The sequence below is a fragment of the Rhinopithecus roxellana genome, chromosome 8, assembly GCF_007565055.1.
Source record: "Rhinopithecus roxellana isolate Shanxi Qingling chromosome 8, ASM756505v1, whole genome shotgun sequence".
Taxonomy (NCBI): domain Eukaryota; kingdom Metazoa; phylum Chordata; class Mammalia; order Primates; family Cercopithecidae; genus Rhinopithecus; species Rhinopithecus roxellana.
This window is the reverse complement of record NC_044556.1, coordinates 70,749,259-71,022,925: the sequence shown is the minus strand read 5'-3', so window position 1 is coordinate 71,022,925 and position 273,667 is coordinate 70,749,259. Positions and strand designations below refer to the sequence as shown.

Here is a 273,667-nt window from a genome sequence, read left to right as displayed (position 1 = left end):
GAGTTTTTGATCAACTAGATAGGTTGTAATTCATGCATCTTAAGACGCATTAAGCAAAAGAGTTACTAGGAATTTCCTCTGATAGAGTTTGGCCACGCACGATGGCTCATGCCTATAATCCCAGCACTTTGGGAGGCCAAAGCAGAATTGCTTGAACCTGGGAGGTGAAGGTTGCTGTGAGCTGAGATGGCACCACTGCACTCCAGCCGGGGCAACAGAGCAAGATTCTGTCTCAAAAAAAAAAAAAAAAAAGATTTAGATATTTGTCCCCACCCAAATTTCATGTTGAGATATAATCCCCAGTATCGGAGGTGGGGCCTTATGGGAGGTGTTTGGATCACTGGGGTGGATCTCTCATGAATGGCTTGGCCCATCTCCTTGGTGATAAGTGAGCTCTAACACTGTTCACAAGAGATCTGGTCTTTAAAAGTGCGTGGCACCCTTCCCCACCTTGCCTGCTCCTGCTTTTGCCATGTGACATGCCTGCTCCCCCTTCACCTTCACCATGATTGTAGGCTTCCTGAGGCTTCCCTAGAAGCCAGGCAGATGCCAGCACCATGCTTTCTATAAAGCCTTTAGAAACATGAGCCAGTTAAACTTCTTTTCTTTATAAATTACCTAGTCCCAGATATTTATTTATAGCAATGTAAGAATGGTCTAATATGTCCCCATTTTGCATTGCTATTTTTTTGTTTTTTGAGACAGAGTCTTACCTTGTTGCCCAGGCTGGAGTGTAGTGGCATGATCTCAGCTCACCACAACCTCCACCTCCCAGGTTCAAGAGATTCTCCTGCCTCAGCCTTCTGAGTAGCTGGGACTACAGGTGCACCCTACCATGCCTGGCTAATTTTTGTATTTTTAGTAGAGACGGGGTTTCACTATGCTGGCCAGGCTGATCTCGAACTCCTGACCTCATGATCTGCCCACCTAGGCCTCCCAAAGTGCTGGGATTACAGGCGTGAGCCACTGCATCTGGCCTTGTATATTTTATTTGGAGAAATCTCTATTGAGATGCTTTGTTTTAATTGGATTATCTTTTTACTGCTGCGTTGTAATATCCTATGTATTCTAAATGCAATTTCTTTATCAGGTATATATGGCAAATATTTTCTCCCATTCTGCGGATTTTCTTTTCACATTCTTTTCTTTCTTTCTTTCTTTTTCTTTTTCTTTTCTTTTTCTTTTTTTTTTTTTTTTTTTGAGACAGAGTCTTGCTCTATCACTCAGGCTGGAATGCAGTGGCACAATCACAGCTCAGTGCACCCTCAACCTCCTGGGCTCAAGCTATCCTCCTACCTCAGCCTCCTGAGTGGGTAGGACCACAAGTGCACACCACCACACTGGGCTACCTTTTTTTTTTTTTTTTTTTTGGTAGAGATGAGGTCTTGCTATGTTACTCAGGCTGGTTTCGAACTCCTGGACTCAAGTGACCCTCTACCCTTGGCCTCCCAAAGTGCTGGGATTACAGGCATGAGCCACCACTCCTGGCTTCTTTTCACTTTTTTGGGGGTAAAGCACAAAACTTCTAATTTTAATGATGTCCAATTTATATTTTGTTGTTGTTTGTGCTTTTGGTGTCATATCTAGGAAAGCATTGCTTAATTCAAGATCACAAAGATTTACACCTACGTTTTCTAAGACTTTCAGTTTTAGTCCTACATTTTGAATAAATTTTTATATGTGGTACAAGATAGGGAGGTATCCAACTTTATTCTTTTGCATATGGATATTTAGTTTTCCCAGTACCACTTGTTAAAAATACTATCTTTTCTCCATTGGATGGTCTTAAAACCCTTGTCAAAATTCATTGACCATAGATGTGAGGACTTATTTGTGGTCTCTCAATTCTATCCATTAATCTGTATGAACTGTCTCTCCTTATGCCAGTACCATACTGTTTTGATTACTGTAGCTTCATAGTAAGTTTTAAAATCACAATATGTGAGTCCTCCAACTTTATTCTTCTTCTTCAAAATTGTTTGGCTATTCTGGGTCCCTTGAATTACCATATAAATTTTAGGATCAGCTGGTTGATTTCTGTAAAGAGGCCAGACAGAATTATGGTAAGGATTGTGTTATATCTATAGTGCTCTGGGGAGTATTGCCATCTTAACAATGTTAAATCTTTTCATTTTTTTGTCTTATTTAATTTCTTTCAACAATATTTTGTAGTTTTCAGAATACGGGTTTTATACATCTTTTATTAAATTTATTCCTAAGTATTTTATTCTTCTTGATGCTGTTATATATAGAAATGGCTTCCTAATTTCATTTTCACAGTTTTCATAGCAAGCATATGGAAATATAAATAATTTCTGTATATTAATCTTGTATCCTTTAACTTTGCTGAACTCATTTATCAGTTCTTATGGTTTTTAAGTGGATTTCTTAGGATTTTTTTATATAAGGTTATGTCACCTGCAACCTGAAGGCTCTTATGGAGGATTACAACAACTGTGCTGTGGTGGGGCTGAGCTGGGGGTGCTTCATCAATCTTTTCAAAATAGTGATGTGTTTTTTGCTGAAAGCTTTTCTTTTTTCTCATTAGAAAAGATGAATCCCCTAACAAAAATTATTACTAACTCTTTACATATTACATTTCAGCTGGCCACAGCTGAAAAAACATATTTTTTACTTTTTACTGCAAGAGTTGCACTTATCAATCTGCACAAACACATGAGACCATGATTCTAACAAACTTTCAGTATTGATCTCTTTTATTCAGGAGGCATTGTGGTTTATGGAAGAGCTTGGCCTCTGGAATTGGGAGGCTGGTTTTCAATCCAGCTCTATCCATATTATCAGTGAGACTAATGCTCACCCAACTCAGTTCACAGGCTTATTGTTGAGAGTCCAGTGAGCTACCTCAGGCTTTTCTCTGTGGAATGACTGTTGCAGAGAACTGTAACTCAGAAGAATGGAGGTACCAGAAGAGGCCCTGGGGCAATGCTTACTTTTTATTTTAGTCAAGTCACTTCCTGGGTTTCATTGGGGACAATTCCTTTCCTAGTTTAAAACTGTGATGATGTTCTACTTCATTGAAGAAATCCTCCAATGCCAAGGGTGGATCTCTAAAGAAGGTATACCCAGATCTCACCCAGCCTAGTACTTGCAGGCTGAAGAGTATCTAAGGCTCTGTGATGGGAAAATCATAGTAGTGGTCAGGAAGAAACAACAGGCTGTATAGCCTTATCTTAATCACAGAGCCAAGGCTTTGTCACCAGGATGGAAGATTAGTGGGGGGGGGGCATTCTATGCCTTATCATAACATCCATTGTATTAGCTGCACCACTGCTTCCTTCTTTAATATGCAATTAAAGGCTAACTTTAAAAGAGATAAATAACATGTCAATTTTATAATAGCCAAAACCAATAACCTTACCATGTGGTTTCCTAGCAAGGCTCAAAAGCAGAGTGGCAAAAGTATGGCCCTAGAGTCAGATTGTCCTTGGGTTCCAATCCTGGATTTATCCCTTAATAGCTATATGACCTTGGCAGTTTATGTAACCCCATTCCCTTATCTGTAAGGAGTATAATTATAGCAATTCGTAGGAATTATTGTGAGAATTGAATGAAATATGTATCGTGCTTACCACATGATAAACACATGATACATTTTAGCTATTGGTAGTATCCTTCAAGGAGTTTAGTTGATTAAGCTAAGAAAATGCATTGGCTTGAAGGAGGGTAGGTGGACAATTAGAAATTTTAATTTTTTTCTTTTTAAAATAAAAAAATTAAAAAAATAAGAGATGGAATAAAGATTAAAAGGTTTCGAGTTTTAAAATTTTTTTAAGAAGAAAAGAAAATGCGTTGGCCAATGAAAGCATTATGATTATGATTCTTTTGTTTGTTTTGGAGACAGGGTCTCTCTGTGTTGCCCAGGTTGGTCTTGAACTCCTGGGCTCAAGGGATCCTCCTTCCTCAGCCTCCCAAAGTGCTGGGATTACAGGCATGAGCCACTGCACCCAGGTACATTATAACTTTTTTTTTTTTTTTTTTTTTTAGACAGAATCTCGCTGTGTCGCCCAGGCTGGAGTGCAGTGGTGCGATCTCAGCTCTCTGAAGCCTCTGCCTCCCAGGCTTAAGCAATTCTCCTGCCTCAGCCTCCCAAATAGCTGAAACTACAGGTGTGTGTCACCACACCCAGTTATTTTTTGTATTTTTGGTAGAGATGGGGTTTCACCATATTGGCTAGGCTGGTCTTGGACTCCTGACCTCAGGTGATCTGCCCACCTCAGCCTCCCAAAGTGTTGGGATTACAAGTGTGAGCCACCACTCCTGGTCATAACCGATTTTTAATTGAAGTACACCCCCAATATTTTTCAAACTTCAGTATACATTACAATCACCAAGAATGTTTTGTAAATGAGAATTTCCAGGCTCTAACCTCTCCTGTCCACACTCCCTGAATTTCTGATTCAGTAGTCAGTGGCAGGTCCCATGAATCTGCATCTGTAGCAAATACTTCAGTATTCTGATTCAGGTGATTTGGGGATACTTGTTAAAACTAACTTTTAATTTTGATATAATCTCAAATTTACAGAAAAGTTGGAAAAACAACCCCAAATTTTTCACATATGCTTTACCAAGATTCATCAGTTTTAAATATTTTGCTGTATTTGCTTTATCAATCTTTTTCTCTCTATATATATATATCAAATATTATATTTATATAAAATGTTTTCCTAAATTATATATATATTATATATTCAGTTATTAAATTCAGTGAATTTAACATTAATAAAATACTTTTATCTAATATATAACACATATTACAATTTTATCGATTGTCTCAATAATGTCTTTTATAGCTACTTTTTTTTTCCCATACAGGATTCAATCCAGGATCACATCTTATATTTAGAATGACATTCCTTTTTTCTCCTTCAGTCTGGAATAGTGCCTCAGTCTATCTTTGTTCTTTATGACATTGACATATTTTATTTTATTTTTATTTATTTATTTTTTTTTTGAGACAGAGTCTCGCTCTATCGCCCAGGCTGGAGTGCAGTGGCCAGATCTCAGCTCACTGCAAACTCCGCCTCCCGGGTTTACACCATTCTCCTGCTTCAGCCTCCCGAGTAGCTGGGACTACAGGCACCCGCCACCTCGCCTGGCTAGTTTTTTGTATTTTTTAGTAGAGACAGGGTTTCACAGTATTAGCCAGGATGGTCTCGATCTCCTGACCTCGCGATCCACCCGTCTCGGCCTCCCAAAGTGCTAGGATTACAGGCTTGAGCCACCGCGCCCGGCCGACATTGACATATTTTAAAGAATAAAAACCAATTCTTTTATATACCATCTTTTATTGTGTGTTTGGCTGATGTTGTCTGTTGATTAGATTCAGGTTATGCATTTCTGACTGGAATCGTACATAAATGATATGTCCTTTTCAGAGTGTTGTCTCTGGAGACACTTGATATCCACTTGCTTCTTCTTGGAGAGACAGACCACACTTAAGAAATATTTGACTACTTCGAGAGATATTTGACTAGCCACTTTCTGTTCTAAGAAGCCTCAGAATATAAAATAGTAAAAAAAAAAAAAAAAAAAAAAAACAAGACTTCTCTCCTGAATGTTCTGATTGATTGTAATTTGTTAAGGGGCTTATTTAACTATTGCCTAATTACTTTAGAATATGATCACATATTAACCACAACTGCTATTACATTGAAAACCACAACACACCTTCATATTTATTAATAACTTAGGCAGTTTCCCCCCTTTCCCCCCAACCATTTCATTCTTAGTAACTCTGGATCATAACATTTATTTCCCAGTTAATGCAGGTAATCTATAGGATGTGTCATATGACATAACTAAATCAGTTGATGCATTTTGAAGCTAGTAGAAAGCACTTAATTACTTACATCACACATTTTACAATATGCAAGCTTCCTCTTCAATGATGTGTTTGGAAATATTCACTTATTTTTTGTTTAATCCCTAAAATATACTTATCCATGAACTATAACTTTTATCATATCACTTAAACTTCCCTGTAAAATTTTTAGCCAGCTGCCTCAGTGTACCTACTACGTTGCAGACTATATATTTCTCTTGGAATTCAGTCATTTATTTATCTGAAAAAGTTCAAAGACTGAAGAAGAATATGATTTAAGTCTTAAAGAAGCTAGCATTTATTGAGTACTAGATTTATGCCAGCCACTGTTGAAAAGGGAAAAGTTCCCTTGTTCCCCTTGCAGGGCGTGTGATGTGGGTGTGGCTCACTTCTTCACTGCACCTCTGCACAAACTCCTAAGGGAGCATACAGACAGGCAGGCTGTGGGGCTCCAACCTCAAGGCAGCGTCTAGGAGTGAATGTTTACAGCTGAAGCCCCAGTGGGTGTGTGTTACAGGGTGCTCTTTTAGTTTTGCCACCTATAGGCCGCTTGTGTTAACCAGCTCAATTAGACCCTCTAACTTGTCTCAAGGACAGAGGGCTTTCTGTATCCTGGGTTCCTGCCTTGGTGTATTGGAAGAATTGGATCACACGTGGGCTTGGAGAATGAGTGCAAGGTTTTATTGAATGGAAGTAGCTCTCAGCTGATGGGGGAGCCAGAAGGGAGATGGTTTTCCCCAGGAGTTGGGCCGCTGGGCAGCCCCAGATCTCCTCCAACTGCCCTGGGCAAACCTCCGCCACATCCTGCCTGTTGATGGCCTATCAGCATGCCAGCATCTATTGATGTGCTCTTCTGCCAGTGTGCTCCCCTTGACATCTTTTCACCATCCAGCCACTCCTGTCTTATTCCGCTGATGTGCTCCTCTTGACGTGCCAGCGCCTGTGTCTGCCTGCTAGGGTCTTGGGAGTTTTTATAGGCACAGGATGGGGTTGTGGCAGGCCAGGGTGGTCTTGGGAAATGCAACATTTGGGCAGGAAATGCCTGTCCTCACCTAGGTCCATTGGAGTGGAGCCCTAGCCAGGGACCATGCCCTCCTCTACCCAGCGCTTCCCTTCCCCCACCCCCATTCTGTATCCTTTAAAGGGACCACAATCTTCCCTTCCCAGCACTTCCATATCACTATTACATATTTCCTCACACCAACCAGAGAGGAATGTTTTTGCTACCACCATTTTGCAGACAAAAGAACAGAACTAAATAATTTGCTTAACACCAAACAGCTAACAACTGATACAACTAGGATTTAACCCTAGGTCTGATGAACTCTGAATAAACTCTTTCTGGCTACATCCTATAAAATCGCAGTGGTAAGGATAGAGTGAAAAAATTAAATTCACAAACTTCAGAATTCCATAATTAGGACATGCAATCTAAAGTCAGACGAAATAGAAATGCAGCTTAAAGTCAGATGAAAATATTACCTTACTAAATGGTCGGGAAATGGTAAGGAACTTTTTTTTTTTTTTTTTTTTTTTTTTTTTTTGCAGTTGCAAGATTTAATAGAGTGAAAACATAGCTCTCATACAAAGGGAGGGGACCCAAAGAGGGTAGCCATTGCCAGCTCAAATGCCTGGGTTTATGTCCCTATCATTGTCCTCCCGCTGTGCTCTCAGGTAATAGATGATTGGCTATTTCTTTATCTCCTGTTAGTAAACTCCCTTTACTATCTGGTTGGTTGGGTGTGAGCTAAGTTGCAAGCTCCATGTTTAAAGGTGGAAGCAGTCACCTTCCCAGCTAGGCTTAGGGATTCTTAGTCGGCCTAGGAAATCCAGCTAGTCCTGTCTCTCCGTTCCGCCTCTCAACAGGAAAACCCAAGTGCTGTTGGGGAGGCTGGCTGACCGCTTTAACTGCTTCCTGCTGAATTGGGGTGTAGTAGGGGTTGTGCAGTTGAGATTTCCTCAGGAGGGGTGCCTTTGATGTCATTAACTAGCAGGCTGGTCCAGAAGTCCGAGGTAGATCTTAGTCGTGGACTGCATCTGGGGCTCCATTTGAAGAACCATTTGTAGTTTCACAGCTTCGATTCTGGAAGAGACAAATTTAACAAGGAGGTTAAAGATACAGGGTCCAAAGAGGAGTAGCAATATTATAGCTGCTAGAGGTCCTAAGAAGAGGAGAATCCAGGGCATCCATTGACTGAGGAGGCCCCAGGGTCCAGCGTTTTGAAGCTCCTCTGCTCTATGTTGTATTCGATCTTGAATTTCTTTAACTTTCTCGGTGACGATTCCAGATTGATTAACATAATAACAGCATTCTTCCCCTAAAAATAAACAGGTTCCCCCTCTTTCGGCAATTAGCAAGTCTAAAACTCTTCAATTTTGAAGGACTACTGCTGCTAGGGAGTTAAGTTGATCTTGCGAGGTGACCAGGGAGTCGGCGACCCATTCCATGTCACCATTTAATTCTTGAGATAGTTTGTAGTAGAACTGAGTAGAGGTTGTGATACTGCTAATTCCAGTACCTAGAATGTCTACCACTCCTGCTCCGATCACAAAAGGAAGAATGGGTACTCTTTTGTTGTGGGGCTTAGGTACGACATGATTGTATAAATCTTGTTCAGAATAGATGGTCATGGGGGCACTAAGAATGAGAGGAAGCACACAGATTCTGAAGAGCCATTCAAACAACGATAGGCTGAGGTACCACACAAAAAAAATATTCCTGAGGGTAGGCAGACTATTCGTGTGGGAGGAGTTACCCACCTGATGCATTGAGAGTTGGTTGTGTCTATAATATTGCTAAATTTTACACAGGTGAGGTTTGAGGTATGGGTTATTTCCAGATTGGAAACAAGAGGTCCTACTAAAACGGAAGTAGTGTTTACTTTTGTGCTGGAGTTGTTCCATTGTTCAGGTACAGGGATTGAAATGTATGGCCTGAGTGCAGGGGGAGACACATCCAACAGTTAGTAGGGTTTTGGGATGAGGATAAGCCGCTATGGGCTGGATATGTTCCTCACTGAGGGCCCTGGTGCCTTTGGATAATTTTTGCCCTAAGTATTTAAACTACTGTGAGCAGAGCTGAGTCTTTGGTTTGGAAACCTGTAGCCACAGGTGGTGAGGAAATTAAAGAGTGCTTGGGTGGCTTGATGGCACAAAGTTTCTGAAAGGGCGGCTAAAAGTAAATCATCCACATACCAAAGGACAAGAGTGTCCAGGTATGAGAACTGACTCAAGTCTTAGGCTAATTCCTGGACAAATAGATGAGGGCTATCCCTGAACCCTTGAGGTAAAACAGTCGAGGTGAGTTGAGATGTTGGGTCCAAAGGATCTTCAAAGGCAAACAAGAATTGAGAGTCAGGATGTACAGGGATGCAGAAAAAGGTGTCCTTAAGGTCCAGGACTGTAAACCATTTGGCTTCCTCTGGTATTTGGGAAAGCAGAATATAAGGGTTAGGGACAACTGGGTATAGAAGGACAATGGCCTCATTGATAATCTTGAGATCTTGCGGTAGCTTCCACTGTCCTTTGGGTTTCTGTACTCCTAAAATTGGAGTATTGCAGGGGCTGTTGCATGGTTTTACTAGGTCTTGGGCTTTTAGGTCCTTAACAATCTTTTGGAGTCCTTGTTGGGCCTAAGTCTATGAATTATTCAATGATGTCCACTATAACACAGAGAAAGGAAGGAAATCCTACTGCCTTTCTGGAGAGACTAAGGGAGGCATTGAGGAAGCATATCTCCCTGTCACCTGACTCTATTGAAGGCCAACTAATCCTAAAGGATAAGTTTATCACTCAGTCAGCTGCAGACATTAGAAAACAAACATCAAAAGTCTGCCTTAGGCCCGGAGCAAAACTTAGAAACCCTATTGAACTTGGCAACCTCGGTTTTTTATAACAGAGATCAGGAGAAGCAGGCGGAACAGGACAAATAGGATTAAAAAAGGCCACCGCTTTTGTCATGGCCCTCAGGCAAGCGGACTTTGGAGGCTCTGGAAAAGGGAAAAGCTGGGCAAATCGAATGCCCAATAGGGCTTGCTTCCAGTGCGGTCTACAAGGACATTTTTAAAAAGATGGTCCAAGTAGAAGTAAGCCGCCCTCTCATCCATGCCCCTTATGTCAAGGGAATCACTGGAAGGCCCACTGACCCAGAAGATGAGGTACTCTGAGTCAGAAGCCACTAGCCAGATGATCCAGCAGCAGGATTGAGGGTGCCCAGGGTAAGCGCCAGCCCATGCCATCACACTCACAGAGCCCCAGGTATGCTTGACCATTGAGGGCCAGGAGGTTAACTGTCTCCTGGACACTGGCACGGCCTTCTCCATCTTACTCTCCTGTCCCAGACAACTGTCCTCCAGATCTGTCATTATCTGAGAGGTCCTAGGACAGCCAGTCACTATAGATACTTCTCTCAGCCACTAAGTTGTGACTGGGAAACTTTACTCTTTTCACATGCTTTTCTAATTATGCCGAAAGCCCCACTCTGTTGTCAGGGAGAGACAGTCTAGCAAAAGCAAGGGCCATTATACACCTGAACATAGGAGAAGGAACACCCGTTTGTTGTCCCCTACTTGAGGAAGGAATTAATCCTGAAGTCTGGGCAACAGAAGGACAATATGGATGAGTAAAGAATGCCCATCCTGTTCAAGTTAAACTAAAGGATTCCACTTCCTTTCCCTACCAATGGTAAGGAATTTTTACCACTTAGGGCCCTTTGAGAAAATCAGAAGAAATTTCATAATGTATTATTTTCAAAACTTTGAAAATAGAGTTGAAGTCCTTATGTTTCCATTTACATCCCACCTACTCTCCTTCTTCCTTCCCCATAAGTTCCTGTTGTTTTTATACCTTATGTAAATAATGTCATTAAAAAATCAATAAATGCAAAAATAGTATGCTATACATAATACTGGACAACTTGGTATTGTCACTAACCATGACGTTTTCAAAATCGAGCATTTCAGTTACACTTATCTAATACACAATGTCTAAATACACATTTCTAACACATTTATTTTCATGACTATATAGTAAGAATGTACTAAGTGGGATAAATTTTAACACTTTATCTTTTCCCAGAATGAAAAATATTTGGATTTAAAATGTGTTCTTAGAAAAGCTAGAATTGATTGGAAAATACTTTCAGCTTTTGAAATTAGCATTATGAATAGCCCCCAATAGCTAAACAGGGTAAAGGAGGCCTGGAGTTTGCATGTGATGTTTGGAAGACTGTTACCAAAATACCAGGGGTTCCATCTAGGTCCTGCTGCGCACCACACAGAAAGAGACAATAATTATTGCCAAACGATTATTGCCAAAGAAGAAGGCCTTAATCGGGTGCTGCAGCTGAGCAGATGGGAGATCAGTCTCAAATCCATCTCCCCAACCAACTAAAATTAGGGGCTTATGTAGCAGGGCAGAAATGTAACTATGGGTAGGAATAGGGGAGGGGTAAGGAAGCACTCATGATGTATGAGGGGTCTGGCATCTCACTGTCTGGATGAGATGATCTGGTGAGTTTCAGTTCTTTAATATTTTCTGAGAGACCTGGGGGCCCTTTCCTGAGGAAGGAACTCAGATAAAAGAATGTGAAGTTTCAGCTTTAAGACCAGAATGGTCAGTTTCCACGTTTATACAAAAAAACTGTCTATGGGACTATTGGGTCAGTTTCGAGACCCTTAGGTTTGAGCCTTAAGATCTCAAAGGGGGCCTCAAAATTAGATTTTATTTCTGTATTTTTTAATGTTCCAATATTTCAACACTATGTATTAGGAAAAAAGAGACAATTTCAAAGCAGGTGGTATATTAAAGACTAATTAGTGTTATGTGTGCTCTGATTCTCTCTCTCTCTCTCTCTCTCTCTTTTTTTTTTTTTTTACAAGATAGGATTGAAGAATTTGAAACTGAAGGAAATAAAGGGTGCAGGCCCCGCCAGACAGCAGCAAGGGGGCAAGGAGGTAGAAATGATGGCAGGGCTTGGGAAAGTGAGGGGCAGGACCAGGGGAAGAAGTGCTGGTGTTGGGGGGACGAGGAGGAGACTAAAGAGAATGGAGGAGGTGAGAAGCGGGTGGGTAGGGGCTGGAGGGGAGAAAAAAGGGGGCAGGTGGAAGGGGAAGTAGCAAAAGAGAGGATGGAGGTGGGGGCAAAGCGGGTGGTAGGGACCAGGAGGATGAAGGGAGGGAGCAGGTGGGAGGAGAAACAGAAAAGCAAGAGAAAGGATGGGAAGGTGATGAGAAGTGAGGGGTGGGACCAGGAGAAGAGAGGCCAGGCCAGGAGGGAAGAGTGACGGGGCAGATGGGGAGAAAGGTTGGGAAAATGTTATATGTACTCTCACATGTACATATCACCCTTACTTATTTAATACATTTTAGTTTTTAGAGCAGTTTTAGGGACACATCAAAATTGAGCAGGAGATACAGAGAGTTTGCATATATCCCCTGTCCACACGTATTCACATATTCCCCCACTATAAACATCCCATACCAAAGTGGAACATTTGTTACAATGAATTTACATAGACACATTATTATCACTCAAAGTCCGTAGTTTACATGAAGGTTCATTCTTTGTGTGTATTCTGTGGGTTTGAACAAATGTATAATGACATGTGTCCACCATTATAGTATCATACAGGGTAATTTCACTGCCTTCAAAATCCTCCATGCTCCACCTGTTCATCCTTCCCTTTCCCTTATCCCTTGGCAACCACTCATCTTTTCACTGTCTCCGTGGTTTTGCCTTTTCAGGAATGTCATATATAGTCATGGGCTGGATTAATGACATTCTGGTCACACATACTTATCATTGTGTTACAATTGTCTACAGTATTCAGTATAGTAACATGATGTACAGGTTGGTAGCCTAGGAGCAATTTTCTATACCATCTAGGTTGTGTAAGTACAACTTATGATGTTTGCACAACGATGAAATCTCCTAATGAAGCATTTCTCAGAATGTATCCCTGTGACTAAGCAATGCATGATTGTAGTTGGTACAGTATGTAAACTTTTCACACTGGCTTTTTTTTTTGTACTAATATGCATTTATGTTTCCTCTCTGTCTTTTCTGGGCTTGATAGCTTATTTCTTTTTAGTACTGAGTAGTATTCCATTGTCTGGATGTACCATAGCTTATCCATTCACCTACCAAAAGACATCTTGGTTGCTTTTCAGCTTTGGCAGTTATAAATAAACCTGCTATTAACATCTGTCTACAGGTTTTTGTGCAGACATAAGTGTTCAGTTCATTTGGGCAAATACTAAGGAGCATGATCGATTGAATGTATGGTAAAAGCATGCTTCATTTTGTAAGAAATTGACAAACTGTCTTTCAAAGTGACTATACCACTTTGCATTCCTACCAGCAAGGAATGAGAGTTCCTGTTATTCCACGTTCTCACCAGCATTTGGTGTTGTCAGTGTTTGGGATTTTGGCCATTCTAATGATGTGTAGTTTTTATTTGCAATTCCCTAATGACATATGATGTTGAACACCTTTTCATAGGATTACTTACCATCTGTATATCTTCTTTAATAAGGTGTCAGTTCAGATCTTTCACCCATTTTTTAATGAGGTTGTTTTCTTATTGTTAAATTTTAAGAGTTCTTAATACATTTTAAGTAAATAGTAAATATTTGTTTTTGGGTTTTTTTGAGACAGAATCTCACTCTGTCACCCAGGCTGGAATGCAGTGGTGTGATCTCAGCTCACTGCAACCTCCGCCTTCAGGGTTCAAGTGATTCTCCTGCCTCAGCCTCCCAAATAGCTGGTACCACAGGTGCACACCACCACACCTGACTAATTTTTGTATTTTTATTTTTATGTATTTATTTATTTTGAGATGGAGTCTTGCTCTGCTGCCCAGGTTGGAGTGTAGTGGCTTGATTTCGGCTTACTGCAAGCTCCGCCTCCCAGGTTCACACCATTCTCTTGCCTCAGCCTCCCAAGTAACTGGGACTACAGGCGACCACCACCATGCCTGGATAATTTTTTGTATTTTTTGTTTTTTAGTAGAGACACGGTTTCACCATGTTAGCCAGATGGTCTCAATCTCCTGACCTCATGATCTGCCCGCCTCGGCCTCCCAAAGTGCTGGGATTACAGGTGTGAGCCACTGCGCCCAGCTGAATTTTTGTACTTTTAGTAGAGACAAGGTTTCACCATGTTGGCCAGGCTGGCCTCAAACTCCTGACCTCAAGAGATCCACCTGCCTTGGCCTCCCAAACTGCTGGGATTACAGGTGTGAGCCACTGCAGCTGGCCTATTTTAAGTAAATATTTAAGTAAGTATCTAACAATTTAAAAAATATTTAAGTAAGTATTTACTTAAAATATGCAAAGAATACCTTTATCAGACATGTCTCTTGCAAATACTTTCTCCCAGTGTGTGGCTTGTCTTCTTGTTCCTTTGGAAATATCTTTAGCAAAGCAGAAGCTTTTAATTTTAATGAGGCCCAGCTTATCAATTATTCCTTTCAGGTATTGTACCTTTGGTATTGTATATAAAAAGTCATTACCAAACCCAAGGTCACTTAGATTTTCTTCTATGTTATCTTCTAGGAATTTTATAGTTTTGCATTTAGGTCTCTGGTCAATTTTGAGTTAATTTTCGTGAAAGCTGTAAGTCTGTGTCTAGGTTATTTTGGTTTTCTTTCTGTTTGTTTTGCTTTTTGTTTTTTGGCATGTGGTTGTCTAGTTGTTCCAGGACAACTAGATTAATGACTGTCTTTGCTCCATTATGTTGCCTTTGCTGCTTTGTCTTTGACTATATTTAAGTGGGTCTATTACTAGGCTCTCTATTCTCTTCTATTGATTTGTCTCTTCCTTTGCTCCTTTGCCAATACCACATTGTCTTTTTTTTGAAAAGGAGTCTTGCTCTGTCGCCCAGGCTGGAGTGCAGTGGCGCGATCCCTGATCACTGCAACCTCCACCTCGTGGATTCAAGCAATTCTCAATGTTGGTCAGGCATGTCTCAAACTCCTGACCTCATGATTTGCCCACCTCGGCCTCCCAAAGTGCTGGGATTACAGGTATGAGCCACCATGCCCGGCCCACCCTATCTTGATTGCCATAACTTTATAGTAAGTCCTGAAGTTGGGTAGTGTCAGTCCTCCAACTTTGTTCTTCTCCTTCAATATTGTGTTGACTATTCTGAGTCTTTTGTCTCTTTCTTTTTTTTTTTTTTTTTTTTGAGACGGAGTCTCGATCTGTCACCCAGGCTGGAGTGCTGTGGCCAGATCTCAGCTCACTGCAAGCTCCGCCTCCCGGGTTCACGCCATTCTCCTGTCTCAGCCTTCCCGAGTAGCTGGGACTACAGGCGCCGCCACGTCGCCCGGCTAGTTTTTTTTTTTTGTAGTTTTTAGTAGAGACGGGGTTTCACTGTGTTAGCCAGGATGGTCTCGATCTCCTGACCTCGTGATCCGCCCGTCTCGGCCTCCCAAAGTGCTGGGATTACAGGCTTGAGCCACCGCGCCCGGCCAATATAAGAGATACTCACAAGGTAACTTCTGGGATTTTGCTTGGGATTGTGTTGAATCTATAGATCAAGTTGGGAAGAACTGACATTTTAACAATATTGGGTCTTTCCAACCAGGAATATGGAATATGTCTCCATTTATTTAGTTCCTTTTTGATATCTTTAATCAGAGTTTTGTAGTTTTCCTCATATAGATGTTGTACATATTTTGCTAGATTTATACCTAACTATTTCATTTTTGAGGATGCTAATATAAATATGTTTTTAATTTTAAATTCCATTGTTTATTGCTAGTATATAGAAAACTGAGCCCAGGCATGGTGGCTCAGGCCTGTAATCCCAGCACTTTGGGAGGCCAAGGTAGGTGGATCACCTGAGGTCAGGAGCTCAAGACCAGCCTGGCAAATATGGCGAAACCCTGTCTCTACTAAAAATACAAAAATTAGCTGGGCGTGGTGGCACTTGCCTGTAATCCCAGCTACTTGGGAGGCTGAGGCAGAAGAATCGCTTGAACCTGGGAGACAGAGGTTGCAGTGAGCTGAGATTATACCACTTCACTCCAGCCTGGGTGACAAAGCAAGACTCCACCTCAAAAAAAAAAAAAAGAAGACTGATGCACTTTTGTATATTCACCTTGTATCCTGCAACCTTGCTATAATTGTTTATTAGACCCAAGAGGGTAATTTTTGTCAATTCTTTTGATTTTCTACATAGATGATCATGCCATCTACAAAGACAGTTTTACTTCTTCCTTCTCAATCCGTATATCTTTATTTCCTTTCCTTTTCTTATTACATTAGCTAGGACTTCCAGTATGGTGTTGAAAAGCAGTTGTGCTGGGTGCAGTGGATCATGCCTGTAATCCCAACATTTTGGGAGGCTGAGGCAGGTGAATCACTTGAGGTCAGAAGTTTAAGACTTGCCTGACCAACATGGTGAAACCTTGTCTCTACCAAAAAATACAAAAATTAGCTGGGCATAGTGGCACGTACCTGTAGTCCCAGCTACTTGGGAGGCTGAGGTAGGAGAATTGCTTGAACCAGGAAGGCGGAGGTTGCAATTAGCCAAGATTGAGCCACTGCACTCCAGCCTGGGCTACAGAGTGGGACTCCATCAAAAACAAAACAAAACAAACAAAACAAAACAAAACAAAAAAAAAACCCACAGAAACAAGAAAAGAGAAAGAAAAGAAAAGCAGTTGTGAGGGGGACATCCTTATCTTTATCTTATTCCTGATCTTAGCAGGAAAACTTTGGATTTCTCACCATTAGCATGATGTTAGCTATAAATTTTTGTAGATGTTCTTTATCAAGTTGAGAAAGTTTTCATCTATCCTTAGTTTCCTGAGTTTTTTAGCATGAGTGGGTGTTGGATTTTGTCAAATGCTTTTTCTGTATCTATTGATATAATCATGTGATTTTCTTATTTTATATATATATATTTTTTTTGAGACGGACTCTCACTCCATTACCCAGGCTGGAGGGCAGTGTCATGACCTTAGCTCACTGTAACCTCTGCCTCCTGGGCTCAAGCGATTCTCTCACCTCAGCCTCCCAAGTAGCTGGGATTACAGGTGTGTGCCACCACACCAGATTAATTTTTTTTTTTTTTTTTTTTGTATTTTTAGTAGAGATGGGTTTTTACCATACTGGTCATTCTAGTCTTGAACTCCTGACCTCAAGTGATCTGCCCACCTTGGCCTCCCAAAGTGCTGGGATTACAGGCATGAGCCACCACACCTGGCCATGTGATTTCTCTTAAATGCTTTCCAAAAGTTGAATCAAGTTTGCACACTTGTGATACTTTCCACTTGGTCTTGGTTTACAGTTCTTTTTACATATTGTTCAATTTATTTTGCTAATATTTTGTTGAGGATTTTTACATTTATATTAATGAGAAATATTGGTCTGTAGTTTTCTTTCCTTGTGTTGTCTTTGTTTGGTTTTTGTATTAATGTAATGCTGACCTCATAGAGTGTGTTAAGAAGTATTCCCTCCTCTATGTTTTGAAAGAGATTGTAAAAAAAATTGTATAATTATACAATTATGCAAAATTATATAATTTTTTTTCCTTAAATGTTGGTAGAATTCACCAATGAACTCATCTGGGCCTGGTACTTTGTGTTGAAAGTTATTAATTATTGATTCAATTTATGTAATAGATACAGGCCAATTCAGATTGTCTATTTTTTCTTGTGTGAGTTTTAGTAGATCATGTCTTTCAAGGAATTGGTCCATTTCATCTAGGTTGTCAATTATGGGACAGTCATTCACAATATTCCTTTATTATCCTTTGAATGTCCATGGGATCTTTAGTAATGTCCCCCCTTTCACTTCTGATGTAAGTAATCTGTGTCTTGTCCCTTTTTCTATTAGCTAGAGGCTTATTGATTTTATTGATCTTTTCAAACAAACAGTCCCTGGTTTGTTGATTTTTCTCTATTAATTTTGTTTCCAATTCCATTGATTTTTGTTCTAATTTTTATTATTTCTTTTCTTTTTCTTTTTTAAAGTGGGACCTTGCTCTGTCACCCAGACTGGTTTCGAATTCCTGGCCTCAGGCAATCCTCCCACCTCAGGCTCCCAAGTAGCTGGGATTACAGGCATGAGCCACTGTGCCCAGGTAATTTTTATTATTTCTTTGCCGTGTTTTTGGATATAATTTGCTCTTCTTTTTCTAGTTTACTTCTAGAAATAATCTTTTAGCTTAGATTATTGACGTTTAATCTTTTATTCTTAATACATGTATTCAGTGCTAGATATTTCCCTCTAAGCGCTGCTTTTCTTACATGCCACAAATGTTGGTAAGTTGTATTTTCATTTTCATTTGATTTAAGTATTTTTTTAATTTCTTGATATTTCTTCCTGGAGCCATGTGTTATTTGGAAGTCTACTGTTTAATCTCCAAGTATTTTTGGATTTTTCACCTATCTTTCTGTTACTGATATCTAGTTTAATTCCATTGTAGTTTGAGAGCTTACATTGCATGATTTCTATTCTTTTAAATTTGTTAAGATGCATTTTATGGCCCAGAATATGATCTATCTTAGTGAATGTTCTATGTTAGCTTAAGAAGAATGTGTAGTTGCTGTTATTGGATGAAGCAGTTCTCAGGTGTCAGTTATATCCAGCTGACTGATAACACTGTTGAGTCCAACTTTGTCCTTACTGACTTCTGCTTTCTAGATCTACCCACTTCTGATAGATGTTAAAATTTCCACCTATAATAGTAGATTTATCTACTTTTTAATGCAGTTCTACTAGTTTTTGCCTCACATATTTTGACACTCTGTTGTTAGGTGCATCCCCATTAAGGATTGTTATGTCATCCTGGAGTAGTGTAAAAAAAAAAAAATTGTATAATTTTTTTTCCTTAAGTGTTTGGTAGAATTCACCAATGAACTCATCTGGGCCTGGTACTTTGGTTGAAAGTTATTAATTATTGATTCAATTTATGTAATAGATACAGGCCAATTCAGATTGTCTATTTTGACCTTCTTATCATTTTGTAATAGTGCACATTATTTCTGATAATTTCCTTTGCTCTGACATCTGCTCTGCCTGAAATTAGTATAGCTACTCCCATTTTTTATTAGTTGGTGTTATCATTGTATATCTTTCTCCAAGCCTGGATTGCAGTGGCACAATTATGGCTCACTGCACATTGCAGTCTTGACCTCCTGGGCCCGAGTGATCTTCCCACCTCAGCTTTCTGAGTAGCTAGGACCACAGGTGCACATCACCACACCTGGCTAATGTTTTTAGTGTTTTTGTAGAGATGGGGCTCTCACTATGTTGCCCAAGCTGGCCTCAAACTCCTGGCCTCAAGCGATCCTCCCACCTTGGTCCCCTAAAGTGCTGGAATTGCAGGCATGAGCCACCACACCTGGCCCAAGTTCACTTTCAGATAACAATATACCACTTCACAAGTAGTGCAAGTAATAACAAAATAATCCTAATTCCTCCTGTCCACCTTTGCATCATTGCTGTCATTCATTTCACTTATATGTAAGGATGTACCTATATATTCAAATACCAAGAACCCCAAGTACATTATTGTTATTATTATTTTGAACAAACTTATCTGCTAGATCAGTTAAGAATAAGAAAAATAAAGGTTTTTACTTTACTTTTGTTTATTCTCTGACATTCTTCCTTTCTTTATGTAAATCTCTTTCTGACCTGTATCATTTTCCTTCCGTCTGAAGAACTTCTTGTAACATTTCTTGCAAGGTAAGCGTATTAGCAACAAATTCCCTCAATTTCTTGTCTGAGAACATCTTTATTTTTTAATTTATCTTTGGATTTCTGAAGTTTGACTATGATATGCCTAGATACAGTGGGATTTTTTGCATTTATTCTACTTGGTGTTCTCTGAACTTCCAGGTTCTTTGGTTTGTTGTGTGACACTAATTTGGGGGAAATTCTGTTATTAATGCTTTCACTTTCAATATTGCTTCTGTTCATCTCTGTCTTTTCTTACTCCTAATATTCCCATTACTTGTATGTCACACCCTGTGTACCTGTACCATGGTTCTTAGTCTTTTTCTTCAGTCTTTTTTTTCTCTTTGCTTTTCAGATTTAGCAATTTCTATTGTAATATATTCAAGCTCAGTGATTCTTACCTTGGTTGTGTCCAGTCCACTAATAAGCCCATCAAAGGCATTCTTCATTTATGTTGCAGTGTTTTTTATCTCTATAATTTGTTATTCTTTCTTAGACTTTCAATCTCTCTGCTTACATTATCCATCTTTTTTTTTTTTTTTTGCATTGTGTCTACTTTTTTCACCAAAGCCCTTAGCATATTAATCACAGTTTTAAAATAAATCCTAGTCTGATAATTCCAACATTCTGCCACATCTGACTCTGACACTTGTTTAGTCTCTTCAACTGTGTTTTTTGCTATTTCGTATACTTGCATTTTTTTGTTGAAGGGTAGACATGATGTGCTGAGTAAAAGGAACTGTGTTATACAGGCCTTTAGTAAAGTAATGGTAAGGTATGGGAGGAGGGAAAGTGTCCTACAGTCCTATGATTAGGTCTCAGTCTTTGGTGATCCTGTGCGCCTGGAATATCAACTTCACCAGTGCGCCTCAGTTTTGTTTTGTTCTTTCCCTCCTTAGATGGGACAGGATTGCTAGAGGGGACGGGAGTTGGGTATTTCTCTTCCACCATGTGGAAGGCTAGAGAGAGCTGGAAGTGGCTATTTCCCTTCCTCCAGATTGGTTCAGCACTGGTAAAACCCCAGCAGGTTAGACTCTGGTAAAATAGTTTCTCCTGAGGGTAGATTTTGTTAGGAGAAACAGAATCTTCTGGCATATTTTGTAGTGGTTTTTTTCTCCCCTCTCCCTACCAGAAGCCCAAGGGAATTTTTCTGAGAGACTCACTGTGAGAATTTAGTAGAGCTTCAGGAGGTAAATCTCACAATATTGTCTCTCTCCCCAACCCCCAATCTCTGCATTATTGGGTCCCCCTGGAATTGTTATCTCTCAGGCTTATCCACACTGAGCTTCCAGCAATTCATCAATTACAGTTTGGATTTTCCTGCCCAGCCACTGGTTCCCATAGTGTTTTCTGCTCATGAGTCTCTGGCCAGTTATGATTTTCTGTATCTGTCTGTCATTCTCTCTATTCTTGGGGGCAGTCATTTGCCCTCTAAGCTCACTTCTCTGATGGATCTAAGAAGAGTGGCTGATTTTTCAGTTTTTTAAGCTTTTGACTAGTTGTTAGGACAAGGTAGCAACTTCTAAGCTCCCTACATACCAGACTGAAAACCAGAAGTTCCCATATGAACTTTTTTGAAGCTCCAATCATCCTGTCTTTAGCCATTGAGAGAGAGACTCAACTCAGTTCCCAAGTCCTTTTGACATGACTCTAGTAATCTTTAATAGCTTCCTCGCTATCCAGGCTCATTTTGTAAATCTCCTGCCTCAGACCTAGAATCAGCCATTTCCCTCAAAAAGCCTGCTTTCTTTTAGTGAAATTGTATCTTAAGACTGTTTTCTGGGTGCTAGAAGTGCTCATTTTTACTGGATTGGTCATTGTTTCTAGGATTCTAGGCCTTATGATACTTTCATTCAGATTTAGGGATATAGGGTTCTTGTTGTTGCTGTTGTTTAGTTTGTTTCTCTCTTTTATTTATAACATTTTTTACATTACATCTTTATTCCATACCAAGAATCTCAGTTCCTAAGGACACATGGGATGATAGAATTAGAAAACTTTGGCCGGGCACAGTGACTCACACCTGTAACCCCAGCACTTTGGGAGGCCAAGGTGGGCAGATCACTTGAGGTCAGGAGTTCAAGACTAGAATGATCAACATGATAAAACCCCATCTCTACTAAAAATACAAAAATTAGCTGGGCTTGGTGGAGGTGGAGGTTGCAGTGAGCCAAGATCATTCCACTGTACCCTAGCCTGGGTGACAGAGCAAGACTCTGTCTAAAAAAAAAAAATTGTGGCCGGACGCGGTGGCTCAAGCCTGTAATCCCAGCACTTTGGGAGGCCGAGACGGGCGGATCACAAGGTCAGGAGATCGAGACCATCCTGGCTAACATGGTGAAACCCTGTCTCTACTAAAAAATACAAAAAACTAGCTGGGCGAGGTGGCGGGCGCCTGTAGTCCCAGCTACTTGGGAGGCTGAGGCAGGAGAATGGCATAAACCCGGGGGTCAGAGCTTGCAGTGAGCTGAGATCCGGCCACTGCACTCCAGCCTGGGCGACAGAGAGAGACTCCGTCTCAAAAAAAAAAAAAAAAAAATTGTAAAACTTCATAATTATTTATTTATTTTATTTGCCGTCAAACACACAGTATCAGAATACTAATGCTAACTCTAATACTGCAATTATAATTAGAGAGAACACGTTTTTAAAATAGTTTTTTTTTTTTTAACAAATGTGCTACTAAAAGAGTTTTTTTATTTTTATTTTTTTTACGTATGTGCTCAGTATTCCTTCCCAATCCCGGTTTTGAAGTTCTCTCATATCCATACTGCCTGAGCAGATAGATATTACATATTATACTCTCTTCGAATTCTCACTTGGTCTTAGTTATACAAGGTAAAGGCTTGAAATGAGGGGTTGTCTAGACCCATGAAATCAAAAGTTGGATTCTACAGTCACCCCACCACAATTTGGGTTGGGTAGACACTCATTTTATCAGAACTGGAGATGAGGACTACTTGACTATGACTTTTGCTCCTCAAGGTTAGATGGTGCACCAAGGATCATGTGGGCTCTTTCTGCTAATTACCATCTCTAGCATGCTTAATAGACAGTGTCTATATTATCAACATTATTACTGCTGTTGTTTCAGTAACCAACATTCCTAACAAGTACTATGCTTTCCTTATAACAATAAAGATCAGAAGAAGAAAGGAACCCAGTGGAATTCTTCCAAGTAGATTTCAGAATTTCAAAAGCATAGGTATGTCAAATGGAAAAAAAAGGAATGTGGAGTCATTAACAAGAAAGTAGTATGTGTGATGCTGTTAGGGACAAATCAGAAAAAAACAGAATGATAAGTGCCTCATAATAACATTAATATAACTAATGTTTATCATTTACTATGTAACAGGCTCAATGCTCATTACCTTATCATAGCATTATCATATTTAATCTTACCACAATACTATGAAGTAGGCACTATTTCCTGCTATCTATAGATGAGGAAATTGAGGCTTTGTAACTTTCAATAAGTTGCTCAGTATCACACAACCAGGGCTAGGACTCAAATCCATTCTATCTCCAGAGTTGGAGTCAATTCATAATATCAATAATAATTACTATTTAATAAATATCACTGATGTGTCAGGCACTTTATATACATTATATTTATTCTTCACTGTACCCTGGGGAGGTAGCTATTACAGGCATTTATGGGATATTACTCTATTAACTATTAATAATATCTTGATATATAGTTACATTCAAAAGTATGAAAAGCCGATACTGAATTTCCTAAAAAGTAAATCATCATTAGCATCTGTTTCTCCTCCTGTTCCTTCTGTGAAAATGGGCAGTGGGAGAGAGTGGATGGAGTGTGGATATCAAAGCCAGACAGGCCTAGCTCTGACAGACTTGGGATCTGACTCCAACACAGTTGGGAAAATAGTAATGGAAGAGATCCCATGAGGGGCACAATTCTCTAACTCTTTTGTAATCTTCATTTAGTGTGCTGTGGATACAGCAGCTTGTTTGTTGGGGAGTAGGGTGAAACCTCTGGTCTCTAAAATGTATTGGAACAGTTAAAAGCAAAAGTATAGAAAGAGGTAGTGTTAGAGAATAAACATAATTCAAAGAAAGATCTAAACACTATTCTTTTTTGAGATGGAGTCTTGCTCTGTCACCCAGGCTGGAGTGCAGTGGTGTAATACTGGCTCACTGCAATCTCTGCATCCCAGGTTCAAGCAATTCTTCTGCTTCAGCCTCCCGAGTAGTTGGGTTTACAGGTGTGCACCACCACACCCAGCTAATTTTTGTATTTTTAGTAGAGATGGAGTTTCATCATGTTGGCTAGGCTGATCTCGAACTCCTGACCTCAGGAGATCCACCCACCTCGGCTTTGCAAAGTGCTGGAATTACAGGCATGAGCCCCTGCACCTGGCCTCTGAATGTTAATCTTTGCAAATAACAAACCTGAAAGAATAAGACAGCAACTTTCTATAGTAAACATGAGTTCCTAGAATTAGGAATACGACAGGGAAAACTTTGGTCATTTGGGGAGGAAAAACATACTTCTAATGTTATGCAACTTGTCCTCATTGCTTAAGGTGTGGTTTGAAGTTTCAGTTTGAAAATTATTCAAACTTGTTGCTTTTCTTTCTACCACTGCCTTCTTTGGACCACTTTTTTTTTTTGAGATGGAGTCTCGCTCTGTCACCCAGGCTGGAGTGGCCGGATCTCGGCTCACTGCAAGCTCCGCCTCCCGGGTTTACGCCATTCTCCTGCCTCTCAGCATCCCGAGTAGCTGGGATTACAGGCGCCCGCCACCTCACCCGGCTAGTTTTTTGCATTTTTTAGTAGAGACGGGGTTTCACCGTGTTAGCCAGGATGGTCTCGATCTCCTGACCTCGTGATCCACCCGTCTTGGCCTCCCAAAGTGCTGGGATTACAGGCTTGAGCCACTGCGCCCGGCCTTGGACCACTTTATTAACTATTTTCAGGATTACCAGTGGGTGGGCAAGGAAAGGGAAAAGAAAATGGACCCATGTCCGTAAAGAATTTCTTTTCTTTTCTTTTCTTTTCTCTTCTTTTCTTTTTTTTCTTTTTTCAGACAGAATCTCACTCTGTTACCCAGGCTGTAGTGCAGTGGTGCGATCTTGGCTCACAGCAACCTCCACCTCCCAGGTTCAAGTGATTCTCCTGCCTCAGCCTCCTGATTAGCTGGCATCACAGGCACATGCCATCACGCCTGGCTAATTTTTGTTTTTGTAGTAGAGACGGTGTTTCACCATGTTGGCCAGGCGGGTCTCAAATGCCTGACCTCAGGTGATCCACCCATCTCAGCCTCCCAAAGTGCTCAGATTACAGGCGTGAGCCACCGCGCCTGGCCCCATAAATAAATTTCGATTAAATATTTGATAAAAGAATGGCAAAGTGGATGAAATCACTGCTTAAAATTAATTTTCTAGTTAGCCGAGTGATTCAAACACCTGTGATTAGACGAACACTTGAAGCCACAGTGGGGAATCTGTTGGTTCATTGGCATAGCTTGCTTGACTAGGGTATGAACTACACACATCTTAATTTGCAGTTTGCCTCTTCCCTAAAGGTTTATAATGTAAAGATTAGAGCACATGCAACCATACCTAGGGATAACTGCAACACAGGTGGGATGAGGAGATGAATACAGTTACACGGGGGAGGAGACCAGAAAAGTCCCTCTTTGCCTTGTGCCGGATTCCATCACATGTGCTATAATCAATCTCCCCAAAAACCTTACCCAAAAGTCTACACTGTGGGGAATTCCAGAAGAAAAGGAGTCTGTTCTTGTTAGAATGAACATCCAGTACTTGTCAGGAATGTTGGTTACTGAAACAATAGCAGTAACAACGTTGATAACATAGACACCCTCTATTAACTGTGTTAAAGATGGCAATTAACAGAAATAGCCTATGTGATCCTTGGCTTGCCCATCTAACCTTGAGGAGCAAAGCTCACAGTCAAATAGTTCTCATCTCCAGTTCTGATAAAATGAGTATCTGGCCAATCCAGATGGTGGTGGGGTGACTGGATTGGTGGTGGTAGGGTCCAACTCTTGATGTCAAGGGTCTAAAAAATCCCTCAACCCTTTATCAACATCAAGCAAGTTCCATGATGCTTCCATGAGCAACCCCTGCTGGTGTCATGAAGAGCTTGCGGGGACTACCTAGCTCCATGCTTCATCCACAGGGTCAAGAGAGCCTCTGTTTAGTGGCTATTACCCCAGATCAGCCCTGGCCTCATTATCTCATCCTCTGCAATTTCCAGTTGCATTCACTCTGGACCTCTACACACAGTCCTAGCCACTTCTCCTCATACCGTTCTTGATCCCATCCTGATTAGGCAGGAAGTTCAGTATATCACAGGCTTAGTGTCCCCCACAATGTCATCTCATGGAGCTGAGAAGTAAGTTTATAATCTAAGACCTGAAGTCTGACTCCCTGTGTATGCCTGTTGGGTGCCTGTGTGGCCTGTCTCTTCGTTGCTTGGTTCATTTGGTTTCTGGGAGAACCTAGAACTTAATGTTCCTGAGGAACATGGAAGGTGATCATGTCGACCTGTGAGGCATACCTCTCCTTGCTGCCTGGCTTCCACCACCCCAGTCCTAAATTCCTCCCAGTTACACTGTCCAGGATGTCAGTGCTGATGCTGAAAATCAAAGCTCAGCAGAGTGGCTGGAGCTGTTTTTTTCTAATTTGGAGCCACTCCAGGCTTGGGGGGTACTCCAGGCTTTGGGTTTTGGCTGCAATCTCAATTCCCTCTTGCTGTGCTCCCTGCCCACCTCCAACCTATGTTCCAATGCCAAGTTTTCTGAAATTGTGATTAAGATGGCTGGGCCTCGTGGGCCTCGTGCCTGTTCTGCTGGTCTGGGATTCCATCCAGAGCTAGTGTGCTGCAGCAGGAGAAGGCCCAGAGGTAGATTCACCATGAAGCTTGCTCAGAACATTTAGACTTCAGGATACCTCAATCACACAGGCCCCTGTGATTGCTGAAACTTGTACAGTGACCTAGGTGGAGAGAGAGAGCCATGTTGTGATCAAGAAGAATTTCTGCTGGTAAACTGCCCACAGTGATCTCAAATAAAAGGGATATAAATCTCCATATAAATAATAATTATTGTCTTTTTTTTACTCATTCTAAATATTCTAATATTCTATTCACTTCCATACTTAAATTTGTATTTATAATCTTTGTTATTTTTCTTACAGAAAAATTACAAAATTTTATCAGCGTCAAGCCCCACACAACTTAGATCTGCCCTCGAGAAGACCCATGCCCAAGCCCCCCGCCCCCATCTCCAGAGATGATGATTAATTGATCTAGGGCAGTGGATCGCAGTTAGGGTCAACCTACCTGATATCCATTCAGGGAATGGATCTCCCAGTTACCCGCGCCCCGCACTCCCACCGGGGAATGAAGATTTCACAATGTCTGGAAACATTTTTAGTTATCACAACTTGGGGATGAGGGCTTGTTACTGACATCTAATGGGTAAAGACCAGGAATACTGCTAAACATTTCACAATCCTCAGGAAAGTTCCCCACAACAAAGAATTCCCTAGCTCAAAATGTCAGTGGTACCACAGCTGAGAAGCCCTGAACTAGGATGGAGTTCTGAGCCTCAGCATTTTTCAAAATCTTTCAAATCAATTAATTTGAACATACAACCCAGGTTGCGAACAAGAGTTCTACAGATAATAACAGTAGTTAACCTTTACTACTAAGCACTTACTATGTGTCAGTCATTGTTTTCAATGAATTAACTCATTTAGTCATTTAGTCTTTGGAATAAGCTTATCAGATAAGTTTGGGGTTTTTCTTGTTGTTTGTTTGGTTTTGGTTTTTTTGAGATGGAGTCTCGCTATCTCCCAGGCTGGAGTGAAGTGACGTGATCTCGGCTCACTGCAACCTCTGCCTCCTGGGTTCAAACTATTCTCCCACCTCAGCCTCCCAAGTAGCTGAGATTACAGGCACACGCCACCATGCCTGGCTAATTTTTGTATTTTTAGTAGAAGCAGGGTTTCACCATGTTGGCCAGGCTGGTCTTGAACTCCTGACCTCAAGTGTCCACCTGCCTTGGCTTCCCCAAGTCTTAGGATTATAGGTATGAGCCACCACACCTGGCCTCGGATAAGTATTATTATTGTTCCCATTTTACAGGTGAGTAAACTGAGGTACAAAATATTAAGAAATGGTTCCTGGGATTCAAACCCAGACAGCTGGGCTCCAAAGCCTGAGCTGTTACCTAGTATTGTGTACCTGACCCTCCTTGACTGGCTTACTTCCTCCCGCTGGAGATCTCTATGGGAGAAGGGAGGTAGAATCCCTGCCTGCTCCCATAGTGGAATTCTCTGCCCACACCCATTACTGGGAAGTAAAAAGCAGTAAGTACAGCCGAAATGAGGAAAGAAGTATAGCACCACTTGGACCTGTGTGCCAAAGGATAACCCCTTAGTTGGGAGTGTGCATTTGTTCCAGTTTCGCAGGTATGTCTTTGTCTAGTTCAATATACTTGATGCAATTTCTTAAAATGAAAGTTTTATCCAGAAATGGCAGAGCCATGTTCAGGTAAGAGCTCTAAAAAAAAAATACTTTGGCCCACTAGATTATAAATAATTGTAATTGTTGCTGCCATCGCCAGCTCTAGAGCCATAATGGGCTGTATGGCAATGTACCTTTTACAGATGGCTGTCTCTAATTGAAAGCCATGCCAAACAGCTGTCAGAAATGCTGCCTACCAGACTGGGGGAAAGTACTGCCAAATGGGAAGAATGCAGACAAGGACTGTGGCAAAATGGTAGAAATATGTAACCGAAGATGACTCTCTCTTCATTCACTGTTATAAAATGCTCAAGCGAAAAAGGAAAGCACCAGTACATTTGCACTTCTTAGTTCAGGTCCACAAAACTGAGAATAAGAGGACAGTTTCAGCCTTCAGTACAGGGGATGTGGTGGGGATAAGACAAAGACACAAGCATTTCTGAAATGAAATAGGCTATATAAAGAGGTATAATAAAAGGCTATGGAAATTCCAAACTTGGACGGGAAACTTGAGCCCCACATGAGAACCACAGCTATGGTCAACTCTGATTTCAGCCTGTTAAGATGTTGAGCAGAGAATTTGGCCTCGACTTCTGATCTACAGAAACTTAACAAATTTGAGTCATTTTGAATCGCTAAATGGCAATTTTTTACATAGCAACAGAAAATGAACACAATGGGTCAGGTGCAGTGGCTCACTCCTGTAATTCCAGCACTTTGGGAGGCCAAGGCGGGTGGATTTCTTGAGGTCAGGAGTTCAAGACCATCCTGGCCAACATGGTGAAACCCCATCTCTACAAAAAACACAAAAAATTAACCAGGTGTGGTGGTGTGCACCTGTTATCCCAGCTACTTGGGAGGCTGAGGCAGGAGAATCGCTTGAACCAGGGAGATGGAAGTTGCAGTGAAATGAGATTGTGCCACTGCACTCCAGCCTGGGCAACGGAGCGAGACTCTGTCTCAAAAAAAAAAAAAAAAAAAAAAAAAAAAAAAAAAAAAGAAAATGAATACAGTGAATTACATTGATTTCTTAATGGTATACCAACCTTACATTCTGGGATACACCCTATTTGACCATGATGTGTTGTCCTTTTATAACTGTGTTGTCTTTTTAGCAAATGTTGATTTGCTAAAATTTTGGACAGAATTGTTTATACATGCACATGAGGGACATAGCTTGAAGTGAAAGCGATGAGAAATTTGAAGGACCAATACATGGAAATAGAGACTGGGCACGGTGGCTCATGCCTGTGATCCCAGCAATATGGGAGGCCAAGGCAGGTGGATCATTTGACATCAGTAGTTTGAGATAAGCCTGGCCAATTTGCTGAAACCCCGTCTCTACTAAAAATACAAAAAAATTAGCTGTGTGTGGTGGTGCATGCGTGTAATCCCAGCTACTTGGGAGGCTGGGGCAGGAGAATTACTTAAACCTAGGAGGTAGAAGTTGCAGTGAGTGGAGATCACGCCACTGTGCGTGGGTGACAGAGCAAGGTGACAGAGCAAGACCCTGTCTCAAAAAAAGAAATGAGAGTAAGGAAGGGAGACATTACAGGTGAGAGAACAACATAAGCAAAGGTGGGAAAATGTCAGAATCTGTTTGGAAACTCACCTAGAGTTTAATTTGGCTGGATAACCCCATCTAGGGAGGAAGACAAGTGGTAGGAATGAGGCTGGAAGACCTAGGGAGTAGAATGCATCCTTCATTTGGGAGACACATTAAAGAGCCACTGAAAGTTGTTGGGGCACATGACTGGAGGGGGCATGCCGGCAGTAATGTATAGTTTGAAGTGTGCCAAGCAGAACCTGGAAGACAGTAGAAAGGCCTTTGCAATTGTCTGACTAGAGAACATTAGAGCCCAGATCTGTGCATGGTAAGGGCCAGACAGGAAGCAAAAGATGGAGGAAGAAATCTAGCCGTTAACCCTCATGTTGCTAAGCCTAGGTGCTAGATTGCCCTTGAAAGTGAGAGGGCAAGCTGAGAGAAGCTCTCAACTGGGCCTTAATACAAGTAAGAAGGTTTATTGCAAGGGTGGAGTTGAAGAGAGAGAACTCTTTGGGTACCTAAAAACATCAACAGGGCTTTTCCTATTATCTGGTGTTTGCAACCAACCACTGATGCTCAATCTGCAAACTGCCAATCAGCTACAGGTCCAGCTGTCCATGTTCCTGCTGAATCCAGGCCTGGTTGGGTAGGTCCCCAGAGAATACAGTGACTAATGGTGGCCTAGGAGGAGCAGCCTCCAAAACCCAGCCCAGAAAGACTCCAAGAAACGGGGTTGAGTCTGCTTTCCACTCTGGGACGGGATGTGGTTCAGCTCAATAGATGAAACATGGGAGAAGAGACAGGGGCTCAGGGAGCAAAACTGTGCTTACCCACTAGGGGCTCAAAGTATCTCTCTAGGGTTTGTGATCCCAATGCAGAGGCTGATAGGAAGGACTTCTCTGAGGTGAGCCATCACTAGGCTTCGTACTTATCCTATCACAGAGGTTAGAAGGGATCATAACAGCCTTGGGGAAGTGCAGCATGTTGGGTATTTATTTTATTTTATTTTCTATAGCCTTAAATACTTCATCTTTTTTTCTCTTTTTCTGTATTTTTACTTTTTTGAATTTTATCTTTTTTTCAACTTTTATTTTAAGTTCAGGGGTACATGTGCAGGTTTATTATACACATAAATTGAATGTAGCAAAGGTTTGTTATACAGATTATTTTTTGCCCAGGTAATAAGCATAATACCTGATAGGTAGTGTTTTGATCCTCTGTCTTCTCCCATCCTCCACCTTCAAGTAGTCCCTGATGTCTGTTGCTCCCTTCTTTGTGTTCATATGTACTCAGTGTTTAGCTCCTACTTGTAAGTGAGAACGTGCAGTATTTGGTTTTCTGTTCCTATGTTAGTTCACTTAGGATATGGCCTCCAGCTTCATCCATGTTGCTGCAAAGGACATGATCTCATTCTTTGTCATGGCTGTGTAGTATTCCATAGTGTATATGCACATTTTCTTTATCCAGTCCACTGTTGATGGGCATTTAGGTTGATTCCATGTCTTTGCTATTGTGAATAGCACTGTGATTAACATACGTGTGCATGTGTCTTTATGTAAAAATTTATATTATTATGTAACAGTTTATATTATATGAAAATCTTTATGTAACAATTTATATTATATAAAAATTGTATTAAATATAAATTATATTAAAATATAAATTATATTAATTACATATTACATAATTATTATTTTTGTATTAAATACATAAATTATATTAAAGTGACAATTTATATTACTTGGGGTATATAACCCCATAATGGGATTATTGGGATGTAAGCCCAATAATGGGATTATTGGGTTATAAGCCCAATAATGGGATTGCTGGGTTGAATGGTACTTCTCTTTTACATTCCTTTAGAAATTACCCCACCCACAATGGCTGAACTAATTTACATTCCCGCCAGCCATGTAATAGCATTCTCTTTTCTCCTCAACCTCGTCGGCATCTGTTTTATTAGACTTTTAAATAATAGCCAATCTGACTGGTGTGAGATGGTATCTCATTGTGGTTTTGATTTGTATTTCTCCAATGGTTAGTGATGTTGACCATTTTTTCATATGCTTGTTGGCCACATGTATGTCTTCTTTTGAAAACTTTCTGTTCATGTCCTTTACCCACTTTCTAATGAGGTTGTTTTTCTCTTATAAATTTAAGTTACTTAGAGATTCTGGACATTAGACCTTTGTCGGAGGCATAGTTTTCTCTATGGGAGGCCCATATTTTCTCCCATTCTATAGGTTGTCTGTTTATTCTGTTGATAGTTTCTTTGGCTGTACAGAAGTTCTTTAATTTAATTAGGTCCCATTTGTCAATTTTTGCTTTTGTTGCTATTGCTTTTGGTGTCTTCATCATGAAATCTTTGCCAGGTCCCATGCACACAGTGTTATTTCCTAGGTTATCATCCAGATTTTGTAGTTTTAGATTGTACACTTAAGTCTTTAATACATCTTGAGTTGATTTGTGTGTATGGCAAAAGTAAGAGATCCGGATTCAGTGTTCTGCATGTAGCTATCAATTATCCCAGCACCATTTATTGACTAGAAAGTCCTTTCCCCACTGCTTGTTTTTGTTAACTTTGTGGAAGATCAGTTGGTTGTAAGTGTTTAGCTTTATTTCTTTTTTTTTTTTTTTTTGAGGCAGAGTCTTGCTCTGTCGCCCAGGCTGGAGTGCAGTGGCCGGATCTCAGCTCACTGCAAGCTCCGCCTCCCGGGTTCCCGCCATTCTGCTGCCTCAGCCTCCCAAGTAGCTGGGACTACAGGCGCCCGCCACCTCGCCCGGCTAGTTTTTTGTATTTTTAGTAGAGACGGGGTTTCACTGTGTTGGGCAGGATGGTCTCGATCTCCTGACCTTGTGATCCGCCCGTCTCGGCCTCCCAAAGTGCTGGGATTACAGGCTTGAGCCACGGCGCCCGGCCTTAGCTTTATTTCTAGGCTCTCTATTCTGTACCATTGGTCTATCTGTCTGTTTTTGTAGCAGTACCATGCTGTTTTGGTTACTGTAGCCTTGTAGTATAGTTTGAAGTTGGGTAACGTGATGCCTTCAGCCTTGTTCTTTTTGCTTCGAATTGTCTTGGCTATTCAGGCTCTTTTTTTGTTCCATATCAGTTTCAAAATAGTTTTTTTCTAGTTATCTGAAGAATGTCATTGGTAGTTTGATTAAGAATAGCATTGACTCCATAAATTGCTTTTGGCAGTATGGCCTTTTTAAAAATATTGATACTTCCTATCCATGAGCATGAAATGTGTTTCCATTTGTTTGTGTCATCCCTGATTTTTTTGAGCTGTGTTTTGTAATTCTTCTTGTAGGACTCTTTCACCTCCCTGATTAGCTGTATTCCTAGGTGTTTTAGTCATTTTGTGTCTATTTTGAATGGAACTGCATTCTTGATTTGGCTTGGAGATTGGTTGCTGTTGGAGTAAAGAAATGCTACTGATTATTGAACCTTGATTTTGCATCCTGAAACTTGCTGAAGTTGTTTATCAGATGTAGGTTTTCTAGGTATAGAATCTTATCATCTGCAAACAGAGATAGTTTGACTTTCTCTCTTACTATTTGGATGCCTTTTCTTTCTCATGCCTGATTGCTCCAGTTAGGACTTGCTCCATTGCTAGCCAGATACCATATCACACAAAAAAAGGCCATGTGGCATAGAACTGAGGCATCCTTCCAACAGCTGTGTAAGTTGAAGCATCTTAGAAGTGGATCCGCAAACCCCGCCAAGCCTTAAATGTTTGCAGCCCCTGTCAATATCCTAACTGCAACTTCATGAGACACTGTAAGCAGAGCCACCCAGTGGAGCTGCTCTCATTTCTGACCTAAAGAAACTGTGACATATACATGTTGGTTGTGTTTGTTTGTTTGTTTGTTTGTTTGTTTGTTTGTTTTTGAGTCTTACCAGGTTGGAGTGCAGTGGTGGGATCTTGGCTCACTACAATGTCCACCTCCCGGATTCAAGCAATTCTCATGCCTCAGCCACCTGAGTAGCTGGGATTACAGGTGTGCACCAACACACCCTGCTAATTTTTCCATTTTTACTAGACACAGGATTTCCCATATTGACCAGGCTGGTCTTGAACTCCTGGCCTCAAGTGATCCATCCACCTCGGCTTCCCAAAGTGCTGGGATTGCAGGCATGCCACCGCACCCAGCCACATGTTGGTTGTTTTAAGCTACTAAATGTAGGGGTAATTCGTTACACAGCAATATATAACTATTATACCTTCCAGTGAGTCTCAATTTAGCTGTTTCAGGTCAATGTAATTCAGTGACTCTTAGCATAGAATGGCCTGGCAATCAAAGATTGTTGAGTAGGACCGGTCTCTATTTCACATGTAGGAAAATGAGGCTCTATCTGAATAGGGCCAAAGTGCTTTGCTTTGTTTAATTTTGTTTACTTGAAGCAATGCCTTTGAACCTTGGCATAGACAGCTGTATGTTGCAGTGTGCAAGTGTATACAGAGTGCTGAGAAGGGAAATCATTATTTGGCTGTTAAACAGCAGCTTTTTGAGCAGAAATATAAACTAGGACAGGGGACATGTTGCTCTCTAGGGGTAAATCCATGGAATATCTGTTTCCTTTAGCCTGGAGGCATCCCAAACAGAAGGATAAATCTTAAAACTGATTCTAAAAAATGTTTTTGCTTTGCCAGAGAGTGGAGCCTCATGTACTTCCTCACATCCTGAGCTTCCATCCACCCTGATCCCAGAAGGGTGACTCTAGTTTCACAAGTCTCGACAGTCACTCTTGAAAAAGGAATGAATAACCTCACTTGATAGGAAGAAATAATTTTGAAAATGGGAGGCATTGTAGATTCTGGGACGACCTTGGGTCGGTTTGTTCCTGGACCAAACACAGCTTGATCCATCAGGTAAGCCAGTCAGTTAGCTGGGCAGTCAGTGGACACATCTGAAGGCCTGTTGTGGCCATCACTCTACCCATATTATAAGGGGTTGCTGACCTGAGGAAATATTTAACTGTGGCAGTCAGAAGTGATTGCCAGTTGGGGCTGTGACTCTGGAAGTGCTAGGGAAGGAGATAATTGCAGACATCTCATTTCCTCCCATCTGCTCCATCCTCCTTCCCCATCAGCTGGGAATGTGTGATTTAATTACCTTAGCTCTTCTCCCGGGGAGGGGTAGGGGTGGAAGGCTTGTGCATATTTAGGGACCTCAACCTCCACAGGAGGCTTTCCTTGCTCCCTATCAGATGCGGTCCCTCCACCTTCTGAATGCTTATTCTACTGTATCTGTACCTTCGTTACAGCACCATAATGTCACACTGCCCTTCATGCTATTGTATTATGTTCCCTTGTGGTGGCTGCTGTGGCATGCTGCCCAAATCCCCATGTTCAGGCCCAAGGCTTGCATTTTCCCAACTTCTAGGAATGTTGCTTGCTGAAAGCTCCGAGCTCAGCTCCTTCTCAGAAATGTCCCTCCACAGAATGGGGCTGTCTTGTGTAAGGCTACTCCCCTTCCCTGGGGAAAGTCCACACCCTTTGACATTCAATAAAGGGCACAGACATCTCTCCCTGGCCTCAACTTGAGACATCTCTGAAGGGCATCTCAGCTTCAGAGTGTCCCGTGGAGCCCGCTCAAGCTTATGTTGCATTACAGCTCAACTTCCCCACCTCTGCCCACTTCCTTCAGTCACACACAGATGTTGTTTTGGGGTATATTCCACAATAAACCTCTTGCCCCCAGTTCTCTATCTCAGACCCAGGGAACTCAACCTACACCATCCCATTAGGCTGGAAGCATATAAAGGGCCACCTGTCAAGTCTTTTGTTATCTACCTCTTCCTTCCCTCCTGCTGCATCACCCTGGTACCCAGCACAGTGTTGAACAGAGTAGACCCTCTACTAATGTCTAATGAATAGAAAACAGATGATGACTTGGACAAAGACTGGATAAGGACTTTCTACTCTCCTTCTCAAGGATGTACTCCCTTTATATCCGAAGTCAACACTGAATATCTTCCTGTCCGTAATATGAGAAATATTCAGAGTATAGAGAATACAAAATATGTACACTCTAGGGTATTACTTGTATAAAGTGTTTCCTGGAGAAATTCACTTTTCAAAACCTGGAGAATGTTTATTTTTAAAATCAGGAAGTGTGTCCCAGGCTGGCTTTAATCTGTCTGCTTCAGGTGGGCAGGTCTCTGGGGAGTCAGGAGTGGCATAAATCTGTTTTGTTGCAGGCACCCTGGCAACATTTTCTCCGTTGATGAAGAATGTCAACAACTCATTTCAGTGACTCTGCAGGCATTCTCAAAAGATCTGTTTAACTAAATTATTTCCTTGTTCAGTTCAATGATAATTTTGGCTCACTGAATTTTAGTGGCAGTGCCTGTAACCTAATTGGTGCTGTACTTCTGCTCTCGTGGGTACCATTCAACATTCCCAGGGAGAGGTTGCAAAGCCTTGGTTCCAGACTCCTCTGGTGGATTGGCATTTTACTCCTCTTCTGGGACTTTGACCTTCTGTTCTGCTTGATTAACCTTGCTGCCTCTGGTGCTTGAGCTGTCCTTCCTAACCACCTTCCTCCCCACAGCACAGGGGGATGTTAGAGGATGCTTGTTTGAACTGGATTATAGATTACACAAATCCAGGAGATCAAGGTTCTTAGCTGAACTGGATGTTAACATTTATTTTTGTATCCCAGGATGTAGCACAGTATCTGGCTCAAAAATGCTTGATGAATGAATGAATGAACAATCAAAGGATGACAATTTTCCCCTCAAGACTGTGAAATCCCAAAGGCAGTTCAGCCTGGAAAGCTAGTGATAATTTTCCTCATTCTTTGTAGACAAGCAGCATGAGCTGAGATTCTTAGTTCTTCCCTCAGAGCACAATGACCTTTACAGATGGTCTTACCTGTCCTTTTTATTTCTTTTTTCTTTATTTTTGTTTCAGAGATGAGGTCTCACTCTGTTGCCCAGGCTGGAGTGCTGTGGTGTGATCCTAGTTCACTGGATCCCCAAACTCCTATGTTCGAAAGACCCTCCTGCGTCAGTCTTCCTGAGTCGCTGGGACTACAGGTGTGCGGGTTTTTTTGTAGAGATAGGGTCTTGCTACATTGTCCAGGCTAGTCTTGAACTCCTGGGCTCAAGTGATCCTCCTGCCTTGGTCTCCCAAAGTGCTGGGGTTACAGGCGTGAGCCATTGCCCTGGCCCATACTTTTTACCTTTGTAAATGCAAACACCACCACCATGTTCCACATGGGGCAGAGACTTCTTACCATGAATTATTCCATTATATTTGAGTTCCACCTCCAATTACTTGCTAATCATGCTGCCCTCCCTTTACCAGACCGGCCCTACCCCCACCTCTGAGATTTAATTCCCATCAAAGACTTCCCAGGAAGATCTGATATCTTCATCCCCAGTCCGGGCACTCTCTACCCGGACTGCTCAGCTGACAAAGGCCTCTTAGTTCTCCCTGTTCTCTCTCTCTCTCTCTTTTTCAATCCAGGTGGGGGTCTCACTATCTTGCCCAGGTTGATCTTGAACTCCTGGGTTCAAGCAATCCTCCCACTCTGGCTTCCCAAATTGCTGTGATTACAACATGAGCATGACGCCTGGCCAGTTCTCCCTTTTCTAACAAAAATTTCTTTCTTTCTTTTTCTTTTTTTTTTTGAGACGGAGTCTTGCTCTGTTGCCCGGGCTAGAGTGCAATGGCTGGATCTCAGCTCACTGCAAGCTCCGCCTCCCGGGTTCACGCCATTCTCTTGCTTCAGCCTCCTGAGTAGCTGGGACTATAGGCACCCGCCACTTCGCCTGGCTAGCTTTTTGTATTTTTTTTTTTTAGTAGAGACGGGGTTTCACCGTGTTAGCCAGGATGGTCTCGATCTCCTGACCTCGTGATCCGCCCGTCTCGGCCTCCCAAAGTGCTGGGATTACAGGCTTGAGCCACCGCGCCCGGTCCTTTCTTTTTCTTTCTTTTTTTTTTTTTTTTGAGACAGAGTCTTGCTCTGTCACCCAGGCTGGAGTGCAGTGGCGCAATCTTGGCTCACTGCAGCCTCTATCTCCCAGATTAAGTGATTTTTGTACCTCAGCCACCTGAGTAACTGGAATTACAGGTGCCCACCACCATGCCCAGCTAATTTTTGTATTTTTAGTAGAGATGGGGTTTCACCATGTTGGCCAGGCTGGTCTTGAATTCTTGGCCTCAAGTGATCCACCCATCTCAGCCTTCCAGAATGCTGGGATTACAAGTGTGAGCCACTGCGCCTGACCTCTAACCAAAATTTCTTAATTGACAACCCCCATGCCCAATCTCAGCCCCAGGCAATTCATTCTATATTCAGTTATGTGAACAAATTCATCAGGTGAAACTTCTGTTTTGCATTTCCAGGAATCTTTCATTTGTTTTCTCTTTAAAGTGGCTTTTCATATTTCTGCTCTGATTTATCAATTTTTATTTTACTTCTTCTATTCCAAACCCTGAGGTCATCCTCCCAGCTGGCCTCACTCTTCTCCACTTTGATTTCCTCTGTGGTTCCAGCAACGGGTGGTGGTGGGCTTCCTTTTCAGTGTTCAGTGTTGTTGACTATTCTAGCTCCAGGGCACAGCCTAGGCTACAAGGTCAGTACCCCACCTCTGATCCACCCTCTGCCCATGCCCTTCCCTTGTTCCCCAGCTACTGCCTCACTCAACAGAGAAGCACAGAGTGCCCACCAAGGGCCAGGCACAGAGCCAACTCCTTCGACCACAGGGTGTGTAGACCTGGGTGTTCCCCACCTCCAAAGCCCACAGCAAGGGAGTCATGGAAACAAGCACAACGTGGTCACTGCAGTGTTGGAAAGACCCATGTAAGAGAATGGAGGGGAAGCTCCAAACTAGAAAAGAGGAAAGTGGTTTGGGGAGGCTTCCTAAGAAAGAGAAGGCCTAAGTTAGGCCTTAAAGGATCAGTAGACAATAGCCTAATGAAGATGAGGATGAAAATGTGCATTTATCATTCATCCAACATACATGAGTGATAAGTGCATGCTGAGGACCTGCCATGCGCCAGGCAAAGCTCTAAGTGCTGGAGACTAGCAGTGAACAAAACGGAAAGTCCCTGCCTTCATGGAGCTTTACTACTCGTGGGAAGAGACAGAGAATAAGCAAAATAAATAAGTAAAACATAGTATATTAGAAGGTGACATGTGTTCTATAGAGAAAAATATATCCAGGAAAAGGATTCAGTTGTATGCATAGAAGAGGGGTAATTTTTAAAATCCAGTAGTTTTAAATATGGCAGCCAGGGACCATTATCATATTAATATGAATCCCTTTCATCTTCATTGTAGCTTTAACTATTTGCAAAGGGCTTTAGTCCTATCAGCTCATTTTGTTACTAAAACCGTCTTGTGAGAAGGTGAGAAAAATTAGTCTTCTGGGCTAGTTGCTCTCTAAATGAGCCTACTAGGGCTGCTGTAGCAAAGTACCACAAACTGGATGGTTTAATCAACAGAAATCTGTTTTCTCACAGTTATGGAGGCCAGAAGTCCAAGATCAAAATGTGGGCAGGGGGCCAGGCATGGTGGCTCACGCCTGTAATCCCAGCACTTTGGGAGGCCACAGCAGGTGGATCCCCTGAGGTCAGGAGTCGAGACCAGCCTGGCCAACATGGTGAAACTCCGTCTCTACTAAAAATATAAAAATTAGCTAGGCATGGTAGTGGGCGCCTGTAATCCCAGCTACTTGGGAGGCTGAGGCAGGAGAATCACTTGAGCCCAGGAGACGGAGGTTGCAGTGAGCCAAGATCTCACCACTGCACTCCAGCCTGGGCGATGAGCGAAACTCCATCTTGAAAAATAAATAAATAAATAAATAATAAAAAAATGTGGACAGGGTTCCTTCTGAGGGCCGTGAGGGAAAGATCTGTTCCAGGCCTTTCACCTTGGCTTGTAGCTGGCTGTCTCCTCCTGTGTCTTTGCATTATCTTCCACTGTTTTTGTGTCCACATTTCCCTTTCTCATAAGATATAAGTCATACTGGTGTCTCATTGGATTAGGGCCCACCCCGATGACCTCATTTTAACTTGGTTACCTCTGTGAAGACTCTGTAGTCAAATAAGTCACAGTCTGAGGTACAGGAAGTTAGGAGCACTTCAACATATGAACTTCAGGTGGGGGAGAAACATTCAACACATAGTATTCCCCCAGTGACTTTGAACTGAGGTTTCACAGCTCGTGCTGGCTGACTGAGTGAGGCTAGAGGCCTGCGGCATCCCGTGCTACACATGAGGGCCTGACGATTCCCAAACCTGCTTGCCTTCAATTACTTATCCAGGAATGAAGGGGCTTCACAGAAAGAGCCCTACCTTACTCATTCAGACAGTCATATCTTTTTTTTTTTTTTTTTTTTGAGACGCAGTCTCACTCTGTCGCCCAGGCTGGAGTGCAGTGGCCAGATCTCAGCTCACTGCAAGCTCCGCCTCCCGGGTTTACACCATTCTCCTGCCTCAGCCTCCTGAGTAGCTGGGACTACAGGCGCCCGCCACCTCGCCCAGCTAGTTTTTTGTATTTTTTGGTAGAGACGGGGTTTCACCGTGTTAGCCAGGATGGTCTCGATCTCCTGATCTCGTGATCCGCCCATCTCGGCCTCCCAAAGTGCTGGGATTACAGGCATATCTTTTTTTTTTAATTTTAACTTTTAGAGATAGGGCCGTGTTCAGTCACCCAGGCTGGAGTGCCATGGCGCAATCATAGCTTACTCTCGAACTCCTGGACTCCAGTGATCCTTCCATGTTCACCTCCAGAGTAGCTAGGACTATAGGCATAAACCACCATGCCTGGCTAATTTTTGTATGTTTTTTGAAGAGACAGGATTTTGTGGTGTTGCCCAAATCGGTCTCTAACTCCTGGCCTCAAACATTCCTCCTACCTTGGCCTCCCAAAGTTCTGGAATTACAGGTGTGAGCTACCATGCCCAGCCAAAAGTCAAATAGTTTTATTCTCTAAAAAGGACTCAACAAATCTAGGTTGAATTAGATTTTGATTCCTTTTGAACTCTGAGCAACCCTGAAAAGTCCTGTAGCATCTTGAGGATATGCAAGGCCTGAGCAAGCGACTGAAGCAGGAACTGCGAAACTGAACGGCAAGAACAAGAGAGAAAGGAACAAATCCAGAGGCATGTGGACCCAAGGAGAAGGAAGGAGAGAGTTGAGGAAAGAAAAAAGAGGTCGGGGAGTCAGGACACCTCAGAAACTCACTCTTCCTTCTGGAGATTGCGGTAACACATGCAGATGTGTTTGGAGAGGTTAAAGTGTTACACAATTATAAAGTGTTATTTGCTAAGGCAGAGTTACCCGGGTATTGCACCCTTTGGAGATGGGTGCTGCTAGGTTTTCTGGCAGACTGCTTCCTAGTCTTTCTTTTGTCTAATTTTTAAGCCAAAGGTAAATTATCATAACGCTTCTGTGAATTGCTGACATTCACCTCTGTTGCTTTGAGGAAGTTGCTTCTTTTAAATTAGCAAGTGTGAAATCTTCCAACTCACATTAACCTCTGTACTAACCTAACTGGTGGTGTCAGGTTGGAATGCTTAGCTTTTGCCTGAGGTCCTGGCATAACTCTTGTAGTAGAAAGCAAGAGAGTTGAAATAAATGTCTCTGGTTCTCACTTCTCATGTCTCTTAGTCTAAGACCCCTGCATATAACAAACAATTCAGTTGCATTCCAATGCCTTTTAACCAGTCTTTTTTTTTTTTTTTTTTTGGGTGGAGGGGGACAGGGTCTTACTGTGTTGTCCAGGCTAGAGTGCAATGGTGTGATAATGGATTACTGTAGCCTCGACCTCCTAGGCTCAAGAGATCCTCTTGCCTTAGCATCCCAAGTAGCTGGTGCGCAAACCACCACACCCGGCTAATGTTTTCATATTTTTTGTAGAGACAGGATTTTGCCACGTTACCCAGGTTGGTCTTGAATTCCTGGGCTCAAGAGATCCCTCCGCCTCCGCCTTCCAAAGTGCTGGAATTACAGGCATCAGCCATCATGCCTGGCCCCAACCAGTGATTCTTAAATGCTACCCAAGACCCACATGATGGGCTTCAAACTGACCCAAGAAAGCAAGTCTTCCCTTTAGGATGAACTACTGTAAATAATTATCTTTAGGAAGAGCTAATTACAAATTCATCCACAGTCATTTTTATGTACATCTAAGACCTACTTACTAAAAGCTTGCTAAGTGAATGACAACAGGTTAATCTAGTTTGGAATTTATAAACAAAAGTCAGTGTGCTACCAAATTTTATTGAGGTTTCTAATTTTGTATTCCCCTGAGAAGTTTGGCCTCTGGAGAAAGTGTGGCCCGATGCTGTTGGAGCCTTGCCCATCCCTGGCATTGTGTGTACAGGTGCTTTATCATCAGTCTACCATCAGTGTTGCTTGTTGTGTGTGGGCCAAGGTCTCTAGTTGCTGCCATTCTTGCTTCTAATTCTAATTTACTGTTAATTTAGCTTCATCATTATCAAGTTAGTTGGGATTTGTTTGAACCTTAAGGTGACTAGTGATATATCTTTGTTTTAATTGTATTTTTGGCCTTTAATTTTCTGGTAATTATATCTAAAGACAATTATGCATTGCAATTTGAATATGAGTCATTTACGCCTTGATCGTGAAAGCACGTGTACAACTAATCCCCCTGCCCAAGATACTTTACATTGACGCCTCAATAGTATGCTTGCGTTATTTTTCCACTTCTATGTGAGAAAGGGTGGAGCAAATTGACTGTGGGTTATTCTGCTCAGCTTAAAGTGGCCTAGAATAGGAAAAAGAAAAGATTGAAAACCACTTTTTTAGACTCTAGGAAACAACGGAATGTACCGCACACTTTGCAAATAGCTTGCAAATGGCAAGTGCAAATTCATTTTCCTTGGTAGATGCATGGGAAATAAATAGCCATACTGAACCTTTTGCCAGCCCCTACCAGCTGTAGGCTCACGGTGATTATAGCAGAAGTAATGAAGACCAACTGGTCAGGCAGCAGAGCTGTGATGGGGAATGAGGGAGGGAAGTGGGACTTCTCGAAACAAAGGTTTCAGGGCAACTGCACAAGCAATACCATGCTCTGCAAACAGTGGCAACAGCTCGCAGCAAGAAGTTTCTGTTCAGGGTTGTACAGGCTGCTGGTCACACATCCATAAATGGTCAGTGCCCACAAAAGCCTGAAACAGCTTTGGTCATTTTGGGATTTCTTTGGGCATCCAAGTATGCAGGAATCTCCCCCACCCCAAACTGGGCCTGGGATGCCTTAGGCACAATTTGGTCTCAAATACTTTCTCCCCTGTGTATCCCAGTGAATTGTATTTGTATCTTTATTATATTATAGCATTATGTTCTGTCTTGCTTTATAGTTGTATAAAGGTCAACTCTCCTTGCAGGCATTGTTACTTTGGGGCAGGACCAGGTTTAACCCATTTTTGGGAGCTGGCAAGTACTAGCTTCGGAGCTGGAGGATCAGAGAGACCGGGTATGAATCCTGACTCTCCAGTGCTGTCTACATGACTTTTGGACAATGTACTTCTCTGAGCCTTGACTACTTCATAGGATTGCTGTAAGGATTAAAGGAATCTGTTAAGACTCTCTGTGTTCTAAGTATGAAAAACCCAACTCAAACCAGCTTACATGCACACACACACACACACACGCACAAATTTATTCACAGAGGTATTGCTAGTTTACATTACAACATAATTTAGAGACTAAAATAGAGTTGTCAGGGTTGGATAGATAGATAGATAGATAGATAGATAGATAGATAGATAGATAGATAGATAGATAGATGATAGATAGATACATAAATGAATAACTGGAAACATGTATCTCAATTTATCTTTCTCTCTTCACACACACTTCTTTTTGTATGTTGCCCTTATTTTCTCCTACTAGAAATGAGCTTCCTCCATACAAATGGTGGCAACGGTTGCAAATAGTTTGAGGGTTTTTTTTTATTTTTTAAATTTTGAGATAGGCTTGACCAGGCTGATCACAAACTCCTGGCCTCAAGCAATTCTCCCATCTCAACCTCCCAAAGTGCTGGGGTTACAGGAATGAGCCACTACGCCCAGCCTAATTTCAGTGTTTTAAAAAATAGAGATAAGGTCTCAATGCATTGCCCAGACTGGAGTGCAGTGGCACAATCACAGCTCACTGCCGCCTCGAACTCCTAAGTTCAAGCAATCCTCCTGCCTCAGCCTTTGGAGTAGCTGGGACTACAGATGCATGTCACTCTAGTTTTATTTAATTTCTCCTTAGCAACCCCAGAGGGAAGGAGGGCTTCTCTTTCCCAATACCCATATATATAAGCCCAAAGAAGGCTCTGATTGGCCAGATCTGGGCTGCACGCTTACCTCTGTGAGGCAAGAAGGGTTTTGTGATTGGCATTCCCATCAGAATCATTGAGAATGGGGAGAGGAAATTTCCCAGAGGACAGGGTATGTGTAAATGTTGTTACCAAAAAATAAGAATTTGTGAGCGGGAGTAGATTTGGGCAGACAAAAGCCATCATCTATTTCAATTGATGGGATGCCATATGTAAGGCTATAATGCCTGGGATCTAAATAGACATAAACTGGGCCACTTGTTTCTTCCTTCTTTTATCAACCCCCAGTCCCTCTGTTCTTAGTGCCTCCTACCTCCTTCCTTAAATATCTTCCAGCCACACCCAGAGTCATTTCTGAGACTGTTGGGAAACTCCAGCCAAAGGGGACCAAAAAGACCCTGTCCCTCTGCACAGCCTCTAGGAGCAAGAGAAAAATGTGCCTTAGTTCTGGAATAGAAGGAAGTTTTCCAACGAAATCAGAAAGCTGTAGCTGAAAAGAAAAAAAAGAGACTGAAAAGCCACTATGAGGCCTATTCTCTTAGCACTTGAGGGATTATGGGCTGGGACACAAGTCCCATTAGAATTGGTGGCAATGTTCAGAGAGGTGCCAATAGAATGCAAGCAGGATTTCTTTTCTTTCTCTTCCTCCTTCCGGCTCCTTCTTCTCTCCGTCTTCTTCTCTCTCTCCTCTGTTCCTCCTTTTCATCATGCCCCCCCCCTCCCCGCTTCCCTCTTCCTCTCCTCTGCTGTTTTCACAGTATCAGATCCCTCCAGGCAAGTCCCTTCACCTGCCAGACCTTCAGCCCTGAAAGGCCACACTCCAGGGCTAAGGTGTTTGAACACTAAATGAAGAGTCATTGAATCCAGGTCCAGATAAGGCACAGGTAGGGGCATTTCAGGTTTCAACACAGTAACCTGTTCCATTAGGTTTTTCTGTGAGTCAGTGGCAGAGGACACTATTGGGGGAAGGGGGTTGTTGATAGACTAGGATTCTTCTGAGCCCTCCTCAGCATGGCACAAGTGTGGCCCTGACAATGGATTCAGTGCCAGAAGGAACTATCTCCCTCAGGACTGGGAGAAGTCAACACCTCAGCAAAGGTGTGTGCTGAGTCCTTGTTTTTGTTTCGTTTTGTTTTGTTTTTCCCACTGAGAGTATATTCCAGGAAGACCAGGGGTGCAAAGAAGGAAAGAATATATGGTTCCTAAGTTCTTGGCCATAGCTGGGGTGCTAACTGGTACAGGAGGCTGGACACAGGAGAATGTCAGCGATGGTTAAGGACCCCCTTCTGTGCAGTGGTGATGTATAAGAAGAGAATGAGATGTGGAATCAGATCTGAATATAATGCCTGACTCAACTATTCACTTACTGTGTGACCTTGGACAAGTCACTTAACCCCTCCATGCCTCAGTTTCCTCATCTGAAAAAATGAGGACAACAAGACTTCAACTTCATGGGGTTGCAGTCAGGATGAAAGGAGCAAATACCTATTAGTATGCCATTCCATTTCTCTGGGTCTACTGCCCTCCTCAAGAAGCTGGCGAGTGTATTTTTACAAGTTCATGCCCTGGAATTTGATAGAGTTAGATCAAAATCCCCAGTCTTAATTGCATATAGAGCTATGTAAGAATGAAATGATGACATGTCAGGGATTTGCTTCAAAATGAATGGGGGTGTTGCAGAAACAAGACTGGCCATGGGTTGATAATGGTTGAAGCTAGGTGTTGGATACATTAGGATTTGTATATCTAAAATCTGTACAAATCTGTACAAATCTGCCTGCTTTGTATATACAGTGGGCTCTTCAGATCTGTGGGTTCCACATCCTTGGATTCTGCATCCATGGATTCAACTGAGGATCACAAATATTGGAAAAAATTGCATCTCTGCTGAATATGTAAAGGTTTACTTTATTTTATTTTATTTTATCTTATTTATTGTTTTTAGACATGGGGGTCTCTCTGTGCTGGCCAGGCTGGACTCAAGCTCCTGGGCTTAAATAATCCTCTCATCTCAGCTTCCCACATAGCTGGGACTACAGGCCCATGGCTTACAGACATTTTTCCTTGTCATTATTCCCTAAACAATAGAGTATAACAACAATTTACATAGCATTTACATTGTATCAGGTATTACAAGTAATCTAGAGATGATTTAAAGAGTAAGTGCATATATTGTATGCAAATACTAGGCATTTTATATCACGGATTTGATCATCTGTGGATTTTGGTCTCTGCTGGGGTCCTGGAACCAATCCCCCAAGAATATTAAGGGATGGCCATACAGGCAGTTCTCAATTTGCATGGTTCCAATCTGCATGGATTTCGGTTGCCATGGTTTAGTTAAATAACATCAGTCACCCCACAACACAGTTCAGATTTCAGTTTCCACAGTATATTAATGTGAGTAATTGCATAAAGTACAAACTTGGCTGCTGGCGCTTCAGTCCCCAAATCACTGTGTAAATAACAGATGCAGATCGTGATCAGTGGTCAGTCACATCACTTCTTTCAAAGTCTGTCAGTTGATGATTGGTCACTGCCCATCTGTGGTTCAGTTCACAGAGAGACGGGAGCACGTTTCATGTTGCCTCCTTGCCTCCTAGTGATAAATCCATGACATTTCCCCCAAAAAATGGATAGTTAAAAGAGGAAACTGGCCAGGAGGAAGGAAGGAAGAAAAGAAGGAAAGAAGGAAGGAAGGAAGGAAGGAAGGAAGGAAGGAAGGAAGGAGGGAGGGAGGGAGGGAGGGAGGGAGGGAGGGAGGGAGGGAGGGAGGGAAGGAGAGAGAGAGAGAAAGAGAAAGAAAGAAAAAGAGAAAGAGAAAGAAAAGAAAGAAAGAAAGAAAGAACGAAAGAAAGAAAGAAAAATGCACCAAACAAATAAAAAGTGATAACAATAACAGTGAAATTCAAGACAAACACAAATAGAATTATAGGAGAAAATTGTGAACCATGGGAATGTCGATACTGCCACCTTTCAAGACTCTGTGTATGTAGCTGGGGAGCTAGTGACATCAACACAAATGGGGAAAATAAAGGGGATGAAGATGTCCCAGAGGAAGTGACACTGGGGGAAAAAACCTTCACATTAACCCATTTATGCCTGAGGATGCAATTTTTTGAATTTTGAAAATCAGATCTTGGTGATGACCTTGAGCAGTAGGATATATAAGATAACTGCCACATGCTTAGTGTTCCAATAATGGAACACTAGGCATAAAAGGGCACACTTGGAGATGTTTTACATCATTGAAAGTGCAAAAGATAAAATGCTGCAAGCTGATCCAAATTCAGGAGTGTGACAATAAGCTAAGACATAAAAAAGATGTTCACTCCATATCATACATTAAACAATGAGAAGGCAAGCACTGTTCAAATTATCCAGATACATTTTTTACCAAGAAATAAAATACCTATTTTCAATGTTTCTAATGTTTTAAATTCTAGTGTACTAAATAAATATTGGGTTTTTAAAATAATTTTTTTATTTCCCTATACATTTACAACTGAAAGTAAGAGCATTTTTAATGCTTTGACGAACATTTTTAAAGGTCATGAAACAAATTGTAATTTTCCCCCATTGATTATTACAGATTGTTTGCATGACCATTTTCACAGTCTTGCACTACTGTAGAAAGTGAGGAATGCCTATATTTGAAATTTCAATACAAAATTTTTTTTTCAAATCCCCATTCAACTACTTTCTTATGAGAGTCATTTAACCTTTCCATGCCTCAGTTTCCTCATCTGTCAAATGTAGATACCCTCTTCAACTGGTTGTTGTGAAGACTTAACAAGTTGATACTTGCCAAGTACTCACCAGAGTGAAAGGTATAAATAAAACATGTAATGTTGGCTGCTATGATATGTACAGATCTGAACCAGATGGAGACAGAATACACTAAGTGGTCAGAGGGTGCCAGTGTTGTTATAATCATCACCACTGCCACCAGCAGCTGCCTCACAGCTACTCCCCTTTGCAGATGTCCTCAAAGTGCTGCCTTGAGTACCACACAGTTCTCTGTTCAGCACAGCTAATTTTCTCTAGGAATTTCTATTTCTGGATAAAGACATATTGATGTTAACCAGTGTTTCTTAACCTTTTCTTAATGATCACCCCTCTCTAGGAAGCTGCTTTAGGCATTTTTTTCTAATCATCTTTCTTATGAAATGTTAATATTATAGACATATGGTATATCTGTTAATGTACTCTATGTATATTTCTGTTAACATACTCTATGTATATTTCTGTTTTACATATAAAAAGAGTAAAATCCTCATTGAAGCATTTATTTGCCCTCCTGGGGGAATATCACTGCCGTTGAGAATATATGATGTGAATGGAAATTTAGTAGGCATGTTGATTGCCTCCTCAAACCTCTCATCTCCCACCTCCTCACTACTTCAGCTCCACCCCCAGTCTTCTGGTTTCTCTCCTAAGAGAGCACCAATTTATTGGAGTTTTCTTGTTTTGTTTTGCTGTTGTTGTTTTTGTTTTTAGACAGACTCTCACTCTGTTGCCCAGGCTGGAGTGCAGTGGCTTGATCTCAGCTCACTGTAGCCTCTGCCTCCCAAGTTCAAGCAATTCTTCTGTCTCAGTTTCCTGAATAACTGGGATTACAGGTGCCCACTGCCACACCCAGCTAATTTTGTATTTTTAGTAGAGATGGGGTTTCACCGTGTTGACCAGGCTGGTCTCGAACTCCTGACCTCAGATGATCCACCCGCTTCAGCCTCCCAAGGTGCTGGGATTACAGGTGTGAGCCACTGCGCCCGGCCCCTAATTGACTGTTGTCGTGAATCCATTGTCTTCCACGTGGTCATACACTTTGCTAAATCAATTAAGCAATATCCCATTCTCTTTGCTAATGATTGATTAAGAATGGGTGTATAACACAATTCTGGGCAACATGATATGAGGGCAGATTAGCCATCGTATTTTTTTTTTTTTTTTGTCGTTGTTGCTGTTTTAATGAAAAAAGGTGGGGTTGGTGGGGGCGAGATCAGTGGCTCACAACTGAAATCCTAGCAGTTTGGGAGGCTGAGGTGGGGAATCACTTGAGCTCAGGAGATCGAGACCAGCCTTGGCAACACGGCAAAACCCCGTCTCTACAAACAATTACAAAAAAAATAAATGAGCTGGGCTTGGTGGCACCCACCTATAGTCCCAGCTACTTAGAAGGCTGAGTTGGGAGGATCCCTTAAACCAAGGAGGTCGAGGCTGCAGTGACCCAAGAGCAAGACCCAGTCTCAAAAAAAAAAAAAAAAAAAAAATCAAACTTGAAGAGGTGGCCTGTCTTTTCCCCACAGATGTTGTCAGGTCTTGATGTGTTGACATGAACTTTGGTTGTTATCTTTGGTCTATCAAGAGAGTTTGCTTAAAGGCCTGACATGCTGAAGATGCAAAACGGGAAATAATCAGGGTTCGTAACGATGCTGAGTTGCTGACTCGCTGAATTAATCAACCCTGGAACTGACCACATTGGGACTTGTTTGTTTGTTTTTGTTTTTGTTTTGAGATGGAGTCTCATTCTGTCACCCAGGCTGGAGTGCAGTGGCCCATTCTTGGCTCACTGCAACCTCTGCCTCCTGGGTTCAAGCAATTCTCCTACCTCAGGCTCCTGACTAGCTGGGATCATGGGTACCTGCCACCACGCCTGGCTAATTTTTGTATTTTTAGTAGAAACAGGGTTTCACCATGTTGGCCAGACTGTTCATGAACTCCTGGCCTCAAGCGATCCACCTGCCTCAGCTTCCAAAAGTGCTGGGATTATAGGCCTGAGCCACCATAAGCCCAGCTGGGACTTCTTGTTACATGAAGTGATACTTTTTCCTTATTGCTTTGGCTTACTGAGTCAGTGTTTCCAGTTACTTGTAGCCAAAAAGATCCCAGATATTATAGGGAAAAAAGAGCTATGGACAACAAAAGAATTTTGAATAAATATATTAATAAAAAGTCAAAGCATTCGTGTGAATCGAAGATTGCTGCATTTTGGAGACAAAGACTGGAAAATGTCTTCTTTCTTCTATTCCTGAGCCACCTTGGCCATAGTCATAGCTTCAGCACCCAGACTCTGATCCCGGCTACTGGGTTTGAATCCTACTCATCCATTGACCAGCTGAATGGCCTTGGTAAGTTACCTTTTCAAGTGCCAGATTCCTTTTTAGTAAAATTAAGACAGGAGTCTCTGTACTGCATTATGAAAGTTAAAAGAAATAATACAAATAAAATGCTTAGAACAAGTCTGACATCTATGTAGTATTTAATATATGATAGTTCATTTCTCTTATGCTAATGGCTTCCAACACTGCTTCTCAAGGTCTGTCTGCTCCCAGATTTTCTTTAGATATTTTCACTTGGATGTTTCCATATTACTACAAATTTTACTCATTCGCTACCTCCCCTCCCTGTGTTCTTGGGTGGGCTGGGAGCAGGCAGGAGCCCCACCCTCCCAAGCACAGCTTCAGCCACCCAAGTCGTGGCTACAGACTTGGGCCTACCTGTGCTCTTGGGAGTGCTGGGAGCAGGCAGGAGCCCTGCCCTCTGGGTGCAGCTATAGTCACCCAAATCACAGCTGTGGACCCATGTCTCATTCCACAGAGCATACAGGAACCCTGCCCCCCTGGGTGCAGCTACAGTCATCCAAGCTGGGGCTGTAGAGCTGGGCATCTCTGCACTCTTGGGAGCCTGGGAAGGTCCTCTTCCCCCACAGGCTCAGAGGTGTCTGCTCCTACTGCCTGGCCTCTCCCACTCCTGGCACCTGATCTGATCTCGGAGCAAGGTTGGGGCTGAGCCCAGGTGCTGTTGCACCTAGCTGGGTGTGCACACGCTTGGGGCAGTGCTCACATGACAGCCCCCTGCTAGCTTGGCCCCCTCTAGACTTTGGGCACCAACACACATGGAAGGGAAGCCTAGGTGGGGCTGAGGGCAGTTCAGCATTGGCCTTCAGGTGCTCCTTAGCGCAAAAAGCCTGGGCATCATTAATGGCAGCGGGAGGCAAATAGTCTCCTGGGTGGAAGAGGGTGGGTCCCTGGTGAGGTCCCACCTTCAGGCCAGGGAGGGCTTGAAGGCTGAGGACTGGGCTGCCAGTCCCCACAAACCAGAGTGAGAACTTGTGGTGCTTTTTCTGAGCCCACCCATGGCCACCCATGGACCAACTGATGCTCACTTCCTCAGCTCTGAGGCCCATAAAATCTCCCAGCTCAGCCAGAGCTGAGCAGACATCAGGATCATCAGCTGCAGAGAGGAGCTACACACTCCAGGGCCTCCTCACTGCTGAGAGCAGCAGACGTCAGGATGACCAGCTGCAGAGTGGAGCTACCCATACCAGGGCCTCCTCTCTACTGAGAGCTACAGATGTTGGGACAACCAGCTGCAGAGAGGAGCTACCCTACCCACTCCAGGGCCTTCTTTCTACTGAGGGCAGCAGACATCAGGATGACCAACTGCAGAGAGGAGTTACTCACTTCAGGGCCTCCTCTCTGCTGAGAGTGGGAGACATCAGGACAACCAGTTGCAGAGAGGAGCTACCCACTCCAGGGTCTCCTCTGAGCTGTCACTCAATAAAGCTTCTCTTCTCCATACTCACCCTCCACTTGTCCACATATCTCATTCTTCCTGGAGCAGGACAAAAACTCAGGAACTACCAAATGGCAGGGCTGAAAGAGCTATAACACAAACAGGGCTGAAACATGCCCCTTGTTCACCAAGTTGCAGGTGAAGAGAAGGTGAGAAGAGCTACAGTCCTTTGGGGAGCCCAGACTTGGGAGCTCCTTGAGCCAAGGCTGTCACTCCCTCTTTGGGGCCCTGTGATTCCTGGAGTCTCCAAGCTTCCAGGTGCCACCGTGTTCCCCAATGGCAGCTGTGAGAAGCTGTTTCCAGTGCACCTGGTCCAGCCACAGCCTTGCAGACAGCCAGTGCCCGTGCTGGCACCTGGAGCTGCCTGCCCCACTGCAGCAGCCAGTGTGCCTGACTGTGCACACTGGCCAGACCCCACACTCACTTGCTCACACACCCCTCACTACTGCACACCTGGCTCGCCCTTGGCAAGTGTGCAATCCAAGCCAGTAGTATGAGCTGAGTGCAGCCTGCCAGGCCAAGTGGATGGTACGAGCCCAGCAGGCCTGAGCAAAACTCAAGCAAAAGCACCAACAGCCACAGAGGTTTCTGACCAGAAAAGCGACATCCCAAGGATCCTGCGACAAATGTATTTCTATTTTTGTATCTTTCAAAAATGCATCTGTCACAGCTCAGCTCCTTAATCCCTCAGGCGCTATAAACAACCTTCTCCTCTAGTTTCTCAAAGTACTTTGTATCTCTTATATCACTTTTTCATTATGAGTAAATTACAGCCCTGTCTTCCCCTCTAAACTGTAAACTTCTTGCAAATTGAAACTGTAATGGATATTTATTGGAAGATGACACAGTGTGCTTTCTGCCACTCTCTGATAGTATCCCAAATTTCACTCAGCATTCACTTTCTGGCCTATTGACTTTGGGAGAAGATGGTTCCAACCCCTAGCTCCAGAGGTGAGTTTTTATTATCTAGAGGTAATCAATCCCATGCTGTTTGCCAAGCCAATTTGTGTATGCCTGGGTTTCTGAACCATACAATGCATGGCATTTCTCTGGATACAGGAATTAATTTTGGAAAGATCATGTGACCTAATGTGAACCAATGAAGAGCAAGGCAATCTTCACTAGATGTTTCTGGGAAAGGTGTTTCTGGGAAAGTTCTAACTTCCATTAGAACTTTTCCTCTCTTTTGTAAATCCTGGTGTCACAAAGAGCCAATCTGGCACAATGAGGGAAGCCAGTCTGAAGATGAGACCAGTACATGGGAGATGACCCAAAAGCTACTGAATGAATCTAACCCTGAAGCCTGTCCTACCTCTGAACTTCCTTTTACTTGAGCCAAAACAATTGCTATTAAGTTGGAGCCAAGTTCTTTCTAGCTTGCAACATGAAGAGTTCTATTGGATATAGAGAATTTATCTTCAACTTTGTGTCCACCACAGTATCTGCCACATGGCAGGCATTTGATAAATGCTTGTAGGGTTGCATGAGCCAGTGATTCTGGGATAGTTGTTTTCTGGTTCTCTGGATCTTCCCTGCAGAGTTTTCCTGTTAGCAGTCTGCCCCATGCAAGTTCCCAGCAGCTCCTTTCCTCATTTGAGCTTGAGGCTTCTGGTAAGAGGATGTTCTCATTTTCAAAAACTGAAACAGAGCTTCCTGAAGTTACAGGAATGTTGTCTATCCAATCCAGCTCTCTTGGAAATTCCTCGATGGACCCTAGCAAATCTTAACTCACTGGCTCTCCTCCCTCTAGACTTTGGACTGCCACCTGTTAGATTGCAATTGTAGTTATCATTTCAATAGACTCTCATGAAGTTTTAAACCTATAACTTCCTGGTACTAACTTTGGAATCACCCTAATTTAATCAATAAACTGTGTAAAAAATCACATTTTAGGTGGGTTATTGTTATTAGGTACTCAATTACCAAATAGTTTTTTCAAAGTCCCATACTATGAAATTATATAACTTCTAAGAAATCTCCTGCTAATTATTTTCTTTATCTCTGGATGTGGATTAAGAGCTTTCTTATCAGTAAATAATATTTATTTTTCTTCTTTCAATTTTCAAGTACATAATACATTGTTATTAATTGTAGTCCCATGGTATACGATAGACCTCTTAGACTTATTCCTCCTGTCTGTCTAAATCTGTGTCCTTTGACCAACATATCCCCAATCCCCCTACCCCTGGTCTCCGATAACCACCATTTAACTCTGTTTCCATGAGTCTGACTTTTCCACACTTCATGTATAAGTGAGATCATGTGGCATTTATCTTTCTGTGCCTGGTTTATTTCACTTAACATAATTTCCTCTGGGTTCATCCATGATGTCATGCAAATGACAGTATTTCCTTCTTTTTAAAGGCTGAATAATATTCCACTGTATATGTAGATCATGTTTTCTTGATTCAAGAGTAATATTTCTTGACTTGGCAATCTTATTCTTTGATTTCCTCCTGCCCCATTATTTATTTATTTGTTAATTTTAATTTTATTATTATTATTTTGTGATGGAATCTCACTCTGTTGCCCAGGCTAGAGTGCAGTGGTGCAATCTTACCTCACTGCAGCCTCCGTCTCCTGGTTTCAAGTGATGCTCCTGCCTCAGCCTCCCAAGTAGCTGGGATTACAGGCCCCCACCACCACACCCGGCTAAGTTTTGTATTTTTATTAGAGATGGGTTTTACCATGTGAGCCAGGCTGGTCACGAACTCCTGGCCTCATGTGTTTCACATGCCTCGACCTCCCAAAGTACTGAGATTACAGGCATGAGACACCGCGCCTGGCCTATTTATTGCTTTTAATGGTATTCTAGGCCAGGCATGGTGGCTCATACCTATAATCCCAGCATTTTGGGAGGCTGAGGTGGGCGGATCACAGGAGGCCAGGAGTTCATGACCAGCCTGGCTCACATAGTGAAACCCCATCTCTACTAAAAATACAAAAATTAGCCAGGCATGGTGGCAGGTGTCTGTAATCCCAGCAACTCGGGAGGCTGAGGCAGGAGAGTCTCTTGAACCCAGGAGCGGGAGTTGCAGTGAGCCAAAATCGGGCCACTACACTCCAGACTGGGCAACAGAGTTAGCCTTGTCTCAAAAAAAAAAAAAAAGAAAAAAAGAAAAAAACCATACAAAAAAACAAATCAGTAAATAAAAATTAAATGGTACTCTCCATCTTAGGCCCCAGCTACTAGATCCAGAGATGGGCATTGAGTGCGAGGCAGACATCCATAGGTGGCCCAGGTCCTAGGAAATGGTCTGGTATGAGAGTATCAACCACACCACATTTCCCTATACTGTGCCTGGTCAACCAATTAGATGAACTTTCAGAGATCCTGAATGTGAACCATAGATAGGAAGAGATACAGGATACAGACTGAGGGATAAAAAGATTGGTAAGTTTAACCATATTACATTTAACTACTCTGTTCATCAAAACACCAGATACAGAGTAAAAAGACAAGCCACAAAATGAGAGAACATATTTGTAACATTATGTAAAAGATCAATGATTACATAAAAGAATTCCCACAAATTAACATAAAAATGATAGATAACCCAAGAGCTCTCTCCAAAAGTTTTGAATAGGCACAAAAGAGAAACTACAAATGGCCAATAAACAACATGAAAAATACTCAGCCTCATTAGTAATTGGAAAATATAAATTAAACACCATATATACACTAGTAGATATTTACAAGGTTGGCAAAATTAAAACACCTGAAGATAGCAAACAAGACTATGAAACAAAGAGAACACAAATATATCGCATGAAGAAGTATAACTGGTACGACCACTTTGAGTTTGGCATTTCTAGTAAAGTACTCGACAACTCATCAATTGTACTCCTAAGAATATACCCTAGAGAAACCCGTGCACAGGTGCAATTAAAAGTATGCACAAGAATGTTCATGTACAGTTTTGCGAAAAAAAAAAAAATGAAACCTAGAAACAACCTAAACATCTGTCAGTGAAGAATAGATAAATAACTATGGTATACTCTTACAATGGAATACTACTGAGCAATGAAAATGAATGACCAGTAGCTACACAACAACATGGTGAGGCAGGAAGTTGGCAGGAAGTGGTAAGAGTATGGAAGAGGTATGTCCATGGTCCCTCATGACTGATGGCTTTGCCTTCTGAGAGGTTCTTCATCTATTATCCCCTTTTGCAACATACAAAGTGAGTATTTGATTAAGCCCTGTTAGGAGCAATGCAGATTTCACAGCCTGGTCCTGCTGGTGCAGACGTGGGGGCGCAAGTGCTGCTTTAAGGCTTAAATGCTTAAAGACTTTTTTATTGATGAGGCTTGTAATTTATTTGGCAATTAGTTCCCTCAAAAACTGAGAAGGTTTCAGTCAGTTCCATGGACCAGTCACCACTCCCAAAGTTCTCTCCTGGGTATAGTCCTTCTCCTTCTCCTTCTCCTTCCCCTTCCCCTTCCCCTTCTCCTTCTCCTTCTCCTTCTCCTTCTCCTTCCCCTTCCCCTTCCCCTTCCCCTTCCCCTTCCCCTTCCCCTTCTCCTTCCCCTTCCCCTTCCCCTTCCCCTTCCCCTTCTCCTTCCCCTTCCCCTTCTCCTTCTCCTTCTCCTTCTCCTTCTCCTTCCTTCTTCTCTCTCCTTCTTCTCCTTCCTTCTCCTTCCTTCTTCTTCTTTCTTCTTCCTCTTCTTCTTCCTCTTCTTCCTCTTCCCCTTCTTCCCCTTCTTTGCCTTCCTCCCCTTCCTCCCCTTCCTCTTCTTCCTTTTCTTCTTCCTCATTATTACCAAACTTTTTTTTGCCTCAGCATAAAAAGGACACTGGCTTTCCAGTATATAATATCAATTTTCTTATCTCTCGACTGCTGAGACAATGCCACATATTTCAGATTTTGATAATAGCGATGCTATATTTTCTATACTAATTTTTATATTAGTGTAACGTTAGGTTTCTCTAACAGAGACCCATCAATAATTCCATACCTTAAAGAAAATAAAAGAGGCTGGGCTCAGTGGCTCATGCCTGTAATCTCAGCACTTTGGGAGGCTGAGGCTGGCAGATCGCTTGAGGCCAGAAGCTTGAGAGCAGCCTGGGCAACGTGGCGAAACCCTGTCTCTACTAAAAATACAAAAATTAGCTGGCCATGGTGGTGTGCACCTGTAGTCCCAGCTACTTGGGGGGCTGAGGCAGGAGGATGGCTTGAACCTGGAAGATCGAGGCTGGAGTGAGCCGAAATGGTGCCACTGCACTCCAGCCTGGGTGACAAAGTGAGACACTGTCTAATAAAAAAAAAAAAAAAAAAAGATAAAAGTTTAGTTTTTTCTCACATAACAGTTCAAGGTGGGCATTCCAAGCAGTGGGTGGTTCTGTTCCACCTAATCATTCAGGGATCTAAGTTTTTTCCATCTTGTTGCTCCTCTGTTCCCTAGGTCTTGCTGTCTGCATGGTCCTGGTTGAATCATTGCCATGTCTCAGTCTCGGTGTGTGGAAATGGGGAAGAGACTGGGGAGGAAACACATTCAGGCATAGTCCTGGAAGTGACACACAGCACTTGTGCTCACATTCCTTTGGAGGAAATTTATCCATTTGGCCACATCTGACTACAAGAAAGGCTGGGACACGTGACTGGGATGAGGAGAAAAACAGGTTTTGGTGAGCAATTAGACCAAAAATGTTCATTCTCAAGCCTTCAAGTTATTTTGCTGCTTTGAGAATAGAATGCGACTCAGAATATTGACCATAAAGTCAGAGCTACATAGAAGACCAGAAATATGACACAGGTCTCCTGTCATGTATATTATCTACAAAAAGCCAAGCAGTTTCACAACTTTTTTAATGATTAAAGTAATATATTTACTTTTCTTTGAAAATTTCCCATGTTGGCTATGTGTTCATTATCCATTGATCCAATGTGAACAGGGGGGTTTTGACTTTTATTTATTTCTATTCAGCATTATTGAAGTAGAACTGACAAATAGGAATTGCATATGCTCAAGTTGCACAACATGATGTTTTATGTATACATTGTAAAATGATTACCACATCTAGGCTAAGTAATGTATTCATCACCCCACATAGTTACCTTTGTGCTTGTCTGTATATGTGGTGATACTTAAGATCTACTTTCAGGCAGTGGTTCAGGCCTGTCATCCCAGCACTTTGGGAGGCCAAGGCAGGCAGATCACTTGAGGTCAGGAGCTCGGGACCAGCCTAGCCATCATGGTACAACCCCATGTCTACTAAAAATACAAAAATTAGCTGGGTGTGGTGGTGCACACCTGTAATTCCAGCTACTCGGGAGGCTGAGGCACAAGAATTGTTTAAACCCGGGAGGTGGAGGCTGCAGTGAGCCAAGATCACGCCACTGCACTCAGCCTGGGCGACAGAGCAAGACTCTGTTTTAAAAGAAAAAAAAAACTACTTTCCTAACAAATTTCAGGTATACAATCTATTATTAACTATAGTCACCATGCTATACATTAGGTTTCCAGAACTTATTCATCTTACAACTACAAATTAATTCCTTTTAACAACACTTCCCCATTTCTCCCACACCCCAACTTCTGTAATCACCCCTCTGCTCTCTGTTTCTAGGAGTTCAACATTTTTTAGATTTCATGTGTAAGTGAGATCATGCAGTATTCGTCTTTCTGTGTCTGGCTGACTTCATTTAGCATAATGTCCTCAAGTTTCATACATATTGTTGCAAATGGCAGGATTTCCTTCTTTTTTAAGTTTAAAAAAATATTTTATCAATTTCATCATATCTTGCCAAAACAGTGGGGAATTAAGATCTTAAATAATGTTGAGCAAACCAGACATGGGAAAAAGAAATTAACTGTGTGGGGTTCTAATAACTAATTTAAGATATGTGAATTTCATGTTTATGCTCTTTAATAAAAAAAGAAAAGGAAAAAGAAAGCCTAGCACAGTGCCTGGCATAAAGTAGGCACTTAAATGTCAGTTCCCCGTCCTGTGAATTCCCTTTCAGCATGTTTATTCCTCTCCAGGGGCTGTCCTGGCTTGTTTAGGCTCACCTAAAACCAAGTGATGTAATCCAGGATGGCAGAGGGAGCTGCTGCTGCCCAGAGAGCCCAGAGCAAAGGTGGTGGCAGCAACGTAATGTCAAGAGTTGTCTGGTAAAATGGCAAGTACCACTACTGGGGAGCAGCACCCTGAACACCAAGAGGTGGTGACAACCTACATAACCCATGCATGGCCTTCTCCTCACTCATCAAGGCCCCTCCCAGCTGGCTCTCCCCTTCATCATCACCTCCATCATCACCTCCACCTCCATCATCACCATCACCACTGTCATCATCACCATCACCATCATCTCTCCTCTAGTAGCCCTCTCTCCTCTAATAGCCTCATCATATAGCCTCAAGGCCACTATCACTGGCTTGTCGTGTGAAGGAAACAGCTTGTAAGGGTTATAGCAGCAGGGGGGCGGATGTTATGTAGCCCTTTCACCTCAGGAGTTCACCCATTGCACATGTGCACCTGCTGCCTGACTGGTGGGGACAGGGGTGATCCCCCAGTAGGCACTTCACTTCTTGTTTGTTCTGTTCAGGCAGGTCAGAAAGTGCAGGAATGCGATGTGATAGATTTTCCTAAGCTCAATCAGGATGATTAAATAGATGTCTCTATTTTTGGATGTTTGAGTAAATTCCTGTCTGGGTTGCCTAAGCCAAACATCACTCCCATTGAATCTAAAGCCTCATGCTGAACTACGTCCACTGTCAAGAAGCGAGCAGCCACAAGGTGAGGAAGAAAAGGACAGGACAGCAACGGCATTGCTATTTGGGAAGCTCCCTGGGAAAGAATAAGCATGAAGATTATTATGTTGAGCTCTAAAACAAAACACACAGAACCACACACACACACAAGTTGATGCCAGTTGTATGTGAAGCCTTGTGCTAGGTATGAAAAGGAAAGAGGAGGAAGCCCTTGTTCTACAGTCCTTCAGTTGCACAAAGAAACAGGGAAGACAAAGTTATCCTAAAAGAAATGTTAGTGAAGTAAAACATAGCATCTTCCATGTGTCAGAGGGAAGGGACAGTGAATGAAATGAATCTGGGGAAAAAAAATGAGTTTGTTTAATCATTCATTTATTCTTTCAATCATTCACTCTACAGACATTTATTAAGTACCAAGTATGTGTCATTCACTGTGATAGGGACTAGAGACACATCACCAACTGGACACAGACCTTGCCCTTCAGGGTAGAAGTGGGAGACAGGCAGCTAAACAAGTAGAAGCAGGAATGTGTCATCAGGGCTATCACAGACATGGGGACAAGGTTCAGGGTGAAGCCAACCAGGCGGGAGTCTGTGGGCAGAGGCCAGGAGGAGGCTTGGAAAAAGGGGTGGCGATGGTGGCAGTTCTGACAGGCACGTGTGTGGCAAGCAGGAGCAGTTCTGGGGTGGTGATAGTGAAAGTGGGAGCTGGTCCTGGCAGCTGCCAGAGGCTTAGGAAGCCAAGCTCCTAAAGGAATTGCTCCTGCTCCATGACATTAAAACATGGAAAGCAACAGTGTTGTAGGAAAGATGACTACTGTTCTAGGGAGAATGTGATGATGGAGATAGGTGTGTGACCACTCAACTCTGTGAACTAGCTTCATTGCTGCTGGTCAGTCCCTGTGCTCATCAGAGCAGCTGACTCTCAGGCTGGAGACACCTAATTGGCACAGGGGCCATCTTGTTGATGCAAAGAGTGAGCTATCCCACCAGACCTCCTTTTAGGAAATGTTACTTTAAAACTGCCACTGGAGCAGACAGAAAAGAGGCAGGAGCTCCTCATGGACTCTGCATAGCTGCAAACTTGTGTTGGAAGAATGGCTTCTTATTTAACAGATGGACAAAGCACTTGTATTAGTAAGAGCTTATTGGTTGCAAGTCATGGGCACTCAAGATGGCATAAGTAATAAGAATCAATTTATTATAAAGCTATAGGGCTGTGTCTTTACTGGAGGGCAGGAAGGCCCCAAATCCCAGGAAGAACCAGAAACAGGGAAGTGGGCAGCCACCCACAGGAAGCCAAGTGGTGCCTCTCTCTTTCGCTGCATCTCTCTAGGCATCTACTTCCTCTCTCTCTCTCTCTCTTTCTCTCCTCCCCCCCCAACTTCTCCCCTCCCTGACCACCCCCTACTCCCATCTTCCTCTGTCTCAGCATAGCAGAATATGATCATCCTGTGCCCTTGCTTCAAATGACAGCTCCCATCCCATGGAAAGCGTGGATCTCTCTTGGACACAGTTCCAGATGTGTGCCCTCTCAGGGATGGGCTCTGACTCAGTCAAGGACAGAGAGGAGGGTTCACACTGAATGGAGGGTGCTAGGAGCAACCACTGTGGGCAAGGGGCAGTGAAGAGGGCTCTTGTCAGTTAGGCAGGTGCCCTAAAAGCCATCAGCCATAGTTCTTCATATCTCTGACCCCTGGTCCCTGGAGACAGTCGTCACTGCTTTACCTGGCTATTGCACTGATTTGATAAGATAATGTATGTAAAGCAACTGCTACCCAGTGGGCCCTCAGTAAATGGAGGAGATTATAATTATAATTATTATTATTATTATTTGAGATGGAGTCTTGATCTGTCGCCTAGGCTGGAGTGCAGTGGCACGATCTCAGCTCACTGAAACCTCTGCCTCCCGGGTTCAAGCGATTCTTCTGCGTCAGCCTCCCGAGTAGCTGGGACTACAGGCGCCTGCCACCACACCCAGCTAATTTTTGTATTTTCAGTAGAGACAGTGTTTCACCATGTTGGCCAGGCTGGTCTCCAACTCCTGATCCGTCCACCTTGGCCTCCCAAAGTGCTGGGATTACAGGCATGAGACACCGCGCCCAGCCAATTATAATTATTATATTCGTCAATAAAGATATCTGTGATCTGTTTAGGAAAGATTGTGCCTTCTTTCCTCCACTGGCAATGTGCTTCTTTCCTCCACCAAAGCTGTTCACATTAACACAGAGATGGAGGGCAGGGCCTCTCTTCCTCTCTCAGTCCCCATTCCTCTCATCTCTTGGTTACAACTTATTAAACCTCCTGCCTCCACAAGCCCCAAGTTTTCTTTGCTATTACAAATCAATCAGATATTCTTTCAGCCCTTGCTACCCCCATAGGTACTCATATGTAATGACTATATTTAGGAATGTTAGGTTCATATGGTGATTAGATGTCTTTCCTCTCAAAGTCTAAGACTGTGGACTGACAGACCTTTCTGAACACCCAGGACATTGCCACACATCTCGTGTTTACCTGGTCATATTTGTTGATTCATCATATTTTCATAGGAAGGGCAATTTCCATTTATAGCCTCATAAAAGGAATCTTAGGAACTCATTTATTTCAGGTCACCGCCTTTGGCCAGGATAAGATTTCAGCTTCCTAAATAAATGAGCATGTATTTTATTTATACTCCCACATAAGCCTATGATCATACAATCTGAGATTTGGAAGGGACTTGGAACGTCTTCTGGGCCAGGCACATCCCAGGGTGGGATTCTGCTGTCCACACCCCCTGCGACATGGGCATCTGGTCTGCAGGAGAACAGGCGGAGTTGTGGCCTTCCTGGGAAGTTTGTTCCATCTTTGTTCCTTTTTTTTTTTTTTTTTTTTTGAGACCGAGTTTCACTCTTGTTGGCCAGGCTGGAGTGCAGTACCACCATCTCAACTCGTTGCAACCTCTGCCTCCCGGGTTCAAGCAGTTCTCCTGCCTCAGCCTTCCAAGTAGCTGGGATTACAGGGGCCCGCCACCACAACTGGCTAATTTTGTATTTTTAGTAGCGATGGGATTTCACCATGTTGGGCAGGCTGGTCTCAAACTCCTGACCTCAGAAGATCCGCCTGTCTTGGCCTCCCAAAGTGCTGGGATTACAGGCATGAGCCACCGTGACCAGCCTGCTCTCTTACAAAATAAAGCGTTCTTCATATGAAAAATATTAACTCTGCCTCTGTGTCACTGCCATTCAATGTTCCTAATTCTGTAGGACCAGAACTACTGCCTCTTCCCCATGGCAGCTGTTCCCCCACACCGAGTGAGGGCGTGTTCATGATACCATGTCGCCTCTAAGTCTCCTCTTCCTCCCAGTTGTCCTTAAATCCTTCTCCACAAGACACAGTTTACAGACCTTTGTCTCTCCTCTCACAGCTGGACATGTTATGTTTCCCTTTGTGAATCTTAGAGCTAAGAATTTAGTACTGCACACACACTCCAGCAGGCTCTGATGGGGATGTGGGGGTTGGAGTAGGACTTTCTTTGTTCTACAGCTAGCTACTGTGGTTTTAGTAATGCTGTGTAAATTTGAGCTAGCTTTTTATTTTATTTTTGGTAGAACGATCTCAATTTTGGTTCGTATTAACTTTTAAAATCATGATTTTTTTAATCATGGAAAATTCATGGGGAGAAAAAGCAAAACATGCAAAGATAAAGAAGAGAACGGCAGCCGTATTGTAACCTTACCTCTTCAAGGTAAGTATTGTTCACATTTTAGCATATATTCTTGCAGGCATTTTCTATGCATACATGCATTCTCTCTCTCTCTCTCTCTCTCTCTCACACATACACACACACACACTCACATGCACACATGAACACACACACACGTACACATGAACACACACACACACAAGTGGGATTAAACATCTGTAGTAAATTAAAAATGACCCCTAATTCTTTGCCACTCCCCTCACTGACGGTGGGGTCTGTTTCCACTCGTGGTGTATCCAGGCTGGGCCTGAGCCTAGTCTGTGCCAATAGACGTAGTGGAAGTAACACTGGGTAGCTTCCAAGCCTGGATCTTGAGAGACCTCTACTTCTGCCTTCATCTCTCGGAGCCCAGCCACCATGTGAAGAGGACTCACTAGCCATGTGAAGAGGCGCACACGGAGGAGAACAGAATCCTGTGGCTGAGAACGCCAGTAGAGCTCCAGATGGTCCCAGTACCAAATGTGAGCTGCCCCAGAGCCCCCGTTAGTACCAAGTGATACAGAACAATCCACAGGATCATGGGAAGTAGTAAATTGTCATTTTAAGCCACTAAATTTTGGGTTAGTTTGCTAAAACAGCAATTGATAACCGAAACAACTACACAGAAAAACAGTATTACATCGTGCTTACTATGTGCTAGGCAGTTATAATTTTTAAATACCTATTAACTCACATAATGCTTACATTAACCTGATGCAGTAAGTAATATGATTATATATTATTATCCCTACTTTACAGATGAGGAATGTGAGGTGCGAGTGAGCAAGCAATGGGGCTGGGATTTGAACCTGGGCAGTCCATTAGGATCCATGATCTAAAACATTTGTGCTCTAAACTATCGTATCCCACTGCCTCTCTGCTGCTTCCTCTCACTTAAGACATCACGAACAACTTTAATGTCAAGAAATATCAACCTACAACATGCTACTTCAAAGTACATGTTGAAATCTGTTGAAATATTGATTTAAGCATCCAAAGTACTAGCAATCTCTTCTAGTCTGGGGATTATCTTCAGTGGTTTTAAAGCCTATTAATGTCTTTGAGTGTTGGTAATTTTTCTTTTTCTTTTTTTTTTTTTTTTTTTTTTTTTTTTTTTTGAGATGGAATTTCACTCTTGTTGCCCAGGTTGGAGTACAATGGTGCGATCTCAGCTCACTGCAACCTCCACCTCCCAGGTTCAAGTGATCCTCCTGCCTCAGCCTCCCAAGTAGCTGGGATTACAGGCATGAGCCACTGCAACTCGCCTTTTTTTTAGGGTTAAAGTTTTTGAATAAGACAGAACTCAGAAACGAGCCTCCGTGCACCCACCTGAGATCTTCCAGAGCAACATCATTGAGCGATAGTCTGCAAGTGTAGGTTGTTTAAAAATCTAGTATCTGACCAGTGTTCTATGATCTTAGTCACTTGTTCCCAAGTGCAAGGTGAGAGACAGGCCACATAAGAATAACCTGGTACTTATAAAAAAGTACAGACTCACAGGTCTTTCTCCAGACTCCCCAGTAATAGCATTGCTGAAAATGGAGCCCTGGAATCCATATTCTAACATCCCTCCATGTGATTCTGATGACAGTTAGGTTTGGGAGCCATTGATCTAATCACCATTTCTCCTTCTTATCCATATTGATGGATTTATCGAATCCTGTACCAAATTCCAAGGGCACCAAGGGAATCCTCTGGTGACCATTTGAGAAATGTCCTGGCTCTGCTCTTCACCAGCTATATGATTTCATCTCTGGACATTTTTTATCTGTCAAATGAGAAGGTTGGATTAATTATCGCAGTGGATGCCATGGTGCTGTGGTGAGCCCACACATCCCTTCTTCAAGATCCAGTCACTCATTCCCTCAACTGTTGGCAATGTTGGCTGGCTGCTGACAGTTCTCAGGTGGTCCAAGTTCATGTTTCCTCCAGGGGTGAAGCCTGTGTCCATTGACTGGTTGATGAGGAAGTATAACCTAATTCCCCAGACCCTTGTCTCAAGGTGGGCCAACTGTGAAGAGTCGTCCCATGGATTTGGCCTGAGACCTCTGTTGCATCTACACCACAGTTCAACACATCCCTCTGCCTTTCTACTCTCTTCACTCCCCCATAGGTGTGGGTCCCAAGGGCACTCCTCAGTAAGCTTCCTGCACACAACCTCCATCTCAGTAGTTTCCTAGGGAACCCACTACCACAATGGCTGTTGGCACGATGACCTTTTACTTGTGACTTGGATTGAACTGACAGCAAAGACGCCTCTTAGGACCTTTTCAGCCATCTTGGGCTTGTTGTTGAGCTTGAAGAGCCTTCTTCTCTTCAGCCTCCTCCCATTCATTCTTCATTCATTGAGCAAACTTATTGTATCCCTACTATGTGCCAGGCCCTGAGCTCAGCTGGGTATTCAGAGACTTGCCTGTGTCTCAATAGTGGAAAAGAACAAGCACTTAGGAGCTGAATGGCTCCTCTGTCTCTTTGTGATTTGTTATCACTGTGCTGTTTCCCAAGCTATGGGACCAGTCCCTCTTCTTGTCCTGAACTTCACCTAATAGGCCTCTTTATTGCCCTGGCCGCGGTTTGCAAGGCCCCTCTCTGTAGCAACTTTAATCTTCCTGACACTACTCTTATGAGTCTGTGCCAGTCTTTCTATTCCCTTCTTAGCTTCCAGGTTCCTCCTTCCAGCTCTTGCAGCCAGCATGGGCAAGGGCCAACATCAATGTTTCATCCATTTAGGACACTAGTGTCTATTTCAGCCTATAGGGCTCTGGGTAGTAGAAAATTTGGGGAAAAGGGTCTCAAGACCTTCCAGATGGCCTGGGGCAGAAGTAAGGGCTCAGAGTCCAATTTTCATCCAATGATCCATGTAGGGCCAACCCACCTCAGGCAAAACTGAAATTAATCAGACATTGCTGCTGCCACCCTTCTTTTGGTCAACTCCAGCCCCTGAGGGTGTTCTTCAGCCCCATCTCCCCATTCCCCTTCACAGATCTGCAGCCTTCCTACTTTATTTTCTACACACTTCCCCCTCCCTTTGCTGTCAATCATTTTCATTTTTTACTTGAATGAGCCTGAGTAATAATGCACCTTTTCCAGGGATTATCACATTTTAAGCTTTTTCTTTTTTTTGAGACAGAGTCTCACTCTGTCACCCAGGCTGGAGTGCAGTGGCGTGATCTTGGCTCACTGCAACCTCTGCCTCCCAGGTTCAAGCAATTCTCCTGCCTCAGCCTCCTAAGTAGCTGGGACTACAGGTACATGCCACCACACACAGCTAAATTTTGTATTTTTAGTAGAGATGAGGTTTCACCATGCTGGCCAGAATGGTCTTGATCTCTTGACCTCTTGATCCACCCACCTCGACCTCCCAAAGTGCTGGCATTACAGGTGTAAGCCACTACACCCAGCCTCATTTTAAGCTTTTTCTTATGCCACATTGCAACCTGAAAGGCTTTGTCCACCGGACAAAGCATCAACAAACATTTAGAATGCAGAGGGCTCTTTTTTAGCCCTTTGCAATCCCATGACCTCCAAGGGCTTGTCACTGAACCAATGTAACTATCTAGCACAAGAGCAGAAAGGAACCAAGTCCTACAATCTCATTGTATAGATGAGGAAACCAAGGAACAGTGAGGTCAAGCAACTTTCCCAAGGTCATTACCAGAACAAGAAAGGAAGACACCTTCTACAGAGAAAGAGTACACAGATGGGACATTTTAGGAAGGGTACTGCCTGTGGAAGGTGCTCATTTCTAGATGCTACTTAAGAGTATGACTTTGATCAATTATTTGCAAACATAGACCTATGCTTATTAGTTATGCCTCTTTTGCCTACTACTCCTCCACAGTTGGTCAAGACCAAGACCTAGTCATCCTTATTGATTGGATTAGGAGCAAAATCTAGGTTCTAGTCCTCCTAATTCTACTACTTAAAAGTTGCCTGACCTTAGGAATGCCATTTAACTGTTGTCTCCTTATTTTCCCAGTCTGACCTTGCCCCCACAGTTGTAGGGTATCAGGCAAGATAAAGCACACAAAGTCTCTCTGCACACTGGAGAGCATTTTGCAGCATGAGGAGATGTTTTCTGCCCCGCCTATGTACTGGAATCTTCCATGGAGCCTGAAATGTGAGTGTAGGGGTTAGGGGCAGGCTGGTGACTGGATGCTTTTGTTTAAGTTCCACCAGTGATTTTGATGCACATCCAAATGTGGAAACCACTGACAAAGTACAAAAGACAAACAGGAGAAGAGAAATAAATTGTGAGCTAAAGACACAGACATATTTTAAGCTGTCTTTAGAGTGGATAACTAAGGGCCAACTTAGAGAACAATTAAATTGCCTATCTTTTTCAAGGTACTTGAAACCCTAATTTCAAGTACCTTTTTCTTCCTGGAAAAGATGTATGTGACTTCAATTACATTACTTTTCTTACCTAGCAATCTAAACACACACTGAAGATTTCACACACACACACACACACACACACATACACACACACACACTCTTCATGAATCATCTCTGCCTGGTTGCATGCTGAAGTCAGATTCCAAGTAACGTCTTTTATTCTTCAATGTCTGAGTAATCACTCTGGCCCTGGTCTGCTCTTTATCGTCCAGGAAAACAATCTGATCAGGCCTTGGATGATGGATTCATAGTTGCTCAAGTCTCCAGAGTGCTGTATAAACCAGACTATTAATTTATTCCATGGGGATATTCTGTGAGAGCCCTAGTTCTCCTTTTTAATAATTGAGTGGCCTCGAGCAAGTCGCTCCTCAATCTCTCTAGGTCTCTAAGATGATTATGATCACTAAGCATCACCCTTAGAAAGTATTTCCTTCTTTGTGGTAGCTCTCTTCAAACTGTCAGTTGAGTGTTCTCAGAAACTTGCTGCAATGGGCATAACATTAAAGAAAATGGGTAAGGATGAGAACAATGAATTTAAGGAACATTTCATTCAGTCCCTGGGACACCAGCGTGGACAGCTGTGACTTGTGTCTGCTCAGCACTTCTTCTGCTCTTCAGGGGACAGAACTTCCTTCCGTGGGGGAACTGCTCCTTTCTTCTTCCACGTGGTTGTGAGGAGGGTGCTGCTCAAAGGACCCTGGCCTCCTCCTCTTGGGCCATAGGGGTGGGCATGTGACCCTGACTCAACCATAATAACAACCTACTCATCTGGCCACAGTGATTGGTCTAGGAATTCATCCAAGGATCAATCCGAAGAGACAGAGAGAGAGAGAGAGAGAGAGAGAGAGAAAGAGAGGGAGGGAGGGAGGGAAGGAGGGAGAGAGGGAGAGAGGGAGGGAGGAAGGAAGGAAGGAAGGAAGGAAGGAAGGAAGGAAGGAAGGAAGGAAGGAAGGAAGGAAGGAAGAAAGGAAAGAAGAGCAAGCCAGGGATTTTTCTAAATTAAGTTTGTAGGGAAAAGTATCTTTCCTTTCTGGTCAAGGAGCTTTATCAGTGTGACCCCATGTGCCACATGAGAAGGCTGGGAGGACAAGGCCACCAGCCAGAGGGAAGAAGAAATGAGGCAGCGAGAGACAGAGATGGAAACAAGGAAAGGGTCTGCGGTGTCGAGTTCTCAGGTCTGACTCTCTTGGCGTCATCTGGCAATTGTTCTTTTGATTCCTCGAGGTACTCCAGAGTTTTCCCCAAAAGTCACTCTCTCTTTTTTTCTCACTTAGGCCAGTCGGTTTTAGAATTTCTACCACTTGCAACTTAGTCTTGATGAACAGAAACTCTCCGACAGTTTTACTCTCAACTTTAAAAAGAAACATTGCCCTACATTTGAGGCTCTATGTCCTCTTGTCACCTGGCCCTTGATGGCAGCCAGACTTGTCTTGTTTTCTGCAAGCTGCACCTTGTTCACCCATGCCAGGCCAAGCAGTGACTCTCTTGTGATTCTTCACCTCCTCTTTTCAGATCTTTACTTCCCCACTTTCTCCACTGTGTTGTGTAAGATCTCATTCTTACAATAAATGCCTTAGTCCATAATAATCAGTGGTTCTGCTTCCATGGTTTGGCCCTGATGAATGCAAATACTGTTGGGTGGTCCCTGACAAAGAAGCTTTCTCCTTCTCCTTCTCCTTCTCCTTCTCCTTCTCCTTCTCCTTCTCCTTCTCCTTCCCCTTCCCCTTCTCCTTCCCCTTCCCCTTCCCCTTCCCCTTCCCCTTCCTCTCCTCCTCCTCCTCCTTCTTCTTCTGCTTCTTATTTTTTATCTTTTTTTTGAGACGGAGTTTCACTCTTGTCACCCAGGCTGGAGTACAATGGCACGATCTCGGCTCACTACAACCTCCACCTCAGCAACCTCCACCTCCTGGGTTCAAGCGATTTTCCTGCCTCACCAGTAGTTAGGATTACAGGCGCGCGACACCATGCCCCGCAAGTTTTTTTTGTATTTTTAGTAGTGAAGGGGTTTCACCATGCATGCATGGTCTTGAATTCCTGACCTCAGGTGATCTGTCCACCTTGGCCTCCCAAAGTGTTGGGATTACAAACGTGAGCCACCGTGCCGGCCAAAGCTTCCCGCTTCTGTTCTTTGCTTCCTGCCCACACCCCCTCCATCTCTCCATCCGCCCCTCCTCTCCAATCACCACATCTCCATCTTTCCTTATCCTCTGCCTGCATCAGTGGGAAGGTCTGATGCAGCCGCTGCTCCTCTTAACCACTATGCTATTTACAGTCTCAAGCCCTCTTCTCTCTGACCTCTGCGTGGTTTCCTTTTGCACTATTTCCTGCCCTCCATTTCCAATCACAAGTCTGTGTCTGGCAGGCAGCCTGAAGATTGAACACAGGCTGGCACCCAGCAAAGGCAAATGCCGAGATGCCCTGCCTAGAGCTTCCCACTCATTATTTCCAATTAGAAAATGTCACTAGGGAAGAAAACAAATACCCTCAAAGATAACTCAGTGTGTGCTGTGTGTTTGTTGCGTGGAATAGACTGCCAAATAAATATTTTATCAAAGGAATTTACGTAGTAAAACTACTTGAGTTGGAAATTATCCAGGAATACTTTCAAAATGAATGTGGTGGTTTATTTTATTTAATTAATTAATTAATTAATTTTTTATTTTTTGGAAGCATGCATGGATTTGAAATTCCCCCGGGAGCTGCCTCTGTTTTTGATGAGCTCAAGGTCTCTTCCAGCTCTGTGATGATGGCTCAAAGGCCAGAGCTTCTGATCCCAGCCCAGCCATTGCTCAATATGAGTCAGCTGACCTCTCTAGACTTTGCCTAGTCTATCTGGATCAATGAAATAAACAGAGAAAAAAAAATCAAAATCATTGAATCTTAGACTTGGAAGCAACCTTACAGGTTATCCCTAATTAAGGAAGCTGGCTGTTGTTTGTCTCCATCCAACCCCTCTGGCTTCACTTGACCCGTTTAGCTGGGACCCTGTGGCTATACAGTATTGTCTTCTCTCTGCAGGCAGATGCTGGGTATGGTGACTCAGGCCTCTTTCCAAGAGTTGGGACAAGTGTCTAACACAGAATTTTCTTCATGTAGAATTAGACACCCTAAATCTTAAAAGGACATTGTTACCCAGGTTGACATGGGATATGAGTAGCAGAGTATAGCCAAGTGAGGACTGGGAGGACTTGGGACATATGAGAGGAAGAATAGGCCAGATGCAGTAGCTCACACCTGTAATCCCAGCACTTTGGGGAGGCCAATGTGGGCAGATCACGAGGTCAGGAGTTCAAGACCAGCCTGGCCAACATGGTGAAACACCATCTCTACTAAAAATACAAAAATTAGCTGGGCGTGGTGGTATGTGCCTGTAATCCCAGCTACTTGGGAGGCTGGGGCAGGACAGTCACTTGAACCAGGGAGTCAGAGGTTGCGGTGAGCTGAGATCGCACCACTGCACTCTAGCCTGGCAGCAGAACGAGATGCCCTCGCAAAAAAAAAAAAAAAAAAAAAAATGTATTGGAAACAAGAATGAAGCAGGTAGCTACTGTTCTTAGGCACCTAGTATGTGCTACACAATTTATATCTATGTTAACATTTAGTTCTCACAACCACCAAGGAGGCTATCTCCAATTTACAAATGAGGAAACTGAGGTCCCCAAGTAGTATCCCTCGAGTCGCACAATTGGTAATTGTCAGATTTGGGATGCCAGACACTTTGGAGTGACCCTGACCTCTCTTCTCTTTCCACATACAACCCTACACTCCACACCCATCTCTCAGTCATGCTCGAGTCTTGTCAGGCACAGTGGTGCATGCCTGTAATCCCAGCACTTTTGGAGGATTGCCTGTAATCCCAGCCAAAGCAGGAGGATCGCTTGAGCCCAGGAGCTTGAGACCAGCCCGGACAACATAGTGAGACCCTGTCTCTACAAAAAAAAAAAAAATGAGCTGAACGTGGTGCTGTGCCCCTGTTATTCTCAGTTGCTCAGGAGGCTGAGGTGGGAGTACTGCTCGAGCCCAGGACGTCAGGGATGCGTTGAGCCATGATTGTGCCACCTCATTGTAGCCTGGGTGACAGAGCGAGATCTTATCTCAAAGAAAAGTCTTTTCCGGTTTCTTACTAAGAAGGGAATTGAGAGCACATATCAAATCATATATCACATCAGATCGTGTATCAGTAGTTAGCTGGGTAAATTTATGATTAAGCAATGCAATTATCTTTTAGTCCTGCAGATTGAGTTATGTTTACCTCCTTCTTTTGTTGTCTACATACATTCCTCAGTTGTGTAACTCTTCTGTTCATTTGGGCTGGGTGGATTCTACCAGGCCATGGAAATCAAGGCCACGTGTCCTGACCAGGCAAGCTGAGTGAGCAGCAGCCCTTACCTGAGGTTGGCTTGACAAGGTTTATTTGATTCTGCGGCATATCACACTTGTCTCACATCTGTCTTTGGAGCCTCCTGAAGCACAGGGGCATCCCAGAGGAGCCCCAACTGCAGCCCAGAGAGAAAAATGACCTGCTCCAGTCAGCGGCAAACTGCCACCTGAGGCCAGGGTCCCTGACTCCCGTGTGCATGTTTCAATGTTTCTTTCATATATATATGATGTAGTTTTACCTGTGGCTAGTGCTGCTTTCAAGAGCAGGGTTGGAGGCCTTAGCCACCTCCTCTTAATCTCCATCAGCATCCCATGCCCCCCAACACACGCACACTTCCTTCTTTGTCATGAGCACCTGGCGTTTTCTCAGTTCAGGTAAAGTCCTGCGAAAAGACGACAATCCAGGTCCCCAAGCCTGCCCCTTCCCAAGTAAATGAAGCCCCTGTGTCCCTCCTAGGTGGAAATTCTGGGGTCATCTGCGCATATGCCTGTCTTTTCCATGAGACTTTCCACTCCCTCCCAAGGGTAGGAAATAGATCTCTTCTTTCTCTGTGACACCCCCAAAAGTGTAATGAGGGCTCTGCACACTTGCAATGAATATTTGTTACTGTGCCTGCTGCTGCAGCGGCCAGCTGTGCTTGGTCCCAATTAAGAAGGCTTGTGCTTGTCTGTTTGGAAGTAGGTATTCCTTGCATTTCATCTCTAATATAGGCAAGTAGTTGAAAGAGAAGACGGATTTTAATTTTTAAGGGTTCATGTCACTTTGCTGCTGTATGTATCACAGACTCCCACCTTAGACTGTGAGTTCCTCAAGCACCTTAGACTGTGGGTTCCTCAAGAAAAGCAATCACGTATCAGGCATGTAGTTGCTACCCAGTAAGTGGTTGCCAGGTAAACAACTGAGCATCTGAATACTGCTCCTTATAGCACCTAATAAAAGGGGAACACACCTTATCTGAAAAGGTGACTCGGCAGTCAGGCATACTGTCACTTAACAGGAAGTCATCACACGATGCTTTTTACTGCAGAAAGAGATAAAACAAATGGATCTGCCACACAATGTAAACCATGAGGGCAATCATTGAGCACCTCCATGCCTTCTGCCTGTCACATGTTAGTGATGTAAAGATACGCTTACAAGAAACGATAGTGCATACTTCAGAATTGCAGTGGGTTATCTGCTCAGCTGCTCTTCTCTGGGGCCAGTACAACCTCCCCCGCCCTTCTGATTGCACACACCCCTAGATAGTTCCAGGTGGCCATTTTTATGCTATGACCTGCCCAGATTCCTCTCCCAGGAATTTGGAATTTTGGACACAGAGGCACAAAGAAAGGGGGCTGTCTGGGGAGGCCGACCCATTATGGCAGCCTCCTGGAGGGAAGCCCACCACCACTGCTACTGCACACCCAAGGTCAGCCACAGCAATTGCCCATTCTGGGCCAGTACAACACAGGAAAACACAACATGGAAATAATCGACTCTAGTAAAACACACACACACACACGTACACACAGATGGAATCAGAAAGCTTGCTAGTCCTCATAAATAAAGATATGGAATTTTGAAGTGAGTTACTTTTTCTCTGTTTCTCTCTGCACTTCTGTGGTATCATCACGGCTTGTTTTTTTTTTGTTTTTTTTGTTTGTTTTGTTTTTTTTTTTTTTTTGTTGTTGTTGTTGTTTTGAGACAGAGTCTCACACTGTCGCCCAGGCTGGAGTGCAGTGGTGCAATCTCAGCTCACTGCAAGCTCTGCCTCCCAGGTTCACACCATTCTCGTGCCTCAGCCTCCCGAGTAGCTGGGACTACAGGCGCCCACCACCACGCCTGGCTCATTTTTTGTATTTTTAGTAGAGATGGGGTTTTGCCATGTTAACCAGGATGGTCTCAATTTCCTGACCTCGTGATCCGCCTGCCTCGGCCTCCCAAAGTGCTGGGATTACAGGAGTGAGCCACCGCACCCAGCCCACGGCTCGTATTTTACTGAATATTTCCAACATTTCTGGAAACCCATGGAGGGCAAGAATGTGTCTTATTCACCTTGGTGCATCTCATTGGCCTAGCCCACCCCTCACCTTCACAGGCACTTGATGGACAATGAAGTAGCTGAATTAAGTTTGATCGACTAGGACGAAAATAATGAATTTGCATGTTTCTAGGGTAAACAATATTAAAACTACACTCAGATTTACTCATTTATCCTTCTTTCTATCCAGATATTATTTAGGAAACAGGCAGCCATTAGGTAAGTGCCCGTGCTTTTTTAAAAAGGGGGAAAACATAGATGAGAGGGAAATTCCTGTGGCACATTTCCTTTTCTTCCTTGTTCCAAGCTCTGTCCCTTGCCTCTCTTTAGCACCCTTTCTCTGCCCTCAGCCTCCTTCACCACTTCGTGGCCCCAACTCCGGGGCTATGTGCTGTCTGGGGCCTCACTGCAGACACCGCGATTTGTGTCTTACTTTGCAGTTAGGATAGTGCACAGAGGGCAACTGGGCGCTGCCATTCTGGACACATCACCCAGCAGACTCTCGCCAGAGCCCAATTGCCTTTCTGAGCTTTAGAACCAAAGAAAGACATGGCTGAGGGAAGAGCCATGAACCAGCAGTGGTCAGAAACGGGTCACCAAGATGGTCCCCAAGATGGTGAGCTTGGGGGAACAACAGAGCAACCCTAAGGAGTCCTTTGGCCACTGTTTAAGGCTGAGTAGCTCCTTGTCAGAAGAGCTATTTATTTATATTTTGTTTTATCTTATTTTTGAGACATAGTCTCACTCTGTCACCCAGACTGGAGTGCAGTAGCGTGATCTCAGCCCACTGCAACCTCCACCTCCCAGGTTCAAGCGATTCTCCTGCCTCAGCCTCCTAAGTAGCTGGGATTACAGGCTCACACCACCACGCCCAGCTAATTTTTTGTATTTTTAGTAGAAATGGGGATTTGCCATGTTGGCCAGGCTGGTCTCAAACTCCAGACCTCAAGAGGTCCACCCGCCTCAGCCTCCCAAAGGGCTGGGATTACGGGCATGAGCCACCACACCCGACTGGAAAGGGCTTTTTATAGTGGCTTACTGATCACCAAATCTGTCACCTAAAAACATTCCAGAGGTGTGGGTGATGGTTTTGGTGAGATGGGGAGAGGTTCTGAGTCAAGAGCGGCAGTCTTATGCTCAGAGCAATCAGGGCCGTTACTCCAGTGCCAAGTGTCCCCAGGCCACACCCTCCTGTCCCGCCCTCTCAGCTGTATCACCCCAGAAGGCAGCTGTGGGGTGCTGACTGAAATGCGGCTGTGGATGAAGCTGAAGGCCGTGGACATTCAAATGCCTTCCCTGCTGGCAACTCAGAAAGTGCTGGACAAAGGAGAGGGAGATGATACCAGACACATTTCTTAGAAAGCTGTAAACCTGTATTTGCCTGCGTGCTACACTAGATATTGTGTACAATGAAGGGGGCCTTGCACTTTGAGGGGCTTCCTCTCATGTTTCAGAATGTTAATGATAAGAACATGTATTCTTACATTATTTTTCTATGCCTGTAATATATCTTGGAAAGTAAGCAATTGAGGTGATTTTCTTATACTGCAGACCTATTAAAAATAATTGAAATATATCTTTTGATTATTTTCTTTTGTTTAATTTTTTTTTTTTTTTTTGAGACAAGGTCTTGCTCTTTTACCCAGGCTGGAGTGCAGTGGTGCAATCTTGGTTCACTGCAGCCTTGATCTCCTGGGTTCATGCAATCCTCCTGCCTCAGGTTCCTGAGGAACTGGGATTACGGGAGTGCACCACCACATCTGGCTAATTTTTCTTTTCTTTCTTTCTTTTTTTTTTTTGTAGAGACAGGGTCTCAATATACTGCTCAAGCTGGTCTCGTACTCCTAGGCTCAAGAGATCTCCCTTCCTTGGCCTCCCAAAATGCTGAGATTACAGGCACGAACCACTGCACTCGGCCTATTTTCTTGACTGTGAGTAATAAATGTACCATTTAGAAAGAACCACCTTATTAATATTTCTATAGACCTTCTTACTTATGTACCTTTACATGAAAATATATTGTGTTAAAAATAATTAGATCATACCATAACCATAATGTTCTGAAACTTTATTTTACTAAAAACTATATCGTGAATATAGTTCAATGACAGTCAACAGATGTACATCATCATCATCAATCTTAATATTACATACTTTTCTATTTTATGGATTTAGTATAATTTGGTCAATTTCTATTTTAAGACTTTAGCTTATTTCTAATTTTTGTCTTAATAAACTACATTCGATAAATATATTTTTATAATACCTCTGCTTTCTTGTCTGATCACTGTTTTAGGAAAATTTCTCAGAAGTATAATCTTTACATGATTTTTCACTCATAGCCACTCTTTCATCTAGAAAAACTCTACCAATTTATACTCCACCCCACCCCCAACAGGAATGGCATAAAAGTCTATTTAAAAGAATTTTAAATTTGTTTTTATTAAATATTAAATACATACAAATAATATTTCTAATGTGAAGGACATAAGGAATACTCAAATATCTGTGAACCCACCATCTAGCTTAAGAGCTAGAATATCACCAGTCTCCTAGAAGCCCCCCTGTGCCCTCTCTGACCCCATCCCTGCAGTCCTCCTCTTCCTCCTCCTCAGAAGAAGAATCCACTTTCCTAAACTGTGTCTCTACCAGTTCCTTGCTTTTAGTTAGTTTTACCACATATGCTTGTATCCTTTAACAACATGTGCCTTAGTTCTGTATATTTTTCCTTTATATAAGTTAAATTGTACTTATGTATTCTTTTATAACTTGCTTTAAAAATTTTGTAAATGAAGTATATCACACACTCAAATGCCTTCCCTGCTGGCAGCTCAGAAAGTGCTGGACAAAGGAGAGGGAGATGATACCAGACACATTTCTTAGAAAGCTGTAAACCTGTATTTGCCTGCGTGCTACACTAAATATTGTGTACAATGAAGGGGGCCTTGCATTTTGAGGGGCTTCCTCTCATGTTTCAGAATGTTAGTAATAAGAAAATGTATTCTTACATTATTTTTCTATGCCTGTAATATATCTGGAAAGTAAACAATTGAGGTGATTTTTTTATACTGCAGACCTATTAAAAATAATTGAAGTATATATTTGGATTATTTTCTTTTGTTTAATTTTTTTTTAGAGAAGTGCATGTGTCATAAGTGTTCAGCTTGGTGCATTTTCTGAGTGAGCACATGCCTAGATCAAGACACAAAACATTACTAGCACCCCAGAAACCCTTTTGACTCCCTCCAAGTTACTGTCTTTCTCTGAAAGGAACAACTATTCTGACTTCTAACACCATACAATTTATATAAATGGAATTAGGGTGACTGATTTCTCACACTCAACTTTATGTTCATGCCTCTTGCTACATGTAGCTACAATTCACTCATTTTTACCACTGTATAGTGTTCTATTACACAAATATATAATTTACATATCTATGTATCTATTGATGGATATTTGGGTTTCTTCCAGCATTTGTTCTTGTAAACAGGGGTGTTCTCAGCATTCTCCTATGTGTCTTTTTATGCCCAGGTGCAAAGGTTTCTTTAGGAGAAACTAGGAATGGAATTTCAGGGTCATAGAATATAGTTATTGTTCGCTTTAGAACATGAACTCACCACTTACCACTCACTCAATGTCATACATGAACTCACCACTTACCACTAAAAAAAAAAAAAAATTGGCCAATCTAATAGGTAAAAATTAAATTCATTGCTTAAATTTGCATTTTTAAATTATATGTATTTCACTATTACTTTTTTTTTTTTTTTAGATGAGGTTGTGCTATGTTGCCCAGGCTGGAGTGCAGTGGTTATTCACAGGTGATCTTGTGCGTTACAGCTTTGAACTCCTGGGCTTCAGCGATTCCTCCCATCTCAGCCTCCCAAGTAGCTGGGACTACAGGCAGGCCCACTGCACATAGCTACATTATTACATTTTTTTTTTTTAGCTGTTCATTGGTCATTTTTATTTTTTCTTTTGTGGATTCTCTGTGTTCTCAGTCAATTTTCCGTGCTAGTTGCTGATCTTTTTCTTAATGATTTGTAAATGCCTTTCTATATTAAGGATATTACTCTGATATCTATTATGAATGCTGCAAGTATATTCCCTATAACTTATTCTATCTTAGAGTTTGGCTTATGATACTTTTTGCCATTTAAAGTTTTATTTCTTTCCCCTGGGATGTGCAAACTCCAGAGAAATGGGGTCAGTGCTCCCCCATTTCAAGTTTTAAATTAAAATTTTTGTCCAATTAGTGCCATCATTCTTTTTTTCTTACAAGCTGTGCCCTTTCTGCTGTTGGAAGCAGGTTTAAACATGCTTTTCTACTCCAGGATGATGCATTTGTTTTTTTTTTTTTTTTTTTTTTTTGAGACGGTGTCTGGCTCTGTCGCCCAGGCTGGAGTGCAGTGGCCGGATCTCAGCTCACTGCAAGCTCCGCCTCCCGGGTTTACGCCATTCTCCTGCCTCAGCCTCCGGAGTAGCTGGGACTACGGGCGCCCGCCACCTCGCCCGGCTAGTTTTTTGTATTTTTTAAGTAGAGACGGGGTTTCACCGTGTTAGCCAGGATGGTCTCGATCTCCTGACCTCGTGATCCACCCGTCTCAGCCTCCCAAAGTGCTGGGATTACAGGCTTGAGCCACCGCGCCCGGCCTAGGATGATGCATTTGTTAGGGTGACTTTTTATTTTTCATATTCACAGAGTAACTGGTTTTCCCAAGTTGTTGTCCAGAGATAGCAATGGCTGGGTCAGGGTGTGACCTGCTATGCCAATTTTAGAAACAAAAGTGATGATGCAGCTTCCGTTATCTGGAGATCTGTTTTCATCACACGGAGAATGAGAATTGAATTGACTTGTGTGCTAAGGCCAGTTATTTGCTTCTTATGCAAAGGATGTGGAAGTAATGGTCCTTTCTCCCTAGAACCCAGCAGGTAGGCTGGGCTCATTACAACAGGGAAATTTCACCAAAGTGAGAACACCTGAGGGACAAAACTGGCCTGCCAAGACCAGCCAAATGAACTCTCCAGCAATTGCCTGGCATGAGCTCCCCTCCCACAGGGGTTGCTGATTGCTCAGGCTTTTATAATTCTTGAGCCCTGTTCCAAGGAGCTTTTGTGGTTTAAATCAATATGCTTCTGGGAATAAGTGCCCTTATTATTTCCTCGTTCACATTATTTGCTGTGCTCTTATAGCACCCTGACATAATATTCTTTGTGCTGCAGCACAATAACAGTCCTTCCAGGAATCTCTAAGAACTTTCTAATTAGGACCTACAACCTCACGACAGATGGAGAACATGAAGCCCAGAGACAGGGATGATGAGGCTTCACCTTGGTCACAAAGGAGCCAAGCTTCAGGGCCCGGGCTACGTTGCTTATCTAGCAGTGATTGCAGAATTATAAGACTGCGTCAGGGCATAGCAGGGAATGCTGGATCCTTTGCAGTATGGCTTAGGGGGCATCCGCTATTGAGTTGAGGACTGAGAACTAGCCTCTGCCATTTCTAGCCACACCCAGGAATTGGTTGAGCAATAGCTCTTGTGTTTACAGCCAGTTCTCAGTGGCAAGGCTCAGACCAGAAACTGCACAAAGGCTAGGTAATTTGAAACTAAATTTATAGTTAAATAGTTAAACTTTCTTGATTGCCTACCATGTGCCAGCCACCATGTTGAGCACCAGGAAGGCAAAGATGAACTCCCAATCCCTCCCTTTGGGTATTTACAGTCAAAAGAGGAGACAGATATGTAAGCAGAACGTTATAAAGTTATCAGAGGCCGGGTGCTTTACTAGAGAGTAGAACAGAAGGCTAGTAGTATTCAGCCCCGGGGCCTTCACGGTGTTCTTCCTGCTTCCTGGAGAGGAGGACTTTTGACTTGGGTAAATCGTAGGAGATGGGCTGGAGCTTGCTGGGCAGAGTTGGGGGAGGAGTGCATTGCATGCTGAGAGTCAAACACAGACAAAGGCCCAGAGACGTGCAATGTACTGGGGTTCAGGGAGCAATGAGAAAGTCAGCATGTCCCAAGTGGCCATGGTCATCCCATTGTTCTTTCTCTTGTCTATTACTACAGCAAAAATCTCTTTCTGTGCTCAATATTTTACTTTGGATGTTGAAAAGGCTCAACATTGTTTTTATCTTTCCCTTGTTGCTTTAACCTTTCATTTCTCCTCAGGGACTTGTGGGTGCCTCTGAGGAGGGAAAGGTCACGTATCTTTCCTGAAAAAAAAGCACAAAGATGACTATCTCACTGCAGTATGAGGATACAAGCGGAGGCAGTTCAGGGAATTTCGGGCAGGAACCCAGCTAGGCCTTCTTTCACCGTCTTTACAGCAGAAAACACGGCCTTGGAAAGCTTCCAAGGTTACCTGTCACAGATCCGGCCACCCAGAGGGAGGTTCTGCGGGCCAAAGCTTGTTGCAGAATCCATAGATGAAAACACATGGGGGGTAGGGGTGTGAGGAGAAAACGCGAGCTGGCAGGCAGCCTAACAGAAGGCCCACGTGGGAGCAGAAGCCTTAGGTTTGAGCTTTAGGAATCGGGTTCACAGCTGGCTCTGGAATCGGGCTGGACTGCAGTGGTGGGAAACCAAAGGCCACCTCTGGCTTCCTTTTTTTGCCCTTTTTTTTTTTTTTTTTTTTGAGATGGAGTCTTGCTCTGTCACCGAAATAGGAGTGTGCAATGGTGCGATCTTGGCTCATGGTAGCCTCCTCCTCCTGGGTCCAAATAATTCTCCTGCCTCAGCCTCCCGAGTAACTGGAATTACAGGCGTGTACCACCACGTCCGGCTAATTTTGTATTTTTAGTAGAGACGGGGTTTCACCATGTTGGCCAGGCTGGTCTCAAACTCCTGACCTCAAATGATCCACCCACCTCGGCCTCCCAGAGTGCTGAGATTATCGATGTGAGCCACCACGCCTGGCCTCTTTGTCTTTCTTTTCCCTGGTGTCTTTCTTGCTCACTCCACCTTCCACAGGGTCTTACGGGTTTCATATACCTCCTTAGTCAACAAGAATAATGTATGTCCTGCTCAAGTCTCCCTCAGTGCCACTTTGCCACCTCAGCTAGACCTTGGCACCATGGACACTCACTGAGTACCCTGACACAGGTGACAACATCTGGGAGCTTCCTGGGGGCAGGACTCTGTATCTGCTACACATATACATGATGATTTGCACATAGTAGATAGTCTAGGAAAAAGAAGGGCCAGGAGGGAGGAAGGATGGACAGGGAAGAACCTAGTTAGAAACGGAAACCCCAGCCATCCAAAGCAACAACATATTCTAAATTCTGACCAAGAGGAGGCTGCTGCTGGAGGAGGGTGAGAATGACTAGGAGGAAAGAGATAGATAAGTACTCTTTAAAAAAAATTAAAAAATAAAACTTTCTTGCAAGTTTTAGTCACTGCCCACTCGCTCCTACCTCAGCCCTCAGTTTAGAGTCTCAGCTGCACTCGAGGACCACAGTGGGCCTCTGTGATACTAGCAGGCCCTGCTCCAGCCTCTCCACTGCTCGGAGCTCAGACAGCTTGCCTCTCTGCCTCAGTCTCCAAGGTGAACATCAGGGATGGCCAGCAGGCAGATCAGCCAGGACTGCTTCAAGTCAGGGTGAGAACCAGGGCTGGAAGCCAGAGAATAGCCAGGGAGCTGATGGGAGGCATGGGGCTGCTCCTGGCAGGACATGGTAACATTAACCTCCATTTGTCCACAGTGGCTCCGAACAGAGGGCCATGCAGCTTGACTGCTTCACACGGATGGATTGGGATACGGGCTATGGAGGAATACTGAGTATTGTGCCTGGCTGGAGGTCAGGACACGGAAGGACGAGCAGGTTTTTCAGGGATGGAGGGAAGAGTGTTCAGATAGAGAGAAAAGATGAGCAAAGCCACAAAGGTAAGAATGTGCAAACTGAGCTCATGGAATGCCCAGCATGCCAGTTTTACTGTGGGCTGGTATACACACAGAGGGCCGTAGGAAACAGAGGTCTGGCTGCTAGGCCTGTGTCTAATTGTGGCGGATCTTCAATGATAAATTGAAGGATGTGCACTGTATTGGGAACCCAGTTTTGGTTTTTTTAACTAGAAGAGAGAATTGCAGCTGGCGTAGTGGCTCACATGTAATCCCAACACTTTGGGAGGCCAAGGTGGGCAGATTGCTTGAGCGCAAAAGTTTGAGACTAGCCTTGGCAACGTGGTGAAACCTTGCCTCTACAAAAAAATACAAAAAGTTAGCCGGACATGGTAGCATGTGCCTGTCACCCCAGCTACCCAGGAAGCTAAGGTAGGTGATCCCTTGAACCCAGGAGGTCAGGGCTGCAGTGAGCTGTGATCATGCCACTGCACTCCAGCCTGGGTGACAGAGTAAGACTCTGTCTAGATTAAAAAAAAAAAAGAATTGAGAAGCAATGGTAAGAAAAGTTCACTCAGAGGAGACCGAAACTAGCAGCAAGGAAATTAGGAAATGAAAGCAATATTCCAGGAAGACATAATGAGGTTGTGAACTAGGGTGATGGTAGTGGGAACAGAAAGAAAGCATGTTGTGAAGAACAGCACCCCCTTCCCCAAAAGTAGGACAGCTCCTCTCCCTGCATGAACACCTATCTCACAGAAACATGCAGACACAGACACTTAGGAGGTGAGAGAAAACACAGCCTCTTCACCGTCATTCTCTTCTCAGCTGTCAACCCCAGCCCTCCCCAACTCCACCCCCACTCCACCCCCACCACTTCTCTCTACACCCGTCTCCTGTTCCCTCCATCCCATTTTGGGCAATGGCTGGAGGCATCCGCTCTAAGGACAGAGTCACGCAAAGCTTATTTATATCTGCGGCTGCACTGCCTGAGCCCTTAGTCTCGAAGGCATGTGTTTGGTGGGGAGCTGGGCCACACCTCATCTCCCAGGCAAAGCCCTCTTGCTGGGAAGTCTGCAGCTGTGGCCTCCATGAGATCTTGCTGAAAAAATAGGGCCAAGAGGTCACACAGTCCATTCCTCTGCCTCCAGAAAGGTTCTTGGCAAATGCACCCCTGTGACTGAACAGGCTTCCTATCTTAAGGCCCTTCAGAAGCACCCATGAAGCCTGAATGCTTCCTTCTTTCAGTATGTACTTGTTTCCAGAGTTCAGTAAGTTCTTCCTTACACCCATCCTAAACTTCTTACTTACATGAAGCAGGCCACCTTGCTTCTTGCTCCGTTTTTGAGGGGTGGCAAACTCTCCAAATCCTTGTCAGTGGGCAAAGAGTTCTGATCAGTTAGGTATGAAGCGCCTATCGAACCATGGGGCTTATGTCCAATGGATTTGATGACATGAACTAATTTTGGATATAAGCCCATTTATTTTGCAGTTGATCAAATAAGTCTCAGAAAGAATGACAGGATGTCTGGGTCAGCTCACTGCACTGGTGATACTTCTCCCATATCTTCCTGGTGCACTCCTGCCCCCTCTCTCACTTTCCCAGGGATCAAGACTTGTGCTGACAGGGAAGGCTGAGAGATGGAAATACTCTCCTCCCTACAGAAAAGGATACGTTCCTCTTGAGTCTAAGAGATTTTAGTCCCTTCTAGGTCCTCAAATGAGACTTGGAACATCATCGTTCTTTAAGGCAGAGATGACCTGAAACGTTTTGTAGGGCTGAAGTTCCTGTCCCCGCTGCTGTCTGGGCCTCTGGGCCACTGGGCCAGGTTGGCCAACCCACCACTGAGGAGGAAGGCAACCAACATCTGTTGGGCACCCTCCAGGCACCAGGCTTTGTGTGTGTTATCATATTTAATCTTCACAACTCTTCAACAGGGTAACTATGAGCCCCCTTTCACAGATGACGAAGCCAAGGCTCAGAGAGATGTGATGAGAAGAAACAGAGACTCGGAGAATAGCCAGGTGGCTGATACGGGGTGTGGGACAGTGGAGAGAGCTGTTTGTTCCCATTAACAAGACCTGATAACATTAGCCAGCATTTATCCACATTTCAGCCAACCCCAGGGTCAGGCAGCTGAATGTACACAATACTGGTCAAAGAAAAATACGAAGGATCGTGCTTGGTTAGACAAATCAGGGCCAGGGTGTTTCTGCAGGGTCTGGAGGGACAGATGAGTTTTTCAATGTGGAATAGTTGGTGTCAGGGAAGACTGAATTCTGACAGGAGCTACTTCCCTCTGACCAAAGTTTTGCCATCTTCTCCAATCGCAGAGAACTGAAGTAGGCTTAAGATTGCAGTGAGAGGCTGAAGTGGGAAGATTGCTTGAACCCAGGTTGAGGCCGCAGTAAGCTATGAGTGTGCCATTGCACTCCAGCCTGGGTGACAGATCTCTCATTTTTTAAAAGTGAAAATTAAAAGATTGCAATGAGTGGTTTAGGCTGGATGTAAGAAAAACTTAGTGGGGGTGGGGAGGGGGGAGGAGGGAGGGATTGCATTGGGGAGTTATACATGATATAAATGATGAATCGATGGGTGCTGACGAGTCGATGGGTGCAGCACACCAACATGGCATAAGTATACATATGTAACAAACCTGCACGTTATGCACATGTACCCTAGAACTTAAAGTATAATAAAAAATAAATAAATAAATAAATAAATAAATAAAAAGGGCTTTTTATATGCCAAAAAAAAAAAAAAAAAAAAAAAAAGAAAAACTTAGTGGGTTGTGAGGATGGTTATACCAAAGGAGACACGGGGTGAGTGAGCCTTTCTGAGGCTCCTCAGGTAACTGCAGTGACTCTGCCCTGGGGTGTCCTGTCCAAACCCATTCCTTTCTCCTTTCACTGGAGAACATGATCAGCCTCTTGAGGAAGCTCAGGCTCACCCTGCATAGTCAGGGTCAGAATGCGTTTCTCACCACCCTCCTCCCATTGTCTCTTCAGGAAAGAGGGGATGGTGTGGCCCTGAACTCCAGGAGCTTGGCCACCACTGTATTCCCAGCACCTGCTATGCTGTGTGTGTTTGACAGACATCTCGTGTATGAATCGAAGAATACCTTCTCAAAATGGTTTATGCCCTTGCTGGCCATGCCTTTGGCATACATCCGGGAAATGTGTGTTCAAATTCCTTCTCTGACAAATGTTGCTGACTGAGCTGCAATGCCTTGTTGACGTCAGCTGAGTTACCTTCAATGCTCAGGACCGCTTTCTTTTCATCAGCTACTCCTGGTCAGCCACTTGGGAGTGGGGGACAGGGGGAATTACTGCTTAGGACAGATTCTCAGGCCCTCTCCTGTGTCAAGGGCCCTCAAGGAGAGATTTCAGATGTGCTCACTCTGAGAGAGAACAATTCTAGCCAGGGCTAATATGCTTTTGAGCATCCCAGGGGACATGGTAACCATTGAGTAGGATAGCTCTGATGTTGCTGAAGGGATTCTATGATTATACTTATTTCTCCCTAATGCTCCAATACCTTGAAATGTGACACAGAGGGGTTCAAATCATCTAGCAGCCTGACCAGAGGCAGCAGCAGTTTCTGTAAGGAGACAGTATTTAACTTTTTTTTAAGTGTAAACTCCTATCTCCTTGAAGTTAAATATTTCCTTTACACTTTAGGGGCATATCTTTTTTTTCGAAATGCTCTTTTGTCCCTCTCTGGATAACAAGTAGTAGGTGCTCAATTGTTTGAATTACATCAAGAAGAGGCTGAGAAGGAAGGGACACATGCATTCTAAATGTTGCAAAAGAAAAAAATGCCGTGGTCAGTTTTTAAATTACTTAAGATCCTCTCCCGACTGCTACATACAAGGGGACACTATCATGAATTTCAGAAATGGCACTGTGTTTTGTCATTTTTGTAAAGCCCTCGCCACATTTTCTAAAAATAGGCCTTATTTTGTCCAGCGAGACTCCAAGTTGCTTGGGGGTTCTCCCTGTCAGTTTCCTTTTGACTCTCCCACGGGCAGCTCAGGCCTGGCGACGTGTTGTGCTCTCACAGGGAGAGTCCGTCTCGTCCATTTGCATTTCCACAGTAGTCCTGTCTTCTGCCTCTCCTGTGACCCTCCTAATCACAGGATGTCCGCTTTTGCTGGTGGGTGGGATATCCTATCCCACCTGGCAAAGCAAGGCAGGAGCAAGTGTTAACAATTCATCATCACTTTGCTCATCTCACTACACTTTCATGCCATCAGGGCAAGATGACACAAATAGAAAGCATCATTAGCTCCACTGCTTCCAGTGGGGGGTGGAGGGAAACTCCAGGCAGCTCAGCCTATTTTCACCTTCCGTGGTCTTGGGAAACAGGAGAGGTAGACACTGGTGTCTTCTCATAATTCCTTAGTGTAATTTAGCTCCCTTTTATTTGTCCTAATCCTTTAAACATTTTTGACTCATCACCACAGATAAATTCATCAAAACCCTCAAATGAAATCACCAAGAAAACCAAAGAAAGTTGAGTTAGAGAGTACTTCTTCTCTGCATACCATATAATTTTCTTCAAAACATCCTGACTTTCTGGGTATTTGAGATGCTCATTTTCCTGATTGTTATACTTCATTTGGCATTACCCCATCTTTATTAACTTCACTTGAAAAATTATCTGGAAACAACAACAAAATATTTTGAGAACAGCAAATTTCAAAGATGATGCCCAAAGGAAAAAATGGTTCTGGAAGAGGGGGAAATGGGGACACGTCTCTGGGAGCAACAGTGCTGATGAGAAGGCTCAGGGCCCCAAAGTGAGTGGTGACACGGCAAACAGACACATTCTATGCGAAAAACAAGGCAAAACCATGGAAGCCATGGAAAGTTAAAATCTAGCACAAGACTCAATGAAGTGGCTCCACAATATAGTGAAGATAAAGCCAGGCCTGGGGACGACTTGGGTAAGGAGGATCATGACCCACCACGGACCCCTGCTTTTCAAGCAGCAGCATTTGCCTTGCCTGTAAGTGGGATGGGTAAGCCTGTGTTTACAGATCCGTCCATAAAGACAAAATTTGGATATATTATTATGGATGAAGGAAGAAAATAAAATCAAATTAAGCCAACTCACCAGACTTTGAACTTCTCACTACATCTCATCATGCTGTTAATGTCTATGTGACTGGCAAAGCCTAAGTCCAAGGCATTGTGCAAAAAACAGGGTTTGATTGAGCAACATAGGTTTTTTTTTTTTTTTTTGAGCCGGAGTCTCGCTCTGTCGCCCAGGCTGGAGTGCAGTGGCTGGATCTCAGCTCACTGCAAGCTCCGCCTCCTGGGCTCACGCCATTCTCCTGCCTCAGCCTCCTGAGTAGCTGGGACTACAGGCGCCCGCCACCATGCCCTGCTAATTTTTTGTATTTTTAGTAGAGACGGGTTTCACCGTGTTAGCCAGGATGGTCTCGACCTCCTGATCTCGTGGTCCGCCTGCCTCAGCCTTACAAAGTGCTGGGATTACAGGCGTGAGCCACCATGCCCAGCCTCAGCATAGTATTTTAATACCAGAAGCAAAGCAAATGCATGAACCTAAATACCCTCCTCGTCATCTATACACTCTTTTGTGTGGAACTTTTAGTGAGTCAAAGATTTCAACGTAGGCCCCTTTATCTAGAAATCCACTTAAGGGTTATGTGGGTCTTAAGGTAATAGTTCTCATTTTTTATTTCTTATTCCCTGCATTTTCCAACTCCATAGGCAGTAGCCACACAAAGCCATTTAATTGAAGCAGGCCGGGCATGGTGGCTCATGCCTGTAATTCCAGCACTTTGGGAGGCCAAGGGGGGTGGATCACTGAGGTCAAGAGTCCAAGACCAGCCTGACCAACATGATGAAACCTCGTTTTTACTAAAAATACAAAATTAGCCAGGCGTGGTGGTGCATGCCTGTAATCCCAGCTACCTGGGAGTCTGAGGCAGGAGAATCACTTGAACCCGGGAGACAGAGGTTGCAGTGAGCTGAGATCGCACCATTGCACTCCAGGCTGGGCAACAAGAGTGAAACGCCATCTCAAAATAAATAAATAAATAAAATACTATAATTAAATTTAACTGAATTAAAAGTAAATTAATTCAGTTCCTCAATCACACTAGCCATATTTTAAGTACTCAATAGCTACATGTGGCTAGTGGCTATAGTGGTTAGTGCAAATTTAGAACGCCTCCATCATTACAGAAAGTTCTGATGGTCAGTGGTGCCTATACTCCACATACTAAGTGCCAGGTGATCCTTAATCTCAGTATTCTTTTGGCAGGTATTGGCACAGAAAGATCAAGTGACTTACCTAAGGATTAATGCTGAGTCTTATAAATAGAATTTAAACTGACATCTCTAGGACTCTAGTCTGAGGATCTTGTTATAATTGATTTGTTCTTCTCTGAACTGTATCTTAACATGAGAAATGGCATATTCCCCAGTTGCAAATTGCCTGCTATCTTGGTTGGTTTGTGCTAGAAAGGTTATGTCTGAAGATCTTAATTTAAGCTGGAATACATTAATTTCTGAACAGTCAACATTCTACTGCTATCTTCATTGAAGGCAATCAGCAGAATGTATTTACATATATTTCTTTGTATGTTTGCCTTTACATAATTAAATGATTTACAGCATAGTAGACAGAAATTCTATTTTGTTTAGGTCATTATTTTATTACTCAATGTACCCAAATCACAAATGAGGAAAGACAGCTTAAATGTGTTTAATAGTAGAGACAAGGTAATAAAATGCTCAGTGAGAACTGATCTAACACTGTGGAAAAAAAAATACTGAGGATAATGACAGTAGTAGTAATAAAAGCAAATGCTTATATATCTGTTTACTATATGCCAAGCATGTTCTAAGTGTTTTCATATATTAATCCTACACTAACTCACTTAATTCTCATACCTACCCCATGAAACACTAATGTTTCTCTATTAGGAATAAGGAAATTGAGGCATAGAGAGACTAAGTAGCTTGTCCAAGGTCACAAAGTTAAGATTGAAACCTTGGCAGTATGGCTTCAAAGGCTGGTGCTCTCAGTCACGACTACACAGCAGTCCCCCTTGTCAGTAGGAGATACATTCCAAGACCCCCAGTGGATGTCTATGACTAAGGATAGTACTGAACCCTACACACACTACATTTTTTTCCCATACATATACAACTATGCCAAAGTTTAATTTATAAAATAGGCACAGTAAGATATTAAAAGCGATTATAAAATAGAATTATAACAATATTCTGTAATAAAAATTATGTGAATGTGGACTCTCGGTATCTTCACCTCTGGGAACCGAAACTGTGGAAAGCAAAACAGCAGATAAGGAGACACTAATGCACTGCAAAGTGACGAAGCACTGAGAAAAACTAGTCCCGTCTTCCTAGCTTTAACCAGCAAGTGCCCTTGATACTTCTAAATTTAGGGAACATGCCCACTTCCCAATTAGTATACATATCTTTCTTTTCTGCATCTCATTTTTCTTTTCATTCGTTAGTGTAGTGTTGAAGTTATAAAGTTTCCCCCCACCACAAACAACTGTTTAACAGTTGATGCCAAAAATTCAGTAGATATTTTACCAAACTAAATCAGAGCTCCAATCCTGGATCTAATGGACATACTAAAATGTCTTTCCTGTTTTAGAGTTATGTTCAGTTCAGTTATACTCTGAACTTCTTGGACTTGCTTTTAATAATTCCTGGCCAGGCACGGTGGCTCACGCCTATAATCCCAGCACTTTAGGAGGCTGAGATGGGCAATCACCAGAGTTTGGGACCATCCTGGCCAATACGGTGAAACACATCTCTACCAAAAAATATAAAAATTAACCGGGCATGGTGGCACATGCCTGTAATCCCAGCTACTCGGGAGACTGAGGCAGAAGAATCGCTGGAACCCGGGAGGTGGAGGTTGCAGTGAGCTGAGATTGCACCACTGCACTCCAGCCTGGGCAACAGAGCGAGACTCTGTCTCAAAAAAAAAATTCTCTTCTGAGTTTGCCAGGAACCCATAATACACCAAGTTAAAAAGTTCATAAACACAGCTATCAAAAATCTATCTTTTAAGAATGTAACATTTGGGAAGTTCTCAAAGGGAATTGATGGCTTACAAGATTTGCTTCTTTTTTTGGAGAAATCTACCTTGAATGGCACCAGAAGCTTGAAATCCACATTGTAAACTTTAATCCTGAAAATAGCCGCTTAATTACAAAAAAAAAGATCTTCCCCAGTTTAAGAAATATTTTTGTTTGTTTTTAGTCTTTCAGTCACTTGATAATACAACTCTAGGCCACAATCCAGAAAACCAGTCTAATTCAGTCAATTTATAGACAAAAAAACCCCTAAGATGTAGAGAGTTAAAGTGACTTGCTTGGTCACACAGCTAATTCATCAGAACAAAGAGTGAAACCCAGGCTTTCTGATTCAGCTGTTTCCACACCTGCTAAAAGAACAAGGGGTTCTGCACACGTCTTCTGCACTGCTCTGGCAATTTTTCCTAAGCACGTGTTCCCAGATGCTGAGATGACTGTGCAGGTTGTGTGAACCGCATACGACTGGGCTGCATCTAAAGAGATGTCATTCACAGTGGACACCGTAGATCTGTACACATTTTATGAGCATGTTCTGGCTGTTAGCAGCACAATGGGTTGTGCTCATGAAAGCAAGCAATCTTGGAGAGACCCAAGTTGTGATTCACTTCTCAGTCCCTGAGGCCACATGACAAGAAAAAACAAAAAACAAAAAAACTTTTTATTTTTTAACTCAGACTCCATTCTCCTTTGAATTAATGTTGACATATAAGAGAAAAAGGCAAAACACAAGCAAAGAAACTGAGATATTTGTTTAAAAAGGAAATTCCAGGGAAAGTACCCTGCATTACCTTAGGAGCTGCATCCGGCCAAATTACTTACAGCATCAATATCTGCAACTGTATGATCCCTGATGTTTAGAAATCGTGACCCTGAAGCCCTAAATGATCCCCAATCAAAAAGCAGTTAAGTTATATTTAGCATACTGTGTTAAGAAAGTCTATTTTATCATGGTTTTCAACCAGTATTAAAATAGGAAAAAAAAGGGGTTTTCTGGCTAACCAGAAAACTCTGTTCCCTGAGCATCTCAACAAACTGAGCCTGTGTTATAAAGAGACTGTTCTCTCTAAACAATCAAGTCTAGCATAACTCATCAAGTAGAAACCAAACCAATCACCAACCAAAGGAAAAAAGATCCACCCCTTCTAACTTAAAACATTAAAGATATTAAATGAGTGATTTTTTTCACTTTTGGAAATAATGTGAAATGTCTGTATTATACACAGTTGCAGACACATTAGAAAAAACAAATCTTTAATTTTCTATGAAATTGCTAGCTGCTCTTTGTTTCAATAAATATGAAAATAATAAATTAGGATTGCTTTAGCCCAGGAAGAGATAGATAGATATGTGGTTGAAACAATACAGCAGGATGTTTCAGTACTGCTAGACAGTGGGCTTTCATAATCCAGAAGGCTGGATGTTATAGGGAGCACTTTCAAGTCCATCTACAGAAGGACTCAGGTTCTGCTACCATGGATAAACCTTGTAGTAACTGGTCAGAACTTCCCAATGAACAGCTCAGAATCCTAGGTCTAAGCCAGGCAGCAAACGATGTATTTTGGAAGAGTAGCGGTCAAATTTATCAATTCAATGATCTCAACATGTGACTATTCTTGAAAGAAGAAGAAAAAGCTCGGCAACAGAAAAAACAGTAATGACAAAACAAAACAGTCTTCTGGCCAGGAGCCCAATTATTTTTCAGACAAAATTTTTAAGAAAACAAAATTTTTCCAGAATATTACATTACAAAAATCAATGAATAAATGAACTACACTGTAACTTTCATACATATTCCATATGAAAAAGCAAACTGTTTCTGGCAATTTGATTGATCTCTTGAAAGTCTGCAGTGCATTCATCCCATGGTTAAAACCGTGTGTAGGCATTGCGCTGCTGCTGCTGCTGTAATGGCTGCTGGGCTTGCTGCTGTTGTAAGCGAATTTGCTGGGAATAAGGGTCTTCCAGGGATTTTACAAATATGGTAGTTCTGGGACCAGTCTTCCATACTATACCATTGGCATCTTTCACAGAAGATTCCACTGTAATGTTGTGTGTTCCAAGGATAGCAAAGTTCAACAGAAATTGAGTACTGAAGTAATCATTATGAGGTTCAACCCTTTGCTCCATCTCATTGGTCATGTTGTCAATGGGTATCTGGAATGAAACAATTGTTAAACAACAACAATGGCTGACATTTATTCAGTACTTACTATGAGTTAGGCCCTGGTCTAAGAGCTTATTTAGACTATGCAGACAACCAAAAAGTAGGTACTGCTATCATCCTTGCTTCACACATGAGGAGTCTGAGGCAGACAGGTGAAGTAATTTCTCCAAAGTCACATGATTAGTGAATGGAGTAGGAATCTGAACACAGGCAGGCTACCTCCAGGGCCTACACTCTGAACTATTAAGCGATGCTCCTCGCTATCCTTGAGTAGAATGAGCTCCCAGGGCTGTTTACAGCCCCTTCACATGCTGGGCTTTCTTCCTTGCTTATTCAACCCCATCTCTAAATCCCTATCTTCCTTGAGACTGTGAAGAGATATTCTGAAGAAATAGGATGAAATCACCTGCTCCAGAGAGTTTAAAATCTAAGAGACTGAAAAGGAACAAAACACTAAGCAAATTTAAGTTAGGTTCCCCCACAACCAGTTGGTCTGATTTTTATTACTTAATGTAGTGATTCCTTACTCCTTTAATAAATTAACTGAACAATTTGTACATTGCTCATTTAATAATCAGTGTCTTGTTCAGACTGGAAGTACAGTATGTTATAAAACACAGATTTACAGGCTCATTCATTTAGCCAGACATTCATGCTTTTGTTCTTCAAAGACCAGAATAAAACCTGCTGACGTACTCTTACCTGTACCCAAGATGAAACATGTTAAGAGATAGATTTCTCCTGAGAATGCAAATAAAGGTGATCTTAATGTGTATTTGACCAAATTGCTCTAGGTTTATGTGTGTGTTTCTGTGGTGTAATTAATTATATAAATGTGCCCTGCAGCTTTGTGTCTCAAGGAGCAGTTATCATGTCACTTTTCTAGAGACATTTACCTGTAACATTAATGAACTGACCTCACCAACCAATTCAAGGTCTTAGAATTATTTATAGTACAGGTACTTTTTCACCTTTAGCCTTTGTACAGTTTTTATTTCCCTAAAGAATATGCCTACCAAAGAACTTCCTTAAAAGGACCAGAAATAGGCCTAGGGAACCTGATTACCCTGAACGGATGGCTGCATTTTAAGCTGCAAACTCACTGTGAATAACATGGCAAAGTAATCATGTTATTGCACGGCTTATTATATCAGCTTCCTGACTTTAATCAATGCCTCTTGAGAGGTAAGTCAATAAGCAGAAGACCATAGCTTCTAGGTTTAAATGTCGTTTTCTTAATAGAAGAAATTATATGCAAGGAACAAAGAGAATTATGGTTACTACTGTTTCAAAGTGAAGAGAGAGCTGCAGACAAGGATAAATTGTGTAAATTCTCATTACAACCTTCTGTGACAGGAGATACCCAATTTTAACAGCTATACTCTAAATATAGTAAATAATTTTTTCATCATTCACGAATTATTGAGTGGCTACATAAGGTACCATGCAGTATGGCACAGAAGTCAAAACAGAGGAAAAGAGGAGAATGAAGGCTGAGCCATGTCAGAGTGCCAAAGTGAGAGGAACTTGCCATAGTTAAGAAAGTAGTAATGGCTTAAGAAAGTAATAATAGTTTAGAACTAGACCTTCCATTGGCTTTTTAACCTAAAACCACCAAAGATAACAAAATGCTCTCTTTTTATACCTTCACTGATAACCCGCCTTCCATGCTATGCCACAATAAACCTAAACACAGCCAATCTGGGCATCTGAATAACTTTGCTGCTACAACTGTGGACTTGGTCCCTTGCTCCATTTACTGTGGCTAAACCACCAAGGAATTGGAAATAAATGTCTAAAGCAAGGAACATTCTTTATTTGGAACACTGGCATTTCATGGGTACAGATTCAGTATCTTAGCTCTGGCTAACAATGTAAGCCTGATTCAGGTTATTACTTACCTATATCCTGAGCTCTCAAGGCAGCAAATCCCTAGGGTTACACTCTTAAAAAAAGATTTTACTTTATCTGATCATTTTATAGAAATGCTATATACTTTTTTTAAATGATAAAATTTACTTAAAATGGAGAAAACTAAATAGATGTGTATTTTTTTGTGGGGAGGGATTGGGTGGGTTAGGGAGACACTTGTTTTTCAACTTCTGACATTTGAAGGGACCTCTTGATGTGCGAGGGGCCTTTCATTAGATTAATTTCCTGGCCTAGCGGGGAGGAGGGAGGAGGTGAGTCTTGCTGATGGGTGAGTTTCTGGGCAGGAACCAGACATGGGAAGGTAAGCCCTTGCTCTTTCTCTTCTGCTTTGGGCACCCGATTTCTCTGTGCCCTGCCATAAATTTTATAGGGGCAGGCTCCCATATGTACTGACTGAGGCTGGGTGAAAAAATCCAATTCAGGGGTCTAAGGTTAGAAAGTCCTTGCTGTCAGGCATCGGAGTTAGGTTTTCCCACAGCTCTAACAGTAATAAAACTCATATTTTGATCTTTGCCTGGATGCTTCGTCCCTATTAACTGGTTCAGGGAGAGAAAAAAGAAGTGTTTATCAACCCCTTCCAGCCCCAATGTGGGCTTTCAATTTATGACCATCTGATCCCTTTGGAGGTATAACTGCAATCTGTTTAACCATGAAAAACACTGGAAAACTTCCATCAATGAGCTCATATAAAATCTGTATCACAATTCTGCCTCTTTCCTAAATTACCTTGTAGTCTTGTCCGGATTTACTCTGCAGTGTGGAAGAAACATTCAGACAGACAGACTGAATTTTGCGAAAGAGTCCTGGTTTAGATCCGTGCTGAACCACTCCCTCTACCTTTAGCGCCAGCTGCTGGTTATTCTGGACAGCAATGGGCTCTGCAGGGTTCCGGGGCGATGGTGACAGAGCAAGCTGGAATGCCAACACTCAAATAAATGCCAACAACCAAGAGCAAGCTTCCTTCTGACAAACATGTCTGTGCTAATCACTGGTTACAGGTTAACAGATTCGATTGTGCACTCCCCTACCCCCACATGACCTGACTGTGCTGGGAAAAGACAGATGTACCTTTAAAGTGCCTCCTTCTAAATATCACTGTGGTTTTCATCTCAAACCTCAGTTCTACTTGAGGATGATACAGAACTAGAGAAAAGCAAAGGCACTGTTCTCCCAATTTTTGTGGTGAGGCATTTCTTCGACAATGAACCACTTCTAGTAGGGAAATGCATTATATCAATTTTCATTACCTAAGTGCTGCTGTCTCTTTGGTCTTAGGTAAATTTAAGTAAACTAAATTCAAATGTAAATGAACTTAAAGTTCCAGGATTATCTACACAGCGAAGTCACTGTGCTATAAAAAAGTCAATATCCACAAATGAATCAAATGACAATTTTTACCTCTCATTAGTTTTTCTTCAAAAATGCATTAAAAATCCCAAATATGCATCAATTAAAGAAAGCTCAAGTCTTGCTAAATGAAAAGATGGAAGAAATTTGAGTCTTTCTGATAATGCTGTTGAACTACTAAACTAATCAACCCTGGAGACATCCTACTTTAGGACTTCTTATCTAGATCGTCAGTCTTTCTCATTATTCCAGTCATTTTGAAATGGAATGCTTTGTTATTTGCAATCAAAAGCATCTGCATGGATGTAAAAGTTTACTGAAGACATTAACTAACAGGGATAATCCAGGAAATCTCTTAGAAGTGACAATTTTCTCCCTTTTCCAACAATTTCATTTTTTGAATCAAAAATAGCTTTTGAATTGTGAGTGGCTTAAATATTTCAAAATACTGATTCTACTCACTGGTTAGCCCCTCAAAATATGTTACTGAAAGGCAGAAGTACTTTGGAAGTAGAACTGGTGACACTTTACTGGACCTGATTCATTCTAAGTTGGGTCTGAATAGACTCAGCTCAAGATCCTTGCAGGCTACTGTGATATATCACTAATTTATTCCTGGAGGTAAGAGGCAAACAACAGAGCTCCAGTTACCCAAATGCCTGTCTCATAGCATTTGGCACTGACAATTAAAAAGGGAGAGAGTTTAACTCTCAAATCCATTCCTTTCATCCAACCCCTTGATAAAGGAGAGAAATGGCTTACAACTAGGTTTTATCAAAACCAAAGGTAGCCCAGGCTCATGCCTGTAATCCGAGCACTTTGGGAGGCAGAGGTGGGTGGATCACTTGAGGTCAGGAGTTCCTGACCAGCCTGGCCAACATGGTGCAACCCCATCTTTACCAAAAATACAAAAATTAGCTGGGTGTGGTGGCGGATGCCTGTAATCCCAGCTCCTCGGGAGGCTGAGGCAGGAGAATTGCTTGAACCTAGAGGTTGCGGTGAGCCAAGATCATACCACTATACTCCAGCCCAGGCGACAGGGCGAGACTCTGTCTCAAAAAACAAAACAAACCAAAAAAACCAATAAACCAAAGGTAACACACTGAAGTGTAGCTATGTACTACATAATCTTCAGAAGACACCTGGTTTTAAAACCTATATTAACCTTAGTATTCTTCCTGTATTACCTTGATGCTGGTAGACTGTAGTTTCTGGAAAAAATATCTCTGGAAAGAAAGGGGAACTTTCAGCAAAGCAATGATGGCATTGCAGAGGCATGCTGTATGCTAGGGGAAAAAAAGAAACTCAATCAAATAAAAATAAATTTTCAAATTTCATCAACAAGTGGTACATTCAGTATAGAACTACAAATGCCCATATAATTACAAATGTACATACCAATCAAGAACTAGGCATCACATCCAGGAACTGTGCATACATACTAAATCATTCATGTCATGAATCACAATTACAGATTTTTACTTTATTATGAAGTATATTCAATAAAATATAAGTGACAGAAATGAGAAAATCCACAGTCCTCAAGGCCAAGCAATAGGAAAATTCCACATTTCTACAGCACTCAGAAATATCAGTGTATTATTAAACAAATATATTAGATACTAAAATACAGAGTAACTATCACATGGCAAAGTATGATAAACAGTATGGTAAAGAAGCCCGAGCATTTTGCAGGACTTTGGCTTTGAGCTGGCTCATTCTTTCATTAGGTGGCTTCTTTGTCTCTATGGCCACTGGTCCTCAGAGTAAGCAATGGTGGAAACTTAGTCGAATTCAGATGAAAGAGGACTATATAGTCGGGGAATCCTGAAACTCTAATAAAATACCTTATTTCTCAAAACTGCTTAACTGAGTTTTGAAAATCCCAGCATGACTGCAAAGGCACAGAAACACTGCAGAGAATATTTTGAGCCTTAATGAAAGTGGTCATAAAATCAGAATTTAAGAGTTCAACGATATTTTAAAGATTACCCAGTCTAATCTTCAATTTTGCTGATGACACAGGTCACACAGATAGGTAACAGAACAAGCTGGGGCTAGAATCTAGGTTGCCTGACTCTTCAGTGATTTTCTTCTATATCACCAATGATTTGCCAACTTAATAGAAGAAAACTGAAAGTATCATAAGAACACCTTTAACTTTAGGTGAACCAGAACCATTCCTGCTTGGTCCACTATCCCTTCCTCAGTCTACTCCGGTCTCAGTGGCCTCCTAAGGCACAACAGTGAGGCAGCACTCCTTTCGAGGGGGCACTAGCTGCGGGGGGTCTGTTCCTGCAGACCCGATTCAGCAACAGATGAATAAAGTACACTGACACCCAGATATTCTGCTCTGCCAGTCCAGCTGAGGGTCCCAGCCGCATTCAGTAAGATTAATTAACAAAAGCTTGAGTCAACACCATTAGAGGGAAATTGACATTGTGGACTTCTGAGTAAAAGGTACTTAAGCACCCATGGTACATCAAAGGTTAGTCTTTACATGAGTAAAAAAGCTAGCTAGGTAAACTACTCTGCCTTTCTTTATTACTATTTTAATTTGTTTAACTAAAGGTAAAGGGATCAGGTCGCCTTCAGTCAGATCTATTACCGAAGTTATACAAACTTCCCGGCCTTCCAAGAAGATTTGTGTCTATTTCTATAACTATCTCTAATATTTTTCCCACCAGCCTGATTGAAACCCAACACCACAGGTTGAAAACTGCTGCATGCACCATGTGGTATGCTGTCTGTCCCTCTAAGCTCCTGCTTTCAAGCAGAATGTCACCTAGTTGCGCATGCTGTAAACATTTTTTTTTTCTTTTTTTAAGTTGGGTGTTAAGGCTAAAAGCCAGAAAAATCCATTCCTTATTGGATTCAGGCAGTTGAACATTTTGTGCCCAATAGACTCATAGTACAAATGCCAGGTCTATTACCTGAGATAATTACAGCACAGATTTAAAGACATTGGTTCTATTTTTTCAGATTCAACTGTTAAAATAGCATTAATCAACTCCCCACAAGTAATTTGGAAAGTATTTGCAGGGACATCCACCTTTGGTGGACCTCTGATGCCACGCTAGTGTTTAAGGAGAGAAACATCTTTGAAGGGTGGACTCAGAGGACCACAAGGGACTTCAGGGTGTTTTCAGGCAGAAAGTCACCATTTTGCCTTTTAAAAGAATGGTGCAGATTTTGCAATACCCCCTTGGAAAAGTGTGGAGTGCCTCTGAGGTCAACAGTCCCTTGGGTATTGACCTCCATAGGTATATTAGCAGACCACTATTAAGATGTCTGGAGATGTAAATTACATATCATAATCAGAAAGACGTTAATTTTTTTTTTTTTTTTTTTTTTTTTTTGAGACTCTGTTACCCAGGCTGGAGTGCAGTGGTGCGATCTCGGCTCACTGCAAGCTCTGCCTCCTGGGTTCATGCCATTCTCCTGCATCAGCCTCCCGAGTAGCTGGGATTACAGGCACGTGCCACCACCCCCGGCTAACTTTTGTATTTTTAGTAGAGACAGGGTTTCACCATGTTGGTCAGGCTGATCTCAAACTCCTGACCTCGTGATCCGCCCGCATTGGCCTCCCAAAGTGCTGGGATTGCGGGCAGGAGGCACCGCGCCTGGCCAACGCTCTCTTAATTGTCAATCCAAAGGATACTTCTCAGTGTATTTTCTGATATTTCTGTGGCACCTGATAATGCTTTTCCTTCCATGAAATTCCATCTAATAGTCCATACCCTTATTTCTGATTCCTCCTTTCACCATCTTCTGTCTGAAGAGTCTCTTCTTTTGTGTGTTCCTTAAATGCTGATACTCTCTTTGTCATCTTCTCTTCTCAATCCATGTTTTTCATAGGCAATTCTCCCCACTCCCATGACTTTAAGACTTTCTATATGCAGATGACCTTATATGCATCCCAGCCCATCTTTCTTCCAACTCCAACGTATTTACTATCTAACTGCCTAAAGACAGCAACATGTTTGAAAATAAAACCTTCATCTTCTATCACCTCTCTATATTCTATCAGTAAAGGATCAATCAGTTGTGTAAGTGATCACTGAAGCTGGAAACCTGGAAGGCATGCCTCCATCATCTCATGTCTACTTTAAAAAAAAAAAAAGGGCCGGGTGCGGTGGCTCACGCCTGTAATCCCAGCACTTTGGAGGCCAAGGCGGGCAGATCACGAGGTCAGGAGATCGAGACTATCCTGGCGAACACAGTGAAACCCTGTCTCTACTAAAAACACACAAAAAATTAGCTGGGCGTGGTGGCGGGCACCTGTAGTCCCAGCTACTGGGGAGGCTAAGGCAGGAGAATGGTGTGAACCCGGGAGGCGGCAGAGCTTGTAGTGAGCGGAGATCGTGCCACTGCACTCCAGCCTGGGCGACAGAGCGAGACTCCGTTTCAAAAAAACAAAACAAAACAAAACAAAAAAAAACAACACTCAACCTTGAAAATATTTTCACTAAGTATCTCTCATATATATCTTTTTTTCTCATTCCTACTGCCATTTTAGTAATTTGTTCCTTACTTTGGATTACTGAAAAAGCCTTGTACTCATTCTTTCCTCTAATTTCACACCCTATCAGCCATTTCCTGTTTTGCTTCTAGATGATAATATACAATCTATATTAAGCACTTCTCTCTCCCACCCATTTACAATTTCTAAGAAGCCCCCCAGTGCTTAAGGACAAAGTCCAAACTCCTTAATATTGTGTTCAAAGCCTTCTGTCACCTGGCCGCTGGCTACCTCTCTGATTTCATCTCTCTAATCCCTAGCCTGTACGTTACATTGCAGTAATAACAAACTGTTCCTAGAAGACACCATGCTATTTCATGCCTCTGCTTTTGAACATGTTTTCTGCCTGAGATTCCCAATCCTTTCTTATCTGTCTGGAAAACTCATATACAAATACATCTTCCCTCTCAACTGCACCACCAATCCATTTTCCCTATCTTTTGACGTGAACTACTCTTTTTTGTACTACATCTCTACGTTGTGCAGAATTCTATTAATGCACATACACTGTATTGTGTTTATTTGTTTATAAAATCTTTCTTTCAGCGGGGTGCGGTGGCTCACACCTGTAATCCCAGCACTTTGGGAGGCTGAGGCGGGTGGATCACAAGGTCAGGAGATCGAGACCACCCTGGCTAACACGGTGAAACCCTGTCTCTACTAAAAATACAAAAAATTAGCTGGGCATGGTTGAACTGAATCTGGAGGCTCAGACAGTAACAAATCTATAAAATACAATTTAGAAATACAGAAAAAGATAATTTATTTATTTATTTATTTGAGATGAAGTTTCACTCTTGTCACCCAGGTTGGAGTGCAATGGCGTGATCTCGACTCACTGCAACCTCCACCTCCCGGGTTCAAGCAATTCTCTTGCCTCAGCCTCCCAAGTAGCTGGGATTACAGGCGCTTGCCATCATGCCCTGCTAATTTTTGTAGTTTTAGTACAGATGGGGTTTCACCATGTTGGACAGGCTGGTCTTGAACTCCTGACCTCAGGTGATCCGCCCACCTTGGCCTCCCAAAGTGCTGGGATTACAGGCATGAGCCACCATGCCTGACTGGGAAATGTTTTATTAACCACTCCTTATATGACAGTACTGTGCTAGGCAATAAGCATTATTTCATTTAAACCTCACAGTAATCCTATGACGCAGGCATGTTTTCTACTTCATATAAAAGGATGTTAAGTAATGTGACTAAAGTCACAGAACTGCTGAGTGGCAATGCCAGAATTTGAACTTAGTTCTGAAGGAGCCTAAGGCCCTTTTTTCTGTACTGTCTTCTGCTGGGCAGAAAATTCCCATTCCATTATATTCAATTCCATCAAAATCAAGTTTCTGTTTATCATCTATTTCATTTTTTAGGATGGAGCCTAGAGGAATATGAAAATAACCACTGTCTCACACAGATGTGTGTATTTCTTTCAAAGACTGTCTTTACACTCTCTCAGCAAACAATGTCACTGTCAAACAGCTGTCAATTCGATTCAGTAAATACTATTGACAATTTTACATGGAAAGCAGTATGTCAAGGGAATTGCCCATCTTTAGCTCTAACCTAACTCTTTAATGACACATCCTATTTATTCTAAAATACTTGATAAAGCAAGAAAGTACAGAATGAGAAGAGAAGCAGAAGAGAAACTCTCCAAGGGGTAAAATTCAAAGGCTGGGAATTATGGACTGAATGTTTGTGTTCCCCCAAATTCATCTGTGGAAGCTGTAACCCCCAAGGTCATGGCATTTGGAGGTGGGCCCCCATGATGGGATGAGTGTTCCTGTGTTCTTTTTCTTTTTTTTGAGACAGAGTCCTCGCTCTGTTGTCCGGGCTGGAGTGCAGTGGCACGATCTCGGTTCACTGCAACCTCTGACACCTGATTCAAGTGATTTTCCTGCCTCAGCCTCCTGAGTAGCTGGGATTACAGGTATGCGCCACCATGCCCAGCTAATTTTTGCATTTTTAGTAGACACAGGGTTTCACCATGTTAGTTAGGCTGGTCTCAAACTCCTGACCTCGTGATCTGCCCACCTCGCCCTCCAAAGTGCTGGGATTACAGGCGTGAGCCACTGCACCCGGCTGGGATGAGTGTTCTCCCAGAAGAGGAAGAGTGACCCGAGCTCTCAATCTCTCCCCACCATGTGAAGACACAGTGAGAAGGTGGCTGCCACCAGGGCCAGGAAGAAAGCCCTCACCAGGAACCAAATCTGCTGGCACCTTGATCCTGGACTTCCCTGCCTCCAGAACTGTGAGAAATAAATGTCTGTTGTTTAAGGCACCAAGCCTATGGCATCTGTTATAAAACCTGAGCAGAGTCACTGGGGAATGGTCAGACAGGGAGGAGAAAATTTGGGTGAGAATGTGTCAGCCTGTCCTGTGACTGGTAAATCAGGGGAGAAGATTTAATAAAGGGTGAGCACTCTGAGAACTTCTTAGGAAGTGCCAAAGGCAGCAGAAATTCAGCAGGCTAAAGGCTGAAGAGTGTACTGAAAGACATTACTGTCACCACCTGGTAGGAAATGATTCATTGCCAGTCAGACAACAAGCCCAGTTCTTCCTGTTTCAATTGGCCAGTGGTTCTCCCAACCATGGCAGCATGACAGAATCACCTGAGTGCTTGTAAAACTACTAATGCCTGGGCCCCAATTCCAGAAATTCAGAGTTAACTGGTCAGGAGTGAGGCCTGTATATTCATGTATTCTTTAAAAAGCCCTCAAGTGATTCTAATGTGTAGCCTGGGTTGAGAATTATTGTACTTCAGTTAAATTGTTAAAAAAAGAAAAAAGTTTTATTTGCATTCTGTAGCAGCTAGAGATGTGGTAAGTGCTTTCATGGATTATCTCATTTACTCCCCACTACAATGCTGTGACGTCGGTATTAACCCTGTTTTATAGATAAGGGAACAGACACAGAAAGGTTAATTTGTTGAACTCACAGATTTAGTAAGCGCCATAGATGTATGAAAAACCCACATTTGTACAATAAAAGCTCAATAAAACAAATGCCACTTGCCATATAAGAAACAGGCGTATATTTCCGATTGAGTGATTCTACCTCCTCCAAGACATGATTATATACAGACATCATTCTTCTTTCATATTCACTATCAGCATGGGCTGTTCCAGCAGATCCGTATTCCTGGAAACTGAAGTAAAGGTCAATATTCATTAATTCATCAAAATAGCATGGCTATTTAATACCTACATGTATCAGGTACTTTCAAATATTTTCATTTAATTTTTAAAATAATGAAGTTATTTCCATTTATAAGTGAGAAAATTGAGGCTAGGAGAGGGTAAGTAGTTTGCCTACAGTCATACAGCTAGTAAATGGCAAACCAGAATTCAAACCCAGGTCTGACTTCAAGTTATGTAATTCTTAATCTCTTTGGTTGCCAGGAAATATGACAGTGTTACTGCCATAAGTAAAAAGGACATAAAGACATCTGAAAAGGGGACTATCAATAAAGCCAGCAGATAAGTGCCAAACTATCAATAAAGATAAATAATAACAGGTTAGATATATAAATAACAGGTCAGAACATGGAGGAATGTCACAGAAGAAAATAATCTTGAACATATCAGTAGGTGAGTAAGACAGGTAAACTCTGGAGAGATGGAAAGTACAGGACATTCATGGCTAGAGATATGGCATGAATCTAAAGCATGGAGATGAAACGCACAGGCATGTTCAGAAGACAGTTTGTATACACAGCATGCTGGGATAAGTTTAATCTAGATTTCTTCCTTTTTCTTCTACTGCTTCGAACCCCTGCAAATTTCTGAAAATATTTCTAAGTGAAAAAAGGCATTTCTAACTAAACTTTTAAAAATACAATGTAAGTAATTTAAATATGCTGGGCATAACACTACTCTTATTATTCCCTACTATCATTTTAATGCCTACTATGTAGAAGGTATTTCAGCCAGCTGTTTTATATATATTAGTTCATTGAATCTTCACAACTACTCTGGGAAACAGGCATCATTATCTACCTATAGTTTATGCATACATGGCTCACTGGGATGATATACATCCACAGAGCTAGGAGTGACTGGTAAGGGATTCATGTTCACATTTGCTGGGCTCCAAAGTTCTGTTTCCTGCTCTGTACTATATCTTAAGTTCTATTAAGACAAGAACCGAAGCTCATTTGTATGATGGACTTTAAGGACAACTAAACTACATAAAAGACTTCCATTTTTTTGCTAACAAAACAATTCCATTTCTGGCGGTAGGCAACCACAGATTTGCTTTTAATCTCTGTAAATGAGATTTGTTTCCTAATAGTTCATATAAATAGGGCCATACAATACATACTCTTTTGTATATGGTGTGGGGTAAGGAAGATTATTTTTTCCCTTTTATATATTTAGTTGTTCTAGCACAATCTGTTGAAAAGACTATTCTTTTCCCATACAATTATCTTGGCATCTTTGACAAAAATCAAGTCTATTTCTGGACTCTCTGTCCTACCCTTAAGCCATCATCACATTGTCTTAATTACTGTAGTTTTATATTAAGTCTTGAAACCAGTAGTTAAGTCTTCCCACTTTAGTTTTTCTCATTTATTTTGCAATACGGTGAAGTACTTAAATTGATTTTCTAATGTTAACCCAACCTTGCATTCCTGGGATGAACCTTATTTAGTCTTAATGTATTATATTTATATGTTGTATTTATATTGTTGGACTGAACTTTTGTTAAAAATTTTTGTCTATGCTAATGAAGAGTATTTAAATTTGTCCTATTCATCTAAGCAAATTTCTTTGCACAAAGTTATTCTTCCCTTATTATGCTTTTAATATCTGTAAGATTTGTATTGATGCCATCATTTTATTTCTACTATTAGTGATTTATTATTTTTTCTTGCTCAGACTAGTTTTATCAATTTTATTAATCTTTTCAAAGAACCAGCTTCTGGCTTCACTGATTTTCTCTATTGGCTTCTTTCACAGCATGTTTTTGAGGGCACTCATGGTTTCCGTATGACCTGCTGAATGATCCAACAGGTCATTCATCTTCATTACTAAGTAGCATTTCATTTGTGGATATACTACAATGTATTTACCCATTAGCCTACTGAGAGACACTTGGATTTTTCCAGATTTGTTATTATGAATAAAAATGCTATGAACATTTGTGTGTATGTCTGTGTGGAAACAGGTTTTCCTTTCTCTTGGGTAAAATAGTAGGAGTAGAATTGGTGGTCATATGATAAATGTATATTTAACTTTATATGACATTGTCAAACAGTTTTCCAAGTGGCTATATCATTTTGTATTCCCAACAACATATCAGCATGAATTCAAGCTCCTCCACATCTTCACCAACAAAGGGTATTGAAGGTCTTTTTAATCTTAGCTGTTCTAGTGGGAGTAGTATCTCATTGTGATTTTAATTTCCCTAATGACTACTGATGTCAAGCACCTTTTCATGTGCCTATTGGGTATTAACATATTTTCTTTTTTGAAGTGTCCAAAACTCTTATCAGTTTTTTTTTTTTGAGACAGAGTCTCGCTCTACCGCCCAGGCTGGAGTGCAGTGGCACAATCTCGGCTCACTGCAAGCTCCACCTCCCGGGTTCACGCCATTCTCCTGCCTCAGCCTCCTGAGTAGCTGGGACTACAGGCGCCCGCCACCACGCCCGGCTAATTTTTTGTATTTTTAGTAGAGACGGAGTTTCACCATGTTAGCCAGGATGGTCTCAATCCCCTGACCTCGTGATCCGCCCGCCTCGGCCTCCTAAAGTGCTGGGATTACAGGCGTGAGCCACCGCGCCGATCCTCTTAACAGTTTTAAAAAATTGGATTGTCAGCCGGGCATGGTGGCTCATGCTTATAATCCCAGCACTTTGGGAGGCCGAGGCGGGTGGATCACCTGAGGTCGGGAGTTTGAGACCAGCCTGGCCAATATGGTGAAACCCCGACTCTACTAAAAACACAAAAATTAGCTAGGCATGGTGACGCATGTCTGTAATCCCAGCTACTCGGGAGGCTGAGGCAGGAGAATCGCTTGAACTCGGGAGGTGGAGGTTGCAGTGAGCCGAGATCGCGCCACTGCACTCCAGTCTGGATTACAGAGAGTCCGTCTCAAAAAAAAAAAAAAAAGAAAAGAAAAAAATCAGATTGTCGAGTTGTGTGGTGTTCTTAATAAAACAATGTCTGAATAAAAGTCTTTTGATAGAATATGTTTTGAAAATATTTTCTTGCTATCCATAACCTTTTTCATTTTTTAAATGACATATTAACAAAAGCAGATTTAAAAGTTTAAATCCAATTCAGCAAATTTTTCTCTTATGGTAACTGCTGTTTGTATCCTAAGAAATCATGACCAACTTCAAGGTCATGAAGAGGTTTTCCAATGTAGTCTTATAGAAAGTCTGGAGTTTTATATTTTGGTCTATGATTCATTTGGAATTAATTTTTGTGTACACTGTGAGGTAAGATTAAATTTTTTCCACTATATAGATACCTAGTTATTTGTTTCTAATTCACTGATAACAGTCTTTCTTATTTGCATCTTTCTAACTACTTTGGGCTTAATTTGCTTTCTTTTCCTCAGTTCATAAAGTAGAAACTGTGATCATTGATCTTAAACTTTCTTTTATACATATAAGCATTTAAATCTATAAATTTCTCCATAAGTCCTTCTTATCCCACAGGTTAGCTGCATCCCACAAGTTTCGTGGTATGTTCTCATTTTCATTCCGCTTAACATGTTTTCTAATTTCCTTTGTAATTTCTTGACCTACTGGATTTAGAAATGTTGTTTAATTTCTAAATACTTGGAAATTTTTCAGAAATCTTCTTCTTTTCTAATTTAATTATATCAGATAACATATTATTTTATTTCAATGCTTTAGTATTTATTGAGACTTGTTTTAAGGCCCAGCATATGGTTTATCTTGGTAAATGTTCCAAATGCACTTGAAAAGATGTATGCTGCTGCAGATGTTGTATAAATGTCAATTACGTAAAGTTGGTTGACAGTATTGTTCAATTTGCTCTATAAATTACCCAGAAGGAAGTGGTGAAATCTCCAACTACAGTTGTAGATTTGTGTATTTCTCTTTCAATTCTGTCAGTTTTTTCTTTATATATTTGGAAGACCTGTCAGTAGGTCCATAATACTGAGGATTATGTCTTCTGGATGAATTGATCCTTTAATCATGATGAATTGTACTTCTTTCTCACTGGCAACACCCCCTATCTTAAAGTATACTTTATATAATATTCATATGGCCACTACAGCTTGCTCAGGAGGGTTTGCATGTTATGTTATATCCTTTTCCATCTTTTTATTACTGTTAACCTATGTCTTTACATTCAAAATGGATTTCTTGTAGTAAGCATATAGTTGCATTTTGCTTTTTTTTTTTTTTTTTTTTTGAGACAGAGTCTTGCTCTGTCACCCAGGCTGCAGTGCAGTGGCTCTATCTCGGCTCACTGCAACCTCTGTCTCCCAGGTTCAAGTGATTCTCCTGCCTCAGCCTCCCGAGTAGCTGGGACTACAGGCGCATGCCACCATGCCCAGCTAATTTTTTTTGTATTTTTAGTAGAGATGGGGTTTCACCATATTGCCAGGCTGGTCTCGAACTCCTGACCTTGTGATCTGACCCCCTCGGCCTTCAAAATTGCTGGGATTACAGGCATGAGTCACTGCACCTGGCTGCATTTTCCTTTTTAAATCCAGTCTATCTTTATTTAGAATAAGACCATATATATTTACTGGTACGACTGGATTTAAGTGTACCATCTTTTGATTTGTTTTCTACTTTTTCTATCTGTTTCTGTTCCTGTTTTCCTCTTTCTCTGGCCTCTTTTGGATTAACTAAGTATTTTAGTATTACACTTTATGGCTCTACTGGCTTGTTTTATTTCTTGGTGGCTGCTCTAGAGTTTAAAATATTCACCCTCAGTTTATCAGAAGTTACTATCAAAAGATATACTACTAAATGTAAGATTCTTACTACTATATCCCCCTGTTGTCTTATTTCATATATTTTACTTCTATATGTTATAAACTCCTAAACATCATTTTTGCTATAAATGGTCAATTATCTTTTTAAAAATTAAAAAAAATTTACCATTTGTAATCCTCCTTATTCAGTTTTGTAGGTCTGAGTTTATATCTGAAATAATTTTCCTTCAGCCTAAAGAACTTCCTTTAACATTTCTTGTAGTACAGACTTGCTGATGGCATTTATCAGATTTTTTTTCTGAAAATGTCTTAATTTAACCTTAATTTATTGAACGGTATTTTTCCTGAATATAGAATTATAGGTTAACATTTTTTTTTCCAGGACTTTAAAGATGTTGCTCCAAAAAACATCTTTTGGCTTGCAATATTTCTGATGAGAAATCAGTAGACATTCTGATCTTTCTTCCCTTCTAAATAATATTTTCTTCCCTTTTAAATAATACCTTCTCTTTAAAAAAATTTTCTCTTTATCATCGGTTTCCAGCAATTTCACTGTTATGTGTGCCTTGCTCTAATTTTATGTTTTCCCTGCCAGAGGTTCATTAAGCTTCTTGGCTCTGTGGGTTTATATGTTTAATTAAATATAAAAGACTTTTAGTCATTTAAATATTTTTCTGTTCCCCCTTTCCCTCTTTCTAGGATTCCAGTTATGTGCATATTAGTCTAAATGACATTACTCCACAGGCCAGCTTTGACTCTTCATTTTTTCAGCCTTTTTTCTTCCTCTGTTCTAATTTGGGTAGAGAAATTTAAACTGCTTTGTTGATTATATTCTCTTTGAGGGAACTGATATTGGAATCTCAGGCCTTACTAGATTGAAATCATAGATAGTGTAAATGCAAGAGCTGGGCAAGATGGCCGACTAGACGCAGCCTGGTGGAACAGCTGCCACCAAGGGACCAGGACGACTGGTCCTCTCCTAACAGATATTTAGAGGGAAGAAACTAAGGGTGGACAGAGGAAAGACACAGAAGCTGGGCTGAAGGGGAGGAAGCTGGGAGGGACCCGTGCATGGGGATATGGCACCAGGGGAACAGTGACTTGAACTGGCAAAAAACAACCAGCTACTGCAACAGGCCTCTGGAATCCTGGCAGGAGGAGATTCCTCCACCACTATGGACACGTGAGTTGGCACAGAGGGCTGCTTGGAGAAGTGTTAGGGGCCGTATTCTAGCCAATGCAGAGTCCAGAGTGTTTGGTGTTTGAGCATCTGTAGTGGAATATGGCCAGGGGCACCTATCCCTCTAGGCTTAACTTGCTGACTTGCTTTATAGGAGACTTTATCCCTACTAAGGAAACTGTCAGACCTCAAGTCTACAGGGCTGTCTTGAAGATCAGATGGGGCCAGTCCATCTGGCCTCTCCTGGGGCCCCAACCTGGCTGTGCCTGCTTGCAGTGCAGCCTTGGGTGTCCTGGGGAGCCTGCATCATAGCTCCTGTGCTGGGGGACTGTGCCTAACTGGTAGTGAGTTCCAGCACAGCAGCCCGGCTTGTGGACACGTGCCAGCTCACCTGCTCCCTTCCCATACTGGCAGCTTTCCCTGGGCCCATGGCCACCCCCCAACACTGCTTTGCCAACGTGTGTGCATAGGCAGATCTTGCCTCCCCAGTCCCACTAGTGCACATTCACCCTGCCCTGCCACTGCTGCTGGTGTGAGTGCATTCTGCCCCCATTACCCCTGCATTACTGCCGTTGCATTTGGAGCTCCTGTGCCAACATTGCCCTGGGAGTGAAACTAGGCATGAAGAACAGTGGACCTTCCCCTGCCCTAAGTGGCTACCTCCACCTGCACAGAGGGCACACACAGTTCTGTGTCCATCAGCGCCATGCCCCTATGCTTATACTACCACCAGTGCCATGGCACGCACAGTCACTAACAAGGCTCCCCTGCACCCCACCAGTCAGCCGTGCTGCCTCTGCTGCTCCTGTGAAGGCCCACACAAAGGCCGGCATCCCAGACCTGCTAGCATCCTGCCACAGTGGACAAGTGTGCATCCCGTTATGCTGCTGCTGCTGCTGCTGGCATGTGCAACTGAGGATGGATCCTACTGCCATCATCCTAATGAAACGCTCTGGCTGGCACCACCCGTTGGATTGTAGTAACCAGTGGCCCTGGAGTACCTTGGCCCCTACCCAGCGCAATCAGTTCCTAGCCTGAAGGAGCCAGAGAACAAAGTTGAGGCTCATACCAGCCCCCCAGAACAGGCAGTCCAGGAGTTATGAGCTGAGCCTTGGCTCCCTAAAATCTTCCAGAAATGAAGCCAGTTGACTAAACCCGCTTTATACCACAACCAAACCCTCAAGGTCATCAAATAGGATTAAAAAAACCATAACAACAACAACAAAAAACATGCAAAGGACAGCAACTTCAAAGACTGAAGGACCATCAGCCCACAAAGATAAGAAAGAACCAGTGCAAGAACTCTGACAACTCAAAAAGCCAGAGTGCCTTCTTTTTCCGAATGACTGCACTAACTCTCCAGCAAGCGTTCTGAATTGGGCTGAAATGGCTGGAATTACAGAAACAGAAATCAGAAAATGGATAGGAATGAAGATCATCAAGAAGCAGGAATACATTGAAACCCAATCCAAGGGAGCAAAGAAGCACAATAAAACGATACAGGAGCTGACAGACAAGAATAGCCAGCATAAAAAAGAATGTAACCAACCTGAAAGAGTAGAAAAACACACTGCAGTAATTTCATAATGCAATTCTTAAAATTAATTGCAAAGCAGACCAAGCTGTGGAAAGAATCACAGAGCTTGAAGGTTGGCTTTCTGAGTAAGACAGTAAGACAAGAATAGAGAAAAAAACACTTTGGGAGGCTGAGATGGGTGGATCACTTGAAGTCAGGAGTTTGAGACAAGCCTGGCCACCATGTTGAAATCCCATCTCTACTAAAAATAAAATAAAAAAAAATTAGCCAGGTGTGGTGGCGCATGCCTGTAATCCCAGCTACTCGGAAGGCTGAGGCAGAGTTGTAGATTCTATTTCTTTACCTAATCCCATATTTCTCAGGGTTTGTGTTCATTCCTTTTCATTCTTTTTCCTCTATTTTTTTTTTTTTTTTTTTTCTGAGACAGAGTCTCACTGTTGCCCAGGCTGGAGTACAGTGGCGCGATCTCGGCTTACTGCCACCTCTGCCTCCCAGGTTCAAGAGATTCTCCTGCCTCAGCCTCCCAAGTAACTGGGATTACAGGCATATGCCACCACACCCAGCTAATTTTGTATTTTTAGTAGAGATGGGGTTTTCCTATGTTGGCCAGGCTGGTCTCAAACTCTTGACCTCAAGTGATCCTCCCACCTCAGCCTCCCAAAGTGCTAGGATTACAGGTAGGAGCCACCTCGCCTGGCCTCAACATTCTTAAAGAAAAGAAATTCCAACCAAGAAATTCATATCTGGCCAAACTAAGCTTCATAAGTGATGGAAAAATACAATCTTTTTCAGACAAGCAAATGCTGAGGGAATTTGTCATCACTAGACCTGTCTTATAAGAGCTCTTGAAGGAAGCACTAAATATAGAAAGGAAAGACCAGTCACTACAAAAATATACTTAAGTACACAGACCAGTGAGACACTGTAAAGCAACCATACAAATAAGCCTGCATGATAACCAGCTGCTATCATGACAGGATCAAATCCATACATCAATACTAACCTTTACTGTAAATTGGCTAAATGTCCCAATTACAAGGCACAGATTGGCAAGGTGGATAAAGAACCAAGACTCAATGGTATGCCAAGAGACTCATCTCACACGCAATTACATCCATAGGCTCAAAATAAAGGGATAGAGAAAAATCTACCAAGCAAATGAAAAATTGCAACAGCAGTTGCAATCCTAAATCAGACAAAGCAGACTTTAAACTAACAAAGATTAAAAAAAAAAAAAAAAAAAAAAAGACAAGGGTATTATATAATGGTAAAAGGTTCAATTCAACAAGACCTAACTATCCTAAATATATATGCACCCAACACAAGAGCACCCAGATTCATAAAGCAAGTGCTTAGAGACCTTCAAAGAGACTTAGACTCCCACACAATAATGGTGGGAGAATTCAACACTCCATGACAGTATTAGATCATTGAGGCAGAAAATTAACAAAAATACTTAGGACCTAATCTCAGCACTGGATCAAATGGACCTGATAGACATCTACAGAATTTTCTACCCAAAAACAACAGAATATACATTCTTCTCATCACCTCATGGCATATACTCTAAAATCAACCACACAATTAGACACAAAACAATCTTCAGCAAATGCAAAAGAACTAAAATAATAACCACTTTCTTGGACAACAGCATAATAAAATTAGCAATCAATACCAAGAAAATCGCTCAAAGCCATACGATTACACGGAAATTAAATAACCTGCTCCTGAATGACTTTTTGGCAAGTAATGAAATTAAAGCAAAAATCAAGAAGTTCTTCGAAACTAATGAAAACAAAGAAACATACCAGAATCTCTGTAACATAGAGATTAAGAGAGAAATTAAGAGATTGAGAGAGAAATTTACAGCACTAAACACCTACATCAAAAAGTTAGAAAGACCTCAATTCACAAAATAACATCACAACTAAAAGAACTAGAGAATGAAGAGCAAATCAACCCCAAACCTGGAAGACAAGAAATAACCAAAATCAGAGCTGAACTGGAGACTGACACACAAAAAGCCATTCGAAAAATCAACAAATCCAAGAGTTGGTGTTTTGAAAAAAACATTAATATATATTTGATAGACAGTTGGCAAGACTAATAAAGAAGAGAGAAGATCCAAGTAAACACAATTAGAAACAACAAAGAAGATATTATCACTGACACCACAGAAATATGAACACCTCTATGGACACAAACTAGAAAATCTGGAAGGAATGGATAAATTCCTGAACATATACACTCTCCCAAGACTGAACCAGGAAGAAACTGAATCCCCGACGAGATAAAAAATGAGCTCTGAAATTGAATCAGTAATAAATAGCCTACCAACCAAAAAAAAGCCCAGGACAAAACGGATTCACAGCCAAACTCTACCAGGTATACATAGAAGAGTTAGCACCATTCCTACTGAAGCTTTTCCAAAAAAATTAAGGAGGAGGGACTCCTCCCTAACTCATATACGAGGCCAGCATCACCCTGATACCAAAACCTGTGGAGACAAAACAACAAAAACCTCAGGCCAATATCCCTGATGAACATTGATGCAAAAATCCTCAAAAAATACTGGCAAACTGAACCCAGCAACAAATCAAAAAGCTTATCCACCACCATCAAGTAGGCTTTATCTCTGGGATGCAAGGTTGGTTCAACACATCCAAATCAATAAATGTGATTCATCACATAAATAGAACTAGAGACAAAAACCACATGATCATCTCAATCAATGCAGAAAAGGCTTTTTGATAAAATTTCATATCCCATTATATTAAACTCTGAATAAACTAGGAATTAAAGAAACATACCTCAAAATAATAAAAGCCACCCATGACAAAAACCACAGCCAATATCATACCGAATGGGCAAAAGCTGGAAGCATTCCCCCCGGAAAACTGGCATAAGACAATGATGCCCTCTCTCACCACTCCTATTCAACACAGCATTGGAAATCCTGGCCAGAGCACTCAGGCGAGAGAAAGAAATAAAGAGCATCCAAAGAAGAAGAGAGGAAGTCCAACTATCCCTGTGTGCAGACATTATACTATATATAGGAAAGCCCACAGTCTTGGCCCACAAGCTCCTTAAGCTGATAAACAACTTCAGCAAAGATCCAGGATATAAAATCAACATAAAAAGTCACTAGTATACCTATATACCAATAATAGTCGAGCTGAAAGCCAAATCAGGAATGCATTCCCATTCACGACTGTCAAAAAAGAATAAAATACCCAGGAATATGGCTAACTGGGGAGGTGAAAGCAAAACACTGCTCAACAAAATCAGAGATAACACAAACAAATGGAAAAACATTCCATGCTCATGAATAGAAGAAATCAATATTGTTAAAATGGCCATACTGCCCAAAGCAATGTATAGATTCAATGCTATTCCTATCAAACTGCCAATGACATTCTTCACAGAACAAGAAACTATTTTAAAATTCATATGGAACCAAAAAGAGCCCAAACAGCCAAGGCAATCCTAAGCAAAAAGGGCAAAGCTGGAGGCATCAGGCTACCCAACTTCAAACTATACTACAGGGCTACAGTAACCCAAACAGCATGGTACTGGTATACAAACAGACACACAGACCAATGGAATAGAATAGAGAGCCCAGAAACAAGGCCATGCACACCTACAACCATCTTATTTTTGACAAAGCTGACAAAAACAAGCAATAGGGAAAGGACTTCCTGTTCAATAAATGGTGCTGGAATAAGTGGATGTCACATGCAAAAGATGGAAACTGGACCCCTTCCTTACACCACAGACAAAAATCAACTCAAGATGGATTAAAGACTTAAATGTAAAACCTAAAATGATAGAACCCTGGAAGACAACCTTCAGGACTAGGCATGGGTAAAGATTTCAATGCAAAGATGCCAAAAGCAATTGCAACAAAAGCAAAAATTGACAAATGGGATCTAACAAAACTAAAGTGCTTCTGCACAACAAAAGAAACTATCCACAGATTAAACAACCTACAGAATGGGAGAAAATTTTTGCTAACTATGCATCTGACAAAGGTCTAATATCAAGCATCTATAAGGAACTTAAATTATTTACAAGAAAAAAACAAGTCCACGAAAAAGTGGGCAAAGGACATGAACACTTTTCAAAAGAAGACATACACATGGCCAACAAGCATATGAAAAAAACCTCAACATCACTGATCATTAGAGAAATGCAAATCAAAACCACAATGAGATACCATCTCACACCAGTCAGAATGGCTATTATTAAATCATTAAAAAATAACAGATGCTGGTGAGGTTGCAGAGAAAAGGGAACCCTTATACACTGTTGGTGGGAGTGTAAATTAGTTCAACCATTGTGGAAAGCACCACGGTGATTCCTCAAAAAGCTAAAACCAGAACTACCATTCGGCCAAGCAATTCCATACTGTGTACATACCCAAAGGAATAGAAATAATTCTATCATAATGACACATGCACACATATGTTCACTGCAGCACTATTCACAATAGCAAACACATGGAATTAACCTAAATGCCCATCAATGGCAGACCTGATAAATAAAACGTGGTACATATGCATCACTAAATACGATGCAGCCATAAAAAAGAAGACGATCATGTCCTTGGCAGGAAGATAGATGGAGCTGGAAGCTATTATCCTCAGCAAACTAACACAGGAACAGAAAACCAAATACCACACATTCTCACTTAGAAGTGGGAGATAAATGATGAGAACATATGGAAACATAGAGGGGAACACCACACACTGGGGCCTACCTGAGGGTGGAAGTGGGAGGAAAAAGAGGACCAGGGGTACTAAGCTTAAAATCTGGGCAATGAAATGATTTGTACAACAAACCCTGGTGACACGAGTTTCCCTATATAACAAACCTGCACATGTAACACTGAACTTAAAAAAGAAAGAGAATGCATATTCAAAAAGAGAATACTATAATGGGAAGAAAAAGGAATCATTCTTTAATGAAAACAACTATTTTGAATAATTAATTAGTTACTGGGGGAAGGGAAAAATTTAAAAGAGCAAAATCAGGGATATTTTGGTTTAAGAAGCCAAAGGAAAAAAATCTCAAGTTCAAGTTTAATTGTATCATTAACTCAATTTTTCACAGTTTAATTATAATATACGAGAAGAAACTGTTCATATTCAAAGAATTTCTTCCCAGTTATCTTTCCATGTTAACTTATCGAAAACAGGAGGCAGGAGGCAAATAAACAGAGTCAGAAAATCTATGTTTTGTCACTAGTTACGTAACTCGGAGAAAATGCTGGAAGAATTCTTCCTCTTTGTTTTTACTTCCATAATACTTGTTCCAAAATACTCTTCTGATGATTCTGATGATTAGGTAAGACAATGTATAGAAAGCGTTCTGTAACTTCAACTATTATTAATATTAGAATTACCTTGCTGATTCTGGATCCAAAATCAGGGCTTCTATTGCATGAGATATCAGTAAACAGCTCTGCTGCTGTCTGGATTGATGTTAAGGTTACATATGAAAATAGAGAAGAAACCCACTATAGGTTTATATTACCTGAACACTAAACGGGTCAAGATTTGATTGCCTAGTGAAAGTAATCATAATGTTATCAACTCGAATGGTCTGGGGCTCTACCTTTTCTTTTTAAGGGATATACATTGTCTATAATAGCGATCCTCAGACTCTGTTCCAAGAAGGGTACTTCGGAGGCTACTACTGTGGGAAGGGGAAATCAAGTGATAGACCCCATGATTCAATTACAGCAACTCTGTTTTTATCTGTCTTAGATATAGGGGTTTTTCATAGGAGTCTGGGACAAGCAAATAAACGTTTCACTGATACAAGTTAAAAAAATAAAAACAAAAACAAAACACAGTGGTCTAAGGAGCCTTTATCCCAGAGGTTCCTAATCTAGGGCTCAAGAGGTCCGGCAACCCCCCCAAACTTATATGCATATTTTGGGTGTCTCTGAATATATGCATTTTGCAGGACAGGGGGCCCACAGCACTCACTGGGTTTCAATCAGTAAACTAAATGCCAAGAACTACTGATTGGTAAGTACTACAACTTAAAAAAAGAATTTCCATTCCTTCCTTTCAAAGTGAAGTTGCTAATAAGAAAATACGGAGAACTTAGGAAGGGTTTAAAAGTGACCACTAGGCTGGGCACAGTGCCTCACGCCTATAATGCCAGCACTTTTAGGTGGATCAGTTGAGCCTAGGAGTTTGAGACCAGCCTGGCCAACATGGTGAAACCCTGTCTCTACTAAAAATATAAAAATTAGCCAGGTTGGGGTGGCACGTGCCTGTAATCCCAGCTACTTGGGAGGCTGAGGCAGGAGAATTGCTTGAACCCAGGAGGCAGAGGTTGCAGTGAGCCAAGATCATGCCACTGCACTCCAGCCTGGGCAACAGAGTGAGACTCCATCTCAAAACAAAAACAAAAACAAAAACAAAAACAAAACAAAAGTGACAACTAATGCTACTGGAAAGATCATTAATAAAGGTGATAAAAACTAGGACTGTTAGCCACAAAGAAAGGTGAGGTGAAACACAAGTTCTTTGGTGGGAAAATGTGTTGTGCTGTCTGTTGTAGCTCAAGTGAGCACAGGTAAACAACACTGGCTTTGGATGTTGCTTTGGATGCTCTTTCTGGATATAAAAAAAAAAGACACCTTTGAATCACCATTTTTTGTTAAAATCACCTGGGTAAAGTTAAAAAGTAAGATTATTCTGCTTATATATTTTAAAGGGGAAACTATATAATAAATTTGTAGGGTTATCTAACATGTATTTTGTAGATAAGCATATCTGAGGTAGTCTATATTTAAAAGAATACTTCCAAAAAGAACAAGAAATACTAGGGCAAGCTCGGGATACAGTTCAACATTCCTTAAAGTTGCTGAGTCAGCATCAAAAGATGCCTGGTAAAGATCTCCATATCGAGAAGCAAGGCTTCGAAATTCTTCCATGGACTGTTTCATCTATAAAAAAAATCAATTATGACAAATAAACATGCTTTCATTATCGTATAAACAACACAAATATCAAAACATAAAAAAGCATCTTTAAACAATAACTCAAAAAAATATTGCAGTCTTTTCACTGTCATTCCATTCATTTTCATAAACTTTGTTAAATAAAAACAAAAATGGCAAATGAAACTATACATGTTCACACGATTATTATATATGACATAGAAACAAAAACATTTGTATTTTAGCTTCTTCAAGTTCCACTAAAATAGTTTAGTTATAAATATTCTCAAGTTTTTTAAAAAAAAATCTATGTCCTTTCTCTTTATATAAATATGTAGCACCCATTGAGATACCATCAATCACTTTATCATTCTAATAACACATCAGCCAATTTTCAGCTAGACAGTTGAGTTAATAAACATTTATGATAATGTCTGAGTCAAACCACTGATTTTAAATTTCACAACTTTTCATCTTATAACTTCAAAAACCTCTAAAGTGTAAATAAAAAATGCACTGAAAGTTAAGACATGCCTGATTGGAGATGCGACCACACCTCTGAAGGTCATTTCCTAAGGTCATGGCAATTGTTGTGGCAATTGCAGGTGGAGGGCTTGTCTTCAGGCTATTACAAGTACAGATAAGTTGAGAGAAGGCTTGTAGAAGGTCAATCCTGAGTTTTACAAATTCACATTGAAAACTTAAAGGATTCAGTGGTGTACTAGCTGCCTGGAAAAAAAAAAAAAGAGATATTTAAGACAAAGTAAACATAACAGTGAGATGGGGGGCAGTACCAAGTATTTATCAGTTTGTGGTCAAGGGCAGTAGTTCTCTAAAAACACTGATGGATAAAGACCTAAATGATAAAAAGAATAATGTAATATTAGAATGAAAAACATTGTTACTAAACACCAGCTCTGAAAAACTGTATGTACAATCACTTTTCAAAGGTTCCTTACTGCCTACATTCACGAAGACCCCATAATATGTGGGTTGTCAAGAACATCATCAAGAAGATAATCACGGCTGGGCGTGGTGGCTCACGCCTGTAATCCTAGCACTTCAGGAGGCTGAGGCAGGTGGATCTCAAGGTCAGGAGATCGAGACCATCCTGGCTAACACGGTGAAACCGTCTCTACTAAAAATACAAAAAAATTAGCCGGGCATTGTGGTGGGCACCTGTAGTCCCAGCTACTTGGGAGGCTGAGGCAGGACAATGGCATGAACCCAGGAGGCGGAGTTTGCAGTAAGCCGAGATCACACCACTGCACTCCAGCCTGGGTGACAGAGCAAGACTCTGTCGAAAGAAAGAAAAGAAAAGAAAGAAAGAAAATCACATAAGGGATGCTTCAAGGACATTACCATCCCCCAAATCCACTATTACCTTGCTACCTTCCTAGTCTGAAATTCCCATCACTGGAACCTTGAAAAGTTGGGGGCAAAAAGAAAAAGAAAGATAAGGGCAGGAGAAATATGTTTCTAGACAGTCACTGTTTTTAAAAAACGAACATTGCCTCAAAGTTACCTGCTTCCACAGTAGCCCAAATTTCTTTTTCTTTTTCTTTATTTTTTATTTTTTTATTTTTTGAGACAGGGAATCATTCTATCACCCAGGCCGGAGTGCAGTGGCACAATCATGTCTCACTGTAGCCTCAACTTCCTGGGCTCAAATGATCCTCCCACCTGAGTTTCTCGAGTAGCTGGGACTAAGGGTGCGCACCACCATGCTCGGCTCATTTTTTTTTTTTTTGAGACGGAGTTTGGCTCTTGTTGCCCAAGTTGGAGTGTAATGGCACGATCTCAGTTAACTGCAACCTCCGTTTTCCGGGTTCAAGCAATTCTCCTGCCTCAGCCTCCCGAGTAGCTGGGACTACAGGTGCGTGCCACCACGCCCGGCTTATTTTTTATATTTTTAGTAGAGACAGGGTTTCACCATGTTAGCCAAGATGGTCTTGTTCTCCTGACCTCGTGATCCGCTCGCCGCAGCCTACCAAAGTGCTGGGATTACAGGCGAGAGCCACTGCGCCTGGCTGTGCCCAGCTAATTTTTTGTAGAGACGGGGTCTCACTATGTTGCTCGGGCTGGCCTCAAACTCCTGTAGCCCAGATTAATTTTAAAAATAATTTCTGAATAGAGACTTCAGAAAGCACAGAGAGGACACCAAGGAAGAAGGGGTTATAACACACAAATAAGTTTCAATGAAGATGGAGGGGTGTCAGGAGTAAGTCTTGGGTAGCATTAGCTAGGTAGAAAAGGTAAATGGTAGGGCAAGCCAGGGTGGACAGAGAACTAAGAAAACCTTTAACTATTTGGCAACTGTCCTAGTGGAGATCCTAGCACTATGTAGTTTTAACAAAAGGCACATATTAAAAATGTGCTAATTTAACAATAAATGGAGGCATAGTGAAAATCTTCCTCTATGACATGACCCACTTAAAACACACTGATGCTGTTTCTTAGATACTATCTCACATTAGTCTTTCAGCAAAAGAGCCAGACATGATTTTGGGGTTCTAGAAGTCAGTTACAACATTATCCGGCCAATTTTATCTCATACTGACCTTAGCATAGCCGTCTCTACTATTAAGTGTCAAATGATCTGTTTCATTATTTGGTAGCATTCAGATTTTACTCTACAAATTAGTAAACCACTCTCCGTATTCTTTTTTTTCTTTTTAATTACACTTTAAGTTCTAGGGTACATGTGCACAACGTGCAGGTTTGTTACATATGTATACATGTGCCATGTTGGTGTGCGGCACCCATTAACTCGTCATTTACATTAGGTACATCTCCTAATGCTATCCCTCCGCACTCCTCCCACCCCACGACAGGCCCCAGTGTGTGATGTTCCCCAACCTGTGTCCAAGTGTTCTCATTGTTCAATTCCCCGCTATGAGTAAGAACACGGGGTGTTTCGTTTTCTGTCCTTGTGATAGTTTGCTCAGAATGATGGTTTCCAGCTTCATCCATGTCCCTACAAAGGGTGTGAACTCATCCTTTTTTATGGCTTCATAGTATTCCATAGTATATATGTGCCACACTTTCTTAATCCAGTTTAACATTGATGGACATCTGGGTTTGTTCCAAATCTTTGCTATTGTGAATAGTGCCGCAATAAACATACGTATGCATGTGTCTTTATAGCATCATGATTTATAATCCTTTGGGTATATACCCAGTAATGGGATGGCTAGGTCAAATGGTATTTCTAGTTCTAGATCCTTGAGGAATTGCCACACTGTCTTCCACAACGGTTGAACTAGTTTACAGTCTCACCAACAGTATAAAAGCGTATCCTTTTTAAGAATGTATGCTTGCTCTAGTATTCCTCTCAAACTGCAAAGGCCCTTGATGAAACCTTTTATATAAGGTAGAAGTAATAACTATACTCAACATATTTAATTCTGTGGTTTTCAACCTTCAGAATTATTTTGTTGTAATCATGAAACAGCACAGATTAGGACATTAAAGAGACTACTTAAATTGTTTTTAATTTCTTAGATGAGATCTGATTTGCTGTTATAGGAAGATAAATCCCCCCACCTCCTCTGCCTCTTACACTGCTACTTGCTATTTTAAATTTATGTTTCTCAGCAACTTTAAAAGGGACAGGGGTACAAGAAAGTGTATGTGATACAGTTATATAAATACTACCAACCATCTTAACTGACAAAAAATACTGGCAATACTGTTCTAACACACATTATAAAACTGAAAGAGAAGAAAGATGTTGTAGTAAAGGAGATCTGCTGCTACTCTGGCTTTATCTCTAACAAGAAATATTTGATTGATGATAACCTTGAAGGTGATTGTGCCATCCTAGACCATGTTATACTGAAGGAAAGCAGTGCTACATACAGTACTTGTGTTCAAAAAGAACACAGAGACAGATTTGTAATAAAAGTCAAAGACTTTTATTTAAAGGGTAATATCATCTAATAACATTAGGAGATGTATAAGAAATAAGGTTTGGATTACAGAAGTATGAATAATGCCAATGAGAAATAAAGGGATCTCATTTCCTTTTCTTTCCACTGGGGCTAAAGCTTAAACAGAGGTTGGGTTCTAACATCAGGAGATAAAGGAAACATTGTGTATAATCAAAATTACCCCTGAAAATTCCTCAGGAATGAGTTATTTCCAGTTATTTCAACATAGCCAGATGAAGGAACAACAAACTCAGAATTGTTTTCTAATTGTTTTCTAATTTCATTCTGGGGTATAAGCTAATTGAGAAGAATGGCTGGCAGAATTGTCTCCACTATCCAAATAGTCTTTTTTTTTTTTTCTGGCGAAACATATAGAGTTAAATGTGTGTTAAACAGGCATATAATTAATACTATTTCACTGAATTTCTAAACAGAGCTAGCTAAAGAAACCAATATAGCTGGAAAAAAGCTACCTGATAAGCTCATATTATTGTGAAAGAGGTCTCTAGAACTTTTTTCATCTAGTAGAACTGAAACTTTATACTCATTAAACAAACAACTCCCCCTTTTCCCTTGCCTCAAGCCCCTGGCAACCACTATTCTACTGTCTGTTCCTAAGAATTTGACCACTTTAGATATCATATAAGTGGAACCATACAGTATAAGTCTTCTGTGACTGGCTTATTTTACTTAGCATAAGGTCAGTTTTTAAAAGAATAAGCCAAGCCTAAAGCTAGGAGAAACTAGATTAAACCAGCCCTCCTACTAAGACCAGCTGGGAAAATGGAACAAAATATTTAAAGTATCTATGTGAAAGCACTGAAGAACTACTAAGGTTATAAGGACCTGTGGAACCAAAATCATGAAGAGAAGGGAAACCCAAAAAGGTAGCCCTGACATACGCTAATTTGAAAACTGCTACTGAAAAGCTGAGCAGAGCTTTCAGGGGTCTCATAAAACTAGAAAGGACTGTGGAAAATACTTCATTCAGGCTTTCTGCTGTAACCTCAAAGAACTATACCCTAGGAATCAGGAGAACCCAAAAATATGCTGGCTCTCACAAGGACTGAAGCCTAGCTTTGAATCAGTTCAATCTTTGGCTGAATTAAGGTCATCCACCCTTACCCTAAGCGCCTGTCAAAAGAAAGGAAAAATAATTTAAGGCTCTTATAATGTAAATACCTATCATTTTTCAAACACACTGTCCAAAATTCAATAAAAAATAACCAAGTGGCTGGGAGCGGTGGCTCACACCTGTAATCCCAGCATTTTGGGAGGCCAGGGTAGGCAGATTACGAGATCAAGAGTTCGAAACCAGCCTGGCCAACATGGTGAAACCCCGTCTCCACCAAAAATACAAAAAAATTAGCTGGGCGTGGTGGTGCACACCTGTAATCCCAGCTACTCAGGAGGCTAAGGCAGGAGAATTGCTTGAACCCAGGAGGTGGGGGTTGCAGTGAGCCGAGATTGTGCCACTGCACTCCAGCCTGGGCGACAGAGCTGGAAAGACAGTGCTGGCATGTAGGGAAAAAATAAAATAACCAAGCATACAAAAATTACAAAACTCCCCAAACCAAGAGGGGAAAAAAAGTAAAAAACACAAACAACAATAGATCCAGATAGCAGAGATATCAGATATGAACTTTAAAATAACTATGATTAATATGTTAAAAAATTAAATGACAAGATGGAGAAGCCTAGTTGAAAAGTGGAAAATATAAAATAAGCAAATGGAAAGTCTGGGACTAAAAATATATATTAGGTTAGTGCAAAAGTATGATTTTTGCCACTACTTATATTAATAAATGAAATTAAGAATGTAATGAATGGGTTTAACAGCAGATTAAACAGTAAAAATATTAATGAACTAGAACATAGGACAGGAGAAAACATCTAGAGGGAAATGCAGAGAGATAAAAAGATGGAAAATGGAGAAGAGAATGTAAGAGATATATGAGACTTGGTAAAAAGGATTAATGCAGGTGCAACTGAAGCCCTAAATGAAAGAAAAAGGGACAGAAGCAATATCTAAAGAAGTAACGGTCAGGTACAGTGGCTCATGCCTGTAATCCCAGCACTTTGGGAGGCTGGCTTGAGGCCAGGAGTTCAAGACCAGCCTGGGCAACAAAGTGAGACACCCATCTCTACCAAAAATAAAATTTAAAAAATTAGCTGGGTGCAGTGGTACAGTATGAGGCTGTAGTGAGCTAAGATCACGCTGCTGTACTACAGCCTGGGTAACAGATTGAGACCCTTGTCTAAAAAAAAAAAAAAAAAAAGAGAGAGAGAGAATGACCAAATATTCCAAAACTGATCGGTCATCAAGCCATACATTCAAAAAGCACTACAAAACCCAAAAGGCATTTGGATACAATACTGGTTAAACTGGAAACCAACAGGGGCAACACTGGTTAGCAGTCACCTACTAAAGCTGAACCTAAGTATGTCCTATGATGAGGCACTACCACCTAGAAGAAAGGTACATCTGTATCAAAAGTTATGTATAAGAATGTTCATAACTGATTTATTCTTAACAGCCCCAAACTGGAAACAAGCCAAACATTCCTCAACAATAAAATGCTAAACAGATTGTATAATAGTCATCCAATGGAATACTCTTCAGCAATAAAAATAAATGAACAATTGCCATATACAACAAAAAACATGAATGAATCATATTATATAGACAGTGCTGAGCAAAAAAAGCTAGAATCAAAAGAATAATACTGCATGCGTTAAATAAGGTTGGAAAACAAGGCCAAACTAAGCCATAGTTTTAGAAATCAAAATAGTCACTAATTCTTGGGAGAAAGGTGAAGGTAGTAACTGGAATGGGCATGAAGTAGAGAGAAATTTCAACACAAACAAAACACACACCATAAAAAAAAAGATCTCAGACTACATTAAAATTAAAAACTGCTATTCATCAGAACACAAAAAGCAGGAAAAAAGTTACAAATCTAATAATATCTGCATTTCATATAACAAAAGATTAGTATCCAGAACGTATAAAGTACTCTTATAAACCAGTAAGAAAAAGACACAGAAACTAGTAGGAAAATTAGTAAAAATCTTCAAAAGGAACTTTGCAGAAAATAAAACACAAATGGCCAAACACATGAAACAAACGTCTAATTGTATTAGTAATCTGGGAAAAGCCAATCATAGCTTTAGAACCTACCAGACAAAGAGAAAAACGTATGGCAATAGGAACTCTTACACACTGTTTGGAGGACTTTAAATTTGTAAAGCCACTGGGAAAAACCTGGTATTAGCTAGTCAATTTAAAGATGTACATAACCTGTGCAATTCCACTCTTCGGTAATATCTTACAGCAATATCTCTAAACAGGAACAGGAGTATTCTTAGCATTTTAGGAGATTAGTTATTTAGTCACTGACCATTACTGCCAGTAGGAATGCTTCCCAACTCCCCATCACTGTGACAAAAAGAAACATCCACACACACTTCCAAATTGGAGCAAGGGGCAGATACACAGCTCTGAGTGAGGGCCACTGCCCTAGAGAAGGGTTTTTTCAACCTGAGTATTACTGACATTCTGAACTGAATAATTCTTTGTTGAGGGAGGCTCTCCTGTGCATTGCCTCTGCACTAAATACCAGTAACAACTGGGCAAGTGGTGATAACCAAAAAAGGCTCCAGATACTGCCAAATATCTCCTGGAGGATAAAACCATCCCTGGTTGAGAACCACTGTCCTAGAGAAACCTTTGCAGTAAGTGCATCAAAAGATATGTACAAGAATGTTCAGAGCAGTACGTTGGTAACAGCAAGAAACTGGAAAAATCAAAATGCTTATCAACACTAAAGTGGGAAAATAAATTGATGTATATTCTTATGATGCAAGACTATATGGCAGGGAAATTGACCTACAGATTCCTGCAACAAAACAGATGAATCTTAGGAACATAATTTAGATGATCAAAGCAAGTCAAAGAAAAATATGATTCCTTTTTATATAAAATTCAAAAACAAGCAACATAAAACAGAACCTTGTTTAGAGTTACAAAGAAGCACGTTGAAATTATAAAGAAAGGGCTGGGCATCGGGCTCACGCCTGTAATGCCAGCACTTTGGCAGGCCGAGGTGGGTGGATCACCTTAGGTCACGAGTTTGAGACCAGTCTGGCGAATATGGTGAAACCCTGTCTCTACTAAAAATACAAAAATTAGCCAGGGATGGTAAAGAGTGCCTGTAATCCCAGTTACTTGGGAGGGTGAGGCAGGAGAATCACTTGAACCTGGGAGGTGGAGGATGCAGTGAGCTGAGATCATGCCACTGCACTCCAGCCTGGTGACAAGAGTGAAACTCAGTCTCAAAAAAAAAGAAAAGAAAAAGAAAAAATTATAAAGAAAGGCAATGGAACAGTAAACACAAGATCCAAAGTACTGTTACCTTTGTGGGAAGGAAACAGTGTACAAATGTGGAGGCACACATAAGAGTTTTACTTTTTTTTTTTTAGGAAACAGCGTCTTGCTATGTTACCCAGGGTGATATTCACAAGCATATAAGAATTTTAAAGGTAATGATAATGTCCTATTTTCTAACTGGATGTTTGGATATTTGTTGTGTTTTTTTATGCCCTACATAATACATATGTAGATATTATGCCTATTCAATATTTAATAACAAAAATTAAACGATAAAAAAAGAAAAACACTATTGTAGGTAGAATGTTAAGCTGGTTCCTCTGATTCAAGTTCCCTGGTATCCACACCTTGGGCAGGCTGAATATCACTAGTTTAAAAACCTAAAATCTGAAATGATCCAAATTCTGAAATGCTCCAAAATCTGAAATTGACATGATGTTCAAAGGAAATGTTCATCGGAGCATTTCAAATTTTGAATTAGGGAGGCTCAACTGGCATAATGAAAATATTCCAAAATCCAAAGAAACCTCAAAATACAAAACACTCCTGGTTCCAAGCATTTTACATTAAGGAATACTAAACCTACAACATCTTCTTTTGAAGGTGGATAGCACCCAAAACTTGCTTCTAACTAATGGAATATGCCAAAAGTGATGAGATTTTGAGGATATGGTTTAGGTCCCTAATGAATTGACTTTAGATTAGTAGAAAGGGAGATCATTTGGAGTAAATCAGATCTAATCAGTTGAGGCCATTAAAAGAGGGTGAGAGATTCTCTTGCTGGTTTGGAAGAACCAGGTTCCACAAGTTCTTCAGGTGCAGGGAAATAAAATCTGCAACAAATTCATGATCTTAGAACAGGACCCTGAGCCTCCTGGAGCCTCAGATATCTGAGACTGGCCCTCACAGACACCTTGATTACAGTTTTGTGATACCATGAGCAGAGGACCCAGCTAAGCCATACCTGGACTACTACTACTGCTACTACTACTACTTTTTTTTTTTTTTTTTTTTTTTGAGACAGAGTCTCAGGCTGGAGTGCAATGACACAATCTCAGCTCACTGCAACCTCCTCCTCCCAGGCTCAGGCGATTCTCCCACCTTAGCCTCCTGAGTAGCTGGGACCACAGGCACATGCCACCACGCCCGACTAATTTTTAAATTTTTTTGTAGAGACAGGGTTTTCCAACATTGCCCAGGCTGGTCTCAAACTCCTGGGCTCAAAATACTGGGATTACAGGCATAAGCCCCCACGCCTGGCCTATGCCTGGACTTCTGACTCACAGAAACTGTGAAATAATAAATAGGTATTGTTTTAAGCCACTAACCTTGTAGTAATTTGTTACACAGCACAGAAAGCTAATATAAACACTTTTTAGAATTTTTATTCCTAAGAAAAAAGACAACTCTATCATTAATCATTGTATTGAGAAATTAAACACCTAACTTTGCTATTGGGTCTCCATAAACAAAGAATTTTGAACTTCTCCTGTTTAGTGTGGCTGAAGCAGATAAAAAGCATGATCCTCAAAGCTGTACGATCTCAGGTATGGATCATTCACATCAGTAAGTTAAAAGGGGCAGTACATGCTCATATTTACTCAGTTAAAAAGACAGAAAGCAACTGTCAAATCCACACTTACCAAATGAACAGGTTAAAAAATAAACATAAAAAAAGTCCTCAAAAAACCCCTGAGAGTATATAATACAATCAGACTTGTGGGAAGTTTCCAACAACTCTGAGGATCATATTGCCTTTCCCTATAGTCTACACTCAAGTGAAGAATTATTTCCTGTTTTTCTTAATCCTAAAAGCACAGTGTTTGACACATAGCAAATGTTTATGATCTGTTGAATAAAATAACTCCATTTCAAAAGGAGAGTATCTGAGGCCCAATGACCTACCCAAAGTCACACTGTGTTAATGGCAGAACCAAGACTAAGATAAGGTCTCCTCTCTGTGAATCAAGTGCTTTCTTCCTGTGTCAGAATTCAATACTTAATTATTGTCAACCCTCGTTAAATACAACACATACCATAGAAATCATTAACCGAGTATTAAATATTCAAAATAATTTTTCATAAAATTAATTCCATCTGCCTCACTGTTTTGTGAGCCTATCTGTCCAAAGTTCTTACCACTTATGGTACTAAATAATTAACAATTTTCTGCTCCACATAAACTAGAAAATGAAATCGTTCTATTGATCTGAATCAATAATTATACCTTTAATTTTCTGGGGCATTTATTAGTCTAATATGGGAAACAACAATCTCTTCCCAGAATAATCAAGAAAGAATCAAAGTAGTTAATGCTACCCTTTAAATAGAGAAGAGCCTATACTCCTTTTTTAAACAGTCATCAATCAATCCTAGCAAAAAAAATATATATAAAATACTTCAAAATATATGTGCCTCACAGTAGTCTGAATATTCTCTTTAGTGACACCTGCTTTTTCTGCTTTGAAACATTTCTTTTGAAATAGCCCACCATTCAAAATAGTTTAGATATGTTATAAATGTACGTAAACAGGTACCAAAAGTTTTATGGTCCCATCTCAATATATACAATTTTAAAAGTCATGTGACAGTATTTTTAAAATGTTTAATGTTGATAATATAACTTCTTTACTTTTAAAGGGAAAAAGCCCTTGTATTAATACAAAAAATGCTGATTTTAGGGAATAGGTTCCTACTTAGGAATTTAACTAATTTCAAGGAAACATAAGGATCCCTTTGCAACCCTTTCATTTTCTTGGCAGAGATAACAGAAATTGTATCTAGCTAATGGTTAATGTGGAGTAGGAGGATATCACAGAGTGGTACAAAGTGGGACACTAGAATCTTTGATAATTTCTCTTTATCTGTAAAGCAAGAAACTCTAGTTACTTAGTCAGTAGTTGCCAGGTATGAGATGAGGTCAGGGGTTTATGTTTGATGGTGGTACTGATGCATGCAGGCTGGAATCTTACTAGTAAGAGTCTGTAGAGGGAGGATCCTATCTCCACACCACTTACCCATTCTGCATGGATTCAGCAATCCTCTTCACATTGTTATGTTAAAAAGTGGTACCCAATTCTTTATAACAAGAAAATGATAAACTTCTATCAATCTAAGAATGTTAAAAAGGGGAAAAGGTTAAGGGTTTATTTTCATGACCTACTTCTTATAGTCAAATACACATCAGCAAGTTTCTCAAGTTAGTTGAAATAGGCCAATCCAAAAAGAGAAAGGAGAGAACTCTCACAAAAGTCATCATCACCCAAGGTGAATTAAGAGGACTTACTGTTAAGGAAGCAATCCCTTTGTGATAGAATTTTAAAGATTCAGCAATGCAAGAAAGTGCTGAACTATAATTTTCCTCTTGCAACCCAGTGAGACACTGTTCTGCATGTGAAAACTCCTTCAAACTATTTAGCCAGAAGTAGAAGTGTTCTGAGGCCACTTGAGTCAGCAAACTCTGATAAAGCTCTTTGGCCATGTCATGATTACCCTAAAAACAAAAAAAGAAAAGAAAAAAGAATAGAAGGAGCACATGGTGAGGTTCTTACATTGAAAGAGTTGATGCAGCAGCTAAAAGAGAAACCCAAACCTTGGATATGTCTGAAGAATCATTCCTCATATTATATAATTCTCTGAGACTCTGTCTAAATATTTCCTCAGAGAAAATATGCTGAGTTGCTTTTATGTAACATAATGCTTGAAATTCTTTACTAAAACAGTTCCAAAAGAGAAAATAAATGGAATTAACTATAAACCAAGTCTAGAACTTTAGCCCAAAATATAGAAAGTATAAATACCTTTTAATGCTATTCTAAATAAACTATTTAGTGGGTAAGAGAAACCCCAGGGGAAAAGGCATAGTTGTTGGGAGAAATGTGAATAGCACTTAATGCCTGAGACCAGGGATGCTCAATGTCCTGCAATGCTTGGGACAGAACAGTAAAATAAAGAACTGTCCTGCTAAGAGTGTGTGCTCCTCCCCCATTTGAGAAGCAACATAAAATTAAGAACATGCACTTCAATCACCTAGAGTAATGCTTTCTCAAACTTTGGTCTCTGGACTTCTCCCCAAAGGACTTTTTATTTATTTATTTATTTTTAGTAGAGACAGGCTTTTGCTATGTCAGCCAGGCTGGTCTCAAACTCCTGGCCTCAAGAGATTTGCCCACCTTGGCCTCCCCCAAAGTACTGGGATTACATGCATAAGCCACCCCACCCGGCCAGGATTTCTGTACTAACCAAGGTTTCTATTTCCTCTCAAACAAAATTAATAAAACTTGTTAGGCTTTCCATATGGCTGAGAAGAGTACAGCATACTAAAGCTTTCCCATTTCTACTTCAGAATGACACGGTTGGGGAGAGGAACAAAGATGTGGTATACTGAGAAAGGAAGATAGAAACAGCGGGTGGTAGGTGGCCTTGGTTATAACGATACAGAGCAAAATGAAAGTGGCACTAACAACCTACAGCCAGAAAGGGCCCAGATTTTAACTTCCTCATTACTAATACCAACAACATATATACCATTCTTTTATGATAAAAGTTAAAAATCAGGTCCTTTCCTTCCTCATCTTCAGAACCCATGACTAAAAGGTACTTCAACTTTATTTTTAGTTTTGACTACAACTAATAATCATACAGTTGAAGGTACATGACCTGACATTTCCGCCAACCCAGTTCACTCAGAAGGGTAACACATACCATTCTGGAAGCCTGTCTGGCAATACGGTATACAGTCCATCCATTGGAGACACTTTCAAGCTGCTGCTTAATTACTGCCTTACTTTCCACAGATAATGCCTTCTGACTTGCTACAAAAATCACAGTAGCCAAACTCACCTAACATTGGGCAAGAAGAAAACCAAGAAAATCATTTAATTTTATCCAGTGTCATTGATAACCTACCCCAAAGGGAGGAAAAGTAATTAGAGCCCACTGCAAAAGAACAAAATTTGTTTTCCATTGACATTTATTTAATTTTTTATTTTGAAGTCATTAAGCAATTTATTCCATTCACTCAGGGCACTCTTTATAACAGCGAATAAGTAGAAGCAATATCCACAATATGGATAAATAAATTATATAACATAATCACACAATGAGATACGTAAGTAAAATGGATAAACTAGAGATAGACTTACCAATATAGATGACAAGGAAAATAGGCAAAAATATGCAAAATGCAAAAGATTACAAGCAGTATGATAAAGTTTACGTAAAGTTAAAAATATGCAAAATACTACATATTACTTAGGGATATATACTTTGGTAGTAAAAGAATAACAGGCATGAGAATGATAAATATCAAATTCAGGATAGTGGTTACCTAAGAGAAGGGAGGAGATGCTATCAGCAAGGTACACAGGGGGCTTCAACTAAACTGTTAATACCTTTTTCTTAAGCTAGATAATGAACGGAAGAGTTTTCACTGTATTATTCCTTAGATTTTTTTGAGTATTACATTTTTCAGTATTACATTTCGTAATTTAAGACTATCTTAAAGTAGTAGTTTAAGATATCAGGACCATTAGTTCAAAATGCCACTTCATAATAAACAACTTAGCTAATTGCCTCTTAATATTTCAAAGCTGATTCATATAAAGATCCATACATTTGGTCATCAAGGTAACCTTTTCTGGCAGCAAATGATGAGATGGGGTCAATCTTTTATACAATTCCCTCTGGAGGATTAAATATAAAACAGGCTTGAATAAGTCATTTCATTATATTTCTTCCCACAATATGGAATGGCGATCTTACAACTTTCATTTAATTTATAATTATTTAGAATATAGTCTACTCTCAGTCCTGCAGAACTTTTCAACTAAACATTTTATGGCTTCCACAGTTTCTGTTTCTTTCTAAGCATATATCTTTCCTAACCCCAAGGGTCTACAGAAGCCTCAACTGAATCCTAAACAGCTAAAGAGGTCCTGGAATGGAAAACATAAATTTGGGCTAATTTATGGTCATTATTGTCATTAGATTTTTAACTTCTATTTTCTGAAGTACAAAACAGGGTTTAGTTCATTATTTACTTTGTATAAGGAAGAAAAAAGTTTCATTTTCATTTTGTCCTTTGTAATAAAAGAAAAACATGAGATTGAAGGCTTTGGCTATACGAAGCTGATTTGACAGGGTTTAGGAAGAAAGCAGTTTTAGAGGTGAACAAAACATGGCTTTTTAAATCACAAGTGAAAAAAGTAAAAAGCTCATACAGCCAATTCTATTTTGACACCAGCACACTCTGGTCTTAGGTAATGAATTTAACCCATTGTTTGTTCTGTTTTTTAAGTAAAGTCAAACAGTAATGTTAACTTAAAAGTAATTCCCACTAGACCAGATCCTAGTCATTCAAAGGAGATTCAAAATGTGGCTTTTTACCAGAAGTTCTTGTTGCTTGTCTGTGGCTGATCGTCCAATCACCTTGTACAGCTCCATGAGGTCACCAAGCATCCCATCACCCAGCACCGGCAGTTGCATGGCAATGGCTGCCAGGCAATGGCACATCAAAATCCGGGCAGCATCTTGAGCACTGTGCAACTGAGTCAACAAGGTCTCAACCACTGACTGGCTAAGATGGGGCCTGCCCTTGGCTAACTTCACCATACAGTTTAGAGCAATCTGCATGCCAAAAAGAAAATTAACTAGTTACATTTTGAAGATACAGATGAAGCTTTAAAGAAAAGAGCTTTGTACAGGTTACTGGGAAAAATCAAGGGCGAGGTTTCTTGTAGGCATAGCATTTTTCTTCATAAGAAACACGAGGTACTGAATCCCACATTAGGGTTTGTGAAGTGCACTACGTTTAAAATAACAAATTAGGACTGCACGTCAACCACTCATTTCAATCTAAGACTATCAAAATACTTTTAAGAAAGATGGAAATCATAAGGAAGAATGCTGAAGAGGCAAATATATGCCAAATGTCACCATCATTGTACTATCATTACTTTTCAGGAACTGCTTCTGAAGTATGGCTTGTAAACTATGCCAGCATCTCCCAGAAGGAAAATAAAACTATAGATTCCTGGGCCCTACCCTAATGAATTAACATACGTGTGTGTGTGTGTGTGTGTGTGTGTGTGTGTGTGTGTGTGTTGAGGCTACCGAGAGTTCATAGTTTTAAAAAGATGCCTTAGATGACTCTTAAGTACACTCAAGTGGGAAAGAGATTCCTAATTTTCTCTTACTTCTCAATTGAAATCTAAAAATCAATTTGGCTACAGAATTTCTCTTATTAAGGCCTTGTTAAAGGCATCACTAATATCCAGTCAAAAAACTAGAAACCTAGAAATATTCCCACTTTTACAAAGCTAATATATTCTTTTGTCAAATCTCCAATATTTACTGTCAGCGCCTTTCCAATCTCTCTACCACATCATAAATCTCTTCCTAATTCCAATTTTTTGAAAAGATGGGCCCTTCAATCCATCCTTCACAATGCAAACACGCAGCCATCAGTGGGCTGTTAGGCACACACATAAACTTTAGAGTCTGAAAAATGCAAGGGCTGAAGCTCAGCCTGCCCCTTATTAGCTAGGTGGCTTTGAACAAGGTACTTCCATCTCTCTCAGCCTTAAGTTTCGGATGTGTATAAGAGAGAAACACATTTCATTATAGGGTTATTGAGGGACTGAAAGAAATGTATAATATAAGTCTTCAACGAAGTTTGGCACATAATAGACATTCAAATAACAATAATAACTATGACAAAGGTTACCATTACTTTAAATTATATTATCTCCTCATTATCTATAGAATCAAAGCCATAATAGCATGTTATTTGATATCCTCTATGATTGAACTACTTTTCCAATCTCACATTATTTCATCCAGCCACAGTGGGCTAGTCACCAGTCTTCCACCACAACAGGTACATTCTTACATTCAAGTCTTTTATAATAGTGGTCATTGGGCTCAAACAATCTTTCCTCATTACTGTAATTCAATTCCACCTTCACAACTCAACTCATATGACATTTATTTGAAGTCTTCCCTAATATCCTTGGTTAAAGTTAATCACTCCCGACTCTGACCTCTCATTAGAACTGCACTTCTTTTGTGAAGTATCAGAGAATGTATTGTGTTCTGTTTGGTATTATAGTCTCCTATATAAATATCAGTAGCCTATTCTAGATGGAAAGCTCTGCTATTACAGGAACCTTTCTTGGCCATCTATGTATGTCCCACTGTGCTGAATCCAGCATTTTACTGACACCCACAATTGTTGGAAAAAAGATTTGCTTTTAAAAAAAGTTTTAAATGTACTGTGGTTCCAAGGGGATTCTGAGGATCCCCTCAGAATGTGTTGCCAAACACCTGTTGTCTACTTCTCTTCTCTACTTCTTATTAGCTTTCACTTAATGATATTACTATCTTTATTGTTCATCACTATGACCATATCACTACTTTCCTTAACATGCTAAAATGAGCCATGACTTCCTCGAAACCATACCTTAGACAAGCTAACGCTCTTACATGTACCAATGTTTATCTAATAGTTTCTTACTTCTATTAACTATGCTTTTCCTTATTAATTTTGCACTATCACAAATTATATTTCATGTTTCACTCCAAAAAGAGTAGTCTCACTTCACATTTTAATTTTTTTTTTTGAGACAGGATCTCATTCTGTGACGTAGGGTAGAGAACAGTGGTGCAATAATGGCTCACTGAAGCCTCAGCCTCTCGGGTTTGAGCGATCCTCTCACCTCAGCCTCATGAGTAGTTAGGACTATAAGTGTGTCCCATCATGTTCAGCTAAACTTTAAAAAATTTTTCCAGAGATAGGGTCTCAGTATGCTGCCCAGGGTGATCTTGAACTCCTAGGCTCATGCAATCCTTCCACCTTGACCTCCCCAAAATGCTGGGATTACAATGCCTGGCCTCATTTCACATTTTAAAAATCTTACATATCTCTAAGATGATTTCTGTAACGAAGTGAAAGTGAAAATTCCTTAAAATATTCTTCCCTTGGATTATAAACTAGGGTTTATGTCACTGGGAAATTAATGAATGCTTATGTTAAATTAATGAACATTTCTGAGTTTGGCTGCAGTCATTTCATCAGTTTTTTTTGTGGTTTTATCAGTTAGATTAAATCAGTGTGGTTTTATCAGCTAGATATAATCACTTAGATTAAAACTTCTAAGAGTACCAGAGCTATGTCTGCTTAACTTTGCTTTCTATTGCCTAAGACCATCATATATATCTATTACAACTTAAAAAATAAAAGTTTTCACCTTTAAAGTGGCCTGAGCACCTGGATTACCATCTTGACTACAAAGTACCAGTAGGGATTCCAGGCCAAAGACAGCGTCTTGTTCCAGTGCCAAAAGATCTAGAAGAAAAACACTAAGCTTTATGATGGTCAAGTCATGTGCATATAAACACACACACACATATATATGCAAACACACATGCTCTCTTAGAAAAACATTAAGGAGTTTAAGATACAGGGAATTATTAAATGGATGAACCTAACCTTCCTTGAAAAAGTACACGTGGCATTTCTTCAAGAATGTAAAGTCTATCTTCAGACTTTATTTCTACCACTTTATTGAAGTATTTATAAAAATATACACATTAAATCAAGAGCTAAAGCCACAAAGCTATAAATAAAGCAAAACTGAAATAGTATCACCAGCTTAGCTAAGGAAAATACTAAGAACAGCAAACTATGCAGTATGTGTTAATCTCCCTAATCAGAAATAAATTATGCAGGTCCATTTTTACCTACGATGTAACAGTTTTCAGCTTCTAATGAAAGCTGAACCACTTTTAGAAAATAATGACTCCACATAACCTTATTAATGTTTCAAGTCTGACCATAAAGAATGAACCTCTTAGATGTCTCATGAAATAGCAGTACTACACCATCTTTTCACTACCATAGGGTTAAAATTTCTCTGAAGGTTTTAGAAAGTTCTGAATATATTAGTTACCTTTAGGTTAATATATTTCAGTGTGTTCTCAACACTGAAACAAGCAGTTTTCTATGTTACATGGGAGAAAATACTCTTTGCTATGCCAATGTAAAACAGGCTTAATTATTCAACTTTAAGAAACGTTTCCTGAGTGTTGGAGCTTAGCAAACAGAGTAAAGGCTAGTGAAGGTCAGGTTGCAAGAAAAAAACAGGTACTTGGAACAAGCAGTGCTGAAGGCTATGGGGGATAAGAGGAACCACTAAGCTTGTAATCCTCAATAAAGATCAAAATCAGCACTGAAACAGATGGAATATACAAAATGTATTTCTTGTTCTTGAACACAAGTCAAAAGATGTTAGATAGACAACAAAATATGTGCATTATTTTCCTTGCATGTCCTCGATTATGCAAGCCAGCTTAATGCCACATATACCTAGAGTAAATTCTGTGAAAATTTAATTCACATTGGTCTGCGAATTCACTTGCCTCTAGGTGAAACTATTTGTTATTTAAGTCCCTTGAGAACCTAAGTAAATTTTTCTAGGTTTTTGTATAAGTGAACATACCACCTTATACAAAAGGGGTAGAGTACTAAGCAATCTCTATCCACCAGCACCATATACGCAAAGGCAAGCAGTGGAAGGAAATGGGCAATGCTCCATAAAACCTTTCAATTCCACTCCCAAGGTCTTAATCTCTTTATTATTTTTCACAAGGATAAAGTAGTCTTGAGAACACATGCTCTAAGAACACTATGAAAGGAGTCAATCTGCAGATCAAGGCTCACAGGCTAAAAATAAGGGATTGAAAAAAATCAAACAGAATTCTGTTCAAGGTCTAAACCAAAGTTTATATATAATATCAGTCCTGATCAAACTTACCTTTTTCTTGACAAGAAACAGTTATATTAGTTAGGACTCTAACTCCATGAGCTGCAATGCCCCTGTTATTATGGTAACAGCACTCTTGGGCTAATTTGACTAAATCAGAAGATCTGGGAGGAGAACTCACATTTCCTAAAAAAGCAGAGAAAAGTAGTAGAGACTCTAATTCAAATAATTCAAAAGCAGTTCAGCTTATAGGTTCAATTTTCTTAATTTTTGAGAAAAATCTCTAACAATAAACTTCAACGAAATTACCTACCACAACCCCACTATCAATACGTATCAGCATTTCTCTCCATTAAGGTACTTAAAATAGGTATGTGCCAACAGTTTTGTAATGACTAAGATCTAAAATCAACATATAATTTCTTAAAAAATATTAATAAAAATTGACTAACAGTACAAAAGCCAAAACAACTATCCTAAGAGTTCAAAGGAATTCTGATTAAAACAGGTATCATTATAGGCCTCTTGTCAGACAAAACCACACTTTCAAGGCAGGAGAGAAAAGAGAAAAAAAATTAAGTTTGCATTTTTTTTTCCATCTCAGATTGCTGGCATACATTTATACCTCAAAGGGTTTACATAAGAATTCATGATTTTAGAGCTGGAAAGAATTTTGGAATCATCTGACTTAACACACCCTATTTTTACAGATGAAATCAAAGCCCAAAGCCCCAAAATTTTAAGAATCTTGCCATTAAGGTCATAAAACTTACTAGTCATGTACTAATGCCCCTGTTATTATACTCTTCTGCTTTATACCTTAAATTTCATGCTATAGATTGCAAAATTTTTAAAATTCACATTTGAAATTCTGGAATGTAAGGTTCATGTTGTAACTATTGTAATTTACAGTAGAGAAGCCCTCAGTTATAACTGCATAAGCTTCAAGAAAATAAGGAGATTAGAGCTTGTTCCACCACTCAAAAGAGTCTCCCATTACTGTCTTCCTTTCCTCTGCTTATTTTTCCATGATTCCTGTCAACTTCAACTTTGTCTCTCATACCAAGGGTGACTGTATTTTTTTGAGGCTGAAAGGGACACTATTAAGAATTACAATAGGCATAAACCATGACTATCTGAGGTGGCGTGGGACCTATGGTCACTTTATTGATTTCTGGTTTAATATAATACAAGCTTAGGAGACAGCCTCAGTGTTTCTTGGGTTTTTGTTTCTTTTGTTTTTTTTGAAACAGTCTAACTCTGTTGCCCAGGCTGGAGTGCAGTGGTGCAATCATGGCTTACTGTTAATTTTCTGAAATATTTCTTTTAAATCTTTTTCCCCCTATGTACAACAGTACAATTTAAAAACTCACACATAATCAGGATATGTAGATACTGGCCAATATCCTGCTTTTAAAATCTAATATTTTTTAGCCTTTTCCTATGTTTTCTAGGAATAAGATTATTTTTAATTTAATTTTTATTTTGTAATGATTTTCTAAGATAAACTCACAAGGCTCACAAGGTACAACAAAGAGTAGAAAACAGTAAAAGGCTAGTGAGAGAAAAGTTTTCCTCCCCGACCCAATGCTATCAGCTTCTTGGGTATCATTCCAGAGAGTCTATCGACTTATAAGCACATTTCTTTCTTTCTTTCTTTTTCCTTTTCACACACTGTTTTGTACCTTGTTTTATTTTTCTTTAAATATTATATCATGGAGACTGTTCCATGCCATGTTTTCTTTTTAGTAAATTGCATTGATTTTTATTGCAGTGATGTGTCATAATTTCTTTGAGTCCTCTATTGATGGACCTTTTAATGCTATTACATCCTCTACTGAGGGATAATATTTTGCTATTATATAAAATGGTGCTAAGAATAATCTTATATTTATGCCATTTCTCAATGTGTGACTATGTAAATAAGATAAATTCCTAGAAGTGGAATGTCTGGGTTATCTGTAATTTAATGAGTATTTCCAAATCACCTATGTACAAGCTTAATAATTTACATTCGCAGCAGCAATAACTGCTTACCCACACCCTTGTCGACATACCATATTTATCAAACTTCTAAATCCTTGCCAATCTGATGGATTAAAATTATTTCAAGTGTTGTTTTAAGGTGCATTTATCTTAAATATGTCTGATATTGAGCATCTTATATATTTGAGTCATGTGTTAGTGATCATTTAGACATACTAAATTTAAGTTTGCTTTTTAAACTACTTTTGGCTACACTGAAAAAAATCTAAGCAACAGAAATAAAGATTTACCTTTATTTATGGAAATAATCTAACTTTGGAAAATCCTTGACTTTTATTTTTTATAAATATTATCTAGTCTATTTATTTAAGCCTTTGCTTAATTCCATATATAAGCCAAAATTCACAAACTTCAATAAAAGGACAAATACCTAGCTTGAAAAGTGTTTAAATATTATAACCCGACATAATGCTAATACATGTATTTGGAATTAAAAAATAAAGAAAAAGAAAGTTATCAAGCATGTAAGTCAGTTTGGTACAAAAAAGAGAATTCTGAGTCAGACCACTGAGTTCAGGCCTAGGCTCACACACTTCACAAGTATGTGAACTTTGGACATACCGTCAAACCTTTGTGAGTCTCAGTTTCAATACTTATAAACTCCTTTGCATATGCCTCACTTGAAAGGCTACTTGTATGGGAAAGCGCTCATCTATTCTAATACATGATTAAGACTTTGTCTACCACAGCTCTTTCAAAGTGCAATGTCGGTGAAGGATGTTAACTGCAAGCTAAGAAATACACTGGCTGATTTATGCAGAAAAAAAATAAATTGAAAGCACCCTAGGTATATGGTAGGTTGTTTCTAAAGAAGGCTGTGATAATCTCTCACATCCCTTGTGGACATGCTCCTTTACCATGTGATCTTCCAATTCCATGTGACTTGCTTTGGCCAATAAAGCACTGGAAAACAGGCTGCAAGCAAAAGGTTGACAAGTGCTTGTGTGTTGGTGGCTTGCTTTCTTTTAGCTCCAACCAACATCCTGAAAACAAGCCCAAGCTAACCCACCAAGAGTTGCATGGATAAAAACTAAGGTGCCTCGGCAGAAAGCCTTTCAATTTCTATCATGTGAATGAGGTCATCTTAGACCATCCAATCCTAGTCATACATGACCGTAGTCACATAAGTGACCCCGAGTGAGGCCAGCAGGACTGCCCAGCTGAGTACAGTTAAAATGGCTGATTGACAGAATTAGAGCAAATAAAAAGGTCATGGTTTTAAGCTACTTGTTTTGGGGTGATTTTGTTATGTAGCAATAGATAATTGAAAATGTACTTCACAGAATCACTGGAAAGCCTGCAAAATTAATAGGAAAACAAGGTCAGAAAACAAATAAGAAAAAGGCCAGGGAGCAACCAAGACCACAGCCCAAAAGACCATGCATGGAATTAGTCCAGTGAGGACACAGCAGCCATTGTTACTGATTATTTCATGTCACAGCTTAACTTCTGTCACAGGGTACCAGACATAGCAAACACCCACTGCTAGTATATTCTGGAAACAAATGTTGCTCTGTCATTGCTACATCACCATATCCCCATTCTCTCATATCCCCACTTCCTTGTTGTTACTGGCTCCCAATTTAGTCTGTGGCATGGAAATGATTAGTCAAGTCCAGGCCACATGTAAGCACACTAGCTGGAAGGGAGGTGTGACAACAGAGTATCAATCAGGTCTTTATAGCTTCCTATTAAGACTTACATGGTAGGGCCGGGCGCGGTGGCTCAAGCCTGTAATCCCAGCACTTTGGGAGGCCGAGACGGGTGGATCACGAGGTCAGGAGATCGAGACTATCCTGGCTAACACAGTGAAACCCCATCTCTACTAAAAATACAAAAAACTAGCCGGGCGAGGTGGCGGGCACCTGTAGTCCCAGCTACTCCGGAGGCTGAGGCAGGAGAATGTTGTAAACCCGGGAGGCGGAGCTTGCAGTGAGCTGAGATCCGGCCACCGCACTCCAGCCTGGGCGACAGAGCAAGACTCCGTCTCAAAAAAAAAAAAAAAAAAAAAAAAAAAAAAAGACTTACATGGCAGGGAATTCCCTACACCTAGAAAGTATCATACACTATGCGGCCATAAAAGGGACAAACAAATCTACATTAGTTCTTTAATTCAAACTAACTGACTACAAAAGGAAGCAACAGAGGTTCCACAAAGCTTGCATTGAAACAAAACAACCAGCCCGGGCACAGTGGCTCATGCCTGTAATCCCAGCACTTTGAAAGGGCAAGGTGAGTGGATCACTTGAGGCCAGGAGTTTGAGATCAGCTTGGGCTAAATGGTGAAATTCCATCTCTACTAAAAATACAAGAATTAGCCAGCCATGGTGGCAGGCATCTGTAGTCCCAGCTACTCGGGAGACTGAAGCAAGAGAACTGCTTGAACCCAGGAGGTTTGGGTTGTAATGAGCCAAGATCCCCCCACTACACTCCAGCCTGGGCAACAGAGTGAGATTTTGTCTCAAAACAAAACAACAAAAAACAAAGAAACAAACAAAAAAACCCAAAATGACAAAAAAGTTTAGCTTTAAGTCTGTTAGGTAAGCAAGCTCCTTACTGGGCATTAATGAAAGCATTTTAGAGCTAATCATCTTCAACTGGTAACTAGGAAAGCATTTTGAGCTGGAGTAAAGTTTTATTTTAATTGTTTTCCAGAGAAGTAATATGCACCTAAAAGGAAGCATATGACATTTGCTCTTAAAACTCACTGCTACTTGACCTTTGAAATGTACTTAAATTCAAAGGGCACTTTGAGTCAGAGATATACAAAAGCAAACCAACTATTTTAAGCATCCTTAAAAATATTTTCACCCACATATAATTCAAAAAAAGGGACAAACCTAGAAAAATATATTATTGACTTAAGATCAAGGCATTAGTTAAGAAATCATGTTCAAATAAACCACTAGCATGTAATGGAGTAGGAGATTTTTGAAACTTTCCCTGATGTTAAAGCTTTATAGAAGAAACAACCTGAAACATAAATACGGATAAAGGAGTTTGCACATTATTTATATAGTATCTCCCTTCTTTTCCTTACCTGGAACTGTACTGAAGTAATGTTTGATGGCGATGGTCCCTGATAGTGTGGAAAGGACAGACAACATCCCTAGTTTTAAGCTGTCATAAGGAGTCTGGAGGGCACACTCACAAAGTGCCTGGAATGCAGAAGAGAAATGAATACAGAAGTTAAAAACATCAATACACTTCTAAATTGTCTACTCCATTTACATTTTCTGGTTTTTAGAAAATTATATATTAAGGACTTTTTTTCATGTTAAAAAACTTAAGTCGAGGCCAGGTGCAGTGGCTCATTCTGGTAATCCCACCAGTTTGGGAGGTGGGAGGATCACTCTAGCTCAGGAGTTTGAGACCAGCCTGGGCTCAATGTGAGGCCTTGTCTCTAGTGGTACATGCCTGTGGTCCCAGCTACTTGGGAGGCTGAGGCAGAAGGATCGCTCGAGCCCACCAGGTCAAGGCTGCCGTAAACCATGTTCACGCCACTGCACTCTAGTGGGGGGACAGAGCAAGACCCTGTCTCAAAAAAAAAAAAACAAAAAAAGCACTAAGTCAAACTTCCAAACTCCTTAGGGGAGCCTCAGGAGGCAGGATAACTCAATGTAAACTATGTTGATACATAAAAAGGACACTAGGTAAAAACTAAAAAATTATGAATAAAGAATGAACTTTGGTTAATAATAACAATGCATCAATATTGGTTCATTTATAACAAAAGTACTATACTATTGTAACATGTCAATAATAGGGGAAATAGTGGGGGAATGTGGGAACCCTGTGTACTATCTTCTCAATTTTTCTGTAAATGTAAAACTATTCTGAAATCCCCACCATATTTTGCTTACCTAAGAGAGATATGAATATTATTTCATATATGTGTAATTTTTAAAAACAACAGAGAATATGGAATTCTATCTAGTTTCTAAGTGAATAGAGCTATCTTCCCCCATTTCTGGTCATTTACTCTACTCTTGACCAGGTAGTTTGAAGTATTACCAAAACTAAGATGCTAGTTTTTCTTTCAATGTAGTGAACTATGAATATATAATCACAGTACAGTGACTCTTGCCTTATCCTTTATCACATGGCTCTGTATCATATGACTGCATGTAATATAACAAGTGAAATAACTGTTTTGTTAAATTAATTTCCATTCTCTCACAAAGACAAAGGTTCAGAAAATAAGCAAAACTTAAAAGTCTAAGGAAAAAGTGAAAAATAACATTTCAGAAAGGGTTAAAATAAATTTAATATGACCCTCAATAAAAATGTCAACAAAATTGCAGGACGATTTAGATTACCTGATTTTAAAGATCACGTGGAAAAATAAAAATCAGAAAACATCCAGAAAAAGTGGCAAGGAAAAGATTTAAATATATACTAGAATTTAATATATGATAATGGCATTTAAAATTAAAGATACCAGTTAAAACTACAAAGACAATTGACCAGTCATTTGGTAAAATAAAAACATATCCCTGTTTGTTTTTTTTTTTATGGCAAATAAAAAACCAAAACTGTAAAAAGTACTATGAGGTAACATGGAACAATACAAAGATAAAAAGATAATTGGCAAACCTAGAAAAAAATATTCACATCATATAACATCAGTAAAGGACCAAGAACCTTAATATATACGAAGTTCTGGCCGGGCACAGTGGCCCACGCCTGTAATCCCAATATTTTGGGAGGCCGAGGCAGGAGGATCGCCTCAGGTCAGGAGTTCTAGACCAGCCTGGCCAACATGGTGAAACCTATCTCTACTAAAAATACAAAAATCAGCCGGGTGTGGTGGTGCACGCTTGTAGTACCAGCTACTCAGGAGGCTGAGGCAGGAGAATCGCTTGAACCCAGGAGACAGAGGCTGCAGTGAGCCAAGATCGCGCCACTGCATTCCAGCTAGGGCAACAGAGCAAGATTCTGTTTCGAAAAAAAAAAAAATTTCTTACTAATAGGCAAAAACTCAATAAAAATTTGGTATCTCACAGAAAGAATGCACACAAATGTCTTTTAAATAAAAAGTCTAACCTCATTCATACTTTGAAAATTTTAAATTAAAATGTGTCACTTTTTAACTATCAGATTGACCAAGGTTAAAGTTTGATAATACATAACACTGAAGAATATGGGGAAATAGGTGTTCTCACACATTGTTGTTAGAAGAGTAAAATGGTATAAATCTCTCTGGTGAGTCGTTGGTATTAACTCTCAAAACTTTTAAAATATCCATCATTAGACCTAGAAATTTCTTTTCTGAAAATTTATGTTCACAAAGGTGATTTTTCACAAACTATTCAATGTAGAAATGTCAACAGTAACAGTAAAAGTATCAGAAACAACCCTAATGTCTATCAGTAGGGAACTGAGTATATAAAAGAAGTACCACATAGCTGATAAAAAAAAAAAGTGCAGTAGATCTAGCTGCTAATATAAGATGTTCAGCTGGGTGCGGTGGCTCACACCTGTAATCCCAGCACTTTGGGAGGCTGAGGCGGGCGGATCACGAGGTCAGGAGATCGAGACCATCCTGGCTAACATGGTAAAACCCTGTCTCTACTAAAAATACAAACATTAGCCAGGTGTGGTGGCAGGTGCCTGAAGTCCCAGCTACTCGGGAGGCTGAGGCAGGAGAATGGCGTGAACCCAGGGGGCGGAGCTTGCAGTGAGCGGAGATCACGCCACAGCACTCCAGCCTGGGTGACAGAGCAAGACTCCATCTAAAAAAAATTAAAAAAAAAAAAAATGTTCCCCCACATTAAGAGGTAAAAGGTTTAAAACATGCATGTAGTGTATTTTCACTTGTAAAGAAAAAAAGATGGGGCACACAGGTTTCCACATTGATGAAAAAGTTTAGGAAGCTTACATAAGAAGTGATCACTTCTGCAGAGGAGACCTATGAGAAGAGATGACTTATATTTCACTCACTGTATACTTTTGAACTCTAGAAATTTTTTGTCAGGTGTATGAATAATTTTTTGACTGAAAGAAAGACCTAGTTAACAAGAAAAACAGCAGCAGCACAAAAATTATCATGAAAGGAATGGAAATAGACCTGAAAGATGCAGTATGTTTCTGGTAACCGAAGGGAATACAGTCTAGGTAATGCATACAACACATACTTTGGCAATTAGGCCAGAATATGGGGTGTTTAATTTTGGCCTAAGAGGAGAAATGTTCAAAAGGATCTAAGATTGGGGGGGATTAGGCCAGATGATATAGGGCCTTAAAAGTTAGGCAATTAAAACCTAATGGAAAATGAAAAAAAGAAGCCAGAGGAGAGGAATAATGGCATCTAAAGTGTTAGGGAAGATAATTCTGGCAAATGGTAAACAAAACAAAGTTAACAAAGAGAACTGAGAGTGAAGGATGCCAACGTATAGCCTCTGTCAGCAATCCAGGCAGGTGGTGATGATGGCCTGAACTAGAATTTGGTGGCAGGAATGGAGAATAGTGAATGAATATGACAGACATTTTAAAAGAGATTACATATCAAGAAATGAACAAGAAGGATTCAATAATTATTGCAAACTTTCAAATCTAGTAACCAGATTCCATTGAAAAGATTGAAATTTATGGAAGATAAGCCAATTTCAGAAAAAGGACAGAAAATAGAATGAGATATGAAGTCCAAGAAGAAAACATCCACCAGGCATTTGGAATCTAAGATACAGCAAATTTTTAATTGGAAGACACACATCAGAATTCTGGCTCTGCCACCTACCATCTCTCTGATATGAGCCAATTACTGAAATATTTGAGTCCCAACTTCTTTGTCTGTAAAATGGGGTATTTACAAAGAACTGCTGATTTTCATAAAAAACACCTCTAGAAAAATATACAAGAGATATTGGTTGCCACTGGGCAAAGGAGCTGTGTAGATGACAGAAGAGTAGGTGGGAAATAGTCACTATATATCCTTCTGTAGTTTTGGAATTTTGACCATATGAATGCGCTGGCATTTAAAAAACTGAATTAAAATTAAAAATCAAATGTAAGTGAGGTGACATCTACTGTCTGTAAGATTACAAAGCCCCTGAAAGTCAAAGCACTTTGCAACCCATACAGGCTACTATGCTAGAGAACAATATAGAAGCTCAGGTAAAAGGATTAGATTGTCGGAGGCCCTGCAAACTGGCATTAAGAAAGGCCATAAGAATGACAGAGAATAACTGGTAGAAAGCAGAGAGCCATGGACTCAACTTGGAAGAAAAAGGGCAGTGAAGAATACAGAGAAGGTGTAGGTTAGGTAGTATAATGAATGAGTGAGGACAGTTAAGTGCCAAAGGAAGGGGCAGGTTGACAGTGCCTAATGTAAAGTGCCTAAGCAAAGTGACAGGAAAACAGATCAAAATGCAAGTGTATAAAAGAAACAGCAGGGGATGAGGAAATAAAAGCAGATATAGACGCTGTTACTGAAGTTCAAAAGAATGCATTTTTAAAAAGTGATTATTATTTAATACTATAATTTATATTTATTTATTCAAGCACTTAGGCCATTTCCGTTTGTTCACTTTTTGTTACCTAAATTGGCCTGCCTTGTACTGTTAATTAACTTGTGATTAGGACTAATATCCTAAACCAAACAGCCCCAGAAGTTAGGAACTACGTCCTGTATTTATATGTATTCCATATTATGTCTCAGATTGCTCTATGTATAATAGATATTTAGCCTTCTGTGATAATAAACTAGGTGAGACATTTTATACAAAATGTACAAAATGACAATAATCTTAAATAAGAAGAATTTTACCATTTAAAAAACTGAATATTAGAAAATCTTGTGATAAAATTATTTACAACGTTATATTCTGTTTCTGTCATCTAGCACATTATTGGGAACCTAAAGCAGTCTCGGTAAATAAATACTCGTTTAAGCCTGGGCGCATAGCAAAGTCCCATCTCTACTAAAAAGTTTTTAAAAATTAGCTAGGTGTGGTGGGGCACATCTGTAGTCCTAGCTTCTTGGGAGGCTGAGGTGGAAGAATCACTTGAGCCCAGGAATTTGAGGTTGCAGTGAACTTCAATTGTGCTACGGCACTCCAGCTTGGGCAACAAGTAAGACTGTCTTAAAAATAATAATAATAGGCCGGGCGTGGTGGCTCACGCCTGTAATCCCAGCACTTTGGGAGGCCGAGGCGGGTGGATCACGAGGTCAGGAGATCGAGACCATCCTGGCTAACAGGGTGAAACCCCGTCTCTACTAAAAATACAAAAAATTAGCCGGGCGTGGTGGCGGGCGCCTGCAGTCCCAGCTACTCGGGAGGCTGAGGCAGGAGAATGGCGTGAACCCAGGAGGTGGAGCTTGCGGTGAGCCGAGATCGTGCCACGGCACTCCAGCCTGGGCGACAGAGCGAGACTCCGTCTCAAAAAAAAAAAAAAAAAAATAATAATAATAATAATAATAATAAAATAAAAAAACACTGATTTAAACGTTCATTAATCCAAATCAGTAAGCATAACAGAGCAAATCATGAAGTTCCTCAGAAATGGTACATCAATCACGTTTCAATATAAAATCTGGTTTACGGACATTACCTACTACAAAATTGTTACCAGGATCATTTTTCATATCAACAAAAAGGAAAAACTGTCTCTTCAAAAGGAGTCCTCAGTCTCATTTATTACCACTGCCTTCTTCACTAACTATCTGGTCTAAATTTTCCTCTCTACTGGCTTAACTCACTACTCAACTAGAGGCTCTGGCCTGAATTATTGTTTTCTGGGTCAATCCCTAAATAGGGTCTTCTCCTATATCCTGGAATAGGACTGGCCACCAGGGATGTGTTCCAGAAAAGTATAGTAAAATGAAGTTTATAATCTTTAAAGTAAAAAAAAAAAAAAAAAAAAAGTTGTGTTTGAAAGTATTCTGTCAGAGACATAATACCTCAAAGTTTTCTGTCTCCATTGTACTAACTGCAAAGAAAAAGATTATTACAAGAACTAATTCTAAGGCTGAACTTGTCACTCCTCCTAGTCACGGGTAAGGTACAAATTAGAAGCTCTCAGAAGAGATAATGCTAAAAATAAAATTTACATCTTTGAGACCATCTGGAACAAATAATATTTTGCTCTGTAACAGAGAGGTTGCATAAATCAAATATTCTCTTCCAGTAAGACTACAGGCCGGGTGTGGCAGCTCACACCTGTAATCCCAGCTACTCAGGAGGCTGAGGCAGGAGAATCACTTGAACCCAGGAGGCGGAGGCTGAGGTGAATTGAGATAGCACCACTGCATTCCAGCTTGGGCAACAGAGGAAAACTCCATCTCAAAACCAAACCAAAACAAAACAAAACATGTCTTCTTTTCAAACCCCTGAACTGTTTACAAAAAGTGATCCTACAATGGGCCACAAATAAACTTTTAGAATAACAAAAAGTTAGCAATAACAAAAATTCCACCAACAAATATGGAAAACTAATTACTTCAAAAGTAGAAAACATTACACTAATGCCATGGTCAAAGAAGAAACAAAAATTGCTCTCATGGATATTTTAAAAAATCATTTACAGTAACATTAAAACCATGAAATATTTAGGAATGTATCTAACAAAATATGTGCAAGATTTGTATGCTGAACTAAAAACCACCCACGTGGGCCGGCGTGGTGGTACACGCCTATAACCCCAGCACTTTGGAAGGCCGAGGCAGGCAGATTGCTTGAGCCAAGGAGTTTGAGACCAGACTGGACAAAATAGCGAGATTTTGTCTCTACAAAAAAAATACAAAAATTGGCTGGGCATTGGTGTGCACCTGTGGTTTTAGCTCCTTGGGAGGTTGAAGCAGGAGGATCACTTAAGCCCAGGAGGTCAAGATTGCAAAGAGCCGTGATCACACCACTGCACTCCAGCCGGGGCACTGGAGTGAGACCCTGTCTCAAAAAATAAATAAATAAAAATAAAAACCACTGATAAGATGAGGGATAAAATACTACAAATTGGGTACAGTGCATAGTGCTTGGGTCATAGGTACAACAAAATCTCACAAGTCACCAAAGAACTTACTCATGTAACCAAACACCACCTGCTCCCCAAAAACCTATGGAAAAAAACAAAACAAAACAAAAATACCACTGATGAGAAACTGAAGAAGAGCTTAAAAAAAAAAAAGAGAGAGATAGGCCAGGTGCAGTGGCTCATGCCTGGAATCCCAGCACTTTGAGAGGCTAAGGCAGGTGAACCATTTGAGACCAGGAGTTTGAGACCAGCCTGGGCAGTGTGGCAAAATACCATCAATACAAAAATTAGACAGGCGTGGTGGCATGTACCTGTAGTCCTATCTACTTCAGAGGCTGAGGTGGGAGGATCACCTGAGGCTGTAGTGAATCATGATTGTACACCACCACCCTTCAGCCTGGGCAATAGAGTGAAACCTAGCTCCAAACAGGAAGAAAAAAAAAAAAAGGAGAGATATACCACGTTCAAAAAAAACACAATACTATTGGCCAGGCACAGTGGCTCTCACCTATAATCCCACCACTTTGGGAGGCTGAGATGGGCAGATTACTTGAGATCAGAAGTCTGAGACCAACCTGATGAACATGGTGAAACCCCATCCTTACTAAAAATACAAAAATTAGCTGGGGGTGGTGGTGTGCACCTGTAATCCCAGCTACTTGGGAGGCTGAGGCAGGAGAATCGCTTGAACCTGGGAGGTGAAGGCTGCAGTAAGCTGAGATCACGCCACTGTACTCCAGCCCTGGTGACAGAGCAAGATTCCATCTCAAAAAACAAAAACAAAAACAAAAAAACCTCCACAATACTATTAAAATGCCAATTCATCCCAAATTGATCTTCAGATGTAAAGACCAACAAAAATCCCAGCAGCCTTTTTTTGGTAGAAATTGACAAACTGATTCTAAATTTTACATGAAAAGGCAGTAGACCTAGAATAGCCAAACTGAATTCCTGGGCTCAAGCAATCCTGCCAGCTCAGTCTCCCAAGTAGGAAGGACTATAAGTATATACCAGTACGCCTAGTTGATTTAAAAAAAAAAATGTTTTTTGGAGAGACAGAGTCTCACTATGTTGCCCAGGCTACTCTTAAACTCCTCACCTCAAGTGATCCTCTCACCTTGGCCTCTTAAAAGTGCTGGGATTATAGGCATGAGCCACCACATCCCACCCAGTCTAACAATTTTGAAAAAGAAATACAAAGGTAGAGGACTCACACTGATTCCAAGAGTTGCCATAAAATGACAGTAATCAAGACAGTGTCCTATTTGCTTAATGACAGATATACAGACCAATGGAACAGAATAGAATTTAGAAATAAATCCACACAGATATGGTCAACTGATTTTCAACAAAGATGCTAAAGTAATTCAATGGGAAAAGTTTTCCCCACGAAAGGGTGCTACAACTGGTTATCCAAATGCACCTTGATGCCTATCTTATACCATACACAAAAGCCAACTCAAAATGGATCACACAGGGCTATATATAAAAATTAAACTATAAAACTTTTAGGAGAAAACTTTTGTGATTTTGGGTTAGGCAGACTTCTTAGATAAAATACAACCTATAAAAGAAAAAAAACATTAATAAATTAGATTTTATCACAACTTAAAACTTCTTTTCAAAAGACAGATATTAAAGATATATATTGAGAGGAAATATCTGTAAAACATACATCTGATAAAACATCAAGAATATATAAATAACAATAACAAAAAGACAAAAAACCTAATAAAAAAATAAAATATTAAAACAGGCACTTCACTGAAGATACAGATGACAAATAAGCCTGTAAGATGCTCAACATCATTAGTCATTAAGAAAATGCGAAATAAAACCATGATGAAACACCACTACACACCTATTACAAAACCATACAACACAAAGTGCTGGCAAGGATACAGAACTAGAACTCATATATGGCTGGTGGGTAAGTAAAATGGTATCACAATTTTGGAAAACGGTTTGGGAGTTTCTTACAAAGTTAAATGGAGTAAGTGCTTACCACACAACCCAGCAATTCCATTTCTAGGTATTTACCCAAGAGATGTCACACAAAATCATGTATGATTTTCGTGTATGATTGCAGCTTTATTCATAATGGCCAAAAACACAGAAATAATCCGAATGTCTGCCAACTTGTGAACAAATTGTTGTATGCCCATATATCTGAATACTGCTCAGCAATAAAAAGGATTGAACTATTGCTACATGCAACAACATGGATAAATATTAAAAGTATTATGGTAAGTGAAAGAAGCCATATCCAAAAGGCCATATACCATATGATTCTATTTATATCCTAGAAAGGCAAAAATCACAGCAACAGAAATCAGACTGGTAGTTGTCAGGGGCTGGGGAAAGGACTGACTACAGAGGGGCCTGCAGAAACTTTGAGGGGTGATGAAAATGTTCTGTATCTCAACTGTGGCGGTGGTTTTGTACATCTGTAAAAACTCATCCAACTGCATACCTAGGAAAGTTTCTGTAAATAAATTATGCTACAATAAATCCAGCTTTTTAAAAAATGCATTTCAAACTAATGGCAATAAGAACAACAGAAGACATAATTTATGAAATGTGGTCAATCTGTACCAAGAAGCAAATTAATGGTCTTAACTGCTTTCATTATTAAATAAGAAAAATAAAAATAAATGTACCAAGCACTTGAAAAAGATGAGAAAGTAAAGCTTCTGGCAAGTCTAATCAAGAAAAACAGGATATATAGGTCGGGCGTGGTGGCTCACACTTGTAATCCTAGCACTTTGGGGAGGCCGAGGTGGGTGGATCACCTGAGGTCAGGAGTTCGAGACCAGCCTGGCCAACATGGTGAAACCCTGTCTCTACTAAAAATACAAAAATTAGCCTGGCAGCATGGCTCATGCCTGTAATCCCAGCTACTTGAGAGGCTGAGGCAGGAGAGTCGCTTGAACCCTGGAGGCGGAGGTTGCAGTGAACCGAGATGGTGCCACTGCACTCCAGCCTGGGCAACAGAGTGAAACTCTATTTCCAACAAAAAAAAAAAAAAAAAAAAAAAGAAAAGAAAAAGAAAGAAAGAAAAAGAAAAAGGGGAAATGAACACAAATGTACAAGATAAAAAATTTTAAAAATCAAAGATATTAGAAGTTAAAAAGACTCTTTATGCTGATACTAATGAATTTGAGAAGGAAAGTAAATGGGAAACAAATGACCAAAACTGATTCAAAAAGAGCTAAAAAACTGACAGCAAAATAACATGTAGTGATTGGAAACGTTCTCAAAACAGCTATTACTGGAAAAAGTTCCAGATTCAGATAAATTTATGGTACTTTTAAAGTTATACCTTCAGAAACAGAAAATTCTGTTATAGTTCTTAACCATTCCAGAGTATAGAAAGAGAAACTTCCCAGTTCATTTTATTAAGACAGCACAACCCCAACCGTACAATCTGTCAAAGTATTCAAAAAGGAAAACTAAAGAATAAACTTACCTTTAATATAACTTACAGCTACCCTTTAAAAAGCATTTATTTGTATGTGCCAGACACCACATTATATATTGCTTTACTCAAATATCTTACCTGGCAATCCTCTATTTGAATTTATTTGAATTTCTATGTTTCCTTAAAAACTTTCTCTTTGCCTCCCCCATTTTTACCCATACCTAATGATCATGTTTCCTAATTACCTAACAAAACAAAACCCAAAAAAATCCATCACAAAAGACTTTCTGTAACTTTTTACCATAATACCTACTCACGCACTTACATTAGGCTTCTTAAGGTCTTCCTTCCGATTCTATGTGAACTAGAGAAAGCCTACTGGGTCCCTTCCAGTCTCACCTACTCAAGGACATTGCTCTAGCAATTTTTGCCCTCTACCAGGTCATTGCCATCAATAAAAAACAAGTTTACTCCTCCCAGGATAAAAACAAACAGCATACCCTTTAGCAATACCATATCATTTCTCTGCTCCCTTGAGAGCAGAATTCCTTTTTTCTTTTTTTGAGACAGATTTTGCTCTTGTTGCCAGGCTGGAGTGCATTGGCACAATCTCGGCTCACTGCAACCCCCGCTTCCCGGATTCGAGCGATTCTCCCGCCTCAGCCTCCCAGAGTAGCTGGGATTACAGGCACGCACCATCACGCCCAGCTAATTTTGTATTTTTAGTAGAGACAGGGTTTCTCCATGTTGGTCAGGCTGGTCTTGAACTCCACCCACCTTGGCTTCCCAAAGTGCTGGAAATACAGGCATGAGCTACCACACCCAGCCCAGAATTCCTTTTAAAACGTTTTCTACAGTAGGCACTCAATGTTCATGGGTTCCGCAGCCACTGATTCAACCAACTCCAGATCGAAAGTATTTGAAATATTAATAAAAAAGAATAATACAAATAAAAAAACAACATAATACAACTCTTTACTTAAAATTACATTGTATTAGGTATTATAAGTAATCTTGAGAAGGGTCGGTCCTGGAATCAATCTCCAGGGATACTGAGGGACCAATGTACATTAACTGCCTTAAATCTCTCTCCTGTTTTTCTGCAGAATCCACTCTAATCAGCCTTTTACCCACAATGCTGCAGCAAAATTGCTCTCTTAAGGTTATCAATGACTTCATATTGCCAAACGCAAAGGTGAACTATCAGTCCTTATCTTGGCGAATATGGCTGCAGTAGCTCTCGTGGTAGATCAAGGTCTTCTCCCTATAAAATACTATTCTGACTTATGTATTACTGGCCACTCCTTTCCAGGCTCCTTTGCTGGTTGTTTCTCAGCTCATCATTCCCTAAATCTTCTCTAGCCATATTGTCTCCCTAGTTGAGCCATCCAGTCTCATGGCTTCAAATACCATCTATAAACTGATAACTCTCATATTTATAACCTCAGCTGTATCTGTCCACTAAACTCCAGGCACATATGTCGTTGACATCTCCACCTGGATGTCTGACATTTTACACTTTATATACTCAGAAGTGAACTCTTGATCTTCAAGAAATGAGTCTCCCAGAGTCTTGCCCATTCCAAGTAAATGACAATTGCTTTTGTTGATGGCAAAAAGTTTATAGCCACCTTTCTTTCTCTACACTATGCCAGGAAATCCATCAGCTCTAGCCTTTAAAATATATCCAAACTATTACCACTTCTCACTACCACCCCAACTACCTTGGTTCAGGTAACTATATATTTTCTAATTGGATTATTTGTTACTGCCTCTTAAATGTTCTCCCAGCTTCTGCCTTTGGGCCCCTACAACCTAGTCTCAATATAGCTAAGCCAGAGATAATATTTTAGAACTTAAGTCAGATAATGTCCTCTGCTCAAAATCTTCAGAGGCAATCTATCTCATGTAGAGTAAAAAGCTAAAGTCCTTAAGAAGGACTCAAAGGCCCTAAACGTCTATTCTTCCCTATTATCACCTAACATCACCTCCTACTAATCTCCCCTATTAACAGTCACACTGACCTCACACTCATGAATGTTCTCACTTTAGGGTCTTCAGGCTTTTCTCCTGCTGATAATACCCTTCCTTCAGGGGCCCACAAAATTGACATTGCCTTCTTTAGGTCTTTCCATAAATGTCAATTTCTCAGTGAGGGTTTCTCTAACCAGCCCCAAAACTGCAAGCTCCACCTTCCATATTCTCTAATCTTCTTCCTGACTTAATTTTTCTTGGCAGCATTTATCACTATCTGACGTCTCTGTCTAGCAGAAGCAAATGCAAATCTCTATAGGAAAGTACTTTTTAGTCTGAGCCTCAAATAATTCCCACACATACTTCTCCAAGAATAATGAGTATTTCAAAGTGAAAAACAACCAGGTAAACAAGAAAAGAGGGTATAGAAATAGAGAGCAGAGACAAATCTGCAGACTTTAGATAAACTGAAAAAATAATTATTGAACTAAAACATATATAAGAAGAAATTACCGAGAACACAGCACAGAGATAGAAAATAGAAAACAAGATAAGGCACATGAAGGATTAACGGGAGAAGGGTTACCATACCTTTAACAGGAGGTCCAGAAGAAAAGGTGAGAAAAAGAGACAGTGGCAATATCTGAAGAAATTACAAGTAACAATTTCCTAGAAGTGCTGAAAGACACCAATCTTCTGATTCAAGAAATCAAACACAGTCTAGATAGTTTAAAAAGAAATTCACAACTAGACATTTCATAGTGAAACTACAGAAAATCAAGTCAAAGAGAACAATTTTAAAGCAAAAAAAAAAAAAAAAAAAAAAAAAAATTCCTTCCAAAGAGTATTACTACTTTTCAGCAGCAATAAAGAAAACCAGTAGACAGCAGAATGGTATCCTCAACGCCCTGGGAATTGTATCCTGAGAAAGTATCTTTCAAGATTGAGGACAAAATGAAAGCATTTTTAGGCAAGGAAATATTGAGAGGGTTTACCACCACAGACTCTCACTCAAGGACCTTCCGAAGGCAGAAGGAAAAGTAACTAGGAAATAGCTGAGATGCAAGAGAGCAAAGACAATGGAAGGTCCAAATGAACAATTAATTTCCTAAACAATAACAAAACTATGTAAGAAAAAATAGTTTAATTGTATTTTATTTAACTTGTATTTTAATTACACAAAACAATAATACATAAAAGTTTAGAGTGATGAAAAGGGCATTCAAGTGTGCTCAAAGGACTTTTAGCAGAATTAACTTTAGACTGATAAAAATGACTATCAGTTATGTTTTCATTTCTACGATAACAACTAAAAGAATATTTAACAAGACTGTATACTTCCAGACTAGTCAAGTCAAATGGAATGGTAAGATATCAAAAATAATCAATCCAGAAAGAAACCCCCATCTCCTCCAAAGATTGAAAAGGAACAGGGGAGACACAGAGAAAACACAAAAGAAAATGGTAGATTTAAACTCAAATGTGTGATAAATCACAGTAAATCAGATGAATCAAATGCTCCATCTGAAAACGACAAAGACTGCCAGGCTGGATTAAAAATAATCCAATTAGGCCGGGAATGGTGGCTCACACCTGTAATCCCAGCACTTTGGGAGGCTGAGGTAGGTGGACTGCTTGATGTCAAGAGTTCAGGACCAGCCTGGGCAACATGATGATGATTCTCTACTAAAAATACAAAAATTAGCCGGGTGTGGTGGCATATGCCTGTAGTCCCAGCTACTTGGGACACTGAGGTGGGAGGATCGCTTGAACCCTGGAGGTGGAGGTTGCAGTGAGCCAAGACTGTACCATTGCACTCCAGCCTGGGTGACAGAGCAAAATTCTGTCACAAAAAAAAAAAATCCAATTAAATGCTGTTTATAAGAAACATGTGAAACATAAAGATATATAAAGACTGAAACTAAAAAGATGGTAAACAACCTATCATGTCAACAAATGTACAAGAAAGCTAAAGTAGTGATATTAATATCAGACGAAATAGACTAGGACAAGAGACACATTAAAGGGACCTAAAATAAGTGGAAAGATATAACATGTTCATGCACTGGAAGACAGTATTATAAAGTTACCATACAAACTGATCTTTATATTCAGTGTAATCCCAATCAAACTGTTAAATTTGACAAGCTGGTTCTGAAATTTATACAGAATTGCCAAGGACCAACAAAGTATGAGTATTCAAAATATATAAAAAGTAATTACAAATCAACAGAAAAATAGGCAAGAGACCTGAATAGCCATGTCATAAGAGAAAATCCAAATGATCAATAAACGTATTAAAAAGGTGTTCAATTTCTTTAATAATCAAGGAGTCATACATAAAAAGTACAATTTCTAAACTGGTAAAAATTTAAGTCTGATAATTCTATGTGTTGGTAAGGATGTGATCAATGGACGCCCTCATACACAGCAGGAATGTAAACTGCTTCATTGACTTTGGAAAATAGTTTGACATTATCCGTTAAAATTGAAGATACGCATTTTCTATAAGTCAGAAATTTCATTCCTAGGTATACACTCTAAAGAAATTTGCATGTGTGCACTGGGAGACAAACGGAAGCATGTTCCGCACTGTTTGCAACAGGCCCATGCTAGAAATAACCCATCAAGAGTAAATAAACTGATACATTCATACAGTGGGATACTACATTACAATTAAAGGGAAAAGACATGGATAAGTCTCACCAGTGTAACGCTGAGCAAAAGAAACAAAAAGAAAGCTAAACAGTATTCTTTAGGAATACATGTGAAGAAGGTAAAAGAAGAGCAAAGAAATTATTATCACGAAAGTCAAAATAGTGGTTTGCTTTTGGTAGGTATAAAGTTTCAATCAGGAAGGACCATGCAAGGGAAGGAGGCAGGGTTCTGTGATCCTGTAATATTCTATTTCCAGCTGGATGGAAGTTGCATGGGTTTTCACTTAGAAGTATTTAAACTATTTATACATTTTTACATACTTTTCTCACTTAAAAGTATTTAAACTATTTATACATTTTACATACTTTTCTGTATGTGTGATCTATCTCACAATAAGAAAAAAATGAGAAGGAATAATATGCTTCTCACTAATCTTTTTTTTATTATTATTATTATACTTTAAGTTCTAGGGTACATGTGCATAACGTGCAGGTTTGTTACATATGTATACATGTGCCATGTTGGTGTGCTGCACCCATCAACTCGTCAGCACCCATCAACTCGTCATTTACATCAGGCATAACTCCCAATGCAATCCCTCCCCCCTGCCCCCTACTCATGATAGGCCCCGGTGTGTGATGTTCCCCTTCCCGAGTCCAGGTGATCTCATTGTTCAGTTCCCACCTGTAAGTGAGAACATGTGGTGTTTGGTTTTCTGTTCTTGCGATAGTTTGCTGAGAATGATGGTTTCCAACTGCATCCATGTCCCTACAAAGGACACAACCTCATCCTTTTTTATGGCTGCATAGTATTCCATGGTGTATATGTGCCACATTTTCTTAATCCAGCCTGTCACTGATGGACATTTGGGTTAATTCCAAGTCTTTGCTATTGTGAATAGTGCCGCAATAAACATACGTGTGCATGTGTCTTTATAGCAGCATGATTTATAATCCTTTGGGTATATACCCAGTAATGGGATGGCTGGGTCATACGGTACTTCTAGTTCTAGATCCTTGAGGAATCGCCATACTGTTTTCCATAATGGTTGAACTAGTTTACAATCCCACCAACAGTGTAAAAGTGTTCCTATTTCTCCACATCCTCTCCAGCACCTGTTGTTTCCTGACTTTTTAATGATTGCCATTCTAACTGGTGTGAGATGGTATCTCATTGTGGTTTTGATTTGCATTTCTCTGATGGCCAGTGATGATGAGCATTTTTTCACGTGTCTGTTGGCTGTATGAATGTCTTCTTTTGACAAATGTCTGTTCATATCCTTTGCCTACTTTTTGATGGGGTTGTTTTTTTCTTGTAAATTTGTTTGAGTTCTTTGTAGGTTCTGGATATTAGCCCTTTGTCAGATGAGTAGATTGCAAACATTTTCTCCCATTCTGTAGGTTGCCTGTTCACTCTGATGGTAGTTTCTTTTGCTGTGCAGCAGCTCTTCAGTTTAATTAGATCCCAATTGTCAATTTTGGCTTTTGTTGCCGTTGTTTTTGGTGTTTTAGACATGAAGTCCTTGCCCATCCCTATGTCCTGAATGGTATTACCTAGGTTTTCTTCTAGGGTTTTTATGGTATTAGGTCTAACATTTAAGTCTCTAATCCATCTTGAATTAATTTTCATATAAGGAGTAAGGAAAGGATCCAGTTTCAGCTTTCTACTTATGGCTAGCCAATTTTCCCAGCACCATTTATTAAATAGGGAATATTTTCCCCATTTCTTGTTTTTCTCAGGTTTGTCAAAGATCAGATGGCTGTAGATGTGTGGTATCATTTCTGAGGACTCTGTTCTGTTCCACTGGTCTATATCTCTGTTTTGGTACCAGTACCATGCTGTTTTGGTTACTATAGCCTTGTAGTACAGTTTGAAGTCAGATAGCGTGATGCCTCCAGCTTTGTCCTTTTGACTTAGGATTGTCTTGGCAATGCGGGCTCTTTAAAGTTCCATATGAACTTTAAAGCAGTTTTTTCCAATTCTGTGAAGAAACTCATTGGTAGCTTGATGAGGATGGCATTGAATCTATAAATAACCTTGGGCAGTATGGCCATTTTCACGATATTGATTCTTCCTATCCATGAGCATGGTATGTTCTTCCATTTGTTTGTGTCCTCTTTTATTTCACTGAGCAGTGGTTTGTAGTTCTCCTTGAAGAGGTCCTTTATATCCCTTGTAAGTTGGATTCCTAGGTATTTTATTCTCTTTGAAGCAATTGTGAATGGAAGTTCATTCATGATTTGACTCTCCATTTGTCTGTTACTGGTGTATAAGAATGCTTGTGATTTTTGCACATTAATTTTGTATCCTGAGACTTTGCTGAAGTTGCTTATCAGCTTAAGGAGATTTTGGGCTGAGACAATGGGGTTTTCTAAATATACAATCATGTCATCTGCAAACAGGGACAATTCCACTTCTTCTTTTCCTAATTGAATATGCTTTATTTCTTTCTCTTGCCTGATTGACCTAGCCAGAACTTCCAACACTATGCTGAATAGAAGTGGTGAGAGAGGGCATCCCTGTCTTGTGCCAGTTTTCAAAGGGAATTTTTCCAGTTTTTGCCCATTCAGTATGATATTGGCTGTGGGTCTGTCATAAATAGCTCTTATTATTTTAAGACACGTTCCATCAATACTGAATTTATTGAGCGTTTTTAGCATGAAGGGCTGTTGAATTATGTCAAAGGCCTTTTCTGCATCTGTTGAGATAATCATGTGGTTTTTGTCTTTGGTTCTGTTTATATGCTGGATTACATTTATTGATTTGCATATGTTGAACCAGCCTTGCATCCCAGGGATGAAGCCCACTTGATCATGGTGGATAAGCTTTTGGATGTGTTGCTGGATTCGGTTTGCCAGTATTTTATTGAGGATTTTTGCATCGATGTTCATCAGGGATATTGGTCTAAAATTCTCTTGTTTTGTTGTGTCTCTGCCAGGCTTTGGTATCAGGATGATGTTGGCCTCGTAAAATGAGTTAGGGAGGATTCCCTCTTTTTCTATTGATTGGAATAGTTTCAGAAGGAATGGTACCAGCTCCTCCTTGTACCTCTGGTAGAATTCAGCTGTGAATCCATCTGGTCCTGGACTTTTTTTGGTTGGTAGGCTATTAATTATTGCCTCAATTTCAGAGCCTGCTATTGGTCTATTCAGGGATTCAACTTCTTCCTGGTTTAGTCTTGGGAGAGTGTAAGTGTCCAGGAAATTATCCATTTCTTCTAGATTTTCTAGTTGATTTGCGTAGAGGTGTTTATAGTATTCTCTGATGGTAGTTTGTATTTCTGTGGGGTCGGTGGTAATATCCCCTTTATCATTTTTTATTGCGTCTATTTGATTCTTCTCTCTTTTCTTCTTTGTTAGTCTTGCTAGCGGTCTATCAATTTTGTTGATCTTTTCAAAAAACCAACTCCTGGATTCATTGATTTTTTGGAGGGTTTTTTGTGTCTCTATCTCCTTCAGTTCTGCTCTGATCTTAGTTATTTCTTGCCTTCTGCTAGCTTTTGAATGTGTTTGCTCTTGCTTCTCTAGTTCTTTCAATTGTGATGCTAGAGTGTCAATTTTAGATCTTTGCAGCTTTCTCTTGTGGGCATTTAGTGCTATAAATTTCCCTCTACACACTGCTTTAAATGTGTCCCAGATATTCTGGTATGTTGTATCTCTGTTCTCACTGGTTTCAAAGAACATCTTTATTTCTGCCTTCATTTCATTATGTACCCAGTAGTCATTCAGGAGCAGGTTATTCAGTTTCCATGTAGTTGAGCGGTTTTGATTGAGTTTCTTAGTCCTGAGTTCTAGTTTGATTGCACTGTGGTCTGAGAGACAGTTTGTTATAATTTCTGTTCTTGTACATTTGCTGAGGAGTGCTTTACTTCCAACTATGTGGTCAATTTTGGAATAAGTGTGATATGGTGCTGAGAAGAATGTATATTCTGTTGATTTGGGATGGAGAGTTCTGTAGATGTCTATTAGGTCTGCTTGCTGCAGAGATGAGTTCAATTCCTGGATATCCTTGTTAACTTTCTGTCTCGTTGATCTGTCTAATGTTGACAGTGGGGTGTTGAAGTCTCCCATTATTATTGTATGGGAGTCTAAGTCTCTTTGTAAGTCTCTAAGGACTTGCTTTATTATGAATCTGGGTGTTCCTGTATTGGGTGCATATATATTTAGAATCGTTAGCTCTTCCTGTTGAATTGATCCCTTTACCACTATGTAAAGGCCTTCTTTGTCTCTTTTGATCTTTGATGGTTTAAAGTCTGTTTTATCCGAGACTAGGATTGCAACCCCTGCTTTTTTTTTGTTCTCCGTTTGCTTGGTAGATCCTCCCCCATCCCTTTATTTTGAGCCTATGTATGTCTCTGCATGTGAGATGGGTCTCCTGAATACAGCAAACTGATGGGTCTTGACTCTTTATCCAGTTTGCCAGTCTGTGTCTTTTAATTGGACCATTTAGTCCATTTACATTTAAGGTTAATATTGTTATGTGTGAACTTGATCCTACCATTATGATATTAACTGGTTATTTTGCTCGTTAATTGATGCAGTTTCTTCCTAGCCTCGATGGTCTTTACATTTTGGCATGTTTTTGCAATGGCTGGTACTGGTTGTCCCTTTCCATGTTTAGTGCTTCCTTCAGGGACTCTTGTAAGGCAGGCCTGGTGGTGACAAAATCTCTAAGCATTTGCTTATCTGTAAAGGATGTTATTTCTCCTTCACTTATGAAACTTAGTTTGGCTGGATATGAAATTCTGGGTTGAAAATTCTTTTCTTTAAGAATGTTGAATATTGGCCCCCACTCTCTTCTGGCTTGTAGAGTTTCTGCCGAGAGATCTGCTGTTAGTCTGATGGGCTTCCCTTTGTGGGTAACCCGACCTTTCTTTCTGGCTGAGCTTAAGACTTTTTCCTTCATTTCAACTTTGGTGAATCTGGCAATTATGTGTCTTGGAGTTGCTCTTCTCGAGGAGTATCTTTGTGGCATTCTCTGTATTTCCTGAATTTGAATGTTGGCCTGCCCTACTAGGTTGGGGAAGTTCTCCTGGATGATATCCTGAAGAGTGTTTTCCAACTTGGTTCCATTTTCCCCCTCACTTTCAGGCACCCCAATCAGACACAGATTTGGTCTTTTTACATAATCCCATACTTCTTGCAGGCTTTGTTCATTTCTTTTTCTTCTTTTTTCTTTACATTTCTCTTCTCGCTTCATTTCATTCATTTGATCCTCAATCGCTGATACTCTTTCTTCCAGTTGATCAAGTTGGTTACTGAAGCTTGTGCATTTGTCACGTATTTCTCGTGTCATGGTTTTCATCTCTGTCAGTTTGTTTATGGCCTTCTCTGCATTAATTATTCTAGTTATCAATTCTTCCACTTTTTTTTCAAGATTTTTAGTGGCTTTGCACTGGGTACGTAATTCCTCCTTTAGCTCTGAGAAGTTTGATGGACTGAAGCCTTCTTCTCTCATCTCGTCAGTCATTCTCCGTCCAGCTTTGATCCGTTGCTGGCGATGAGCTGCATTCCTTTGCAGGGGGAGATGCGCTCTGATTTTTTGAATTTCCAGCTTTTCTGCCCTGCTTTTTCCCCATCTTTGTGGTTTTATCTGCCTCTGGTCTTTGATGATGGTGACATGCTGATGGGGTTTTGGTGTGGGTGTCCTTCCTGTTTGTTAGTTTTCCTTCTAACAGTCAGGACCCTTAGCTGTAGGTCTGTTGGAGATTGCTTGAGTTCCACTCCAAACCCTGTTTGCCTGGGTATCAGCAGCAGAGGCTGCAGAAGATAGAATATTGCTGAACAGCAAGTGTACCTGTCTGATTCTTGCTTTGGAAGCTTCCTCTCAGGGGTGTACTCCTCCGTGTGAGGTGTGGGGTGTCAGTCTGCCCCTAGTGGGGGATGTCTCCCAGTTAGGCTACTCAGGGGTCAGGGACCCACTTGAGCAGGCAGTCTGTCCCTTCTCAGATCTCAACCTCCGTGATGGGAGATCCACTGCTCTCTTCAAAGCTGTCAGACAGAGTCGTTTGCGTCTGCAGAGGTTTCTGCTGCTTTTTTGTTGTTGTTGTTGTTGTTTAGCTGTGCCCTGTCCCCAGAGGTGGAGTCTACAGAGACAGGCAGGCCTCCTTGAGCTGCTGTGAGCTCCACCCAGTTTGAGCTTCCCAGCGGCTTTGTTTACCTACTTAAGCCTCAGCAATGGCGGGCGCCCCTCCCCCAGCCCCGCTGCTGCCTTGCCATTAGATCAGACTGCTGTGCTAGCAATGAGGGAAGCTCCGTGGGCGTGGGACCCTCCCAGGCAGGTGTGGGATATAATCTCCTGGTGTGCCCGTTTGCTAAGACCCTTGGTAAAGCGCAGTATTGGGGTGGGAGTTACCCGATTTTCCAGGTATTGTGTGTCTCAGTTCCCCTGGCTAGGAAAAGGGATTCCCTTTCCCCTTGCGCTTCCCAGGTGAGGCGATGCCTCGTCTCACTGGTCGGGCTGCAGCAGCTGACCAGCACCGATTGTCTGGCACTCCCTAGTGAGATGAACCCAGTACCTCAGTTGAAAATGCAGAAATCACTTGTCTTCTGTGTCCCTCGCGCTGGGAGCTGGAGACTGGAACTATTCCTATTCGGCCATCTTGCTCCAACCACTGATCTTTCTAAATAACCGGGTTTGGTTCTTTATACAAATTCTCTAAAATGACTAAAGTGGCTGGGTACATTCTCTTCTTGGAAAGATAGCATTATTTAGTAGAAAAAGCAGTAGGACTAGGGATCAGAGGACAGAAGCTCTCTTAATTAAATTCTTAATTTACTTCTCTTAAGATGCTCTCTTAAGCATATTAAGTCTCTCTGAACCCTAAGTGCCTATCTATGAAATGCAGATTTAACAACTGTCCTTATCTTGGGATATCTGTGACCATCAAATCATAATATAGTAAATTAAAAGATGTTTAGAAAACTGCAAACAAACAAACAGAAAAACAAACACAGCAGTTTAGTTTTAATAATCTGAAATTCAAAGATTTTTGATCCACTGGAGTCATGATGATGCTAAGAGATAAAAACTTCCATTCCATTTTAAATAGCATTATTTGCAAAATGGTGTGTCTCTACTGTAATGGGTAAACAGGGTTCTATTTTGAGAAAAAAATAAATATAAAATATTAATTTAACCTAACAGATGGTAATAGATGGTGTCAAAGATGTCACATTAGAAGTCTAAAGAGTGAGATCTGCTCTTCTGTTTACAAAAGAAGACTTAAGAATGTCTTCGGCTCTCCATGGAGAAACATACTTCCCCAGTTGCCCATCCAGCCCCATCTCCATTACAGATAACAGTTAGCCCCTAAATTTTTCTCTCCAAATTGACTGAAAAATACAAGAATAAAAAAACCAATGTAATTGGGCTTCTCAATTAGCCTTAGTGCTACTATGGGAAAATGAACAAGCAACTGAGTGGCAAGTTTCATTGACTAAAACAAACACTGAAGTATAGAAGTTTTATATATTTATTGTGCCACTTATAAAATAACTTCTGCCACAAACATCAACAATGCTTTAGAAGTTTTTCATATTCAACCACTTAGATGACAAAGACAATATAAAAATGCAAAACATTTTACTATATTGTAATGTTATATTATTTTTTCTATATAAAATGTTACAAGTTCTACATACCTGAATATTCTCCCTACTCCAAGTATGTGGTGTTTTACCAGCAAGTAATTTCAGATCTTGAATAGTAAGTCTCTTTACTGCCTTCCTGGGATCATTCTTCAAATACTGCAACAGAAGCTGAATCTATAAAGGAAATAAGTCACTCCATAAACAATACTGTAACTGAAATGATCATTAGAAATGCAGTGTAGTTTAGTGAAACTTATAAAGGGACAGGACTCACTTCAAATCAGAGCCCTATCACTCATTAGCTACGTGCCCACATTTGGACCTCTTTCTCCATGTTTGTAAAATACTACCATTTAACTTTAAAGTTTTAGCACAGGACCTGGCATTTAACAGATACTCAATCCTTTCTATCTTTTTTTTTTTTTTTAATATGGCCAGCTTCACAGCCAGCCATGTACCCCACAACATCTCATTTTCCTCAAGGGCTCCCAACAATCAGTACTGTGAACAGAGAGAATAAAAAAGCAAGCAAAAGGAAATTAATCTGACCTTTATTACAGAAAAGAACCTTAATGTCCTCAAGACTTATGGGCCACTTTCTTATTTCTAATCATATATTTAAGTTCACCAGAGAACAGGCAGTTTAAAGAAAATCGAAATTACCTGCTTAGGTGTATCAACCAAAGATGAAGCTGCAAGTAGAGTGAAAGTGTGCAAAGACACAATCACCATTTTGGTGGACGGATAGGATGTGACCAGCTGTTGTAAAAGCTGACGAGCACTGGAAGCCAAGATTGCATCATGGTGCATGTGCTGTAGGATGGGTATCAATTTTAGCTTCAAGTCTACTGGTGTCGCTAAACCTAGACACAAAAATAATTCTCAAGGTATTTGTGATCATCATCCTTAAAAATATTCCAGATTAAAAAGCTGTGACTCAATTAGCAAAATTGCACTTGAAAAACACAGTATACTAATATTATATTTGTAACATTAAAGATTATACTAGAACCAATCAATAAATTCAGTTTTTCCAAAGTATTTATCTTGACATTAACTTTTCAATGATTATAAAACTACATGCTGATAATAAAAACTGTCTTCAAAAAGCACAGTAGAAACAAAGTCATATTTGCTGCCTATTTCCTCTCATTATCATAGTAAAAAAACTATACATACACATATACATATATATATACACACACACAAACACACACACTTGATGGCTACAGTCTGATTATACTTATGATTTTAATTATGTCCTTCAACAACTAAATCAGAATCAGGATGTGAATAAACTGTGTGTAGAACAGTTTTGAAATCCTCTGACCTTTGTGTAGTAAATGCCTTTCTTTATTGCATACACAACTGGGTCCACGAAGACTAACCCTAATTCACGTTTTCCTGTCAACAGTGGAGTGAAACCAACAAATCTTTTCTTCTATGGCATGGCTTTGTGGTAATGGTGAACACAAATTTCTCAGTCATAATGTATGACCACATACATGCCACAAGCTAATTATACTCTGCATATCGCTGGTTTTTCCATTGTGATACAATTGTGGGTATGAACGTAAGACAGCACTTCAACGTCCAACAGTTGCCTACATCAACAAACTCCATTGCTAGATGGCCTCTACTTGGTTTTGCCAGAGGGAAAAGAATGAGATCAGAGTATTCCCTGCTTTCCTCTCTGCAGGGTCACGTCATGCTCATGTTGTTATTATTTTGTTCCTTAAGGTTCTGAATGCACTTGACACTGCTGACCATTCTATCTTTGAAACTCTCTCCTAATGGCTTTGGCTCTTCCACTCTTACTGTTTTCTGACCTCTTTCTCTGGCTGTTCCTTCTTAACCTCCTTTGCAGTCTCCTCGTCTGTCTACACTTTAATTTCTGATATTCCCATAGGTTGGTAATAAATTCTCTTCTCATTCTATGTGCTTTCCCTGAGTGAGTTGATATAATCCCATGGTTTCCCTTATCAGCTAAATGTGAAAGGTTGCCACCCACCCGTCCTCCTGCCCAGGACATCAGATGCATGTATCTCATTACCTTCTGGTCATCTGCACTAGGAGGTCTCAGAAGAATTTTGTATTAATAGGGCCCAAAGAGAACTGATCTTCACCTTGAAACTGCCCCTCCAAAAATACTCCTGTCTCAGTAAATGACATCATTATAACTCCTTAGACCCTGGAGTCTTTCTTAATTAATGAAAGTAGGATTCTCTCACATCCCATCTCCAAATGTATTAGCAAATCTTATTGGTTCTATCTTCAAAATAAAACCCAAAACTAACTCTTTCTACCTCCGTTGTTACCATGCCGATCCACTTCCACTACCATCTCTTTACTTAATTATAGAAAGTCTCCTAAGTATTCTCCCTACTTAGGCCTTTCCCCATGGCAGACTCCACTCTCATATCCCCTCCTTTCCTCCACTGCAAGTTTATTCTCAACCTAGTACTCAGAGGGATCTTAGTGCTTACAGGCATCTTTACTAAAGATTTAGTGAGGCTCAGAGATTTTACTTGGCAGAAACACAAGTGGCTTAAAACCAAATGTCAGGATACTCTGTTCCTAAAACTCCTCTTCCATTTCCATGTCTTGGGTTCCAATTTTCCTCCACTTTTCCTCCACCCACACTCCTATGTTTTCCTCTGCCTCTCTCTTCTCCTAATTCCTGTTCTTTTAGATTTTTCTAAGATAAAATTTAAGGAACAATAAAGTAATGAATCTTAAGTGTACAGATTAATGAATTTCTACATATGTACATTCCCATATAACTACCATCAGATACACAGAATACTCCAGCATCCTAGAAGGCTCACCTGTATAGCTCTCATCAATTCCCTTGCTATCTGCCCTCTGAGTTTAACCAATGGAGAGCCCAGCAGGAGTTGCAGAGAATGAGGTCACAGTATTTATTCCCTGGTTCTCTCACAGAAGGGTCACATCATGCTCCTGGAGGTTAGTTTCTTAAAGTGGCCCTCCTGACATGACTCCAAGTTTCTAGTAACCCCTCTTTAACCTATACTGTTAGAGGTGTGGTAACAGCTATTACAGGCTCAAAAACTACATTATCCCCTATAGTATACCCTGGCCATGCCTTTGTGAATGGCCCCTTTATTACAACTTCCTTGAGTTATCTTAATTCAAATGTGCCACCTGTTTCCTGCTGAGATCTTGTCTGATATAGCAGGCAATTGATAAAATCCTGGTCAATGAATAAGTGATGCTTCCTTCTAATGTCATAAGGATACCTTTCTGCAGGAAAGCCCTTTTGCTAATGATGGAAGAAAAAAGACAAAGGAATAAAGGGGAAAACAACAAAGCTCATTCACTGTAGCTTGGTCTTTAAGTGATTTTTATTATTTACGCAAGTGAGCAAGTTCTCTTTCATTTTAATTTGAAGGACAATTTAAATGCATGCAAAATATAACTACACTAAGAAATTCATGTCTTAGAAAGGCACGATAGCATAGTGGTTAAAAGCGTGGGCCTCAAAGCCAAACTGCAAGTTATCAGCTTTTTGACTGTGAACCAATCATTCAGCTTAAGTGTGGCTCCATTACCTTTCCTGTAAAACGAACATAATAGTATTACCTATCCAAGGCTGCCACGTTGCACAATTCAAAAGAATGCTCTTTATAAGAATATAAACAAAGTGGTGTTCTCTAGAGTCATGCAATGCTATAGCCCAAGAGCTCCCTTTTATGACTGCTAGGATAAATTAGGGGTAAGACAAGGGTATTAACCCTATGGGAGTTCTTGGGCTCCCATAATGACTGCTATAAGGATAAATAGGGTTAATACACATGACTCATGGTATAAAAGAAGAGATTGGAAAACCAGAGCTTTGTAATCTATGGTAAGGAATCTGGATTTGATTCTAACTGCAACTGGGAGACACTGGAAGGACATTAGCAGAGAGTTCCAGAGCTCCTAATAACATTACTGTCTCTCAGACAGACCAGTCTTCCCTAAACTAATCATGCACCCCATAAGTATGCTTTGGTGAATGATGGACCACATGACAGATGGTGGTCCCATAAGATTATAATGGAGCTGAAAAATTCCGAGTAACTTCAGAGATCCTGTAGTCACTGTAACACCACAGTGCAATATATTACCTTTTCTACCTCAGATATACAAATACTTATCATTTTGTTACAATTGCCTATGGTATTCAGCATAGTTACATGCTGCATAGGCTTACAGCCTAGGAGCAATAGGCTATACCATACAGCCTAAGTGTATAGGAGGCTATACCATTTAGGTTTATGTAAGTACACTCTATGAAGTTCAAACAACAAAACTGCCTAAGGACACATTTCTCACACAGGATCCCCATTGTTAAGCAATGCAGGACTATATCAGCATGGCTCACTCCTTTTTCTCCTTCATGTCTCACTCAAATATCACTTCATCAGAGATCGTCTCTGATCAATATATACAAGAAAGTCCCTTCTCTGATCAATATATATAAAATAGATAAGTCCCTTCTCTCCCCCCACCGACTTACTTTTGAGACTCTCTATCCTTCTTCTCTCACTTCTTCACCATAGCACCAGAAATGTCACATGCACATTTGTCTATCCCCACACACCCCACCCCTGACCAAGGTGTAGGTTAGATGGGGGTAAGGACTTTGTTTTGCTCACTCCTGTATCCTCAGCGTTTGTAACAGTGTGGGCACATAGAAGATACTTAATAAATATTATTTGAATGTATGGTGACTAGCAAATAATAAGTACTTAATTAGTGTTAGCAACTATTATAAATCTCATAAAGTCACTCATAATACTAAATGAAGAATACATACCTTGAATCATTTCACTGATTTTGTTACAGATTCCTACAGCAAAATCCCTTTGGGAAAAGAGAACAGAAAAAACTTTAAAACCAAAAAATTACACTTGCTTATATTTTCTAAGGACTTAAAAGAAATAAAACAGAAGAAATCCAATATTCCAAACTGCAACTAACATTCCAAGGTCAGGTGCTCGGATTAGGGGAGGTGGTAAGAAACACAACTAAAACAAAAACTCGAGCAACCAAATGGGCTATGCCAACACTGCTCTAAAGCAGCTCACTTAGGCCATTATCACAATACAGTGTTATTTTTTCATAACACTAACAAGCATCTGAAATTATTTTGTGTTTATATAACAATAGGGCCTGACCTTTTTCACCTCTATATTTCTGGTACTTAGAAAAGTGTCTGAACATGGTGGATATTCAGTAAGTATTTCTTTAATAACCATATAAAGACTTCTTATAACAACTTGAAATTTAAAAATCAGTTACATACCTTTAGGGCCAAGAAACTGCAAACCAGGAGACTGCAGGCTTTTTGTGTGTAATAATATTTTTAAAATTATTTTTAAAATAACCTTTTAAAAATTCTTAATGTCAACATTTAAATATAGTGAGCCCAAATCGAATAATCTGGTTGTTCAGATTATCCCCTCTCCTTTGCCAAAAATTGAGACCTGAGCACTGGGCATCCATTCCCACACTGTTAACAACAGGCTGGTGCCACGGGGCACTTTAGATGGAGCGGATGTGCTTCAGTTCACCACAGATGCCACTAGGGGACACTGCTCTCACTGACAATGTTCACCTGGCCCCTGAAAGCATCTGAGCTTGTAACTCCTGCTTTGTGACCCAGAGACTAGCAATTTAAAATTTTCTGGTTTAGAATAAAACAGATGTGACGGTAGGAGACAGGGGAAGAACAGGATTAAATAAATTCTGAAAGTCTTATTTGGCTTGTTACTCTGATTTAATATCCAAAACCGATCAATATAGACACTAGAAAAAAAATCCATCAGCACTGACCGAGATATGTGATCTCAAGCCAGGTCATTATTTCTGGGAGAAGACATGAACACTGATCTCAAAAATATAAATCTTGTCAGCTGGTCACAGTAGCTCACACCTGTAATCCTAGAAATTTGGGAGGCTGAGGTGAGAGGATCACTTGGGTCCAGGAGTTCGAGGCTGCAGTGTGCCATGATTGCACCACCGCATTCCAGCCTAGGTGACAAGAGACTCATTTGGTATTTTTTAATATAACAAATTACAAGTTATCACATTAAAGCATGGTATATTAAAAACTGTTTCTACATAAACTGCTAATTTAGATGTTTAATCATCATTTCCACAAGTAAAGAATTGCTGTTTCTCTTACTTGGTCTTAATCATTTTCCAAAACCAGTAATTACACAGACTGAAATAAAATTAGCTTCTAATAAGAACACAAGAGAAAAACTGAACTAAAAGTGATTCTCATATATAAAATTTAATCACTAAATTACAAATTTATCATCCAAATTTAGAAACTAAATTTAGAAAACTATTTTTGGAAGCACTGGAAGTACATATTTAATCGGACAGACTATGAAGCACTGACACCTTGGCAGTGGTAATCAGATGATAATTATTCACTAGGCACAACTCCTAATCAGTAAAAGTACAGTCATGTACAGCATAACAACGTCTTGGTCAACAACAAACCACATATATGACAGCGGCCTCAAGAGATTATAACAGAGCTGAAAAATTCATATTGGCCAGAGATGTCTTGATGTCCGACCCTGTGTAGGTCTAGGTTAACGTATGTGTCCCTGTGTGTTTTCTTTGAGGGGGTCTCACTATGTTGCCTAGGCTGGTCTTGAACTCCTGAGCTCAAGCGGATACCCCGACCTCAGCCTCTCAATTATAGGCTGGAATTACAGGTGTGAGACACTGTGCCCAGTTACGTCTTAATTTTAACAAAAAAAGCTTACAGAATAAGGATATAAAGAAATTATGTTTATACAGCTACATGTTTGTATTTTAAGCTAAGTGTTATTATGAAAGAGTCAAAAAGTTAAAAGAAATTAAGACTGTATAAAGTTAAAAAGTTATAGTAAGTTAAAGCTAATTTATTATTGAAGGAAGAAAAACTTCAAAAATAAATTTAGCGAAGCCTAAGTGTACAGTGTCCAGGAAGTCAACAGTAGTAATACAGTAATGTTCTAGGCTTTCACTTTCATTTACCACTCACTCACTGATCACCCAGAGCAAATTCCAGTCCTGCAAGCTCCATTCATGGTAAGTGCCCTATACAGGAATACCATTTTTATCTTTTATGCCACATTTTTACTGAGCCTTTTCTATGTGTAGATATACAAATACTTACCACTGTGTTCCAATTGCCTACAGTATTCAGCATAGAAACATGCTATACAGGTTTACAGCCTGGGGGCAACAGGTTATATACCATATAACCTAGGTGTATATTAGGTTATACCATCTAGATTTGTGTAAGCCCTCTATGATGTTTGCACAACGATGAAATTGCCTAACAATGCATTTCTCAGAATGTAACCTCATAGTTAAGAGACATGTGACTGAAATTTTTACAAGTCCTCTCAATACCAATGACTCTCAATGAGGAAAAAAATGCTTATTTTCAAAGGGACAAAAAGGACTCTACTTATTCAGATATTTCTGATCATCAATTACTGCCACATCTATTTATTAATTTTGATCCATGAAATTAAAAACTATATGCTTTCTATTATCTACTTTTTCAATAAGAATTCCTGGAACTCTGAAGGTTTGATAAGAATAGCTGAAGGGGCCAGGCACAGTGGCTCACGCCTATAATTCCAGAACTTTGGGAGGTCAAGGCAGGTGGATCACCTGAGGTCAGGAGTTCAAGACCAGCCTGGCCAACATGCTGAAACCCCATCTCTACTAAAAATACAAAAGTTAGCTAGGCATGGTGGCAGGCGCCTATAATCCCAGCTACTTGGGAGGCTGAGGCAGAAGAATTGCTTGAACCCGGGAGGCGGAGGTTACTGTGAGCTGAGATTGTGCCACCGTACTCCAGCCTGGGTGACAAGAGCGAAACTCCATCTCAAAAAACAAAACAAAACAAAAGCTGAAGAGAAAGGTATGCAAATACTAATTTTTTTAATGTTAAAAAAAATTTATTATTCACCTGGTTATAAAACTGGAACTTGTTCATGCCAAGATATAGAGAAATGTATAAAAAGAAAACAAAAATTATATACCATCTTACCACTCAGAGACAAGATTTTTATATATATCCTTCCAGTCTTTTTTTCTATTGCATAAATACAAATAGTAGGCCTTTTCTTCTTTTTCAACAAACCTATTATATTACATAAGTTATTAGGGTTTTTTTTTTAAACAAACCTGTCATATTACATAACCTATTATGTAAACTGCTTCCAAATATGTTTCTAGAAACATTTAAGTTGTTACCGTATTCTACTGTATGATCATAATTTATCTAAGCTCAATGGCAGAAATTTAGGTTGCTTCTCATTTCTTTTGTTGTTACAAGTAACACTACACCTAGCATCCATATAAATAATTATCAGTACATATTGCTGGTATCTTAGGATAAATTTTGGAAGTGAATTTCCTGGGTCAAAGGGCTGTACCTGTTTAAGGCTTTTCATACATATGACCAAAACGCTCCCCAGAAGGCAATGCTACTTTTCCTGTCAGTCAGGGGGATATTATGTTTTATTTTACAGAAGAGAAACAAGCCAATCAAACATAGTAATAAAACCATGGTCAACATTTAATCCTCCCGCCCCCCCCTCCAAAAAATACTGTTCTGTAAAACAAGTGTAGGACATGACATTCTGAATAGGTTAAAATTGGTTTTAATTCAAGTTATTGTCTTTGCCAAACTGTGGACAGCTCTAATGCAAAACAAATTAACATTAGAAGACAGTGAGTAAGCATTTTAGTATTACAGATGTATATGTCTGAGAGAAGCTCCTCAGTGAATAAAGCCTCTGCTACCCAATGAAGCCTTCCCCAACTAATCTACGCTGATCCTGTCCTTCTGGAAACTCATTTCATTTACACAATTAATGCCAACATTTGTACTTACATTTTCTATTTTATGAATTTAAGTCTTGTTTCCCCAGTGTAAGGTAAACCTTCTTGGAAAATATACCTTGTCATTTACACTTTCCTGTATCTCTTAGTGTTTATATAAGTTGATCAGTTTTTCCTTCAAAAACTTTTCTTGGAAAGCCAAACTACTAAAAGGGATGTACTTCTGTATGCTTACTTTGACTGTGCAGAGAAGTTTGCAGCAGCAAAAACAGCAGCTTCAACTTCTACATTATCATGTGAATCTAAACTCTGACGAATACTGTGATGAGCATTCTTCCTCTCAGGAATTATTGATGCCAGACTTCCCAACATCCTACAGAAATAGAGAAACCCAAGAATATCGGGCATATGATAAAGTCAAGGTCAGAAAAGGAAGAGGCCAGGCAAAGCCAGATTATCAAAACTAAAGTTTATAGGTAATTCCATGTAACTCTGGTTAAGAAAGCATAACTTTAGAAATCCATGACTCAAATTTTAAACACTTTTACATATTTCAATATGTCAGAAAAATTAAGATGGCTTATCTAAAAAGCAAAATTTGTAACAATCACCTTGAAGTACATTCCAGGTACCAAACAGCCCAGAAAGGAAACCTCTGAATTATTAAAGCATCAGAATATCAATTTTCCAATGTTGCATAAAGAAGTCCATTTCAGCAAAGCATTAAGAATACTACATTTTTGCTGTTAAGCAGATACACAAAGTAAAAAAAAGTAAGATCTCCCAATCTTTTTTTTCCCACATCAGTAAATATTGGTATGATGATTTTCAAATGTCCTCAAGATCAAGAAAGGAGTGGTTGAGTACACCGCTGGGGCTCATGCCAGAATCAACAACGGTGCAGAAGGTAAAGCTTGGAAAACAGTCTGCTTCATAATAAAATTACACACTTAGAAAGGAAAAAAATCTATTGTTTGTGATATAAACAACAGAAAGTAGTTTGAAAAATCCTTTCAGTAGCAAGGCATAAATTTTAGAAATTTGCAAAACACTGCAGTAAACAAAACCTACAATGTTCCTACAATGACAACCTTTTTCAAAGTCAACATCCTAAATAACCTTCCAATGTGACATGTAATCACCTAATTATTCCCTGTAATTACACTCAATTAATTAGTACTGTTTCTAGTACTATTAATACTATTAGTAGCAAGAAACTAAAATGGACTAAATATGTAATTTATATTTAATTTGAAGGTTTTGAAATTATACATTTTTCAAAAGAAATAACAAATGACTATTAATCTACTATACCAGAAAAGATTAGTCTAATACTGACACATTTAACGACTTATTCCCACTGCTTCCAGCTTAATTTTTTCTCTTCCTACTTGAGTACCTCCTTCTAGAATGTTTACAAAATAAGTCCTATATGGCAAACCTCCTAAGGCCTTGTGTGCCTGAGAATCTTTTTATTTTACCACTCTTTTAAATGAAAACTGGATTAGATATAAAATTCTTAGCTCAATTTTCCTTTAATACTTATTGCAACAAGTGTTACTGTAGAAAAATCTGATTTAAATCTAATATTTTTTTCCTTTAAATGATCCTTCTTTTTGGAAGCTTTCTAGAGATCGCTGGTTTTACTGATAACCATAGTGCTTAAAAAAAGAGTTGAGGCGGCCGGGCGCGGTGGCTCAAGCCTGTAATCCCAGCACTTTGGGAGGCCGAGGCGGGCAGATCATGAGGTCAGGAGATTGAGATCATCCTGGCTAACACGATGAAACCCCGTCTACTAAAAAAACACAAAAAACTAGCCGGGTGAGGTGGCGGGCGCCTGTAGTCCCAGTTACTCGGGAGGCTGAGGCAGGAGAATGGCGTAAACCCGTGAGGCGGAGCTTGCAGTGAGCTGAGATCTGGCCACTGCACTCCAGCCTGGGTGACAGAGCGAGACTCCGTCTCCAAAAAAAAAAAAAAAAAAAGAGTTGAGGCAAGAGTCAACTGCCATGACTTAGAGAAGGGCAAGCATGCAAAATGAATAACAAATATTAATCTACATTCTTACCAAAATATTCAGGCTAGCTCTAAATTATTTATGAAATTCATTCCACCAGTTAAATTCTATTATCTTTTGATGTAAAAAAAAAAAACCACGTTTGTGAAAAACAATTCAAACATTACAAAAAAATGTCAAATGGAAAAGCCTCTTGTAATCTATAACCCAAAGACTCTACCAAAAATGATCACTGTTAATGGTATATATTCCTCTAGATTTTTTTCTGAGCCTATATAAACATATATATTAGTATTAACTGACAAAATGAGTTAATAAAATTGATACTATTTGACAACTTTTTAAAACTTAGTATCTTTCTTTTTTTTTTTTTTTTTGAGACGGAGTCTCGCTCTGTCACCCAGGCTGGAAGGCAGTGGCCAGATCTCAGCTCACTGCAAGCTCCGCCTCCTGGGTTTACGCCATTCTCCTGCCTCAGCCTCCTGAGTAGCTGGGACTACAGGCGCCCGCCACCTCGCCCGGCTAGTTTGTTGTATTTTTAGTAGAGACGGGGTGTTTCACTGTATTAGCCAGGATGGTCTCGATCTCCTGACCTCGTGATCCACCCGTCTCGGCCTCCCAAAGTGCTGGGATTACAGGCTTGAGCCACCACGCCTGGCCAAACTTAGTATCTTTCTATGTCAGCATATATAGACTCACAACTCACTTTACTCTTTAAAAGTTATACAGTAGTTCACAAATAGCCATTCCTATGTTGATTTTTCCCCAATTTTTCATTCCACAAAAATGACACTATAATCATCTATATACATATATTCACCAGTTTTTAAAAATGATTTATTTTAAAAATTCCTACAGGTATATTTGCTGAAGTAAAGGGTAAAAATATCTTAAGTTTAAATTCTGGGCCAGATGCAGTGGCTCCCACCTGTAATCCCAACACTATGGTAGGCTGAGATGGGCAGATCACCTGAGGTCAGGTGTTCAAGACCAGCCAGCCTGGCCAACATGGTGAAATCGTGTCTCTACTAAAAGTAAAAAAATTAGCTGAGTGTGGTGGCGGGCACCTATAATCCCAGCTACTTGGGAGGCTGCGGCAGGAGAATTGTCTGAACCCAGGAGGCAGAGGTTGCAGTGAGCCGAGACCACGCCACTGCACTCCAGCCTGGACGAGAGACTGAGACTCCATCTCAATAAATAAATAAATAAATAAATTCTATTGAATATAGCTTTCAAAAGACGAAAATCAATTAACTGACTTTAAAATATCACATACTGCTCACAATTTAATCACTCAAAAGGCAAAGAAATGACAAAAGCACTAAATTCTGAACAAGAAGGAAGAACTGATTCTTGGTGTGGAAAAAAGGACATTCAGGGAAGATGTGACATCCCGAACTTCCTGGTTAAAAAGAAGACTGTCTGGGCAGGGTAGGTCAGAAATGAACCCTATAATTTAGGAAAGTGAATTTCAAAAGATATAAAAAGTTATAGATATGATTCTATAAATGGCAGAGCTAAAAAGAGAATATAGTTCAAGCTGGATATAAGGCTTACAAAATGAAATTCTAACAAATACATTTTTTAAAATATGCCAAGAAAGAAAAGAAAAAGCTAAAGAAACTATAGTGGTTGTATCTGATGTTCTTCAGTGAGATCAAGTATGATTTGTCACATTAAAAATGATCACATAATCAGGGAAGAATATAGAAAACTGACAGAAAACATTAAGTACAAGGTCAGGAAGGCAAAGTTCAAAATGGCTGAGGCTGTTATATTGAGATCCACCAAGTTATTTGATCAGAACACCTACCTATATAGAGATGCATTTCAAACACAAGTTAGGCAACAATTTATAACCAAAACAGTTAACATAGATGTTAACTAAAAAGTATTTGCAGATTGGGATGGTTATCACAGTTTTGCCTTGACTCTTAGTCAAAAAACCAAAAACAACTCCTAATATTCAAAACGAAAAATGTAAATATACTGCCTTTTTTGTACATAACTACAGTTCAAATAATCTTACAGTGAATTATTACAATACAGTATACCGGAGGGTGATGGCTCTTGCCACGGGATCATTACTATGAATCACAGAAAAAATTCTCTTCACAAATTCATCCACGTTTAGAATCTTCTCCAAATGTTTCTCACTTTGTTGGGTAACTTTAAGAACACACAGCCTCAGGAAATTATTTCTAGAAAAACCAGAAATAAAATAAATTAGGTCACTTTAGAAAGTAATATTTAATTAGGAACCAAAGCAACACTAATAATATTAAATTTTAGCAACAGCAAATATTTTTCAATCTTATCATTATTTGTTTCACTACTAAAAGAGTTACTTAAAGTTTGTACTTTACGTGGACACTAAGCATAAGCAGTTAGCTATGCTATAGTCTTGCTGCAAGACACCAAAATGGCAGTGACACAAGGAGAAGACCTAGAGCAGAACTAAATCTCCTCAAACTGTATTATAACCAAGGCCAGGAAGTCAGATGGTCTTTCTCTTCTCTTGCGCTTAATACACAACTTCTCTTCTCCTCCTCATATGAGCACATGAGGACATGGAGAATGGCAGAAAGCAGCAGAAGAGGGAATGGTGGGGGCGAAAAAGCAAACAGGCATGTATTCAGTGCTTATATGTTTCAGGTACTTCACAGACATGCATCTTATGCTATAAAATAAATTATTAAATCAGCAACTTCTCAAAAACAATCTGTACAAAGCCACAGATTTTCCTGAAGTATACAGTAAAATATCAAGGTTCTCTTAATTTTATTCTGTTCTCCAAAGAAATAAGTATTGTCTAAATTATACTCCTCATTTTTGCTTTAAACGTCATTAAATCTCACACTGATGTGCTGCACATGTCACGTGTGTCCACTAATGGTAACTAACCAGGTGGAAGTCCTAAAAGGCAAAAAGAAAAAGACCACAATAGAAAACAAGAAATATGAACAAAGTACTTTAGAACATTGAGCCTTTTAAAAGACTTACCCAACTCTGAAAACATCAGCTAACTTTAGGAATGCAGAATTGATAAGAATAGGGAATGGATACTTCTGAAAAAGTCTGGGAAAGCGAACAACTGCTTCACACTGTTCACCAAGTTTGCCAGATCTTAGGCCTATGGAAAAAAAAAGCACAGAGAGGGAAGAACAGTTTGCATATTTGTGGCCACAAAGCAAAAATAGCAAATGTTAATTTACTAGATAGTGAAGAAATAATCATTCTTAAGAAGGAGGTAAAGTATAATTCATTACCCTTTTAAAAGTAAAAATGATATATCAAATAGTAATCTGGAAATCACTACTTTTAGATAAATAATAATGAAAAAAATTTTTAAGGTATGAGTTAAGAATATTCAAAGCCACAAAATAAAGCTCAACACATTTAAAAGGACTGAAATCATACAATGCATGTTTTCTGACCACATGGAATTAAATTAGAAAAAAGAAAAAAAAAAGCACCTTTAACCCATAGGTGGCTAGGCATGGTGGCTCATACCGGTAATCTCAACACTTTGAGAGGCTGGGAAAAGGAGGACTGCTTGAGCTCAGGAGTTCATGACCAGCCTGAACAACATAGTAAGACCTCGTCTCTACGAAAAAAAAAAAAAAATCCAAGTGTGGTGGTGTGCGCCTGTGGACCCAGCTACTGGGGAGGCTGAGGTGGATGAATCACTTGAGCCTGGGAGGCTGAAGCTGCGGTGAACTGTGATTGTGTCACCGTGCTCCAGCCTGGGCAGCAGTGCAAGACCCCATCTCAAAAAAAAAATTTTAAGTAACAAATAAATAAATAACCCACAGCTGAAAGAAGAAATTAGAAAAATATTTTGAACTGAATGAAAATAAAACCACAATCTATGGAATGCAACTAGAGTAGTGCTTCAAGGAACATTTATAACATTGAAGGCTTATATTAAGAAAGAAGAAAGTTCTCAAATCAATAATCTAATAAAGGTACCAACATAATTCAATGTGGAAAGAATAATCTTTTAAACGTGATTCTGGAAAAGCTAGATAAGCATAGCAAAAAGAATCAACCTCCTCCCTTACATCATACACAAAAATTAACTCAAAATGAACCACAGACCTCAGTGTAAGAGCTAAAATTATAAACTACGTAGAAGAAGACATAAAGAAAAATTTTATGAGCTTGGGTTAGGCAAAGAATTCTTAGATAAAACAAAAGGCATAAATCATAAAATAAAAAAGTGGTAAGTTAAATTCCATCAAAATTTAAAACTGCTCTTCAAAAGACACTGTTAAGATGAAAAGACAACCCACATACTGAAAGAAAACATTTACAAAACACATATGTGATAAAGGACTTCATCCACAGTTGTTGTAAATCAATAATACAAACCAATTTTTTAAATGGACAAGAATTAAAGAGAAATTTCATTGAGGAAAAAATATGGATGGCAAATATGAGCACATGAACAGATGCTCAACAGTGTCATCAGGGAAATGAAGATTTAAAACTCCAATAAGATACCACTACACATTCACTAGAATGGCAAAAACTTTAAAAAGACCAACAATGCAAGTGCTAATGAGGATATGGGGTAACTATAACTCTCACACATTGTCAGTAGGAATGTAAAACTGTACAGCTCTTTTGACAACCCTCTGGCTCTTTCCTTTAATTTTCATTTTTCTTTTATTTTAGATTCAGGGGGTACATGTGCAAGTTTGCTAATGGGTATACTGTGAGACGCTGAAGTTTGGGGTATGAATGATCCCATTACCCAGGTAGTGAGCATAGTACCCAATAGGTAGTTTTTCAACTCTTCCCCTCTCCCTCCCTGCTTACTTTTAGAGTCCCGGGTGTCTACTGTTCCTCTCTTTATGTCCATGCGTACCCAAAGCTTAGCTCCCACTTATAAGTGAGAACATACAGTACTTGATTTTCTGTTCCTACATTAATCTGCTTAGGGTAATGGCCTCCAGCTGCATCCATGCTGCTGCAAAAGATATGTTTTCATTCTTTTTTATGGCTGCATAGTATTCCATGGTGTATATATACCACATTTTCTTTATCCAATCTATGATTGACATGCATCTAGGTTGATTCCATATGTTTGTTATAGTTAACAGTGCTGGGATAAACATATGAGTACATGTGTCTTTTGGGTAGAATGATTTATTTTCTTTTGGGTATATATCCAGTAATGGGATTACTGGGTTGAATGGCAGTTCTAAGTTCTTTGACAAATCTCCAAACTGCTTTCTACACTGGCTGAACTAATTTACATTCCCACCAACAGCACATATATAAGCATTCCCTTTTCTTCACAGCCTCACCAGCATGTTATTTTTTGACTTTTCAATAAGAGCCATATTGACTGGTGTGAGATGGTATCTCACTATGGTTTTAATTTAAATTTCTCTGATGATTACTGAAGCTGAGCATTTTTTTCATGTTTATGGACTGCTTGTATGTCTTCTTTTGAGAATGTCTTTTCATGTCCTTTGCCCACTTTTTAATAGGGTTATTTGATTTTTGCTTGTTGAATTAAGTTCCTTATAGACTAGATATTATACCTTTGTCAGATGCGTAGTTTGCAAATATTTTCTTCCATTCTGTAGGCTGTTTACTCTGTAGATAGTTTCTTTCGCTGTGCAGATGCTCTTTTGCTTAATCAGGTCCCATTGGTCAATTTTTGGTTTTGTTGCAACTGCTTTTGAGGATTTAGCCATAAATTCCTTCCCGAGGCTGATGTCAAGAACGGTACTTCCTAGGTTTTGTTTTCTTCTAGGATTCTTACAGTTTGAGATCTTACATTTGAATATTAAATCCACCTTCAGTTAATTTTTGTATATGGTGAAAGTGAGGGGGGTCCAGTTTCATTCATCTGCATAGGGCTAGCCAGCTATCCCTGTACCATTTATTGCACAGGGAGTCCTTTTCCCATTGCTTATTTTTATCAACTTTGTTGAAGATCAGATGGCTGTAGGTGTGCAGCTTTATCTCTGGGTTCTCTATTCTGCTGTCTGTGTGACTGCCTGTGTGCCAATACCATGCTGTTTTGGTTACTGTGGCCTTATAGAATAGTTTGAAATTGGGTAACGTGATGCCTTCAGTTTTGTTATTTTCCTTAGGATTGGTTTGGCTATTTAGACTCTTTTTTGGTTCCACATGAATTTTAGAAGAGTTTTTTTTTCTAATTCTGTGAAAAATGACGTTGATAGTTTGACAGTAATAGCACTCTGTAGATTGCTTTGGGCAGTGTGGCCATTTTAACGATATTGATTCTTCCAATCCATGAACGTGGAATGTTTTTCCATTTGTGTCACCTATGATTCCTTTTGGTAGTGTTTTGTAGTTCTCCTTGTAGAGATCTTTTACCTCTTTGGTTAGAGGTATTCCTAGGCATTTTATTTTTTGTTGGTTCTTTTTTAATACAGGTAAACATACTATACACATAGCAATGCTACTTTTAGCTATTTATCCAAATGAAATGAAAACATATGTCCACACAAAGATCTGTATGCAAATATTCACAGCAGTTTTATTCATTAATAGCCCCAAACTGGAAACATATATGTTCACCAACTGGTAAATGAATAAACAAAACTGTGGTATATCCATACAATGAACTACTACTCAGCAATAAAAAAGGAACCAGTTACTGATGCATACAACAACAAAGGTGGATCTCTGTTGTGTAGCTTTGAAATGATTACAAACACATAGTCTGCTATTGTGACTGAAATGTTCTGCTGTGGTAAGAACATGGAGTGTAATCTCCCTCCCTGATGACATGGCTCCTAGCATTGAAAACCTTGTTGTCATCATGGATCTCCAGTGTTGGTCAGACCTTCTCTCCAGAGAACATCTAATAGAAAGGTACACCTCAAACTTCAACTAGACTTTACATTCACAGTGGCCTGTTTCCATCCTAAATGCACAACTAGACTTTACTTATTGGACTCTAAATGAAACTAGTATTCACTTACATGTGGTTTATGGACTTTGTCTATCAAATGTGTTCCCTGTGAGATTTGTTCTTATTATTCTCCCCCTCTAAACATTGTGAACAAGGTGGGGAAATCTCTTTCTGTATGGTAATAAACTATGTGATTTGTGAAATCATACCTTATTTTAACCACATAAAACAATCTCAAAATCATTATGCTGAGTGAAAGAAGCCAGACCCGAAAGACTACACTTACTTACTGTATGATTCTGTTTTATATGACATTCTGGAAGAGGCAAAACTATAGGGACAAAAAACAGATTGGTGGTAGCCAGGAGCTAGAGAGAGGGAACTGACTGCACAGGGGCACAAGGAAAGTTTTTTGGGTAAAGGAAATATTCTATGTCTTGACTATGATCATGGTTTCATGACTACATACATTTGGTGAATTTTATCTGACACAAATTATACCTCACTAAATCTGATTTTTTAAAAAATAAAAAAAAAAACCAACCAACAAAAAAGAATAAATATTCAATTTTCTAAAAAATTCATTAAGAATTCGCCCTTTCCTATGCCCTTTTAAGGTTGATGTAGTGCTTTAAGAAGCTAATATAGAAGGATAAAGTAAGTCTCTAAAAAACCCAGAGAAGAGATTGGAAAACTCCTCTGGATCCTGCCTGGAGTCACAGCTGAATCAGGAAAAAAAAAAAATTCACTAAGAGTCAATACGTGGTAAGGATGTAATAGCATCAATTTCAAATGTCTCTGTTTAGTATTTTACCAGTCACAAAATGCTAATTATATCCTCACAGGAATAAGTATCTTAGAATATCTCCATCCAGTAACCTTTGATTATTCTTACAAAAACAAGAAAGGAGGCCAGGCGCAGTGGCTCACGCCTGTAATCCCAGCACTTTGGTAGGCCGAGGCAGGCAGATCACCTGAGGTCAGGAGTTCAAGACCAGCCTGGGCAATATGGTAAAATCCCGTCTCTACCAAAAAAGAAAACACAAAAATTAGCCCAGCGTGATGGCAGGGACCTGTAATCACAGCTACTCAGAAGGCTGAGGCACGAGAATTGCTTGAACTTGGAGGCAGAGGTTGCAGTGAGCCAGTATCGCGCCACTGCACTCCAACTTGGGTGACAGAGACCGTGTCTCCAAAAAGCAAAAAGACAAAGGAGATCTGAAGGCTCTTCCTAGTTGCCACAATGTTTTATACAAAAGACAACCACAAAGTAAAACTGCATAGGTAATTTCTCTCATTTACTAATGAGTGATGTTCTGTAATACACTCATGTTATTCAGTACTTAGAACATTATCTCCTCATAGGAAAATAATAGCACTATCAGCACTCATAGTACTCTGGAATCTAATAACCATTTATAATAAAAGTTTCTATGGGATAATTAATTAACATTTCTAACTGAGATAGAACACATTCCTCCATCTGGTCCCTCCTCCCCTTCACCCCCACATACACACAAAGAACTGCCTCTGAAGCTCTAGAAATATTTTTCCTATCAAACACACAATGCCAAAAGGGATAATTCCACATAGCTGGCAGTGTGGCTCACGTAGCCTTAAAGGCTTTTCTAAAAGCCTGATATGAAAACCGGGTCAAGGGACACACAGATAAGGCACAGAAGAGGAAAGACATAGCTGAGGATGGAGGTGAGAGGAAGAAACAAGGAACAGAGATGTGTGCTTATGTATATGTGTTGGCAAAGGAGTTGAAAAAATCCACAGTAATTGGATTGTTTCATTTTCTTCTCACTTCCAGTAGCTGAGTTACATACAAAGGATGGTAAAGTTCTGTTTGTAATGAATTAACCTTGGCTGAGATGAAAAAGGTATACTAGGAAACAGCCTATGTACAGGTAGTCTCCTTGACAGAATATAATCATGTTTTATCTTCCCTGAAAAACAGAACCAAAGACCATATTGATTTGTTTAAACATGCTGATTTAAAATGTACCAAAGATTATTTTGAATGAAGCCAGAGAATGTTTTATCTAATATCGTCAAACTTTTTTATCTGAGATAAAGCAGACTCTCATTCCTCTATAATAAGTCCATGGGGTAAATGAGCTAAAGAACACTAACTTTCTTCTGTATTTTCTGATATAAGAGCCCTTCTTAGGAAAGAGGAAGTGAGAAGTAGGCTGCCTCTGAAGGATAGGAGTTAAGGTGAAAAAGAAGGAAAAAGTGCTTTAAAGGCTTATAATTTAGCAACAGCCCTGGGTTGGGATAGTATGGTACTCATCTTGCTTGCTCTAGGCCAATTTTGTAAGCACTGGAAAATAGGAGCTCAGCACATTCCAGTTCTAGTACAAGAGGGTTAGACATTTTATTTGTATTGCTTGCTACAGGAAGAATGCCCTGGTCATAAGACCACTAATTATAAGAAAACTACTGTGAGCCCAGAGATAAGATTAAGAAGGATGGATGTGATTGCCATACCTACATTTTATTTTGTATTCTTCCACCAAAAAACAAAACAAAACAAAAACAAAAACAAAAACAGATCTCTCCTGCTTTTCTGTGCCTGGACTTAAACAGTGCTTAACTCAGTTGCAACATGCATGTAGACCAGGGGAATTAAAATAAGCTGTAAAATCATTTATTCATTCAAAATTCATTTGGCAGAAGTAAAGCATGCATTATTCTAATCTTATTTTGCACTTAAAATGTGCAGAGCTTTTTGCCACGCTAGTGGTTTTCAGCTTTGTTCTGCATCAGCAATATCTGTTAAGTTTTTGAAAAATATCTGTGCTAGGGGTTTTACTCCAAACCTACTAAATATATGGGGCAGAGTCCCAGGCATCTGTTTAACTGTTTTGAAAAGGTTGTTTTTTGTTTTTTTTTAAAGACGGTCTCACTCTGTCGCCCAGGCTGGAGTGCAGTGGCGCAATCTCAGCTCACTGCAACCTCCGCCCCTGGGGTTCAAGTGATTCTTGTGACTTAGCCTGCCGAGCAGCTGGGATCATAGGTGTGCACCACCACACCCGGTTAAGTTTTATATTTTTAGTAGAGATGGGATTTCACCATGTTGGCCAGGCTGATCTCAAACTCCCAACCTCAGGTGATCCTCCCGCCTCCGCCTCCCAAAGTACTAGGATTACAGGCATGAGCCACTGTGCCCAGCCAGCACCTAGATTCTCAAGTTAACTTCTGCCACTTGATAATTTATTTGACTGGCCTGCCCACACTGATTATACTGGAGGTAGAAAACTACTAGGCTGCTGAATTTGGTCCTCAGAATGCTGTTATCTAACAGGCACAATGTTTTTAAAGGTTTTGAACACACTGTCAGGTTTTACAAATCATACTTCACATAAAACCCCAGGATCTCTGGTTTTAGAAAAGTAAAAGATCTGAAATGTTACTGAAGAAGGTAGGAGTGTCTGACCAAAGAAACATAGTAGTACTGCAGAAACATTATAGTACTGCAGGTCCATGTTGAAGGTCAGTGTGTATTTGGCTGCCATTTATGATGATAGCCATATACCCTATAGTATGACTTTCTGCAGCAATTTTTGACTGCCTTTAGGGATAGTAAAGAATGGAACCTTGGATGGGAATTTAAAGTACTGGAAAGAAAGTAAATGAAGTTAATAAAATGAGGGACCATGAAATCTAAGCTGAACAAAGAAGTAAGACAGGTACAGAAAAGAAGAGAGGTGAAATACTGAGGTCTGAATGAAAATAAAGACTAGCCAAAACAGCAGTTAATCATAATGCTAATGATGATACACATGAAGTGCTTATTCTGTGCCAGTCACTCTAAGCACTTTACGTGTATTAAAGTCTCACTAAAAATCACATAAATTAGGCACCATTATTTTCCCCATTTGAAAGGTGAGGAAACAGGCACAGACCAGTTAAGCAATTTGCATAAGAAACAACAATGCTAACAAATGACAGAGGTGGGATTCAAATTCTGGCAATGTGGCTCCAGAGGCTATAGTGCTAACCATTATGCTAAAACGCATCTATAGCAAGCAACTAGAAAGAAAGAGATTAAGATTCAAGAATGAGACATTTAAATGAGTGATTAAATAGTGGAATTCTGAGGTGACGAATTCTAGGGAATTAGGGGAATGCCATAAATTATGGTAAACTTGGGGTCTGGGATATACATTAATCAAGTTTTCAAAACAGCACAAATCTCCAAGTACCATCTATCAGCAGTTCTTAGCTGCAAGCAACAGAAGCTAACTCTGGCTTATTAGACAGAAAATGAGTTTATTAAAAGCTTAAGAAACATATTTAAGGCTAAATTTCTAGGAACACCTAATATCACACTACCCAAACAACTGGATGGAGGAACCCTGTCTTTGGTAGGAAACACCAGATGCAACAATTAGCTCTGCTGTCATCTAGGAATATTGTAGCCATTGTTGTTGCTACTGTACACTAGAAATACCGCTGCTGCCAGGGCAGAACTGTGAGTGGACAGTTCAACTCTTCCTTCTTGCATCTCTAACTTCTAAATCAGACAGTGTGAAGGAGGTGTGTCTGACTGGCAGAGCCTAAGTCAGATCCTGCATTCTTGCAAGGGAAACTAGGAAATGAGTTTTTGCTTCTACCTTGGTTAGACAAGGTTCATGCTATGGGACATTCCTTAAGCACAAAAAGAGTGTTCAAAAGATATTAAGCAACCGTCAACATAACTAACATCCACTACAAAGAACACCACAAATAAAGCCTTACCAAACAAACACAATTTAGGAGAATTTGTGACATACATTTGCGTTAGCTAAGAAATGAGGACGATTCGAAATTGAACCATAACACAAACAAATCTTGAAATCTATACATTAATAAAAGGTGTGAGGGGGGACATGGGTAGAAATATGAACACAAGCATACAACCCACAGCTTAAAAAATTGATGGCAAAGCCAATTTTTAATTTAAAAAGCAGAAATAGAAACAAGTAAAATGATAGTGAAAACTAATGATGCATTAATAAGGCAGCATCCATCCCCCAAATTTCAGAAAATGTATGTAAATGTACATGGTAAGATACATGCAACGTCATCCAGTACCGCACGAGAGTACTAATTTAGAATCCTAAACAAATTTGAGTTTATGAATACCAACTTCTAGGAATATTTAATAACTTACTTTGCAAATTCCAAGACAGTAAATCTTAGTAATATACAAGAATGAGTCTGTGGGTTTCAGTAAAAACTTGAATTTTTGGATTAGTTCATAGCCCATGAAGGAATTACCAACCAGGCTGCTGGTTTTTATGTGGCATTAAGTTGCCCAGAGTCTCACCTTAGCTTCAATTCTATACATTTTTTTGTTTGTTTGTTTTGGTTTTTGAGACCGAGTTTCATTCTTGTCGCCCAGGATGGAGTGCAATGGCACAATCTCAGCTCACTGCAACCTCTGCCTCCTGGGTTCAAGTGACTCTCTTGTCTCAGCCTCCCCAGTAGCTGGGATTACAGGTGTCTGCCACCACCCCCAGCTAATTTTTGTATTTTTAGTAGAGACAGGGTTTCACCACCTTAGGCAGGTTGGTCTCAAACTCTTGACCTCAGGTGATCCGCCCACCTCGCCCTCCCAAAGTGCTGCAATGATAGGTGTGAGCCACTGCCCCCGGCCTAATTCTACATGATTTTATAGGTCCGCTTCTCAACACTCTCAGACTGTGTGGCCTGGCAGCAGAGATTCTCAGGAGAAAGAATTTGACTCAGTGTGGGTCACATGCCTCCTTCCGAATCAATCAGTTCCATAACTGGAACTGATTTCAGTTTCCTGATTCATATCATTTCTCTATTTCATAACTAAATTTTTCATTAAGCACACCATCAAGCTTTTTCATGCAGCATTACGTTCACCAACACCTCTAGTAACAAATCTACCCTCTATATTTCCTCCCTTCCCATTGCATCAGCTGCAAGAAAAGGAATGAGCCACTGCTCTCTTCCCCATTGCTTTCATCTCATCCTTTCCAAGGTCAACACTGCAGAAGGCAGATAGGCTGAATAATGTCATTTAAGAGACTCCTCTTTTCCCAGGGGAAGGAGATCTTGCATAAGTTTTCCCAAATCACCAGGATAACCTCCCATCAGCTGATCTAAAAATGTTTAGACTAAGAAATTATATTAGTGAAAAAGTTACACTAATTTTTGTGAGATGCATTCTTTATATTGCCAATTACATATAGTAATGATTATATCCTGAAATGTGTCAGATAAACATAAGCTGTAATGTATTTGATTATAACACTTAACTCTGCTTGTGTGTGCTCAGTCAGCATGGCCATCAGCCTACAACTTTCAATGCCTTCCCATTGCACTCTGCACAAAATCCAACTTCTTGTCCTGACTAACAGCGCCACATTTGATCTAGCATTGTCTATCTCCTTATTATTTGTATGCAAGCTCCTTAAAGATGGTCTTGTTTGCCAATATAGCCCCTAGTCTGAGTACAGAGCCTGAGACAATGCAGGTGGTCAGTAAATATCTGTTGAGTAAATGAATGGCTATCATATGGAGGATGATTTTCCTGTTACTAACTACATCCTAAAGTAATGGAATTGAGTCAACTTCAAAATAGTATCCACTTATTCCTATAGAGATCAGAAACAATCAGCTTACTGCCAGTGCTTGCTCAAAAGGCTCAGAATAAAGTACAATAGGTTATAAATATATAACAGGTTATGAATGGCAGCATTTCCTGAGTGTGTTTCTAGCGACACCAGTGCCACAAAATATTTATTTAAAATAGCGTCCAAAGGTTACATCTTATGTCTGTCTACTCATCTCCATTTGGAAGTCTAAGAGACATCTCAAATTTAACATATCCCAAACTGATTTGATTTCACTAAACATACATACATCCTCCCAGTAGCTCAGACCAAAAACCTCTAAGTTTTCTTGACCACTTACTCTTATATCCTCATCTAATCCATTAGCAAATCTTGTTGGCTCTACCTTGAAAGTATATCCAGAATCTCTGCACTTCACACATTTTCAGTGTCACCACCTTGGTCCAGGCCACTATATTCTTTTCCCTGGATTGTGATAGTTGCCTTCTCATTGGTCTCCATACTTGGGTCCCTGACCCTCCCCACTTCAGTCTATTCTCCACACAGTAGCCAGACTGATACTTTCCAAAGGAAAGTCAGATTATGTCACACACCTGCTGATAATCCTCCATGGTTTCCTATCTCACTCAGAATGAAAGCCAGTCCTTTTGATGGTTTGCATGGCCCTACCTGAACTGGACTCTGGTTATCTTTCTTTCTTTCTTTTTTTTTTTTTTTTTTGAGACAGAGTCTTGTTCTGTTGCCCAGGCTGGAGTGCAGTGGTATGATCTCGGCTTACTGGAAGCTCCACCTCCCGGGTTCACGACATTCTCCTGCCTCAGCCTCTCCAGTAGCTGGAACTACAGGCGCCCACCACCATGCCCGGCTAATTTTTTGTATTTTGTTTAGCAGAGATGGGGTTTCACCGTGTTAGCCAGGATGGTCTCGATCTCCTGACTTCATGATCCACCCACCTCGGCCTCCCAAAGTGCTAGGATTACAGGTGTGAGCCACCTGCACCCAACCGACTCTGGTTATCTTTCTATATTCATTCTCTATTACTTTGCTCCAGATAACCGCATGCAAAGGAGGCTTCTACCTCAGGGCCTTTGCACTTGCTGTTCCTCCACTTGATTAAGGAGGTCTTTCTTGCCTATCCTTCATAAAATAAGAAATCAACTCCAGCCCCTGATCAGTTTTCTCCAGTCCCCTTCATTGCTTCATTTTCCTTTAGAATATGTATCAATAACTGTCACATGTTTGCTGTATTTGCTGAGTGTCTGCATCTGCTGTCTAGAATGTAAGCTCTATAAGGGCAGGAGTTTTGTTTTGTTTCATTAACTGCCATGTTCCTAGTACAAAGCCTGATCAAATAAGTCATGTGTCTGAGTGTCTGTGCTGAGGTGGGGGAGATATTTCAAAAACAGTATTCCTTGGAGTTTAGGAACAAACAAAGAGTTGTAACTTGTAGCCTTCTGACCTTTAGCTCACAAAACAGAAGTACTTTAACAGGTACAAGATGAAATGACTCAATATTTAAAATACTCAACTATATTCTACATGAAACTGGCTATTTCTATAACTTAATTTCCTAACAGTTTTAAAAGGTACTGTAGGTGAGATGAAAAAGAACAAGTCATCTTTCTGAGCCTGAGATTCATCTGTAAAATACGCCGGGCATTGCTGGGAGGAGTGAAAATGAACACTTACTCTGTGTCTAAGATTGACACCTGATTTCTTTCTTACAGATATAAAATATTTTCATTTCAACTTCTCTTTAAAAAGGAAAATTGTGGTTTTTTTCTTACAACTGCAAAATTTGAGGAATTAAACAATTTTAGACTCCTCTTCAGTGCCCCATCTTGATCCCTGTTCCACAACCACTATTCTACTGTCAGCACGGTACAAGCTCAGCTGGACCAGAATGATAGAAAATGTCCTTAGAACTGGTAGGGATATTAGATGTTATCCTGACCTGTAAGTTCCACTGAGGAAGAAGAAAGAGATGTATCAGAATGAGGAGGAAAGTGTTTGAAAAACATATTTAAGCCCGGGCACAGTGGGTCATGCCTGTAATCCCAGCACTCTGGAAGGCCGAGGCGGACGGATCACCTGAGTTCAGGAGTTGGACCAACATGGTGAAACCCCGTCTCTACTAAAAATACAAAAATTAGGCGGGCGTGGTGGTAGGCGTCTGTAATCCCAGCTACTTGGGAGGCTGAGGCATGAGAATCACTTGAACCTGGGAAGCAAAGGGTGGAGTGAGCCGAGATCGCGCCACTGCACTCTAGCCTGGGCAACAGAGCAAGATTCTGTCTCCAAAAAAAAAAAAAAAGAAAAGAAAAACATATTTAATATTATAATTTTATTTTTCAGAGGAGAAAAACCCTATAGATTTGGTAAGAGAAAGAAAAGTTCAACATTTTCTTGGTTGATGGGGGTGCACTAAAGATACTGAGACTCAACCAAAGGAATATCCCATTAGGGGGTTGTGAAATTTTTGTGTTTATCAGAAGGAGGTAAAAGCTTTTTTAAGAGCCTGAGAAACTCTTATTTAGACTAACCCACTAAAAATATTCACAGTTTAAAAAATAAACGGAAAAAGAGTCCCAAAAACGTTAATAAACATATCCAACTCAGAAAGCTGGGAAGTGGCTCAAAGGGGACTTAAAGAGAGATCCTTCTGAGTTCTAGTCCTGTTCCCCAACATTATATATTGGCTACGATTAATCAAGATTTAATTGTATACCAGCTGCCGAAATGTTTCCCGTACAATAAAAATCCTTAATATGAAACAGGTTTCATATCACCAGTCGAGTTCTTTACTGACAAATTTCCGACCTTGCTTCCCAAATCCATATCTATATCTCTTCAGCATTTACTAAATGCTTCTTTTGCATACCATTAAGTCGCTTAATACAACAATTCTGCCGGCTCAATTGTACTGTACCCACTTGGCAGACGACAAACCGAGGCTAGATGAAATTAATCATAAAATTAGCGGCACTGAAATTTAACTCAGTGCAACCCCAAAGCTCCTTCTACACCAAAGTGTTTCCTGTAAGGAAGGAAACAGAACTCCTGGAACTTGTCTGCAGAGAATGAGCAGGGCCCTTGCTTTTTGCATGGTCTTGGCCATGGTTAGCCTGCCTTGTAACCCGCAGGTAACAGAGCTACGGAAATCAAATGAATCGCTGTTAAGTCGGTGCAATTCATGGTGACCTGGTCTCAACTGAACAGACTGAAAACCAATTTCACAATTTCTTTGTAGTGTTTCTTAGAAATCAGCCACTGTCACTGCTTAGAAAATAGGGGGCTGTTCCCTCAAGTGGTCAAAACGGGCCTCTCACTAGAGCTCGCCACTTGTTTAGCCGGTGTAAGGCCAAACAATCCTGCAAATTTCCCGCAACCTCCCGAAGGGGTCAAAGCCCACGCCCCAGCAAAAGCACAGGCACTCCCCGCCCAGCGAAGATAGGCGCATGCGCCTACCCGTCCTCCAAAGCTACCACCACGTGGTGGCGCCACTTCCCCCCACGCCCGTTTCACCCATTCAGCCCGCTCTTTCGAATACCTTTGTCCAACTCCATAAGGGCAGAGTTGGCATCCAGTTCCTGTTCGCCATAGCCGGCATCTGCCAGGAAAGACTTAGTTGAGTTTGACGCCATGACCCGAATAGTTACTCGACTAGCCTAGTCAGAAAGATTGCAAACTCTACCCCAGAACCGCCATCTTCTCCCGCCGCCTTCTTGTTGGTTTTTCCTCCGCGCGCTGTCAAGCCCTGTTACGCATGCGCCCTGGTCACCCCGCGGTTCGCCGGCGCCTCTGCTGCCTTCTGCGCAGGCGCTCAAGAAGCTCTTGGACTCCAGGTTCCCGCGGCTGGGAGAAAAGGAGGCGGGGATCCGAAGGGGGAAATGACTCTGAGGCGCCCGGACGTCGCTCGGAAGCCAATCAGAGAGCGTGACGTCAGTTTGGCGCGGAGTTTGGCGGCCGGGGCTTACAGTGGCGGGAGTTGGAGGCGATAACGATTTGTGTTGCGAGAAGGCGCAAGCTGCGGTTTCTGCTGAACTTGGAGGCATTTCTACGACTTTTCTCTCAGCTGAGTCTTTTCCTCCGGCCCTGATGCTCTTCAATTCGGTGCTTCGCCAGCCCCAGCTTGGCGTCCTGAGAAATGGTGAGTAACGGTCCCAACCGCTGCTCGGGGCTGGCGGGATTCATCTACCCCGAAACACACGCCACCTCCGACCAGGGCCGACTCCAATTCTGAACTCAGCTTCTGAGTTCTCCCATGGCAAGGGTAAATTAGTGTTAGCTGGGACTACTGAAGAAAGCTGTGCTTTCATCTCCTCGGGACACTTATAATCGTAATCGGGCTTTTAAAATCGTAACGTTAGGCATGGACGTCGAAATAACTGCCTTCCAAGGCCTCTTACAGCTTACATCTCCATTGCGCGTTAACGGGAAAATGCATGCGTTTGTGTGTATATGTTTCTCTCAACAGTTATTTGAGATGGTCAAAACTCATACTCATTGATTGATTCATTCGTTTGTTGTAGAATCTTAGTGAGCCCAGCTATTTGCTATGGGTATATACTAGTGAATATGACCCACTGTTAAGGAACTCAGTCAAGCAGAGAAGACAGAATATCTGCTTCTAACAGTATCAAAATCTTTTTCTCCCCGTTTACTACATGGTCATAAACATTTAGAGTGAAAGATGCCTGTAACCACATCCGCCAGAGATGACCCCTGTTAATAGATTGAAGTATATTATTCCAGATGTTTTCGACACTAGAGGTAATATCTATTATTTTCAGAAATGGGATCAAAATGTCCTGTTTTTTCACTTTAATGGTATAAGTTGAACGTATTCCCATGTTAATATGTAGAAATCTAACTTTCTTACGCTAAAACATTGGCAATAAGAGATTTGAGGCTAGGTTTGGGTGTCATCAACTTAAACTTCTTGGTAAGTTTCTGATAAGGGAGGTAACTACGCAGACTAACCTTGGACAGAAATAAAATCTCACTCATGTGAAGGTCGACTATAGCCAGAGGTTCTTCTTCCTCTTGAAACCATGTGGAAAAGGAACCTGAGAAGGGAATTTTTATATTCAGGGATGAGTCTAGGAAAATGATGCTGAGAAAGAGACTGAGTAGTAGTCCCTCAACTTCCTGCTGGCAATCTGAAACTTTATACTATTCTTACTTCTTTCCCTCTTAGATAATCTTTGTAATTATACTCTAAATGCTTCTCTTTCTGTCTGTTCTGGGACCTTGTTTGACTAACTTCTCTGTCCTCTGTTTAAGAGTGACAGTACGCACAGTGCTACCTGGGTTTTATTATACCTCCACACCTTACTATATGTGTGTCCTGGGGGAGCTGTTCAGACTGTTTTGTGACAGATTTTCTCCTAATTCTCCATGTGTTTACCTTTCCCTTCCCTCTTTCCTGTTCACAAGTACTCATTCGTTGTTGCACAATAGACACTGAAATTAATTCACTATTATATGTTACCCACTGAAATCTATAGAATCATCTCCTTTCCTCTTCAGTGTTGGTGTTCCATCCTTGGCCCCTTTTCTTCTTCTTCCTACTCCTTTGGATGATCACAGCCATAACCAGGGCTTCTTCCACGTCTATGTACATACAACTTTCTATTTCTTATACAGTAAGTCCTCACTTAATGTCTAGATAGGCTCTTGGAAACTGTGACTTTAGGGAAAACAATGTATAACTAAACCAACTCTACCATAGGCTACTTGATATAAACAAGAATTAAGTTCCAGTGGCATATTTTGGTCATACAAACACCACCGAACTTCTAAATAAAGACCCAAAGCACTTTTAATATTAAATGTTGAAATAATTGTGTGCTATACATACATTTGAGAAAGATTAATATAAACAAGTGAGATAATTATTTACCCCAGTTTGGCGTATCAGTGAGTGACCTCGGTCATAGTAGTGGTGGGCTAAATCAAGGAATAAATGTTTGCAAACTGAAAATTGGAGCACCTCCTACCACCACCCAGTTCAAAAACAATCACAAATATGGCAGCTCACTGAGCCCTTTCATACCAAATCGTTTATTGTCATTCATTTGTATGATTATTGTAAAGTTTATCATTTTTATTTTATAATTATTTGTATTCATTCATTTTCTGACACACTTACTCCAGCTCAGGACTGTGGGTGCCCAGAGCCTATCCTGGCAGCTCATGGTACAAGGTGGAAACCAGCTCTAGACTGGACGCTATTTCATCACAGGAAGCACTCACACACACCCATTGTCTATTGGGACCATGTAGACATGCCAGTGAATCTAACATACCCATCTTTGGCATGTGGGAGGAAACAAGAGTACCTGGAGAAAACCTCTGTGAACATGGGGAGAACATGTACAAACTCCACCCAGCCAGTGGCCTCAAACAGCAATTGATTTTTTTCTCATGAACAGTATGAGGAAATGACTTTGTACAAAATGTTATTGGAAGACTTCATGTACCTGAGATTCATTTCTGTAAAAGCTGTGTGGGTTGATTGTCACCCAGACAGTCAATCCCACAAGCATCTCAAACTCAAATACCCAAAACTGAACTCAACTTCTCCCCCAAACCTGCTATATTACCAATTTTAGGGAGTGGCCTCATTATTTAAACCAGTTTTCCCAGCCAGAAACCTGAGTCAATTAAAGACTTCCTCATCTTCCTCATAGTTACACATTCAAAACATTTCGTTAAAATCTCTGTGATTATGCATCTTTACTGTATCCTGGATGTGTTCTATTTTTACCATTCCATTTCCCTAGGTTGGGCCCTAATGCCTTCTTGTCTGGATTGTAAGAAGTCTCCCAAATGGCCTCCTAGTTTGTCTGTCTTCACTTTATTCTCCACATTGCTGCTAATGATCCTTCTAAAATGGAAATCTGATTACTCTTCTGTGTATTTTCAAATTGATATCTAAAAGTTTTTATCATAAATTTAAACAAATGCAAAGAATATAATTTCTGACCATATTGGGAATATTGACATTTTAAAATAAAAATGCTATATCACTCTTTTAAGTGTATCTAATATAATGTAAATACTGTGGTGATTTGATAATCACGTTATCCATTTTTTAGAAACATACGAACAAACTCTTTAACTGCTAGAAATTCCATATAGCTGCTTTTTCCTCTTGAATTTATTTCCATTTCATTTCTCCCACAGTAATTTAATTTTATGCTTGAAAAGCTCTTTTACTGATCACTCTGTCATACCCCTCTGTGTCAAAAGATGTATTTAAATTGCTGTTTTCTGTCATAAGCCTCTGAGTGCTAAAACTTCTTTATGGATTGAATTTTCAATTCAATTATTAGTACTATATGATTGTTTAATACAATATAGATTACCAATTTTGGTAATTATTAACCAAAAGTAAAATTTTGTTGGAAGTACATCTTTTAAAGAGATGAATTTGGGTGTTTATGATTCCTTTATTGAAGGAATTATTTATCTGTTAGTTAAGGTTCCACAAGTTTATTTGTTTTTATTTAAAAATATTTGATACCCAAAAGTTTTTATTCTTTGGATCAATGCAAGGTTTAAGATTGGGGCACGGGAATGCCTTTCTTTTATAAAGTGGAAGAAAGGAAGTGATGAAGGGAAAGGAAAAAAGTGATACCTCAACCTTCTCAGAGACATCAGGTTTTTCAGACAGGTGAGTTTTAGAAATGCATATATAGTATCCAATTGCTTATAAGTGGAGATAACATTTTGAGAAATGCATCATTAGGTGATTTTATCATTGTGCAAACATCACAGAGTATACTTAAAGCTAGATAGTGTAACCTACTACACACCTAAGCTATGTATTTTTCCTAGGCTATAAACCTGTACAGCATATTACTGTGTTGAATACTGTAGGCAACTGTAACACAACGGTAAGTGTTTGTGTATCTAAACATAGAAAAGGTTCAGTAAAAATAGGATATAAAAGAAAAAAATGGTACACCTGTGGAGAGTGCTTACTATGAATGGGAGCTTGCAGGACTCTGGGTTATTGTGAGTGAATCGATGAGTGAGTGGTCAGTCAGCGTGAAGACCTGGGACGTTATACTACTGTAGACCTTATAAACACTCTATACTTAGGCTGCATTAAATTGATTAAAAAATACTTTCTTCAATAATAAATTAGGCTTACTGTAACTCTTAAACTTACAAACATCTTAAATTTTTTAACTTCTTGACCCTTGTGGTAACAGCATAAAGCACAGACACATTGTATAATTGTGCAAAATATTTTATTTCTTTATATTCTTATTCTATAAGTTTTTTTATTTTAAATTTTTTTCTTTTTTCTTCTTAACTTTTCGAACCTTTTGTTAAAAACTAAGACACAATAGGAATTTTTAGGCTTCATTATAATCTTGTAAGACTACCATTGTGTATGCGGTTTGTCTTTGGCCAAAATGCCATTACGTGACATATGACTGTATATCATAGTTGAGTACAATAGTACCTCCTTATCCTTGAAGGATATGTTCCAAGACCCAACCCTTTGTATGCTGTGTTTTTTACTGTACAGACACACATACCTATGATTAAGTTTAATTAGGCACAGTAAGAGATTAACAATTAATAATAACAACAATTATAACGATAATCTATAATAAAAGTTATGTGAAGGTGGCCTCTTGGAATATCTCATTTTACTGTACTTGCCCTTCTCGTGATGATGTGAGATAATATAATACCTACAACATGATGAGATGAAGTGAGATGAATGACGTAGGCAGGCACTGTGATTTAACATTAGGCTACTATTGACTTTCCAACTATGTGACAGACAAAGCAGCTAAGTGACTAAAGAGCAGGTAACGTATATGGCACGGATACTCTGGACACGGATGATTCATATCCCTGGACAGGTCAGGGTAGGACAGTGTGAAATTTTTTTGCTATTCAAAATGGCACACGATTTAAAACTTATGAATTGTTTATTTCCGGAATTTTCAATGTAATAGTTTCAGACTATTGTTGACCATAGGCAACTGAAACCACGAAAAGCGAAACCACAGATGAGGGGTGACTACTGTATCTGGAAATTTAGTCTCTGAAAACTCAGGTTCTTGTATACTACTTGGAATATGTGCATGTAACTCCAGGGGCTTAAGTTGTACAATGAGGAAATAATAGCTTTTTCCAAATGTGTTGTGGAGGAAAGCATTACAGTTTCATGTTCATAACACAATAAGGATCCAAAAGTAGCTTAGGGTGGTTCATCAGTGAAGTGTGTATTGCAGGGATTGCAGAAGTAGAGGAGTAGGCAAGGACCAATCACTCACCATTCATTGGTGTTTGGATATTAATTGTAGGCAGTGACGCAGAGTTAAAGTCATTGTTTAATTGTAAAAAACTGCAGGTTTTTTGGAGTGTATCATCTTCATTTCAACCAAGTTGTTCAAAAGTCCCTTTTGAGTTTGCATTTTGCAGTTGATTTTTTTTTTTAAATTCCAAAACGTGTATATTTACATAACCTTTGAACAGAGGCTTTTGTTTTTACACACTTATTCTGTACGTTAATACTTGTGAACTCAACATAACTATTGCATTCTTTTTTTTTTTTTGGAGACGGAGTGTCACTCTGTCGCCCACGCTGGAGTGCAGTGGCGCAGTCTCGACTCACGGCAAGCTCTGCCTCCCGGGTTCACGCCATTCTCCTGCCTCAGCCTCCTGAGTAACTGGGACTACAGGAGCCTGCCACCATGCCTGGCTAATTTTTTTTGTTTTGTTTTTGTTTTTATTTTTAGTAGAGACGGGCTTTCACGGGTTAGCCAGGATGGTCTTGATCTCCTGACCTCGTGATCCTCCCGCCTCGGCCTCCCAAAGTGCTGGGATTACAGGCATGAGCCAACGCGCCCAGCCTATTGCATTCTTTTAGTGGTCTTTAACAGCTCCTTTACAATGATATCTGATGTTGAAATTGTGACATGATGGCCCCAGAACTAATTATTAAATTTGGATTAAATTTTTTGGTGTCCTTCTATGGATTCCTTCAGGTTATGTCTGTGAACATCCAAATGTAGATTTGTCTGAGGTTATGTCAAGCTAGGATGTATTCTCCACGTAGTACTTTTGATGAAAAGCGAGAATTCAGAGTACCCTAAAATGTGAGTTTGTTAATTATTTAAGATGCTTTCAATAGATTGTAAACTCAGTGTTTCCTCCAATGCTTATTGAACATTTGGTTTTCAGTAATTACTTGTTGAATGAATGTTTCTTTTACATATTTAAAATGTCTTGACCACAAATCAGTATGATAAAAACAAATCTCTGAAGATGTCTTACTATGTAGGACCATAGTGCACGTTAGATCTCTGACCCAAGCAGAATAAACTTTTCTTCCACCCTGAGTTTCCTGTTCTCTGTTCTAAATTTAGTGAAAATTTACCAGTCTTTCAAGACCTCCTGTAAAGACTGCCTGACCCACTGCCACTAGCCAGGGCTAACTAAATGTTTTCTAGGGGTAGGTACATAACACTTCACTTTACAATTTCTCTAATATAATTTAAGATACTGTAAGTGTTGCTATTAACATTTTAGATTCCTACAATTTCAGCACTAAAGGAAAAAGAAAGTAAATTTGGTGAATATGTTACTGGCTATAGTAGTTACATTGACATATATTATTTTCTTTGGCTCTTTGACCACTGGATTTTGTATGATGTTCCCGCATAAGAATTTAATAGAAAGGGATAACAGTTTTAATGGAATGCTTTTGTGGTTGTCTCTTTGTTAGGAGAAGGGGGAAGATCTTTCTTAATATGCAAAGGCCTCTTATTTCTTCTAATCTCAATGTGCTAGTGAGCGTCTTCATTTTAGATAGTAAGCCCAAAGCTATACCTCCCCAGGAGTTGGAAGTGCTTTTTCATTTTTTCCTTAGGACTCTTTTAAGGAAATACCAGAAACGGTGTCTTCCATAGATATTAATAGTAAGTGGATCTATGTTAATATCTAAAGTTTCTTAAGAACAAATATTTACCTCTGGATTTGTTAAAAATGCTGAAATGTGATGCTCTATTGGAATTCTATAAGGAATTGTCTTGTTTTAGGATGGTCTTCACAATACCCTCTACAATCCCTTCTGACTGGTTATCAATGCAGTGGTAATGATGAACACACTTCTTATGGAGAAACAGGAGTCCCAGTTCCTCCTTTTGGATGTACCTTCTCTTCTGGTAAGAGAATTACTCTCTAGGCAAGGCTTGGACAGAAATGATCTATTTCACATTTACAGGGCAAATATACTTCAAAAAGTAAACTAGGTGGATGTTAGAGTTTTTGTAAAAACTGTTGTCTTCTGATTTATAAAATAGACTTTTCTTAATCTCTATGCATCATTAGCATAACTATATTTCTTCTAAAGCATAGGATTGTTATGGCACCATTTTTAAAAAACCAATATAAGGAAATGGTTGCAAAGGTTCAACTACAATGAAAACTGTTTTACCCAGTAGATACATACCCTTTGATCTGGTTGAATGTATCTTTCTGTGACTCACTGGGGAATATATGAACAGAAATAGAAGTACTTCGGCCAAGCTCAGTGGCTCACACCTGAAATCCCAGCACTTTAGGAGGCCGAGGTGGGTCTGGGTGCAGTGGCTCACACTTGTAATCCCAGAACTTTGGGAGGCCAAGGCGGGTAGATCACTTGAGGTCAGGAGTTCAAGGCCAGCCTGGCCAACGTGGTAAAACCCCATCTCTACTGAAATTGCAAAAAATTAGCTGGGCGTAGCGGCACATGCCGGTAATCCCAGCTACCTGGGAGGCTGAGACAAGAAAATCACTTGAACCTGAGAGGCAGAGGTTGCTGTGAGCCAAGATTGTGCCATTGCACTCCAGCCTGGGTGACAGAGTGAGACTTCATCTCCAAAAAAAGAAAGAAATAGAAGTACTTGCCTCCACCCATAACAGTTTGAGAGGAAAGAAAAAGTTGTGAAAAGGAAATTTAAAACTAATAGACTCCTTACAGAAATTAGCCAAGCGTGGTGGTGCACACCTGTAGTTCCAGCTACTGGGGAGGCTGAGGCAAGAGAATCGCTTGAACCTGGGAGGCGGAGGTTGCAGTGAGCCAAGATCACGCCACTGCATTCCAGCCTAGGTGACAGAGGGAGACTGCGTCTCAAAAACAAATAAAAACTAATAGACTATTACGTAGTCATGATTGTGGTAAAAATACGTAAATAAAAATATGATTAAAAAGAAAAACAAAACTAATAGACTCAGCCTGCTGGCGGCCTACATCATTGTATGCCTTTGTTTGCCATTGGCCAGTATCACTCCTTTTTTGTTTAAGTACAACCCTCGATTTAGCCCTTCTCTAAATAAGAGATTATCTGAAGAAAATTTTGGTGGTTTTGAATAAGCTTAAAAAGTTTTGTGGCTGGGCGCAGTGGCTTAGGCCTGTAATCCCAGCACTTTGGGAGGCTGAGGCAGGTGGATCACTTGAGGTTAGGTATTCAAGACCAGCCTGACCAACATGGTGAAACCCCATCTCTGGTAAAAATACAATATTAGCTGGGTGTGGTGGTGCATGCCTATAATCCCAGCTACTTGGGAGGCTGAGGCAGGAGAATCACTTGCACCCAGGAGATGGAAGTTGCAGTGAGCCAAATCGTGCCATTGCAGTCCAGCCTGGGTGACAGAGCCAGACTCCGTCTAAAAAAAGAAAAATTTTTTTTGTGTTACTCTTCATATATTTTATTCTTTATTTCTGCTTTAGCTCCCAATATGGAACATGTACTAGCAGTTGCCAATGAAGAAGGCTTTGTTCGATTGTATAACACAGAATCACAAACTTTCAGAAAGAAGTGCTTCAAAGGTAAGTCTAGGTCTACAATTTTTGTTTTAACATTTAAAAAACTTTACAGATCCTCAAGTATATTATTATTTGAACACATTCTGTTTTAGTCTGTCTTGTGTTGCTACAAAGGAATAACTGAGACTGGGTAGTTTATAAAGAAAAAAGGTTTATTTGGTGCATGATTCTACTGGCTAGAAGATTAGACATCTGGTGAGGGCCTCAGTCTGCCCCAACTCATGGCAGAAAGCAAAGGGGAGCCCATGAATACAGAGGTTATATGACAGGAGAAAGGGGTAGTACCAAGCTCTTTTTTTAACAATCAGCTTTCCAGGGAACTAATAGAGTAAGAAGTCACTCATCTGTTCACCTCTTAGGGAGGGCATTAATCTGTTCATGAGGGATACACCTCCTCATGCCTTCCATTAGGTCCCACCTCCAACTTTCAGGATTAAATTGTAACATGAGATTTGGGAAGGGACAAACATCAGAAGTATATATAACACATTCCCGATTATGTTAACTTCTGATTAAGTCTTTTTAGGGACCAGGTTAGATGTGAATGGTGGACTACCTATCTGTCAACTGTTAACTATGACAATGCCTTTACTCAAGAAAAATACGTTTTAGGATTAAAAACAATTCCTTCAAAAAGTTGAATCTTTAACACTTAACGTGGTTAGAGAAGTGTTGCTTTAAAATATTTATATTGATCAAGCATTTTTCAGGTATAAAGCAAAGTTCTTCTAACCTTAAGAAGCTGATAATTTGGAACCCGTAAGTCAAGTGTTGAAATAACTAAAATAAAACAAAGGCTGTAAATGATACAGAAGTAGAAAGAAAACACACTGGTGTCAAAGAGAAAGCTCTCATGTAGTAAAGAAGGCTAGGAAAATTTATGAAGAATGGGGCATTTGGGTTGGACTATGGTATTTAGACCAGTGGAAATGGAAGGGGGTACTCCAGGTGAAGGGAAAAGCATTAGCAAAGGTTTAAAGATGGAAAAGCATAGAATATAATAAAATAGGAAGTGACCAATTTGGTTGGAATAAGATATCGAGAACAGTGAGAGTTGAGGCTTGCAACCAAGATAAAGACTAAAGAATGCAAAATGTTGAATGTCAAACTAAAGTATTTTACATTCCATTCAGAGAGCATCATGAAGTTCTTTTTATTTTTGTTTTTTTGTTTGTTTGTTTGTTTTTGGTAGAGACGGGGTTTTACCACATTAGCCAGGCTGGTTAACTCCTGACCTCAAGTGATCTGCCTGCCTCGGCCTCCCAAAGTGCTGGGATTACAGGTGTGAGCCACTGTGCCCAGCCAGTATCATGAAGATTTTTGAACTGGAATATGTTTCAGAAAGATTCCATTTTAGAGAATATATTACTAGTGAACTCATGGAAAGGAATTTGACAGCAGATGGTAGTTCTCATGTGGTAATTAAGGAAATGTGTAATTTCTGTGAGTCCACAAATTATCTTTGCTCATGCCAAGGGTGCTGACTACTGATTTTTTATGTGTGCATCTTTGTTTTTATTATTTTAAGTTCCAGGGTACATGTGCAGGACATGCAGGTTTGTTACGTAGGTAAATGTGTGCCGTGGTGGTTTGCTGAACATATCAACCCATCACCTAGGTATTAAGCCCAGCATGCATTAGCTTTTTTATTTTTTTTTTTTTTTTGAGACAAGGTCTTGCTCTGTCGCCCAGGCTGGAGTGCGGTGGTGCAATCTCGGCTCACTGCAAGCTCTGCCTCCCAGGTTCATGCCATTCTTCTGCCTCAGCCTCCTGAGTAGCTGGGACTACAGGTGCCCGCCACCACACCTGGCTAATTTTTTGTATTTTTATTAGCGACGGGGTTTCACTGAGCTAGCCAGGATGGTCTCGATCTCCTGACCTCGTGATCCGCCCGCCTCGGACTCCCGAAGTGCTGGGATTACAGTCATGAGCCACCGCGCCCAGCTGCATTAGCTATTTTTCCTGATGTTCTCCTTCTCCGTGCTCCCCCTCAACAATCCCCAGTGTGTGTTGTTCCCCTCCCTGTGTCCATGTGTGCTCGTTGTTCAGCTCCCACTTACGAGTGAGAACATACAGTGTTTGGTTTTCTGTTCATGCATTAGTTTGCTGAGGATAATGACTTCCAGCTCCATCCATGTCCCTGCAAAGGACATGATATCATTCCTTTTTATGGCTGCACTGCATTCCATGGTGTATATGTACCAAATTTTCTTTATCTAGTCTATCATTGATGGGCATTTAGGTTGATTCCATGTCTTTGCTATGTGAATAGTGCTGCAGTGAACATATGCATGCATGTATCTTTACAATAAAATGATTTATATTCTTTTGGGTATGTACCCAGTAATGGGTTTGCTGGGTCAAATGGTATTTCTGGTTCTAGGTCTTTGAGGAAGCGCCACACTGTCTTCCACAATGGTTGAATTAATTTATATTCCCACCAACAGTGTAAAACTATTCCTGTGTCTCCGCAGCCTTGCCAGCATCTGTTGTTTCTTGACTTTTTAAATAATTGCCATTCTGACTGGCGTGAGATGATATCTCACTGTGGTTTTGATTTGTATTTCTCTTAATGATCAACTACTGATCTTTTTACTACTACAGCTTTCCAGGCATTTAAACTTCTATTAATATGGCTACCACAGAATACAATTTAGACATTTCATATTTACCATTTTCTTTGTTTAGAATGGATGGCTCACTGGAATGCCGTCTTTGACCTGGCCTGGGTTCCTGGTGAACTTAAACTTGTAAGTGACTTTATTTCATTAGGATCTGGGTAAATACTGATAAGGGATTGCTTTGTTAAATTGTGCTTACCTTATTTTTGAAAGGTTACAGCAGCAGGTGATCAAACAGCCAAATTTTGGGATGTGAAAGCTGGTGAGCTGATTGGAACGTGCAAAGGTCATCAGTGCAGCCTCAAGTCAGTTGCCTTTTCTAAGTTTGAGAAAGGTAGGTTTGTGCTTATCCTCTTTCATCTCCTTAACCTTCTTTACAGTGGGGAGATAAGAACCTGTAATTGTTTCTACCCTTTTCCCTACCAAAGTTACTACTTTACCTACATAGATGATTAAGATTCTTTTTTTGGAGACAGTTTCATTCTGTTGCCCAGGCTGGAGCGCATTGGCACCATCTCGGCTCACTGCTACCTCCGCTGCCTCCCAGGTTCAAGTGATTCTCCTGCATTAGCCTCTGGAGTAACTGGGACTACAGGCATGCAGCACCATGCCCAGCTAATTTTTTTGTATTTTTAGTAGAGATGGGGTTTCACCATGTTGGCCAGGCTGGTCTAGAACTCCTGAGCTCAGGCAATCCACCTGCCTCAGCTTGCCAGAGTGCTAGGATTACAGGCGTGAGCCACTGCACCCAGCCAGGTGATTAAAATTCTAATATGGCCAGGCGCGGTGGCTCAAGCCTGTAATCCCAGCACTTTGGGAGGCCGAGACAGGCGGATCACAAGGTCAGGAGATTGAGACCATCCTGGCTAACACGGTGAAACCCCGTCTCTACTAAAAATACAAAAAACTAGCCAGGCGAGGTGGCGGGCGCTTGTAGTCCCAGCTACTTGGGAGGCTGAGGCAGGAGAATGGCGTGAACCCGGGAGGCGGAGCTTGCAGTGAGCTGAGATCCGGCCACTGCACTCCAGCCTGGGTGACAGAGCAAGACTCCGTCTCAAAAAAAAATAAAATAAAATAAAATTCTAATATGACTGAAAACCTTAATAAAATTAAATTGGTTTTAGGCCCACTCTTCTGGACATTATCTCTAGCTTGTCTCTGAAAGTCAAGAGTCTTTGGTAAATTTTTCTATAATCTTGCACATAAGGTGAAGATTTATAAATAGCTACAATACCATTGTTTAACTTTGATTGTTCATTGAAGTTAAAACCTTGTACTGGGCACTCATTAACTCTGTAAAACAGAGTTACTTTAACTCTACTTGTAAAATCTAAATGAGCTATAAGGCTGATAAACTGAACACGATTTTCTACCTAAAAATTTATCATGTATTTGGTTTAAATGGCCCGTTTTTTGTTCTTTCTTTGTTTGTTTTTTGAGATAGAGTCTCGCTCTTTCACCCAGGCTGGAGTGCAGAGGCTCGATCTCAGCTCACTGCAGCCTCCACCCCTCGGGTTCAAGCCAGCCTCCACCCCCCGGGTTCAAGCAGTCATCTGCCTCAGCCTCCCAAGTACCTGGGATTACAAGAGCCCGCCACCACAGCCAGCTAATTTTTGTTTTTTAGTAGAGCCGGGGTTTCACCGTCTTGGCGAGGCTGGTCTTAAACTCCTGACCTCATGATTCACCTGCCTCAGCCTCCTGAAGTGCTGGGATTACAGGCGTGAGCCACTGCACCCGGCCAAATGGTCCAATTTTCTATTATGTTTTCAACTATTACTTAAAATTGATTTTCGTATGTTTATTTTATTGTTATAATTGGACAGGGAAGATTTAACAGTGATATAACACAGCACAGTACTGTAGCAGCTAGGGAAAAATGTATCAGTGGTGTCTGAATAAGCTCTTCATTTCTGTTTTTTGTTTTGTTTTCTCCTTCCATTTGCTTCTCAGTAAATAAATTTTTTAATGGACCAACAAACATTTATTTCAAAGGAGTCTCTGAAGTAATCTGACTTTAATCTCTGAATAATAGTGACAGACATTACAATCTCCTTTATCACTTAAAAAAAATACTCTATTTTAAAAATCAAGTGTTTTCATTTATTCACCTGAGCCATTTAGGAGGTTAAGCTGGTTTGGACTGGTTGTTTGTTTTTTGAGACAAAGTCTCCCTCTGTTGCCCAGGCTGAAATGCAGTGGCATGATCTCGGCTCACTGCAACCTCCTCCTCCCAGGTTCAAGCAATTCTCATGCCTCAGCCTCCCGAGTAACTGGGATTACAGGCGTGCGCCAGCCACCACGCCCAGCTAATTTTTGTATTTTTAGTAGAGACAGGGTTTTGTCGTGTCGGCCAGGTTGGTCTCGAACTCCTAACCTCAAGTGATCTGTCCGTCTTGGCTTCCCAAAGTGCTGAGATTACAGGCATGAGCCACTATGCCCAGCCTGGCTTGGACTTTTAAGAAAGTCAGTTTTAATCTACTGTGGTTGCAGTTGAAACTGGAACCTTTAAGGGGAACTATGGCATGATTTTTCTTATTTCTGCATAACTTTATTAACATATTTAAGTAGTTAGGTATGCTTGTGTTCTAGTTTTCTACACTCCTGTGTCAGAGTTCACTCTGAGTTTGTAAAAATAATGTTAAGATGATGAAAATTTACCTAACTAAAGAATAATGGAAAACATCATATTTTTTGGTCCTTTTGCTTAATTTTTACAACTCTGCATGTGAACCAGCTTATGACAATGAGCTGTAGAAGAAAAGGCACTGAGTTAGAGATTGGGGCAGGTGGCTTTTTTCATGGCTTTCAGTAGTCCATAGGTGCTCTAGTGTAAGTTAATCTGATCGGATACTACTCCCAAGCCCTGTGGTTTGTTTTGGTAAAACAGAACAGATAATAGCTCTATTCACTCCATCAGCCATAAGCCCTCTTACAGGACAAACCTTTGCAACTAAACATGGAAGCCCTTTGTTTTATTCTGGACTCTTGGGCAAAGTGATTTTTACCTCCTTGGGCCTTCATTTTCTAATTTTGTGAGATAAATACCTATTCTATTTAGGTCACAAAAATATTGTATACATAAAAGTGAGGTGAAATATGAATGCTTTTTTTTTTAAATCTGAGCTCATTATGGTGGCGCATTCCTATAATCCCAGCAACTTGGGAGGCTGAGAAGGATGGCTTGAGGCAGGAGTTCAAGACCAACCTGGATAACATAGTGAGACCCTATATCTAAGAAAATAAAAAATTAGCTTGGTACAGTGGTATGCACCTGTAGTCCAAGCTACTTGGGAGGCTGAGGTGGGAGGATCGCTTGAGCCCAGGAGTTTGTGGCTGTAGTGAGCTATGATTGTGCCATTGTACTATAGCCTGGGCAATAGAGTGAGGCCCAGTCTCAAAATAAATTAAATCAATTGATCTGTCCATAATCAATCAGGGAATTATATAAATACTTAGTGTTTTGTGGGGGTTTTTGTAGGTAGCGTGGTAGAAAAGATCATTGGTCCAGTTCTTCCCACCCTACCTGGGTAGGATACAAATAATCCTAACTGGGCATAGTCATACTAATGGAATTTGCCTTCCCTAAGTATCTACCAACTAAAAGCAAAGAAAATGGACTCAGATAAGTGCTTTGTGTGGCAAAAGGGCAAGTATTAGAACTTAGTGGAAAATTAAAATTGATTATAAATTTATTTCTATTTCCTCTCCTACAAACTTACCTATATTTGAACCTTCTTTCTCATCATTCTCAAGTTTTAATTAATTGAGAATCTCTTGGAAGTGGGCCAGGCATTTATTTTTTTAAAGTTCCTCAAGGGATTCCAATGTGTAGCTAAAATTGAGAAACATTCTTGATTCTTCCCAAGACCTTCCCCCATCGCATGTATCCCCACTACCCTGTATCTTCAAGTTCTCCCTCTCTATTGGCTGCTTCTCCTTAGGAAAGACTCAAGAATGCCTGTGACCTATTTTCCCAAATATCTTAACCCTGTGTTCTCTTTTAGTTACTGTTACATATTTTCCATCTCCTTTAATTTGTTTTAATCTATTTTCCACATCTAGCCCTCTTCCTGAAATCACTTCTTGCTAAGGTTATTATCTAATTATCAGAAAGCGTGAAACTTTCCAGTTCTTTTCTTCTGCTTGTATAATATGCTACACTTTTAGTGTTTATAAAATTCCAGTAAAAGTATTTGCTTAGAATCTGTGATATCCCACTCCCTCTGGTACTCCTGCTTTCTCTTTATTCTTTCATAGTTGCTTTTACCTAGCTTGAAGTGTTAGCAAGGCCCAGGATTTGGTGTTTAGCCTTTTTTTTGCTTTCAACCTATACCTTCTTGGACAGTTTCATCTGTGCCAGTTTTGTTTTGTTTTTCATTCTGCTTGTGTTGACCCAGATCTATAATCCTAGCCTTAACCTTTCTGCAAGTATTTCAGATTCAACATAGCAAAAACTGAACCCACAATTTCCTTCCTAAACTCATGATTTCTCCCTGGCAATGCCATCTTTTTCTCTCCTCTGGTATCATTTCCTTGAATAACTTGATTTAACATTTCTTATAGTGCGAGTCTGATGGTAATAATTTACCTTTGTTTTTCTTTATCTGAAAATGTCCTTATTTCGTTGTCATTCGTGAAGGACATTTTTGTTGGATATGAAATTCTGGGTCAACAGCTTTTTTTCCTTTCATTGCCTGAAGATGTTCCACTATCATCTCTGCTTTCATTGAAAACTCTGTGGTTGTTAAAATCATTTCCCTGTATATAATATGCTGTTTTTCCTAATTTCAGGATTTTCTGTCTTTGGTTTCTAGCAGTTTGTGGTATGTCTAGTCATGGTTCACTTCACAGTTTTCCTATTTGAAGCTTGCTGAGCCTTTTGTATTTGTAAATTCCTTTTTACTGAATAGGGAATTTTTCTATCATTTCTTGAAATATTTTTTTCTGGGCCAGGCATGGTGGCTCAGGCCTGTAATCCAAGCACTTTGAGAGGCTGAGGCAGGCAGATCACCTGAGGTCAGGAGTTCAAGACCAGCCAGGCCAACACAATGAAACCTCGTCTTTACTAAAAGTACAAAAATTAGTCGGGCGTTGTGGTGGGCACCTGTAATTCCAGCTATTCAGGAGGTTGAGGCAGAAGAATCGCTTGAACATGGGAGGTGGAGGTTGCAGTTAGCTGAGATCGTGAGTGTGCACCCCACACTCCAGCCTGGGCAACAGAGCGAGACTCTGACTCAAAAAAAAAAAGAAAGAAAGAAAGAAATATTTTTTTCTGCCTAGTTTATTCATATTCTTTCTCCTCCCTGCTTCTTCTGGTACCTTAATTACTCATATGTATGTATATATTTTCAATTACTCATATATTTGACTTTTCTAAATTATCCCATGCGTCCTTGAGGTTTTCTTTTTTTTCAGTTATCCTAAATTTAAGATAAACTGAAAAAGCCATAACATCCATCCATTTAAAGTGCACGTTTTAGTGGTTTTTAGTTTATTCACTGAGTTGTGCAGCTATCACCACAATCTAAATGTAGAATCTTTTCATCAACCCAAAAAGAAACTTGAACACATTAGCAGTACTTTCACTCATTCCTTCCAACCCTATACAACCACTATAGTAATTTCAGTCTCTATAGATTTGCCCATTATACACATCCATACAAATGGAATGATACAATATGTGATCTTCTGTGATGGGCTTCTTTAATTTAACATAATGTTCAGTTCTGTTTTTCTCTCTCTTCTTCAAATTGAATGATTTCCATTAATTTGTCCTAAAGTTCACTTTCTCAATTTTCTCCAGTCTGTTCTTAGGCCTGTCCAGTGAATTTTTTCATTTCAGATACTGGTTTTCAGTTCTAAAATTTTCTTATTTTTTTTTTTAAAGACAAGGTCTTGCTCTGTTGCCCAGGTTAGAGGGCAGTAGCATGATCATAGGTGCATGCCACCATGCCTGGCTAATTTCTTTTTGTATTTTTTGTAGAGATAAGAGTTTCACCCATGGTTGGTCTTGAACTTCTGGGCCCAAGGGATCTGCCAACCCAGCCTCCCAAAATGCTGGGTTTACAGGCATGAGCCACGGTGCCTGACCTTCATTTGTTTGTTTCCTGCTGAGATTTGTCATCTTTTTATTGATTGTAAGTGTATTTTTTTTTTTTTTTTTTTTTTTGTTATTGTTGTTGTTTGAGACGGGGTCTCACTCTGTCACCCAGTTTGGAGTACAGTGGTGAAATCTGCTCACTGCAACCTCTGCCTCCTAGGCTTAAGTGATCCTCCCACCTCAGCCTCCTAAGTAGCTGAGGCTATAGGTACATACCACCAAACCCGACTAATTTTTGTATTTTTTGTAGAGATGGGGTTTTGCCATGTTGCCCAGGCCAAGTGTACGTTTCTTTAACTCATTTAACATGGTTATGTATCCTTTACAACCTTATCTGATAAATCAACATCTGGATTATCTTGGGATTGGCTTCCATTGAGAATAATTCATTTTCCTGGCTCTTTGTAAGTCAAGTAATTTAAGATTATATTCTGGACATTGCGAATGGTATGATGGATTCTAGATTCTGTTACATTGCTTAGAAAAGAGTTGGTGTTCCTTTTTTAACAGGCAATTCACTTGTTTAGATCCAAATTGAAGACTATCACACCTACAGGAGGACAGTGGATCTTATCTCAATTATTTTCTTTAGTTTAAGCCTCAGTTGTAAACTGCTTTCAGTTTCTCTTGCCCATATTGTACAGGGGTTAGCCAGAGACTTGGACTGAGTTTAAACATGGAATCATAATTCCATGGGTTCCCTTTCTCTAGCTGTATCCAGGTTTTCCCCATCCCCTCATTCTCTGACTGTTCTTGTTGCTCCCAGTCTCCTTTTCCTGGTTCTTCTGGCTTGAAAGATGGCAGATTTTTTAATTTGCATTTTAGCTGCCTGGTATTAATGCTGCAACTTTGGCTGTCCTCAAGGTAAAACCACACACACACACACACACACACACACACACACACACACACACACAAACCCAGTAACTTAATCTCAGGCCAATCATTTGCTAAAGATGTTGACTCTCCTCCAAAAATTGTATGTTTAAGAGGAAAGTGGACTGGGCTTGGTGGCTCATGCCTATAATCCCAGCACTTTGCGAGGCTGAGGTGGGCAGATCACCTGAGGTCAGGAGTTCAAGACCAGCCTGGCCAAGATGGTGAAACCCTGTCTCTACCAAAAATATAAAAAATTAGCAGGGTGTGATGGTGCATGCCTGTAATCCCAGCCACTTGGGAGACTGAGGCAGAAGAATTGCTTGAACATGGGAGGCTGAGGTTGCAGTGAGCCAAGATCGTGCCACTGCACTCTAGCTTGGGTGACAGAGCGAGACACCATCTCAAAAAAAAAAAAAAAAAAAAGGAGGAAAGTGGTAACTTAAAGGGAGGAGTAAATTTTATCCCCAAACAAGAGTTTCTATTTTAGGCAACAAATTCCAACAAATGGGGGAAAATGAACCTGAGTGAGAGTCTGTACAACCAAAGCTGTTAAAAGGAATGAATAGTGCCTGACACTTAAAAAGTGCTGAATTAGATGAATGGTTTCAACATGGCTGACTAGATGCATCTGGCACTCACCTCTTTCACAGAGTGGAACCAAAATAGTGAGATATTACAGTGAGAGTGAGATCGTAGATAGTCACATTTCAGATAGATCGTCTAAGAGAGAACACTGGGATTCAACAGGGAAGTGACAAGAAGCTCTGGAAGCAAGGAAGGAGAGAAAAGCAGCCTATTTGACTGGCATCAGCTAGGAATCTGCAGAGGCTTCCTATGCAGGGAATGAGGAAGTGAGACACCCAGCAGCCCAAATATCCACTGTGAACCCTAATAATAATAGCCATGGGAGACCCCCTTGATCCTCATGGACCCTAAGACTAACATAGGGAGACTTCATGAAGGCATTGCTCCAGAGAGATATCATACTGGGTCCCACAAACCTCCAAGTCCTAAGCAGCTGTAACACAGTTTGATTTTCAGAGCCTAGCCCCCACCAGACTGTGTCCTGCCCTGCCATCCAGGCTGAATTAGGAGCCACACACAGCAACCTCATTCCCCTGAGTGGAGGGGCAGCTGCACATTTTCACGCTTCCCGAGGACAAATTCCACTGCCTGCAACCACCACTACTCTGAGCTGCCGCAGGGCAGAGGTATAAGCGAAGCCCAGTCCCTTTACTGCCTGCCTATGGATACTCCCAGGGAAAGCAACCCCATTTTCCATGTCAGTACTGCAGCATAGCTGCTGCTGCCCCTTACCTGAGCATTCCACAGGAAGCCTGGGGAATCACCCCACCCCTGCCTTCCATAGCCAGCACCTGCAGGCACCACCAGGGTCACCGAGGGCAGTTCTACCCAGCCTAGCTTCATACCCACCACTACCCAAGCACACCATCTGGGAAGCCTGAGGATTGCCCAGTTCAGTTCATCACCAGTGGTGCCTGAGCACTCCTCCTAGAGTCTGAAGTTGGGCCTACTCAATCTGCTGCTACCACCACAGCTGGCATCAACCTGTACGTGCAACCTGCAGGTCTGGGGACTGGCCTGCCCAACCTGTCACAGCCACTGCCAGCACTAGTATGGAACACTTGGGTTCCAGGGGATTTTTCCATCACTGCTACTGTCATTACCCACACCACTCCACACCTGCTGCCCAGGGGCTCAAGAACTTGCCCACCTACCTGGCCCACTGCTGCCATTTCCAATACCTGAGTAAGCCATCTGAAGGCCCAAGAATCTACCTGTGTGGATCCATTAACACCAGTGCCAGTGTATGCTGCCTTGGAGCCAAAGGACAAGCAGGCTCAGACCACTGCTGCCAACACTGGGGCCTGAAGACTGGCCTACCTGGTATTTCAATTTCTGGCAAAACTTAACCAGTTTGCACTGACAACCACACTCTAATCTACCAATGAAACCACAGATACCACTGACTGTATTTATGGCCAAAAGGAATGACAGAGACTATGCTACTGCATGCATCCAGAACCAAAGCCAAGTATCCTTTCCAACCATCACCATAGATACATCTTCAGGAAAACGTTCTCCACTACAAACCAAATTCAAAAAATTGGAAGAAGCAACTGTTACACCAGGTGCACAAATATCAACATAAAAACACAGAGAAATCAAAAAGCAAGTATATGTGACACATCCAAAGGAACACAGTAATTCTTCAGCAACAAATCCCAATCAAAAGGGAATTCACAAAATCCTGGAAAAATAATCCAGAATATTGACACTAAGGAAGCTCAGTGAGATACAAGAGAATTCTGAAGGACAATACAAAAAAACAGAAAAATAATTAAGGGAATGAATGAGGAATCTACCAAAGAGATAGGTATTATAAAATAGAGCTAAATTCTGGAACTACAGAATTCATTGAATGAAATACAAAATACCTTCGAAAGCTTCAACAATGCACTAGATCAAGCAGAGGAATCCCAGAACTTGAAGAAGTATTGAAGATCTTTTAAAATAACCTAGTCAGACAAAAATGGAGAAAAAATAATAAAGATGAATGACTAAAGCTTTCATGGCATATGGGACACTATAAAGTGGCCAAATATATGAATTTTCAGTGTCCCAGAAGACAAAGATAAAATGAAAGAGTTAGAAAGCCTATTTAACAATATAATAGGTGAAAACTTCCCAAGTCTAGCAAGAGATTTATATATCCACATACAACAGGCTCCAAGATCCCCACAAGTATATAATTCAAAAAGGTTTTTTTCCGTGTCACACTGTAGTCAAACTGTCAAAAGTCAAAGACAAAGTGAAAAGTCTAAAAGCAAAGAAAAAACATCTAGTCACCTATAAAAGAAACCCCATCAGACCTAACAGCAGATTTCACAACAGAAATCTTACAGTCCAGGAGAGGATGAGATGATATATTCAACATGCTTAAAGAAAAAAAAACCCTGCCACCCAAGAATACTACACCCAGTAAAATTATCCTTCATAAATAAAAGAGAAATAAAGTCTTTCCCAAACAAACAAAAACTGAGGAAGTTAATCACCAGTAGATGGGCCATACAAAAATTACTTAAAGGAGTCTTATACCAGGAAGTGAAGAACAATATCTACTATTATGAAAATACAAAAACCACTGGTAAGCAGACACACAAGAGACAGGAAAGACTGAAATGTTACCACTATAGAATACCATGAAACCACAATGATAAAAGGTACCAGAGAAAGGAAGGAACAAAGGATATACAAAACAACCAGAAGTCAATCAATAAAGTTAGGAATAAGCCTTCACATATCAATAATATTGAATGTAAACATATTAAACTTTCCATTTAAAAGATACAGACTGGGCAAATAGTCAAACATGACCTAATTATATACTGCCTACAAGAAATGCATCTCACCTGTGAAGACACATATAAACTGAAAATAAAGGAATGTAAAGATATTACATGCAAATGGAAACCAAAAGCAAGCAAGAATAGCTATACTTACACCAGATAAAACAGACTTTATGTCAAAAGCAGTAAGAAGAAATGAAGGTTATTCAGTGATGATAGATCAATTCAGCCAAAGGATATATCATTTCTAAACATGTATATACCTAACACTGGAGCACACAGATATATAAAGCCAATATTATTAGATTTAAAGGGAGAGACTCCAGTGCAATAGCAGTTGAGGGCTTCAACACCCCACTTAGTATTAGACAGATATCTAGACAGAAAATTGGATTTAAACTGCACGTTAGACCAAGTGGACCTAACAGATATTTACAGAACATTTCATCCAACGGCTACAGAACACACATTCTTCTCATCAGCAAACAGAATATTCTCCAAGATAGACCACATGTTAAGACACAAAACAAGTCTCAACACATTTTTAAAAACTGAAATAATATTAGGTATCTTCTGAGACCACAATGGAATAAAACTAGAAATCAGCAACAAAAGGAAGTTTGGAAACTACAAATACATGGAAATTAAGCAGTATGGTTATGAATGACTTGGGTCAAGGAAGAAATTAAGAAGGAAATTTTTACAATTCTTGAAACAAATGAAAATTGAAACCCAACATACCAAAACCCATGGGATACAATAAAAGCAGTGCTAAGAGGAAAGTTTATAGCAATAAGCATCTATACCAAAAAAGTAGAAAGACTTTAAAAGAATCTAATGGTGTACCTCAGGGAACCAGAAAAGCAAGAACAAACCAAACCCCAGATTAACAGAGGGAAATAATAAATAGCAGAGCAGAACTAAATAAAATAAAGACAAAAAGCAAGGAAAAGGGTCAGCAAAACAAAAGGTTGGTTTTTGGAAAAGATAAAATCAATAAAGTACTTGCTAGACTAACCAAGAGAAAAAAGAAAGATGGTCTAAATGAAATCAGAACTGAAAAAGGAAACTACAACTGATACCACAGAAATACAAAAGATCATCAGAAACTATTGTGTACAACTATACACTAACTAGAAAACCTAGAGGAAATGGATAGATTACAAGACACAACCTACCAAGACTGAATCAGAAAGAAATAGGAAACCTGAACAAATCAATAGTAACAAGATCAAAGCAATAATAAGTCTTCCAGCAAAGGAAAGTTCAGGACCAGACTCTACCATAAAAAAAAAAAAAAAAAACCAAAAAAAAAAAAACCTCAGATCTAATAAATTCATTAAAAGTTGCAGGATACAAAATCAACGTACAAAAATCAATAGCATTTTTATACATTGATAATGAATTAGCTGAGAGAAATCAGGAAGGCAATCCCATTTACAATAGCTACCAAAAAAAAAAAACACCTAGGAATAAATTTAGCCAAAGAGGTGAAAGATCTCTACAAGGAAAACTGTAAAACACCAATCAAAGAAATTGAAGAGGAGACAAATGGAAAGAGACCTCATGCTCATGGATGGGAAAAATTATTTTCCCATGGGCATACTGCCCAAAGCAATCTACAGATTCAGTGCAATCCCTATCAAAATACCAACATCATTTTTCACAGAAGTAGAAAAAACAATCTTAAAATTTATGTGGAGCCAAAAAGAACCCAAATGCCAAAGCAATCCTAAGCAAAAAGAATAAAGCTAATATAGCTAAAACAGCATGGCATTGGCGTAAAAACAGACACACAGACCAATGGAACAGAATAGAGAATTCAGAAATAAATCCATATATTTGCAGCCAACTGATTTTTCAATAAAGGTACCAAGAACATACAATAAATGGTGCTGGGAAAACTGGGTATCCATACGCAGAAGAATGAAACTGTACCTCTATCTCACTGTATTAAAGAAAATCAAGATAGGCTGGGCATGGTGGCTCATGCCTGTAATCCTAGCACTTTGGGAGGCCAAGGCAGATGATTGCCTGAGCTCAGGAGTTCAAGACCAGCCTGGGCAACATGGCAAAACCCCACCTCTACTAAAATACAAAAAATTAGCTTGGCGTGGTAGGCACGCCTGTAGTCCCAGCTCCTTGGAAGGCTGAGGCTTGAGAATTGCTTGAGCACAGGAGGCAGAGATTGCAATGAGCCAAGATAGCACCACTGCATTCCACCCTGGTTGACACAGTGGAACTCAGTCTCAAAAAAAGTAAAAATAAAAAATCAAGATGGATTATAAAGATTTAAATGTAAGACCTGAAACAAAACTACCAGAAGAAAATTTAGGGAAAGCACTTCAGGATATTGGTTTAGGCAAAGATTTTATGGCCAAGAACTCGAAAGCACAGACAATAAGAACAAATAGATAAACTAGACTATACTAAACTAAAAAGCTTCTGCATGCCAAAACCTTTTGAATGGGAAGTATTTGCAAACTATTCATCTGATAAGGGAATAATATGTAGAATGTATACAAGGAACTCAAACAATTCAACAGTAGAAAAAACAAACTATTAAAAAGTAGGCAAACAGACTGGGCAATATGGCAAAACTTTGGCTCTGCAAAGAAAAACAAAAAAATTAGTTGGGCATGGTGGTGCCCTACTGTAGTCCCAGCTACTTGGTGGGACTGAGATGAGAGGATCACCTGAGCCCTGAGCGGTGATTACACCACTGTACTCCAGCCTAAGTGACAGTGAGATCCTGTCTTCAAAAAAAAAAAAAAAAGTAGGCAAAGAACATGAATAGACATTTCATGAAAGAGGACATACAAACGGCCAGCAGGTATGTGAAAAACTGCTCAACATGACTAATAACCACAGTGAGATATCATCTTAACCCAGTTAGAATGGCTATTATTAAACAAAACAGATGCTGGCAAGGATGTGGAGAAAAGAGAACTCTTGTACACTGTTGATGGGAATGTAAATTAGTACAGCCACTATGGAAAACAGTAAGATTTCTCAAAAAAAAAAAAAAAAATAGAATTACTATTGATCTAACAGTCTCATTATTGGGTATAGAGCCAAAAGGAAACAGTGTATCAAAGGGATAACTGCAGTTACATTATTGCAACACTATTCACAATAACCAAGATATGGAATCAATCTGTCTATTAACGAACAAATAAGAGTTTTTAAAAATTGTAGTATATACACAATTTAATACTATTTGGCCATAAGAAAGAATGAAATGTCATTCACATCAACATTATATTAAACAAAACAGGCACACAAGATAAATTTCACATGTTCTTACTTATATGTGGGTGCTAAAACAATCTCATGGAGGTAGAGAATAAAATGATAGATAACCAGAAGCTGGAAAGTGAGTGGGTGTGAGGGTGGAATGAAGAAAGGTTGCTTGATGGATACAAGCATAAAGTTAGATAGAAGGTATAAGTTCCATTGTTCGATACCTGACTATTGTCACCTTACAAAATATTGTATATTTCAAGCAGCTAAAGGAGACAATTTGAAATGTTCCCAGCACGTAGAAATGATGAGTACTCAAGGTGATGAATACCAGATACCCTGACTTGATCATAACACATTCTAGGCAGATATCAAAATATCACATATACCCCATAAATATGTAAACTATTTTGTATCAGTAAGCAAAATTGCATGTTTTCATTCAGTTTTCACAGAGCCCTCAGGTAGCTGTTTTTGTGTTTTATCCCATTTACAACTAATGCAAGTGGATTAGTTTTAAGTGCTCACTCTTTCACACAGGAGGCAGGGGGTTTTTTGGCTTACTTTTAAAGAATAAAACATTACAGATAAATTGAAGTTCTCCTATAGTGCCTTCTCCAATCCCATTGCATCCCAGAGGCAGCCTCTTTCACAAACTTCATACGGATCTGGTCCATATTTTTATACTGAGCCAATACAGTTTAGGGGTTTGGAGTGTAAGCTGATTCATACTGCCAGGAATACCTTTACAAGTTACTTACCCTCTCTGTGCCTCTCTTGGTACCTACCTAATAAGGTTGATAGCAAGGATTGAGATAATTTGTATAAAACATGTGGGATAGTAGCTAACATTTAGAATAATAGGCACTTCGTATTTTGACTCTTGCTTGTCATTCTTACTATAACCACTATATATTTTATATGGGTTTTAAAAAATTTACAGAGGGGTGATTCTATAAAGTTTTGGTTTGACATTAGTATCTCAAGCTCTTCGTAATCCTTTTTCCTATTTGTTATTGAGCTATATATTCTTAAATGTTTGACTCCAGTGCCAGATACAGTACCTAGCACATAATAGATAGTCTAGGAAATTTAAATTGAAATATATGTGTCATTTACTGGTTTTGTTAACCTCTCAATAATGTGTTTATTTCCCCCACAGCTGTATTCTGTACAGGTGGAAGAGATGGCAACATTATGGTCTGGGATACCAGGTGCAACAAAAAAGGTTAGATTTTAATTCTGAGAGATTTGGGATTACCCTGTACTTAATTTTGAGTGAAAGAGTTAGTGATTTCATCTGATTACCACCAGGGGGCTTGTACTCATAATTCCCCATTTCTGCTCACTGTTCCAGATCTCAGGATCTTTGTCAGTGTTACAAGTATTACACTCACGTATTTATCTCATATTGTCTTCTGAAGGATAATGCCATTTACCCACATTATTGATGGACTTAAAAATATTAATATGCAGCCTCACTGGTAAATGTCTTTAAATTTATTTTGGTTTTCAAGAATTTTTATTTTTTATTTTATTTTATTATTTTTTTTTGAGATGGAGTCTCTGTTACCCAGGCTAGAGTGCAGTGGCATGAACTTGGCTCACTGCACTCTCCACCTGCTGGGTTCCAGCAATTTCTCTAGCTCAGCCTCCTGAGTAGCTGGGATTACAGGCACCCGCCACCATGCCTGGCTAATTTTTGTATTTTTTTAATAGAGATGGGATTTCACTATGTTGGCCAGGCTGGTCTCAAACTCCTGACCTCAAGTGATCTGCCCACCCCGGCCTCCCAAGGTGCTGAAATTACAGGCGTGAGCCACCATGCCTGGCCTGATTTTAAAGAATTAGATTGAATTCAAACATAAACTCATGGTTGTCTGGTGATGCCATTAAGCAGACGATGATGATTATCTCAGTGTTCACGTTTAGTTAATTTATTAAAAATTTTTTTAGTTTCTGCATTTTGAAAAATTGATAACATAGTTGTACATATTTTAGGGGGTATATGTGATATCTTGATACATATATAGAACATGAAATGATCAAATCAGGGTAATTGGGAAATCCATCACCTCAAACATTTTTCTTTGTGTTTGTTGGAAACATTACAATTCTTCTCTTCTAGTTTTTTGTGTTTTGTTTTTTGTTTTTTTGGAGATGGAGTCTCACTCTGTCTCCCAGGCTGGAGTGCAGTGGCGTGATCTCACCTCGCTGCACCCTCCACCTCCTGGGTTCAAGTAATTCTCCTACCTCAGCCTCTCGAGTAGCTGGGATTACAGGTGCATGCCACCATGCCCTGCTAGTTTTTGTATTTTTAGTAGAGACAGGATTTCACCATGTGGCCAGACTGGTCTGGAACTCCTGACCTCAGGCAATCTGCCCACCTTGGCCTCCCATTCTTCTAGCTATTTTGAAATATATATTAAAATTATTTTGAAAAATTTTAATAAACCTTATTTTGTAGAACAGTTTTAGGTTCACTGCACAACTGAGCAGAAAGTATAGAGAGTTCCCATATAGCCCCTGTCCTGCCCATGCACAAGCTTCCCCACTGACAACATCCTATGCCTGAGTGGTACATTTGTTATATAATCAGTGAACCTATATCAACACATGCTGTCACTTAGAGTTTATAATTTACATTAGTGTTATATATTCTGAGTATTACACATTCTGTGGATATTGACAAATGTGTAATGACACGCGTCCACCATTGTAGCATCATACAAAATAGTTTCACTACTCTAGAATTCCTCTGTGCTCCAATTATTCATCCCTACCTCCCTCTAAGCCCTGGTAACCGCTGATCTTATTACTTCCCCTAGTCACATTTCCTCCCTGTCATTTTATGGCTTTATCAAGCTCATTTCTTTTTAGTGCTGAATAATACTCCATTGTCTGGATGAACCACAGTTTATCCATTCACCCACTGACGGACATCTTGGTTGTTTCCAAGTTTTGGCAATTATTAAAGCTGTTATAAACATCTCTCCCTTTTTATACATTATAGTCTCACCACAGGAGATGTAGTGTAGCTGGCTCTGCTGGCTTCTAATTTCACCAGTTTGGTCAAAAATTACTTAATATTGAAGTTTTACACATGTTGTATTCAGCATGTAAGAATCCTGAAACCTAAATTTCCTTGGAATATCTTTCAGATGGGTTTTATAGGCAAGTGAATCAAATCAGTGGAGCTCACAATACCTCAGACAAGCAAACCCCTTCAAAACCCAAGAAGAAACAGAATTCAAAAGGACTTGCTCCTTCTGTGGTAAGGTTTTACAGATGTATACATGTGTGCAGATCTTAATCTGTAGGACAGAATAAATGGGAGGCTATTGATTAAGTGAATGAGAATCTTCATGATTTTCATTTGATATCAATGGTTTATTGCTTATTCAGTGCCTACATTTGTGGTTCTCAAATTCTAATTTTTAGTTCTTCTGAATTATAATTACATTTACCTATATTATTGATGGAATTAAAATATACGTAGCCTTGTTGATAAATATCTTTAAATTTACTCTGGTTTTAAATAATTAGATTGAATTAAACATAAGATCATGTTGTCTCATGCCATTAAGCTTTCAAGTGATTATTTTTTTTTTAAATTTCAATATCTACATTTTTAAAAATTGATAACATAATTGTACATATTTTGGGGGTGTACACTATGTATAATGATCAAATCAGGGTAATTGAGATAGCCATCACCTCAAATACTATGTGCATCAGAGTTGCCTGAGGCACATGTTAAAAATTCACCTTACTGAGTCTCATCCCTAAAAATCTCTCTACACACACACACACACACCCCTATAATATAGTGGAATTCATTAGGAAAAGTGGGGGAGGAGTAGTTTGAGGAAGCATATTAAGTACTGTGATGCAGTTTTCTATGGGGAAAGAATACCTGTTGTTTTCGTAATACAAACTACAGAGAGATATGTTTTTTGTTTGTTTGTTTTTTGTTTTTGAAACAGAGTCTCGCTTTGTCACCCAGGCTGGAGTGCAGTGGCGCGATCTTGGCTCCCTGCAAGCTCCGCCTCCTGGGTTCACGCCATTATCCTGCCTCAGCCTCCTGAGTAGCTGGGACTACAGGCACCGCCACCATGCCTGGCTAATTTTTTGTATTTTTAGTAGAGAGGGGGTTTCACCGTGTCAGCCAGGATGGTCTCGATATCCTGACTTCGTGATCCACCCACCTCAGCCTCCCAAAGTGCTGGGATTATAGGTGTGAGCCACCACGCCCAGCCAGCTTATTTTTAAGCATTTGACAAAATATTATTAAATATATTGAGAAACACATGAGTAGAACATAGTACCACTCTAATAACTTACAGTCAGAGCTCAAACAATGCCCATAATATATCCTTTTTCTTTAAAAATATTGCCCTTTTTCTCCCTTTAATTTTTTTTTATATTCCTGGTGTGTAGGGTACAAGTTAATATTTTGGGGGAAGTATGACTGCTAAGACATTAAGACTTAAAACTATACACCATGAACAGGACACAAGCATGAATGGAGGCAGATAGTGGAGGCCATATGAAGTTAAAATGAGTAACATTTCAGACATTTAATCGGGTTCTGAGCTAAGATAACTTGTTAGGTAATAGCAATTAGGAGGTAAGACTCCACTGGGCCTCTTTTTCAGAGAGCATGTAATAATCTTTTATTCATAATTCTTTTGATACTCCTGTATGATAATCTAGGTAGAGCAACATTTTAGAGGTTAAACCAGCACAAGAAAGTTAAATAAGTTTCCTAAGGATACACACAGCATATTAGTAGGGCTGAGTCTAACTAGATGCAGTAGGCTCAGACAAGCAAAATCTTTTAGTCACCAGTTTGTTTCTTGAATACAAGTTGAAGTAGTATATACTAAAACTTAATGATCCTTGCTAAAATTACCTCTTGGTCAGCATATATATCTGATTGAGCTCATTAGGGAAGACTTCATCTCAGTCTGGGGAGAAAAGTCGTTTTTTAGCACCTCGTTCTCTTGATGGTAAAGATTATGATGCTCAAGATAGAATCTTTTTCTTTTCTTGTGCTATCAGGATTTCCAGCAAAGTGTTACTGTGGTCCTCTTTCAAGACGAGAATACATTAGTCTCAGCAGGAGCTGTGGATGGGTAAGAGTCTATTTCTTATTTCTTCCGACGAGATCTTTTTTATGAGCTGTGATGGTACAGTCACATAGTCTCATTATAATTGAATGTGTGTGCTTTCAACTGTCAACATAGCAAGTACCCCAAATGAGAGAAAGAACTGTAGATCACACTGGAAAATACCTAGTTGAAGGACTCTTGAAGGATAATTAAATGAAAGAATACATGTGTCACGCTTAACACATTGTCTAGCACGTAAGAGCAGTGGTAGCTGCTGTTGCTATCTTAGAAAAGCTGGCTGGGTAGCTTGCTTGCCTTATGCAATATAATTTAGTCACTAATTCTCATTTTGAAGAGTAAAATTTTTGTTACTTCGGGTTTTATCTTTTTCAGGTTTAAGAATATCCTAAAAGAAGAAATCTGATTCTGGGGATGTAATTAACATTTCTGGGAGTAATCTAACTAGATTGATGATAGTAAGGCCTAATGACTTTCACCTACCTATCATCCATGATTAGTCTGAATTCTTGGCTTCCAAATAAGTCTGCTCTGTGATGCTTGTTGGTTGGTTGCTTTGTAGAATATAAATTCTTTGCAAATGGAGACTCTTTCTTTTTAAGCTTCCTTCCTATTATATCTCTCAAGGCATCCTTCCCTTAAAATTTTTAATTTAAAATATGATGGCTTACCAAACTAGGATTTCCATTGTGTCCTCTGGGCACTAAAACCCTCTGAACTAAATTATCAGGCAGGAATGAAGGATTATCTAAAGGTTGTTAGTTCTGCTTGTGAATGACTGTGAAAGCTTGCTCTGTTTGTTTCCAAGAATACTGTCATTTCATATCAGGTCTGTGTTTTCAAGTTGCCTTCATGCTAGAAGTAGAGGGTTAAGACAATTATCTCAGTAGATGAAATGAAAAAATACTTTATTTCACAGAACAATTTGTTTAGATTATTTAAGGAGTTATGTATGGAGATGTAACCACAGGGACAGAACTTACTACTTATGATATCACAGGATATATGCAGAATATTAAGGCTTAGGAAGTGTTTTTTCTAAAAACAATGGAACAATTACTATCAGCACTCAGCCTTCATCTTCCTTTTCCGTTCCCTTAGAGTAAACTCCAGTAACCCATCACTGGGTCAAATCACATCTGTTTCCGTTCTGTCAGAATTATAAGCCTGGTATTGGAGACAACAGTGTAAGATAGTTTGATTTGTTTCCCAATGAAGTATCCTCACTGTACCTAGCTAATGTGCCAGAAGAGTTAGATTAAAAGTCATTGCAAATTTAGTGTAATTGAAGTTGTTTGGGGTTGGAAGAAGGTCTACAAAATATTTATTTGCCTTGGTTTTTAGGATAATCAAAGTATGGGATTTACGTAAGAATTATACTGCTTATCGACAAGAACCCATAGCATCCAAGTCTTTCCTGTACCCAGGTAGCAGCACTCGAAAACTTGGTAAGCCTTTGTATAGGTCTTTTGGGGGAGATATGAGTTTTTGTTAAAAAAAAAAAAAAAAAAAAAAAAAAAAAATTAGGCTAGTTTCCAGTAACATTGATATGAAAAATTCTAATATGTGAAGTTCAAAAGATAAAAACTCAGAAGAATGTTTTTGGTTTGTGTATATTTTGGGGACAAAGAATTCTGATGATTCTTCTTACGTTTTAACCTCAAATCTACTCACCATCATCAGGACATGCTAACTTAAGTTTCCTTTTTCTAGGATATTCAAGTCTGATTTTGGATTCCACTGGCTCTACTTTATTTGCTAATTGCACAGACGATAACATCTACATGTTCAATATGACTGGGTTGAAGACTTCTCCAGGTAAGACATTAGTCATTCAAATTCTCTTACCAGGAAACCATTATGGGCTTTTTTTTGGTAATGATAATTTAATGGGTTTTCTTCTAAACTGAACTTGTTAAGCCATATGAGGACTTTGGCATCTTTGATTACATCCAGTGGTAATTTCTTAAGTGTACATTCCTTGTGATTTCATAAGTAAGCTGAATTGTGCTTTACATGGTGACTTAATTTTATTTTAATAGAGAATATCTCCTGAAATTATACCCTTTGGCCTATATTTAGAATTCTCTCAATTTTTGATTTAATAAGCTGTGGAGTAGAAAAAGCACTTCTGCTCAGCTTTTGTCCTCTTTAGGGGCTGCTGGTTAAAATTAGGGGACTGAATTTCTCAGACCCCCAAAATAGTTTCGGCCTATCAGCCTTCTCCTTAATGTTAAAGAGAGGCCCTTTTATTTCTAGATGTTTTCCTCAGCCTCACCTTTTTTTTCCCCTCAAAACTATAAAAATAGAATCTGATACTTACAGCTAATAAATGATAGTTTTAAAAAGAAAACCCAAGTTTCTCAAGCATGCTTTCCTCTTTTTTAATCTTCTCCTCTCCCTCTTCCAAATCACTAGCCTCAGGCATGCTTTAAGAGAGTTATTTGGGTTACGTTATTTTTAAGAACATCAATTTCTTAAGCTACATCTTAGTAGCCTGGTTATTCCTCATCTATAGATCTTTCAAAAACACTTTGAATTCCATAACCAATCGTCAGAGTTACCCAGTCTCCACTAAAGTGAAATGGTTTGATAAACAAGAAATCTCAAGTACAGAACTTGTCATTTTATTTATTTTTTTTTTATCTTTTATTTTTTATTTTTTTGAGATGGAGTTTTGCCCTCTGTTGCCCCGGCTGGAGTGCAGTGGTTCGATCTCAGCTCACTGCAACCTCTGCCTCCTGAGTTCAAGCAATTCTCCTGCCTCAGCCTCCCAAGTAACTGGGATTACAGGTGCCCGCCACCACGCCTGGCTAATTTTTGTATTTCTAGTAAAGGCGGAGTTTCACCTTGTTGGTCAGGCTGGTCTCGAACTCCTGACTTCGTGATCCACCCACCTCAGCCTCCCAAAGTGCTGAGATTACAGGTGTGAGCCACCGTGCTGGCCCAGAACTTGTCATTTTAGCTGAGATCTTACAGAAGTTTCCAAAGGTCACTCCAAGCAATCTTATTAGGACTTTAGTATTGGTGGCAGTGTCATAGTCGGCATTTCTGATGCTTTGCACTGGGTCTGGTTTTCTCTAAACAAGAGCAATAGTATTTAGAAAAGGGAAGAGGTGTTTCTTTTGCTCTTTTCCTTAATGGAATCTGAGCTTGGAGAACTGCTAATTTAGTTAATCAAAAATCTGTCCTTGAAAGATAAAACCTAATCCTGATTATATTATCAGATGTACAAGAGCTCTTTCTATATAATTTTTGCTGCAGTGTGGCACTGAAAAGGGCCTTGAGTTTAGTGTCCTGCCGTCAAATACTTCGCTAATAATTTAGTAAACCTTTTGTGTGATTCTATTTAATTTCATTTGCTCAGATGGATAGATAGGTAAATAGATTAACAGATCGATTTGTTCCTTAAAACTTGAATGACAGCTGGCCATGGTGGCTCACACCTATAAACCCAAGCCGAGGCTGGCGGATTGCTTGACCTCAGGAGTTCAAGACCAGCCTGGGCAATATGGCAAAACCCCATCTTGACAAAGATGCAAAAAATTAGCTGAATGTGGTGGCGTGTACCTATAGTCCTGCTACTCGGAAGGCTGAGGTAGGAGGATCGTTTGATCCTGGGAGGTTTGAGTCTTCAGTGAGCCATGATCTTGCCACTGCACTCCAGCCTGGGTGACAGAGTAAGACCCTGTCTTAAAAAAAAAAAAAAATTGAATGACAACCGTGTGTGTTTGTGTGTGTATGTGTGTATAACATCTTGTAATTACTTGTCCTTTTCAAAACTTCTGAAAGGATCTTGGATTTGATACTTGATCTACCATGCTTTGTATTTATGGTGTTATATTAAGTGATGTTCATGAGGATGACTTTGCAAGATTAAATTGAGCTCATTAAAGCCAATATGCATTTTAGGATTTTTAGCAAGGTTTAAACATTTACAGTGCATATCATACCAGCCTTTCTTAGACCAGCAGAGGGCAATAAATCCTTACAGGTATAGTGGGAAATTCAGGCTAGAGTTTTCCATTCATAGTTCAGAGTTGAGGAAGATTAAAAATTACAGTTTTAAAACAATGTTCAGAATAAAGGAGCTTGTTTATTTTGCAGTGATAATACGTATATACAAATTGATTCATATCCTGCCTCACTTTCACAGTAAAAATATCTGACGTGAGGAGTATTCGCTATGCCTGCATAGCTTTTTCCTTAAAAGCTATAAATGCAAAGTTCTTTTCCAGCTTTATTCTAGAAAATGGAAGAGATTCCTGTAAGCACTTATGGAAAGCTGTTAAGTCCCCTACTAATACTTTTCTGTCTGGAGTGTGATTGTTTTTTCCTGCCTAAAGGTATCCTTAAATTCTCCAAACATTGAGATTTTTCTCTTGTATTTCCTAGTAGTGTTCTAATGTCAGAGGCCTCAGGTTTTGACCTTCTTAGGATAGAAGAACCTATCAAGAACGTATGCTAGATTGGGTTACCTGCCCTTTTGCCACTGATAGTGAGAAGGCTAAACCTAATCTAGTGCCTTGCATATGAACATAGTTTACCCCACTAGCTACTTCCACCATTCAGCCTACTTAAAATGCTGGATTAAAATGATTCTCACATCCCAGATAAGCTAGTAGTAAGTTTTCCAGAACTCAAATGATACTTTTCACTGTTTTGTTTGTTTGTTTGTTTGTTTGTTTCCTATTCATGGAACAAATGTGTGAGGATCTACTCTGTTCAAAGCACTATAAAATCTAGTGAAGAGAAAGTAAGACATAAAATTTATCCTCAAGAGGCTTGAAGTCTAAGGGGAAATTAGATGAATATATTATGCAATGGAAGAAATCCTACCCTGGGCTGGAGAGAGAGGGTCTTATAAAGGCCCTCTTATAAAGACAGTAAAACTTACAAAGTTTTACTGTCAGTTGCACATTGGCTGCATTCTTTTTTTAAGAAATGTTTTCCATCAAATTTTTTTCTCTTGATATCGCCATTTGCATACCAAGTATTCAGACTGAGTTCATGAGATTGGATCTAATCTAAAGCCTCCTTCTAGGGTTTTGTTTTTCTGCCAGTGTCCAGTTCCCTTGTATTGGATGGATAAAGCTAGACCATCTGCTTCAATAGGCAATACAGTGATAAAACTTGCTAGAATATATGTGCTGTCTATATCCATTTGACCACTAGAAATAACAAGAGCCAAGCAATTTGTTTTTTTTCCTCTGGCAGTGGCTATTTTCAATGGACACCAGAACTCTACCTTTTATGTAAAATCCAGCCTTAGTCCAGATGACCAGTTTTTAGTCAGTGGCTCAAGTGATGAAGCTGCCTACATATGGAAGGTAAGCTGCTAAACTTCACCCACAAATGTTAGACTAAAGTATTCTTGCAAATATTTGTTCTGTCCAATATGAGGTAAGTTTAATGTAACCACATACTGTACTATTCCTACATCAGATATTTAGTAAAGGTTGCTCTTAGTTCTTAATATAGCTGAAACCTTACTCTGCTACAGAATGTATGACACTTTCAGGGCCATAGCTCGTCAGAAATTGACAATTTGTACCCTCTGTTTCACAAATGATTAGGAATTAAGAATTCAGAGGGTAGTAAGAACCTTAACTACTTTGTTCTTGCATCCTGGAAAATATGCTGTACTGACTTTCTGCCCTGTGTTTTCAAACTCTCATTCAGAATACAGTATTTTGCCTTAGGATCCTGTGTTTCAATCACCCATGGAGCCTTGCACAAAACAGAAACTCAAAACTATTTGTGTGATTAATTTAATCTTTATTCTCTTGTTACAAGTAGCTGATCTTCAGGCTACTAAAGTAGATATGGCTGCTTTATCAGATTTTTATATATTTAATAGCATTATTTAATAATCTTTTTTTTTTTTTTTTTTTGAGATGGAGTCTTGCTCTGTCACCCAGACAGGAGTGCAGTGGCATAATCTCGGCTCACTGCAAGCTCCGCCTCCCAGGTTCATGCCATTCTCCTGCCTCAGCCTCCCAAGTAGCTGGGACTACAGGCGCCCACCACCATGCCCGGCTAATTTTTTTTGTATTTTTAGTAGAGATGGGATTTCACCATGTTAGCCAGGATGGTCTCAATCTCCTGACCTCGTGATCCGCCCAAGTCGGCCTCCCAAAGTGCTGGGATTACAGGGTGAGCCACCATACCTGACCAATAATCTTTTAATTAACTTTTTTTAATAACAGTAATTCTAAAGTGTCTACTATAAGCTAAGAAATTTAAAGCTGTCCATTTGAGCCCAGTGGAGAAAATAAAAATATTACACAACAGGTAGCACGTATTACTGAAAAATGTCTCTTGAAGGAATAATTAATTATGGAAATGTTCTGGGAATTCAGAGAATGATCATTAACGCATTGTTTATCCATGACTAAAAATTAGTTATCTTCTAGATCTCCCTGTAACTTCATAAATGTCTTTGACATTGGTGAATTCAAAGATTAGAGTTCACATATTTTGGGTTTTAAAGTCATAACGTCTAAAACTTCATAGATCCCATAGTTTTGATAGTAGCAAACCCTTCTCAAGAGAAAGTTATATCATTCTTTATCCTGCCAAGCTCTAGAAAGTAATATTGCTAATTTTTTTTAGGACGGGGGTAAAACCTGTTTAGTATGAAGCATAATTCTTCAGCTTAATATCTTCCAATCCTGAGGGAAGTACAAAAAAAAAAGTGGTTTCTATATAACTAGAGTTGCGAAAATGCAACACTGCTTTATTAAAATTTTAGTAACAATATCCTAAATAGTCACAAGGTGGAGATATTGCTCTATCCAAGATGTTTCTATGTTGGGCCTGCCTTTTTCTATAAGCATATTTCTTTCGTTATATTTTTAAATGAAAATTTGCCTATGAAGTATATACTTGAGACTCCATCACAAGATGGAGTTTCCTTTTTATAGTATTCTTCTTACTTGAGATTTTAACTTTAACAATGTTATGTCACTGGCACTAATGCTCTTATATTTTAAATTTTCAGTTTCAAATTTGGTCTTAAGGCTTATTTTGCTACCTTTTTCCTTTCTTCTTTGCTCACTGTCTTACCTATGTTTCCTTCTCTACTTTGGCTCCCAACTTAACTAGAGGATTTTATTCCTACCACAGGTCTGTATCTTTTAAAGTTTGTTTCTTCTTAAAAAAAAAATTTTTTTTCCAAACATAACAAAAAGCATGTAAAGAATAATTCAAAAAATATGCATTCATGATTCTTTTTAAATTATTCTTAATAAGTTTTAATTATATGTACATAATTATGTATACAATTATGTGTGTGTTATATAGTTTTCTTGATACAGTTTTAAAATTCCTAATAAATTTTTAAATTATATATATACATAATTATGTGTACAATTATATATTATGTGTATGTGTGTAAAGTTTTCTTGACAATTCTTAAAGTTCTTTCCTCTTCTCTAGCGCAAAGGCCTTTTTAAAATTTTGTTTCAGGGAGTGAAGGTTGAAGGAATACTTCCTGCCTTTAAAGATATATACTAAATATAGTTGGCCGTTGTTTCTAAGCCATTTTCAGACAACCAATCAGTGGCTACCACATACATGGGTTACCCTTTTTTAATTCCTAGGCTGGATCACATGTCAGTGTTGAATGACGTGGTTCAGATGTGATGTTCTTCTGCCTGTCCACACATAACTCAGTGTACAGGCTCTGATATTTGAGATCCTGGCAAGCTTGCACCTCCTAAAATTGAAATTGCCTAGTGAGGTGGCTCAGTTTCTCTTTTCCATGATTAAAAAAAGGAGTAGTATTTTAAGAGCAATTCCATTCAAGCTGAATATCCAGGCTGTTAGATTGCTCTTCTACATGTTAAAAAGTCAGAATTCTCTTAAGTATTGGAATTTGTTCTATGCTAAAAAGCCAAAAGCCCATGGGCACAAGAAAACAAAATAGAAGGGAGTTTTGTATCTTAAGACAGAAAAGAATGGCTTTTTAATCCTCACTGCTGCCCAGCAAAGGGAAAATATAATATATTCAGACTGGTATTGAGGTCTAAGACTTAAAAAGATTTAATATTATACCTTTTCTTTTTTATTTCCTAACTATTGGCCCACCCTCATCCCATCCTCTTTTCTCTGGTTTGTTTCTGATATAGCCACTGAATAGCATCGAAGTGGTTATAAATAAACTGATTTGGCATAGTCATTCTACCACTGACTGGTGAAACGTTGAGCCTGACACTTTAGGAAGTGTAAATGATCTCACGGCAGAAATAAAGATTAGACTTGGTTTCCAACTGGGCAGAGAAGAGATTTTGTGAGAAAAAGTGCTGATCTTCTTTGTGTGTTTCAGTACACAGAATAACTTTATGAGATCTGTAGGTTAGAGCCATTTACTTCTAGAGGTACCTTCATAGTTCTAGGAGATTTAACTTTGGGATTCCTTGTGCCTTGAATTGAAGTCTTTAGTTTACAAAAAGTAGAATATGTAAGAGAGGACAGTCTTCTGTGTCTGAGTATCTCCAAAATGCATGGATATAAATGTCTCTTAGACTTAATAGTCTTCTTCCTACTTAAAAGGGAAAGGAAGCTTTAAAAAATGAAGTTATGTAATTATGATAATGTTCTTATAATAATGTAGGGACATAAATAAAAACTTATTTGAATAAAAATGAAGGATTTAAAAGTCACCTGAATCTCATTAGAAGAAATGAATCTTTCTTGAAGTAGTCATACTATACCCTAGGATAGTCTTAAACTATCAAAGCATAAAAGTTCATAAAAACTTGTTAGACATTCGTTTCTCATTTTAACCCATAACATGCCCTTCCCCCAACTTTTCTTTATTGAGATAGAAATCATATAACATAAAATTCACCATTTTAGTCATTTTAAAGTTTACAATGGAGTACTTACTATTGTAATCACAGTGTTGTACCAACATCACCACTATTTGATTCCCAAACATCATCACACCAGAAAAAAACCTGTATTCTTTAACAGTTAAGTCACTCTCTAATCCCCTCTTCCTCCCCAACACCTGCTAAACCTCATTCTGTCTCTATGGATTTGCTATTCCAGATATTTCATATAAGTGGAATCATACAAAATCAGCATTTTGTGTCTGACGTCTTTTACTTAATATCATCAAGGTTCATCCATGTTATAGCATGAGTCAGTACTTATTCCTTTTTATGACTGAGTAATATGCATTGTGCGGATAGACCACATTTTGTTTATTCATTCATCAGTTGATGGATATTTGAGTTGTTTCCATTTTTTGGCATGAATAAAGCTGCTATGAACATTTGTGTATAAGTTCTTGTTTAACATAGGTTTTTAATTCTCCTGGGAATATAGGAACAGAATTCTATTCCTAAGAATGGAATTGCTGGGTCATATAATTGTTTAACTTTTTGAGGAATCTTCCCCCTACTTTTAATGCTATGTAAAGTGCCTGGATTAGACTTTTACTGTCATCACTGATACCTTGTTATCATATTCCAAAATGTTTTTCTAATGGGTCTCTTTCTTTTTTCTCTGAAACCCTATAGATAAATGCAAAAATGTGCATATATTCTATTGGTGGGTATTTCGGGGGTTTTTTTGAAACTTATTTTAATCCTTGGTGTACACATTTAGGTTCTTCTAGGTATTATAAGTAATACAGAAACTGAGAAAGGACCAATATCATGAAATTAAAAGCTAGAGGTAATAAGCAGGGTGAACCAATGGAAGAGAATAATGTATTTCTACCAGGGATGCTCAGTAGGACTTGAGGATTTCCTCTCCTTTTTAATTTGCTGCTACCAGACCTGTTTGGACCTCGGGTGAAGAGAAACTTAATAGACTGGGGCCTTCCCAAATGGAAGAGGAAAGGAAAATTTCTGTGATCGCTGGGATAGTTAGAGACGATCTTCAAAGTCTTTTCTAAAATATTTTACCTTGTGAGAACGAATTATCTCTGTGCCATTGTAGGAGTAGGCAGTAAGTGAGGTTCCTGTGGATGTGGAAAAAGCCTCCTTTCTGTTAAATTTTAATTTACTCAGCAAGACAAGTTAGACTCTGCTCGTTGTATTCTTTTGCTTTTTGAATTATTGCATATGTACCATTTAAACCATTTAATGATTGAGTTGAATAACCTTATCAATCAGTGTGTCAGATCTCTTAACTATAATCTGGAGAATCTATTAAGTTTACTTAGTCATTCTCACAAATAATCATTCCAGAGTCACCTCCACTTTCTTCATACAAATGAGCCATGATTCAGAGCCTCAGGAAAATGGAAAGAGAATAACTTCTCTCAGCCCCAACCTCCTTGCTCTTTTGAAACACACATGCTAATAATAGTTATGTGAGTTTGTACTCCTTATTGTGCTGATTAATTCCCATGGCCTATGAAAGAGATTGACATCTCTTGAATGAGTCAGCTGTATGATGCTGTCAAATGCACATAACTGGTGGCACCTGATGATGGAAAAATACGATTCTTAGTCACATGTACAGGATAGTACAATGTGACCCTTCTTTCTGCATTAAAATATATTAAAATGTGAGTGACACTTACTTGAAAATTCAAAACTTCTCTCAAAATTAACTGAAACAAAGTTTTAGAGGGAAAAAAATGTTTTTCCAGAAAGAATACCAAAGTGCCATGTAAAATACAGTTTATATCCCTTCAGAATGAACGTTATCCAACTCAAAATGAAAGAGTATAACTTTGGGTTTTGGTAAAAGTTACTGACCAGCTCTGTTGGGACAAGAGAACGGTCTTCTTTTGGAAGGAAGACCGTCGTTTTGTCCCAAGAGAGCTGGTAGCATGTTTCGGAAATCTACAAGTTTCACAGTTAATTTAGTGTTCCTAGAAGTAGCTGACTAGAGATCTGACAATGTCTGTGCTGTGTAAAAACAGGACTGAGTTGTCAAGTTGACTACTTAAGGATGGATAACATCCTTGCAGAAAGTTTACCACCTGAGGAATGAGGGACAATGCCAGTCTTGAATTTTAGTCAAAATATATATGCCTAGGTTGTCCTAATATGAAATAAGAACTATCCTTGTGTGTAAGCTCATATTATTTACTTATTTTGGCTGTTTTCATTGTGTTTTCCCAGATCAGTAACAGAAATATTTCATTGCCCATTGGAAATCTTTTTTTTTTTCCCCCATACTATATCTAGGCAGGTCTAGTGGCCTTTGGTAACAATCCTAAAACTCTCTAAGACACACTTCTGAATTCAAAGGCCTCTATCTGGGAAATCTAACATTGCTTTGCTGACTTATTTCTTTTTGATTGGACTAGGTCTCCACACCCTGGCAACCTCCTACTGTGCTCCTGGGTCATTCTCAAGAGGTCACATCTGTGTGCTGGTGTCCGTCTGACTTCACAAAGGTTTGTAAATGAATCTCTATAGTTGGTTTAAAATGTAGATCACAGGTTTATAGGTTTTTCTAAGGTTTGTTTTGAGAATGATATAAATTTTTATGTTTGAGATTTTAAAGATCTAGGTGCCATCCAGGATCTATATTCACATTACTCAAGCATATTCTGCTTTTCTCTACCCATACCATAATGGTATTATGCCCTGTGAAATAAGGATAGATTTCTGGTTCCATAGTTATTTCTTTCCTAAATACAGAATTAAGTTGTTAACTTAATTAAAGTTTTCTATTAAAATCTAAGATAAAAATACAGTCTAAGGTGAGAACTAGTCTTTTTTACTTTTTAGATACTATCAATGTAGTATATTAAAGGTAACATCTTGACAGCCTCATTTGGGTTTTCACATATGACTAACAAAATAGTTACTGTGAAGTCTTAACATGTTAGGTTATCTGTTGCTAAACTATGTAAGTAGGTCTGAAATGTTTTAGATACTCCAGAAAGAAGACAATATGCCCACCTTTTAATTTTTTTATAGCGACACTTTAAGAAACAAAAAAGCCCCTAAAATGTAGAAAGGCCAGAAACATTAAAACCTATGTATATATTGGAATTTCATGTAATAGTACCTCAAGTTCCAGTCATTCTCCCAACCCCCGTTGCCTCTGGTCTTTGAGTTATTCTGGGTTTTACAGGACATCTTATTTCTGTGGAGGTCTCCCCTTTCACGTACGACATTTTGAGGTTTTGTTGCCTATTGTTCCCATCTGTTTTTTATCTTCCAGAAACTTCTCATGGTCTGGTCTATTTGTGGCATCCCTGCTAGCTTCTAGTATTGCTGTGGATTTCTCCTTATTCTTGTTACCATTTCTGTGCTCAACTTCATGGCAGACCTTTTCTTTTTTTTCAGTCATTACTTTAATCACCCGAAATTACATATTAATGATGTTTTTTTCTCTGAGATTCCATGTAATTTCTAGCAAAATGTCTGCTTTTAACATGGAGTGTTGCATCTTCATGGACTTACTAAGTTGAATGATTTTCGAATTATTCAGTTAATTATGTTATCTTTTTTCAATCGTCATATATTATCCTTACCCCTGTGCATCTCAGACATCATATATTAATTATCCTTATTTCCTGTGCTCAAAGGAAATAGCAGGGCTATTTATCTAATGTATTGGCTACTTTTTTAAGTCTTTTAAAAATAATTTCATCCCAAGCCTAGAATTAGGAAAGTAGGATATGGTTTGTGTTGTTTTTGTGTTTTTAATATCTGACATTTAGAATAAGAGAAAGCTTGGTTTAAATTCTAGCTCCTCCATTTGATTGTGGTTACTTTGGGCAAATAACTTTATTCCCATTTTGCATATGAGATTATTTGAGTACAAAGCTTTTAGAGTGTGAGAATTAAATAAGATAAAGAATGTAAACTACCAAACACACAGTAGATGCTCTGTAAATAACTATTGTTAATAAACTGTAGAGGAACTGTGAGATTCCAAACATTTCATATTGAACAGTTAAATATGTATATCTTCTTTTGGCTTCCCAGTAAGGAAAGGAAAAAGCTGCCAGTCTCTTGGGGGCCAAGACTTAAGAGAAAGTGTATTATTTTTTTCTTTCTCTTTAGTGACTGAAATAGAGAAATTATATAAACAAATGCTGGGGAACAGCTCTGGTACCAGTGGCCATTTGCCACAAGCTCTTCAAGCTGGACTTTCTCTGCCATAAAAGGCTTGGGACCAAGATCGAGAATAGTCAGATATTTTTAAAGGGGCAAAGGTTATTTTTTAACTTCTTTCAGCCTAGTGAACTTGTTGTTTTCCCAGATTGCTCCTTTACCTATCTGAAAAAGAATCTCAAAAGGAATGGTTTCCTTCTACTTGTCACAGCCTACTAGAGACATGGGCCAAGTCTGATCTTGCAAATGGTGCCATTACTTTAGCAATGTGGCACAAAATGCAGAATTCAGAAGAAAATTGTAGAAATTGAATGTTGGTAACATATACTGATTGATCATTGAACAGAAGAGTAAAAAGGGTATCTTAATTACGTATTTTGTATTTATACAGAAGATAATAAAGAGCCAGGTTTTATAGCAGAACTTTAGATTAGATAAGAAATGACCATTAACAAAAGACATACTAGTAGAGTGTATACGAAGAAGAAACTAAAGAGTCAGCTTTGTTAGAAATCTGGAATGATTCCTGAAAGCAAGAAATGGATGTACATGATCTGTCAGATATTATTTTCTATGTCCTGTTTATTAGACAAAATAATTCTCCAGTCACAAGTCCTTAAGACACACCTGTTTTTTTAATGTATTGTGAATCTTTGATTAAAATTTCTTAATTCCCTTCTTGGTGCTCCCTCTTAGATTGCTACCTGTTCTGATGACAACACACTAAAAATCTGGCGCTTGAATAGAGGCTTAGAGGAGAAACCAGGAAGTGATAAATTTTCCATGGTGGGTTGGGCCTCTCAGAAGAAAAAAGAGTCAAGACCTGGCCTAGGTAAGGATATTATGTACTTTCCAAGTTTTTTATGGTTTGACTAGTTTAATCCTATAGTACAGAGAAATAAGCTAGATTTGATCTTGCTTTGGTGTGTTTGTTAGCTTCTTGCCATTCATTCTTTTTGATAAGTACTTCCCAAGCACCACTATGTTTATCATTTATACAAGGTACTACAGTGGTGGATTTATTCAACAAATATTTCTTGAACACCCAGTATATGCTGGGCCCTGTTCTTCGTTGCTAGGGATTCAGCAATGAACAAAATAATTTTTAAAATCCTGAAGATGTAAATAGAGCTAACATATTAGTGTGAGAGGCAATAAACAAGATAAAAAAGTAAAATATGTACTGTGTCAAATAACAATAGGGGTTAGGAATAAAGGAAATAGGAAAGGGAGAAGGGCAAGGGTGAAGTATGCTATCAAAATTTTATATTAGGTGACCAGGGAGGCCTCAATGAAAAGGTGGCATTTGAGTAAAGAAAGTGAAGTAGTAAGCCATGTAGATATTTTAAAGAAGAGTATTTAAGGCAGATAAAAGTACACAGGCCCTAAAGCAGGAGCATGCTTGGCATATTTTCTCTTCCTCAGAGAGGCTAGCTTGGCTGGCCCCTAGGGCTGGAGTAGGCAAAGGAAAGGGAGGGAATAGTAGTAGAAAATGAAATTCTTGTGAGATTTTGGCTTTTATTTTGATAGACAAAAGTCCACCAGAGGGTTTGGAGCAGAAGAGTGTCATAATTTGACTTTTAACTTGATCATTCTTGCTCCTGTGTTGAGGATAATTTGTAAGGTGGTCAGGATAAAAGCAAAAAGCTACTTTTAAAAAGCCATTGAGATAATCCAGGAAGTGATGACGGTGACTTAGACCAGAGTAGTAGCAGAAGCTATGATGAGAAGTCATTCAATTTTGGATATATTTATAAGACAGAGCCAACAGGATGTGTTGAGGGATCAGATGTGGGGCTATATGGGAGAGTTATCAAGGATGACTTCAGAGGTTTTGTTTAAGAAGCTAAAAGGATAGAGTTTCATTAACCTAGATAAATATCCCTGCAGGAAGAGCAAGTTTGGGAGGGAACAGCTGGAGTTCCATTTAGAAATGTTGTTTGATATGATTATTAAACACCCAAATGTACATGTCAGGGAGACATTTAGATGTTCAATTCTGCAGTTCAGGGTTGAGAAAGTAGATGTGAGGTTCATTATCACACAGGGTGAAGATAGGTATAGATAGAAAAAATTAGGCCTGGTGTCTTGGGGTACCCCGGTGTGTAGAGGTTGAGGAGGTGACAAATACCATTAAAGCCTACTGAGCAGCCACAACCAGAGAAGTAAGAGAAAAACTAGGAGAGTATTGTACCCTGGAAGCCAAGTAAATAAGAGGAGAGAGGAATGAATTTGATCTGATGTTTCTGGCATACCAAATAAAATGAGGCCTAAAAACTGACCATTGGATTAGGCAGTTGTAGGGGTTATTTGGTGACCTTAATGAGTGTCATTTTGGTGGTATGGTGGCCTGATTGGTGTCATTCATGTGTATGACTTGGGGACTACAAGTATAGACAGTTCTTTCAAGGAGTTTTGTTATAAAGGAAAGAAGAGAAGTGAAGTGGTAGCTGGAGAAAGAAGCAGGGTTGAAGTTTGCTGGGGGGTTTTAAAATAGGAATATAACATTTCACAGTGATTGGCAGGATTGTATAGAGAGGGGGAAATTGATGCAGGGGAATTTGCTGGAGCAATGTTAAGCATGAGGGGATACTATCTGATACGCAGTAGGAGCATAGGCCTTTGCCAGGAACGTGGATAGTTGATCATAGTAATTGGAGAAAAGGTGGAATATATAAGCATGGTGCAGGTAGGCTACTGAGAGATGGTGGGGAGAGAGGTGGAGAGATGAGATGGCCATAACTTAATGGAAGCTTCCTTCTGTTCTGATGTTAAAACGTGAATCAGGGTTATTAACTGCGAATAAGGATAAGGGAGAAAGGGAGTAGAGATTTTAGAAGAGATAAGAAAGTCTGAAATAGTCACTGAGAGAATAGAGGAATAAATGGTCAGGAAAATATGATTGTTGGGCTTCAAGAGTCAACTTGAGGCTAGCAGTAATTAATTGAAAGTGAGCACTCCACATGGTTCTGTATTTGCTATGCAAGTACAAGTATACTATAGGTAAGGAGCTGGATTTAACAAAAGACATACTAGTAGAGTGTATATGAAGAAGAAACTGAAGAGTCAGCTTTGTTAGCTGGATTTAACCAGGGATGTGGTTTAGCAGTGCAAGTGAAGAAGGAAGTTGAGGGTAGATGCAAAGAGGATGATTATGACTATAGGATATAACCTTGGTAAGGAGGCATATTAGTCCATTTTCACGCTGCTGATAAAGACATACCCGAGACGGGGCAATATACAAAAGAAAGAGGTTTAATGACTTACAGTTCCACATGACTGGAGAAGCCTCACAAGGCAGAAGGCAAGGAGGAGCAAGTCATATTTTACGTGGGTGGCGGCAGACAAAGAAAGAGATTGGGCAGAGAAACTCCCCCTTATAATACTATCAGATCTCATGAGACTTATTCGCTATCATGAGAACAGCATGGGAAAGACCTGCCCCCATTATTCAGTTACCTCCCACCAGGTCCCTCCCACAATACATGAGAATTCAAGATGAGATTCAGGTGGGAAAACAGCAAAACCATGTCAGGAGGGGAAGTGAGGACATAATGGGGCCAAGGGATAGTGTACTATCAATGGATTGAGGATAAAAGATTGTTGGAATTGAAATAGTAAAAGGAGCTGGGAAAATAAGTGGTGGGATGACTGAAATTAAGATAATGGAAGATTTCCAGGTATTAGTAATAATAAGATCAAGAATAAGTGGCTTAGGAAAGTGAAAGGACAAGATTATTATAGAAGAAGGAGGTCAAGAAACTGAGAAACCAAGGTATTGGAAAGATTATGTACATGGATTTTTTAATCACCACAAATTGACAGAGACGATGTTGGAAAGAGTAACAATGAACCAAGAGCAAAAATCTTCAAGCAATGAGCCAGCCACAGTGGATCCTCAGGATATCAATTTGTACTTACATGGTAAACACACAACCATGTGGAATGCTCACTTTCAATTAATTACTGCTAGCCTGAAGTTGACTCCTACTGGCCAACAATCATATTTCCCTGTCCATTTACTCTTATATTCTCTCAGTGACTGTTTCAGACTTTATTATCTTTAAGCTTGAGGTTTAAGCTTAAAGATTCATTTTACTTCAGCCATCAAGGCCTAAGGTTAATGGGGAATTGAAGGTGAGAAAGGGAAAATATATAGGCCCATTTTTCTAATGACTTATTTAGTTGCTTATAAGATACAGAACTAGACTTCAGAGGAGTCTTTTGCTCTAAGTCTGGTTTCCGTAGTCTTTGATGGTGCTGCCTTATTTGTTTTTGCTCTTCGCTTTCTTTAATTTTTTTTTTTTCTTTTTTTGAGATGAAGTCTCACTCTGTCGCCCAGCCTGGAGTGCAGTGGCATGATCTCGGCTCACTGCAACCCCTGCCTCTCAGATTCAAGCGATTCTCCTGTCTCACCCTCCCGAGTAGCTGGAATTACAGGCACGCGCCACCATGCCCGGCTAATTTTTGTATTAAGTCAGCTAGTTCTACAAGAGTGAATAAGATAAATAGCAGTCCACAGACCCTCTGCCTCATAGTTTCCCTTTCCCAGAGGCAACCTCTTTTAAATCTTTTTGCTGATTCTTTGATATGTATGTCTAGACCTCTAAATAGTTTTGTGCATTTCTATTTATTTTTTGCAATTTTCAGCTTTATTAACTTCTTTCCTTTGTGGCATGAAGATTTAACTCCCTTTCCTGTGTCCCACCACTATCAAACCTTCATACTCCTCATCCTCCTAATACAGAGTCATGATTTTGGTTAAATCAAGATACAGCTCAGTTCCTTTAAGTATGCAGTTGTCCCTCAGGGTCCATGGGGGATTGGACCCAGGAACCCCCAACAGATACCAAAGTCCACAGAGGCTCAGATTCGTTATATATGTTGTAGTATTTGCCTATAACCTATGTACATTTTCCCATATGCTTTTATCATCTCTAGATTACTTAAAATACCTGGTACAGTATAAATGCTATACTAATAGTTGTTGTACTATATCATTTAGGGAATAAATGACAGGAAAGAAAAGTCTGTACATGTTTAGTACAGACACAACCATCTTTTTTCACATTTTTGTTTTAATATTTTCAATTTGTGGTTAACTGAATCCATGGCTGTGGAACCCAGCATACAGAACTCAAGATACAGAGAGTCAACTATATTTAGAGTTATGTAGTCATTAATACAATCTAATTCTAGAATATTTTCAACACCTAAAATGAAGGTTCCAGTTTCTCTTATGTTCTTGTCAACATTTGTTATTGTCCGTCTTTTTCATTGTACCCATCCTAGCAGGTGTGAATTAGTATCCCATTGTGGTTTTGATTTGTATTTTCCTGATGGCCAGTGATGTTGAACATCTTTTCATGTGCTTTTGGCCATTTATATATTTTCCTTGGCAAAATGTCTATGCAGATCTTCTGCCCATATTTTAATTGGGTTATTTGTCTTTTTATTGTTGAGTTGTAAGCATTCTTTATATATTCTGGACCGAAGTCCCTTATCATGTAATGATTTGAAATGATTTATTCTGTGGGTTGTGTTTTTACTTTCCTGATGGTGTCTCTAGACACATGTAACTTTATAATTTTGATTAAGTTCAGTTTATCTGTTTTTTCTTTTGTCACTTATGCTTTTGATGTTAAATGAAAGAAACTACTGCCTATTCCGAGGTAACAAGGATTTACTCCAGTGCTTTCTTCTAGTTTTTTAATTTAGGCCTATGTTTCATTTTGAGTTTATTTTTGTGTTATGGTGAGTTAGGCATTCAAATTAATTTTTTACATATGGATATTTAACTTTCTTACCATCACTTGTTAAAGAGAGTATTCTTTAGCCCAATGAATTGTCATGGCACCCTTAGTAAAAAATCTGCCAAAAATCAATTGACCATAAATGTGAGGGTTTATTTCTGACTTCTGACCATCACACCTGGATAATTTTTGTATTTTTGTAGAGGTGGGGTTTCACCATGTTGCCCAGGCTGGGTTCAACTCGTGAGCTCAAGCAATCCACCCACCTCAGTCTCCCAAAGTGGTGGGATTACAGACATGAGCCACGGCACCCAGCCTTAAGTACTTTCTGTTATCTTTTTTGCAACACTATTTAAAATACTATACTTGAGTAAATGTTCCATAATTTACCTAGCTGTTCTACTGTAGTTAAACATTTGTTTCCAATATTTTAAAAGTTGGAGGGTTTTCCTCCCTGAATTTAGTGTCCACCTTCCCATTAAAATAAGATTCCCAAAGGTAGAATTCTTGTGTTAATGACTATACCATTTTTTAAAATTTGTGATGAAAAGTATCTGGCTTTTAACTATATACTTTTAGTGTGCCATAATTATTCTTAGAAGCCAAGTCACCAAAAAGTTACATATTGACCAAATTTGAGTTGTAATAACAACGTTTAGCCACTATTGACTCCTAGCATAATTGTTCTTTTTTTTTTTTTTTTTTTTTTTTTTTGAGACGGAGTCTTGCTCTGTCGCCCAGGCTGGAGTGCAGTGGCCGGATCTCAGCTCACTGCAAGCTCCGCCTCCCGGGTTCACGCCATTCTCCTGCCTCAGCCTCCCGAGTAGCTGGGACCACAGGCGCCCGCCACCTCGCCCGGCTAATTTTTTGTATTTTTAGTAGAGACGGGGTTTCACCGTGTTAGCCAGGATGGTCTCGATCTCCTGACCACGATCGTGATCCGCCCGTCTCGGCCTCCCAAAGTGCTGGGATTACAGGCTTGAGCCACCGCGCCCGGCCTAGCATAATTGTTCTAAGGACCTACTTGGATTATCTCATTTAATTATGAAAACAACTGAAACTGAAGGTCAAGGAAGTTAGACTTGCTTAAAATCTCATAGCTATGAAGTTGTAGAACCAGAGTCTATAACTGAACCCTTACAGTCTGACTCTAGAACACATGCTCGGAACTACTCTGCAGCACTGCCTTCTTTAGAACCTAACAAAGCAAGGCAAAAGTTCAGGTTAAGATTGGAGTAAGAGTTATGCCTAGATTACCCCATTTATGAGTGATGCGAGGGTTACTCTGAAGAGCACTACGAAGCAACAACCTGACAGTGGGTGCCAAAGGCTGGCACACTGACCATTCAACTCTCTAAGCCAGCTTCCAGCCACAGATTTACTGCTTCTAATCACATTGCCATCTTGAAAATCATGTTCCCCTGCTTTCCCAAGCTTCTAATTGCCACACCAACCTTTCATTGCTGTCCTGGGCTGCATATCTTCACTTCTGGCCCTGGTTTGTAAACCCCCCAGTTAACACATTAACTGGAAGGGTTTAAGTGCCAAGACACAGCCTCTTTTCCCCTGCCCTACTGCTCCCAGCCGGCACCTGCTTTATTGCTTACAGCTCTTTCCCTGTGTTTTAGCCAGAGATCTCATAGCACTGCTGAAACCAATAGTCCTCAATCTTGGCTATGCATCATAGCTACTTGGGGAGCTTTTCAAGTCCATGTATCCCCAGTGACTGATTCAATAGGACTGGGGTGGAGGCCAAGTACCTGTATTTTTACAAAGCTCCAAGTAGGTCTGTTATGTAGCCAGGATTGAGAACCTCTGATTTAAGCATTATTGAGTGACAAAGTTGATTATCCTTATCCTAAAGAGAAGGAAACCTTACCTATTCTGTCTCAGTTGCTGCAGTCTCACAAGTCAACAGGATAATTATGGAGTCAATTTTCTGATGCCTAGAACCTCACCTGTATCCTTGTCAGCAGTAATGAAACTTAACAAACATTGTTTAATAATTCCTTGCTAGGCACTATAGGGGCACTGGGCCTAAAGATGAATAAACCATTGTTAGCTGCCCTCTAGGCTCACAGTCTAGTCTAGGAGGCATATTCAAAAACTATAGCACACAGCCATTAGCTGTATAAACAAGGGACTCTGAGAACCTACTTCCTCTGCGGGAGAAGAGGAAAGAAGTTATGAATTCTTCACAATGGAGTTAACGTTGTCATCAGTCTTGAAACATGAGAAGAATTTCTGCCTGACAAAGGAGGAGCTAACTTGGCAAGAAAACCACATGAACAAAGAAATGTGACAGTGCACAGCTTGTTCAGGAAGCAACTAGTAGTGTCCTGTAACATGATCCTAGAATAGCAAAGTTCATGATAAGACTGAAAAGGCAGGCTGAGGCCAGATGGCAAACTCTCATATAGAAAGAAGCCGGCCTGGCACGGTGGCTCACGCCTGTAATCCCAGTACTTTGGGAGGCTGAGGCGGGTGGATCACCTGAGGTCAGGAGTTCGAGACTAGCCTTGCCAACATGGCAAAACCCCATCTCTACTAAAAATACAAAATTAGCCAAGCATGGTGGCACACACCTGTAATCCCAGCTACTCGGGAGGCTGAGGCAGGAGAATCGCTTGAATTCAGGAGGCGAAGGTTGCAGTGAGCTGAGATCATGCCACTGCACTACAACCTGGGCGACAAAACAAGACTCCATCTCAAAAAATAAAGAAAGAAGCTGCAAACTATTAGTAGACTCCGTATAATTCTTCAAAGGAACTGACTTTAGGAAGCATTTAGGGCAGTAACTTAGTCTATGCTACCATGTCATCAAATCTCATATATTGCTTAAGGTCAATAAGGAGTTGGTCCACTTAAGTAGATGAAGTACTAAAGAAAATGGCATGCCGTATTTAAATGTGTAGGCTCATATAATGGCATGCAATGCACCTGTAAAAAATAATGCAGTGCATCTATTTGTACTTTCATAAAGAGACATAAAAATAAAAGAGCAAATTGCAGAACATGTACATATTCTGTACATAACAGATATATATAGTATAATCCATTTGTATTTTGGAGTTTTTTAAGGTATGGTACATAACCTTTGTATATGCTAAATAGGCATAGAGAAAATTGTGGAATGCACAAGAATGTAAAAGTGAAATGAAAAAGTTGAAAAGAGGATCCTGTTTCTACCCTCTTCCCCTCTGTACTGGTTGAATTTTTTTACCATTAACTTTCATACTGTTATAATCTAGTTACTGTTTAAAAAACACATACACACACACTAAATTTGACCCAGCGTTTGCTAACCTTCAAAGCTAACAAAATTTCTTTGACTCCCATAGTCCATTTCCTCTTTCACCGTGACATCCTGAAGGAAGAGGAAATGCCCCAACTTTCTAACACATCAATTTTATACCAGCCTTATCAGTGAATACTTCCAGTGTATGCCATGCAAGTTTCAGAAACCTACATACCTGGTTTGTCCCTGTCCCAACTCTTCCTTCTCCAATCCTGCCTTGTTAATTGGCATATTATAGGACTCATAAAATTTTAGGACTTTCTGCCCTAAATGTACACTTTGACCCACTTAAATGGAACAGATGACTGTGGCAGCTGTGCAGTGACTATTGACCTGCACCAAGGAGTGCAACAAATGAAAACTTCCTTCTGCTGAAAAAAATTGCTGTTATCAAGCTCTAGAGCATTAGTGTGAGAGCCATAACCAGAGGCTTCATGAATAGGTCCCTGTTACTAAGTCCTTTTCATAGCACCTTATGACAAAATGGGGTTTTTCATTAATGATCCTTATTAAAAAGAGCAGTATCATTTTGGCTGGTTCTAAACATATGGTTGATGAGAAAAGTTTAAGCAAAAGTCAATTTGTAGACTTTCTCTCAAGGCAAGACTGCTTTAGGAGTGAAAAGCACAGAGTAAAAAAGGACAGGATAATTAACTGACTAAAGTGCGTACTTGCCAATCTTTATTTCTGCTAAAAGAGATTGCATTTTTATATCAGCCCATCCTAAATTCAGCTGAATATAAATGCAATTAGGTAAAAATCATAGTTAACAATTCAAAGCCTTTGTGACTAAGAAATAGATAAATGCCCTTATTATTTGACAACAGGAATGCTATTTCAGCAATCTAGAAAGCTCAGAAGGAAATTGAGAAAGTGTTGTCTGTGGTAGGGCCTGAGAGGGAAGAAGCATGAAGTTCATAAAAATTTGCCTGAAGTACTTGCCATTGTATGTAAACAAAGGGATGGGTACACATAGAGAAACCCTATTTACTAAGTTTGATTTGATTTACAGAGAGCAAGCACTGAGATTCTGAATTTTTTTTTATTTGTGGAAAATAGTAGTTGTTTGTAAAATCAAGTGGGAAGCCATGTGAGGCCTGATAACCTAAACACGTAACTGATTGAATGGCTTCTTGTGAAAAGAAAAACTATCTCCATTTAACAGATAAAGAATCTGAGTCCAAGGAGATAAAGGGTTATGCCCAAGTCACATAATAAGTGATTGTGCCAGGTTTTAGAACTGTGGGTTCCTGTGTGAGAGCCCCTGTGCAGTGCCTTTCTGCCCTAGCATTGCTCAAGAATGTATATAAGAATGCTAATGGCAGCATTAAATGTGCTGTAGAATACCTATACCTTAGAATACATTGTAGCTGTTAAAAATGATAATGTAAATCTTTATTAATGTGGGAAATGTTCATGATACGTTAAGGAAGCAGGTTGTTCCTAATTTTAAAATGGGCAAAGGGCCTGAATAGATGTTTCTCAAAAGAAGACATACAGATGCCCAACAGGTATATGAAAAACTTCTCAACATCACCAATCATCAGGGAAATGTAAATCAAAACCACAATGAGATATCCCCTCACACCTGTTAGAATAGCTTTTATCAAAAAGACAAAAGGTAGCAAGGATTGGTAAGGATGTGGAGAAAAGGGAACCCTTGTACACTGGTGGGAATGTAAATTAGTATAGCCATTATGGAAAACAGAATGACAGTTTCTCAAAAAATTAAAAAAAGAATTACCAAATGATCCAGCAATTTCACTTTTGGGTATATATCCAAAAAAATGAAAGCAGTATGTGGAAGTGATACCTGCACTCCAGTGTTCACTGCAGCACTATTCATGATAGCCAAGTTACGGAATCACCTAAGTATTCATCAACAGTAAAGACAATATGACGTATATACACAATAGAATACTATTCAACCTTGAAAAAGAAGAAAGTTAATGTCATTTGCAACAACAGAAATGAACCTGAAAGACATTATGCTAGGAGAAGTAAGCCAGACACAGAAAGACAAATACCGCATGATCTCATGTGTGGAATCTTAAAAAGTTGAACTCACAGGAGCAGAGAGTAGAATAATGTACTATGTACCTGAAAATTGCTGAGTAGATTTTAAATGTTCTCACCACAAAAATATATGAAGTGATGTTAATTGGCTTGATTTAATCATTCTACAATGTATGCATGTATCAAAACATCACGTTATAGCCTGTATACATAATACAAATAAATTGACTTGAGATAAAAGATTACTAAATAGTGTATATATATAGTGATCTCTCCTTTTTAAAAAATTTCAATAGTTTTGGGGGAACAGGTGATGTTTGATTACATGGATAAGTACTTTAGTAGTGATTTCTGAAATTTTAGTGTACCATCACCCAAGTGGTGTATGCTGTAACCAATGTGTAGTCTTTTATCCCTTACCTGCCTCCCACCTTGAGTCCCCAAATTCCATTGTATCATTCTTATGCCTTTGCATCTTCATAGCTTAGCTCCCACTTGTAAGTGAGAACATACGATGTTTGGTTCCATTCCTGAGCTACTTCACTTAGAATAATGGTCTCCAGGCCAGGCCCAGTGGCTCATGCCTGTAATCCTAGCACTTTGGGAGGCTGAGGCAGGTGGATCACCTGAGGTCGGGAATTCAAGACCAGCCTGGCCAACATAGTGAAACCCCCTCTCTACTAAAAATACAAAACTTAGTCAGGCGTGTTGGTGCATGCCTGTAGTCCCAGCTACTTGGGAGGCTGGGGCAGGAGAATTGCTTGAACCTGGGAGATGGAGGTTGAGGTTGCAGCAAGCCGAGATTGTGCCACTGCACTCTAGCCTGGGCGACATAGCGAGACAACAGCTTAAAAAAAAAATGGTCTCCAACTCCATCCTGGTTCCTGCAAATGCCATTATTTCAATTCCATTTTATGGCTAAGTAGTATTCCATGTTGTATATATATATATACACACAGCACATTTTCTTTATCCACTTTGATTGAAGGGCATCTGGGCTGGTTCCACATTTTTGCAGTTGCAAATTATGTTGCTATAAACGTGCATGTGCAAGTGTCTTTTTCATATGACGACTTTTTTCCTCTGGGTAGATACCAGTGGTGGGATTGCTGGATCAAATGGTATATCTACTTTTAGTTCTTTACAGAATCTCTGTACTGTTTTCCATAGTGGTTGTACTAGTTTACATTCCCACCAGCAGTGTAAAAGTGTTCCCTTTCCACCACATCCACCCCAATTACAGCTATTCTTGCAGGAGTAAGGTGGTATTGCATTGTGTTTTTGATTTACATTTCCCTGATTATTAGTGATGTTGAGCATTTTTTCATAAGTTTGAAGGCCCTATGTATATCTTTTTTTTTTTTTTTTTTTTGAGAATTTTCTGTTATTCATATCCTTGGCCCACTTTTTGATGGCATTATTTGTTTTTTTCCTTGCTGATTTTAAAACTCGAAAAATTCCCTTGTGCCCCTTGCAGGACGTGCAATGAGGGTGTAGTTCTCTTCTTCAATGCCCCGCTGCTCAAACCTCTAGGGGAGCATACAGATGCGTAGGCTGTGGGGCTCCAACCCCACAACAGTGTCTGGGGGTGAATGTTTACAGCTCCTGAAGCCGCAGTGGGTATGTGTTACAGGGCGCTCTTTTAGTTTTGCTGTTTATAGGCGACTTGTGTTAACCAGCTGAATTAGACCCCTGCCTTATCGCAAGGACAGAGGGCTTTCTGTATCCCGGGGTTCTTGCCTTGGTGTACCGGAAGAATGGGATCACATGTGGGCTTGGAGAATTTGAGTGCAAGGTTCCACTGAGCAGAAGTAGCTCTCCGCAGATGGGGGAGCCAGAAGGGAGATGGTTTTCCCCTGGAGTTGGGCCCTTGGCGGCCCAAGTTCTCCTCCGACTGCCCCGACCAAACTGCATCATTCCACCGGTTGATGCCCTGCGGGCCTGCCGAAGCCTGTCAGTGTGCTCTTCCGCCAGCGTGCTCCTTTCAACGTCTACTTGACGAGCAGCCACTAGTGTCTTTTTCTGCTTATGTGTTCCTCACAACATGCAGTCACCATGTGTTCCTGCTAGGGTCTTGGGGTTTTTCATAGGCACAGGATGGGGGCGTGGCAGGCCAAGGTGGTCTGGGAAATGCAACATTTGGGCAGGAAATGCCTGTCCTCACCTAGGTCCGTGGGGATGGAGCCCTAGCCAGGGATCACACCTTCTACCCAGCACTTCTCTTCCCTCATTCTGTATCATTTAAAGGGGCCATGCTCTTCCCTTCCCAGCACTCCCGTATCAATTCGTTTGAGTTCCTTGTAGATTCTGGATAATAGGCCTTTGTCAGTTGCATGGATTGTGAAGATTTTCTCCCACTCTGTGAGTTCTTTGTTTACTTTGCTGATTATTTCTTTTGCTGTGCAGAAGCTTTTTAGTTTAATTAAGTCCCATCTATTTTTCTTTGTTTTTCTTGCATTTGCTTTTGGGTTATTGGTCATGAACTCTTTGCCTAGGCCATGTCTAGAAGAGTTTTTCCCATGTTCTAGAGTTTTTATGGTTTCAGGTCTTAGATGTAAGTCTTTGGTCCATCTGGAGCTGATTTTTATATAAGGTGAGAGATGAGGATCCAGTTTCATTCTCCTACATGTGGCTTGCCAATTATCCCAGCACCATTGAATAGGGTTGTCCTTTCCCCACCTTATGTTTTTGTTTGCTTTGTTGACGATTAGTTGGCTGTAAGTATTTAGTTTTATTTCTGGGTTCTCTCTTCTATTCCATTGGTCTATGTGCCTATTTTTATAACAGTACCATGCTATTTGAGTGACTATAGTCTTGTAGTATAGTTTGAAGTCAGGTAATGTGATGCCTCCAGATTTGTTCTTTTTGCTTAGTCTTGCTTTGGCTATGTGGGCTGTTCTTTGGTTCCATATAACTTTTAGGATTGTTTTTTCTAGTTCTGTGAAGAATTATATGGTATTTTGATGGGAACTGCATTGAATTTGTAGATTGCTTTTGGCAGTATAGTTACTTTCACAGCATTGATTCTACCCATCCTTGAACATAGGATGTGTTTTTCCATTTGTTGTGTCGTCTGATTTCTTTCAGCAGTGTTTTGTAATTTTCCTTGTAGAGGTCTTTTACCTCCTTAGTTAGGTATATTCTTTGGTTTTGCAGCTATTGTAAAAGGGGTTGAGTTATTGATTTGATTTGCAGCTTGTTTGCTATTGCTGTATAGCAGTACTACTGATTTATGTACTTGATTTTGTATCCTGAAACTTAACTGAATTCATTTATCAGATCTAGGAGCTTTTTGCATGAGTTTTTAAGTTTTTCCAGGTATTCAGTCATATCATTTGCTAACAGCGACAGCTTGACTTCCTCTTTACCAATTTGGACGCCTTTTATTTCTCTTTTCTGACTGGCTATGACTGGCTAGGGCTTCCACTATGTTGAATAGAAGTGGTGAAAGTGGGCATCCTTGTGTTTTTCCAGTTCTCGTGAGGAATGCTTTCAACTTTTCAGCGTTCACTATAACGTTGACTGTGGGTTTGTCATGGATGACTTTTATTACCTTAAAGTATGTTCCTTCTATGCTGATTTTGCTGAGGGTTTTCATCATAAAGCGATGCTAGATTTTCTGAAATGTTTTTTCTGCTTCTATTGAGGTGATCATGTGTTTTTGTTTGTTTTTCTCTTAGAGTTTCGCTCTTGTTGCCCAGGTTGGGGTACAGTGGCACGATCTCAGCTCACTGCAACCTCTGCCACCCAGGTTCAAGGGATTCTCCTGCCTCAGCCTCCCGAGTAACTGGGATACCACATCTGGCTAATTTTTGTATTTTTAGATGGGGTTTCACCATGTTGACCAGGCTGGTCTCAAACTCCTGACCTCAAGTGATCTGCCCTCCTCGGCCTCCCAAAGTGCTGGGATTACAGGTGTGAGCCACCACACCCAGCCTGATTTTTGTTTTTAATTCTGTTTATATGCCGTATCACATGTATTGACTTGTGTATATTAAACTAACCCTGCATCCCTGGTTTGAAATCCATTTGATCATGGTAGATTATCTTTTTGATATACTGTTGGATTTGGTTAGCTAGTATTTTGTTGAGGATTTTTACATCTGTGTTCATCAGGGATATTGATCTGTAGTTTTCTTTTTTGTCATGTCCTTTCCTGGTTTTGGTATTAGAGTGATACTGGCTTCATAGGATGATTTAGGGAGGATTCCTTCTTTCTCTTTTGGAATAGTTTCAGTAGGATTGGTACCAGTTCTTCTTTGAATGTCTGATAGAATTCAGCAGTGAATCCACCTGGTCCTGGACTTTTTCTTGTTGGCAATTTCTTAATTACCATTTCAATCTCAGTGCTTGTTATTGATCTGTTCAGAGTTCCTATTTCTTCCTGGTTTAATCTAGGAGGGTTGTATATTTCCAGGAATTTACCCATCTCCTCTAGGTTTTCCAGTTGGGGAGCATAAAGGTGTTCATAGTAGCCTTGAATGATCATTTGTATTTCTGTGGTATTCGTTGTTAATATTTCCTGTTTCATTTCTAATTGAACTTATTTGGATCTTCTCTTTTCTTGGTTAATCTCACTAATGGGCTATCAATTTTGTTTATCTTTTCAAAGACCCAGCTTTTTGTTTCATTTGTTTTTTGTATTTTGTTGTTGTTGTTTCAATTTCACTAAGTTCTACTCTGCTCTTTGTTATCTTTCCTTCTCCTGGGTTTGCGTTTGGTTTGTTCTTGTTTCTCTAGTTCTTGAGGTGTTACCTTAGATTGTCAATTTGTGCTCTTTCAGACTTTTTGATGTAGGCACTCAATGCTGTGAGCTTTCCTCTTAGCACTGCTTTTGCTGTATCTCAGAGGTTTTGTTAGGTTGTGTCACTTTTTTCATTCAGTTCAAATAATTTTTTAATTTCCAGCTTGATTTTGATTTCATTATTGACCCAAAGATCATTCAGGAGCAAATTATTTAACGTTGCATGGTTTTAAGAATTCCCTTTGGAATTGATTTCCAATTTTACTCCACTGTGGTCTGAGAGTACTTTATATAATTTTGATTTTCTTAAATTTATTGAGACTTGTTTTGTCGCCTATCATATGGTCTCTATCTTGGAGAATGTTCCATGAATGTTCTGATGAATAGAATGTATACTCTGCAGTTGTTGGGTAGAATATTCTGTAAATAACCTGTTAAATTCATTTGTTCTAGGGTATAAGTCCATTGTTTCTATGTTGACTTTCTATATTGAAGTCCCCCACTATGAGATGAGATTCTATTTGGTGTATTTTGAGGTTTTGCTTCAAGATTTAGAACTCCTTTTAGCAGTTTTTGTAAACTGTGCTGGCTTGGTAGTGGCAAATTGCCTCAGCATTTGAAAAATACTTTATCTTCATTTATGAAGCTTACTTTCACTGGATACAAAATTCTTGGCTGATAATTATTTTGTCAGCTAATAATTATTTAATATGGCTAAAGATAAGACCTTAATTCCTTCTAGTTTGTAGGGTATCTGCTGTTAATCTGATAGGTTTTTCCTTTACAGGTTACCTGATGCTTTTGCCTCCCAGCTCTTAAGATTTATTCTTTCATCTTGACTTTAGATAACCTGATGACTGTGTGCCTAGGTGATGATCTTTTTGTGATGAATTTCTTGGGTGTTCTTTGAGCTTCTTGTATTTGGATGTCTAGATCTCAAGCAAGGCCAGAGAAGTTTTTATTCTTTTGCCTTTGTCTTTGTTGGATTGGGTTAATTCAAAAGCCTTGTCTTTGAGCTCTGAAATTCTTTCTTCTACTTGTTTGATTCTATTGTTAAAACTTTCCAGTGTATTTTGCATTTCTCTAAATGTGTCTTTCATTTCCAAAAGTCATGATTGTTTTTTATTTATGATATCTGTTTCTCTGGAGATTCTTTTCATCTACATCCTGTTTAGTTTTAAAATTTAAGTTGGTTTTCACCTTTCTCTGGTGCCTCCTTAAGTAGCTTAATAATTGACCTTCTGAAATCTTTTCTGGCAATTCAAAGATTTATTCTTGGTTTGGATCCATTTGCTGGTGAGCTAGTGTGATCTTTTAGGGGTGGTTATAGAACCTTGTTTTGTCATATTGCCGAAATTGTTTTTTTCGTTCCTTCTCATTTGGGTGGACTATATCAGAAGATCTGGGATTCAATGTCTGCTGTTTAAATTATTTTGTCCCACAGGGTGATCCCTTGATGTGGTGCTCTCCCACTTCCCTAGGGGTAGGGCTTCCTGAGGGCCGGACTGCAGTGATTGTTATTGCTCTTCTGGGTCGAACCACTCAGCAGAGCTACTGGGTTCTAGTCTGGTACCGGAGAGTGTCCACAAAGAGTCCCGTGATGTGATCTGTCTTCAGGTCTGTATGCCATGGATACCAGCACCTGCTCTGATGAAGGTGGTAGCAAGGGAATGAAGTGGACTGTGTGAGAGTATTTGGTTGTAGTTTTGTTTAGTGCACTGGTTGTCTTGAATGCTAGTTCTACTAGCACTGAAGTTATTACATGGACAGACTCAGGACCTCTGGTTGGCCGAGATGTTACAGGCAGTAGAATTAGCTGCTATTTTCTCCTTTCTTGGAGCAGGGTTGTTCTGTTGAGTTGCTGTGATGGCTTGAATTGGTTGGCCTCCAGCCCGGAGGTGTTGCTTTCAAGAGAGTATCAACTGGGGTGGTAGTATAGCGGGGATATAAGCTTGCCCTAAGGTTGCCTGGATAAATGTTCGGGTTTCTCACTCAATGAGCAGGACCATAGAGCTCCCACAAGTTTATGTCTTTTATTTACGGCTACCAGGGCGGTTAGAGAAAGACCATCTGGTGGGGGCAGGGATAGTGTGTCTGAGCTCAGACTCCTTGGGTGGGGCTTGCTGTGGCCTCTGGGTGGTGGGAGTGGTGGTTCACAGGCCAACGGAGTTATGTTCTAAGGGAGATTATGACTGCCTCTGCTGCTTCATACACATCACCAGGGAAATAGGGGAAAGCCAGCAGTGACAGGCCACAGCCAGCAAGGCCAGTCTCACTCCTGCCGTGCTTCCCCAACAGCCCAACAGAACCAAATTTATATCCATGCCTCCAGTGCACAGGGTGGATATCTTGCCCTAGACTACATGCCTTCCCGCCAAGAAAGCAAGCAGGGCTTTTAGACCTTGCCCATCTGCCTGCCACGGCTTCTGTGCTTGTATGTGCACTTCCTGTTTGTCCCATCCCCCCCACAGATTGTGCCCAGGATAATTCACGCTCAGTTGAAATTATTACAAAGTTCAGCTGAAAGTCTCCTGCTCCCTATGGTCCTTCCCCAATTCCATTGGCTGCCCTCTCCAAAGACCCCTGTGAGATAGTCAGAAATGGTTTCCCTGGGGACCAGGAGTGCCTACAGGGCTCTTCCTGCTGCTGCTTCTACTTTTATATTTTGCTTGGCTCTCTAAATTCATTTCAGTTCTCCTTCTCCCATGATCTGGATTTTCAGGTTCCCCAGTGAGGATGTGTGCAGAGGTGGATTTTCACCCCTCACACTGTTTTTTGTTTTGAAACAGAGTCATGCTCTGTCGGCCAGGCTGGAGTGCAGTGGGCAAGATCTTGGCTCACTTCAACCTCCACCTCCTGGGTTCAAGCGATTCTTCTGCCTCAGCCTCCTGAGTAGCTGGGACTACAGGTGCACACTACCATGCCTGGCTAATTTTTGTATTTTTAATAGAGACAGGGTTTCACCATATTGGCCAGGCTGGTCTTGAACTCCTGACTTCAAGTGATTCACCCACCTCGGCCTCCCATAGTGCTGGGATTACAGGCATGAACCACCATGCGCGGCCACCCTCTCATACTTTGGACCTTGAGAGTTTGTTTGGAGGTTCTAGCAGGGGAGTGCAGCTGCTCGTATACCCTTGACCGAAGACCGGTTCTCTATCAGGGATGGTCGTCCTCTTCAACCAAGCGTGAAGTTTCGGGAGCCCTCTCACACTTTGGGCACTCAATTTTTCTGCTGTCTTGTGGATTTTGTAGCAGCAAGCTACTTCTTTCAAAGGATCTGTTAATTATTTTGTTTTTTCTGATATGTTCCTGCGGTAGTTCTTGGAGCCAAAGTTCACTATGTGAGTCTCCACATGCTGTTCTGTTCTGAGTGGCAAGTTAGTCCTGCCTCCTATCTGCCACTTTCCCCTTATATCAGTCTCATTTTTGTATAGAAAGAAGTTGAGATATGTAGTATGTATCGCATGCACAAATATAGAAAGTATGCTAAACGTGGTTTATGTAGGCGCTTTAAATTTTTTCTCTTTATGTTTTTTGGTATTTTGTTGATTTTTACAAGTATGTATTTTATAATGGGATAGTTGGGAGGTTGGTGACTTGGAAAAGAGAAAGGAAAATGATAAAAGGTTATGGTTGGAATCAAGTGATGTATATAACCTACTTACTGGCAAATTGACCCTTAGATAATTAAGTTAACTATGATTCTTCTTGATGAGAATTTAGGGACTTTGTATGGCTTTCACTTCTGATTTTCATGATCCTCTCCTCTTTTTCAGTAACGGTAACGAGTAGCCAGAGTACTCCTGCCAAAGCCCCCAGGGTAAAGTGCAATGCATCCATTTCTTCCCCGTCATCCGCAGCTTGTGCCCCAAGCTGTGCTGGAGACCTCCCTCTTCCTTCAAATACTCCCACTTTCTCTATTAAAACCCCTCCTGCCAAGGCCCGGTCTCCCCTCAACAGAAGAGGTTCTGTCTCCTCCGTCTCTCCCAAGCCACCTTCATCTTTCAAGATGTCGATTAGAAACTGGGTGACCCGAACACCTTCCTCATCACCACCCATCACTCCACCTGCTTCCGAGACCAAGATCATGTCTCCAAGAAAAGCCCTTATTCCCGTGAGCCAGAAGTCATCCCAAGCAGAAGCTTGCTCTGAGTCCAGAAATAGAGTAAAGAGGAGGCTAGACTCAAGCTGTCTGGAGAGTGTGAAACAAAAGTGTGTGAAGAGTTGTAACTGTGTGACTGAGCTTGATGGCCAAGTTGAAAATCTTCATTTGGATCTGTGCTGCCTTGCTGGTAACCAGGAAGACCTTAGTAAGGACTCTCTAGGTCCTACCAAATCAAGCAAAATTGAAGGAGCTGGTACAAGTATCTCAGAGCCTCCGTCTCCTGTCAGTCCATATGCTTCAGAAAGCTGTGGAACGCTACCTCTTCCTTTGAGACCTTGTGGAGAAGGGTCTGAAATGGTAGGCAAAGAGAATAGTTCCCCAGAGAATAAAAACTGGTTGTTGGCCATGGCAGCCAAACGGAAGGCTGAGAATCCATCTCCACGAAGTCCATCATCCCAGACACCCAATTCCAGGAGACAGAGCGGAAAGACATCACCAAGCCCGGTAAGTCAGCAGTGGTGGGAAGATACATTTCCTAATTTAAAAGAGGCCAGACACCCAGATGTCTCAAGTCAAGATGCTTTTTTTTTTTTTAAAGAAATCTATTTATTCCTAGTGCTACCAAATTTAGCACATAAATACAAAATTTTGCATGGGCCATATTTTAACTAAAAATTTTTATGCTAAGAAACTTTTTGTTTGAAATTCAAATGTAACTGGATGTGCTGTATTTTATCTGGCAACTCTTCTTACTCCCATTAAAATCCCTCCTGTCAGGGTCCATACTCCTCAGCCCTGTTGCCTGATTCACTAAAGCCCTCATCATGCTCCAGGATATCAATTCAAAAATATCTCCCCTCCCCTGTTAGACAGTATGCCATCCTCTTTTTATAGATAAAGCTGTTGTTCATGGGAAAGTTGCCAACATCCATAAGTAGATTTCCAGTTTGTAATTACATTTTGTGATTATTTAAAATACAGTGAAACTTAGATACTTACAGAACAATTTGAGTGCAGAATCTTTCTAGATTTTTATGACTTCTCCCCAGTCTTTTATAATCATCTTGCCACACCACAGTAATACTTTTGACACCTATATCTATTCTTTTTAACATTCAGTGTAGTGTCACTTACCTTTTTAGAACTTATTTCATTGACTGACTTAGTATTTAAATTAGATAATATCAGTCATCAGTGATTGCTGGCAGAAATAGGTTTGTGAACCTTGAAAAACAAGATTCATTACCGTGGTGGAGGCAGAAGTAGCTGAGAGCATTGGGTGAGCTATTGGCACCTGTCAGAGGGAATAAAAAGCTGCTATTGTTTGCATGTTAAGGGGAGATGGGTTAACCAAGTTTCCACTGTACTTCACAGTAGCTCTTATTATGAGTTATGGAAGTGGTGGCAGGATGGTTGAAATAGAATCCGGGATCATGATCAGCATCATCTGCCATTTTAAAGGGCAGAAGCTAGATAACCAACCTTAGGCCAGTTTTGGTTTAATAAGTGTTCATATCCCCCACCTGCTCTCATGAAGGCCTATCCCATAATTTTAGAATAATAAACTGATACATTTTAAAGACAACTTAGTACACAAACTGCAATCAAGACCTTGCTGTAGGAAAGTGGGGAAAAAAGAGTTATAAGGAATCTTTCCTTCTCTCAAAATTGTGACTGCTCTTTATCCCTAGCCAAAATGTCTATTTTTTTTTTTCAAGGGAGCTGGTCTCAGCTATGTGTTAGCAAAAAAGTAGTTTCAAGGAAAAACTACTTTCACTGATAAATAAAATCTTAAAATCTTTAAAAAGTAGAAATAGTGTGCTGGTCTTGTAATTTATTTGAAGCTAACATTTCTTAAAAATTTTTTACCTTTATATGATGATAATGTCAACTTCAGAAGAGAGTAACAGCTTCCATTTGAATACCTATTTTGTTTATAAATGGGGGGGCTGATTCATTTATTTCAAAAAGGATGTTAATTGTAACTTCTTCGTTTCTTATTAGAAGACTTAGCTAGTAAATGTTTTCTTTTCATGTAAAAAGTCTATGCCTTCTTTCCCTACATATCATCTGTTAAGTTTTTACTGTAGTCAGTACAAATTAGCCAAAAAGACATTGCCATTAAAAGTTTTTGGAGCTGAAAGCAGGCTAACTAAACAATCAAATTTCTGGCAGCCAAATTTAAGGTACACCTTAGTAAAAACTTGGTAACAGTTGAACTTCAAGGAAATCTCTGAAATCTGAACTTTCTTCTTCTAGGTCACCATCACTCCCAGCTCCATGAGGAAAATCTGCACATACTTCCATAGAAAGTCCCAGGAGGACTTCTGTGGACCTGAACACTCAACAGAATTATAGATTCTAATCTGAGTGAGTTACTGAGCTTTGGTCCACTAAAATAAGATGAAAAATACAAGACTGACTCTATAACTCTGGTCTTTAAGAAAGCTGCCTTTTCATTTTTATACAAAATATTTTCAATGCTGAAATGTACCTAATCTGGTTCTGCTACCATAATGTATATGCAGCTTCCCCAGGATGAATGCTGTGTTTAAATTTCATAAAGTAAATTTGTCACTCTAGCATTTTGAATGAATAGTTTTCACTTTTTAAATTATTCATGTTCTCTACAATAATGACATCCCGGTTCATGGAGGCAAAAAACAAGTTTCTTGTTATCCTGAAACTTTTCTATGCTCAGTGGAAAGTATCTGCCAGCTGCAGCATGAGGCCTGTGAAGGCTGACTGCTGAAGAAATCCTCTGCTGAAGACCCCTGGTTCTGTTCTGCCTCCAACATGTATAATTTTATTTGAAATACATAATCTTTTCACTATGCTTTTGTGGGGTTTTTTTAAAGTATGTATAAAAATGTGATGTTCAGATAAGTACATTTATATCAGTTCAGTGTTAAAATGCAGTCTCTTGAGTTAAAGTCATCTTTATTTCAAATGCAGTGATAAATGTCAACTCTTTGGAGAAACTAGGAGAACAACAACAGAAAGCTGTGTTTGTCTTTTTTCTCTCAAATATATCTCCCGTATGAGATTTCGGGTCCCCGTGTTTTCACCAAGCAATCTGGTATGTCAGCCAACCCAACATCACTTTCTACAGGAGGTTGTGATTTTCGCCATTTACTAGAGGAAGATGTTTTATAAAATCAGTTTGGGGTTTGAATTCAGGTGTAGTCATCGGTTCTTTAGGGGCTGCAATGTTTTTTTAAAAAATAAGTCATCAGATTTTAAGAAAAAAGTGATGATTTCTTATTGATATTTTTATGACAGAATATAGCTCTTAACTGAAAATCCAGAACCAGAAACATAAATCTTGAGTTTCTCTTCATGTACATAAAAAGCAATAGCCTTTTAGTATAGATAGCCTTGAGCCGAAAAGTAATAGAATTTTCTCTAGATATTTAATACAGAGAGTGTATAGACTGACTCTAAATTAATAATGTGCAAAATATCTTCAGCATCCCTCCCCGTAATCAACAATTATGTATCAGTGATCTTGAACCATTGTTTTATATTTTTCACCTTTGTAACCTCATGGAAAGAGGCTTTACATACTTTCTATGTACTATGTACTTAGAAGGGAGCCTCCTTCCAATCATGAAACTTCATTCGTTTTATCCATATCCCTGAGGACTGTGTAACTTTATGTCGGTTTTTGTCATTATTTGAAAATCTGTTCTTACTGACGACTTTTTAATTCCTTTGATCTTATAAGTTAAAGCTGTAACAACTGAAATTGCGTGGGTCAAGTAAGCATAGTTTCATCCAGGGAGAAAAATAAATAAAAGGAAGCCATAGAATTGCTCTGGTCAAAACCAAGCACACCATAGCCTTAACTGAATATTTAGGAAATCTGCTTATATCTGGTGTTTGTTTTTTGACTGTTGGGCTTTGGAAAGATGTTATTTATGACCAATATCTGCCAGTAATGCTGTTTATCTCACTTGCTTTGAAAGCCAATGGGGGGAAAAATCCATGAAAAAGAAAAGGATTGATAAAGTAGGTGATTTTGTTTGTATCCCTACACATCTCCTGGCAGCACTACTGAGTGAAATTGGGATACATTTGGCTGTCAGAAACTATACCAAGAGTCTACTGGGTATAACATGTCTCACTTGGAAAGCTAGTACTTTTAAATGGGTGCCAAAGGTCAACTGTAATGAGATAATTATCCCTGCCTGTGTCGGTGTCAGACTTTGAGCTGATCCTGAATAATAAAGCCTTTTACCTTATCTGATGTCCTTTTCTGAGCTTTTTGCATTACCTAGAAGCAGTCTACACAAAAGAACTATAGTAGTCAAGAATCCCTTCTACTTGTTCATTAAATAAAATGTTTATTCCCAAAGTTATAATATATTTCAAGCTGAAAGAGCTTTTAATAAAAAACATCTTGCCTGGGTCAGACCTTGAGCATTTAAGATGGCTTGGATTACTTGATAAAGGAGGGTGGAGTGATGTAGTTCTTTTTCTAAACAAGTATTTCCAGCACAAACTTTTCCATTTGAATACATTCCAAGCACTATTGCTAGGATCCCGTATAAGAGTTTGCTTTTAGCTGTTTCAACACGGCCCTTAATTTAATTTTGTGAGGATGACTGACTAGTCCCTTCAAATGTTTCTTCATCTGGACTGCACATTTAACTGATGATGGATCAAGACCATGTGTAGCTAGCTACTCTTGTGTTGAGGGTCAGCCCATTATCCCCATCCCCAGCCCTAATAGCTTAAAACAGCTTTAACTCCCAGCTTGAAATTAGCCTATGGCCATGTTCATAACATCGGTCGTGTGTGGGTTCAACAAATGCTTTTTGGCTGGGCGCGGTGGCTCAAGCCTGTAATCCCAGCACTTTGGGAGGCCGAGACGGGCGGATCACGAGGTCAGGAGATCGAGACCATCCTGGCTAACACGGTGAAACCCCGTCTCTACTAAAAATACAAAAAACTAGCCGGGCGAGGTGGCGGGCGCCTGTAGACCCAGCTACTCGGGAGGCTGAGGCAGGAATGGCGTGAACCCGGGAGGCGGAGCTTGCAGTGAACCGAGATTGCGCCACTGCACTCCAGTCTGGGCGACAGCGAGACTCCGTCTCAAAAAAAAAAAAAAAAAAGCCAAATGCTTTTTGAGAGCCTGTCATAGCCAACACACTGCTGCTCTTAAGTCTGTTTTTCTGCTTTTCCTAGTCCCAAGAGGGCCAGACTTCCTTTTACATTGCTCTTAAAGCAAAGGCCAAGTAGTCTCACAGAGAAAAATCAATTCCACAACTAGATAGTGTGGGCAACATTTTACAAATGTGTGTCAGAAGAGAGACTGAGTGAAAACATTGTACTAGAAAAACTGAGTTCATTTCCCCCCTATGGCAATTCAACACAAGTGGTTTCTGCTTCATAATTCCATAAAGGGCTAAATGTAGGCCCAGTTGAGCGCTTGTCGGTAGATCTCATTGCTTCTCACACAGGTCTTCACAGGGAATTCTTTGCCTGCCCTAGGTTTGGATCATGCCACATTACCAATTAACCCATTACTCATAAAATTATCAGGGATTATGGAAAAAAAATTGGATTATGCATCAGTTCTTTAGATATTGGTTGGAAGTTATAGGCAGGCTGAACACATTTGGTTGGACTTAAGCTTAATGCTTTAATCCCTGGAATACAACCCTAGCTTGTTATAAGGTAACCATTTTGTTCCCTAAAGTGGTAGCAAAACCTGTTTTATTTCTGAGCTGTGTTTGAGTACAAGCTAAAAAGTGTAGGGGTTGTGGAGAAATGATGTAAGATAAATTCAGCCTTTAAAGAAGAAATCACCTGAGCATATTAAGCAGCTTGTTTATATTGGTATGCCTGCAGCAAGCATATAACATCACAAATGAGAGATATTATGTTACTAAAGAATGGGCTTATTTGATCCCTAAAGTTCATCCCTTGCTAAGCCAGGAAAGAGGGTTTTTAGGGTATGCAACTAGGTTCCTTATTTTGAATGTAAAAGGTTTAATATTCCGTTTATACTCCATTTGTCTTTAATTTCCTTAACTTGCCACATGCCCCTTTGTTTTGACATTCTGAATAATTTATATTCAAGCCATTTTGTGAAATATGAATAGCATATTTCAAAATGCCTTTGATTGGAAGGCGTTTAAGTCAGCCAACATTTACATATCACCTGGGTGCCAAGCCCTGTGTGTGAGGCACCTGGTCTGCAAAGAGTTCCTTTCTTTATTTTCAGTTGCCAAAGGAGTCACTTTATAATACTTCAGGAGGCCAGAGTCAGCATTTGAGAGAAACAGCAAAGATCAGATTTCAAGTCCTTTGAATAAAGTTGTTTTGTAATCAGCTATTATGTAGCAAGTACTGTCTAGAAGCCTACTTTTCCCTCCAGGAACTTAATTCAGCTGCTTCTTAGAATTTTAACTTCTCAAAGTAAAATACTTTTTGGATACATGTTTTTATTAAATTCCTTACAAGGTTATAAATAATGGTTGCAAACATGATCTCTAGTCCCACACTGTCTAGCTTTGAATCCAAGCCCTGTGTGTTAGTGGACAAGTTACTTAACCCTTCTGTGAATCAGTTTCCTCCCTTAAAATGGAATTATGTGGGGTGGGGCACAGTGCCACATGCCTGTAATCCCAGCACTTTGGGAGGCAGAGGCAGGCAGATCACAAGGTCAGGCGATGGAGACCATCCTGGCCAACACGGTGAAACCCCATCTCTACTAAAAATACAAAAATTAGCTGGGTGTGGTGATGCATGCTTGTAATCCCAGCCACTCGGGATACTGAAGCAGGAGAATCACTTGAACCAGGGAGTCAAGAGGTTGCAGTGAGCTGAGATCGTGCCACTGCACTCCAGCCTGATGATAGAGCGAGGCTCCGTCTCAAAAAAAAAAAAAAGGATTTTTGTGGTTATTACACGTAAAGCTTTTAGGACAGTGCCTGGCACATAATACCTAATATTTTATTGAACAGTTGCTGTTAGCTGTTAAGTATGGAGGGCAAGGGTTATTATCCATATTCGATACATGGACATAAAAGTTTAGCTCATTCCTGTTCCCTTTCCACTAACAGCTACAGTCTGCAAAGGTCTTCGCAAATCAGAATCAACTGGTAATTAAAAAACAATAAAAGCATAAATGTTGCCTGGGCCTCCCAGTCCCAGCACTTTTCAAAAGGAGCAAGTAGGTCTGTGGGGAAAAATCAAGTTTGAAATTCATGACTTTGTCCTACCAGGTACACATGAAAATTATAGAGATTATTTCATACGTGGCCTGTAGCCACTGTTCAAAGAGACCATAATCTTCAAATCTGTATCCTGAACTCTTAAACAAACCAAAGCCTTTGCTCACACAAAGCCCACCCTCCCATTTCCTGACTGCTGCCCCCAGCTCTGCCTCATTGTTTAAGATGTGATCACCTTTAGAGAGGAAGCTGCAGCTGCTGGTCTTTAGAGCCAAGAGCCAACTCTTGCTCACTTGTTAGGCTATTGTGCTCTCTTGCTCATGAGCAGACAAATAAAATAGGTAAAGCTGAAAACAAGCCATGTTGCTGTCTGATAGTAGTAGGATGCAAAAGAAGATTAAAACATTTCATTGAAGTATAATGAAGACTCTAGATTCTTCGCTCTCATTTGATGAGATTCTTCCCCAGGCTACTCTATTTTTGATGCCAATAATACTTGTTGCCATTCTCACATCAGTGTGAAAATACCAGCCCTGAAAGTTTGCTTGATATTTTGATTTATAAATCCAACACTGGGGTTTCAGCTGTCATCTAAGCATCGAATTTATGCTGCCACTGATGCTATTAAGGACCCTAGTTTCCAATTTACAGGAACTTAAGGAATGTGGCATGCTTTTATTAGAAGCTGGTATCTGCTTCTGCAAATAGTCCTGCCACCTTGTATCCCCTTCATGGGTTTGTGCCAGTTATCAATTGAAATGAAGATGTTAAGAGCTGGGTTGTTTTTTTCTTGATAACAACCTTGCTTACTTCTGAAGTCAAAGTCTAAAAGCAATTATACAAATCAACCCTTTCTCTATCAGTATATTACCATATGATATATGTTACTGAAACAAAACCAAACCATCTGGCCTTGCTATGTTGACATGGAGTTAGCAAATATTGTTATACCATGTCACTTGATAATCATTCAGCATGACTGTTCATTTCTCTTCCACCTTTCCCTTATCTCCTGCAATATATTCAAACACAATTTTCCAAGAATTATTTGAAAAGAAGCATAAAGAGGATTTATTAAATGTAACTGTGAAATAACTTATTAGTGGTTCAGGAATCAGAAATTAAAATCCAGTGGGCATTGTTGCCTCTATAAGAGGCAACATTCAGCCCAACCATTAATGTCAAGTTGGAAATGCTGCTTCCTCAAAAGCCCTTTTGGATTTAGACAGTTTTATATGGGAGTAAGAGACTCAGAGTCCAAAAATCAATGTCTTCAGAAAGAGGAAGACAAGTTAAAACAAACATTAATATCTTGAGTGTGGTTATGATAAACACTTCCCAACTCCCTAATTAGATAATGAGGTATTGGCCTTGGAGTGGTGCACGTGTAATTAAGTATCTGGCTTTGGAAAACTAAAACCAAGAAATGTAAGTGACAGGGTCTGAAGTTATACACGGAAAGCCTGCAGTATAAAAAAAATTATAATGAATACGAGTAGTTTCTGTTCCAGCCAACTCTCCTGTACAATAAATTGCACAAAGAGAGGATGCTGTTTAGAGCAGCTTGTTAATTTGAGTTATCCTGTGGTGTCCTCTTGCCTTCCTGTTTACGTTGACAGCATTTCTAAGCCCATTTATATTCTCCCTTTTTATGTCATTTTGGCCACTGTACTCATTTGAGTAGTGCATGAACCCAGGATTGTGGGTTTCATTCCCAAATGGGCCAATTCATTTCACTGTGTATTCTGTGGCCACAGGCAGCGTCTCACTGCCTGCGCTAGCCAGCCACTCCACAAGGAGGAGTGGACAGAGTTTAGACTCGGTATAAACACTAGATAGAAACTCATAGTATGTATCCTCACTCTACAACCTGAAGGCATTCTCAGTGCTGCCTGTCTTTCCTCTTCCTGCCTGAAGACCAACTGTATAAACCTCTTACAATCAAAGTTGTAGATTGATTTAGTGCACACTCCCGTACCCACTTATAACCCTATAAATGGGTATAATTATTATCCCCATTTTTTTTTTTCAGATAAGGAAACTAAAACACAAATTAAATAACTTGCCCAAGGATATGTAGCAAGTGGCAGCTTGTGGGTTTGGTCTGACTCAAAGCCCACAGTCTTAATTCCCATCCTAGAGTGTCTGTCCTCTGGCCCTCCCCATCAATCAAATATGTGCTTTTCATTGTCAGTATATTCAAAAGAGAAGAACTCTCAAAATACATTTCCTACTAGAGTAATATTTGAAAAAATATTCCTTAGGAGAAGAAACAATTGTTAACTATAGAAGGAAGGGAATATGCAGGACTAGAAGCTAGAATCAGTCCTGAGAGTGTGTTATAAGAGCACAGGAAGAAGACTGATGAACACAGTGATAGGAAAACAGGAACAAAAGCACAGAAGTTAAAATTAGAAAAAGTGAAGAAAGGCTTACCCCCGAATATGACAGCAGAGAATGAAGATAAAGGTACACATGCCCTATAACCCAACAATTCCACCCTTCTACCCGAGAGAAGCTCACATGCACTGGGACACGTAGAAAGATGTTTGTGGCAGCATTGTTTATGCTAGCGAAAGGCTGGAAATAATCCAAATGTCTGTCCACAGTAGAATGGATAAACTATGAAATACTCATAACAACGTATATTACAATGAGATGGAAAAGAATGAACTAGCTACATGACAATGCCAATGAATGGTTAGAATGTTGAGCAAAAGAAGCAAGAAAGAGGAATGTATTCAATATGATTGCATTCAGATCAAGTGTTAACAGAAGACAGGAAATTCTAACTAGTATGGAGAAATATACACATGGATGGTAAACAGCAAAACAAAATCCTGATTTGATTATTATAATGAAATAGTAGTTCCCTCTGGAGGGTTGTGCTTGGGTAGTAACATGAAGGACTTCCTAGGTTATGACAAGGTTCTGTCTCTTGCCCTGGTTAGTGATTATATGGGTGTTTGCTCTATAATTATATCTTGCACTTATGTTTTATACATTTTTCTATATATGTTTTATGATTCATGATTTTAAAGGTTTTTTTAAAAAGGAATGAAGATCAGATAGTTCTCTAGAGAAGATAGACAAGAGGTGGGTATTGGGGAGGTCTAGATAGACTTGCTACCAGTTCTTCAAAGGGAATAAGCTACTGGAGTGAGACTGTGGGTCTTCTTGATGCTTTCTAAGGAAAACAGGAGAATCCTCTGTTCCCTCAAAGCAGAAGGATAAACTAAGTTGCCTCTCCATGTACTGTCAGGATTCAGTATATGCATTCAGTTTAAAAGAAAAGAATTTTCCCTTCAGCAAAATGTGCTGTGGCTGAAGCATGGGGTTTGGGATTTTCATAGCTGGGACTGAGCCAGAAGACAGCAAGGGGTGGCCAACAGAGGGAGGTCCTGTAGCGTTGCCAGCACTGCAGCATTTGGCAGCCTGTTAAAGCTCCACATCATATGCATTTCCTCCTTTCTCCTTCTTCCCCAGTCTTGTATTTTCTTTCTCTCCTCAAGGTCAACCATCAAATCAATGCAGAAATGGGGCATAGAAATCAAATTCCTATTTTAAAGATACAGAGGGTCGCAAAGCTAGATAGTGGCAGAATCCATGCTGGTATCCTACAGTTTTTGCACCCAGTCCTCTTGATTTATTAGCCATTATCCTCAATTCTTTGCTATTCTGGTATTTTGAATGTTTTGAACACTTGAATACTTTGCTATTCAAAATGTTTCTCTGCCTGAAATAGTTTTCCCACCTTAGGACTACCTTTAAGCCCTCATTTTTAAAGATCCAGTTCAACCCCTCCACCACTTCCTGTAGGAATTCTTCACAGATTTTCCTCATATAGCTTCCTTCCACTCAGCCCCATAGTGTCTGGTTTCAACACTCTGACAGTGCTTAGCACATTTGTCTTAGAATTATTTATATATTTCCTCCACTAGACTAGTCTCCTCAATATCCAACTGGTCTTACTTATTTCTCTATACCCAGTATTGTGCTGGAACTGGCTTATACTCGTGACAGCCAATTATTAAATATTCAGGGATTTTGTGAGCTGTTAAAATGTTAGTAGCCTGATACTCAGTAGTAAATACTCAATCATGGCAAGAGTATTTACACTATGAAAGTAGGCAGAAGGTACAAATCAGGGTCTTTTTTATTTTTTCTGGAGAGCTAGCTTACCAGCACATCACTGCACATACCCTACCACCACCTGTCTGCCCCTGTGCTTGCTGTAGTGCTTGGCATAGTGGTTGTAAGATGCATGAAGAAGAAAGGCAACCAGTGAAAGTGCAGATCAAAAGGAAAGAGAATTCAAATAGCGTCAGCTCAGGAGCCCAGGGAAGAGAAGTTTCTGAGAAGTGGGTGTTCACTGCTGCAGAGAGGTTGATGAAGATAACTTAAATAAGGCTAAATTAAGCACATCTTTGTCCTTCTCAAGAGCTACTTCAGTAGGATGATAGATATGAAAGATGGCTGGGGAAAAAAAATACAGGTGGCTAGGAAATGAGCAGTAGATGTAAATTCCTTTTAAGACAGGAGGAGTCTTTCTCTTGTTAAACAGCTATTTGCTGAACATCTACTATGTGTCAGGCATTGCATTAAACAAAGACAACACATGGGCCCATTGTCAATTTGCTTCTGGACTGACAGGGCTGATAGACACAAGAACACAATGATAAGTGCTCTGAAGGCATGATCTGGGGGCTGTTGGAGCATATTAAAATGAGCCTGGAGATCCCAGGAAGTTTGCATACAGAAGCCAACTCTAAGCTTAACTTCTGGAGAAAAATTTTCCAAATGTTTAAGTGAAGAATTATCCTAGCAAAGGAAATAGCACAATAGCATGAACAGAGGTTTGAGGACATGAGAAAGAATGGCCTGTCTGAGGAACTCTGTTATTCCAGTTTCCCTGATGGCTGCAGCAGAGAGAACATGTAAAGAACAGCAGGAGATGAGACTGTGGAGGTAAGCAGCGGTAGGGCACAAAGGCCTGGCATTGCCACCATACTGAGTTTGGGCTTTATCTTGAGGCACTAGACAACTACTGAATGACCAAGCAGTGGACAAGCACAATCAGATTTTTATTTTCGAAAAGTGGTTCTGTAGTAATGTAAATGGTTAATATAAAGATTGTAAAGGAACCAGACATTGGGCAAGCAGCCCAGTTAGGAGATATATTAGTCTGTTCTCACACTGTGGCAGGACAAGCCGCAGACAAAACTCCTCAGACACCGAGTTAAAGAAGGAAGAGGTTTATTCGGCCAGGAGCATCGGCAGGACTCCTGTCTCAAGAGCCGAGCTCCCCAAGTGAGCAATTCCTGTCCCTTTTAAGGGCTCACAACTCTAAGGGGGTCTGCGTGAGAGGGTCATGATCGATTGAGCAAGCAGGGGGTACGTGACGGGCTGCATGCACCAGTGGTCAGAGTGAAGCAGAACAGACCAGAAAGTTTTACAATGTCTTTCTATAATCTATAGATAACATCAGTTGCTAGGTCAGGGGTGGAATTTTAACTACCAGGCTTAGGACAGGCAGGCCCAGGCCTGGTTTCAGGTCTGGTTCCTTGGTTTCGGGTCTAGTTCCTAGGCGCTGGGCTACGTGCCTTTAGTTTTGCTTCTCTTTCCTTTTCTGAGTATAAAACAATATAATACAGTATGACAGGGTCTGTCTCTCTTCTCTCAACACTGCTAATAAAGACATACCCAAGACTGGGTAATTTATAAAGGAAAGAGATTCAATTGACTCACAGTTCCACATGGTTGGGGAGGCTTCACAATCATGGCAGAAGGCGAATGAAGAGCAAGGTCACGCCTTTCATGGCGGCGGGCAAGACAGCATATGCAAGGGAACTCCCCATTATAAAACCATCAGATCTTGTGAGACTTATTCATTATCAGAACAGCACGGGAAAGACCCGCCCCCATGATTCATTTACCTCCCACTGGGTCTTTGCCATGACATGTGGGAATTATGGGAGCTACAATTCAAGATGAGATTTGAGTGGGGACACAGTGAAGCCATATCAGGAGGTGATTGTAGTGATCCATGCAGTATGGAAGGTGGGCCTGAAACAAAACAGTGGTGCACATGAGAGGATGTTACTGCTTTGAGAGATGCTCCTGAAATGGCAAACTAAAGTCTTCTTAAGTGTGGAGAAAGGCCAGCATTATGGGTAATTAGAGAAAGAAGAGCTGACAGAGGTGACTGAGAAGCTGTTTTAGGGAGAGAGAGTCCAGGACAGAGTTTCAAGGAGTAAAACAGTAAAGTCAAGCCAGATGAAGCACAAATAATGTCAATTGCATTTGACAATCTGGAAGGTAAGATTAGAGCCAAGTGGCAGTGTCAGGGAATGGGAGAGAGCAAGTGCAATTTACATTTCCAGACAGTTTGGCTGAGAAGAGAAGTGAGAAGAACAGACACTGAGAGAGTATGGAGGGGGTCATGGTCAAGAAAGGACTTGGGGATGGGAAAGGTTAGATCAGTTCATGGGCTAGGAGAAAGCAGGCAAGAAAGAGGAGGGTTTTAAAGACCCAGATGACAATGAGGGGTTAACAAGGGAAGCAGGAAGGAAGGGGTCTTTGCCTTAAGCAGGAGGAGGAGCCCCACCTCTGAGGCCAGAGGTGTGGCTGGGGATGCCAGGAAAGGCCAGAAGAATCTGGGAGGGTTTGGAAGAATAGGTACCCTGCACCAAGTTTGTAATGTTTGTAGGCAGAAGGGAAGGAGCCAGCCAGAGGCAGGGCCCATGCTATGGGAGAGGTGAAGCAGTAGTTCAGGGTCCCAGAAATGGAGGTTTGGGAGGAATGGCATCAGGAACAGAGATGGGCAAAGAAATAATTTAGAAAGTGCCCAAAAATGCAGTTGAAGTTATCACAGTGTTATGTATAATCTTGGAAAAATAGAAACAGCTTAAATGTTTCTGTTACCAACAAAGCCAGTGCCCCAAAAATGGGATCTCTCCCTGTCCGGTGCTACAAAACCAATACACAAAACCAAAAGTGAGTGTCTAGCAGTGCAGGCTTTATTCAATGGCCATGGAATTGAGAAGTGGGAGTTTGACTCATAAACCAATTTATCAGCTTGTGAGAGCTGGGAAGTCACAGATACAGGGTATATTTAATGAAAGGTTTGGGCATTAAAAGCTAGGGGAGGAATATTCATGTCTTTTCTAGGAATAGGCAGAGAACTCAAAAAAGAAGTGCTACCTTCCTTTATGTCCTTTTGTGGTTTCTTCTGGTCATTGTCATGGTGATCAACTGTCATGGTGCTGTGGGAGTGTCATTTAGTATGGGAATTAGATTATAATGAACTTAGAGGTAGTTCAGAGGTCAAGTGAGTACCATCTGGGATCCCATCAGTCTTAGCCAATTTGGTCATGAGGAGGAATTTTGATCTTAGGCATCAGAGTTAAGGTGGGGTAGAAAATCCCCTATTTCATGTAGGTATTACATTGGGTATTACACTGGATAACACAGTTCTAACATTCTTAGAGGATGTTTAAATAAATTAAAATGTGGCTGTTAGAAATTATACTACTGTAATGATTTTTTTAAAATAGGACATAAGGGCCGGGCGCAGTGGCTCAAGCCTGTAATCCCAGCACTTTGGGAGGCCGAGACGGGCAGATCACGAGGTCAGGAGATCAAGACCATCCTGGCTAATACTGTGAAACCCCGTCTCTACTAAAAAATACAAAAAACTAGCCGGGCGAGGTGGCGGGCGCCTGTAGTCCCAGCTACTTGGGAGGCTGAGGCAGGAGAATGGCGTAAACCCGGGAGGTGGAGCTTGCAGTGAGCTGAGATCCGGCCACTGCACTCCAGCCTGGGCAACAGAGCGAGACTCCGTCTCAAAAAAAAAAAAAAAATAGGACATAAGTTATAAAATAAGAGATATAATATATAATTTTATTATAAAATGTATAAATTGGCTGGGCACGGTGGCTCATACCTGTAATTTCAGCACTTTGGGAGGCTAAGGCAGGAAGATCACTTGAGGTCAGGAGTTCGAGACCAGCCTGGCCAACATGGTGAAACCTCATCGCTACTAAAAAAATACAAAAATTAGCCGGGCATGGTGGCAGGTGCCTGTAATCCCAGCTACTTGGGAAGCTGAGGCAGGAGAATCACTTAAACCCAGGAGGTGGAGGTTGCAGTGAGCAGAGATTGCACCACTGCACTCCAGCCTAGGCAATAGAGTGAGACTCGGTCTCTAAATAAATACATAAATGGTATAAATCAGGGGTGTCCAATCTTCTGGTTTCCCTGGGCAACATTGGAAGAAGGATTGTCTTGGGCCACACGTAAAATACATTAACACTAACAATAGCTGATAAGCTTAAAAAATAATAATAACAACGTTTTAAGAAAGTTTACAAATTCGTGTTGGTCCACAGTCAAAGCCATCCTGGGCCACATGCGGCCCATGGGTCATGGGTTGGGCAAGCTTGGTATAAATTATATATAGACACATACATTGAAATGTACTGTAATCACAGTCAGTAGAAACCACAAGTGATTTTTTCTTTTGCTTGCATTTTCCAAATTTTCTACAAGAAGCATATGTTAATATTGTAATTTTAAAAACTTATTTTGGCCAGGTGCAGTGGCTCACCCCTGTAATCCCAGCACTTTGGGAGGCTGAGGCAGGCAAATCACGAGGTCAGGAGTTCAAAACCAGCCTGACCAACACGGTGAAACCCCATCCCTACTAAAAATACAAAAATTAGCCAGGTGTGGTGGCAGGTGCCTGTAATCCCAGCTACTCGGGAGCCTGAGGCAGAGAATTGCTTAAATCTGGGAGGCGGAGGTTGTGGTGAGCTGAGATCGCGCCACTGCACTCCAGCCTGGGTGACAGAGCGAGACTCCGTCTCAAAGAGAAAAGTTATTTTAAGCCAGGCCAGGCATAGTGGCACACACCTGTAATCCTAGCACTTTGGGAGGCTGAAGCAAGAGGATCACTTGGCCCCAGGAGTTTGAGGCCAGCCTGGGCAACATAGTTGAGACCTCGTCTCTACCAAAAATAATTGTAAAAATTAGCTGGGTGTGGTGGTAAGCGCCTGCTATTCTAGCTACTTGGGAGGCTGAGGTGGGAAGATCACTTGAGCCCAGGAGGTTGAGGCTGCACTGAGCCATGATTGTACCACTGCACTCCAGCCTGGGTAACAGAACGAGATGCTGTCTCAACAATAAATAAATAAAATTTAAAAGTTGTTTTACAAAATAAGGTTTAGTTGAAACTAGGGAGGAAAGAGGTTACTTATTTCTCAGAAGCAGGAGAAAATGAAGAAATAACGAGCAGAGATACAAAGAAGTTTTGCATTTTTTTCCAGGATAAGGAATTTCACAACGAACATCTTTATGTGTATAAAAACACAGAACAGGCCAGGTGCGGTGGCTCACACTTGTAATCCCAGCACTTTGAGAAGCTGAGGCAGGTGGATCACAAGGTCAGGAGATCAAGACCATCCTGGCTAACAAGGTGAAACCTGTCTCTACTAAAAATACAAAAAAAATAGCCAGGCGTGGTGGCGGGCGCCTGTAGTCCCAGCTACTCAGGAGGCTGAGGCAAGAGAATGGCATGAACCTGGGAGGCAGAGCTTGCAGTGAGCCGAGATCACACCACTGCACTCCAGCATGGGTGACACAGCGAGACTCCGCCTCAAAAAAAAAAAAAAAAAAAAAAAGAACACAGAATATAAGCCAGGCATGGTGGCCCACACCTGTAATCCCAGCACTTTGGGAGGCCAAGGTGGGTAGGTCACTTAAGGCCAGGAGTTTGAGACCAGCCTGGCCAACATGGGAAAACTCCGTCTGTACTAAAAAAAAGTATACATACATACATACAAAAATAAGCCAGGCATGGTGGCACACGCCTGTAATCCCAGCTACTCAGGAGGCTGAGCCACAAGAATTGCTTGAACCTGGGAGGTGGAGGATGCAGTGAGCCAAGACCACACCACTGTACTCCAGCCTGGGTGACAGAGTAAGAGTCTGTCTCAAACGAAAAAAAAAAAAAAAAAACACAGAATATAGTCTTATAATGGAAAATATTTAAATATAACAGATTATATAAGATGATATAACTATGTTATAGAATATTATACACACATATCCAACTACTACTTCATAATAGATTCCTAGAAGTGGAATTACTATGACAAACGGTCTGATAAAGGCAATTGCCTTAAAAGTACCAACCCATTTTTAAGAAATTTGTACTATAAATGAGAAATTTTTGATAGAAATAAAAGGGAATTGAGAGAATCCACCCTAAAAGGTCATCTGCAGAGAATGAATTGACAGGAGAGGGGTGTAGGGGTAAGAGAAGGAAAAATAACTAATATTTACAGTGCCTAATATGAGCCAGGCTCTGTGCAAGGCTCTTTAATAAATATAACCCTAATAGTATCATTATTATTCTCATTTTGCAGATAAAGAAACTAAATCTGGCCGGGCGCGGTGGCTCAAGCCTGTAATCCCACTTTGGGAGGCCCAGACGGGCGGATCACGAGGTCAGGAGATCGAGACCATCCTGGCTAACACTGTGAAACCCCGTCTCTACTAAAAAATACAAAAAAAACTAGCCAGGCGAGGTGGCGGGCGCCTGTAGTCCCAGCTACTCGGGAGGCTGAGGCAGGAGAATGGCGTAAACCCAGGAGGCGGAGCTTGCAGTGAGCTGAGATCCGGCCACTGCACTCCAGCCCGAGCGACAGAGCGAGACTCCGTCTCAAAAAAAAAAAAAAAGAAACTAGATCTAGGCCAGGCACAGTGGCTCACACCTGTAATCCCAGCACTTTTGGAGGCCAAGGGGTGGATTACTTGAGGTCAGGAGTTCGAGACCAGCCTGTTCTACATGGCGAAACCGTGTCTCTACTAAAAAATACAAAAATTCGCCAGGCGTGGTGGCACGTGCCTATAATCTCAGCTACTCAGGAGGCT

The 273,667-nt window shown here is 40.1% G+C and overlaps 2 protein-coding genes, 1 non-coding gene and 1 pseudogene across 5 annotated transcripts; 3 read left to right on the top strand and 1 right to left on the bottom strand.

The window, feature by feature from the left end:
- The first annotated feature begins 86,284 nt into the window (after nucleotides 1-86,284).
- On the top strand, nucleotides 86,285-86,687 carry LOC115899015 (annotated as a pseudogene).
- A 3,739-nt stretch (nucleotides 86,688-90,426) lies between these two features.
- INTS7 (integrator complex subunit 7) lies at nucleotides 90,427-192,258 on the bottom strand. 2 transcript variants are annotated; one of them, XM_010372484.2, is made up of 21 exons: nucleotides 192,091-192,258; nucleotides 191,947-192,006; nucleotides 177,900-178,029; nucleotides 176,951-177,097; nucleotides 173,118-173,255; nucleotides 168,834-168,880; nucleotides 164,675-164,874; nucleotides 164,063-164,185; nucleotides 141,435-141,552; nucleotides 136,400-136,534; nucleotides 134,834-134,931; nucleotides 131,973-132,212; nucleotides 130,290-130,427; nucleotides 128,872-129,078; nucleotides 117,798-117,992; nucleotides 117,166-117,269; nucleotides 115,710-115,778; nucleotides 102,678-102,810; nucleotides 96,331-96,429; nucleotides 94,523-94,708; nucleotides 91,567-91,854 (listed from the first exon to the last, which is right to left on the bottom strand). In XM_010372484.2, the coding sequence occupies exons 2-21, from the start codon at nucleotides 191,960-191,962 to the stop codon at nucleotides 91,567-91,569; spliced, it is 2,811 nt and encodes a 936-aa protein (XP_010370786.1). In that variant the 5' UTR covers nucleotides 191,963-192,006; nucleotides 192,091-192,258. The 2 variants fall into 2 exon arrangements, with proteins under 2 accessions (XP_010370785.1, XP_010370786.1); XM_010372483.2 differs by having other exon boundaries at nucleotides 90,427-91,854; nucleotides 191,947-192,258.
- On the top strand, nucleotides 182,402-182,521 carry LOC115899457. Its single transcript, XR_004059159.1, has one exon. It is a non-coding gene; the product is annotated as a small nucleolar RNA SNORA26 (small nucleolar RNA).
- A 26-nt stretch (nucleotides 192,259-192,284) lies between the features above and the next one.
- Nucleotides 192,285-259,792, top strand: DTL (denticleless E3 ubiquitin protein ligase homolog). Of its 2 annotated transcripts, XM_030935948.1 has the most exons (16): nucleotides 192,378-192,546; nucleotides 193,082-193,169; nucleotides 199,472-199,597; nucleotides 201,145-201,243; nucleotides 203,929-203,990; nucleotides 204,075-204,195; nucleotides 218,617-218,682; nucleotides 220,616-220,728; nucleotides 222,519-222,592; nucleotides 223,931-224,034; nucleotides 224,300-224,404; nucleotides 227,804-227,916; nucleotides 233,865-233,954; nucleotides 236,326-236,461; nucleotides 255,220-256,052; nucleotides 257,808-259,792. In XM_030935948.1, exons 2-16 carry the CDS (start codon nucleotides 193,115-193,117, stop codon nucleotides 257,904-257,906), a joined length of 2,196 nt encoding a protein of 731 aa, XP_030791808.1. In that variant the 5' UTR covers nucleotides 192,378-192,546; nucleotides 193,082-193,114; the 3' UTR covers nucleotides 257,907-259,792. The 2 variants fall into 2 exon arrangements, with proteins under 2 accessions (XP_010370787.1, XP_030791808.1); XM_010372485.2 differs by lacking the exon at nucleotides 193,082-193,169 and having other exon boundaries at nucleotides 192,285-192,546.
- The last annotated feature ends 13,875 nt before the right edge of the window (nucleotides 259,793-273,667 follow it).

Excerpts from the sequence above, each read along its gene's own strand:
- INTS7 (XM_010372483.2), bottom strand. The coding sequence starts at position 192,040 with ATGGCGTCAAACTCAACTAAGTCTTTCCTGGCAGATGCCGGCTATGGC. Across the intron at positions 178,030-191,946 it reads CCTTATGGAGTTGGACAAAG|GCCTAAGATCTGGCAAACTT; the intron begins GTATTCGAAAGA and ends TTTTTTCCATAG. Across the intron at positions 117,993-128,871 it reads AAGGGATTGCTTCCTTAACA|GCAGCTAGTACACCACTGAA; the intron begins GTAAGTCCTCTT and ends TTTTTTTTCCAG.
- DTL (XM_030935948.1), top strand. The coding sequence starts at position 193,115 with ATGACCCCTGTTAATAGATTGAAGTATATTATTCCAGATGTTTTCGAC. Across the intron at positions 199,598-201,144 it reads TGGATGTACCTTCTCTTCTG|CTCCCAATATGGAACATGTA; the intron begins GTAAGAGAATTA and ends TTTCTGCTTTAG. Across the intron at positions 224,035-224,299 it reads TAGCAGCACTCGAAAACTTG|GATATTCAAGTCTGATTTTG; the intron begins GTAAGCCTTTGT and ends TCCTTTTTCTAG.